We start from the raw sequence: 282,417 nt of genomic DNA on the forward strand, positions 1-282,417 counted from the left end.
CACCGTCGAGCAAGTGAACTCATGCAGGGCTCTACTCTGCCTCACTCGCCGGGACCAGCCCCAAACGCAGGGTCAGCTTGGCTGGGCTTGGGCCACCTTGGCCCGAAACCCAGGGCTCGTTTTCAGGAACCTTGATAACGACGACACGGGTTCCTCTTCTTTTTTGGCAGACGCTAGTTCTATTGTTTTCACCTAATACCCTCTCTAGCTGCATGTGTATTTATTTATAATTATAACCCTGATGGACTGCAGCTTTCACCTTCATTGGGAATGAGTTTGCTATGAATCAGAATTGGGTCCGTGGCTACAGTTTGTTTTCCAAACGCAGTGTGTTCCCTGCTCCCCCCTGTACAGGAGCGGGGTGGGGGCCGGAGGACAGAGACGGGGAAGGTGGAGCCCCCAAGCTGCACTATCGGGTCTGTTTTAATTTAACTGTATTTAATTTGTTTTGAAATTAAAAGTCAAATATGGTTTTTAACAGTCTTAATCCTCCTCAGCCCTGCCTTAGTTTTCCTCATTCATTTAACCGTCCAACCTGTACTATCAGGTGCCTTGGGGGGACACGCGTTGTTCCCAGCACAGCACAGGGCCGGGAAGCCAGAGCTCTGCCTGCCCGGGGCTGCCTTCTCTGAAGAGGACACAGATGCCCGGGGCCAGGGTGCTCTGACAACCGTCATCAGTTCCAAGGTGATGGATGAGGCAAGCTGGGCGGGGTGCAGCTGGGGAGGTGCTGGCACCCCAACTGGGCCGTCAGAAAAGGCTCCCTGGCCAGGTGGCCTCCGAGCCGATGTGCAGAGAACTGGGTCCAGGAAAGAGAAGCTCCCCCCGCGGGAGAGCGCTTAGCTAACAGGTCACTGAGGGCAGCTGACTGGGAGCGGGGGGTGGGTCACACGTGGGAGCAGGGGGCACAGACACTCTGCTCTGGAACCAGGGCGAAGCTTGCAGCTAGGGAGTGAAAGAGAGGCTGTCGGAGGGTTTGCAGCAGAGGACGGGACGGACCCAGTCTAACCGGCCTTTTAGAAGAAGCGCTCGCTTCCTGTGTTGCCAACAAACAGGACACGGGCAGGCAGCCTGAGACAACAGTGAGTCGGACGAGGCGCAGCCCTGACGAGAGGGCAGCGGGCGGGCTCTGGACACGGGTCAGGGGTTTGCTGATGGGCTAGACGTGAGGTGCAAGTACAGCCACGAGTAACCAAGACAGAACAGAACTGTGTCCACTGCTCCGGGAAGACTGCAGGGGACAACGTGACAGTAAGTTTGGGTCATGGGTTTGTTACACTCACAGGAGAGGTGAGTGGACAGTGGTGCCTGGAGCCCCGACGGGGATGAACGTGGGAGAGAACGAGTGTGGAGACTGCTGCCAAGGCCCGTGGGCGAGGCCTCCACACCGAGTGAGGGCAGAGGCGGCCTGGGAGCAGCCTGAGATGCCCAGCACCTGGAGGCCAGGGTGACAAGGAGGGCATTCCCTGCCAAGGTGCTTGGACAGGAAGCTGGGGTCACTGGGCAGGCAGGTTGGCCCAGGGACCTCACCCAGGAAGGGCCGCGCGTCTGCGAGCTGGTGGGTGCGGAAAAGCAATGCCAGGGGACTCTTCATCACACAGATGGCGTCACCCTGAGTCTTCCAAACCCCAGCTCCGTGCACACTCCCCAGCGGAAGCCCCCCACGCGCTTCGTGGGACGCGGCATAAGTCAGGCAAGGTGGCTCAGCGCCCATGCTGGCCCCGTCCACAGAGCCCGCTCTCTCCGCCCAGCCCCGGGCTCCCCGTTCAAGGCGGCACAGGAAGAGCTGGTGAGTTTGGACGAGATCAGGGACTGGGACCCCCGGCCATGATCCACCAGGTTAGCTTCAATAAGCCCCACTTCTCTGCCCCCAGCGGGAGCCTTGGGCCCAGCCCCCTGTGACCATCTGTTTGGGCCCAGGGGCTGCGCACCACTGCCCCCGTGCAGGCCCCTCCTAAGCCGAGCAAGGGCTCCCGGCCGTGGGGAGGAGGGCGCTGCTGGGAGGCTCTCAGCTTGCTGTTCCCCACCTGGCCCCCACTCCCGGAGGGATCCGCTCTTCCACTCAGACTATGAATGGAGATCGTCCGTTTGTGGCAGGAGGATCCAGACGTCGCTGGGGAGGCATACTCAGCACTGTGGCCAGCGCACGTGCCGCTCCCGGCCACCCAACACGGCCCCACCCTGCCCACCACACTGCAACAGCCGAGTCTTCTCAGCACGGCGACGGCCGGGCTACCGTGTGCCCGGCACAAGCGGGGTCAGAGAAACACCACCAAGGAGGATGAGATGCAACTCTGTGGCTTTACCGCGATTCAAGGCAGCCAACCTGAGCCTTAACACGGGACTCATCCCGTGGGGGCTTGTCCGGGGTCTGGACGGACAACTGAAAGGAAGGCTGCCCCTCCCTCGCCGCCTGGCCCAGGGTGGGGGCCCCAGGACCCCAATACTCCTGCCCAGGCCCCTGCGACCGCACCTTCTGCCTGCAGCCTCCTGGACCCTCCGGAGCAGCTGCCTCTCCTCCTGGGCTGGCACTGCCCCTCGCGGAATGAGAGGGAAACACGCTGTCTTGGGAGGTAAGGCTCAGCGTTCCTGACCGTCAGAGGCGATCCGAGCGGGGTGGAAGGGGGCCGGGGTCCCTCCAACGCACCGACTTCCTCCCTGGATGGCGGAGAAGGCTGGCCCAGGTGCCCCCACCCTCCACAAATGGTGACGTGCCCCCCCAGCTCAGAAACAGGGCCCACAGGGACACTCAGAGCAGACTGTCCAGGAGCTGTGCCCCACTCACCCCCACGGGGGACAGTCCCAGCCAGAACCCCCATCCCGCCCGTGGGAGCAGCGAAGGCGGACGGCAGCAGCCACAGAGCCGGGAAGCTCTTCGGGGAGGGGCCCCCCCTCGCCCCCAACCCGCTTCTCCGGTTGTGCAGGGGAGGGTCTGGACTGCAGCCGTGGGCAGAAGGGCCTGCTGTTGCCCTGCCAGGAGGCCTGGGGGCTGCTCAGTTCAGGTAGGTGCCGGCCCAGGTAGGGCGTTTCCGTGAACTGTATCACTGGACCCGCCATCTTCTCCTCGAAGACAATGACCTGGGGGACACGGCCAGTCTGTCTCGGAGCCAGATCGGGCCCGTCAGAACTTCTGTCCTCTCCTGCCCGCCAAGAGCCCCCGGAGAAACACCGTGAGACAGGGAGGGCAGGGATGAGAAGGGGTCCCAGGAAAAGTGCTCCCACCTGGTTGAGGCCTTGGTCCAACCAGGCACCTGGGAGGTAGAGGGTCTCCTGGGGCCCGATGTTCCAGTAGCGTCCAAGGTTTTGGCCGTTGATGAATACAACCCCCTTCTCCCAGCCCTTTAAGCAGAGGAGGGGAGGTGGTAGTTGACCACATAAACCACCGAACGTAGAGTCACAACGGGAGGCAGAGGTGCACACAGGCCCTGAGCTCTCCTCTCAGCTTCCCAGGGACCAGACTCGTCCCAACAGCCTCTCGGTACCGGGAGGGGAGCGCCAGAGCCCGTTCCCTCTAGCGCTGAGCCCCGGCAGGGCACCCGGACCACCGGAGCCCGGACCTGAGAAGCCCACCAGGTGGTGCCTCTGCTCTGACCCCACCCTCACCCAGGGAGGCCACGACGGAGACCCTCCGGGCACACGTGGTAGGGGGGCTCCAGGAGGCCAAGCACCAGGCTGGGGGCCCAAGGAGCGGAGCCCAGAGCACCTGGCAGGCAGAGCTACCAACCACCAGCTTCACAAAGGTGTCACAGGGGGAGAGGGAGACTAACAGCGGCCCCGAGAAGAAAGCAGGGAACACGGGCACGTCAGGGACAGGGTTCCACTTGTCTGCGTGGAACCTATGGGCAGGACAGAAGATGAGGGATGGGGGGCGCCTTCTCAGGTCCTCCCCGCCCTGTGAGCCGGCACAGCAGTGGCAGCTGGGGGGAGGAGCAGGGGAGCGCCCGGCGTGGCGGCGGGGTGCGGGGCGGGCACCAAGCCTGGGGCAGCCTCAGGCCTCCTGGCTCTCCTGCAGGCCGTCCAGCTGCTCCCACGCTGTGCAGGGCAGGACCCACCTCTGAAAGAAGCTCTTCTTCATGTCCAGGCTGTAGATTTTGAACTTTTTCAGGGGAGAATCATTCAGATAGATATTTCCAATTAAACCTGTGGGGACGAGGCAGGGACACTGAGCGAGGCCGACGGTGGGGGGACGGCTGACCCGCCGGCTGGGCACATACACAGAACGTTTCTGGAAAGTTCAACAAAGGACTCCTGCTGAAGGGCCAGCACCCCTAGGGGGCTCTTTGCACGCATAAAACCTTTCCCTGCAGCCCCAAAGCCATGAGAGCAAGTGACAGCAGCGCCTGCCAGGCCCTAGTGTGCAGGGAAGGAGGCGCCCGAGGGCAGTGTCGGCCTCCGGCCCCTGGGAGGGGGACGCTCCCTTTTGGGGGCTGAGAATTCCAACACCATGAAAGGAGGCCTCCAAGAGGTCACAGTGGCTCCAGCCTAGCTTCGAGGTCTGTTCAGTGGAGTCCCAGACGAAACAGACCTAGTAACTCAGCCAGAAATCTTCTACACAAGCCAGCATTAAAGGTTTTTTTCAAGTATTTAAATTGTGAACAGACAGCACCGTGGCCAGGACGCCCGAGGCTAAGGCACTGCACACACTTGAACAGTGACTTCCCAGCACCTCGGGGTGGGACCCACTGGGTGTCCTGCATCCTCTCAGTCACAGAGCGGCTGAGTCGCCAGATTGGGAACCCAGACAGGCTGGGGGTGTTCAGAGGGCTGCAGACCCTCCTGAACTGCAGGTGCAGGTGTAGGGGGTGCACACGGCTCTGGACAGGAGGTCTGTGACTTGTGAACACTGAACCCTTCCAGAGGACAGGACTGCGCACCCCCGGCAGGGCCTGCGACTGGGCAGGCTGCCATGCTCTCTGCCCCCAGGAGAACAGAGGAAGTGAGGGCGGCCAGCACCACGAGCTCCTTAGGGAAGAAACTGAGACCTAGGGAGGAACCCGGGGGGCTTTCGGGTCGGGGAGCAGAGGGGAGGGGAAGCACACCGAGGCCCTTCTGGAGGGGCACATCCCCAGGACACAGGAAGGGCCCGGGGCTGGGCCACATCACTTCCCCCGAGGTGACAAAAGCAAACAGCCCCGAGCGCTAGGAGGCCACCAGGCTTGCTCCAGGGTAGGATTTATTGTCCGAGGTCCTATTTCCTAACTTACATGAAACCGCCCACATTTTGATAAATGATGAGAAAGAGGCAAGTTCAAGCAGAGTTTAGAGCCCGGTGGGATATTCCCGCGGGAGGGCCGCCAAGAGCAGGCTGTCCACCTACGTCCTGTACCCTCCTCCCCAGCACAAAGGAGGTCACCCAGAGGTTCCCAAGGTGGATCAAAAGGAAAGTCAGTGTGAAGAACCAAGAAGGCACGGGTGCTACACCACCTCCCTCCAGGGGGCCTCCGGGACCCACCTCCCTCCAGGGGGCCTCCATGACCCACCTCCCTCCAAGGGGCCTCCGGGACCCACCTCCCTCCAGGGGGCCTCCATGACCCACCTCCCTCCAGGGGGCCTCCAGGACCCACCTCCCTCTAAGGGGTCTCCACGACCCCACCTCTCTCCAGTGGCCTCCATGACGCTACCTCCATCCAGTGGCCTCCATGACCCCACCTCCGTCCAGTGGCCTCCATGACCCCACCTCCGTCCAGTGGCCTCCGGGACCCACCTCCCCACGATGGGCCCCCATGGCCCCATCTATGGCATCAGCCTCCATGACCTGCAGGTGCTGCTGTGGAGAAGGGACAGCCACGCGTGTGCTGTGACCCACCTTTGCGCTGATCGTCAATATTAGTCCCGTAGTTGACTCGCCCGCGATTCTCCACCAAGATCCTCAGCATCGTGAACCCCTGCTGGGAGCACAGAGGGCACTGACGAAGCCTGGTTCCCAACCACCAGGTCACAGCTGTGGAGCCCCAGTCCTCTCTAAACTCTGAGGACGGGATGGGGGTCCCTGCTCATCAGAAAGCCATGCCCACCCCCAGCTCTGTGGCTGAGCAGCCCCCTCGTCCAGGCCTCCCTCCAGGCCTCCCGCCACACCTGCCCAGGAGGCGCCTGGCACCAGCCTCCCAACCCCGGGGACAAACCTGGATCGAGGGGATGACAACCTTCTCCCTCTTATAGTCCAGGAACCCTATGGAGACCGTGTTCACAAACACCTGCCAGAGGAGCAGACAAGACCCCCCCCCGTGTCAGCCTGGGGGAGGCGTGGGGGTCCCTGCCGAGCACTCAGAGGTGATGGCACAGGGGCCAGGGGGAAACGAAGGCCCCAGGTTCCAGTGGGCAGCACGGCCGGCGGGGATGGGCCATCTCCGCACACGGGTGCTGCACATGAGAGCCTCAGGGGAGGGGTCTGGTGTGCGGTGGGTCACGGCAGTTCAGAGGGTCGCCCCTACCTGTCCCCGGTCCCGCACATAGGCACTGAGGATGCCGGAAGAGGTGATGGTGGTCTCGTACAGCGTGTACCCAAAAGACTGCCCGTTTCCCCCATTTATCGGGAGGTTCTCCATGTTGACCGGCTTCTCCGAGGTGACTGGCTGCACAGACACGAGACGGGAGGCAGAGGCTCAGCACAGAGAGGCGGCCTCGCCTTCTGGGGGCGCGGGGAGCCGGCAGCCCCTATGGGGGTCAGCACGCGGGGGTGGAACGTTTTCTCTATTTGACTTCTATTACACAATCAAGCTCCACAATCCTGATTTTGGTTTCTCGTCACAGTCTGCAAGGCTCTCCAGGCTCTCGGGGACAGCGACGGAGGGCACGTGATAAGGACAGAAGGCAGGCTACGCACGGTGGCCTCGGCGCTTTGTGACCAGCGTCATCTCTAAGCTGGCGCTGGGGAATGCGCCCGGCCTCCTCCCTCCTCTCTGCCTACTGCCCGCTGTGCTACCAGCTCCTCCTCTGGTTCCCTTCGTCCCTCCCGCTTCTCCCCCATGTGCGTTTGTCCTCTTTCCTCTGAGCTCTAAGGTTGGGGAGTGGAGCCCAAGGCGGTGGCGCTTCCTCTGGGCCAGCCCATCCCGCCAGCAGCACACACCTCCTCCAGGTAGGGCAGGGCGTCCCACAGGGACAGGTATAAAGCTGGCATCACTGGCTCATACACCGTCTTGGGAAGAAGGTCAGGTGGGGCAGGAAGCGGGGCCCCTGCAACACAAGCAGACTGCAGAGCCGTCCCCAAAGGACCCCAACAGTCGTTGTGCCTCCAGCGCCCGCCCCCCGGCCCCAGCTCCTGCCCCAGCCCAGCAGAACAGGCCCCTCCCAGCCCGCCGAGACCCCGCCAAGAAGACGAGGCCAGGAGGCAGGTAGGCAGGGGCTTGCTCACATCCTCAGGAACCTTGACACCTAGGAGAAAGTGAAGCGGCAAGACCCCAACTCGGATGAGAACAGTCGCTCAGACCTGCCTGTCCTCGTTCCTGCACGCGCATCACCTGGGGCTGAGGCGGGGGGTGAGGGGTTGGGGGCAGAAGAAGCAAGTCTCCTGGGGTCTCAGAGCAACAGCCAGCCGGCGCCTGCGCCTGCAGCTACCTGAGACAGAGCCGAAGGACTCCCGGAGCCCTGTGTACTTGGCCGTGTAATCCCCGGCCTCCGTCAGCACCGCGTCATAGTCTGCAAGACACTAGCCGTGTCACGGGCCTCAGCCCCCAGGACAGCATTGTGGAGGCAAAGAGACAGGAGGAGCTGGTGGGGCAGCAGGGTCCTCTCCCTAGCAATTCGGGAGGCAGAACACTTGATGTGAGCCGTCAGTCAAAATACCACATGCGCTAGACACTACCGAATGCCCCCAAACTGCCCAGACCCCACATTCCAGGCAAGGGGCCAGGGTGACCTCATCCCAAGGCTCTGAGGAGGGGAGGGGCTACCCCCACCTGAGGGCCTTCCCTCCCGGCCTTGGCCTGCCTCCTCTCCCCAGCTGGCATGCAAAGGCCCAGGCACGTCAGCTGGCTTGTCACCTACGGCCCTGGCAGCTTAAAAGTGACGGTCCGGACAAAACCTTGCCTTCACATTAGAGGTGCCAGCCACTGTCCCCGAGGGATGCCCCGCGAGAGCCCAGGCACGGGCGTGGGGCGCCACGTCAGGGGTACTTGCCGTAGCTGGTGACATCGGACTTGTAGTCCTGGAAGTGCACGGCTCCGTTGATGAAGCCAAAGTTGGTGCCACCGTGGAACGTGTACAGGTTGATGGATGAGCCAGCGTTGATGATGGCCGACACGGTTTTCAAAACCTCTGTGGGAGGAGAAGGGTGCAGAGAGCTGGCGCCCGGGACGCTGTGAGCCCGGTCCCCGCTCAGGGTCCCCCTCACAGCTCTGTCCTTAGGTGTCCCTAAACCCAACCGCAGTCCATGGCGGGAGGACGGGACCCCGGCCCCAGAGCCCGGCTTCCAGCTGCTTTCAAGTCCCAGGCAAGTCTGCACCTCACACGGGCTGCAGCTCAGGCCCACCTGGCTCAGTTAGCGAGACCTAATTAGAGACACGGTTCTGACCACCTCCCCGCCCCACCTGGACTGGAAAATGAGCCCATGACACAGACAGAAACAGCGGAGGAGGAATATGAATGGTTAATAAATATCTGTAACAGAGTTTAAAACCCCGGCACTGGTCAAAGAAATGAAACTTACACAAGGACCTATCAGACAGCAAACGCTGACATCATTTAACGCTTGGTGTTGATGAATCTGAGGGGAATGGGCATCTCGTGTAACGGGGGGGGAGCGGTGTCCTATTCCTGGCAGGCAGTTTAGTTAACACAGATCAAACCCGCGTGGAGGAAGGACTACTGCCAGCAACTTATCGCAGGGAAACATGCCAGGTGAGCCAAACTGACGTGCAGGATCGCCCGCTGCACGGGGTCCGTGAACACAGACCCTGGAAGCACCCAGGTCCTCATCAATAAGAGATCGTGGGTACGACACCAGCCCAACGGGGTTCTCTGCATTCTCTAGAACAGGGGTGGAATCCACACCTCACAGTGTAGGCAGCTGGGCTTCCGCGTGTCTCACTGGAACAGGCAGGCGGAACAGACACACCCTCACCTGCCCACACCTGCCCACACCTCTACCTGCACGTGCACCCGGGAGGGCAGACAGAGAGACAGAGGGTGCCCGCATTACACACATCGAAACGTCTGCTCTGGGCTCCGGGGTTTTTATTTCTCCTTTATACATGTCCTGCATTGGCTAGACGTTTGCGATTGGCATGCATTACTCCAGAGCAATTATAGAGACACCCCAAAGCCATGTCTGACCGCTCGTTGTCACCTGTCAAGACAAACAGCTCTGGACGCTCAGGGCTGACTGTCCACGCAGAGACTCCCGGAGCCTCACACCCTCAGCTAATTCACATGGATTAGCACCTTATTTGGAACTTATTCCTGCGTCTGAGGCCAGCACACATGCTGGACGGGGGTCCCACAGGCACCCACCTGCGGAATCCAGGATGCTGTGGGGACCGCCCCACGAGTCCAAACCAGCCCGTCCAGCACTCCATCACCATCCTGGGCTGGACGCCCCGTGCACCACAAAGTGAGAAGTTAGCCGGCACCTCCGTCCTCCCGACCCTTCCCTGGCTGCACACCTGGGCTTCGAGGCCGCTGCCAGCAGAGCACAGGGGAGCCCCCAGTGCACCCGCACTGGCTCGTCCTCCACGTGCGGCCGCCACGTGGCAGGGGGTGGATGGAGCTGCCGAAGTGGGCACGGCAGGCCCGGGGCCTTACTGTGGTTTTGATGCTGCATGCAGTGCTGGTGGGGAACCCGGGGACCTGCCCGAGGTGAGCTTTCTCCAGAACGCAGCACCTGACCTGCAGTCCTGACAGCGGCTTGCTGATCAAGCCGCGTGTGTCCTCTTCAGGGCAGGAGGATGTTCTACCGGGGAAACCCCATCTCTGAGAGCCACACCATGGACACAGACCCTCAGATGCTGCGTCCCTCTGGCCGGAGGAGTCAGGGGGCTGTGGAGCGGCCCCGCTCCCGGGTCTAGCTTGGTTTCAACGGAAGTATGCAAAACTGGACCAGAACATGAGAGCGTTCCAGCTTCCACAGTGCAGGCTCTGCAGCCCGGCCCCCCAGCCTCGGCCAAGACGCTCGAAGGTCTAACACTGCTTCGGCACCCTGAGGCTGCACAGGACCGCCCCCGGGACGCAGCGGCCATGCCCGGGCCCAGCTCCGCTCTGCCTACGTGCACAGAAGCAGCAGGGGAGGTGCTGCCCCGACGGCGGCCCCGTAGCTTCCGCGCCACAGAGCCTTCCTCCCACCCCGAGCGCCCCCTGTGGCTGTCGGCCTGGCGTCCGGGGCCAAGACACACAGAGCATCACCGCCCCAGCCAGGGGGCGGCAGATTCAGGGTCTGTTGAGCAGAAGGTCCCGACCATGCCGTGGGAGAGGCCACATAAGTCACAACAATTTTCTAGCAAGGCCCGGGGCTTGGTTTTCTTAGGGCTGCCTACCTCCCGAGGGGACACTCGTACCACATTTGGGTCACTAAAGAGAGTCACTACGTCACACAGGTCAGCAGCCTCCAGTGCCAGGAGGGGCCCACCTGAGGGCTGGGCTGAGCCGTCCACCAAACGGCCCAGGTCACCGTGGCTCAGGGCTGGCTCGGCACCGACTGTGCTACATGCCCTGACCTGCCACTGCCGGGGGACACCGCCTGGAGTCTGTGTCCTCAACTGTAAAACGGCTATACGGAGGCCAGTCACGTGGCTACTGGGACAGTCACATGAGATGAGGCACCTGGAGCCCTCAGCACACGCTGCCTGGCCCTGGGAAGCGCCCAGAGACACCCGCATCCAGGCTCCCGTCACTGGACACGGGCCGGGCCGGCAAGGCGCAGCCAGACACCCTGAGTGAAGCGGAGCAGGGCCACCAGTGACCATCTGCAGGGGCCTCTGATCTGAACAGGGACAAGTCCACGGCCCCTTCTTGGAGAAAAACACGTGGCTGAGCAGCGGGAGAGAGGCCGGTGGCCACGGGCGCTATGGACAGGCCAGCCAGCCTGGGGCCACCTCTCCACAGACGACTCTGCAGGCGCCCGTGGGGAGCATGGGTGTTCTGGGGGCTCTCCAAACATCATCCCTTTGACCCTCATACGGCCCTACGAGTAGGTGCCAGCACTATCCCCACTTCACAGAAGAGGGAAGACAAGCTGAGGGTCACAGCACCGTCCTTGTCCTGGACAACATCAAGGACGACCCTACTCAGATCCTGGGCAACTACGTACCTAACACGTCTCTTCCAAGTGGGTCACAAACTCCCCGAGGGCAGAGACCCTGTGGTCGCGGACCCACGTCCAGCAAGCACGGTACAGGGCGCGGGAAGGAGGGAGGGGGCTGGGCCTGTACCCACCTGCACGCTGTCGCCCCCAGTCTGCTGAGCAGCCCGCCGGGCCCCCCCATCCTGCTTCCTCCTGGGCACCCCCCTCCCGTCCCTCTAAGCAGCACATGGCGGCCCTCAGCCCTGGGGGCTTCACACTGCCCTGGGGGCCTCCTGCGGCCGAGCCTCTGGACGCCACCTCTGCTCTAAAAAAGGAGTAGCTGGAACGGGAGGCACCCCAGCACCCCCGCCGGCATCTATTCTCGGGGTGGGGGGAGCGAACCCTCCAACAGCCCCGCCGGGTACAGGCCTCAGGGCGGCATCCAGGCCCCGTACACAACACAGGGTGAAGGCGGCCTCCATGCTGCCAATGGGCTGCCTCAGCTGGACCTTCTCTCCCCTTAGGGGAGAGGAGAAATCAACAAAACAGGACTTCACTGCAAGTTCCCACCAGCCCCATGGATGCTGAGATACATCCGACGCGCCTCTCTCCTCTGGCCTGGGTGGACCAGGCCCCCGTCTGGCAGGTGACAGCAGTGTTTCTGGGCTCAGAGCAGCCTGACCAGTGAAGGTCAGACACAGGGCAGGGACGTGTCTCTCCCCTCGATCCCCAGGGCCCACACTGAGCCCATCTGGGGCCAGCTGAGTCCACAGAACTCTAGTCAAGAGGCCTCTGTGAGCACACCCGCCTACAGCTTCAGAAAGGGCCCCTTCTCAGGAGGCTGGAAACCACCTCCGAGCACCAGCTGACACAGCGACCCTCAGAGCACCCGTCACACCGCTTCCGTCGCCAGGGGCAGGCCACACGGGTGCGGCGTGGGCCGTGCAGGGGGAAGGGGGGCTGAGAGCTGCAAGGCTGGGCCCAGAGGCCCCCTGGCCCAGCTAAGCTCCTGACACCCAGGCTCGGCTCAGCTCACCTCCTGACTCACCTGGACACTCAGCAGAAAGGTGGTTAAAAACTGCAGCTCGTTTTGTGACTGTAAGTTGATGGTGGCTAGCACTGCAGGTGGAAAGGAGAAGAGAGAACAGCTGTCACCCAAAAGCCAGGAGAACTCAGAATTCCCCTGACCATTCTCAACTCACCTGCAAATAAATTAATCTTGACACCATCTTCCACCTCCAACCAGAGTTTAGTTCCTCTGACACTAGGAGACTTAGCCGGTTCATCTTGGAAATTCCACCACTCAGCACAGACCTCACAGAGATCCACTTGCTAAGCATCTGTGCTCGATTTATGGAATTTTTACAACCAGAGTGTGCATTTCTGTTAATTACTCCTTGCAGGAGCCCGGAGTCTGACCTTTACTTGGCACCTCCGGCCTCCGGCACTGGGTGATGATCTAAGTGAAGATTCCCCTTTTACATCTCAGATGAGAGCTAGTTTTCTGTCCCACCGCAGCAATACTTTCCATGGCTTTCCACCAGGGAGAGGTATGCCCTAGAAAGATGTGCTATGTGTTGCCCACGGCCATGGACGTGACCGAGCCCAGAGCAGAAGTTGGCTCTGAGGCTCCTCGCCTGCTTCCTGTGCCTGGACAGGGGGTCTCGCACGCCCGGGCCTGAGCGGAAGGCGGACGGTCACTGGACCAGCCTGCCGCCCAGCCACCCTGACGCCCTCCTGTCGGACCTGAGCCCCGATCACCAGTGATTAGAGACAAACAAACGGCAGGAGGGACTCCGGGAGACCAAACAACCTGCCCCAAGGTCACAGCGCCGGGAACAGGCCCACCCGATGTGGGTACCCCGCATCCAGACCCTCCTCACCTAAAGTGGAGACCCCTGAAGACAGGGGGCCGGTCTGAACCAACCCGGCAGAAGAAACCTCGGAGCCCAGCGCACCTGCTCCCATCCCTCCCCCACCCCCAACAGCCCGGCGAACACAGGTGAAGGAGGTGGCGGCCACAGGGAGAACGAACAGGGCGGGAGACACAGCAGAGGCCACGGTTCACCTTGGGAACTTGAAAAGGGTCTGGGGGCCTGTAACCAGCCTTGGGGAGCGGAGGTGACCCACCCACCCCAGCCCAAGGCCTCCTGCGGACCCTGCCTCCCACCCCCCTCCAGCCTCCCCACCGCCCCGTGGCCGGCCCCCCAGGAAAGCCAAGCGCGGCGGCCCCAGGCACCAGGGCCTACGGGACAAGGACAGCTCAGGAGGCGGTTCCTGCCCCTTCCTGCCCCCAGATACCCGCCATGACGGCCCAAAGGGCTCCCCTCCGGAGTCAATCCCACGAAAGACAGCCCTCCCAGCCCCACTCCTGGCTCCCCACAGCGGGGACCACTGGTCACAGCTGCTGGCAAGTACGCTGTGAGAAAAGAAATGTATCCACGAAGAACGTGATGCAGGAAACAGAAGGACTGGGGGAAGAAAGTTGAGGCGGTCACCCAGAAGGTAGAAGGAAACAAGCAAAGCAGAGAAGAGACAGGACAGCACAGCAGGGAGAGGCCACCACAAGCGTCAGATCCGCGAAGGGGCGAGTCCCTCAGACACCCTGAACCCGAATCCCACAACAGGACGTGCTCGTCCTCTGGCAGCGACAGCAGATCGCAGAAAACGACAGGACGACAGCTTCAACGTCCCAGGACGTGGGACTCCAGGGGACCCGGGCTGCCATTAGGCTGGGGACAGTGGGGCGCCGGTGCCATTGGACTGGATCAGAATCCGACACACAGAGGCGCCTGAAAACACCATGATGGGGGTTTGGAAGCTGCTGGTAAAGTGTTTGTTTAAGAGAGAGACAAGGAGAAGGAGGGACAGAAAAGAACTTAAAAGGAAAGTTAAACCAATGAGATAACTACACTGGAAGCGAGTCGACCACACTGTCCAGAACAACGGTCGCAGCGCCCGGCCACGTTTACGTGTCGAAACGCAGGCCCCGAGCATCGCATCCATGAGGGCTGGGGAGGGCGGGGGGCGTGAGGGGGGGGCCTGCCCCAGGAAAGCTGTGGGGCAAGGGTGGCAGGAGAGACCTGAGCCCTCAACCGGAACAAGGGTTTTACGTCCCTAAGTACAGAGCTCTCTGTGTGTGGTATTTACAGTCATGGAGGAAGAGCCAGGAGGGAATGCTATAGCTCAGAATGGTCACTCCTGGGCAGGCGAGGCTTCTTCATAAGCATCTCTAAGGTTTTACTTTCACACCTTGTGAAAGCCTTCCTGTAATCACATTTTTAACTAATTGAACAAAGTCAATCCAGGTGGCAGGCGTGGGGCAGGGGCCGGGGTCGGGGTGAGAGGCAGGGTCTGCGGTGGATGGGGCGTGGGGACCAGCAGCCCAGGAGGCCCCCTGTGCGGACGTCGCGGCTAAAACGTGCTCCCGCCTCCAGAGGGTCCCGCCCGCAGGACTCAAGCCCCACAGCCCCTCCCAGGCCCTGACCCGACCCCGACAGGCAGACCGCGGGGAGCCTTGGAAGCCGCCACGGGGACACAGCGCCACCGCGTGGACACGACGGGAAACTTGTCGGGAGGAGAAGAGGACCGAGCGAGCTGCGGGAGCTGCCCGAGCTGCCCGAGCTGCCCGAGCTGCCCGAGGTCAAGGTCGGAGAAACGGTGCCCCAGACCACCAGTGAGAAGAAAAGGGACCAAAGGCCCCATCAGACGGGTCAGAGGTGATGAGCACGACAACTTAAATGTGTCAGGTGGAGGTCACTGTGACCTTGCAAAGGGTGGTGTCGGCGGAGAAATGACCACAGGACCTAAGACAGCAGGAAAGGGGCCGGGGAGCCAGTGAGCGTGGACGCGGGGAGAGTGGTTACAAGCGGGGACAGAGAGACAGCTCTGTGGGGAACGGGTCGGGGGGCTTCTCAGGAGGAAACAGCTACACAGGCGTGTGCGGGCGGGAAGGACCCAGGGCAGGGAAATCAGGTGACATGGGCAGGGCAGGAGGAGAAAGGGCTTCGCTCCAGGTGGGGGCGTCTGACCTGGAAGCGGTGCCAGGTGGGGGAGTCCACAGCAACAGGGAGAGAGGCGGAGCAGAGGCACGGGTACGCGGGACAAGAGACACGCGCTCACCCCCGGACACCGCCGCCCAGACGACCGGCCGGCGCTGTGGTCTGAGCAGCCCCGGGCAGGACTTGAGCGAGCTGTCCCCACGGGACACCCGGCACTTGGTCTGCCCGGCCCTCTTTGTAGGACCGTGTCCAATGCCCACTCCGCTGCCCCGTGTCCTGCAGGGCCCTGAGCGTCCCTGGTGCTCAGCGACTCGGCTATGCAAGCCCACCTCTCGCAGCCCCTCCAGCCCCGAGGCCCTGAGCTTTGGGGCCCAGCCCCACGCACGCAGGAGAACAGGCATCAGAGACTCCTTTGTGGCTAAGGCCATCTAGGGAGCACAGCCAGGCCAGGCCGCCGTCCCGTCCCCTGTCCCCATCCCTGCACACAGCCTCCAGGCAGGTACCTCCGTCCACAATCCCCTTGCTCAGGCCGTCCTTGTTGTGTGAGGTCAAGAGCAGCTCCACGATTCCCCGATCCTCCAAGGCCTGTGGGGGAGTGAGATGAGCCAACCTGTTGTTCCTCAAACCTCCTGCCACATCACACGCTGAACTCTCACCACGCGGCAGGCTGTCAGGCCCGAGGGGCGCTGGGCAGCTGGCTGCTGGTCCCGGATGGATGGCCTGTCAGAGCCACTCGGCAAGGCCACCAGGCAGAAGACTGAAGGGCTCTGGGTGGAGGGGCCGGGACCCCCAGGGCAGCCCACCCCTCCCTATGTTGGGCCTCGCTGCAGCCACGCACCCGGGGAGATGGGAGAGGCGCCTTGGAGGGTGCAAATCACAGGAGGAAACCGCAGCGGGAATGCGCGTGGTGCTGGGGCCGACCGGCGTCCTTCCCCGGGAGCAGCAGCCGTGGCTCAGGAACAATCACCATCATGCAGGCGTCCCTGCGAGCGCCTTGCACAGGCCGTCCTGGTCAGCCTCACACCTGACATTTCACTGCAGGGTGAGGAGGCTCAGAGACAAGGGCTGCAGCGTCCAGAGCTGGCGGGCAGGTGCGCACCTGAGCCAGTCCATCCCCGTCGGGCTCCGCATGGGGCCTGAGGCCTGCGGACCAGAAACCCCAGCAAGGGCACTTTCCCGACATTTCTTCCTCAGGTATTATGACAAGACTGCTTATTTCAACCAAACTCCTTTGGAAAGAGGTGAGGCAGTGAGCAGTGACTAAGGCTCCCATCTTCCCGGAGGCCGTGAGGACACAGCAGAGAGGCCTTCATTCTCAGGACTTCAGTCGGGGGAGGCCAGTGCAGGATCGAAGCAGCCAGCCCGTCGCCGATGCTCAGCAGACCCTGCTCAGGCCCCCCTGTGCACGGCATTGGGGGGTGGGGGGAACACAACTTGACAATGTCCATCTCCTAGGGGCACAGACTGACCGCCTGCACCGCGAGGGACAGTCGCTGCCCCCGAGCACCTGCCACCCGCCAGGCAGAGCTGGGCTGTGCCGACCACCTCACTGCTTCCCCACAGGGCCAAGACAAGGACGCTCCCACCTCTGCTGTGCGCGTGGAGACCCTAAGGCTCAGAGGGCAAAGGCCCGTGGCCGTCCTACGCAGACAGTCCCACATCTGCAGAGCCCCGAGGAAGCTGCACACGACTCAGGGCACATCCTCCCAGGGGCTTCAGTGATGATGGCGACTGCTCCTGAGCCGCGGCCGCCGCTCCCGGGGAAGGACGCCGGTCGGCCCCAGCACCACGCGCATTCCCGCTGCGGTTTCATCCTGTGATCCGCACCCTCCAAGGCGCCCCTCCCAACTCCCCGGGCGCATGGCTGCAGCGAGGACCAACGCAGGGAGGGGTGGGCTGCCCTGGGGTCCCGGCCCCTCCACCCGGAGCCCTGCAGTCTTCTGCTGAGCGGCTCTGACAGGCCGTCCATCTGCGACCACAGAGGCGTCCCTTTGTCCACCTGTCTCACATGCACCCCTTCCCAGACACCAGGGTCACGACTGGGCAGGGGAGGTCTCTGCGGGGCTGCGCCCATCCCCAGCAGGGCAGCTTCCTTCTCTGTAGCCCAGAGACTCAGTGAGCACCTGCTGGGGAAGCCCAGCCCAGGAGAGTCTCGGGGTCTGTGCTGGGGCAGTAGATGCCCTCCTGGCCTGAGCCCTGGCCGGGCTCCTTCCAGCCAACCCCAAGGAGGAGGCCAGGGTGTGACTGGGCCTGACCGTCAGGACTGATCTCTCCCCATCCAGCTTCAGGAACACCACCCTCCCCAGAGACAGCCTTGCCCCTACAACGGGGGCTTCTGCAGGGGGGTGGGGGGCAGGGGAGAGTGGGTAAGAACCTACAAGCCATCTGCAGGGACTAAAGGAATTCCAGATGGACACAACTCTGCCTGTGACAGCAGAATGGATGCCACCCAGGACACCAGGGGCCGGAGCAGCCCTAATTAAATTAGTGGAGTCACTGAGGCCACTTAAAGCTTCCTCGCCTCACAGAGGGGTCGACCCTTCCAAGTACAAAACACCGGTGTTGCTGATAACATCACGGTCCTGTTTACTGACTGCTCACTGGATGCTGGAACGGCACTGCGTCTGCAACCTCACTACACGCACAATGTGGAGAGGTAAATCCTCTCGTTAGCCCAGCTGCACAGAAGAGGAAGTGAAGGTTTAGAAAAATGAATGCAATTTATTCCAGGTCTCATTCACCAAGTGACAGGAACCACCTCTGAGCAGAAACCTGTTCTTCTAAGTGTTGCCCTGGGCCTGCCCCTCCCTGCTCTGACACACAGTCAGGGGCTCCCAGCCACCCACACGCTGGGATCAGATGTCTGAGCTCCACCCCCAAGACCCTTAGTTAATGGGATGGCATATGGCCTGGGCACAGTGAGTGTAAACGATTCCCCAGATGAAGCCAATGTGCGGCTGACAGTGGGGCCGCTGCTTTGGGTGCTGGAGCGAGAGGAGCAACCCACCCCTCCAGGAAGGCCTCCAGCCATCGCCCTCAATCAAGGTAGTTCCATTACTCTCAGCCCCATGTGCACTGTGATCCCCATTAAACTCAGCCAACAGAGGGCAAATAAGCGAGGACCCTGTTGGAATAAAGGTCTGGAGAAAAGATTCACCAATTAATAAATGGTGCTGGGTGACATCAGACCCTCACATTGCACCAGAGCCCAGAACACCCCACGAAGAGGTGACCCAAGTTGACTCTTACCTTCTTGACGTAAGGCATGTAGGCAGGGTCTTTGTGGTAGGGACCATACTCATTCTCCACCTGCACAGCAACGATGGGCCCTCCGTGCTTGTACTGGGAAAAGAGAGAACAATCAGAGCTGAGTGTGCAGTGGGAACCGTACTAGCTAATGTCACCACACTTATTGCCAATTACAGCAAAACAACCCATTAGAAAGCGCAAGTCTCAAAAGGTTTGGTATATAATTGAGTGGTGTCAGTAAGACAGGGAGTAGGAAGCGCCAGGCCCTCGTTCCCCTATGGAAACATCAAACAAACAACTGCACGCTGACAGAAGTAACTTTATAGGAGCTCTGGAAACAAGTCAAATGTTTAAGCAAATGAGTGAATACCCAATCAAGAAAAAGACATGTTCAAAATGGTAGAAGATTCCATGGTTTCGATCACCTTTGTCCCACCCCCTCCCTGGCGTAGCATGGTGCAGTCAAAAGGACGCATCCCTATTTCCAGTTCCCTCCCTGAGGACAGAAGGAGCAAGATGGAACTTGTTTGCAATGTTCTGGGCTGTCTGTAGGCTCCCCAGGGAACTAGTTTCTGTCTCATCTGACTTTGAGGTCAGACAGAAAATGTTGGCATAGTTTGGACCTCAGGCTGGAAGCTGCAGAAGGCAGTGATGGGTCACAGCATGTACACATTTCAGCGGGACTACAAACCCATGGATGCCTGGGGGCAAAGGATTACAAAGGAAGGAAGGGAGGAAGGGAGAAAGGAAGGAAGGAAGGAAGGAAGAAAAGCATACACACAGGCCAGACAGGACATATGCCAAGAAAATATCTGAAAAGATCTTAAGCCTGCACCCCAGGCTGATCTCAAGGCTCAGGAGCCCACTAAATAGTAAAGGTGTCCCCAGAAGACAGCAAACAATGGGAGAGAGGGCTGTTTTTATAAATGCCCAATTTTCACCCAAAAAACACAAGGCATACAAAGGAACAGGAAAACGTAGCTCATTCAAAGGAACAAAATAAATCTCTAGAAACAGTCTCTAAAGAAGCTAGAAATAGTCTCTAAAGAAACACATGTGCTTAACTTACTAGACAAGGACTTTAAAACAGCTGTCATAAATATGCTCAAAGAGCTAAAGAAAAACATGGACAGAAATCAGGAAAAGGACTTACGGACAAAGTCAGAATATCAATAAAGAGACAGAAATGATTTTAAAAAAGAACGATACAGAAATTCTGGAGCTGAAAAGTACATTATCTAAATAGAAAAATTCACCATAAGAGTTCAACAGCAGATTCGAACAGGCAGAAGAAAGAGTGTGCAAACTTGACGGCAGGTCATTTTGAATTACTGAGTCTGACAGGCAAAAAGAAAAGAGAATGAAGAAAAGTGAAGAGAGCCTGAGAGACTTATGCAAATCAGTAAACAGACAAATATACTCATTACGGGAACCCCAAAAGGAGAAGAAGGGGGCAGAGAGATTATTTGAAGACATAATGGAGGAGACATGGATATACAAATCCAAGAAGCTTCAGTGCACTCCAAGTAGCATTAAACCAGAGACCCACACCAGTACACATTATCAAACTGTCAGAAGACAAAGAGAGAGTCTTAAAAGGAGCAAGAGAAAAGCAACGAGACATGTACAAAGGAGCCCCAACCTTGCAGGACATTTGGTCCTGTCCAAAACATCCATAAGACGTTCATTCCATAAGATATTTAGTTTATGCCAAAAGATCTGGTTCTATCCAAAATATCCATGAGCATATTTGGTCCGTGCCAAATGGTCTTGGACAGAACCAAACATCAAAGCCCTGTTAGTGTGGACCAAATGTCTTATGAACATTTTAGACAGGACCAAATATCTGCTAACTATCCCTAATAAGACTCTCAGTAGATATCTCATCAGAAATCTTGTAGGACAGAGGCAGTGGGATACTATATTCAAAGTGCTGAAGGAAAAAACCTATCAAGTGAGAATTCTATATCCAGCAAAACTGTCCTTCAAAAGTAAAAGAGAAACTAAGACATTCTCAGACAAATAAAAGCTGAGGGAATTCATTACACCACTAGACTTGCCTTACAAGAAATGCTACACCGAGTTCCTCAAGTTGAAATGAAAAGATGCTAGATGACAACTCAAAACCAAATGAAAATATAAAGTTCTCTGGTAAAGGTAAATATGTGAAAAAATGTAAAATCCACTATTATTGTAATTTTAGCTTATAACTCCACTTCTTATTTTTTACAGGATTTAAAACAAGTGCATAAAAATATTATGAATCTACATTAATTGGTACATGATATATAAAAATATAATTTGTGACAGCAATAATATAAAGGGGCAGAGCTTTTAAAGCGTAGAGTTTTTGTATGTGATTGAAGGTAAGTTGGTATAAATATAAAATAGAATGTCTTAACTTCAGGACAGTGTATATAATCCCCATGGTAACCACGACCAAAATATCTGTAGACGATACACAAAAGGGAAAAAAAAGGGAATAAAAACTTGTCATTAAAAAATCAACTAAATACAAAGGAAGGAAGTAATGGAGGAGATGAGGGAGAAAAAAAGCTATAAGGCATACAGAAAACAAACAACAAAAGTAAGTGCTTCCCTATTAGTAACTACTTTAAATGTAAATGGATTAAACTCCCCAACCAAAAACAGATTTACAGAATGGATTAAAAAAAAACCTTTTAGTGGGCTTCCCTGGTGGCGCAGTGGTTGAGAGTCCGCCTGCCGATGCAGGGGACGCGGGTTCGTGCCCCGGTCCGGGAGGATCCCACATGCCGTGGAGCGGCTGGGCCCGTGAGCCATGGCCGCTGAGCCTGCGCGTCCGGAGCCTGTGCTCCGCAACGGGAGAGGCCACAACAGTGAGAGGCCCGCGTACCGCAAAAAAAAAAAAAAAAAAAAAAAAAAAAAAAAAACCTTTTAGTTCTAATAAACAATTCAGCAAACCTGCAGGATACAAAATCAATGCACAAAAAAAATCAGTTGTTTCTATACACTACCAACGAATGCTACTTACGATAGCATCAGACAGATTTAAATATTTATGAATAAGTGTAATCAAAGAGGCAAAATACTTAGACACTGAAAACTACAAAATGTTGCCAAAAGAAATTAAAGAGGATGCCAATAAATGGAAAGACATCCTGTGTCCATAGACTGAGAGACTTAATATGGTTAAGATGTCAGTACTACCCAAAGCGACCTACAAATTCAATGTAATCCCTGTCAAAACTCCAGTGTTTCTGAAGAAACCATCCTAAAATCCACATGGAATCTCAAGAGACTCTGAATACCCAAAGCAATGCTGGAAAAAAAAAAAGAACAAAGTTAGAGGTCTCACACTTGCTGATTTCAAAACTTACTACACAGCTATGGTAATCAAAACAGTGTGCTACTGGCCTCAAGACAAACATACAGGACTTCCCTTGTGGTGCGGTTCTTAAGAATCCGCCTGCCAGTGCAGGGGACACAGGTTCAAGCCCTGGTCCAGGAAGATCCCACATGCCACAGAACAACTAAGCCCGTGTGCCACAACTACTGAGCCCAAGTGCCACAACTACTGAAGCCCGTGCACCTAGAGCCCATGCTCCGCAACAAGAGAAGCCACCGCAATGAGAAGCCCGCGCACCGCAACAAAGAGTAGCCCCCACTCACCACAACTAGAGAATACCCGTGCGCAGCAACGAAGACCCAACGTAGCCAAAAATATAAATAAATAAATTTATTAATTAAAAAAAAGACAAACATACAGACCAATGGAATAGAATAGAGGGCCCAGAAATAAACTCTCACACGTATGGCCAAAAGATTTTCTACAAGGATGACAAGACCATTCAATGGGGAAAGGACAGTCATCTTTTCAACAAACAGTGGTGAGAAAACTGGATATCCACGTGCAAAAAACGAACCTGGGCCCTTACTTTACACCATCTACAAAACTTAACTCAAAGGACATCACAAACCTAAATGTAAGAGCTAACACATTGAAACTCTTAGAAGAAAACACAGGGGAGAAGTTTCATGACACTGGATCTGGCAATGATTTCTGGGAGGTGGAACCAAAAGCACAGGCAACGAAAGGAAAAACAAGATACGTGTGACTTAACATTAAAAAGTTTTGTGCATGGGGGCTTCCCTGGTGGTGCAGTGGTTGAGAGTCCGCCTGCCGACGCAGGGGACGCGAGTTCGTGCCCCGGTCCGGGAGGATCCCACATGCCACGGAGCGGCTGGGCCCGTGAGCCATGGCCGCTGAGCCTGCGCGTCCGGAGCCTGTGCTCCGCAACTGGAGAGGCCACAGCAGTGAGAGGCCCGCGTACCGCAAAAACAACAACAACAACAAAAAAAAAACGGACAGATGTGCAGGTGACAAGCTTACCACCTCCTTCCTGTAAGGTGAGCCCAGGAAGTGATCCTCCGCTTTCGGAGAGGGTCTCCCAGGGCAGTGGGAGGCAGAAGGGCAGATCCCGCCACCTCCTTGCAGGAGGCTGATGAGGACCGCTCTGAAACGTCCCAGCTGAGCCAGAGGGCGTCCCTGTGAGCGCTGCAGACACTGACTACAACCGAGGTCACGGTGGAACCGGCAGGCCTCACACTGCGTCACAGCCAGCCCCTTGTCTTCCGTCCTACGTACGCACGTGTCCAGATCCAGACAGGACAGCATCGCCGCAACCAGACACGGCAGAGATAGCATCGTCAACTCCCGGGACGTGTGGCCTCCAGCGGCGACCAGGCCAGGCTCACACAATTTCAGGCTAACAAGGGTGTGGACAAGCTGGCACTCGAGGTAGGAACCTGCAGAAGCAGTTCTTTCCATCCCCAGAACATGAGTCCTCACTGGTCCCGGGCATCAGTAGTTTGGTTCCATACATAATGTACACTGTGACCCCACTCGGGCTGCCCTAAGCAAATGTTCAACTGAATCTGGGTCCAGGCCTTCATATCAAGATGCTGACCAAGAAAACACTCTGCCCATCCACGTGGCCATGCCGGAGACCCTCACCCAGACGGACATGTTAAACTGCCCAGAAGACATAATCACACACAGAAACCTCCTCACTTGCGTCTAAAACACCAATTTCTCCTCATCACTTTCAAGATTCTGATGTGGCTACAGGCTCCCATGAGGTCCAGCTTCCTCGGCTGGACCCCATGAACTGCCCCCTCGGGGGTATTTAGGTCTCACCAGCCTTCAGCCCTGTGCACGCCTCCCTCAGCTGGGAGGTTTGGGGGCCCAAGGAGGGGCCCGCCCACTCTCCGGTCCCGGCCAGCGCCCCTAACGTCCCCAACCCAGAAGACTGCCTCTTGCACCAACCCTGGAGCCCCACGAGCTTCATCCCCCAGGAAATGAAACACTGTCCCCAGGTCTGCCCTGGCTTCCTGCATGTGCTCCTTGGCCTGGGCCCAAGGCTCTGGCTCCTGATTTGCTGGGAGAGGGCTTAATATTTCCAAAGGGCTGGGGCCTTCCATCCAAAAGCGAGTGGCTCATTCTGCAGAGATGCCTGGCCATCGTGCAGCACCCTGCAGCCTGTGGCACCACTGTAAGCCTGGAACCTCTGCCCTTCCCTCCTAGAAGGCTCTGGTAGGTCAAGAATGGGTCACGCACCCGGGCTCCAGCTGGCCAAGCCAGGCAGCATCTTCTACAGCCCGCAGGAGTTTGTATGTGAACAAGCGTTTACTAGAGGAAACCCTGAGACCCAATCATGCAGCAATAAAAACTCCTCATTCGAAATCAACCACATACCAACAACAAAAAGTGACCGGATGTCACATGACACTGTTCTCTCACTTTGGGGAAAATTTCCATTGACAGCATCATAAATAGAAAAAGTGCCAAGAGAGGAAAGCTCTGTTAGCTAACCCCCAAGGCGCCCCTGATGACAAGACTCTGATCTCAGAGACACTCACGGAATCAGAACAAAAGGATTTCATTCAACAGGGCACAACGTATTGTAAATAAATGGGTTTTTAAAATCCAACACGTGGGACTTACCTACCAAGATAGACGAGAGCTGGGCTAGTTCTTACAGGACACAAAGACTCTACCCACACAGATTAAACGGAATTTGCTCCTGAGCCTACAGAGCTCAGGCTGATCCAACAGAAATAGAATGTGCTATTTGCTTACTTATTATAAATGTCGATCAAGATTTAAAATGAGTATCTCATATGGTCAGCAATTCTATGTACGGAAAAATCTCCAACAGATATTCACTATGACTTGGTTTGCAGCCATGGATGCTCTTCAGAAGGGGGCAGTTTAAATAACTCATGAGCCCAACGAACCAACAGGGTAACGTCTACAGCTGTCTCTATGTGCACAGAGCACTCTGGAGAGAAACTGTGATCAGGGAAGCCTCTGGGCAGGGAGAGGGGTGCCCAGGGGCCAGAACTAGGGGGCCTTATCTTCCCATTTATATTATTTGAGATTTCATCCTCTTCCTAGATTACCTACCCACAAAATAGCCTTTGCAAGAACAATGCAGTGTGCTCTTGAAAGGCACAGCCCTGTTAACCGTCCCTCGGAGGGTGAGGGTGGGAGCATAGGGCACCCACCAAGGGTCTCCGTCCACGGAGCCCTGTTGAGAAACGTCTGCTTCGTTACCGTGAGCCTCTAAGGATCCCCAGCCCTTCCATCCCAGGGGAAGCACCACGTAAGGGGACTCCCTCTCAATGGCCTTTAACGTCCAGAGCAATCGATTTAAGCAAAAGGTAAAACCGAGTGCAGAGGGGGCTGCAAACACCCCGCTGCTGGGTGCCAGGGCAGGGCCTGGGCTCCAGGGTCCTCTGCAGGCCCCACGCGTTCTGAGACGGTCTCTCTCAGCCCCGGCATCTCCTGCCTCTTCATCAGAAGAGCATTCCAGGCGATACGATGGGGGTCAGGGTCACATCATCGAAGATGAAGTGCTTTTACTTCACTGGTGGCTCCTTCCTCGCCCCAAGGGGTAGAGGACTCCTTGGCCCATGTCCTGATGCTTGGGGGACCAAGGCTCTGGAGCTCTTAGCGCTGGTCTCCTGGGCACCCCGGTCCCTTGATCACAAATACACCTCCACTGGCCGTGTGTTCACTGAGACACTGGGTCCCCTTCCGACTCTCAACGCCCACCCTCTCCTCCGGCACAGGGGCTCAGAAACCTGCCCCTCCCCGCTTCCCCACGCCTGTCAGGGGTGACACTTCCAGAGGCTGTAAGCTTCACTGGCAGAACACCAGAGGGACGGCGCTCAAAGAGCTGGAGTATTCCAGGGGCGATGACTCAGACCCCACACAGATCAGTGCCCAGAACAGGCAAAGCTCATAAAATCAGTGACTTCACAGATGCCCAGGAAGGGACCTTGTGCACATGCCCCCAGAGGACGGGACCGGCCGTGATTTGGACCACAGAAAGCGGCCTGGTTCCGAGGCTAAGTGACCTGCCCTCGCCGAGGAGCCTGAGAGGCACGGGAGGAACGGGGGTCTGGAACCCAGACAAGCAGGGCAGAAGCAGCTAAGAGACAGGCTTCCAAGGGAGGTGGGAGGCGGGAGGCCGGTGCCCACCTGGCGGCCCTCCCCTCTGCCGACTCTGCCAGCTAACGTCTAGGGTTGGAGAGACGCAGAGCTCCTGGAGCGTTGCTCAGTGACGCGCTGATGCTGAGAGGAAAAGTCCTGAGTGGGAGCCATGCCCAGCAGGCATTCTTGTGCTAGCGGAGAATGACAGGCTCAGGGCCGAGGTTCCTGGATCCCAAGTAACACGCTAGAGGGGGAGGCCAACCAAGACAGAGGATTACACTTCTATAAACTCCAGAAAATGCCAACTAATATCCCGTGGCCGAAAGCAACACATCAGCGTTCGTGGGGAGGCGGGAGCAGAGAGATGCAAGAGGCACATGCACTTTTCTGGGCTGATGGATGCCTTCACTATGGTAACCGTGGTGCTAGCTCCACAGGTGGGCGGGTGCAGACGTCAAAACCCAGCGTGACACATATACACTAATATGTGTAAAATAGATAACTAATAAGAACTTGCTGTATAAAAAAAATAATAAAATAAAATTTTAAAAAAGAAGAAAAACATTTCAGATGTGGAAAACACACACACACACACACACACACACACACACACACACACACACACACGGACCCCAGCAGACTCCACCCGCTGAGCATGCGGTTTACTGTCTGACCACTATACTGCAGTGAAGGTAAATTTTTTTTAAGACCATCGTTCAAACTAAAAAGCCGAAGGTTGAAATCTTCCTCAAAAGTCATCTTGGTCCTCCTGTTTCTTGGATATGATGTAATCAAACAGCTGTGATTGACCACGAACCAGCCCAAGAAAAACAAAAGCCGCAACCCAGCAGCCCCTCCCCCACCCAGACACCTGCCTTCTGATCCTGACAGCTCAGGGGCAAAGCCGCTGGCTGAGCAGCCAGTCCCTGTGTGACCTCTATCGCACTGGCTACACCCACATTCCCTACAACAGCTGGGAGCTGGGCTCCCACTCAGCTAATGACCCGGTCACCTTAGCGTAAGGCAGGAAGAGGGAACAACGAAGAAGGTGCTGGGCTACCCTGGTGGCGCAGTGGTTGAGAGTCCGCCTGCCGATGCAGGGGACACGGGTTCGTGCCCCGGTCCGGGAAGATCCCACATGCCGCGGAGCGGCTGGACCCGTGAGCCATGGCCGCTGGGCCTGCGCGTCTGGAGCCTGTGCTCCGCAACAGGAGAGGCCACAACAGTGAGAGGCCTGCGTACCGCAAAAAAAAAAAAACAGAAGGTGCTGGCTCTGGCCTCCAGACATAGTCCTTGGTGTCCAGCCCAAGCTGGACAGCAGGAATTGGGCGAAAGTCATCCATGAGGGTGATACAGTCCAAACGAAGCCCAGAAGACAAGTATTCCAGAGGACCCTAAGACGTGGCCCTGAACTAATTCAGAGCTTCTCTGGCCTCTATCTTACCTGCTGAGAAAGACAGCACAGCAGGAAAAGCCACGTCTTTCCTAAACATGCCAAAACTCTTCCAGGTCGTGAGTCACAGCCATTCACCCTCTGCTGCTGTTCCTGGGTGGCCCCACAAGCCGCCCCCCAACCTACCCTTCCTGCGGCCACTCCACCAGGTGGGGACACGTTCGCTCACCTGTGAGAGCCCGTGCTTCTGCACCTTCTGTCCTTCCAGACACAAGTACCAGCCTCCTTCCCGCACCTCCTCCTGCGGACCGTCAGGGTGTACTACCTGGCCCACCTCAAGTCCCTCGGAGCCACCCTTCATGGTGACCTGTCTGGGTTCCCTGCATGGGCTGCTATATCCCTGACCTCCAACAACAACGCACATGCTCCTCGCACACCTCGGGCCTTTCTCCCTGGGGGTGTGGGCTCCTGGATACCTGGCTGTACGCCAGAGGCTCCTGCTGCATCTCCTCTGAGGAATCCCTCTGGGGTGTGCATCAGCCTTGTGTCTACAAGAGCCAGGGCCGGTCCTCAAAGAGGAGGGACTGGGATCATAGACAGGATGGAAAAGTCTTGGAAACGACTGGTCAAACAAGATGCCTCCTAAGTTTTCTGAGCCCAGATGGAGAAGAGCACCATTTCCTTCTCCCAACAACCCTGTGACACCCTCCCCATCTCCAAAACAGAGATGACGCCTAAGTCTTGGAAAGGCGTAAATGGAAAGAGTTCTCTCCCTCCCGAATGTCCCTATCTCCCAGAGGAAGTCCAGAGGAGTCACGAGGGGAGCAGAAAGAAGATAAAGCTGAGGGTGGCGTGCGTGCCGCAGGTCCACGGGCTCAGCCTGCAGCCTCCATACTAACTTCCCTGCCAAAGCCCCTGTCGCTGCTGGCCTGCCAGCAACACTGGAGGTTTTGAATATGGAAAGTGCCAGGCATCGACCTCAAAAATAGGGTCACAGACACAGTTTAGGAAAATTCTAGGCTCGGGCACCCACACAGGCAGTGGGTAAATCATTCTATCACTAAACGCACTCCCAGACAACTCTTTGTAAGGGAGGGGGGAGAGTGGGAAGGGGTGAGCTGGTGACCGGAGGAAGAGTGGAGAGAGAAGACACATCAATCCGAGAACGGAGCAACTACACCCAAAGCGAGAAGCTTGGAGGACCCGTGACCGCGCTGGGCCGGCCAGATGGACCGTCGCTGGGAGTCCTTGGAGCTCTGGCCTCTGCCGACCAGAGAAGCCTCGCAGCAGGCTTGGCAGTAAATGTGGGGACCTGGGAGAAGAGCTGGGGATCTGGGGCTCAGCAAGAGGGCTAGGGGCGCACAGAGCTGGGACTGTCGGAGAGGGGTCTGAGGCCACGTCTGCGGACTTCCCGCGGAAAAGGATGGGGAGCCCTGGGTACAGACGCCCGGGGACCGGGAGCGCAGCGCCTGGCGTCACCCAGGGCACTGGGGGCGCAGAGGGATCGGGCGCCGGCGCTCCAGATCAGACGGGACCACAGGCCCGTCCCCGTGGGGACTCGGGCTCCGCGGGCGGCTGTGCGCGCGCTCCCGGGCCGGCTCCCCCGGCGCGAGGGGAGGCGAGAAACCAGGTGTGCAGGACAGGGCGTCTGCTCACCTGCGGAGCACCAGTAAGCTCAAGATCACCAGCAGCAGCAGTCCAAGCATGCGGCCGGGCCTCCGCCGGACGTCCCACTTGGGCATTCCGCGTCCGCTGCACCTGGACCCGCTTGCTTTCCAGCCCTGACTCTGAGCGGAAGCTCGGCGCGGGGGCGGGGCCGCGCGCTGGTTGCCGGGGCAACAGGCCGCTGCTCGCCCCGCCCCCCAGTGCTCATTGCCTGCAGCCCGAGGACGCGCCGGAGAGTGGCAGACGGAGGCCCTTGCCGTTTCCAGCCACACCTTCGCCCAGGATGAATAAAATTCTTATTCTGGCACAAAATTATGTCACAAAGGAGGCTATGTAATATGTGGGCAAAATTTATGCTTTCTAGCAATCACAAACCCACCTAATCCCAAGAACAGAATTCAGATTTTACTGAAAGAAAATCTGAAACATTTTCTAGGGAGGCTGATGTTTCTTCACAGCATCAGAGTTTCTAGAAAATACACACACACACACACACACACACACACACACACACACACACACACCGTTGCATGTTTTCAAACCATATCCTGCGCTTGTAAAGCTGCTACGAATACAATGAGATTTTACTTCTGGAACAAAACAAGGCGAGTTTAGTGTGAAGGGTTCTTTTTGTAGCATTCAGCAAATATTTAGTCAGGTAGCAAAAATGAAACCCAGGAGAGAAAAAAACAAATGAACAAACAAAGGGGGGAAGGCCTAGCGCAGTGGCAGGGGCTCGCTTGGGGCTGACAGCAGGGCCAGAGCCGCCCCTGGGAATCCCGAGAGCAGTCTCTCCCCCTTCGCCAACGCTCCAAAGTCAGTACCTTCTGTCCACGTTTTAAGCCATAACTGCCTGATAGTTGTTAAGACTATGATGAAGGTATTTTGGTGTAATTGGGATAAAAGGTGGCCCATGAGACATATGGGGAAGGTGTCAAAGGTTAGTCCCCTTTCCATCCACGGAGGCGCACCCCAGCCACGCCCCCCCCACCCCACCCCCGGCCCAGTCGGCCCTGGTTCCTGGTGATATTGCTGAGCAGTGAACAGCACAGTCCATTAAACACCATGGCATCCTTAAGTTATTTAAGCAGTACCAGCATCTCCTCTTTTTTTCAGATATTAGCTTAAACTTGTTAACATGGGCTATAAAAACCCTGAAATCCTTAGCCCAGCCCTGTGTCCTTTGTTTTTACTTATGAGAGATAAATGTAAATAACTCAGTGCTAAAGAAAAAATCATTACGCCTTAACCTGCTGGGAAGTGCAGACCTGTAGACACACCCTACTCACGGTTTAAGAACAGTTTTACTTTATCTGGACTTCGTGATAGCAGGACGGTGTGCAGAGGTAGCTCTAATCCAGATGTGTTTGCTGAGGAGACAAGACTGGGTTTTTTAAATTGTAGCAAGATACACCTTCAAGACAGTCCTTTGCAAAATGCTTGATTGATCTTGACCCCAAGCCCACAAGAAATACTCAAATCACTGGGCATGGAGGCTACAGTTCAGTGAACTGTCTAATGGGGCTATAAACAAAGTGGGCTGGCTGGGTGTGTGGGAAGATCGTACCTGATACAGGGCGATCATAAACCGCACAGGCTGCCTTTCTGATGCCAGGGGTTCAGAAAATAGAAAAAAAAATGTTTTCTTAAAAAAATGAAGTCCCGTTGATATCCTCAGGCCACCACTCTGAGTCAGAACTCCAACAGACCTAGAGCTCGCAGACCCGCCCTGAATTCCCGCAGCCCGCATTGCCGGTGGGAAGCAGGTGTGAACGAGGAGCCGGGAGAGGAAGAGCTGCTCGCTTGGAGTCAGCACGGGGCGACTCTCCAGAAAAAGTCAAAATAGTCACGTCAAATTAACGGCATCGGCTGTTTAACTTTTGATTTTTAAAGGTGACAAACAGGTTCATAGATCAGGTATTCATTCATTGGCATATCTTATTTCTGAGCGCACTGTGTTAATGCCTTAAATATAGTGTATCCGAATTGTAGGAAAACACGTGACAAAATCTCCCTTCAAGTCACTAGGACAAGATGCAGGATGGGCCTTCTGTGTCAGAACAGTCCTGTGGGCCCTGGGCCCTCACCCCCTCCAGCTCCTTTACTCAAGTTGCTGAAGAGTCTTGAGCCAAAACACTAAGAACAGGGGGAATTCCTGGGACTAAATGAGTGCAATTTCAACCCTGGACGAAAAGAAAGTAGAAAGTCCTTGTCCTTGGAAAAAGAAAAAGGAAAACAGATCCAAGTTCAGATGGGTAGTCAAGGCCTCTCACCCCAAAGGCACGTCGCTGGGGCTGGGAGGGGCCTGTGTGTTTGCGAGGGATGCACTGCCTTCAGTGCTGGCCTTGGAGCCGCCAAGATGCCACTTTTCAGGCTGAAAAGCCAAGGTCTGATTCAACAGCATTTCGTTCATTAAGAAGGAATCCACAATTTTTAATGTCCACTGTGTGCTGAACACTGTTTTAGGTGTTTGGGAGGTATCAGTGCACAAAACAGACAAAGATCCCCTCCCTCTGAGATTTCTGTTCCAGCTGAGGAAGAAGGATAACAAAAATCAACAAATTAATTAGTAAACCATAAAGTGTGTTCAAAGGTGATACTGACCCCAGGCTCTTTAATCAACAGAAATTGATAAGAGGCCACGCGAGGAATTCAGGCAAGGCTTGACTGGGACTCGCTCTGCAGCCCAGGTAGCGAGAACAAGTAACAGGTGCCCTTGCTGCTCCCTTGAATGGGGTGAGGGTGGGGCAGGTCCAGGGGTCCGGCCGGAGGCGGGGCTTAGGTGGTCTGCCCGCCCCCTTGGTGCTGTGTGTGCAGGGATGGTGCACAGGACCCTGCTTTTGCCCCCAACACCTCAAAAGTGGCAGTTGGGTTTGTGGCCTTTTTGTATCTTGTGGTTGATAATTTGCCCCCCCTGCACGGCCCTGCACTTATTTTTAGTCCCTTATAGTTTCTTTGTATCTGTTGTTAGAGATGTTTGTCCAGGTGCAGGTCCTGCAGCAAAGGGCCCAGGGCCCAGCCTGTCTCAAAGGTAGTAGATCCAGAGCATAAATGAAGCGGACAAAGGAACACTGCGGGGGGGGGGGGGGGGGGGGGGCGGTGCGCAGAGCAGGTCTCACAGAGAAGGCATCCCTGAGCAAAGACCTGAACGAGGAGCATTACCTGCACGCAGGTGGCGAGGAAGGGGCAGCCAGCCAAGCAGAGAGGACCTCGAGTGCGAAGGCCTCGGGCAGGGGTGACGCCTGGCATTCCAGGACTGCAGGGGGTGTGGGGAGGCAGAGGAACCAGGGCCAGGTCAGGCAGGCCTTCGGGGGCAGAGCTTTGACTCAAAGAAACGGAACGGGGGCAGGCTCTGGGCGTGGCATCCGTTACGCTTTAAAAGGTCACTCAGGTGCCAGGAGCTGGCAGCAGTGGAAAACAGGAGACCCGGCCGGGGGCTACCGCAGGGGTCGCGTGCCAGGTGCTGCTGTTCAGACAAGTGGCAGCTGGCGTGGAGACGAGTCTGGATTCCTGGATCGTTTGTGGGGGGAGAGAAATCAAGAGGATCCAAGAATGACTCCATCACGCTGGGATGCCAGTTTCTTTTATAGAACAGAGAGGGGGAGGAGGTGAGGAAGTAAAGTAAAAAGGCCACTGGTTTTGCCTGGCTTGGCCAGCTTCCAGGAGGGGATGTGTTAATTTCTTCTTTTCTGCAGCCATTCACAGGTGGGCAGGGTCAGATTGTCTCCCTGTGAGCTGAACAAAGGCACTTCAGTTTAACATTCGGGCAGCGGGGCAGGGTTCCCTGAGGCAGGCCATTGTGTATGATTATAATAACAAAAGCACCGAAAAGCAAAGTTTAACGTCAAAGAAACAGATCCAACGTGGAATCCTATTTTGCTCTCCCGTGTTGGAGTCCCAGAAGCCCAGCTTGGTCAGGGGGGTGTTGAGCCATCAAGGAGACGTGCAGGTGGAGACACCACATAAGACTTTGGTGACTGTGATGTAGGCAGGTGGTGGGGGGTGTTTTGGGGAGACTGGAACGGGTTAGAGGAGGTGGAGGAATCTCGGTGGATACAGATGAGTCTCGTTCATGGATATTTGCTGGAAGAAGGAATAAATAAATGGGAATGTAGCTGGTGGCTCATGACCCTGAGTCGAGGGTAATGCCCTGTTTTCATTTCCAGGTGGGAGAAACCACAGCATGGTACACTGACATGATCGTGATCAAAGAGAGTGAAAAATCACTGAAGCAGGAGAGACAGTGGGGGAATTTCTGGAGCTACATCTGAGTAGGTGCCGTGGACAGGTTAGTGGCCTGTGAAGGGCAGGCTCTGGGGTGAGCAGACAGGGTCACTCAAGACATCATGCTTTCTCCGCGACAGACAGATTTCAAATATAAACAGTGTGACACTAATCAGAAATGAGAACTAGCCTTGTCATTTGAATTTGTTGTTAATATCTGAATGTATGCATCTGAGATGTGACGTAAAGTGAAACATTAAAATTGTTTTGGGGGCTTCCCTGGTGGCGCAGTGGTTGAGAGTCCGCCTGCCGATGCAGGGGACACGGGTTCGTGCCCCGGTCCAGGAAGGTCCCACATGCCGCGGAGCGGCTGGGCCCGTGAGCCATGGCCGCTGAGCCTGCGCGTCCGGAGCCTGTACTCCACGACGGGAGAGGCCCCAATAGTGAGAGGCCCGTGTACCGCAAAAACAAAAAACAAAAAAACACACTGTTCAAAAAGTATCTGAGGGGGCTTCCCTGGTGGCGCAGTGGTTGAGAATCTGCCTGCCAATGCAGGGGACACGGGTTTGTGCCCTGGTCTGGGAAGATCCCACATGTCGCGGAGCGACTGGGCCCGTGAGCCACAATTACTGAGCCTGCGCTCCGCAGCAAGAGAGGCCGCGATAGTGAGAGGCCCGCGCACCGCGATGAAGTGTGGCCCCCGCTTGCCACAACTAGAGAAAGCCCTCGCACAGAAACGAAGACCCAACACAGCCATAAATAAATAAATTTAAATCATACGGGCTTCTAAGAAGACGTCTGCTTAAAAAAAAAAAAGTATCTGAGGGCTTATACACACAGAAAACTCTTTCATTCACATGTAGACCAGCAAAGCATCAATGAACGGGGGAAAGAGTGGAGAGTCTGAAAAGCGGGCAGTGAGAACAGATCCTTGGATCCCAGGGGACTGTCAACCCCTCCAGGAGCCCTGAGAGCTGATGGGAAGCTCCACGGGAGGTGACAGCAGGGAGCCCCGGACTGGACAGACTGACCTTGTGCTGGAGCCGGCCTTTCCCCGAGGGCCCTGATACACGGCTGTTTCCAGCGGGCACCGTCTCGGCCTGTTGACGATGCAGTTCGGCACCTCCCCCACCAACCTGCGGTTCTGCTGCTGCTCTCTCATCTCCCCTGTCTCCCCGGAGTCCTCCTCAGCTCCCCGCTCACCGTCACCCACACCCACTTTGTCTCTCGGGGTTCCCGTCTTCGGGTCGCTGGCAGCTCCCCACGCCCCTTGCAGGCAGACCCCGTGGTCCCCCTCCTGGCTGGAGGGGCAGCAGTTGAACGGGGCGTCCAGCTTCAGGACGGCCCCGCCCCTCTACCAGACATGGCTTCTGAAAAGCAGATCTTTTGAGGTCTTCCCCGCTCAGCACCCATCCGCGCTCTCCATTGTCACAGAATAGAAGCCAAATCCTTGGCCCACGAGACCTGTACAGGGGAACACTGCTGGGGGATGGGGCGGGGAGGGCGAACAGTGACCGTCTCCGAGGCTACGGCCCCAGGGGTCTTGCTCTTCCCCCTGCCCCAGAAAGCTCCGGGGCCTTGGGGGGTTCCTGAGCCCGCTCGCAAGGACCCCCGCCCACCGTGCCCGGTTCTCAGGCCTCCCGTGTCCTGCTGGCACCTGCGTGGCCCCAAACAGCAGCTGCCCTGACAGCGGGGACCGGGAGGCTGGGTCCGGGAAGTGCGGTTTCGCTGGCCTGCGGAATGGGAAACAGTGTTTATTCTGCAGTAAGTATAGCTTCACAGGAAGCTGTAACGTGGACGTTCGTGGGGTCCCCAGTGCCCCACACTGGCTCCTGGCACACACGGCATCAGCAGCGTGAGACGTGCGGGCACAACCCGGGCTCGTCCAGGTGCCACCAGCGTGTGCAGAGTTCCACGCGACTGTCTCACATCGGTGGCCCTTGTGGCCGCCCGCATGATCCCGGTGCAGAGCTGTTCCCTCCCCACAGCCTCCTGCACCCCTGATGGCGGCTCCTCTCCTCCCCCGTCTAATCCCAGCTTCCATCTCAGTAGCAACATCATTTCTGGAATGTTCTATGAAGGGGTCGCACGTGCACAGCCCTGCGAGCTTGCCTTTGCATTCACCTCGCTTCCCTGAGGGTCCATCCGAGTTCTTAGTGTCTAGCTGACTTCGGGTGATGTGTCTTGCCCATTCCTGCATGGGACTGGCTGCCAGCTACAGTATCACATGGGTGACGATAGCTTTTCTCCAGTTGTTCTCTATTTGTTCAATAAACATCGAGTTCCTGCTTGATGCCAGGAACGCACCAAGGAGAGAGAGATGAATCAGGTGTATTTCTGACTCTGACAACCTTAAAGCCCGTGGAAGAATTTACAACCCATTAGACCCACAGGATGATTTATAGACAAAATGGAAAACAGTGATATTCCAGATTTTCTGTGGAAGGACCAGAATAGTGTGAGGGCCTCAGGGCCGTGATCTGGGTGAGGGATGAGGAAGGTAACCAGTGGACTGTCCAGGCGTGTTGTTTACGTTTGTATTGTGTATACGGCTCTTTACCAACGCCTGAGAAAATGGTGATGTTGATAACGTGACGATGCTGTAATGGTGTGAAGTTGAGGAGTGAGATCTGCATCCAAGCTGAGCAGAACTGCACCGGAAATGATCCGCAGGCCCCACGCGGCCGGGGCCTGGCGGCTGGAGGTTCCCCTGCCCTCTGCTGGCCTGGAGAGAACGGGCAGCTGCTCCTCCTGTCCTGTGGGGATGAATTTCCCTGTTTGTGAGGACAGGAGGGCATCACCTAGAAATCCCCCCTGGGCTTTGGACCACGGAGCTGGGTGACGAGACACCAGGCAGGAGACAGTGGAAGGACCAGAGGACACGGAGCGTCACCTTGCTCGCAGATAGTGAGGTTGGACACACCTGAGGCGGAGATGACCTTGGCTCCCGGGGACCCTGCCCCGGTCCCCTCTTCCCCTGCTCACCCACTACTTGCCACAGGTCACTAAGCATCTGGGATTAGGTTTCCAGCTGCAAAGACTTGTCCACTGGGTCTCCCACTCTACCCTGGCCTCAGTGGCCCCCTCCTCTGTCCTCCCAGGGGGAGGTAGTATTGGGGAGTGACGTGGGGATGCACACTTTGTCATGGCCCTGCAGCAGCCGACCCTGTCCCCCTGACATAGACAGCATTCACTCACACGGCGTCTGGCTGATCTTAATTCCCAGGAATGACAGGCCTTTCCAGTGCCAAAGAGACGACAGACTTTGGGTGAGAAGAATATATATGGAAATGTTCAGATAAAGCAGAGGATGGACCACAGGACATTTACTGTGGAGCTGATGAAGCTGGGACTTCTGGGATCCTGGGAGAAACCTCAGTGACTTGTTCTTTGCTTATGTGTTTCTGTAATGTTGGCAAAGGGAGGTGCAATCCTGCCGTTTACCTGGAAGAGGCAGACAGGGAACAGCTGGTAATCGGCACTGACTGACTACCACGAGTCATGATTTAAATATTTTAAAGTCTGTCAGGAGATGTGCAAGTTGAGCGAGACACTTAACCTCCCTGCAGTTCACTGTGCTCGTCTGTGGGATGAGAGCGCTTACTGCAGTCTATTCCGAGCCTTCTGTGGATTCTCTCACTTGATTCACCAGTTATCCTATGAGAGAGGAACTTTTATTCTCTCCAATTTACAGGAGGAAACAGGCAGAATTTAAGCGATTTTGCTTTAAGCTGCAGCTGGAGGCAAAGCTGGCAATCAAAGGTCAGGGGAGTCTGACTCCAGAGCCCAGGCTCAAGGGAACGGCAGCACGTTTTCAGCAGGGCTGTCCTGCAATTCAATTCCAATAAATTAACACAACAAACATCTCTTGGGTGTAACCTCCTGGGTGTCTGTTCGTGCAAGGACCCCCCTGTGAAAACTAGGAGATAGTTTACAGGGAAGTGTTTTGGAGAAGTCCTACTGTTTTTAAAATAACTGGGCAGAGACAGGACTTCTAATTTCTCAAATCTATAAGGGATAGAGATGCTTTTAACGGGTGACCGAAATCCTCTTCTGTTCAAACATCCATATACTGGAGTGGTTAATTTCCCCTCCCCCATGACAGGGTCAGAGTAGAGGCAGCCTGAGGAGACCTGGAAGAGTTCAGACCCCTTGGCGGTGCAGTTGTAACTGAGGCACCGCGTCCCTGGCTCAAGCCCCCCACCACCCCCGAGCCCCAACCCCCGGCCAGGTACTCTGTGCAGGCCTGGTCCTCGATGCCACACCACGAGCAGCCTTCCAGCCCGTCAAATCCAGCCATGTCGGGCTGCATCTGGTCACCTGTGCGCGTCCTGCGCCCACCAGGGCCCCTGGCAGTGGATTTCCTCAGGACCTGTCTGCTCTGCTTCTGCTGGTTTCGCTTATGGACCAGCTGAATGGTCGATGACAGAGATGAGCTCCAAGTTCACTGTGTTCTTGCCACAGGGCCCGAATTCAGGCTGCTGGCAAGCTGAGCTCTAGTAAGTAACCAAAGGCGAAAGCACGTGTGTGCGTAATCCCAGCGGCTCACAGAGCTCTCAAGGGTACAAACAGCATACCTGCTCTGGCCTTGGGTCAGAACTGGGTGCTGGAAGCATCCCGAGGACCTGAAGGCCGTCCAGGCCCCAAGGCAGCACCACACCCACTCTCCTGCTACCTGGCAAGTTCAGGCTCAAACAGCCTCATCTTGCCGGCTTCAAGAACCTACTGACTGGCCGGCCTCACGCTCTGTCTTTCCCCACTCAAATTCCTCCCCCACAGGCATCCCAGCATGTTCCTCTCAGTGGATTAATCTCATCACATCTTCCTCATTAAAAGCCTTCCGTGGCTCTCCACTGCTCGGCCTTATTAAGGCTGCATCCAGATTGAACTTAAATCTTTCCATCCCGGGACCGCCCTGCAGAAGCAAAGTGTCAACAGCTCCCACTCACAGCCTGCACTTTTCCTGCTCCTGGTTCTTTCCTGTCTGAAGCTGACTTTCTTGGTTATCTTTAAATACCACACATCATCATAAAGGCTTAATTTGAATTCCTACTTTCTCCATGAATTCCTTCCTACAACACCTGTGCCGGCATCACTGTCTCTTCCGTAGACCCGTCGTTATCTTGTACTGCAGCTGTGGAGTTAGGCTTCTGAAGGCGGAAATTTAACTTCAGCTTCGCGGCAGACCCACAGCCTGTCCCCCTGCACTACCCAGTACAGTGCCTTAGACTTCGAGGTCAAAACAGAAAACACCTGTCGTAGCTAAGGGCACCTATGTTGGTCTCTCTAAACACTGACTTATAGTTAAAAAAATACCTTGGATATTTCTTTTATAGAGATGAGATGAAATAATGCAATGATCGTTTATAACAGGGTTCTCTAAAAAGTCTACATCTTTGGGTATTACTTTAAATCTACTTTCATAAATCATAAACACTACTTGCTTTACAAGGCTATTAATAATTTAAGGAACATATTTTTAAAAAGTCAACTTGGTCAAGGGGAGATTTTTGTTTATTATCCCAAAGTCTAGTTAAATGTTTAATTAAATGTAATAAAAATTTTAAAAATAGTCGTGAAGGCTTATTTAGAAAGAAAATAAAAACCAGTAGACCTGAAAATGGTACAGAGAGGGGTAGATTTATTAATGTAGTGATTAAAAACATTTAAAAAGAGGAGCAAAAAAGCAAAAACTCAGAAAAAAAGTATACTCAAAGCACTTATAAGGAAATGTCACAGGAACTGCCAATACCATTCCCAGACCACATGCTTCTAAAACAACAAGTCTTCACAGTTCCAAACAATCTCAGCCCTTGACATTCAGATAGTCCAGAAGTGCAGATACGCCCTAAATCTCAGCTTAGGAGAAGGATTTCCAAACACTCATTTCATCATGATTTACATTCAGAGGAGGAGTTGCTGCAAAGGAAGAGCAGCCCACGGAAACCTTCTGCATCTTCAGCCGAGGCACAAAGAACAGAAAAAGACAGGAAGACGCTTTCTCTCCATTTCTCCTTTCCCACACCCTTTGCTTTACAGTCAGGAAAAACCCTCAACAGAAGTACCCAGATTCCCAGAAGAGGGATCTGGTGAACCAGCAAAATGCAGACAAATCAAGACTGTGGATCCAGGAAAGGACAGTGGTTTCGTGGTCAGTGTTCACTGGTCACCCTCTGCGTCAGGAAAACAAGGCGGCATGTCTTCTTGTAACGTTCCAGCCAGGGCAGCTCCTGCCGTCCTCCAGGTGCTGCCCTCCAAGTGGCACCCTCCAGCTGACGCTGTGATGGTGCCCTGGACAAGCACAGCCCCTCCAGCGCGTCCTGGACTCACTGTGACAGCGCCGTCCACATGGAACCACTCGACACTGATCCTCCCATTGGAGCCTCAGTCCAGGGGCTACTCCTGCAGCAGGCTTCTTGAGATCAGTATCCGCATCACTTCGTTGCTGCCTGCAAGAGCGAGAGAGGACGGAGGGGCTTAGGAGCTGCCGGGCCTGAGAGTCAGCAAAGCTCTGACTAGGGATGTAAAGGGCAACGTCGCTTTTTTTTTTTTTGCGGTACACGGGCCTCTCACTGTTGTGGCCTCTCCCGTTGCGGAGCACAGGCTCCGGACGTGCAGGCTCAGCGGCCATGGCTCACGGGCCCAGCCGCTCCGCGGCATGTGGGATCCTCCCGGACCGGGGCATGAACCCACGTCCCCTGCATCGGCAGGTGGACTCTCAACCACTGCGCCACCAGGGAAGCCCGGTAACGTCGCTTTTTATCTTGAAAGATGTCAGGGAGTGAGGAAAAAATTTACTTTAAAAAAACCCTCTATATATGGACATATATACACTACCAAACGTAAAATAGCTAGTGGGAAGCAGCCGCATAGCACAGGGAGATCAGCTCAGTGCTCTGTGACCACCTAGAGGGGTGGGATAGGGAGGGTGGGAGGGAGGGAGACGCAAGAGGGAAGAGATATGGGAACATATGTATATGTATAACTGATTCACTTTGTTATAAAGCAGAAACTAACACACCACTGTAAAGCAATTATACTCCAATAAAGATGTTAAAAAAAAAAAGTAACCTCTCCTGATAGTAAAAGCAAACAAAATAAAACAGCAGAACATCCAATAGTATACGTAGTATAACTCTATTTTAAAAAAATGTATCTATGGGGGGTGAGATGAATTGGGAGATTGGGATTGACATATACACACTATGTATAAAACAGATAACTAATGAGAACCTACTGTATAGCACAGGGAACTCTACTCATTGCTCTGTGGTGACCTAAATGGGAAGGAAATCCAAAAAAGAGAGGATACATGCATATGTATAGCTAATTCACTTTACTGTACAGCAGAAACTAACACAACATTGTAAAGCAACTATCCTCCAATAAAAATTAACTTTAAAAAATGTATCTATACAAGCGCAGAAAAAGGTCCAAAAGAAGATATTTTTGGTCTTAAATATAAAAGGAGCCCAAAGTATTAGTTCTGATGTCAAAACATGAATGATCTTTTTTCTTTTTTAACTTTTCCTATATTTTGTAAGTCTTCAACAATAAATATACCAACATCACTGGTAATCAGAAAACTGAATTTTAAAAAAACAAAAACATTTTCCCTGAAAGAAGGGGGGGTCAGTTGCTTGCTTCATTTTTCCACTCTTTTTGTATTTTATTTTATTTTATTATTTCCACTCTTTTTAATGCAAAAAGAAATATTAACCACAGGAATGACTAATCACACATCTCGAATAAAATCAAAGCTGAAATTTCCTATCTTTCCAATAACAAAGCCTGGGGTGAAACAAGTGACGAAGACCAGTGCGCACATTTTCCTACAAGTGGATGATGGTGTGGCCTGAAATAAGCATATCTGGCTTTTCTCAGTTATTCTAACAGGGTTGAAAGAGTCAGAATGAAGGGAAGTCTCCCGCACTCACCAAGGCTGGAAAGCAACAGCCACGTGCGACTGGAGTCACAGAAGGAATGAGGCGACGGGTTTGGAACCCTGCTCATAAACACGCTTTAGGGACAAGGTTTGCAGCAGAAAGCAGATACTAAAGCCTGTGACTTGGACGTGACACCCCGTGGTGGCTCTCAATGTGGCTCCCAGACAGGCAGGAGCAACCTCCCTGAACCCTCGTTAGAGATGCAGATCCCCAGGCCCACCCAAGACCCATGGAGTCAGAAGCTCTGTGCTCACAAATCCTCCCAGTGGTCCTGACGCTGGTCAGGTCTGAGAAGGATGCTTCAGAAGCCACAGGGAGGCTGGTGCTTCCTTCAGGTTCCTTCACTCAAAGTCACTTCCACAAGCCTTTGCCTCATCCGCTGCCTTTGCTACAGTGTAACCACCTCAGCTGCCTACTGGCTAAACAACAGTCATGTAATTGGAAGACTTCCAAACCAGCGTGGAGTGGAGAAGGCCCTGCAGAGCCCGACGCCAGCAGCTTACCCATCTCCTGCCCGTGGGCCTGTGATCGGCAAGAAGATGCCCGTGTGTGACAATTAATTTACTGAGAGCTCCATTAGCAACACTGATGGTCATGATCAGTGTGTAGAGGCTGGAGATCAAACTAGCTCACATCTACCCTGGAAGTTACTGTGGAGAAGTCCTGGGATCCCTGAGGACCAACTATTTTACAGCAGTGAAGAACAGCCGCTGCTGTTTTCAAAATGCTTTCTCGGATGTTATCTTCGTTTGCGCTGTCTCTATAAATGACAAAGGCAAAGAGCAGGAGGGGGGTGACTCGGTGACTTCCTGGCCCCCAGGCCAGGTCAGGACGGCACAGCAGGCCCCTCCAGAGGGGGCCAGGAGCAAGGAGGGAGGAGGAAGACAGGAAGCACGGCGACAGACGGCAGGGGTGACGGCTCCGAAAGGGAGAGAACCACCTTGGCCACTTTTACCTTCGAGGATCTGATGGACCCTGGAGTCCCGCATGTACTGCTGGACCGCGCAGTCCTTCAGGTAGCCGTAGCCCCCGTGCATCTGCAGGGCCTGGTTGCAGATCTGCAGGGACACAGGGATTAGATACCTCGGATTCTGAGAAGGCTCCGGAACAGGGGCTCCTCTCTCCGCCCCAGCCCTGATCTGGCTGCCTGCCCTGAGCCAACGTGAGGAAGGTGAAGGTGCCAGCCAGGCCAGAGGGGCTCCGGTTCTGTGTGCACGGGACAACGAGGGAAGTCTGCCTCCTGAGCGAGCCAGTCCCCACCCACGAGGGACTCAGAGGCCTCTGCCCTTCTCGCCTGCTGTCTGCAGGGAGAGGCTGCCCGCCCCACACCAGCTGGAGTTCTGGCGAGCGGCAGATGCAGCCTCGCTGTGGAAATGGCTCTGTTCCTGACATTTAAACAGTGCTGTGGTCTGACCCTTCTTCCAAAGGCAGCATCTCACCCAGCGCACAGCCAAAGGGCAGAGACAAAACCTGATGTGTGGCGGCGTGGAGCAGGTGAAGTGCCGGCCGAGCGCCCACGTGGGCCTCTCCTGAGTAACTGACGCCTTACGCAGCATTCCAGGAGCAGCTGGGCGGCCCGCCACAGGCCGGTCACCCAAGAGAGGCAGACAGCAGCACCACTCACCGCAAAGCATTCGTCTGTAGCGAAGAGCTTGGCCATGGAGCACAGGGCCACCGCATCCTCACGTTCCTCCTGCAGAGCCACGGCTGCGTTGCGGATCATCAGCCGTGAGGCCACCAGCCTGGCCACCATATCTGCCAGTTTGAACTGCAGGTACTGCAGTGAGAGGAGAGAAGACACACAGACACACAGACAGGCTCAGAGAGCCACCTCTAACCGGGCCGCTTCTAAGGGGCCCCAGGCTCCACAAAGAATGTGCCTCGTTAAGTTCTAAGTCCACTGCACTCCCTGCACTTCAGCATCTCGCCTCCTTAGGAAGACGCTCCCTCTGTCTGTCCCTTCCACCTACAACCAGTAAAACGCCCACAGCTCTGCCCGGCACGCCCTGGGGCCCCGAGCCCCTGCACACCTCACGGGGGGTGGGCTGGGACCCAGCACGGGCAGGGCCAGGAAGCAGTGGACGTGGTGCCCGAGACCCCTGCCCCGGCAGCAGCAGCACAGGCCATAGCAGCGCCCCGAACCCAACAAGCTAGACACAGCAGGGCGCCTGCGACCCCAGCTCCGGCCCCGCCCCCCCGCCTGCTGTGGTGGCAGTGCTCGTGACCCAGGCAACCCCGAATGTGGCAGAGGTGCCCGCCGTCCGGTGCCCCTTGAGGCGACATCAGCCACAGGCACAGCCCCGGGCACAGCAAGCACCAGCACGCCCAGCGCAGCACCTCTGGCAGCAGCGGCAGAGGCAAGAGAAACCAAAGCCCACACTACAGCGCCACCTGCTGAAAACCAAAGGAAAGTTAGAACCAAGTAAAAAAGCTCTACCCAAGAAGGCTACTTCAAATGGGCCAGCAGAGGAAACAACTCACCAAGCACCATGCAGAAGCACGGCAACACGTGGGACCACAGAAAGACGACAGTTCTCCAGAAACCAGACTTAAAGTCATGGAATACTGGGACCTAACTGATGGAGAATTCAAAATAGCTGCATCAGGAAACTCGATGAGTTACGAGAAAAGTCAGATGGGCAGTTCAATGAGCTCAGGAATAAAACCAATGAACAGAAGGACCACTTTACCAAGAGACTGAAACTCTAAGAAAGAATGAAACCAAAATTCTGGAGCTGAAGAACTCAATAAACGAGATGGAAAATGCATTAGAGGGCTATGGGGATCGAGCCGACCACAAGAAAGAGAGAATTAATGAGCTCCAAGACGGAAATCTAGAAATGATTCAGGTAGGAGAGGAGAGAGAGCTAAGATTAAAAACACGGAATCCTACGAGAGCTATCCCACTCCAACAGGAAGAGCAACAGAAGGACAGTGGGCATCCCAGAAGGAAAAGACAGGGGAAGGGAGCACAGAGCTTGTTTACAGAAGTAAGAGCTGAGGGCTTCCCTGGTGGCATAGTGGTTAAGAATCCGCCTGCGAATGCAGGGGACACTGGTTCGAGCCCTGGTCTGGGAAGATCCCACATGCTGCAGAGCAACTAAGCCCATGCACCACAACTACTGAGCCTGAGCTCTAGAGCCTGTGAGCCACAACTACTGAAGCCTGCGCACCTAGAGCCCGTGCTCCGCAACAAGAGAAGCCACCGCAATGAGAAGCCCGCACACCACAAGGAAGAGTAGCCCCCACTCACTGCAACTAGAGAAAAGCCCGTGGGCAGCAACAAAGACCCAACGCGGCCAAAAATAAAATAAATAAATTAAAAAAAAAAAAAAAAGTAAAAGCTGAGAGTGTCCCAAACCTGGGGAAGGAACTGGATACACAAGTCCATGAAACTAAGAGAACACCTAATTATCTCAACGCAAAAAGATCTTCTCCAAGACACATAATATTAAAACTGTCCACAATGACAAAGAAAGAATTTTAAAGACAGTCAGAAAAAAAGGGCAATAACCTACAAAGGAACCCCATTAGGCTAAGGGTGGAACAGAACTATCTTACAATCCAGCCGTTCCACTTACGTTTTTTTTCCAAAGAATATGAAAACACTAATTCAAAAAGATACATGCACCTCTATGTTCACTGCAGCACTATTTACAACAGCCAAGATATGGAAGCAACCTAAGTGCCTATCAATAGATAAAGAAGACGGGGTGTACGTATACAATGGAATATTACTCAGCCATAAAAAAGAATGGAATCTTGCCTTTTGTGACAACATGGATGGACCTAGAGGATATTATGTTAAGTGAAATAAGTCAGACAGAGAAAGACAAATACCATATGATTTCACTCATACGAAGAGTCTAAAACACACACAATAAATGAATGCACAAAACAAAACAACACCACATAGATACAGAGAACAGACTGGTGGTTACCAGAGAAGAAGGGGGTGGGGGGAGGGTGAAATGGGTAAAGGAGATCAACTGTTATGCTAATTGATGGAAATCAGACTTTCAGTGGTGAGCTCACTGTAGTGTATACAGAAATCCAATTATAATGTATACATGAGGGACTTCCCTGGTGGTCCAGCGGATAAGACTCCACGCTCCCAATGCAGGGGACACGGGTTTGATTCCTGGTCAGGGAACTAAGACCCCACATGCTGCATGCCACACGGTGCAGGCAAAAAAAAAAAAAAAAAGAAAAAGTATACATGAAACATATAATGTTATAAACCAGCATTACCTCAATAAAGAAAAAAGAAAGAAAAACTGGAACACAAGCAAAAGAAAAAAGAGATAAATCATCTAATCCTATCCCCCTGAAATAATTACTTCTTGCATTTTTCAGATGTATCCCTGAAAATGTTTCATTAATATTTATACAGGGACTTCCCTGGTGGTCCAGTGGTTAAGACTTCACCTTTCAATTCATGGGGTGTGGGTTCAATCCCCAGTCAGGGAGCTAACATCCCACCTGCCTCGCTGCCAAAAAATCAAAACATAAAACAGAGCAATATTGTAACAATTCAATAAAGACTTAAGAAAAAAAATGGTCCACATCAAAAAAAAATATCTTTTAAAAGAAATTTAGGGCTTCCCTGGTGGCGCAGTGGTTAAGAATCCGCCTACCAACGCAGGGGACACGGGTTCGAGCCCTGGTCTGGGAAGATCCCGCATGCTGCGGAGCAACTAACCCCATGCACCACAACTACTGAGCCTGTGCTCTAGAGCCTTCGAGCCACAACTACTGAAGCCTGCTCACCTAGAGCCCGTGCTCCACAAGAGAAGCGCCCGCGATGAGAAGCCCCCGCTCGCCGCAACTAAAGCTGTGCACAGCAGTGAAGAACAAAAGCAGCCAAAGACAGACAAGTAAATTAATTAAAAAAATTTATACATATTCATGTATTCTGTAAACAAAGCAGAAGCATACTCCTCTAAAATGTCGTGCTTTTTCTTGCCAGTCAATGTATCACGAATCTTTTCACGACTATAAGCAAAAATTATTAAACAATTATTGACAGAAATAGAGCACAAGTTCTGGCTGAAAGGGGGGCAGAACCCACAAGAGACATCAGGGCCCCACAGTTGTAGAGAATGTTCTAGAGACAAGAGCAAAAGCTAGGACACCGGGGAAGTTACCTGGTTACTGGCCAGGGGCTCTCCAAACTGCTTCCGGACCTTGAGGTGGTCTCGGGTGAGGATGACCGAAGCATAAGCAGCGCCCAGAGAGCAGGACGCTAGGAAGGACGGTACCAACACGTCAAGTGAGCCAGGGGACCGTGCTGCCCGCCCGCCGCTCCTGCCCCCTGGGGTCCTCACCGACATTGATCCTCCCCCCGTTCAGTCCTCTCATGGCAATGAGGAAGCCCTGGCCCTCGTCCCCGATCCTGTTGGCCACAGGGACGGCACAGTCTTCAAAGATCACCGCTCGGGTCGGCTGTGAGTTCCACCCCACCTGGCAAAAATCAGGGGCTGTGTGGCTGCCCAGAAGTTGACCGCTCAGGGCAGCATCCTGTCCACCAGGCTCTCCTATCCCTGGACTTAGTCCCTCAGGAACTTCAATGAGGAAAAATAGAAAGGTCACACAAATATCTGTCGACTCAGGTTTTTCTCTTTCAGCTCAACATTTTCAACACATTAAGAGCATCTACTTCCTAGTGCCCACTCCACCAGACCAACCTGTCCCCAAACATTTCCCACCGCTTCCTTCAGGATCGGGCAGAACCCTCCTCCTTTGTGGCACCTCCATGAGTATATTCTTCTATAAAAAACGTTGATGGTATAAGGATTACTCGGAGTACGTGTCCTCTTATAAGGACAGCACAAGGATCATAATGACCAAGAGCCACCCTCGTCCTTTGAAGAGCTCAGCGTTTTTGCACGTGGTGCCGTAACGTCTACCACGCTGACCATCGGCTGCACAGACCCGGCGAGATGCAGGCACTGGCGCGTGGGAGCCAATCACACACACCTTCTCTCAGCCTGGCTGCCGGTGACGTCACCCTGGTGACATCATCCCGGTGACATCACCCCGGAAACCAGAAATCGGTCCGGGGAGAGTATTTCCACCACAGAAACTGGCAAACACTGCACATGAGGGGCTTCTTGGTGTCTGCCCTTCCCAGGGAGCTGAGGCTCAGTGAGGCAGATCCTGAAGAGCACAAGACCAGACAAAGCCCCCGGCTCCCCGACAGCTGAGAGCCCCACTGCCCTCGTTCAGGGCTCCCTGCCGTGGGAAGAGGCGCTCCACCCACAGCCTTTTTTTTAAGGTTTTTCTTCCAAGAGAACGGCTCAGTCCTTCTCTTCTGTCCGTCACCCTGTACCCTCGATTCCACTCAAACTGTTCTGCGACCTGTGCGGCTGGCCTGTTGACCATACTTCTGCTTCTCCTCTCCCTCCCCGGAAGCACTCCCATCTCCAACCTCCGTCAAAGTCGAGCTTCGCTGGAACCTCCTGAGGCCCTTCCGGTCGCCTGAGCCAGCACTGACCTCGCTGTCTTTCAGGCCCCCAAGTCTGAAACCTTCCCACACTGGCCTGTGTGGTCTCCCTGGAACTTACCTCCCATCCAGAACATACACACCTGGAACGGCAGATCTTAACGACAGCCAATCATAAGAGAACCACATACAAACAGCTGCTACCTCCTAGCCCCTTCCTGTGAAAGCAGCTCCCTTCTCCCCTGGGCAAAGAACTCCGCTCCTCAACCCCCAGAGCCCCTGGGAAGCTGCAGCCAGAAAGACCCTCCTCCCCGGCCCTCCGGCAGCCCCGGCCGCCCAGGACCAGGGGAGCTCTGTCCCGTCCATCTGTCTTTCCTTCCACAGACTGCCTTCCCACCGCCACCCCTCCTACGGGAAAACACATTCTTCTGTACGAAACCTTTTAACAATTAAATCCAAGATAAAACAATTCCTCACACCACTTTCCCATAAAGCCAATGCAGAACTGGTTGTTTAAAGCTCTCAGCTACAAAATATGCTCAGTACGCCAAGTCAAAGCATGTGCCTGCAGGAAAGACGGCCATGCGGCTGGAGAGAAAGACCCGCTGCTCAGGCCATCACGGCAGCCAAATCAGCCGTGGCTATCAGTGGGTGACCCTGCACCTGGCCTGCGCAGCCCTGCCTGCCTCTCCAACTTCATCCCACACCATTCCCTTTGCTCACGACCCCCTGGCCACACGGAGAGGCTCTGGCTTCTTCAAAAAGGCTCATCCTGCCCCCACCTCGGGCCCTCTGTCCCACTGCCGTCTCTGCCCAGAACCCTCCTCACGGCCGGCTCCCGTGACGCTGCAGACCTCATCTCAAAGGACACCTCATCTTCAGTGTCGTCTGTCCCCACCCTGAGAAGCTCTCCTCCGTCCACGTCGCAGCCTCCAGCCTGTCTTCCTCCCTTGCCCTGAGCGCTGATGGCACCGTGTTGGTTCCTGCGCCCGCCCTCCACCCTGCTGCTAACAGGCCAATTCTACAGGGCGGGGCGTGTCTGTGCAGCCCCTGCTCTGTCCCACCACTCGGTACAGTGGACCCCTGCTAGCTGCTCAATGAATGAGACGCCCTTCCAAATTCCCCACACATTATAGGACACGTAAAGCAAGACGAATAATTAAGAAGAAAACAAGCAAAAAGAGATACGACATATATGATTAAAAGAGAGAGGAGACAGAAAGTAAAGGTAAAGAGACGCTTTTTGTTTATGGAATTTACTTACAGTTTTTCTCCAGGCCCTAACCTTGTCAGCTTTGGTATGCTATCAACCGATACCAGAAACACCGATGTGCTGAAATAATCATCGCTATCTCTATAGGCACAAACACCAGGATCAGTATAACTTGGTCCTGTAAAATTATGTCAGGCTCCGTGTCAGTCTGTCTTATAATCCCAAACAGACATCCCTTGGATTAAGAAGTCTTAGAGCTACCTATCTCATATACCACGTGTACACAGCTTACATAGCTTATAAAGGTAAGACGATGTCTTATAATCCCAGACAAGCTGTGGTGATTCTTGTACCCCCAGGAGCGAGTGTAAGCCTTTGCAGAGTCTGTGTCTAGCAGGTCCTGCTTTCGCTGTACAAGAGAAGGGGCACTGAACCTCTGAACTCCTAGCAGCTACAAAGGATCAGGAAGGTCATGAAGGGATGAATGGGGAACCAGGGAACCGGGGAGCCAGGAGAGGAGAGGTAGATTAGGGGCCAGTTCATTACTGACTTCTCTCCAAAAGCTCCAACTCTAACAGTACCTGCTGGAGGTGGAGGCCAGTCACCTGGCCTGGCCCACCTGACTAGATCCCACCCTCATCACCAGTGACAGTTACATAACCACAGGTCTACTGTTCATGGCCTGACTACTTCTTAATCCTAAAAACGTCTTCTCGAAGCCTATGGAAACACTCTTCCTCTTACATTACTGAAAGACCCACAATCTCTTCCAGTGAGTTTTACTGTATTTTTATTTGGAGAAGAAAAGTGGCCCATATGCTTTTCATTCCTGAGACCTCTAGTCTTCTGTAAGCATTTCCTCCTGGGGGAACAAGAGGGCATCAAGATAAGAAGGTAGATAAGAGATACAGGCCAACAGTGGCTGCAGGAGAGATGACAGAGAAATCCCTCCCATTGATGAACTTCCTGGCAAATGCTGCCACTTCACCAGCGGTCCCGCGCACCCTGACAATGCCCTATCCCACCTGATACCCTGTCGAAGCCCTGACTGAAGCAACAGCCTCCCAGGCCAGCGGGCCAGTGTGGAACCCATTTCCCGAAACAGAGCAGAGGCTGGTCTGGCAGGGGCAAGAGGCTAACAACCGGACTCTCCCCGTCCAACCGCACTCACCTTTCTCTCCTTCTTGCCGAAGCTGAGGCCAGGGGTCCCCTTCTCAACAACTATGCATGAGATGCCTTTGGGGCCTGGTCCTCCTGTTCGGCACATGACCACATAGATGTCTGCTTCACCTCCACCACTGATGAAGGCCTGCGGGTTTGGAGAGGGGAAAACACTGCAGTCCCCCGACGATGGGACAGTGAGAGATATGGTGGCACAGAGAAACTAAGGAGGGTTACAAAGAGCCGGCACTGACGCTGTAAAAAGGACAGACACTAGTGAACGGAACTAAGTGGACTGAGACCAGAAGAGAAACAGTGACAGTGAACACGGGAAGTCGGCCAGAGGTTCCCTCCCACACGTACCACCCCTGGGAACGTTCCCTCGCGGACCTGGGGTCCAGGCTGTGGAGGCAGGAGGGGGACAGCCTCCGATCTGCCCGGGGAGGACCGAGGACGGCACGCTTGTACCTTGGAGCCACTGAGCACGTAATGATCTCCTCGTCGCTTGGCGGAGGTCAAGAGGGAGGCGGCATCACTCCCACTGCCTACGGCAGGGACAGGAGGGAAGCGTAGAGGTGGGAGAGAGCCTGGGAAGGTAAGGAAGCCCCGGCAAGGCTCTACCTGAGAAATCTTCCCTTACAAAAAACACCTCAGAGTTTGATACGTTAAAATCCATATGGCTGAGAAGCTCTCTATACTTGTGAAAACTGCATACGGCAATCAGACCCTTTTCCATCTCCCATCACACTAGCTCGCAAGGAGCCTCCTACAAGGAGGTTCTGGTCTGCAGCCTGGAAAGACTCTGCCCTAGACAGCTCTTAGCCTGTGACATCAGGTCACGGCCATCAGGCACTCCTGGTCAACAACGGCTACACATGCGGGGCTGAGAAGGCACGCCCCGTGATTTCCCATGAGCCACACCTCCTGCTGCACGGCAAACCCACCTGGTTCAGTGAGGCAGTAGGAAGCAAACTTCTCCATGGTACAGAGTGGAGGGCAAAACCTGTGCCTCTGTTCCTCACTTCCAAAGGTATCAATCATCCAGGCACACATGCTGACAGGTACACCAAGAAGAGACATTGACAGAGACAGAGACGGAAAAGAAAAGGAAATTTGAGGGGGGAGGGGAACGGGGCAGGAGAACAAAGGCAGCAAAGTAGAGTGAAGCAGAACAGAGCGGGAAGGGAAAAGTCACAATTGAGAAGATTCATCTTTAAAGCAAAGGCCTGCATTAACACATATTCCTGGGACACATACTACCCAGATGTCCCCAGGGCCAAGGTATTTCCCACCTGGATGCTGTTCCTGCTATTTCTAGTTAGGTTAACTGAGCTCCCTAAAAATCAAGGAGTCACATGTCCTTTCCCAAATTAGTGGAGGCTTCATCTTTGGGCTGAGGAAAAGGGAACAGGCCCCAACCACTCTACTGGAGAAGTCTGTTTGGTACCAGGTCAATCTGGAATTTGGGAGAAGGCCAGCATTCTCTAAGCAACATACAAGATGACAGATTCAAGTCCAACAGGGAGCAGCAGACCTAAGTGCGAACTTTTAACTGTCTAGTCCTTCAAGGACAGCCAACCTGAAAAGAGCAACCATTTCCCTGTTTATATAAACTTTCCCAGCCAGCCCGCACGAGCACGTCACTGTGCTTCCCGATCTTGGCCACTCACTTGTGGATGCTTATGTAGGCTGTGGTGCTGGTGCAGCCTGTGGCCAAGGCTTCAAAGATGACAGAGGTGTCGAGCCGTGACAGTCCAGACCCTCCTACATCTGTTCGTACGTAAATCCCCCCAAAGCCCAGCTGGGCTGCCTTCCGCATCACATCCACTGGGAACAGCTCCTGCGTACAAAGAGAGCAGGGTCATCAGTAAGTTATTCACAGACGGCCTTTTCTTTAGAGGGCACAAGGAAGGATCAAGACGTTTGCACTCGGGAGAGAGTAGGGAGTCTCTTAACATGCCTTTTGTCATCTATATAGTGGAACCAGTTAACATGCATTCTATAAGGACTGGTTTCTGGCATCAAAGTTTCTTTTTATCATCAATAGAATTGTCTTGGTTTAAGAGTGCCCAAATCTCTGTGCAATTAAAAAAAATGATATCTACAGGATGCGGAAGATGCTTTCCAGGAAAGGAATCACACCACTCCTGGAACTTGCATTCGCTGTGAGAGTTTTAAGGGGAGAATAAATACCAAACAATCTGGATCATAAGGAGGAGATAAGGGTCACTGCACGAGGCGTCTGTGGGGACATCCAGCACAGGAAAACCCGCACCTTCTGGTCCCACTCTGCCATGTTTGGCGCCATCTCCCGGGCAGCAAAGTTGAACGCCACTTTCTGGAACTCTTTCTGCTCTTCGTTTAGTCCCGTAGAAGCTGTGGGCAAGGCGGCATTTACTCAGAACCAGGACAGGGGTCAGGGAAGTGTACTGCAAGCAAGAAGCACCACGAAGCCCGGGCCGGCGGTGGACCTACGAGAGCATTCCCACACGGCACACCACTTCCAGCACCCACCGCTAATCAGCGTCTTGAGGTAGCATCACCTGCCTCCTTCCTTCTTTACTCCCAAACAGACTTGCTGACTTCATTTACCTTGTTACTTATTCTTTCAATACTCATCTTCATCTCTTCCTCCTCACGAATCCACATTAAAGGAACAATAAACACACTGACCCTCGAATTATGACGAACGTATCTTTCCTTCAGGATGTCCTGCGTTTTCCGTATTGGAATCTGTGCGTATTTGTCTACCAGCTACGACAGTTTCATTTTAAAACATCAGTCAGGAAAGGAAGATACGTGTACTTTGGCTTACCTTCCAAATTAAGGAAAAGATCCTGTAACAAAGCTGTGCATTTGACAGTCACTGCTAACAATGATAACGAGTCTTCCAGTGTTGAAAACATGGCTAAGGCCTTCCTAAATCCGTCTTCACCTAATGGATTCACAATTTTTAGAATATTTTCTTTCCTAACTGTTAATGCTGTGACTTTGGGTAACTCCTTCACTTCCAGGTCTAAGCTACTTAAAAGCTAAGGAAATGAACTGACTGAGCAATACCAAGAGACAGGTAGTGGAGCTTCATGAGGACAAGTTTCTCTAGAACCTTACACATTTTGTAAGACTATACTATTCCAGTATTTCATCAAGGGTGATACTCTTTAGGAGAAAGATATCTGCATGCGCCTACGTGAAATAGTGGCCACTCAGTTCACAGTGTCGTTACTTGACAACTTTTCTTTAAAGAGCCAGTTCCCCGAATGACACGAACACTATTTATTTTCTATGTTTTTTTTCAAACACTGTGCAGAATGGGGTAGGACTCAATTGGAAAGCAGAGCGACAGGCCATCTAGCTGGTCACGTGGGCCTGAAATATCTTTCCCGTTTTGCAAGGTGATAAGACTTTCAGCTGGGGACAGGCCAGAAGCTAAAAGGGAAGAACCTAAGCAAAGCTCCTGTGAAAAACCACAACCTTTTGGGAACCGTGCAGAGAATCCAGAAATGAAAGGACCATGAATCCTGGGAGCCACCATGCAGAAGGGTCAGCAACCTGCACAGGGGGACAGACTTACGCTGCTCACGTTATCTTTCTTTTGTTTTCTTAGGACTGCCGTTTTGAAAGGACTGCCTGCCTCACATGTGCCAGGAAGAGATAACGGAGTGTCCGCTGCAGCTGGAGGCACAGTGGTGGCTGAGAAAACATCAGGGGAAGAGGAAGTGCTGGGCTCTGCACTGCTTTCTAAGGTTTCAGCCTTTTGGTCCTGGGGTGATGCTGAAGAGCACACCCGACCACGACTTCCTTCAGTGCCCGACTGTCCTGCGCGGCCCTTCCCACTGAGAACAAGGGCAGGTGGCAGCATGTGTCTCTGCGTAGACCTGGGCCTCAGGAGTGGATGCTGTGTGAAGCAGGACAAAGCTGTCTGTCTGTAGCAGGACCCTCACCAAAATGGGAAACTCAGAAGTGAAGAGCTGTGAGGATTAAAGATGACGCTACCTTGAGAAGTCCAAAGCAGAAAACTACGTTGGGTGTTGCTCTCGGAAATGTGGTTAGGGATAAACAATTCATGGTTCCTTGCCTGGGAGTCGGGTCATTTTCCATTCGCAAAAGAATACTGACTGACTGTCTACCATGGAGCAGTGCTGGGGTGTCAAAGATGAAAATGGTCCATTCACCCAAAGGATGACGTAAGTGGTGAGAAAGCAAACATCTGACTGTACATGGGCTACAAAACTTCCGTCCCAGCAAGAGCTCAATACGTGTCTACAGTTATTATTATTAGTATTTGACAGAGTAAAACCATTGCCCTTCATTTCTCTCTGCAGAATCTGTGTTTTTTACTAACTGAAGGTCTGTAGCAACCCTGTGTTGTCAAATGATAGTTAGGCTTTTTTCGCAATGAAGTCTTTTTAAATTAAGGTATGGACATTGTTTTCTTAGACACAGTGCTACCGCACACTTAACAGACTACAGAGCAGTGTAAACATAACTTTTACAAGTACCCGGAAAACAACAAAGTCGTTATTGCGGTATCTGCTTCATTACAGTGGTACGGAACCAAACCTGCAGTATCTCTGAGGTGCACCTGTATAAATACAACATAATTACATATTTATTTAAGATAGATAATAATCAATTCTAGGTAATGGAATGCTAACGAAAGGAGAACACTGCTTGGAGAAAAAAAGTGGAAAAGGCAAGCTAAAAAGTAAATTATACACAACAAAGCATAGTTACTGAGTAAAAATACCTAAGTTCTCAGAAAACATGCACTGGAAAACAAAACAAGACGAAAACCAGGAACTTCCCTGGTGGTGCAGTGGTTAAGAACCCACCTGCCAATGCAGGGGACACGGGTTCAAGCCTTGGTCCAGGAAGATCCCACACGCCACGGAGCAACTAAGCCTGTGCGCTACAACTACTGAGCCTGGGCTCTAGAGCCCGCGAGCCACAACTACTGAGCCCGTGAGCCACAACTACTGAGACCGCTGTGCCACAACTACTGAAGCCCACGTGCCTAGAGCCCCGTGCTCCACAACGAGAAGCCACCGCAATGAGAACCCTGCGCACCACAACGAAGAGTAGCCCTGCTCGCTGCAACTAAAGAAAGCCCGCGTGCAACAACGAAGACCCAATGCAGCCAAAAATAAATAAATAAATAAATTTATTAAAAAAAGAATCTTTGAATGCATCCAAAGGCCAAACCTAGCCAGAGACTCAACAGTTCTGAGAATCCTGGTGCTCAAGGAATGCTTGGGAAGCTGCAGCAAATCACAATGAGGGAGCACTGGACAAGGAACCAGGCGTTCAAGATCTGGGTCTGCAACTATTAATTACACAATTTTCAGGAAGTCAGGCCTCCAGACTCCTCCCTCAGCCTCAGGTGCCCTGCTGTAAAACCAGGGGGCTGCACTAGACACTGAGCAAGTTTCCTCATCTGTAAAATGATATATCAGATATAATGAAAATCATCACGCTCTTAAAAATTACTTTTCACATTAAAATATGCCATGAATCAATGAGAAACCTTTGTTGATCACTTCCATTAACTTGATATTCTAATATGTAGAATGATACACCTAAAGGACAGTTTTCTTTCATTTTACTAATTAAAAGAGCATTAAAAAGCACCTTCAACTGGTTGAAATTACACCACTAGCCACCGGATATACTTATATTTAACCAATTTGTTGCCAATCAACAAAGGTGACCTTGCTTACCGAATTCTAAGGGCTAGGATAGGGTGGCACCCTGTGAAGGTGTTTTAGAACATTGAGAAGAAAACTGTCCTATACCTTGGCGTCCTTTACAGCTCTGGATGCCGAGCTAAGGCCCTCAGAAGCTACTCTGCTGTTTTCAAAACTATCATTTATTAAAAATTTTAAAAATGAAAGACTTCAAAAGAAAAAAGTGGTTAGGCGCCCGACAACGTCACAAAGTGTCTGGTTACCCCCTAGGCGGCCTAGGTACCCCCCCCCCACTCCGTTACTGGCATCGAAATTATTTGCCTGGTGCCAGGAGACATTCAGATCTGTAAGCTCTGGTAGTTTCCCATTTGCAACAGGTTATTTTTCTGCATAAATTTCAACAGTTGAAGTGTTTTGTAGTTACAGGTGTTGTTCTATAATTTATATATGGGAGCAAACCTTGTATCACCGGAGATTTTGTTCACCAATCACAACCAGCCCCGGGCTTTTCACATCCTTACTGCCTTTAGAACCGATGGTTGTGATTTAAAAAAACAAAGTCACGAGCTTCCGCGGCGGAGCCCGTCGTTATCCGAAAGCAGATGGGTAACGACGTAGCTCCGAATTGTGAGAGGAAAGGTCGCAGGGGCGGTCTCGCGAAACGTACCGCCAGGTTCATAACGCAAAGCACGGTAAGGGCGGTCTGTACAAGGACGGACCAGCATCGGCCACCGGGCTGAGCCGCCGAGGGTCGCCCGCCCCCGGGGCCGCGCCACGTCTAAGCCGGGGAAACCACTAGGCCCGGGGCGCCCGGACAGGCCGACGCGGTGAATGAGGGCGGCCAGGCCGGCCAGGTGGACGGACCCCTATCCCCGGGCGAGCCTTACGATCGATGCAGGAGACCACGCCCCGCCGACCGCTTTCGGCGGGGGCCTGGAGCCCGCCGCGCAAGCCGCGCAGCCGCGCCCCGACACGCCACCACGGGACCCACAACATAGCCGCCGCCTGCTCCACTCCTTTCTGCTCGGGCCGAGGTCTGGGCGCCGGTGACCCCGACCGGCCGGCCGAAAGGGCCGCGCCGCACGCATGATGGGAGCTGTAGTGCGCGCCGTGGCCCCGCGTGCGAACTCGGGGCGCCTGCGCGAGGAGCCGGGACTACAACTCCCAGGGGCTCCCCGGGGCGCGCGCCAAGACTAGGAAGCGCCGCGGGGACGCTGTGCAGCGCCCTGCGGCGCGCGGGGAGGTGGGTTGGGGTAGCGCTTCGAAGGCCTGCGGACTCGCGGGGGTAGCTGTGATTGAGAGAGAAGACCACCGGGGGCGCTCAGCGGCGGTCTGTGCTAGGCGGACATACGGGTGTGGGTAACGCGGAAGGATTCCGCGGGCCCCTGGGCGACGGCGGGACCCTCTATCCTCGGCGCGCGGGGACGCCATGCCGCGAGCCCGGAAGAGGCCGGCGGGGGCCGCGAGGCCAGGTGAGCCGCGCCTGGCTGCTCAGTGCCGCTCGCCTTCCGCCCTTGCGCGTGGGGAAAGGCCCGAGTGGGTCGTTTTGAGGTCCGATGTCCCGAGCCGCCCACCAGGCTTATGCTCAGGGCCCCTCTGCTGCTTGCTCGTCCGAGCGGTAGCTGTTTGGAAAGCACGAAAAGTAGCTGGGATACGGGCTGGCAGGCGCTGAGGCCGGTCGTTTACAGTTCCCGCTCCCCGGGGAGCCAGACGAGGAAAGGAAAGGGTCACTGGAGCTGTGAGAGCAGGGAGGGGTTGGGGGGACGCCTTGAGAGAGAGGGGATTTGAGTCAAGCCGTAAAGAATGGGTAGGAACCCGTTGTGTTCACAAGGATGAGTGGCATTCTAGGAGCAGCAGCAAAGCAATGAACGACAGAGAAAGTGCTTTTTCGAGACTGGGGAGGGTTCTGAGTTGCCCACAACACATTGTTAACAGCACACACGGTGTTTACAGTGTGCCGATCAAGTCCAGGGGGACCACCAGGACCCTAGGAAGGTTCCACGTGTTAGACGTCCATCATGATGGCATACGTAGGAGCTTGGTCTTGGTTCAGAGGCTGCGTAGGATGGTCGTTTAGTGGATTCAGGTAGACCAGCGTGGCAGCTGGGACACATCTTACAGATGGACAGAACACCTCATAGATTGTGTAGACTGAGTTACAGTGAGGGTGGTAACACACAGGACGTAGGGTAAGAATTTAACAGCTATTAGTTACAGGGCACCCACTCTGCTCCAGGCACATTTCCCTCACCCTGTAGGATAAAATCCGGTCTTGACCATGTCTGCAGAGTCCAAAGTGGCTGTTTTATCCAGCTTTTCTTGGCACCTTCAAGGAGTAGAAAGGAGGCAGACCACAGAGCATACTGAGCAAGAAGGAAGAAGTCGAAGTGACCTAATAGCTAATATTATTGAGCATTTATGGTAACGCCAGACACTGCTTCAGCCCATTGTTTGTATTATCTTATTTAATCATCAAAGCAAGTCCGTGGAGTAGGTGCCTCGTTGGAGAGAACAGCCCCAGCAAAGGCAGAGGAGAGGGTGAGGAAAAGAAAACATTCACTGCTTAATAGGTGCCACGGGAGTTATCCTTATCCCACTGAATGGGTAACCCAGATGATGTCCTGTAAGGTAGGCGTTCTGGTCCCATTTTTATAGATGAGGAACAAGTTCAGCAATGAAGCTGCCACTGTTAGTAACTGACAGCTCCAGAATTTGAGTCCAGCTCTGACTCCAAAGCATGTGCTTTTCCTGCAACAGAACTTTCTCTCTCAACAAGCAAGAAAGTTCTCTTCTTTTTTCTTCTCCTATTGCAGACAAGAAGGGGCCAGGAGGAAAACGTACCAAAACTGAGAACCCAGGGGAGGCATCAGCTAAGGTGGAGAACTCCAGCCTCCAGGAGACTTCAGCCTCTAGAGACTGTGGGAAGAACCTAAGCAGCTACTGGCTGATGAAGTCAGAGCCAGAAAGCCGACTGGAGAAAGGGGTAGATGTGAAGGTGAGGTCCCACACCTGTCTCCAGAGTGCACAGGGGACACCACAGGGTCCCATCACCCACTTCTTAACCTTCGAAGGGTAGGAAAAGGTGATAAAGGATAGAATCAGTAGGATTTATTGCCATGCACTATCTGTTTTGTGAATCTTCTACTTAGGGCAGGGGTTGGCAAACATTTTCTCTAAAGGGCCAGGTGGTGCTGTTGCAACTCTGCTGGCTGCCATAGACAGATAGTGTGGCTGAGTTCCGATAAAACTGTCAGCAAAATCAGGCATGGGCTAGATTTGGCCTGAAGGCTATAGTTTTCCAACCCCTGATCTAGGCAACATTCAGTCTTAGGTTGCCTTTCTCTTGCCACCTGCCACGCTCCTAGGTATCTCCCTGCCAACAGTTGGTACACAGGAGGTGAATGTAAATCAAATTTCATAGTAGCCTGGAGAAAATAAAATTAGAGATACTATAGAAGGCATATATAATATTTTAATAAATGAAATACAGATAGTCAGCAATTGCCAGATTATCCACTCATCTAATCCTCTCAATGAGCAAGGCTAACAAGGTAACACAAAGCTAACTTCTACTTGCGCAGTATGAGTGGCTCTGTGAAGAGCTTCCCAGTAAGCTCACGTGCCATTCCAGCTGGCAACACCCTATAGGGGAAGGAACTTGTCTGCTTCCATATATTCTTACCGATTGGCCCAGGATTGTTTACTGAATGACCTTATTTCTTGCCCAGTTCAGCATTGAGGATCTCAGAGCACAGCCCAAGCAGACAGCATGCTGGGATGGTGTTCGCAACTACCAGGTAAGCGGGTTAGACAGGACCTCGAGACCCGGGGGGTGGATAAAAGCCTGCTTCCTTCTGACTTATTCAGTAGCAAAATCTCTTGGCCAAGGTTGTTTTTTCCCAGAACCCAAACCTGAAAATATATTAACAAATGCCTTGATTTCTTTGACTGCACGCAGTTTTCAAATGGCCTGTATTCCAGCCAGTGTCCTGATACAGCTCTGGGTAAAAGGCAAGAATTGAACTGCGGGGTGTGGGGGGAAGCTGCGAAAACCAAAATCTCATCTAATAAAAGCAGACTTGATTTCCAGGGCTAGTGTCTTCTAGCTGGTGGGAGGATAGTTCTTGTTTCTTCTCTGCTGGAACAGGCCCGGAACTTCCTGAGAGCCATGAAGCTGGAGGAAGAAGCCTTCTTCTACCACAGCAACTGCAGAGAGCCAGGCATTGCGGGGCTTATGAAGGTCGGTTGTACAGGCTTAGGTTTGAGTCCATCTCCCTTCATGCAGGTTAGGGAGACAGCGTAGGCAGGTAACCCTCCTCCCCATCCCTGCTGTCTCAGGGACATGTGACAGGACTGCAGCAAGGCAGGCCTTCATTTCAGGCCCCACTGGCACAGACCTCTCCATTTCTGCACCTTGGTCTTTCACTCAAAAACAGGCCTGATGGTAGCTCTTCCAGGCCAGGAGTTACCAGGATAGAATTAACTGTAGGTGGAGAAACAGTGGCACCAATAATAACCTTTAATGTTTGGTTTTAGAACATACTTTTAAGATTTTTGTCAAAATAGGGTTGATTTCCTCTGCTTACCTTAGACTGTGTATTACTTCCAGATATTTGAGCCCTCAGTGGCTCAACAGCGAGACAGATGGGGTAAGAATACGTAGGGTAGGAAATGACAGTTGGACTTGGACTAAAGCCTGGCCATGGAGCCGACTGGACAAATGACTGGAGACTCGGCTTTAATTTCAGATTGTGAAGGAGGCATACCCAGACCACACACAGTTTGAGAAAAACAATCCCCATTATGATCCATCCAGCAAAGAAGACAACCCCAAATGGTCCATGGTAAACATACTACTATTCTTCCTATTTCACAAAAGAGAAAGGATGGACAGAGAGGGAGGAAGAAGGTCTGGGGTATCTTTAGACCAGGGCACAGAGCCCCGCTCAGTCCGATGAGGTTACCCTGCCTTTGGAGAGAAGGACAAACACCAGCAGCCAGGCCCACAGGACCTCCTGCAAGCAGCTAAAACACAGCAGGCAGAGTCCAGCTGGACGTGCCTTTCTGTCCCATACGCTGTTGCCATGTAGGTGGACGTACAGTTTGTTCGGATGATGAAGCGTTTCATCCCACTGGCTGAGCTCAAAACCCACCACCAAGCGCACAGAGCCACTGGCGGTCCCTTAAAAAACATGGCTCTCTTCACCCGCCAGAGACTCTCAGTCCAGCCCCTGACCCGAGGTAAGAACGGCTCTCGCCTTTTGATCACATGCCAGAGTGACCGTGAATTCACATGTACTAGCTGGTGAACCCTAGGCACGGTGGTTAAGGTCTGAGTCTGTCTTCCCACCTGTAACTCCCACGAGGGAGGAGCCCCCTCGAGCTGCCCAGGGCAGTTGTGCTCCGCACCTGTCGAAACGCCCGAGGGTTCTGGGTGAACGACTACCTGCCTCGTGACTTGAGAAATGCCTGCCATGACTGCCCTGTTCAGGAGGAGACACAGACCTAATTCTTCCTCTTCTTCTTGCCCTTTTCGGCAGAGGAGTTTGATTTTATTTTGAGCCTGGAGGAAAAGGAACCGAGTTAATGGAGACACAGCTCTGCTGAAGTGGGCAAGACGTTGCCCCAAAGTCAAGCTTCCACAAGACAAAAGAAGGCGTGGGGAACATGCTGGTTGTGTTCACCTGGCGTTGTGTGTAGATGTCGGGTTTGGGTCCTTTTTAATAAAACATGAACGTCTGAGTTGGAGGTGTTTCTTTAAAATCAGCATCGGGGGTAGAATACTCCACTGCACGTTTTTACATCCCCTCGGCCAGATTCAGGGCCCAGTCTGCTGACACCCACTAACATGGATTGTCTCTACACCAGCCTTCCTTAACCGACCCCTGAAGTATCTGGTCCCAGAGTGGGTAAAACCAGCAGTTTCAGGACAAGTTGCCAGACTGGAGTAAAACCAGAATTCCTTTCTCAGCCATGTGCTTGTCTAAAACAGGCATTAATAAAGTGGGTGTCATTGTTCACCAGGGGCCACAGACACCAGGAGGGCAGGTGTCGTGGGTCAGGGCGGGGCGTCTCCCCTTGTGTGCGGCAGGGCAGTAAGAAGAGACCACAGAGTCTGGTGGACCGTGGGCATGATGCCTCCAAGCCCAGGGGCTTGCTTTAATCAGGGAGACAGCTGAAACAGACTGCTTTGTTTAAAACAGTCATTGAAAAGACACACATTGAGAAACTTGTAAACACCGCAGCTGCTCAACCCCAGGCCGCACTGCTTGGTTCAGTCCCTATGCTCTGCCAGGGTCCCAGGGATGGGCCTCCCCTTCCCCGATACACAGAGAGGCAGAGAATGGGGCAGGGGAAAGAACAGAAGCTCCCGAGAGGACAGAAGCAAATTCTACCTCTAGTTCTCGCAGGAGACAGGCTTCAGGTGTCGGGAAGGTTGGGAAGTGAATCTGTGGTCGGCTGGAAGGCAGAGGGATCGGCGGGTACCTAGTAGTTAAGGGGCCAGCTGTCGTGGGACGCGCCAGAGCCCCAGCTCACGCTCCGGAGAAGGCAAGGGACACAGGAGCTGCCCCTCCCACGCTTAGGCCCCCAACCCTGATAATCCAGGGGCAGCTGCACAGGTGGCCCTGTCCCCACGGGACTGCCCTTCACACCTGAACGCAGGGCCCAGCCTGGGGGAACCAGCTTCCCTTGCTTCGTTCTTCTGCCCCCAAGCGTCACCCCAAACGCCCTTCCCTCCCGTCTCAGCTCTGATCCGTGAGCCCTGCCCAGCCCGAGGCCTACCGCTGCACCAATTTTCGAGGAAGAGACGGGTCCCCGTTTTCCACACTAACTGAAAGATGACACAAGAACCAACCCCTCTGCTTCCCAAATGACAGAGAACTCAGACCACCAACTATTGTACCTGCTGGCCATGGGGGTCTGCTTGGTCTTTCTAGAAGGGAAGAGAGGCCAACAGGAGACAGGAAGGACATCCACACCCTTAACAGGACAGGCGCGGTGCAGTGCAACAGCGGGAGACCCTCTCTAGCATGAGAGCGTCCACATACACAGAACACCAACGGTCCTAAGCTCTGGTCAGCCGTCTGGTGGGGAGGATGGCGGCTCAGGAGGCCCTCCCCCTCCCCCCAGCTCGCAGGGTGAGCACAAAGCTTCTACGTGTGACAACAAGTGCCGGTTCCCAGGAGTGAGATGGGCAGCAGGGAGCCAAGAGGGTCCACTCCCGGGGAGGCGGAGAGAATGGGCCCTTCCTGGACCTCTCCTCGGGGGAAAGATGTCCTCGTTCAGGGGCCGGGGCTGAGGACCTCCGGCCCTCAGGGTTGCCCGCACCAGGCACAGCCACCGAGGTTCACCCGGTTGCCATCCACGGGTGACACAGATGTCTTTGTGCCCAGGGACATCAGCCGAAGGCCCTACCACAAGCTCCCGTTCCATCCAGGACATGACTGACCAGAGTCCCTGGGAGGTGCCCGGTCCCAGCGGTGAGAGAAGGGCCAGAAGGAGGGTGGCTTGTGGAGGCTCCAAAGCACCACATCCGAGACTCCCAAGGAGGCAGCTTCCTGGTCTTGAACCCTCACCGCCAGTTAGAGCGGGGCGGGCGCCACACCCTCTGCCACTCGCTAAGGGACGGGGGAGGGGAGTGTGAGACAGGACCACCCGTGGGACGCACCCCCAGCCCCCAGCTCCTGTCCCGGGAGGCTCAGAGCCCGGCCGCGCTGTGCTCCTGCGGCCCAGGCAGCCCCGCAGCCGGCTCTCCCCGGGACGCCCCCTCTCCCTACGTTCCCATCGGCCACAGCGTCCCAGAGACACTCCCTCCCAACCCCAACCCCTTAGGTTCTTCAGGAAAAAGAATTTACATCAAGAACATGATTTGTTTTCAGGTTGCGAGTAGCGGGTCAGCTGAGCATCTTGCTGCCCCGGCTGCTGGTGCCTGTGGGCCTGGAGCCGGGGTGGGAGCCCAGCAGCTTCCTGGCCCCAGGCCTACTGTCTGCTGCTGCCGTCGGACAGCTGGCCGGGGGTCCGCGCCTCCCCCAGGGGAGCCGTGCCCTCGAAGCGCTGCGAGGCGATGGCTGCCTGGTGGGACATGCTCTTCCGAACGATGTCGCCCTTCCGCCACAGCACCACTTCCTGCAGGATGGGTGGGTGGGGGGGGAGGGCAGGTGACACGTGAGAGGGAGGCCTGGGGAGGGTCCCAGAGGCTCTGCCTTCTCCCGGGAATCTTAGGCAAAAGCCTCCGCTCATATCTCACCAATGACAGCAGCCGTCCACACCTCTGGGCCCCAGGTGCCTGCTGACGGTGTGGTCGGGAGGGCAGAGCAGCCGCAGGGGCTGGGCCCGAGAAAGCAGACTCTGGGCGTCAACTGGGAACCCCCGTCCTTGCTGTGGGGCTCGGGGTAAACTAAGTGGCACAGAGACTAACCAGCTCACCCCCCATCCCCATCCCGTCTGCTTGCCCTGGGCGGGGACGATGCCCTGTGATTCTGTCTGGGCGGCCGGGGCTCTGGGGGCGGCGGGCTCACCTGCTGCTTGAAGTAGCGCCGCTCCTCCTCGTCAATCAGCACCAGGTTGAGGTAGTAGCGCACAGAGAACTTCTTGTTGATGTCCCGCATGGTGGGCGTGAGCTCGTAGCCCGCCAGGAAGAGGCGGATGGGGATGGACTCTCCTGCAAGGGCCGGGGCGGGAGTCAGGGCGGGGGCAGGAGGGCCCCACCTTACACCGTGGTGGAGGGGCCGCCTGAGGGGGGGGTTGGACACCCAAGCCAACGCTTCTGCCTTCGGGGAGGCGCCTGCCGCTGCCTGGTGAGTGTGAACAGCACAAGAATGCTAGGTAAGCATATTCTGACTCATTTAGTGTGTATAGTTGTTGGGTTTAAGAGCCATTGTCAAACCCCAGCTAACCCACCATGTCACCCAGCAATTCTGATGCCACCTCCCTCCATCCCAATTAGCATAGTCCCCACCCTGTACGCCTCCTCTAAGTCGAGTTGGCAGGGTGTGGTGGTCTGGAAAACAGAAAAGCTTCTCTCTGGACCCAGTTCTCTCCACTGACCCGAGGTATGACTCTGAGTAAGTCTGGTGGACTTTCATTTTCTCATGGGGAAAATTATGGTATCAGCCTACGTAATATTTTAGATCACTTCCAGCTCTAACACTGTGCCTCTCCTAAGATACGTGGAACAAAATCAGGACAGAATTCGGCTGAGAAAGTCCAAACCTACAGTGCAGCCTAAAGCCAAACACGAACCCTGTTTCACTTCGCACTGTTCTGTGCTCGTCTCGGTGTCCTGTCAGCGCCACTGGGAGGGTGAGCTCAGCCCAGCTGCTCGGATGGGGAAACAAGGAACCAGCAGGCAGGATGGCTCAGCCCTGCCCCGGGGACCCCGCTCGTGATGCCTGAGGGCCTGAGAAAGCTATGACACCCCTCCTTCCACGTGGAGCAGACTGGGAAAAAACTGAATGAAACCTCAGCAGCACCAAGCACTGCTACGTGAGAACACTTCATCATCAGCTGCTGCAGAGCCAACAAAGAACGTACATGACTGCTCCTCCCAGCAACCGCACAACCTCCCCCCCCCCCACCCCCGCTCTCAGCTCCACTCATCCCAGAGGCCACGCCGGCACTGTGTGCAGCACCGGGAGTGTCGGTCAGGGTGTGTGGACTCACGCCTCGTTTTACCTGAGCAGGAACTAAGTAACAGAAGTGAGGATTCTGCTTTAATCTCTTGCCCCCACCCCCCCCCCACCCCGCAGCAAAGAAATTCAGAATGTCAATAGGAAAGTGTAAACAGAGTGTTCAAACTGTATCTGCTAAACTGGTGCTTTTCAAACGTCTTTTGATTTTTTAAAGACATAACTCTTGAGATTTAAACTGCAGTACAAGCTCAGTCTATAAACGAGGTCCACTCGGACGTCTGCTGGGTGAAGGTGAGCGGGTCCTGAGCTCCACACCCCCGGCCTCCTTTTCCTCCTTCTCGGGACCCACAGTGCACAGTTAGAGATTAAGAAATTACAGGCTACCAGGCCCCCTAACTTTGACAGGATGATCCCTGAAGCCCTTCCAACACTGGGGCCGGAGCTCACCTCTCACGGGCGCGCCGTCCATGATCTCGTACTTGGCAATGGTGTCGTTCTCGTGGTACACATTGGGGCCCGTGCCTGTCGTTTCCCGCTTGATGATGTCTATCTCCATGTGCTTGATCTTGATCCTCACCAGCAGGAAGTAGATCTTCCCCACAATGACATCTTTCAAGTGGTACCTGCGGAGAGGAAGGTGAGAGGTGCGGCCCCTGCACGTGACAGGCCTCCTGGTTCCAGGAGAGGGCGCTGCCCCCCAAGCTGCCCCGCAGGGCGAGTCCCAAAGACCTTCTACACTTGAACCTGCGTCACTTCCCCTCTGCTGTCCCGCCTGCACCTCAGAGCACGGTTCCGTCACCCTCTGCTCAGCGCTTTAACGAGTGCGTGTGTTTTAGAGGCTCTGGTGTGAGAGGCTGACCCGCAAGTGTGGGGACCAGGTCCCGGCTCTTCCTCCCGCTTCCAGGAACTGGGCTTTCCCCCCCCGGGGCCAGCTGGCAGCAGGGCTGCTCTGTACCAGGTGTGGCCGCAGAAAGCAAACCTTCAACCTGAAGCTCAGGACGGGGGACCTGAGGATTCGAGCTCCCGGATCACAGGGGAGGAGCCCTAGAGAGTGCAAAGAAGACAGATGACGTGGTGGGATCCGAGGAGGGGCAGACGCGGGTGTGGACCCAGGTTCCCAACCTGCAGGCCTGGGGTCTCCCCACCACTTCACGCCACCTTTCTGCCTTCAGCCTGCCTGGGGAGATGGTGGACGCACAAGGACTGAGGAGAGCAGAACTCTGCTGCTTGCAGCGCGTTAGGAGGAATGCTCAGAGCACAGATTCTCTGGGCATTCAAACGTTTAAAGATTGAACGTTCCTTTGTTCTAAATGAAATCTTACACACAAGAAACACAAAGGAGCCGCGTGTGGTGCCTGGGCCCCGCTCCTCCTTCAAGGCACCTTTCCGCTGACCTGACCAAACCCCTCACTTTTCAGATGAGAAACCCCGGGTACAGAAGTCTTAGTACCTGCTAACCTGAGCCCAAGTCCTTAGCGGCAGAACGGGACGCTGTCCTAAGGTCCGGGCTCTTCCTGTCTGTTCAGACGGCCTGGCACTCACAGGGCAGCCTGCTCTGCACGGGCAGGACCCGGTCCAGCCCGTCCAGCCTGTGACACGCCTGTCTCACGCTCACCTTGGTCTTGACTGCACTGCTGGCTGCGGCTGCTTGAGCGCCTTCGAGGTGGCACCCCCTTCACTAGGAGGCTGGGGTGCTGGTGGGCAGGCACTTTGGGGGGGGCTCTGTCTCAGGAGGGCCCGTGAGACCCAAGACGATGAGGAGGAAGCGCAGGGGCCTGCTCCAGACTCGCCCTGCCTGTCCTGTAGGGGCCCATCGGGGCCACGCTCAGCACCAGGCCAGGCCAGGCGGGAAACGGCCTTCCCTCCCCCTGTCCTGGGAAGCATGTGTGTTCCCAGCCCTTCACGGGAGAGCCGCTGCTCAGGCCTCTACCCTCCGAGCCTCTGGAGGCCAGCGGGTCTGAGGTGAGGCCTCTCCATGGGGAGAAGCCTCATTAGAGACTCGCGGGGGGGAGGGTTAGTTCTCTGTGAATAGAAGACACGTTTACTTTTGCATATTTGATTCTCGAACATTTTCAGGAACGTATCATATTAAAAAGAAAGGTGCTTGCAGTACATTTTTGAACTGTCAGCAAGTTTTGTGATTTACAAGCACTTATGTATTTGGACGTTGTAATAGCAGGCACAGTTTAAAACATATATGGCCAGTTAAAATAAAATTACTTAAAGACCTTTATAAAAAGGCATCAGATATTCTTTGTTACAATTCATTTTTTTTTTTTTTTGTTACAATTCATTTTAATTCAAGGAGGAAGCAGTCAACTTGGCTCTCCTCACTTTGGTTCCTAAAGACTCACTCTATACAGGATACAACTGATAATAGAATGGTATTCTGAGGTTAATCTCATCAGTAGAAGGAAACAGATGTACCTAGAATCCAAAACAAATACTTTAGAGTTAGTTTCGCTTGACTTTGAAAGACCTCATAGGATGTTTAACTGAAGTTTGCCCTCTTAAGTCAGTACAGTCCAGCTGCAGTGAGATGCAGCTCTTTCCTGACCCGTGACCTCGGCCGGCCTGCACACACATCCACCGCGTTATTTCCGTGGCCGCCCCCGCAGGTCACCACCAACCAGCCGGGGCCCGACACTCACTTGGATTTGTTGTACTCAAACTCGATGTGCAGACAGTCCTCGATCCCAACCTCCATCTTGATGGAGGAGTTCAGCTCCGGGTATGTGCTCAGCGTGTGGACCACGATGTCCATCTCCTTGACAACATCGTTGAGGCGGCGGCTGATGGTGGCGCGAAGGAAATACCTGAGGGACGCAGACGTGCGGTGAAGGGCCACTCCCAGCCTCCGGAGCCCACCCCACCGAGGACCCCTGGTAGAGGTCACCCCCTGGGGCTCTGACTGCTCTAAGAATTCACCGCTGGGCACCCCCTTCTCAGGAAAATGCACTGAGACACAAAATCCTGCAATTACAATTCCAGGGAGGTCAAAGGCCCTTCCCCAACCCTCCTCTGAGCCTGAGCTCCGAGGTAAGAGGTGACACCTCTCTCTGCACCTCAAGAGCAGCCTCGCTGCCACCTGCCAGGCACCGTGTACAGCTTCCATTTCTTCAACTAACTCCCGGCTCTTTGGGCACAGGGATCGCATACTCTTATGTTTGCATGCTGTTTATTTAACAATATTCGATCAAAGAGCATTTTTCAAGTCCCTCACAGTTAAACAACAGGAATAAGATAATGGAGAAATCAGGTCAGCGATGCATCACGCACGTTTATTGCCGGGCCTAGGACGGATAAGATGGAGTCTCACGGGGACTCATCGTCCCCTGGGGGAGACGGGCAAATCAACAGAAAAATTAGAACACATGGAAAGTGTCCATTCAGAGGCAGGAATCAAGTGCTGTGGGGAGAGAGGGGTGCCTTCAGGAGGAGCAGGCCTTAGAACTAAAACAACAGAGGTGGGAGAGCCCCAGGTCTGAACAAGGATGGTCTCCTAGGACACGTTAGAAAGAGGGAGAGACACAGCGCAGTGAGCCATGCCTGACCGCCAGCCAGCCCTTCAGTGTGGCGCCCCCCGCACCCTTCGTCCCCTTGACTTAACTCTGTGCGGCCCTCTATCAAAGCTGGGACGGTAGGCCTTGGTGGGGACCTTGGTGGCCCTCCTCTGCGGCCTCACCACCCCCCGGCCACCCTCTCCTTCCTGCTCCCTCCACGCAGCCCCAGACGTGGCTCCAGCCTGCCCTACGGCTCAGGCCCTCGAGCCCCCACGCCCTGTGGAGCGGGGCCTGGCAGCAGTGTAGAAGGGAAGGCTCCACAAAGCTTCCAGCTGCTCGAGCGCCTCTCCTGCGCCAGCAGTCTGGAGGCGCAGGGGACTCACCCCGGGGCGCGTCTGCCACATAACTGCTCTGAAGAGGGACATGGGGATCTATACTTTTTTTTTTTTTTTTTTTTTTGCGGTACGCGGGCCTCTCACTGTTGTGGCCTCTCCCGTTGCGGGGCACAGGCTCCGGACGCGCAGGCTCAGCGGCCATGGCTCACAGGCCCAGCCACTCCGCGGCATGTGGGATCTTCCCGGACCGGGGCACGAATCCGTGTCCCCGGCATCGGCAGGCGGACTCTCAACCACTGCGCCACCAGGGAAGCCCGGGATCTATACTTTTAAAGCCCCCCCCCGCCAATGATTCTAACACAGGACCCTTGGTAGAGAACTACTGTCTGGCATCCCGATGCTTCAACTTCCCAACTTTCTCAACACATCCAATCTCTCTCCAGCTAAAGCTTCTTCCTGAGTTTATAAAAAGTCCCAAAGCCATCAATCCCCAGGACACTCCCCAGGGCCCACACTCTACCTTTCCTCAGAGACAGCGGTCCGGGGGTCCTGCTCTAACCCTGCAGCTTCGTCCCCAGCCCCTACGCCTCGCCCCAGCTTCCGTCTCTACCACCCAACAGGAGCTGCCCTCCCAAAGGGAGCACAGGGCTCACAGCTGCCAAGTCCAGGGGCGCTTTCTTTTGGCATCAGCTCTGCATTAGAGCGTAAAACACTCCCTTCTCATTCAAGCATCACCCCACTCCTCCTCCGTCCCCAAGAGTCCCAGTAGGGTCCCCAAGAGTCCCAGTAGGTCCCGGGCTCTCCTCTCCCACAGCTCCCCTCCTGGAAAAACCTATCAGTTACCACCTCTGAGCAGGTGATTTCCGACAGTGCATTCCTCTGTCCTGAGCGACAGGCTTGCATTTCCAATTGTCTGTTCTGCCAGTGCTTCAAACTCCTCCCTGGAACTGGATGAATCGCCTCACAGGTCATCTCCTCCTTCTGATGGCCCTATGTCTGCATCTCCACTCAATGGTCAGTTCTGCTGGCGTCTATTAAATTCCTTGTTTTCTGCCTGTTCCCATGGTGTCCACTAAAGGAAAACTCAGGACCTCACACAAGCCTTCCCACAGCCTTGACCCAACACTCCACCCACCCATCAAATGTGACATAGTGACTTCAGTCTTCTAACAGAACCACCGCCCTGCCTAAAAACAAAGGAAAAGGAGTCCAAAATAATCTTTTCATGTTTCCCCTCTGCCTGTAATAAGACACAACAAGCCCTTAATCTGGAACTTACATCTTCCATTAACTAATGTTCCCGATTTTACCTCCTTTCTCAGCATGAATCCGAAAGTCTTTGTCTAATTTAGACAGTAACACTTCTTTCATTGTGATAAAATACAAAATACAGGGTGCAGAGCATGCACCCCAAAACATGCCACTCTGGCACGAGGGTTCTATTGAGCTGAAAGCAACAGGGAAACAGTGCACACAAGACAGGCTCTGGGGCCCTCTCCACCAGGAGAGGCTGCGCAGCCTGGGAGCTGCTGGGGGTGCCACCCATAGAGCGTTCCTCACCAAAGCAAGCCTCTCTCCGTGCTTCCCACAACTCGAGCCGCAGGGCCCTTTCTCTGCCTCTTCACTTCTCTGTTAAGATGCTGCATAAGCCCAAGTTCAACTGCCCCTCAGTCACCGGGCAGAGCTCAGGTGGGAGCACAATACACACGGGAATACAGCTGCTTGCTTGCCTCTGGCCAATCCGTCTTCCATCCGTCCGACTTGCAGAGTCCCCGCCAATGAACCTGACATGGTGGAGGGAAGAGTTTTTTCTTCCCCTCCAATATATATAACACAATGTAACCATCTTTACGTGCACAGTTCAGTGGCATTAAGTATACTCAAGGTGCTGGGCACGGTCACCACTGTCCATCTCCACGTGTTCACCTTCCCCAACTGAAACTCTGCCCCATCAACCACTAACTCCCCAGCCCCTTTCCCCAGCCCCTGGCAACCACCATTCTACTTTCTACCTCTATGGTTTTGACTATCTAACTGCTTAAAAATGTGGAATCAGTGTTTGTCTCTTTGTATCTGGCTTATGTCACTGAGAACAATGTTCTCAAGGCTCATCCATGCCGTAGCAGGTGTCGGGATCTCCCCCTTTTCAAGGCTGAATACTATTCCACTGTGTGGATACACATGTTGTTCATCCACTCATCTACTCATAGACACTTGGGTTGTATCCATTTTTTGGCTATTGTGAATAATGCCGCTACAAATGTGAGTATACATAAATCTGTTTGAGTCCTTGTTTCACTTCTTTGGGATTATACACAGAAGTGGAATTGATGAATCATAAGGTAATTCTATTTTGAAGAAGCACCATACTGTTTTCAACACCTTTCTTTCTGACATAAGAACATTTATGAGAAGTCCACTGCAAAACATCAAATTCAATAGCAATAAGCCCCAAGCCCAGCTTAAGTGATGACTAGATACTCCTCACTGTTGCTGCCCTTCTGAGTGCAGTCACGCAACGCTGCTGAAGTGGGGCAGCACCAGTGCTTAGACCTCTCTGCACAGGCTGGAAAGGAGAGCCTGCAGCCCCTCTTCTGACGGGAGAGGCGAGAGCTTGCAGTAGCCCACACCATGCCACATGCAGGCCTCAGGTGACACCCAAGACCTGGAGCCAGGCACGCAGAGTGACATCACATACCCCGGAGGCCATGGAATCAGTCCCCCCCTGCAGAGTTTCCAAGACTAGAACAAGGAAAACAATCCCCTGTACTTAAAAGGTGTGTATTAATGTTTTAAAACTTGTCCTACTGTGTTACATTTTACTCCCTCATTGTCCCAAAATATGGAGAGGATGGGTCTAGGATTAGAATCCAAATTTATGACCCACTTCTCAAGTGACAGAGCTCAGGACTCCGCCACCATCTCGTGCAGAGCTGGATGAGGATCAGTGGCCCTGAGGCCCAGCCAGGGGTGTGTGAAAGCCGAGTGTCCAACTTTCGGGAACTTTCAGAATCAGCTGTTAATCACAACATTTAAAATTAAATTATAGACACCTGCAATCAAATGAATTCTATTAAGAACAAAGGTAATATCCTAGCTATTCTGGTGTGTCATAGTCCTCTCTGCTCCTGGGCGGGGGGTGGTGGTGGTGACGTCTGGTGTCTGTGCAGCAGTGTGCTGTCGAGGGGCGGGTGCATACCTCTCAAGTCTGCACTCAGGGGCGCTGGGTCAGTGGCTCAAAAGTGGCCACGGTGGGGATACTGACACTCCAGAAACGGACAGACAAGCCAGGAGCACTCCTCCTGGAGGGAGGCCCACTGCACACACCCCCCACCCCACCCCCCCCCCCACCGGCAGCACACCTTCCCTACAGCCACACAGAGCCTCAGAAACGGGACAGAGTCAGGGTCCGTCCACACGGGGCACCCTGGGGGCGCCACTTACCGCAGCTTCACGTTCTGCCCAGTGTAGGACTCATAGGGCTTCTCCACGTGGGTGAACTCAAAGTCGAAGGCCTGCGACTGGGTGACCTCTCCGGGCCGGGCCAGGTCCTTCACCAGGGACACAAACTCGTGGTGGTTCCCGCGGTCGTAGTAGAGTTCTGCAGGGAGAGCATCGACCACCTCTACCAGACCCTGAGCTATGTGGCCCGGCGAGGGGGCTCCCAGCTACAGGAGCCTCCCGCCAACTCACAGAGCCTCCAGTCTGGTTTATGGCTCCCTCGCTTCCTGCCCTGCCCCTGCACTGGAGCCCAGAACCCTGGGTGCCCTCTCCCGCCCCTTCCAAACACCCTGCGTAGAGACCCTGTCCCTGGAGCACAGCCAGAACCCGACATACTCCTGCTCCAGGGCACCGGGCAGCACCCGTGAGGGACACACCAGGGGGACTGCGATCAAAACGCCACATCTCCTAAAACACATTTAAAACTACTTCTAACTTCGGAAAGCATAGTTATTCAGTCACATCGTCCTCATAACCACCTTGTGAGATAGCTAGGACGGCCCTATCACCCATTTAACCGACAAGGAAACTGAGGCACAGTGGGGTCGGCGACTGGCCTAGGATCCCAGGTCTCCCGCTGGACTGTGTCTACTTCTAGGACCTGGCGAAATGGGGGTAGCGACAAAACGCACTCCAGGTGTTGTGAGCACGGGACGAGGTGATGCAGGTAAAGGACTTGGAGTGGTACTCAAGAGACGGCAAATGCTCCGGAAGTATTAGCTGCCTCTGCCCTTCAGAGAGGAGTCCACGTGGCCGACGGGACAGAGGGGCTGTAATGATGCCCCACGTCTAAGCTCAGGGTCCCCAGACTTCTGTGAACATCAGAATCACCGGGGGCTGTGTTAACACACAGACGGCTGGGCCCCACCCCCAGTGTTTTTGATTCCGGGGGTCTGGGGTGGGGCCTGAGAATGGATATTGTTAACAGACTCCCAGAGATGCTTCCTGCTGGTCCAGGGACCACAGACTGAGGAGCACTGCTCTTCACCCGTCCTCCTCTGGAAACAGTCCTGCTGTTTATTATGAGTCATGCCACCTATTTCTCCTAGGTTATTTATGCCTGTTTGTACTCTGCTATGTGCTAACTTTTGCTCCAGGCGTGGTTGTTAGAGATAAGGCCTATGTCCCCAGCTTCCTGGCACCCCCAGTCCCTGGTTGTGCAGCAGGGACACTTAATAGCGACTGTGACCCTGCGTGGCCACGTTACAGTCAAGGCACTACCCATGGGCACCCTGCAGCAGGACGGGCAGCAGGCAGTGTACTCTCGTCGTTTCTGCTGTTGGCTGCTTGGGGAGAGACAGGGCCACAGGGAGGTGTGCCTGGGACAACCGCCCACCAGGCCTGGCCCGCCTCTCTGGAGCACAGTGCTCCAGCTCTCTCAGAGCATCCGGGGCTAGGGCGGACCCCAGACAGCAAAGGTCTGAGCCCCCCAGGATCAAAGCCTTCTTGGGCTCAAGAAACCAGAGCTCTTGCCTTCCAGAGCCAACACAGTGTCCAGGCCTGCCATGGGGACGCTCGGGAGGGGAACGTTGATTCCAGGGGTGCTTTTGGCCTTGCTGCCCTGGCCGCTGACCCTGACAGCGCCACCCCCAGAGCCTCTTCTCTCCAGGCAGCGAGGTATCGGAAAGCGCAGTGGGCTCTGTCCTAAGGTGTGTCCAGCTTGAGAGGAAGCAGCAGTGCGGTCAGTCCCCAGCCAGCGCTGCTGCTTCTGTATGCACACCCAGTGCACCCGGTGAGCACAGTTTGTGCTCATTTCCTACCTAGTTACGCTTGGATTCACCTTACGTTACAAACAATCCACCTTCTCTTCCAAACACCAAGTGGAATCAAGCAGCAGGCAGCGCTCTGGGTAGGGAGAGATGACCCACAAAGCCGCCAAAGGGGGAGGGCTGTTCAAACCTTCCGGGCAGGGGGTGCTGGGGAAAGGTGAACAGCCATCCCTCGTTTTGAAATCCAACAACTGTGCTCCTAACCAAGGTAAGGAAGTGCAGTGACCGGGTAGGAACAGAGCCAGTGGCCAGCCTGTGACAAAGGCCCGTCCACTCACTCTTGCTGGTCCTTTGCTACTGGAGTCTCTGTTGATGGGCACTGACCCCTTAACTGGGGAAAGTGGTGCATCCGTTCCCAAGCACTGGATTCTGCCATAGTTTCAGGGGACAGAAGCAGGCGGAACAAAGCCCCAACGTCTGTGAAGTTTAAGTGGGAAATCCCGGAGTCGAGAAAGATGGGAAGAGAAGGATGGAAAAACACACAAATGTGCTCACACAGCCTCAGAGGCAACGTGAGAAACAAACCAGAGAAGGATCCACAGTGTTCACAGAGCACTCAGACCGCTGGCACCAGGGGTCCCAGCAGAGAAGCCGGGCTGGGACCCCCCGGGGGGACAGGGCCTTCCTGCCTGGCGGCATGTCCTCCCAGGGCTTCCCCGCCTCCCCCCAGACATCATGAAAGAGTGACCGGTGCATAGTCTGAGTGGGGCTTGACTGGACTTTTTAATGTTCACTTTATAAGCCATTTGCAAGGCTTCTGGAAACATTGTGGGGCAAAGGGGCAGAAATAGCAGCCATACTTCACTACGTGCCAGAAAGTCTGGTTTCCTCTTGCATAAATTAAAACAGAAAACCCAAGACTGTTCTAGCAGGAGGTCTGCCCTAAAGAGACTGTCAACTGCCTCTTTCTTCCCAAGTTACCCCGAGTTCTCCCCAGCCTCAAAAGCCCACAGCGACCAGCCATTTCAAGCCAGAAGGAGGAACTGACCAGTTCTTTCTTAAGGTAACTTCCCAGTCTCCGTCCAACAGGAGGAAATGACTTCTGTAGTCAGGATGTTTTCACCGAAACTTGCCACCAATGGCTGAGGAGTGAATTTGCCACTTTGGAAGGAAAGTGAGCCAGCTCTGCCCCACGGGGTCATCCCGTGAAAGGCGCCCTGAGACGCGCTGCTGGGCTAGGCTTCACGCTGGTCTTGGAAGAAACCTAAGCCAACCAGGGCAAAAAGACCTGTTTCAAACAGGCTGCTCTTCCCAGCTGCTGTCTGCTGACTGGCCACCTGGTCAAGATTCACGCTCGCCACGTCCACTTGGACCTCCTGGGCCTGGTAAGCCTGCGGGAACAGTAACGTCTCTGGGCTGCCTGTGCCCAGCCAGCCGCTGCTCTACTCCAGGCCCTGCAGGAGACTGTGAGTAGGTGAGAATCAGTGTGCCTCTCCCTTGGCACTCTTGGCTTCATGAATTAAAATACAGAAGGCCTCCAGGGTCTTACCAGCGCAGGCTCGACTGGGGCTGATGGGTTTAGATTCACCCAGTGACATTATTTTAAAAACTTAAAAAAAAAAAAATCCAGAAGTTCTCTCTCTGGCTTTGGAGTGCAGGGGTATTCAGGTCCTCCCTCCTCTGCAAGTGTGACTGTCGAATTACCTTTGGTTTATTTAACCCCATCCATCTCCAAGGTGGCCTGACACCCTCAAGTGTTCCCCCAATGATTCCACCTAAAAAATGGTCTCTCCATCTTCTAATTACAGAACTTCCCTCAATACTCCTTACGTGCCACACTGTGTTCTTCTAAAAACATGGGCCATCGAGTGACATGGGGGGTGCCCTCACCACACATTTGCTGGTGTTGTTGGAACACAGACCAAGCCGCTGGGAAGTGCACAGTAGACACAGGAAGAATCCCAACATGGCTCAAAAACTTCAGGAGGAGGACAGAAAAATGCACACAACAGGTGGATGAATCAGGGGCAACACCTGAGCTGTCGGTGCAGCACTGAATGGGGGCCTGACAACTCTTAACTCTTTATGTTCAGGGAGAAATCACAAGGCCTCTAGAATAATGGCGGAAGAAGGGCTTCAGTCAGCCAGGGGAGGTCAGGGAAAGCTTTCTGACGGATGTCATGCCTGCTGGGCTTTAAGAATGAGTGAGAGCTTGGGTGGAAGGCCATTCTTTGCAGAAGGATATTTATATACAAAGGGAAGAGGCCAAGACCCCTCTAGAAGGAACATGATACTTTGAGGAAAGCACACGTGGCAGGAGTGAAGGGTCGCAGAGACTCGGCCGGAGAAAGGCAGAGGCAGCTTGGGAAAGAGCTGGATGACTTCTCCCCTTCAACCGGCAGGGAGTCAACAAGAAGAATTTTAAGGAGGTGACTGACCATATCAGCACTGACGTTTAGAAAGTTCACTCTTACAAGAGATGAACTGAAAGAAAAGGCAAACAAAGGCAGGAAGGCCAGTCCGGCTGCTATACACAGAAGCATCAAAGTTAGCAGTATCGAGAGTGGAGAGGAAGCACAGACTCGAGATACCCTAGAGAGCCGCTGGAGAGGACCCAAACTGAGACTCCAGTTGGACGCGTAGGAAGGGGAGGGAGGGGCCTCGAGGACTCCCGGATTTCTGAGGCTGGATGGACCCAGGTGACGGGCCAGAGTGGAGAAACAGGAGAAGCAGCAGGGCTGGGGCTGGAGCAGGAAGAGAAAAAGGTTTCTGGTTTGGATGTGTCTTTGAGGGACCTGAGGGGTATCCAGCGGGGGACTCTAGCAGACGGTTAGAAACCCAAGCATGAAACGCAGGGGAGAGTTCCGGTGAGGACAAAGGATTGGGAGTCATCGGAGTCTAAGAGGACACTGCAATGATGGGTGTGGATGAGGTTGCCAGAGTAGCTGACAGTGTGAGAAGGGCCAGCAGACAGAAGGGCCCCCCTTCCTGCCCACCTCTCAAACCAAGACCGAGACAGGAGCTTTTCTGAGCAGGGGCTGGGCCGCTGTGAGGAATGGGGTCTGAAGAGGACCGATGCAACGATCACCAGACAGCTGTCTCTGCCTGGACTCCGGGGAGACCCTTCCACAGGTTTTCCCTCGGGCGAGCGTGCCTGCTGAGAGAACACACCGGGCAGGAAGTGCAGGGAGGCTGGCCTGGTGTGAACAGTCCCGTGGGCTGTCGGCAGAGGAATCAGGGCTGACGTTTTAAAGGTCCGGCCCCTGGAAACTTCTGGATGGATCCAGCTTAACAGGGATTATGAGTGTTTGCGATGAGTGCCAAACCCTACATTTCACGTACATTGATGATCTCTAGTAGTCCTCATGAGACACTTTCGAAGTCTGTACCTTATAAACGGAGCCTTATCTAACCTAAGTAACCCTCTGCTTGACCCTCAATCACGCACCAGGCTGTCCTTCTACAGAACGCACAGGCAGGACACACACACTTTTTTTTGTGGTACGCGGGCCTCTCACTGCTGCGGCCTCTCCCGTTGCGGAGCACAGGCTCCGGACGCGCAGGCTCAGAGGCCATGGCTCACGGGCCCAGCCGCTCCGCGGCATGTGGGATCTTCCCGGACCGGGGCACGAACCCGCGTCCCCTGCATCAGCAGGCGGACTCTCAACCACGGCGCCACCAGGGAAGCCCCATGGACACATACACTTTCATCAGCAGGAAAAAGAAATTAATCATAAGGATAGGAGTGTTAATTACATAAACCACTTCATTTTCAAGCTGTGGAACTCTTCCCAGAAACTCTTCCCAGGAAGCAGGGAAGGAAGGAAAGAAAGAAGGAAAAAAGAAGCAAATCCAAGAGACTATGGTTTGTAAGAAGAAAAGTTCTGAGTGAAACCGACGAGGAAGGTGTCCAGAGCACAGTGACATTGCCGTTCTTACCGCCGTCCAGCTGTAGGACCATCCTGTGCGTCATCCGTACAGCCAGACCTTAGAGCCCGACCGAAGTTCCACCCACTTCATGCAGCATCAAGAATGCAACGAAGGAGAAAACCACACGACCACAACCATGGGGAACTTACTCACCAGCCTCGCTCCAGTGCCCTGAGGTCAGTTCACAGAGCCTCTCAGGTACAGGAGACAAATACACCACACTCTGCACAAAGCCTGGTCCCTACACATCTCAACAAGGTGATTCTGTTATTATCCTTGTCTTACAGGTGAGAAAGCTGAGGCCCAGAGAGGGGTACAGCTTCCCCAAAGCCAAGGGTGGACTCAGCCCAGAGTGCTCAGGGGCCCAGGGAGAGTTATCAATGGAAGCAACAAAAGGTTCTTAGAAATCTGAGCAGGGCTGCTGTCCTGGGATGCCAGGAGACAGACAAGAAGGCAGGGCAGGGACGGCACCTCGTCAACTCCCTTTCATTCAGACTGCAGGGAGGCCTTGCCAGTGTCCCCCCTGAACAGCTCATTTCACAACTGCTGGGGCACAGGGGGTCAGGGGACGCTCTGGTTACCTTTCATGTATTGGCGAGGTGTCACCCCCTGGAATGATGGTACAGACACTGGCTAGACATGCCTGTCTGCACTCACATTGCAGAACCAAAGAATCCAGCAATAACCTTAAAGCTACGACATAAAAATACTAATTCTAAGTAGGCAAGGAATTCTCCACTTCTTACATCTTACGCCTAGCACAGAATGCTGTGGGTTCATCCTGTCTACCCAGTGGCTCTTTGCTAAGAGTGAGTTTACCTTACACGGATATAAGACATTCCTGTGGTTCTAGTATCTGGCGGGTAGAGGCCGAGGAGGCTGTTAAACACTCACCCACAATAAAGAATGATCAGGCCCACAATGTCGACAGCACTGCTGTTGAGAAACCCTATCCAAGCCGGAAGCAAGAGAGCAGAGGGTCTGAAACTCACTCTTCAGCTCCCTTTCAGGCCACTCGTATTCTGGGTTTAAAGTAACAACAAACAGGTTCCTATAGGATCAGCCAGCCTTCAACCTGATTTCCTTTTCTCAAACACCAGAAGCCAATACTCCAGGCTGAGCACTGGGCTGCAGAGGCAGGCCGCACGGCCTTTTCCCAGGGCTCCAGTATTTCCTGCCTCTGTAAAAGGGGAGCAAGATTCTGTGCAGGGCTCTCAGGGAATGACAGTGAGCATTCAACGAGCTTTCGCAGGAATCCCCCCCCCCAACAGGGCCAGATGTGCAGAGCCTGGTATGGGGTATGAATTCTGTGCCAGAGGTCTTTTCAGGCCACATGGGTATTTACTGTGACTCTACCCCTGAACGAATGACAATGACAATTTATTTCAGAAGCACCTGCGAGTTTTAATAAACACAGTCCAAAGAGAACTGGAAACAACCCCGTGCTGACTGGCAGCTCTCAGATCTTCGGTACAGCTATTGCCTTTTATTGTCTAGTTGTAACTGCTAACACTCATGGTGGAAGAGTGTTAGAGCCTCGAGAAATTGTGACCACTTAATTTGGGTCTTAGGAGCATCATTTCTTTAAGAAGATGAGTCTGCTGAAGGCTAGGTTCTAATCAAGAAGTCTAAGGGACGCCGGCTGGGTGGACAGAGGGCTGACGCTGGAGCCCGCGGGGCTGCTTTCTCAAACAGCTCCCGGTGAAGGTGGGATGTGAGAGGCGGGCGGGACACAGGTACTAGAAAGGGGTGGACTGGCCGCGGGACTCGGTGGCCACGACCTGCGGGCGGGCCCAGCAGCACTGAAGGCCGGGCAGGAACAAGGAGCCCGGATCCCGGGTGGGCAACAAGGCTGCGCGGCCTGAGGCGGGGGAAAGGGGATACGGAGTCGAAGTAATGGGGGCGGGGGTTAGGAAGCAAGGGTTAGGGAGCAGGGTCAAAGGTCGGGGGTCGTGTCAGGGACCAGGGGTTAGTGAGCGGGAGGGGGGGGCTCAGATGCGAGGTCAGGGGTCAAGGGTCAGGGGTCGGGGTCAGGGTTGGGGGTAGAGGACAGGGTCGGGGACCGGGGCACGGGGGCGGGGGCAAGGAGCGGGACCGGGTGGGGTGTATCCTGCACTCACCAATCTGCCCGATGAACTCGACCTTGATGCCCTGGTGCTCCAGCCGCTTGTTGGGGTTCTTGAGCGCCAGGCTCACCTTCCCGGACACCGTCTCCCCGTCGTAGAATAGGAAGTACTTGTCCTTCTTCCCATCCTCCGTCTTGTGCTCGGCCCGCTTCCTGCTGTCCGCATCGTTCAGCAGGATGTCCACATCCACGCTCTGCCCGAAGCCGAAGAAGCTCATGTCCCCGCCGGGCCGGCCGGGCCTGGGAAGGCCGGAGGGCTGGACGCGGCGCCGACGCCCGCGCTCGCCGGGCCGGCGCGGTTCCGGGGGCAGCGCAGAGCAGGCGCGAGGCACCCGCCCGCCAGTGCTTGCGGCGCCGACCAGCCAGCCAGCCGCCCGGGCCGGGAGCAGCGCCCGCCGCTTCCGCCGCTCAGCCGGACGCGCCGGACTCGCCGCGCGCATGCGCACGCCCCCGCCTCTCCTGCTCGGTCGCCGAGCCTCCGGCGGAGTGCGCGCTGCGCATGCGCGCCGGGAGAGGGCCGCTCGGCTTTCCCGCAGTTGACATGGCGACCAGGGCTTCCTTCCGGATCTCCGGCCAGATGTCCCGTAAAATTCAGAACTAAAGATGTCCTTTCTGAATGCCTTGTTTTGCTTTTCCTTTATTTAGTTCGGTAAACGGTAGGCCGCCACCCACACTCGAATGTGTACCCCTTCGATGCTGTCTGAGGGGTAAACGCGGCCCTTTGACACGCACGCGAAATGCCGCTTGACAGGGGGCAGAGGTGACAATTACAACAAAAAAGTATCCTGCCTCAGATTCTCTTCAGAGTGTCCCCATTTAGGGAGACGGGGTAGGAAGGACAACATTAGGTTTAGCTCTTGACCCCCAGTTCCGAGGAAAAGCTGAAAACGACCCCCTACCTCGGCTGCGTGGGTGGGTTTGGGCCCGCCTCACTCTTTGCGCATGCGGCGGAAGGCCCTGCTGATTGGCCAGCGGAGGGACCGGCGGGGCGCGGTAATTGGTTGGTGCGAGCCCCGTCTCCCCCTGAGCCCGCTGGGTCTTCTCGGCGCGCGCGCCGGAGCAGCTTTGAAAGTTGAGGCGAGCGGCGGTCATGGCGGCTTGGCGGGACCTGGCGAGCGCTCTGCAGCCCTGGTGCCCGCTGGACCTCAGTCCAGGTGAGGGCGCGGCCGGGGCCTGGGGGCTGCGGGGGGTGTTGGGGAGGGGTCGCGCCGGGCAGCGGCGTTGGCGCTTCTCCGTGGGCTCCTTCCGCTCTGTGCTCCTGCTTCTCGGCCTTGCCTCCGGGTCTGCGCGGACAGCCTCGCAGGTGCCGAGGGTTCGGCAGCGCGTCTGTTTGTTGGGCCGGGCCGACTTCCTGAACTTGAGGCCCAGGGGTGCGGCTGGCGTCCCCGGGCGCCCATCCTCCCTGAAGGGCAGGAGGTGCCCCCCTCCCCCACCTCCAGCCTCTGGTGGCGGCGGCCCCTCGTCCCAGCCTCGCCCGCCGCTTCCCGAGGCTGCGGTCCAACCCGCGCTCTCGCTGTGGCCCGTCTTGGCGCTTGGGGCACCTCCTGCCCCTTCTGGTGCCAGCACTTCCATCCCGACCCGGCCCCACACCCCTTCCGGGACCACCTTGAAAAGGCCAGCGTGACCCGCCGGGTCTCTGACCCTTCAGTGGTTCCCCCGGCTTCCTGAGTTACCACAGCCTCTGTTTGCGGCGAGAGCCTTCACTTGTCCCTGCGGGTGCTCTTTTTCCAGAGCTGAGCTCTGGAGTCGGACCTGGGGCCGGTGCCTTGGTCCGCCGCTGAGCACCCGAGCCTCGCGGGCCTCGGTCGCTTGTGTCAAATGGGGGTTCTAAGATCTACTTTGCGGGCGTTCGTGAAGATTGATTTAATACCTGCACCTGCTGTTAACAAAACAAACTTGGGTCCACTTGGCCCGTGCGCGTCAAGGCCAATCTACTGAACCCCGGTTGTGGTGAAGCAAAGTGCAGCCTTCATTGCAGGAACCGACAAGGCGTCCAGGCAGCTTGTGCTTAAAAGACCCCAACTCCCCAAAGGCTTTCAGGGGAAGAGTTTAAAGACAGGGTGAGGGAGGAGAGTTGAAGGGTGTGTGATCACCTGGTGAATATTCTTCTGATTGGTCGGTTGGTGGTGAGGTAGTCAGGGGTCAGCATCATCAGCCTGGTTCCAACCCGTCTACCGCGCTTGTGGGCAGCAGTTGAGTTCTCCCACCTGTCGGGGGGGCGTTTCAGTGTCTGCAAAACGGCTCAAAGGACATGGCTCAGACTAGTATCTGTAGTCCTTGAGGAGGAACTAAAGGTCCTTGACTTTGTTTATTGGCTAATTATTATTTTGCTTTGCTTGACTGTTTTTCTCTCTTTCTGCATTTTCTCAATTTTCTCATTAAGTTTATCCTTTGACTCAAGTTGTTCTGCAGACAAAGGCAGGCGGAGCGCATGGGGGGAGGGGCTGTTCTGGGAAGGCCCCTAGGGACCGGCCGCATTATACTACCTGCTGAGTAAGTGCTGATAACAACTCACCCTTCACAGCTGAGCTCAGTGCTGTTACGATGGTGTTGGTTTCTAAACAGGTGATACTTTGTTTCCTTTTGTGCTTTGTTATGGGGTCCTCTCTGCCTGGGATGCCCTTCTCGGTGTCTCTTTCCCTGGTAACCCCCACGTGTTGGAGCAGCTGAAGGATCCCCCAGGAATAGTCTCCATCTGCAGCCTCCCCCAGGAATAGTCTCCGTCTGCTCTCTACTGTTGTACTGTCTACTACGGCTTTAACACCTATCCATTGTAGACGTGATAACAGCTGTCATTTGTTGAATATATTGATTTTCTGATTCCAGATCTTTTATCACTGGGACTTCCGTAGTTTCGATTCAGAAATGAGGTCAGAAATATGGGTGTGTATTTAAAAATATGCATATAAAATAAGTGGGAGAATGTATGAGAGAAAAGGCAGGAAAAGATGCAAGCACATTTTTAGGAAGCTGATTGTTAGGAGATCAGTTAGGGAAGAGTGAATGAATAATTAAAGCATGTTAAATAGTCATTTGCCTCAGCTGTCCCTTTGTGTGCTACACTTTATTTGGGTTTATTAACTTGATTGTAAGACTTTCACAAAGGGACAGCTGAGGCTACCTTTTATTAACCTTCTCTTCTCCAGATTGAACATACGGGAAGGCTGGATCATCCCCCAAACTGTTACATCTGAAAAGTGTTTTCCTTCTTGATATTTTTAGATGATGACCAACCTAATAGCCAGCTGTCAGTTAATGATTAAAAAAAGATGTGCTAACCTCTTCTCCTTCCTTCTAAATCTGCCTCACCTGTATGGTATAGTTAAATGTGAGTTGTGACTAGTAAACTTTTCTCTTCATGAATGTACTCAGCGTCTAAAGCTTATTGGTCTTTCTTATTATAGAACATTTGTTGACTTCATTGCATTTTCCCACTAGAATGGGTGGGCACAGTATGGGAACTGGAATTCACGGAAACTGAGCCTCTGGATCCCACCATAGAAGCAGAGATCGTGCAGACCGGACTGAGCGCATTCACAAATCTCTATGACAGTCTTTTAACTTTTGCTGCTGGAGAGCATGGAGCTACAGAGGTAAAAAAAAAAAAAAAAAAAAAAAAAATTAAGCTAGCCATTTAGTTGTCAGAAGTGGAAGATAAAAGGCCCTATTATCATCTAAAGCTTAGTCTTTTTAGTGTATAGGTCAGAAGGAGTATGATAAAGAGTGGCATAAAGAATGTGGTTCATTTATTGGGGTAGCCTCATAGCTTTCCTTCCAGAGGTTCAAGGTATTAATCTGTGATTCTTTTTCAAGTCATGACCACTGTTTACAACAGCAAATTAAAGGAAAAGAATAAAGGCCAAGGCAAGGAGGGAAGGCAGATAAACCAAATAGGAAAAGTTGGCCAAGGACAATGCAATAACAATTCGGGCATGCCTTAAGTTTAGGAAAGCTGGATATAAAACTGAAAAGGGATGAGTTGAATTAAAAATGGAAAAAAGAGTTCCTTTAAATACTGAGTTCTACCTATTACTGTTTAGATCATTAACTGCTTTTCAAAAACTGAGCGGACTTTAAAGCAGAACAAAGAATACTTAGATATTAACATCTCTGAAAGATCTAAATTACCAAAAATATTTCAGTTAGAGGTTTCATGTAGCTGTTCAAAAATTAAATCATCCTGTTAAACATTCATTAAGCATAATGCTGAGTACTGCATGAAGTACCTCGGCAGGTAACATGATGGTTAAGGTACTCCCCCTACCTCGGGGAGAGGGGAGAATTAAGCACTGGCTCTTGGGGCGCCCATTCGCGTTGCACTGGCCAGGCATGTCCAGCGACCACATCCGCAGGCATGGAGAAGCACCAGGCCACCAGAGTCTGCATTTTAACAACTGCTCTAGGGCAGGTTAGGTGCCCTCTCATAGGGGCATGGAAAAGCGAGCGTGGTGAGATTGGGTGGGTCCCAGAAAGAAAGTAGCTAGCTGGAGGCACGTCTTCACAAATGGATGGAATGTTGACTGCAGTAATGCGGGTCCTAGGGTAGCCTACGGAGGGATCATCACAGTGCGGACGTGCAGCGGGTGCCAAGGGGATGGGGGCAGGGCGGGGCACACAGGACTGAGCTGTAAGTGGGGTCCACAGTGGGGTTCGAGGGTGAGGTGTTTGTGGTATACAAGGTTCAGGTCTAAGCATCATACATAGATTAACCCAGTCATTCTCACATCCAGCTCTCGGAGGAAGAGGTTCTAGTGAGCAGTAGACTAAGGGACTTGAAGAGATGTTTCAGACGGATGTTCTTAACCGAAGATGGACTGAAGTGGGAAATGCTATACACAGGGAGGTCCCTGGGGACAGTACAGCTGACCCTTGAACAACACGGGTTTGAACTGCACAGGTCCACTTACGTGGAGAGTTTTTCAGTAGTAACTACAGGGCTCCACGATTCCAGTTGTCTGCGGATGCAGAACCATGGATGTGGAGGAACTGTGTCTGCAGAGGGCCGGCTATGAATTCCACAAGGACTTTCGACTTGCCCTGTGTTGTTCAACAGCCAACTGTTCAGCTGTGTTTTGCTCATCTGTTTTTTTAAATGTGTGTTACGGCATGGTCTGGAGTTACGGTTGTGGAAATTGGGGAGGAGGGCTAACAACTAGGGCCTTTTTTTCAGATGGAGTTAATAGAGTTTTGTGAACTTAGCTTTTATCAGTTATGAAATGCTGCAGAGGTGATTGGGTCCCCCAGGGTCACAGTTACAGGTGAGTGGAGCTGAGATGGCCTTAGGAATGAGGATGTAACTCATTTCTTCCAGAAGCTTCGTGGTGAAGGAAAGAGGAGAGTTTTCCCTGTCTTTTCAGGGATGCAGTATATACAAAGTCTGATTTCTTGAACTTTTGTGAGCTTATGTTTTTTTAAAGTAGCCCAAAATAAACCATATTTAGTTCCTGCTATGTTTGATTTATACAAATAACCTATTTCCTGTTCACATGTTTAATAGGAGAAAGCATAGAACAGTGATAAAATTAGTAAGATTGTGGTTTATGCTCTAGGGTTTATTTCCTGTCTTACCTAGGCTATTTCTGAAATCTCTTGAGGGAGACACTTTCCGGTATTTCCTCTCCTGCTCCCATTGCCCATAGAACATTTCAATTTAAATAAGTTGCTCTGATTTCTTCAGTTAGTAATTTGAGTGATAAATGAATTGGGGTACATTTGACATACATGGAGAGTAACTTGTTTGCATAATTACTGATATAGGGTGCCCCCATAGTCTTGGTATAGCTTTTAGGTATAGTAATTTCAGAAATATATGTGCTTCAAACTTACCCAAAGTTATTTTGAAAGGTTAATTAAGTTTCTTGTATAGTTATTTATCTTTGTAATTTTTTTGTTTTGTTTTGGTCACGCCATGCAGCTTGTGGGATCTTAGTTCCCCAACCAGGGATCGAACCCAGACGCTCAGCAGTGAAAGCGTGGAGTCCTCACCCCTGGACCGCCAGGGAATTCCCCTTGTAATTTTGAATAATACACTTTTAAATTTTGTTTTAGTCCCTATGAAGATGACAAACATTTACAATTAGGAGCCAGAATGGTCTGTTCCTTTTTTTATAGGGCACTAAAAGTACTCAGAAAAATCAGATAATAGGAGATTTTCCCATTTCTCTAATTATTGGCTCTTATGGTTCGCCCCTCCCCCAGAGCATTTGGACCTTCTTCATGGAGAACAGCATTTCCCACAACGCGCTGATGGCCTTGTTCCATCACTTCGTTCAGACGGTTCTTACGAAAAACGTCAGTGCCCAGCAGCGGGAATTTGGCCTTCATGCCGCTGGGCTTTATTTTCTGCTGCTGGAAGTACCAGGTACAGTATGTGTGTTTGGTGTGATAGGACAGGGCTTTTAGTTTTTAATTTGTCTACATTGTTTTGTACTTGTACTTTGTTTCCTCACTGGGAGGCTAGGTGAGAGGGAATCTGTGAAGCACGTGGCATGTTACAGGTGTTCCAGAAAGCTCTCCTGTTTAAATGTGTTTTCTGATGTTATGCTGGGTTTGTAACCTAATATAAGCAGTCTGAGAGGGGTAAGGCTGGAGGGGGTGATTCAGAGCTCCACTCTGACCCACCCCACCCAGCATACCATTCCGATACCGCCCTGCCTTCTGACACCCTGTCCAGGCTGAGAAAAGTGCTGGGGGGTGGGGAGGGGGAACTATTGTCTCCCCCGCGTGGGTGTGGACAGTAGTTGGGACCGTTCTCATCCAGTAGGCCAGAGCACAGTTAGTAAGGCTGAGGAAGGAAGCATGGGGGAGGGGTCTGTCTGTGATGCTCCCCCGCTTCCTTCGGGTGAGAGCCATGAAGGAGTCCCTCCTCCCCACTCACCCCAGCCCAGGGCAGGAGAGGGTGGGGTGCAGAGGGAGCTGCAGCTGTGGGACCTTGAGTTCACGTGGAAGAGAATCAGGGTCAGCTGCCTTGCAGCTCGACGTTGCTCATGTCAGCGCGTTCATAATAGATGTTAAAGGCCTATTCCATATGACTTGGGAATTAGTGAAGAGATATGTAAAGCCTGGAACACTGATTTGTTTTACTGTTAATGCTCCCATCATGACTTGAAATAATAAGCTCCCAAAGAACTCACTTGCTAAGCGATATCTCAGGTGTAACTGGGCTCTTAGCAAAGTGGTGGCCTTGGAAACCCAGTTTCACTCTTCTCTTCCTTGCTGGGCGCAGCACCTTCCGATTAAGGTTGAGATTCAGCCCAGAGCTGAGGTCTGGCTGTTACTCGTAGGGCCACTTGCAGCTTTCCAGCAAGTTGTACTTCTGCCAGTTACCTTCTGTGTTTAAATGTTTCTGGATTATGGTTGGGGTGCTGTTGATACTTAATATTTGATCACGGTTTGTTCTTTTTCAACATCCCTTGCATTTCCATATGAATTTTAGGATTTGTGCATCAACTTCTTTCCAAAAAGGCAGCTGGGGTTTTGATGGGTTGCATTGACTCTGTAGATCAGTGTGGGGAGTGTTGCTGTCTTAGCAGTGTTCAGTCTTCCAATCCGTGAACATGGACGTCTTTCCATTTATTTAGGGCTTTCATTGGTTTTGATGATGTTTTGTAGTGTTTTGTTTGTTTGTTTGTTTGTTTTGCGGTACGCGGGCCTCTCACTGTTGTGGCCTCTCCCGCTGCGGAGCACAGGCTCCGGACATGCAGGCTCAGCGGCTGTGGCTCACGGGCCCAGTGGCTCTGTGGCATGTGGGATCTTCCCAGACCGGAGCACGAACGCGCGCCCCTGCATTGGCAGGCGGACTCTCAACCACTGCGCCCAGGGAAGCCCCTGTTTTGTAGTTTTCAGGGTACAAAACTCTTGCACGTCCTTGGTTAAATTTATTCCTAAGTATTTTATTCTTTTCTGTGCTATAGTAGATGAACTTGTTTTCTTAATTTTCGAATTGTTTACTGGTGGTGTATAGAAGTACAGTATATCTTTTTTATTGAAGTATAGTTGATTTCCAATTTTATGTTAATATTTAGTTTTATATATATACATACGCACACACACACCCGTTCTTTTTTATTTTCTTTTCCATTATGGTTTATCATAGGATATTGAATATAGTTCCCTGTGCTGTACACTAGGACCTCGTTGTTTATCCATCCTGTATATAACAGTTTGCATTTCCTAACCCCAAACTCCCAATCCATCCCTCCCCCACCCAACCCAGGCCCCCTGCATTGGGAGCATGGCATCTTACTCACTGGACCACCAGGGAAGTCCCTTGGCTATGATTTTTGATCGTTGATCTTGCACTCTGAAACTTTGCGCAACTCATTTACTGGTTCCAATAGGATTTTCTATATATAAGATCATGTCATCTGTGAACAGACATAATTTTCCTTATTCCTTTCCTGTCTGGGTGCTTTTTCTTTTTCTTGCCTCGTTGCCCTGGCTAACAGCTCCAGTCCGCTGTTGAATGGGAGTGGGGAGTTGGGCATCTTCTTCCCGATCTCGGGAGGAAAGCTTTCAGTCTTTTGCCCTTAAGTATGATGCCCCCTGGGGGTGTTTTGAGGATGGCCTTTATCTGGTTATTATTCCTAGTTTGTTGAGTGTTTTACTATGAATGGGTATTAGATTTTGTCATTTGCCTTTGTGCATCTGTAAGGTGATCATGTGGTTTTTATTCTTGATTCTAGTGATATATTCATTGATTTTTTCATATGTTAAGCCAGTTTTGCATGACCTTGGTCATAGTGTTTAATCCTTTTTATATGTTGCCAGATTCAATTAGATAATATTGAATATTTTTGCATCTGTATTGATAAGGGATTTTTTTTTTTTTGATACCTTCATCTGGTTTGGGTTTCAGGGTAATACCAGTCTCATGGAATGAGTTGGGTAGTGTTCTTGCCTACTCTGTATTTTGGAAGTTTGTGAAGAATTGGTTGTTTTTCTTCCTTACATTTTTGGTGGAATTCACTAGAGAAGCCATCTGGGCCTGGAGTTTTCGTTGAAAGAAGTGTTTTTTTTGTAGAATCTGTAGTGATATGTCCTCTTTTAGGCCTGATGTTGGTAATCTGCATTTCTTTTTTTCCTTCATCAGTTTAGATAGAGATTTATTGATTGATCATTTCAAAGAACCCATTTTTGCTGTTATTGATTATACTCTATTGTTCATTTTCTATTTCAGTGATTTTGGTCTTATCTCTTACTGCCTTCTTATTTAGGGTTTAATTTGTTCTTATTCTAACTTCTTAAGATCTTTATTCTCACTTTTCTTTGTTTCTAATATACATAATATTGTAAATTTTCTTCTATATATACTGCTCTATCTGCATCCCACAGATTTTGATAATCTGTTCATTACCATTCAGGCCAAAGCAGTTTTCTGATTTTTCTTGTGATTTCTTTTTACACCTCTGAGGTATTTAGTAGTGTGTTTAATTTCCAAATATTTGAGGAATTTCCTGAAATGTTGTAATTGCTTTCTATTTTATTTATGTTGAGATCAGAGCACATACTTTATATGACTACAGTACTTTTAAATTGCTGACTTTTTGCTTTTGTTTTAAATGGCTCGGCACAAGGTCTGACTTGGTGAATCTTGTATTTGCCCTTGAACGGAATGTGCATTATGCCTTTGGGGGACCTCTTTTCTGTCAAAGTTGAGTAGGTTGCTGCGGTTGTTCAGGTCTTTTGTATCCTTTCTGATAGTCTGTTTATTTGTTCTCTCAGTTACTGAGAAGAGCATTGAAATCTCCAAGTATAGTTTTAACTTACCTGTTTCTCCTTTCAAGTCTGCCAATTTTAACGGCAGGTATTTTGAAAGTCTGCTGGTTACAAACATTTGTGATTGTGTGTCTCCCCTTTGGTGTTATGTCCCTCTTTGTCTGGTTGTATTCATCGTGCTGAAACCTACTTTGATCTTAAGATGGCCTTTCTCGTTATCATGTGACTTGTCCTAGGTTGGCACACCCTTTCTCATGATTTACATGTGACTTGTCTGCACGTCTGTATTTAAACAGAGTGTTGTAGACTGCCCATCACTGGGTTTCATCCTCTCAACAATCTTTGCCTTTTTATGGGACATTTAGACAGTTTAGATAATTAGTTATCAATATGGTTGGGTTCCTGCCCTCTTGGTATTTATTTTCTGTTTGTTCCATCTGTTTTTTGTTCCATTTTCCCCTCTTCCTGCCCTTTTTCGATTGGGTATTTTTTTAGTATTCCATGTTATCTCCCCTTTTGGCCTATTAACTATACTTATTTGTGTGTGTATGTTTTAAGTGCTTGCTTTGGGTGTACAATAAGTACTTTAATAGTCTATCTTCCGATAATCTACTTATTTATAGATAATGTAAAACCTTAAGACAGTGCGCTTTTCCTTTCTCCCTTCCTGTTTGTGCTGTTGTAGTTACAAGTTGAATTTCTGTGTGTCGTAAACCACACAATTTATTCATAACATTTTTCTCTGAATTATCTTTTAAATAATCTTTTTAGAAAATGAAAAAATAAATGTCTTTTCTTTTTAAAAGATTTCATCTCACGTAATCTTCTTTTGGCCTGAAGAACTCTCTTTGACTCTTCTCATGCTGTGCATCTGTTAGCCATCGACCGTCTTGGATTTTGATTCCATGAAAGTATCTTTCACCTTCAAGAATGTTTTTGCTGAATATAGAATTCTAGGTTGACAGATTTTTTCTTTCAGTGCTTTTTGGGTGTTATTTCATTGTCTTCTGGTTTACTTCACTTCTGATGAGAAGTCTGCATGACTCTTATCATTGCTGTTCTGTGTGTTTTTGTCTTTTTTTTTTTTTTTGGCGTGGTTACCTTGAAGATTTTCTCTATTAGTTTGTTTTGATTTGATTAGATTATTAGTTTTGATTAGATTATCTACCCTTTGGTGGGATTTCCTTTGTGTTCATCATAGTTTGGTTCATTGAGCTTCTTGGGTCTGTGAATTTGTAGTTTTTAACATATTTGGAAATTTTCCAGTTATTCCTTCAGGTATTTTCTTCCCTCTCTTTTTTATGGGATTCCAATTACTCGTATGTTAGATTGCTTGATACTCTCCCATGGGTCCCAGGGCCTTTATTAATTTCTTTTTGTTTCTGTGCTTCTGTTTCTTAAAGTTCACATGCCTTTGTTCCTGTAGCATCTCATCAGCTGTTGAGATCACCCAGTGACGTTTTCTTTTTCAGATCCAGAAGTTCCATTTGATTCTTCAAAATATTTTCATTTCTTGCTTTGTTTGCTACTGTTTAATTCTTGAGCTTATTTATAATATCTGCCCTATGGTTGGTTTTTCTCTGCTTGCTCTGTCATTTCTTGGACTGTTTCTAGTGACGATTCTCTTCTTACCACAGGGCACATTTTCCTCTCTGGATGCCCAGTACGTTTTTTTTTTTTTTCTTTTGGTACGCGGGCCTCTCACTGTTGTGGCCTCTCCCGTTGCGGAGCACAGGCTCCGGACGCGCAGGCTCAGCGGCCATGGCTCACGGGCCCAGCTGCTCCGTGGCATGTGGGAACTTCCTGGACTGGGGCACGAACCCGTGTCCCCTGCATCGGCAGGCGGACTCTCAACCACTGTGCCACCAGGGAAGCCCCGCCCAGTACCTTTTTATTGGATGCTGGACATTTTGAATGTGAAGTTTTTGAGTGTCTTGGTTTTGTTGTTTTCCTTTAAGTAGTGTTTAAGTATGTTTTGATAGGCAGCTATTGGTGCATTAACTTGGTCTTTTTGAGGCTTGTTTGAAAGCTTTGTTGGGGCAGATGTAAAGTAGCCTTTACTCTGGAGCTAGTTTAGCCCTGCTGTTAAGGTGTGTTTCTCTCCGAGTGTGTCGTGAATGTTCCAGGTCACTATGGATGGCTGGGGCTCCGACGTATCTCTCCCCTGTGTGCATTCCGAAAACTGTCCATCTCCCACCTGCTTGGAGGTTTTCTTTGCCCACCATCATGGATTTCGCCCCATGCGTCCTAGCTAAGGTCAGCCCTGTGCAGACTTCTCAGCACTGTCTCCATGTGGCTTCCTCGTTTCCAGTGCTCTGCTCCATACATTCCAGCCACGCTGCCTTCCTGACACTGATCCTTGTATTCCTGACTTAGTAAGTCCATCAGAATGTGCTTGTGTTCATCATTTTTCTGCTGTTGTCCAGACATTGCCTCCAGACCCAGAATCGGGTCAATTTTAGGGTTTATCTCACTGGTTTCCCTTTTCTCGGGGATTGTGTGGCTAGGCTACCTCTTGCTCTGGGTCTTAGATGGTCACTTTGTAAATTTCTGTCCAGTTGTATAGTTGTTTATGGAAGGAAGAAAAGTGTAAAACCACTTACTCCGTTACAGCCAGCTACGGAAATCTCATTGTTTATTTATGATGAGGCCTGTTGCTCACTGCCTAGGGCTGAAGTTGAATGGAACTTTTTTGCTAAAGATTCGCTGTTATTCAAAGTTAAGGAAAAGTCTGGTTTTGCTTTTTAATTTTTCGTTGTTGTTACAGACGTATTTCAAGACAATTAAACCTACCCTGCTTACTCTTTATTCTTTATGAATAGGTAGTATAGCCAACCAAGTTTTCCACCCAGTGATGTTTGACAAATGTATTCAGATTCTAAAGAAGAGCTGGCCTCAGGAATCCAGCTTGAATCCGAAAAGAAAGAAAGAACAACCGAAGAATGCTCAGGCCAACCCAAGGGAGAGTAGGAAGAGAGGAAGGCCCCCCAGGAAAGAGGAGATGGAGGTAAGAGGGAGTGGAGTCGTGAAGCATATCTGATTTACTTAAGAATTTATATTAAGGTAGGGTTTCAGGGGTCACGATTATACCAAAGCCCTAGCGTGCCGTCCGCCATCCCTCCCGTAGGACTTGCAGTCGCCTCATGTACCGCTGAGCGTGTGTTCCCCTTACCATCTTCCCAACCTCCCCATCATCTCTCTCCCGCCTTGTTCCCAGATGTGCTCACCACGGGCCAACAGGTGTGTTTGCCACATTATTTTATTGTCATTAGAGACGGTGGTCGAAGTATCCTGAGGACTCTCGTCCATAGAACATAATAGAATAACGTTAATTCCTAATTTTTATGTGACTAGGTAGGGTGGTAGAGGTTCACTGACACCAGAACTTCTAAGAAACCCAAGAAATCTCACTGACGTGTAAGTATGGAACTAGAGCTTCCATCTGGTCCAGTGGCTAGCAGCTGCGGCTGTGGAGACCCCAAGCAGTTGAGGCACCTGGTCAGCAACCCAGCGTCCACCTGGAGTTTCACTACCCTTGACTGGGTACATTGAAACCAGTCGGGGCAAACTGTTAGGCAGTACTACACAGTCAGCTGTACATTTCTTCATAATCTAGATGGATGAAGTGATTGAAGAACAAGAGGATGAAGAGAATATTTTTTTTTCTTCCCGAGACCTTTGTCAAATTCGAAATGCCATCTTTCACGTCTTGAAGAATTTTTTAAGGCTTCTGCTCAAGTTTTCCCTGAAAGAAAAGCCACAATGTATACAGAATTGTGTAGAGGTAAGTGAGAATTCCAGGAACCTTGGGCAAGTTCAGAGAACGAGGACACGGGCTAATACTTAAAGAGTGGGAAAAACCAGGCCTTTTCTTTGTCTCTCTTTTCCAGGTCTTCGTTGCATTGACTAATTTTGAACCAGTTCACGAATTTCATGTTACACAAGCCAGGTGAGCCATTAAATCTTCCAGTGCTAACATTTAATTATGGTACAATGAGTTTTGCTCCATCAGAAGCCTTAATGCCATTTTACCCTAATTGGCACACAGGTAGAATTTATTCATTTAGATATAGCTTATAGGGTTAGGAGCTATTCCAAGTGAAATCACATCCATTAACTAATCTTTAGCTTTTTTTTTTTTAGAAACCTTAACCAAGCAAAATACATACCAGAACTGGCCTATCATGGATTGTACTTGCTGTGCTCCCCAATTCACAGAGAAGGAGATAAGGTAAAGGATACAGGACCCCACTGAGTTACTGGTTGAAGTGAAAGCATGCGGGTCGTGGGATGCTGGAAGCTTTTGATGTGATGCCGTGTGAACTCACTAGGTCATTGTCATGACTTGAGGACGTTTGTATAATGAAAATCATCCCCATCACTACGTGGTGCCCACTGTTCATTCCAGGCTTATATCCAAGTACCTGGTGGCCACAGGAAGTTCTTGTTGGGTTAAGGCATAAAGAATGGTCCCAGTGTGACCTGGGTAGAGGAAAAGATAAGCTACTGAGCATTACTTTTTTTTTTAAATAAATTTATTTGTTTTATTTATTATTTTTGGTTGTGTTGGGTCTGTTGCTGCACGCGGGCTTTCTCTAGTTGCGGTGAGCGGGGGCTGCTGTTCGTTGCGGTGCACGGGCTTCTCATGGCGTGGCTTCTCTTGTTGTGGAGCACGGGCTCTAGGCGCGCGGGCTTCGGTAGTTGTGGCTTGCGAGCTCTAAAGTGCAGTCTCAGTAGTTGTGGCTCACGGGCTTAGTTGCTCCGTGGCATTTGGGATCTTCCTGGACCAGGGCTTGAACCCGTGTTCCTTGCATTGGCTGGATTCTTAACCACTGCGCCACCAGGGAAGCCCCCTGAGCATTACTTTTACAGAAGTATTTACCAAAGTCTTCTGAGAAGAAGAGTTAGACAGTCACAGACTTCCCAGTTTCCCTTAGCAGTTCCCGTGTGCCCCTGTATTTCTGTTAGTGTTTGTGTTTTAGTGGATGATTGTGCAAACACGCTCCTGGTTAGCATTCATATATGGATTTGCCCCCAGTGACCTTTGAAGCCCTGCAGCTCTGGACACTGGAGTTAACGGCTTTTTAAGCAGTAGGGTGTTACTAAACCTGGATGTTGTTAATGAAACAGGAGTTTGCAAAAAACGTGACGGACCAAGGTCCTGTGCTTTTGGTGGCTGCGATACACCTAGTTTCCAGGGGCAACGATGTGTGAATGAGAAGGCCCTGGGCACTCAGGGCTCTGCATTTTGTCCAGACTTGGGCCTCACCCCTCACTGCCTGTATGTCCTCCTGTGAGGCCTCGGTTTCCTCATTTGGACAAAGAGGGTGAAAGGCTTCCCGTCCTCATGGATTTCTCAGGAGGATTACAGGGAAGAATGCCTCTGTACAATGCCTGCTGTTTAGAAAATGTCCCATATTTCGTTATTATGTCATTGTCACTTCTCTGTTTGAAATATGGATGTGATAACATTCACAGTAAAACATAATTCCTGAGCCCTTTTTAACATTTTAGAAGATAAGGAGGTTGGGAAATTATCCTTTCAGGCAACAGTGTCTCTAAGGACATGGTGTTCTTCATTGTGAAAGTTCTGCCCTGATGCTGGGCGACATTGGCTGTGGCCTGACCTTTAATTACTTGACTTCGGACAACTCACCTTGGGAGTCTTCTATTATGTATAAAGTAGAAATTATAGTAAAAGCATTAACAAAATGGAAAAGCCTTGCTGACCTCGTGGAGTTGAGAGGTTTCAGAGAAAGTGTGGTCAGATCTAGTAACACGTGGACGTGCTTTATGCAATACCTGTCACATATTTGGTTTCCAGTAAATTGTTTTATCTACTGGATGAATGAATTAAGTAGCTGAGTAAATGATGTGTGATGGTATATTGGAAGGTGCTCTGTAAGCTTCAGGTGTAATACAGGTGTAAAGAATTATCACTTTCCTCTTTTCTGTAAGGGGTAATCAGTAGCATCCTTTGCCCTTCGTAAGTTACAACTAATTCTCTATAGTCCCTAATTTCTGGGCTGGAGTGTGAGAGGGGGAGCAGAGAAGCCAGCTGGAGTTCCTATCATTATCTGTAGGCAGCACTTTCACACTGCTGCGTTGTGCATGTATTGATACCTGGTCATCGTCCAGGAAGTGCATCCTTAGTGTTGAAGCAAAACCTGTATCAGCCTCATGTAACTTCAGGTCCTTGAAGTGGTTCACTGTGGTCTGCATCACGGTCTCCAAGGCCCTAGGATTCTCTGTCATGCCTTAAACTGAATTTTCTTTTCTCTTCCAGGTTATCAGATGTGTTTTCCATCGAATGCTCTATGTAATATTAATGTTAGAAGTGGGCAAAGGCTCCCATCACGCCCCCCTTGCCATCACTTCTCCGGCCATCAGTGGTAAAAACCAGGCAGTCCAGTTTGTCAGGTGAAACACACACAGTTTGGATCTTTACTCTCTGTCCCTCTCCCTCAGTCTTCTGGGCCCTGTACTAAACCAGGATTTCTGGCACCTTTAGAAATTAAGAAATGTCTGGGCTGTTTGTGGTTCAGGGTTCAAAATAAAGCACTTGGTAGCTCATCTGGTTTGTGTGGTCTGGGGTATTGTTGCGGGGATGAGGGGTCTGCAGTTTGTGGGCCAGCCTGTGAAGTCAGCTCTGAGTTCTGACAGCGGCCTGAGTGTTAGCCGCTCCAAGTCTCCCTCCGCCTTTTCTTTTTCTCTCTCCTCTTAGTCTCCATCTTTTTGTTCCTTGCCACTTTTTTTTTTTTTAAACTTCTTTAGCAATAATTGATAGACTAATTCTCCCCTCAAGAGTCACTTAGCTTCACTTGCGAAGTTCTGTGTCTGGGCTTTACTGGGGAAGACATGTTTGCTGTGTCCTTGGCTTTTCTTTTCTTCTGTTAACTGGCTACTCGGCAGCAGCATGGAGGTGGTGGGAAGAAGGGGAAGATGTGTATGTGAGAGTGTGTACATACCTGGAAGCAGCCGCGGTGCGTGCTGTGGGTGCAGACGTGGGGTGTGGATGCTTCAATCCAGGTGCGGGCTGCTGTCTGATCCTTGAGCGAGTGTCTCGTTAAGGACTTTTAAACATTAAATAACTAAGATGTATTAAGTAGAAACACTCATTTTAGTTCTTCCATGAGTTCATGATGTCACAAATTGCAGTAATATTCCTATAATGGTGCAAGGAAACTTAACACTGGAAATGGGTCCAATCTGGGCTTAAAATAGTTTCTTTTGGGGTTACAGTTTGGAGAGGTACTGTTAGAAATGCATTTCACTGAGCTACCACTAGGTGGTACTGTGTCTCAGTCTATCCTCTACCTCAAAAGGATGTATTTCAGCCTTAATATTAAACGTCGTCGGCAGTCCAAGGGCCCTGTGAGGACTGCACCCCTGCCCCTCCCTGACTGGCTGGCTGCTCACAGCAGCTCAGAGAGCACCTGGGGCATGGTGACTGGTGTTCTGTTGTGACACTTTGTCTTTACAATCCATGCACTCGCAATGCTTGCAGTATAGGGGTAGATTGTTTTTAATAGGATTTTGAAAAGGTAGAAATTTCTCTATTTTTGAGAACAGATTCAAGGAAAATTGCTACTTTATTGTCATTATAGGTGTATTACAAACTGTGGCTGTGTTTCTTTCCTTTTATAGCTCACTTGTGGATGAACTAAAAGAAAGTATGTTTCCAGTCCTTCGTGTCTTACTCCAGCACATCTGTGTCAAGGTACTGTTTGCTTTAATGAGGGTGTATAAATACACATGAAGGTAAACATGCGTGTGTGTTCTTGGAAATGAGTCTACATCATTACTAAATGTTGTTTTGTTTAGTATATTCACCAGGTGTTCCCCTCTAGTGTGGTTTTCAGGGGAAAACAACTTTTTATTTTGGAAAATTTCAAATAGAAATAGAATAGTGTGACGAACACTGTCTTCAGTGATTTTGTATAAGCTGTAACTCCTCCAGCACATACGCACGCTGGATTTTTCTTTTGAAGCAGATTTCATCATACCCTTTCAGACATAAATATTTCATGTCTCTGTAAAGGATAAGAACTCGTTAAAAACATAACCACAAAATATTAACACACCTAAAAAATTCACAGTAATCCCTTAATATTGTCCAGTATCCGGTCAGTGTTTACATTTCTACTATTGTCTCATAAAGTTTTATAACAGTTTGGACAGATGATTCTTTACCTGAACTCTATGGACCCTAGGGGTCCGTAAACTCTTTGAAATTAGGCGCTGAGTAGTGGGCGTACAGGTTTCTTATATGCTAGTTTCCCAAGGGGTCTGAGACCTAGAACTGGTTAGTCATTTCTGTAACATGTAAACGCTCGGCACTGTCGCCAAGCCAGGCGCACTCAGCGATCGATCGCACTACCACATGCGTCTCCGTCATCCTGCTTTGGGTACTGGCTGGGCAACTTCTCAGGGTCTGTGTTTCAGGTGGTCGATAAATCCGAGTACCGGACCAGTGCAGCTCAGTCCCTGGTCCAGCTGCTCAGCAAGCTTCCTTGTGCGGAATATGCTTCTTTCGTGGCCTGGCTTTATGGATATTCACGAAATGCCAAGGTAGGAGCTATATCTGTGTGAAATTGTGGCTCCTGGCTCTGCAACCTTCTAGTGACGGCTAGATCTGAAGATCTGTTTCTGAAGATTAGTTTTCTTTGTCTCTGATGGAGATGTGTGCGATTTTGCTTTACCAGATCCCGTACCGGGTGTTCACTCTTGATGTTGCCTTGGCTCTGCTGGAACTGCCTGAACGAGAGGTGGACGGCACGCTGCCCCCAGAGCATCAGAAGTTCCTGAAGCATAAGTTCTTGGTGCAGGAAATCATGTTTGCCCGCTGTGTAGACAAGGCTCCGACTGTGCGCAGCAAGGCACTGTCCAGTTTTGCGCACTGCCTGGAGTTCTCTGCTACAGCCGCGTCAGAGAGCGTCCTGGAACTTCTGGTGAACAGTGAGTGTGCCGAGCACCATGAGGCCGGGTCTGGGTCCTGCTGGTCCAGAAGCTGTGGTGGCAGAAATAATAGATGTGCTGTGATAGACTGGGACCCTCAGAGACCCTTTCAGTAGGTTTTACTGTCGAATGACTTCTTAGACGAGCCTTACTAAGCAGTTAACGTATTCTTGACCTCAGGCTGAGGTGGTTGGCTGCTGTCACTATTCCTTTGCGTCGTTGGTATTGGCTGTATTGGGTCTGATGACCAGTTTAATGCACAGCCAAGGAGAACACTGAACTGTCAGCATTTAGACTCTGTCTTGTCTTCAGGCCTAATTATCTGGGGTTTGATTCCTCTGTAAATATATATGTATGGTTTTTGATACTAAGACTTTTCTCTCTTATCTACTTGCTTACTTTTAGCTCCTGCAGTTTCAGGAATAGAGAGCCACCATGACACTTCACTGAAAAATTCATCAGGTAATGGGTCAATATATTGTCAGATATTGAATAATTGTCCTTTTAATTAAAGGACTTGCTGAATATTTGAATGTTTTTTTCTATCTCCATATTACCTGTTTTAATACTGCACTTTTTTTCTTCATCAAAGAAATTGAAATTCATTTCAGTAATGATGTGTAGTAATTTAAACGTGGAATATGCCATGCTTATGTTACTTAAAGGTATAACAAGTTTTTACTGTACTGACTGGGCCTTTTTAAAATTTATTTTTAAGCTTTTTCCTATCAGAGGCAGACATTTAACCCTTCTGGAGGCTCAGAGGTGATCAATATAGACAACAGTGGTGAAACAGCTGGATATAGGGGTATGTCAGATTTTATCCCTATCAGATGAGTAATAACTATTGGATTTCAGACAACTGTAAGTAGAGCCTCAAAACCTTGGAATTTTTTTCTGACTAATTCACCCTCAAGAACTGAAACTTTTTTTCCCTTAAAAGTAGAATAATTTTTATTTTATATCTTTAATCGATGTCTTTGCACCATACTGTATTTCATTTTAAGATAAAGAATAAGCTACATTTCCCTTGTCGTGTACTGAAACCCAGTATTTCTGTCACACTTAAGAGAATGTTAGCAAATATTTTATTTCCTTAGTGAAGTCCATTGTTCTGAACACTTGGGCTTGCTGGCCAGAAAGGACCAGTTACTAGGAAAGGTGCAGTAGAAATTAAATTTGTGTTTGGAGAAGAGTCATCACGGAAGAGGGGAAAAGATAAACGGTACTATGGTACTCACCCTTGTGTCTATTTTTATTCCTTATTTTTCCACCTGGCATCTTGACTCTGATTAAGCCATCCCAGAATCCATTTTTAATATGTGGTAGGGAATTGTGAGCCCAAGCTTCCATTGAAAAAGTTCAGAATTTAGGTAATTTCTCTTCACCAGCAGTATGAACTGTTCTTTAATGGGTCATACACATCGTGTGGAGTGGTTATAGGGTGCTCTCTCCCGTGAATCCCAGCACAGGATTCTGAACACAAATGATGCCTGTTCTCTTTCAGTGACTTATGGAAGCCAGAATAATCTGGGATGGTAAAGTGTCAGTGTGATTCGGGAGGGAAGAAACACACCTGGGCTAGGTAGTAGGTAGACCTGGAGCTACTCTCAGATTCTGTTTCTGTCTAACTGTATGGTCTTGAGAAGGTCACTTTACTTTTCTGGGCTTTTCCTTCACTTATACTAGGACACAGCATAATGCAGTAGGGGAAAAACTACATTAGAAATGAGAGGCAATCTGAATTCTTATCCTAACACTGCTACTAAAGAGCTGCATGACCCAAGACATGGGAGTCAGCAGAACTCCCTGCCTGCTTGTCACTTCTGATCCTAACACCTTCTCTGTCTTTCACAAAGGGCTGTTGTCAGGTTTATAGAAATTATGTTTAGAGAAGTGACTTTAAAAGAAAAAAGAGGGAACATTTGCAGAGGATAAGTGATATAATGAGATTTATTAGTTTATTTGATAAACATGTATGTGGTCCCTTCCAATCTGTGCAAGGCATTGCAGGTACAGACTGTGACAAAACATAGTTCCATCTCTTAAGGAGCAGTGGGCGAGGCAGGTATGTGTGTCCGTAAAATCGTAATATTGTGAGATGGATGCTGAAGCACATGTAAAGTGCCATGAGGATCATTACTTATCATTACAGCCTGGAAGATTACGTTTAAATGACTAGATATTAGCATGTTTTACTCAAATTCAGAGCAATAACTCTATGTATAAACAGATTCCCTAAAATATGTAAAGAAATTTAATCTGGAAAAATGTCTGGTTTAATTCCAGTCTGAGCAAGTTACAGATTCACTGTTGCACAGACAATGGCGAACACTATTGAGTTGTACTGATTTAACGATGCTTCCAAAGTATAAACATTTGCCAGATGTATAGCGACCATGTTCCCATCTTACTGTTTGTTGTTTTTTTAATAAATGTATTTATTTTATTTATTTATTTTTGGCTGCATTGGGTCTTCGTTGCTGCATGCGGGATTTCTCTAGTTGGCAGTGAGCGGGGGCTACTCTTCGTTGCGGTGCGCAGGCTTCTCTTTGCGGTGGCTTCTCCTGTTGCAGAGCATCGGCTCTAGGTGCATGGGCTTCAGTAGTTGTGGCTCGCAGGCTCTAGAGCGCAGGCTCAGTAGTTGTGGCACACAGGCTTAGTTGTTCCACAGCATGTGGGCTCTTCCCAGACCAGGGCTCGAGCCTGTGTCCCCTGCGTTGGCAGGTGTATTCTTAGCCACTGTGCCACCAGGGAAGTCCCCTATCTTACTTTTGATAAACTAAAGTGACTTTTTGGGGGCTGGGGGTGGGGCTGTGTTGGGTCTTCGTTGCTGCACGCTGGCTTTCTCTAGTTGTGTCAAGCGGGGGCTACTCTTTGTTGCGGGGCGTGGGCTTCTCGTTTCAGTGGCTTCTCTTGTTGCAGAGTACAGGCTCTAGGCACACAGGCCCTAGAGTGTGCGGGCTTCAGTAGTTGTGGCGTGTGGGCTCTAGAGCGCAGCCTCAGTAGTTGTGGCGCATGGGCTTAGTTGCTCTGCGGCATGTGAGATCTTCCCGGACCAGGGATTGTACCTGTGTCCCCTGCATTGGCAGGTGGATTCTTAACTACTGCACCACCAGGGAAGTCCCTAAAGTGACATATTATTGGTATTAACTATACTTTAAAAAATTTGTATAGTTACTACATGCCAGTCACTGTGCTAATAAGTACCTTTGTTGGTGTTCTTTGGTTTTGTTTTGAGAGAGAATTCACATATCATAAAATTCACCATTTAAAGTGTATTGAATTCAGTGGTTTTTAGTATATTCATAAAATTGTATAATCAACTTCCAGAAACTTTTCATTAGCTGAAAAAGAAACCCCATACCTGTGAGCAGTCACTCTCCATTCTCCCCTCCCCCCTGCCTCTGTCTCTGTGGATTCACCTATTTTGGACATTCCACATAAATGGAATCCTGCAACATGTGACCTTCTGTGGATAGCTTTCATCCACCACTCGTTTTCAAGGTTCATGCGTGTTGTAGCATGTATTAGTAGTCTGTTCCTTTTTACGGCTGCATATAGTCCATCGTATGGATAGACCACATTTTGTGTGTTCATTCAGTCTGGCGGTTCCTCAGAACGTTAGACGTAGAGTTACCACATGACTCAGCAGTTCACAGATGGCATGATCTGATACGATTCCTGAGTGTGCACCCTCAAGGAATGAAAATATATTCATACCCAAAACTGGTACAAGAATGTTCATAAGAGCATTGTTCATAATAGCCAAAAAGGTGGAAACAACCCAAATGTCCACTTAACTTTTTTTTTTTTTTTTTTTTTTTTTGCGATACGCGGACCTCTCACTGTTGTGGCCTCTCCCGTTGCGGAGCACAGGCTCAGCGGTCATGGCTCACGGGCCCAGCCGCTTCGCGGCATATAGGATCCTCCTGGACTGGGGCACGAACCCGTGTCCTCTGCATTGGCAGGCAGACTCTCAACCACTGTGCCACCAGGGAAGCCCCCCACTTATCTTTTTGAGGTGAAAGTTCTTGATCTATTCTGCATCCAAGTTCCTCATCAGCTATAATGTGCACATATCTTTTTCTCATTCTGTGGGTTATCTTTTCACTTTCTTGGTGGTGTTCTAAGAGTTTTATAGTTTTAGCTTTTACATTTTTGTCTTGGTTCAATTTTGAGTTAATTTTTGCATATGGTGTGAGGTAGGGGTCCAGCTTTCACATGTGAATATCAAATTGATGGAGCACCCTTTGTTTAAAGGACTGTTTTTTCACCTTTGAATGCTCTTGGCACTCTTGTCAAAAATTAGTTGACCATAGGCATATGCGCTTATTTCTGTACTCTCAATTCTATTCCATTGATATTTCATTGTCCATCTGTATGCCGGTACCACTCTGTGTTTATTACTATTGCTTTACAGTAATTTTGAAATCAGGAAGTGTGGGCTCTGCATCCTTGTTCTTGCTTCTCAGGATTGGTTTGGCTATTCTGTGTCTCTTGTATTTCCATCTGAATTTTAGGTTCGACTGTCAATGTCTGCAAAAAAGCCAGCTTGCGTTTTGATAGGGATTGACCTCTTAATCCATGTGGGGTGCCATCTTAAAAATACTGAGTTTTCCAATCCATGAATAAGGGGTACCTTTCTATATTTAGGTCTCCTTTAATTTGTTTCAATGATGTTTTGTAGTTTTCAGTGTATAACTCTTGCTCTTTAAACATATTCCTAAGTATTTAATTCTCTTTGATGCTATTGTAAATGAAATTGCTTGCTTAATTTCAGTTTTGAATTGTTTATTGCTAGGTTTTACAACTGATTTTTGATGATTGATCTTGTGTCCTATGACACTGTTAAATTTGTTACTAGCCTTAAAAGGTTGTGTGGTGTGTGTGTGTGTGTGTGTGAGAGAGAGAGAGAGAGATTCCTTAGGATTTTCTACATATCAGATCATGCCATCTGCGAATAGAGTTATTTGTTTTATCCAGCCTGAATGCCTTTATTTCTTTTTCTTTCCTATTTTTCTTGGCTAGGACCTCTAGTGGTGTTGAAAAGAAGTGGGGAAAGCAGAGGTCCTTGTCTTCTGTTCTTAGAGGGAAAACTTTTCGTCTTTCACCATTGAGTGGTTAGCTGTGAGTTTTTTCAGGAGTTTCCTTCTGTTCTGAGTTTGTTGAGTGTTTTTATCATGAATAGGTGTAGGATTTTGCAAATACTTTTTCTGTGTCTATGGAGATGATCACGTGGCCTTTGTCCTTTGTTCTATGGTGGTATATCACAGTGAGTGATTTTCCCATGTCCTGGGATAAATCCCAAGCATGGCGTATAATCCTTTTTGTATCTTGCTAGGTTTTTAATTTGCTAATATTTTGCTGAGGATTTTATGTCTGTGTTCAGAAGGGATTTGGGTCTGTTGTGCTCTTGAGCTGTTTTGTCTGGTTTTGCTCTCAGGATAATACTGGCTTCACAGAGAGAGGTGGAAAGTGAAACAGAAGAGATTCTGTTTTTTGAAAGAGTTTATGAAGCATTGGTATTAATTTTTGTTAATTGGCGATTTTGTTAACATTTGGCAGGCTTTTCCAGTAAAGCCATCTTGGTCCTGGCCCTTTGTGTATGGGGGGTAGTGTGTCTTTGTTTCTTCTTAGGTCAGTTTCCCTAATTTCTATCTTTGTAGAAATTTCATCTAGATTACTTAATTTGTTAGCATAAAATTGTTCGTAGTGTTCGACCTTTTTATTTCTGTAAAGTCAGAAGTAATGTTCCCTTGTTCATTCCTGATTTTAGCAATTTGACTCTTCTCTCTTATTTTCTTAGTCTAGGAAAATGTTGTTAATTTTGTTGATATTTTTCAAGGAACCTACTTTGATTTCATTGATTTTCTTTATTGCTTTCCGTATTCTGTTTCATTTTTTAATGTTCTTTCTTGTACCTCAGCAGTTCTTAAGTGTGGTTTGGGGTCCCTAAGCCTCCTTCAGTGGGTCCTTGAAGTTAATACAGTTTTTGTAATAATATTTAGATGTCATTTACCTTCTACACTCTGATTTTCTCACAAGTGTAATTTGGAGTATTGTAGAGGTCCCAGACAGGCAGAAGCAGATAGAAGCAGAGATGAGTATCCAGTTGTCTTTTATTAAGCCAGACATTAAAGAGTTTGCAGAAATGTAAATCAGTGGTATTCTTTTTACTAAAGTTTTTTTGTTTTGGACTATAGTTATTTTTTAGTTAAAAAATATACCATTTATAAATGGTATATAAATATACCATTTATAACAATGCCTTGTTATTTTAAAATGAATTATTAAATGTTTTTACAGTTCTCAGTTTAAATTTCTAATTCATATTAAAAGATATAATCCACATTAAAAAAGCTCTTAGGAGTCTTCAGTAATTTATAGTAGTGTAAAGGGACCATTAATGGAAAGGTTTTAAAGCTACTGTTATGTATTGTTTTACTTAGTCTTTAAAAAACCTGATGGTTTAGATCTTACCATTTGTAGTAAACAGAATAGAGATCTAAATAGTTCATTCAGAATTTTAGACTTAGCAGCCTGGATTTAAAACTAAATTTTCCAGAATTTACGCCCTTCTAAAATTTTACTACTCTACCTTTTTCATTATTGTGAGTAGCTAATTATTTGAATTTTCTTCTTTTTCTGTGTCATTTCATGCTCTGATTTCTTATGATTTAAAACCAGCTAATGAGTCAGTCTGGGATTACAGCATGTTCTCAGGATTGTGTGGTGTGCTCAGGCTGTAATGACTGTGCTGTTTCCTCAACAGGAAGGGGTCTCATGATGATGCTGAGGAGCAGGGTCGGAGATGAGAAGACCAACGTCAGGAAGTCTGCACTCCAGGTGTGAGTTTTTCTGGACATTCTTTTCATGTACTCTTTTTAAGCACTACCAACTTGAAGATACAAGAGACTATTTTAAAAACCCTTTGGCCATATTCATTACTCACTTTTCCCTTAATGTTAGTTCACCTTGTTCCTGTTAAATGTAAATTACATAGATGAACTGAAGGATCATCTGTTCTTAAGTGTTCCTACTGGGTTGCTGGCTTTTTAGGAATCACAATTTTATATCCTTAATTTAATTTTTTAGAATAAGGATTCTTAACCTGGGGACCATGGATGGATTTTGATAGGGTTCACGAAACGCCTGAAATGGTTTCAGAGTACTTGTTTGTATAAAATGTATGTCGGGTTTTCTCCAGAAAGGTGTTAAATTTCATCAGATTCTAAAAGGTGGGAGGAGGGATGGATCTGCGATCTCAAAAATGAGAGAATCACAAACTTAAAAGGCAGTGTTTTGTCTGCAGTTTTGCTTTTTGTATTGACATTATGCCTAAGTCACCCCTTCATGTTACACATGACCTTCTAGGTCTTAGTGAGCATTTTGAAGCACTGTGACGTCTCGGGTATGAAAGAAGAGCTGTCAATCCTGCAGGACCGGTGTCGGGACCTTGCTGTGTCTGTACGCAAGCAGGCCTTGCAGTCTCTCACCGAGCTTCTTATGGTGAGATGCAGCCATCGTGTGTCTGATGGGTGGTATTTTACATTACAGATAATTGAGCTTGATGAAGTACCTGTTAGAAACTCTCCTAAGTCCACTGTAGGATTCTACAGTGTAAGAGAAAGGAATCTGTCCATTACCTCTGGTAGATTGCATTTCATATTAAATATAATATGACTATTGCTAGAGAATGCCAATGGTTAGCTTTCTGTTGACTTCAGGTTAAATCTCGTGTAGAAATGTGAATTTTAAAATTAATTTGGTTAGGTAAGAGGCCTAGATTAATTTTTGTCCATTAAAACCTATATAGGTGATACTGCCAAAAGAGCAGATCCACTAATCCTATATATAATTTACTTTTGCCAAATAATTAATTTTTGAAGAATTTTAAAAGTGAGTTTTTTTCTTTATTTCATGATAGAAGGCATTAAGCAATGCATGTTTTGACTTTCTCTGTTAGCATCTATTCTAATTACTCCTTCGGATAAAAATTTACTCTTTGCTCTCGATCTTGAATTACAAAAAAGTGCTGCTTCACTACCCATAATGAGATAATCACTGTGTAAGTCTAAAATTCCAGTATGGGATTTCCCTGGTGGCACAGTGGTTTAAGAATCTGCCTGCCAGTGCAGGGTACATGGGTTCAATCCCTGGTCCAGGAAGATCCCACATGCAACGGAGCAGCTAGGCCCGTGTGTCACAACTACTGGGCCTGTGCTCTAGAGCCCATGCTGCGCAACAAGAGAAGCCACAGCAATGAGAAGCCTGTGTGCAGCAATGAAGACCCAATGCAGCCAAAAATAAATAAATAAATAAATATAAAATTTCAGTATTTACTGATTTACAGTTACTGGAGCTTGAATTTGTTTTTCACATATATTTGGAATGTTGATTTTTTTTTCCACTGTATGTTTTATTTGTAATTATATGAGCAGCTACTTGTAACATATCCTAAAACATCGATCACAGCTTCCCCGATTTGTGTTCAGACCTGTGATAGCGTAGGCGTCTTTATGACTTCCTGACTTTCAACTCCTCAGGCACAGCCTCAGTGTGTCCAGGTACAGAAGGCCTGGCTGGGGGGGGTTGTCCCGGCCGTGATGGACAGTGAGAACACCGTGCAGGACAAGGCCCTGGAGTGTCTCGACCAGCTCTTGCTGCAGAACATCAGGCATCATGGTCAGTTCCACTGCGGGGACAACAGCCAGGTGCTCGCCTGGACGCTGCTGACACTGCTGAGCACAGAGAGCCAGGAACTGGGGTACGTTTGTGTGCAACTGGTTGTCCTTATGGGAGGGCTTTCGTTATAAATTCCTGAGTCGATCTCGGAAAATCAGCTCTCCAAATTGCTTAATATACGAAGGCTCAATCTCGATCTTTTTCCCTTGACCTAGTTCAAATCTCTTAGCATTTTTGTGGTGACAGTTTTTGTGAAGCCTTCCTTTGCTTTTCTCTGAGTGTTTTCCAGCTTCGAATTGATGTCTTAATATGTAGTAGAAAGCATTAATGGATTTGCTGTGTTAACAGTAACTTTCCACAATACTGGTTATTATGATAGATGACTTCCTGGGTATGACAAGTTAGACTTTTTCTGACATTTTATTGGGTCGGTTGACTTAATCACACTGCAGCATTTTTTCCATTTGATAACATATGCTGGGTGTTCACTGTTCAGTGAGCAATGCAGTGAAGAGTTAGCACCTGCACTGATCAATTTTAATCTCTACTGCAGTGATCTTGCAGCTGGTTTGTGTCTGTGCTCCCTTGACTGTCTTTTCCTTTCCTTTTGTTCTACATTTATCATACAAGAAACACCTCCCTGCTTGTTTACATGTACTTATGGAGGAATTATCATCCAATGGAAAGAAGAATAGATTTAGTATCATAATAGGTACTAATAATTGTTAACCATGCTCCAATATAAAATAAAACTTAAAAAAAAATAGATACTGATAGATAATAATAGATTTAGCATACCATCTGTGGCCCTGGCAAATCACCCCATCTCTCTGGGCCTTAGTTTTCTCATTTGTAAAAAGAGTCGGTTACACTACACGATCTCTTAAGGTCCCTTTTGTTGTTAAAAATCTGACTGAGAATGCATTCACTCATTAAATATTTTATCAGTACCAACTGTATGCTTTGCTGAAATTCCTGGAAGGGAGAGGAATTTAGCCAGCAGTAGAATCAACTACTTTTTTGCTTTTCTTAGGGATATCTTACTGTGCACACCCAGTGTATACTAGCTCATGAGAAACTGTTGGGAGGTTTATTTCATTTCTTTTTTTTTAACTTTTATGTTAAAATATAACGTATAGAAAAATGTACAAACTGTAAGATCAATAAATATCAAAAAAATATAGCCATGTAACCACCACCCAGGTCCAGAAATAGAACATTGCTCGGCCTGAGAAAACTCTTCCTTCCAATCGCTCTCCTTCCCTCCTCAAAGGGAACGACCACTGTGATTTTAACACCATGTGTGAGTTTTCTCTACTCTTCATCTTCATGTAAGTGGAATTATGTGGTATGTATTCTTTGTGTGTCCGACTCCTTTTACTCAAAGGAATACAAGATTCATTCAAGTTATCGTGTGCAGCTATAGCTCATTCACTTTCATTGCTGTGTGTATGATATTTGTGAATAAGCTACAGTTTATTTATCCAGTCAACTGTTAATAGATTATGGGTCGTTTCCAGTTTTTTATTATGAGGTATAATGCTGTTGTGAATATTCCCATGTGTATCTTTGGCACACATTTCTCTTGGGTGTACACCTAAGAGCAGTGCTGTTGAGTATGCTTTTATTCATCTTTCATGGTTACTGCCAGACAGCTTTCCAGAGTGGTGGGACCAAGTTACATTTCCTTGCAGCACTTAATGAGAGTTCCAGTTACTCAAGATTTTGGCCTGCATTTCGTGTTGTCAGTCTTCCTTTTTAGCCATTTTGGTCCATTTTGGACCAATACTGGTATTTCTTGGTGGTTTTAATTTGCACTGCCATGTTGACTAATGCAGTTGAGCCTCTTTTCATAGGTGGATTAGCATTTAGATATTCACATTGTGAATTACCTGCCCAGGTCTCCGGCCCTTTTTTTTTTTTTAATTAGGCTGTCACTCTTTTGCTTGTTCACTTCGAAGTGTTCATTATATATTTATGTACAAGCATTGTTGTATGTATTACAGATATCTGTCCCATCCCATGATTTGCCTCTTTACTCTCTTAATGATGTGTTTTGATGAGTTCAGTTTGTCAGTGGTTTTCTTTATGGTTAATGTATTTTTAAAGAAATCTTTTCCTACCTCAGGATCATATACATATTTTCCCATATAATCTCCTAGAAGTTTGATTTTTTTCTTTCCCCTTTATAGTTAGGTCTTCAACTTACCTGCAATTAAGATGTGTCATAGCTTCCTTCATAGGCTCTCTGTTTTCATTTTATGATGGGGGAAACACCTGTGCATATTTGAAGTCAGAAAACCAGTATGTAGAAAATATCGAGGATGACTGAAAGGGATAAAGTTTCTGAAAAAAAAAAACCAATATGTGAAAGGATACACTTTATAAAGTAGGAGGAGAGAGCTCCAGAAATAAAAGGAAACAAAGAGAACAGGGAGAGAGAAACACAAAAGATGACATAATATGAGCACTAGAGCTTTTAGCCTTTTTCTTCTCCATAAAGTGATGCTCAGTGTTTGCCCAGTACAGCATGTTCACAGCAGCACGATCCACAACAGCTAAAAGGTGGAAATAATCCAGGTGTCCGTGCACTGGTGAAGAGATAAATAAGATGTGGTCTATACACACAATGAAATATTAGCCTTAAGAAGTCACAAAATTCTGACAGATGCTATAACATGGATGAACCTTGAAAACATGCTAAGTGAAATAAGCCAGACACGAAAGGACAAATATTGGATGGCTCCTCTTATGTGAGGTCCCTAGAATAGTTGGACTCTGGGAGACAGAAAGGGGCGGTGGGGAGGAACTGCTTAAGGGGTACGGAGTCACAGTGTGGGGTGAGAAAAAGGTCTGGAGGTGGGTGGTTGCACAACAGTGCGAATGGGCTTAATGCCACTGATCTCTGTACTTTAAAATGGTTAAAAAGATAAGTTTTGTTATGTACATTACCACAATTTAGAAAGCAACGTATTTGCTGAAGTTAGGAAGGAGAGGGTAGAATTAGGGGCAGCAGTTCTGAAAGTGTGGTGGATTCAGGAGCTTAGACTCTGTCTTGTCCTCTTAAAAGCACACATACACAGAGAGCTGTGAGTTCAGTTTTATTTGGGGCTTACTGAGGACTGTGGTCCAGGAGACAGCCTCTCTGTAACTGAGGAACTGCTCTGAAGAGGTGTGGGGTGGGGGGCGGGTCAGTATATATGTGATTTTGGTGAGGGGCGTACGTGCAATCAAGCACACATCTTGGTAGAAGGTTGCTGCTGGTCACGAGGAGCAGATGTCTCTGTTAATGGATTTTAGGGCTTTTCTAGGTATGAGAAGATGCAAGAAATTGGGCTCATAAAATCTTCCTGAAAATACCTACCTATCTGAAGGCCTGTTCTGCCAGTTTTCCCAGAGCACAGAGGGCCTCATTCCTGGTCTTGGCCCAGAACTCCTCTCAGGAGGTGTGGAAGGTCAAGGGACTGCAATGGCCAGTGACCTCATCCTTGTAGAGGCAGATGGCAAGCGGCAGTTTTTAGTTGACAGCCTTTATCGTAATATTAAGATGTCATGTGCCATTGCCACTTTTACTCTTTGACAGTACTAGAGTTTCCAGAAGCCATGTGATATTGAAATAAATTGAATGGAGAATCAGATGTAAGAATGCACGTCTTTTGTTTAAGCCAGTCCATAAAGAGATTTACAAAAGTATAAAGCAATGTCACTGTTCTTACCAAGTTTCTTTTTGTTTTGAGAAAGATACCAGGTTTTTTGGGGGAAGGAATTGCATTATTTATGTTAACATGTAATTGGCTTATTGTTATTTCTGACAAATTAATAGATAAGTATTTTAAATTTTCTGTTTTAACTTCTAGTATGGCAAATATTGATAGGTATAACTGGCATGAACAAAAAAGGTCTTCGAGGCAGTCAGTAATTTTTAAGAGTTTAAAAGGGCCCTGAGCAGAAAAAGTGTGAGAGCCACTGAACAAGGGAATCAACTTTAAAAAAGGATTGAGAACAGTAGGGCTAGTGGAATAGAGTTCTATAAATAAACTCTTGTGATAAGTTCTTTAATAAACAGAAAGTAACTAGGATTCCAGGATCTGCTCAGGACAGGAGACTTCACAGAACAGGTGAGCTTCGAGTTTGGACCTTGGCGGTTAACAAGGGGCGGGAGGTGCTCTTGTGGAGGATGCAGCCAGTGCAGAGCCACGGGCGCATGCGTGGTGTGTGCTGCAGGGGCCCCAGGAGTTCATAGCACAGGAGGTGTCACGGATCGGCTGTGTCTGTGACCAGAGTCTGAGGACACAGGCCACCGGTGAATGACTCGAGCTCAAGGCATGGCGACCCGGATCCAGGGGAAGCAGCTGGCTGCAGAGGAGCTGTCCAGCGGTGGGAAGCCGGGGAGTGGGCACGGGCTCTGAGGGCTGAGGACGCCCTGCACCCTCCACTCTGGTTGCCCACAGTCCAGTGGAAAGGGAGTCACGGCAGCCAGCAGGGAGCACGTGGAGCAGTATGGGTTTTTACCTTTTCTTCTTGTTTTTAAGCTTAGGGTAGCTTCCTTTTGATGGTGGTATGACCTCAATCATCCCTAGAGGTGGAAAGAGTTGAGAGTAACCAGGCAGGCCTAATGGTGAGGGTCTCCAGGCAGGAAATAGCAACGCAAAGGCTTAGAGGCCTGCCGCTCCAGGAATCCTAACTGAAAGGGCTTCTGGGTGGGGTTGCTGTTGAACAAGGCCCGGAAAGCAGAGGTGGGGCAGGGCCGGGGGTGGAGGGTGGAGGGAGGGCTGGGGATGGAGTCCCATTTTCAGTGTGTGCTTGCGACGATCCTGGTGATGGAGGACATCGCCCAGAGTTAGGTTGTAGGTTAGAGAAGATGACTAAGATCAGACCTCTTCAGAATCAAGCAGTTGGTGTGATTAGAAGAAAAGGAATTAGTGAGAAGGTCAAACAAGTCGACTGGAGTGTAAGGGAGAGCGTGGTCAGTTCTTTCCAGCAGGGGGCACTGAGATGGGCACTGAGGGGGGTTGCTTTGGTTTGATATTAGGATAGACGTCGGCAGTGCTTTTCAGGAAACCAGGTGGTGTTTGCTGAACCGCATTCTGAGTGGTGCGCCATCCCCTGCTTGTGATGGGCAGTGTGGCTAATGGAGGGTCCAGTTGGGAGACTTTGGGGACGGCCCAGGCCATGTGGAGGGTGTGCGTGGTCAGAGAGGAGCCAGATTTGAGGTCTCAGACCTGGAAGTTCAGAGGATGTTTTGTCATTCTGTTGACTTCCTGCAGTAAACTTCAGTTAATACTCTGTGATGCTTGTACATAAACTTTTAAATATTTGTTGATTTCAAGTATCTTGCTTTTGGATAGCAGTCACATATAAATTATGTTAGTCATTTGCAGTAAAACTCTAGATAGATTTTTAACCAAAAGCTAATTTATTAATAAAACCATTCATTTATATGCATATGCTTATTGTGTGTAGATGTGTTTATTTTCTTATAGTTGTCTTCTGTGTGCTTTGAGAATTCTTTTTTTCATTTAATGAGAAAGTCTTGCTAATCTGAGTGTGTGTGTGTGCCTAGCAGTAGAAGAACTTAATTGGGGGAAGGAATGTATTTTTCTCTCCACTTAAATATGTAATACTGCATTTGTCTCATGAGTCATATGATGTCATTCAGTGCTATAGGAAAAAGTAAAATAAATGGTTTAAAAATAGCAATGACATCACACAAACACTTTAATACATCAGAAGCATTTTTTATTTTAGAAAAGTTTGATATATGTATTTCTGAGTGGTATTGGCAGGTCATAGCAAAGTCGAGCTCATTTAATATCACCATATTTAAATGCTAGGATGTCATTTCTCTCCAATCCTTCCATTGAAAAAAGGACAATGTCTACGTTTTTTTGTCACTAAAACCCTGTAGACTCTGGATGTACCTGTTATTGGTAACTTACCCCATATGTTTGCATAGAAATTTTAGAGGGTCTCAAGTGAACTATGAAATTTTATTATTTTCTTTAAAAATAAATACTTTATGGGCAGGGGAGGGGTAAATATACCTTATTCAGTGTAATAATAATTAGAAAGATACCTAGTTTGCTATCAGATGAGCCACTAGCCAGGAACCTCTGTTTACATGTTTTATGTGCCAGAATCCTGGAGCAGAAGTTGATACCCTTCACCGAGGGGCAGGTCTGAACAGTTTTGTGTATTTACAGTTACAATTCTGCTTTCTCATCTTTTTTTCCAGCCGCTATTTAGATAAGGCTTTTCATGTCTGGTCCAAGAAAGATAAGTTCTCCTCCACTTTTGTAAACAATGTGCTCTCCCACACTGGCAAGGAGCACTCTGCCCCGGCCTGGATGCTGCTCTCCAAGGTTGCTGGCTCGTCACCCACGCTGGACTACACCCAAATCATAAAGTCCTGGGAGAAAATAAGCAGGTTCGCATGCTTGTGATTTAGCTGCCACCAGACACGAGAGAGTCTTGGAAACAAAGCTCATGTCTTAAGGAAGTGGGCTCTTTCATAGCTGTTAATATACACAGATCTTTTCTTTAAATTCTGGCGTAAAAACAAACATGAAAAAAAGAATCACTTTTAGGCTTTGATTGTCCAAGTACATTAAGTGCCTTAATGCTCCCCAACTCGACTCCTAAACCATGTTACCCTACTTCCTCCAATACTGATGATCCAGAAGAAAAGTATTTTGTTGGCAGCAATTTTTACTTTGGTTCTATACTGATATTTCTTCTGCCCTTTCCACAGGCAGCAGGACCCCAATGCAGACACCTTAGGGCACATCCTCTGTGTTATCGGGCATATTGCAAAGCATCTTCCTCAGAGCACCCGGAACAAGGTGACAGGTGAGTGTCTACCGGAGAATCGTGAAAAGGCTTTGCCTCTCACTTTATATATTTTTAAGAGTTAAACTTCAAGGGAATTAACTCTCTTTTTTAGATGTTATCAGAAGTAAGCTGAATGGATTCTGGTGGTCACCAAAGTTGATCAGCCCAGCTGTTGATACTTTGCAAAGACTCTGTAGAGCATCTGCAGAGACGCCAGCGGAGGAGCAGGTACGCTACAGACTCTCCTGGGTGTGTCTGTCATTTGTCTGTACGTGGACATAAAGCTCTGCCTTGAAGCTGGGTGCGTGTTCTCCGCAGAGAACCTGGAAGGGTGGGTGGTCCCCAGCAGTTAGTTCTCCAAGGAAGCACCTACGTGACAAGCAGTTGACAGTCCCCAAGAAGATCTTGGCTGCTGAAGACACACAGCTCCTTTAGGAGGTCACCTCCTTGGTTCTGAGTACCAGTGTCTTCTAGGAAGCACACCTGGCGGACACCTGTTTCCAGGATCGAATCTACAAGGTTGTCTTAATCATCGAAACCTCGGTGCTCACAATAGCCTGTTAGACCCTCCTCCCTCACTCCAGGGATGTGTAAGCGGTTTCCTCCTAGTCACGGCTTCCCTCCAGACCCGAAGATTCCTGATTAGCCATCATCCTGTCACCCTAGTATCTCTTGTCCCCAGAGTTCCCAGAGCCTCCTGCTGACATTCTCTGTGGATTCATCATCACAACTCCAAACCAGCGTTCTGTGTGACACAGAGGGTTACTTTGACTCCCCCAAAGCTATCCATTTAAGTATCTCTAACGATAAATTATCTTACTATCACGTATTCAGTTTTTATCATGAAATATACTCCTAGACAGTGCTAATCATAATGAAAAATTTTAGGACTGGGCGTTATTAATAATGATTTTAGAAGTCAAAAATTAAATAATTGCTGAAATATATTTAAATCTCCCAGAATAAAAACATTATTGCTTCGTCTGAGCTACTTGCCACCTTCCTAAGCTTCATTTTCTTGTATAAGTTCTTTTTAAAAAGTCCTTTCCTGATAAGTTAACCATTGTAGTAAGACAATATACTGTAACTTTTTTGCTTAGGACTTAAAGCAGGTTGAAATTTAGTTAATTAAAAATGCCCAGCTCTTTCTGTGTCTGGTGTTTTCCTGGCATAAACCTTTTGGCACTTTTTGGTGAAGAGGATACTTGCTTTATTTGATTTTCTCTTTATCTCTGATCCAAGAAAGTGTGTGAAAAACTTTTAAATAAGGAACATTACCTAAGTAGGGAGCATATTTGAATAGCAGAAAACAGGTAAAAACTAAACAAAAGATGATGAGGAGCAAACGCTGTAGGAAAGAATGGAGGTTCTGTGGCAGAATGTGAGGGCGCCGTCCCCCAAGTGTCTGCGGCATGTCGCTTGTTAGTGCGGAGCCAGGCCTGCACCACGGGCCCCGCTTCCTGGGCCAGTGTGGCTCCCCAGCACTGGCTGGAGAGGGTCTGCACTGGGGGGAGCCAGGGCTGTAAAGACTAACTGTCTGCCCACCACCGGCCACAGTCATTAGGACAGTAAGTTGTGTCGTTGTTAGTCTGTGGGGAAGGCTGAGTTGTCATCAAACATAGAAACTGAGACCCAGAAGGGAGAGGAACTCACTGCTGCGTTAGGAGAACAGCAGGGTGTTAGCTTTGCCAAGACCACCTCCCTTGTGGTGGGCAGTGGACTAAGGCCCTGAGACTTCCCAGAATCTCAGGATACTTTACATCCAAGTGACCAGAAACGTACTTGTGCTTCTTTTATCTGTAAATGAATGTCCTGTATTTTACGGAGAAAAACAAGTTACCCAAAGAATAGACCATCAAGATGTAGCTCAACGGCAGCACGTGTGAGAGGCTTGGTCTTTGGGTATCGTTGCTCTCTGCAAGCTTGGTGTGAGCTCATAGCATTCTGAGGCAATCGTTGAAGAAGTGGGTGCAGGTGTGGACTGTGGGAGTAGAGATCGTGTCTGGAACAGGTGCTCGTCGTGCTGTCTGTACACTCGATTCTAAGGCCACGTGCTGCCATTCTGTCTCAGTGACAGCCATTCAGAGAACGTGGATGAGACCAGATGGATGTATCCAAGGAGAGCAGTCAGCAGGGTGACAGAGCAGGCTGGCCGGGAGCACTGAGGACCTGGCGTGTTTAGCTGGAGAAGGAAGTGTGGGGAGGCCGGCTGCCTGGCTTAATACACATGAATGAAGGACCCAAAGGACAGAGAACTGGATTTATTTGGCGTCACAGAGCACTGATTTCGACCAGTGGGTGGAAATTGCAAGGAGACAGATTTTGCCCAACTGAAGAAAAACTGTACTGAGGTCTGCCTAGACTGGACAGACTTGCTTCTGGACACGTCTCTCTGGTTAGTGGGAGTCACACTGGAAGTGTGACAGGAGCCCCTGCATGGAGAGAGCCCAGGGTTGGCTGGCTGGCGGCTCGCCCAGACTCTGAGGTCTTCCTGTCACTAGCAGCCGGATGCTGGGCCCAAAGGACTCAGCCAGGCTGGGACAGAGCATGTGCATTTCAGAAGCTCCAGGTTGTGCAGTCTCTTAACATCTTAAGTGCAGTCATTTTGTAAAACGTTAATAAAGACAATAGCTTTGACACATTTTAGGCCGAGTCACACTACAAATGTCTGGATCGTGATGATGGTTTGCCAGCAATTTGGCAAACTTAGAGTACCGTCTTGTGGTATTGCTGCTGGGCACTCCCTGGGGTGTGGTTCACACTGCCCCTTCCTAAGGCACCTGCCGCATAGTGTGGGAGACCTACACATTAACCTGTAATCCCAACGTCTTAGAATAATTCCTGAAACAGAACCGAGTGTCTGGTAATGTGGCGGTCCTGGGGCGGAGCCACTCGGCTCAGCCTGGGTTTGTAGGGTCGGCCTCCTGGGAAAAGTGGCTTCCAGGTTATAGGGTGTGACCGAGCTCCTCACTTGGCCCATAAGCGTGGTGAGATGTGTGGGCCGGAGGTGGGACCCCCTTGAGGTCACTTTAACTAATAAGAGATTTTGAAAACTTTAATAAATACATTTCAGGAGGGTAAAAACTTCTTTTTTATTCTATGTGTTTTTAAAATATACTCTTTATTACAGTAGTTAATTCACCATCTATATATGCCAGAAGAATTGCAATGTTTTTCTCTATTGGAGGAGCACTGCTATTACAGATCTCTTATAAATTAGGGCAGTAGATCTTCCTAAATAGACGTCTTTCCCTCTTATAGGGCAAATGTAACAATAGAAAGATAATACATAAATATATATGTTTGTAGTAAATATAGCATATTACAAAGAACATACATAAGTGTTCTTCGTGAATTCCACTTAGCCAGTTTGCATTGCCAGATTGCTAAAAGAGTAAAGATGCAAAAGCATGATGGCTGGGGTTTCCATGGCTTGCGGTTTATGCATTTGAAGGCCGTAGAGTTTCTTGTGAGCAAGTTGTGTGTCGCAGGCAGTCTGATGGATGCGCGGTGCCCTTCAGAGATGGCCTTTGACTTGCTGCAGGGACTCCTGGTGCAGGCGTGCGGGGACGTGCTCTCTGCCTGTGTGCGCTGCCTCTCTGACATAGTTCTGAAGGAGGACGGGACCGGGAGGATGAGCGAAGACCTGGCGGTGAGTAGCTGCTGCTCTTAGCGTCCTCCTCTCCTGCTTGTGTCGGCTGGGCCTGTAGACAGCTGTGTGAGGTGCGTTTTCAGTACTCTTAGCAAGAAAAGGATTTTCCTAGCCTGGGGCTTACTCTTTCTTTTAGAATTTTTTATCGGTGACCTATTCATTTTTCTCTCCCATACTTATCATCTGGGGGGAGATGATGGTAAATCCTTCTCCCAGTTGGGTCGTGTGAGATTCCTGATCCAACAGGGAAAACACAGTGTGTGTTGTGAGCTCAGAAGTAATAAGGTGAGAAAAGAGTAAAGTGAGCATTCTCTTTGTTCTTTTGGCTTGGTGGTTTGATTTTTTTTTTTTTAATTGTCTAATGTGTCTGGCAAGCTGTTTGAATATCCGACTATAGAGCAGCTCCCAGGTCATGTCTAAAACAAATGGAATATTTGAGAGCTGGAGAAGCTGCTGCCCTGGGAGTAGTGAGAGTGTGTGGCATGCACCCTGCTTTAGAAATGGTGCCGTGAAGAGGTGCCTTTGAGCCAGTGAACATGGGGCCCGCTTTCTGGTTCAAGTAGCTGACTGTCAGCAAAACGTGGTGATTCTGATTCCAGCATCTGACACTGTCCCATAAGGACAAAAATGAGCTGCTTTTTGATGCCCTTCAGACTAGGCCATCATCTCGCCAAAACTGGTCATTTTCCTTGTCTGTTAATTAGTAGAGCACTTCCCTTCTGTGTTCAATTCCTGCTTTGGCCCCTCGCACTTGGACCTGGGGATTGATGGCCGTGTTTAGATTTGTTGGAGGAGGAGACCCTTTGTGCCAAGGCATTAATACGGACCCATTTCAGTAATAAAAATATCCTGATCACCGAGATCCCAGATGTTTTGGGTCAGAGGTCGCAATGTTTAGAGTGGTCCCGACCCAGGGTTTCTCTGGAGGGTCTTGCTCTGCTAATTTGTCTAGGATTCCCTACCCAATCTAAGAAAAACGCTTATTATGACCAGTGAGTTTTCCCCGCTAAGATTTTTTTTTCCTCTTAAATATGTCACCAAAATTAACCCTTTGGTCAAAATATATGGAGAAGTTTGCCCTATATATGTTGTTTATTTCACTCTTCTTTAAATATAATTCAAATGTGCCACTAATCCACTGAGATACAGTTCTTTTTAAACACACACATCCTTATTATTAGCTTTTTTACTCTTAAAAAGCCTTTATTCAACATTTTACTGTTTACTTAGCATCACCCTTGTATTTTTACGATTAAAAAAATAAGTATTAACTGTTCAGCTGAAGTTCCTTAATAAAGACACAGTAGTGGTGGCTTGAGGAAGCAAATTCTCACAAGTTTTGGTAGGAGTCCTACTAGTAAGCTAAGCAGGAGGACAGTCTGGAAGTGAGTTTAAAGCGTGCAACAGGCTGTATGCCCTCTCACCCCGCACTTCCCCTCTGAGGAGGCAGAACACTGTCCCAGGACGCAAAGGTGTCCATCAGAGCTGATGCAAACAGGAAGGGATTATGTCAACATAAATGTATAGTAATAGTGCGGTCAACCTTGATGACATTCAGAGTTTTTAACATACTTATGTAGTCATTAAACATATTGATCGTATATATTGACATGAAAGGATGCCTGATACTGAAATTCAGAATCACAAACTTCAATCTAGTGTGACTGGCAAGTGTGAGAAAAGCAAACAGGAAGCCCTGTGACTATAAAAATACTTTGAAAAGAAAGTCATACAGAAAAACAAGGATGGTGTCTGTGGGTGGCAGGATTGTAAGTCAGCTGTTCCGTGTCCCCACTTACCCGGAAGCACCGAGGTACACTGTGTTGTCATAGCACCCCTTTGACTTGCAGGAGTATCTAGATACAGATGATAAACCTATACAGTCACCCTAGTTGAAGCAGTGACTGGATTTTTACAATGGCTGTGTGTTGTTGCAGGGGAAAAAACCAGCCATTTAATTTGGGGGACAGAAAAAGTACTCCACTGACATGGCCTTAACCTAGCTAGTGTTCATTTTTCTTTTGACTTATTCTTACTGCAAAACCAATTCTCTTTGCAGGTGAAGTACATTTTTACCTTAGGAGACGTAGCCCAGCTTTGTCCAGCCAGAGTGGACAAGAGAGCCTTCCTGCTGATGCAGTCCATCCTGGCTGCTTCTGCCAGCGCAGAGCATTGTAAGGCCCTTGGCGTGCCTTCTGCGCCTGCTGCCTCGGGGCTGGGTTTGCCTTGTAGCAGTGCAGCAAGACCTCTCCTCCCTTCTCTTCCCTCCTGTAGTGACCATGTCGGACCCAGGTGACAGTGAGGCCACATCCTCCCAGCCCATCTCCCAGTTCCAGGGCTCTGTCATGCCCTCTGTGATCAGAGCACATGCCGTCATCACCTTGGGTGAGTAAGGAGGCACGGGGCAGCCTCTCCACGTGTGCTTTGTGATTTATAAGCTTGTAAGCTCGGGAGGTAACTGTAGGAGCGCCCAGCTCTGCAGGACACTCCCTGTTTAATTTATTACCATCAAACCTGTGATTTTTTAATACTCATAATGTAGCACCATGAAGTCTGTTCTTCAAGAGCTGTATGCCAGGCACTGCACTGAGTTCTGGGAATGAAGAAATAAGTTTGCAGTTCACATCATAAAGAGATGGTTTATCTTAGAGGAAAGCATAGGCAGAACACTCTATGACATGAATCACTGTAAGATTCTTTTTGACCCACCTTCTAGAGGAATGGAAATAAAAACAAAAATAAACAAATGGGACCTAATGAAACTTCAGAGCTTTTGCACAGCAAAGGAAACCATAAACAAGCTGAAAAGACAGCCCTCAGAATGGGAGAAAATATTTGCAAATGAAGCAACCGACAAAGGATTAATCTCCAAACTTTACAAGCAGCTCATGCAGCTCAATATCAAACAAACAAAATCCAAAAATGGGCAGAAGACCTAAGTAGACATTTCTCCAAAGAAGATATACAGATTGCCAACAAACACATGAAAGGATGCTCAACACCATTAATCATGAGAGAAATGCAAAACTACCATGAGGTATCACCTCACACCAGTCAGAATGGCTATCATCAAAAAATCTACAAACAATAAATGCTGAAGAGGGTGTGGAGAAAAGGGAACCCTCTTGCACTGTTGGTGGGAATGTAAATTGATACAGCCACTATGGAGAACAGTATGGAGGTTCCTTAAAAATCTAAAAATAGAACTACCATACAACACAGCAATCCCACTACTGGGCAATATACCCTGAGAAAACCATAATTCAAAAAGACACATGCGGGCTTCCCTGGTGGTGCAGTGGTTGAGAGTCCGCCTGCCAATGCAGGGGACACGGGTTTGTGCCCCGGTCTGGGAAGATCCCACATGCCGCAGAGCAGCTGGGCCTGTGAGCCATGGCCCCTGGGCCTGCATGTCCGGAGCCTGTGCTCTGCAACCGGAGAGGCCACAACAGTGAGAGGCCTGTGTACTGCAAAAGAAAAAAAAAAAAAAAAAAACACATGCACCCCAATGTTCATTGCAGCTCTATTTACAATAGCCAGGACATGGAAGCAACTTAAGTGTCCATCGACAGATGAATGGGTAAAGAAGATGTGGCACATATATACAATGGAATATTACTCAGCCATAAACAGAAACGAAACTGAGTTATTTGTAGTGAGGTGGATGGACCTAGCGTCTGTCAAAGTCAGAAAGAGAAAAACAAATAGCATATGCTAACACATATATATGGAATCTAAAAAAAAAAAAGAAATGGTTCTGAAGAATCTAGGAGCAGGACAGGGATAAAGACACAGGCATAGAGAATGGACCTGAGGACACGGGGAGGGGGAAGGGGAAGCTGGGATGAAGTGAGAGAGTGGCATGGACGTATATACACTACCAAATGTAAAATAGCTAGCTAGTGGGAAGCAGCCGCATAGCACAGGGAGATCAGCTTGGTGCTTTGTGGTGACCTAGAGAGTTGGGATAGGGAGGGTGGGAGGGAAACGCAAGAGGGAGGGGATGTGGGGATATATGTATACGTATAGCTGATTCACATTGTTATAAAGCAGAAACTAACACACTGACACACAAAAAGAGACAGTTTATTTGATACTTGCCATGACCTCACACTGTTGTTTATCTTAAGAAGACCGACTTCTGTCAGTATTCGCAAAAAAAAATTTGAATTTTCTTTGTGATTGTGTATACTCAACGTGAGTTACGAATTTTTGGTAATAATGGTTATTTTTCAGAAATCTCAGAAGTGTAAATAAGAGCAAAATGTTCCCCGGGCCAGAAAAAAAACACAAAACTCAACAACAGCCTTCCTTCTTCTAACTATGAACAAAAAGTGAAATAAATGACACGATTATCTATTCACCTAGCTCAGATTTCAAGTTCATTATTAAACTTTTCAGCTTCTATCAATTCTGTGTATAATCAAAAGTAAAAAGTATCAGCGGTTACATTTTATTCGTCATTTTCCAGGTAAGTGGATAACTCCAAAATTCAGATGTTGACTTTAAAAGGAGGTGAAGGAACATCTCAGAGTGTCTGCCTTGTGAAACCCGGGGGTATATGGTGCTTCTTAATATTTAGTATGGGTCTGTCTGCCTTAGATTTTTTGTTTGTGATTGTTGATGTGATGTTTTCACTTTGATTAAATAAAATCCATAGCAGGATACAGCTGGAGAAAATGTGAGGCAGAGAATGAGAATAGAGTCAGGGTGTCTTTCTTTCTCGGTGGCAGGGAAGCTGTGCTTGCAGCACGAGGATCTTGCAAAGAAGAGCATCCCGGCCCTGGTGCGGGAGCTGGAGGTGTGCGGGGATGTGGCCGTCCGCAACAACGTCGTCATCGTCCTGTGCGACCTCTGCGTCCGGTACACGGTCATGGTGGACAAGTACATCCCCAACATCTCTGTGTGTCTGAAGGACTCGGACCCCTTCATCCGCAAGCAGACCCTCTTCTTGCTCACTAACCTCCTGCAGGTGCGCATGAGGGCTCGCCGGTCCAGCTGCTCCTGTCTGGGGGTCTGAGCAGTGTAGGCGTCGGGCTGCACCGTAGTAGAGGCACAGGTATTTGCTCACGTGCAGTTTCACATACCACTCTTCTGACGTTCTGGACAGACGTTTAAACAGATTGATACTTCCTAATACTCCTTCTGAGTGTTTGTTCAGAGATCCCGTTGTGCAGGGTGAAGTTTGTTTTCACAAGTAAACAGCACATAGAGAAAAGCACGTATAGACGAGTAGGTCTGGTTCCGATTCTGTGAACGGTCGGTGTTCCCAGACGGACGTTCATCGTTTGTACAACGAGGACCCTTGTGCTTGCCCGGGTGACCTTGCAGACATGCTCCCAGAGCCTGCAGAGACATGTCTGCGTGGACAGAGCTCGAGAGCGCGTGTGTAGCCTGATGTGAGGGGAAAATGCTATTTGACCTTTAAGTGAGTTGTGTGTCTGTTCTGATGCGTCCATGCCCTCACTGTCTCGTGCGGGGTGCAGCCGCCTCCCCGCCTGCAGGGGCGCTGAGTCATGGTCGGGCTCTCCTGCCCACACTCTCCCATGTGTGCGCCCACGGCCCCAGGGACAGGGGGCTGTGTGCTCAGGCCCCTGTAAGCGTGAGCCTTTGTTCTCTCGAGCAGGAGGACTTCGTGAAGTGGAAGGGCTCCCTGTTCTTCCGGTTCGTCAGCACGCTGGTGGACCCGCACCCAGACATCGCCAGGTGAGTCTTTTTCCTCACGCCAGCCAGCCGAGTGATTGGCCTAGTTTCTGGAAAAGATCTCTTTTTCTTTAAAATTGGTTTAGAGTTGCGTTATTTAGGATTTAGTGAGCCTTTGGCAGTTGCCAGAAAATTAGCCGAATTTTAAAATGCTGAGCTGTGTAACAAAGCTTTAGTTTTCACGTAAGTTTAAAAACAAAAAACAAAGAAGCCCTTGTCCAGATTGACCATCGAATAATCCCAGCACTGACCACATTTGCTGACACTTTGTTCTTCCAAACGGAGGAGTGAAGAGCAGTGTGAGCCTCTGTTGTGGTCAGCTGTCAGAGCAGAAGCCAGTAACTGTTGACTTCTAGGCCAGTACAGTAAGAGTTCAGACTTTCTTCTAAGTGCAGAAACTGTAAGTAAGAAATTCTAGGGATTAACACAGAATTGCAGTGTGAAATCATATAGTTTACAAGACTCCTTGGAAATGGGTGTTTCCCAAGAATTGGAAGGCAGGGGGACTGCCTTGCCACTGTTAATTCTTCCCCTTCTATAATTAAAGATTTATTTTCAAGGGGTTTAGAAATGATCTCACAGAATTTGCTAACCTTGATTATATTACATGAGTAATTCTTTTTAAAGCAAGTCTGCAGTTGGAAAATAGAATGTTGAATGCATGGCAGAAGCTACCACAGTTGGGAAGAGGTCTTTACAGATTCATTAACTATAAATAGCATATAGTAATGGGTCCCTCTGGTTCTAAATATGGTCACCAGTGGTTTATTCTAGTCCCATGGAAGGATTTCTGTTCGGTTTCCTTTGGGTATGTTTTTCCAAGGAGAAACATTTTACATAGTAAACTGGTAGAAGGTTAACATCCTAATTAGCACGTCTAGAGTCAGAGAGGAAAAAGCTAAGGCTGCTATGCTTTCTTTTTCTGTGTATAATTGGGAAAGAGATGGGGCAGCTATGCCGTGCCCTCTCACCTTCCCCCTCTGCCCCAGGCCGGCCCTGCAGCCCGTGTGCCACGTGCGGCCCAGGAGCAGGCAGAAGCACCAGTGCTGGGGGGCTTTGGGAGGACACACCCGGGAGGGGAGGGTGGGTGTTTAACCTGCATGTTGGTGTCTTCCCCTTGCGTCAGCTCCTCCACGTGTATGTTACAGCCTTGTTCGCTCCGTAGACCACATGCAGGGCCTGTTCCACAGGTGATGAGAGCATGAGTCAGAAGGAAACTAGGACAGGCAGACATCTCCACTGTAGTGAGAAAACCAGTACTTCTGGTAACATTTTCTCCGTCCCCCTTAAATCTTTCCATTTTATCCCTGCGATCTGGATTTGTTTGAACCATGGTAAAAATGTGGAGCATGATTTGAAAAGGTTTGAAAAACTAAATCTGTCCTCTATTTTTAGGCCGAAGGTCAGGCCTATCTGCTTACTTTAAACACCTTAATTTTTCCATATGTATCTGCTAAGACAGCTCCTCCCAAGAGACTATAGCAGCAGAGCCCTGTGAATTTATTTTTGGTCCATGTGGTGGATTTCCTGGCAATTCTGGCATGAACAAAATTGCATGACGTTTTTTAAAATTAATTTTTATTGGAGTATAGTTGATTTACAATGTTGTGTTAGTTTCTGCTGTACAGCAAAGCAAATCAGTTATACGTATACGTATATCCACTCTTTTTTAGATTCTTTTCCCCTGTAGGTCATTAGAGAGTATTGAGTCGAGTTCCTGTGCTATACAGATCCTTAATAGTTATCTATTTTATATATAGTAGTATGTGTATGTCAAGCCCAAGCTCCCAGTTTACCCCTCCCCTCGTTTTCCCCCTTGGTAACCGTAAGTTTGTTTTCTACATCTGTGACTCTTTTGGTTTTGTAAATAAATTCATTTGTACCATTTTTTTTGGTTCCACCTGTAAGTGATATCATGATATTTGTCTTTGTCTGGCTTACTTCAGTCAGTATGACAATCTCTAGGTCCATCCATGTTGCTGCAAATAGCGTTATTTCATTCTTTTTCATGGCTGAGTAATATTCCATTGTATATACGTACCACATCTTCGTCCATTGCTCTGTCCATGGACATTTAGGTTGCTTCCATGTCTTGGCTATTGTGACTAGTGCTACAGTGAACATTGGGGTGCATTATCTTTTCGAATTATGGTTTTCTTGCACAACATTTTTAATTGGTCCTGTAAACCCCCAATGTGAGGGCTACAAAATTGTATGACCTGTTTCCTCGTCTGTCCACTAGGTGGTGCCCGTGTAGCACAGCAGTCTGGGTGATGGCCAGGTGGCTGGTGGGCTGTTTCAGGGGAGCTGGGCAGATGCTCTGGGCATGCAAGAAGGCAGGGACCGGAGGGGTTTAAGGCAAGATGGTGACTACAGTGACGGGCCATGGAGATAGAGAAGGAAGTAAGGCAGAGATGGCTTGGTTTGGGAGAAAAAGGAGGAATTGAGGATCCAGAGGGCTCCCTGCAGGACACGTGAGGGGATGAGGGAGTCAGAAAGCTTCATGGGTCGGCAGGTGAGGGTGGGTTGTCCGACCTCAGAAGTGGGGGCTCCGATGTTGTGACACACAGTCCTGGTGGGGGGCAGTCCCTGAGTCGATGAAGCCGGGGGACCAGGAGGCTGTGTGGATACTGAAAGTGCTCTGAGAGATTGTCCCAGGCCTTCTGGGCTGTTAGAACAAGTCCCACAGACTGGGCAGCCGATCAGCAGCAGGAACTGCCCCTCTGCATTTGGAGGTGGCGAGCGTGAGGTGAGGCGCTTCCAGAGAGCACACCTCTCACCCTGTCCTCACAGCACCACGTCTTCACGTGGCAGAAGGGAAGGAGGGACTCGGGCTGCGTCTATAAGACGCTCACCCCATCGGTGAGAGCTCTGCCTTCGTGACCCAGTCACCTCCCAAAGGCCCTTCTCCTAATACCACCCCCTCGGGGGCTTGGTTTCCAACATAGGAATTCGGGGGGATACAAACTGGGATTCAGACCATAGCAGCGATGTTGGGGTTTGGAATGGAGAAAACCAGGAAGTACTTACCAAGTGGTCAAAACAGGCGTGTGGCAGGAGCGTCCAGAAGAAAGGCTGAGCCTCATGTGAGCCTGGTGGAGGATGTGGTTTCTCACCAGCAGCCTGCCCAGGGCTTCAAGCCCACACCAGGGCTTGAACCCGTGTCCCCTGCATTGGCACGTGGATTCTTAACCACTGTGCCACCAGGGAAGTCCCTAAACTGTGGAATTTATTTGCACAGTTGTTTAAGCTGGTTATTCACCAGGGTGCTTGCCCATCAGTCACCACCTGTACATGTTCTTGACTTAAAGTGAGTAGATGAGCATTTGACATCAAATGGAAGCCTAAAGCAGCCCGTCTTCTCGCAGAAGCATCACTGGATTCTGTCTGGTTGTACGTATTCATAGGAATGACTTCCAAGTCTGGCAGCTGCGAAAACCCTTGAAGGGTTAACTGTCATCGGATACCTCAGGGGTGAAGTCAGGTTGTTTCTTGGGGATGTTTTTGCTTGTTTAGTGGTTTTCTCCATTCGTGGTCACTGCTGGTTTAGCAGAGTGACCCTGTCAGGAAAGCCCCTCCTCTGACCCTGTGGCCTCCGCCTCCAGCCTGCTTTCAGAGGCTGAGCAGGTTTGTGTGGAGTGGACTGAGGGCGCTTAACGGCGCTCAGGCCTCCTCCCCAGGGAACTCCCTTTGGTAGGTAGAGTTTTCGCTGCTCTGTGGTTGCAGGGCGTCAGGGTGAACAGTCGGAGGGTTGCTGTTGGCAGCAGGTCACGTCACTGTCGAGATCTCTGACCTGCGTCCTCTGACTCGTAGTGGGTGTGTGTGCTGTGAACAGACTGAGTTTATCCTTAGCTTGAAGGAGAGCATCAGGGGAAGGGGCTCTCCTGGGATCCTGCGCGTCCCAAGGCCAAGAGCAAAGTGCTCAGACTGCTTGTTGCTGCTCCTCCCCCCAGGAGCGGCGGGGCTCCTGTCGGGTGGAAGTTCCACTGAGCTTGAACTGATGGGTCTGGCCGGTGTGACCGGATCAGAGCCAGCCTCCACTGCCTCGGGTTGACCCCCGAGCGGAGGCCAGGCCTGGGCGTTCGCTCGCCTGTCCGCGTGTGCCTGCTTTGGGGTCGTGGGCGCTGGGCCTTATGTGTCCCTCTTAAGCCTGGGTCGAGCGGCTGCCACCTGTGGCAGGTCCTTGTCCTGCTTACCCGAACTAACCTCTTGTGCTTAATCCCGGTGCTCGAGAAGGTTCAGAGTTCAATTGGGGTGAGAGGGTGAGGTTCACTCGTGGTGGTCGTTGCCAGCGGGTCCGCCTGAAGGAGCGGTTTTGGCGGTGGGGTGGGGGGGGAGTCCCACATGTGAGGTGTAGCTGAGTGACAGTGGCCTGTGAGCTTTGCAGGGAGAGCTGGTGGTGAGACCGGGGTTCACAGGGCAGGATGGGCCAAGGAGCCGAGTGACAGGAGTGCAGCTGTCGCCCACCCTCTCCACGGTCCCCTCTGTTGCAGGGTCTTGGTGTGACTTAGAGGCTGTCTTCCGGTAGCACACGGTCCCCTGTCCCCTTCTCCGCAGCACTGGGAAGTTCTGCCTGGCCCACCTCCTGCTGAAGAGGAACCCTGCCATGTTTTTCCAGCACTTCATCGAGTGTATCTTCCACTTCAGCAGCTACGAGAAGCACGAGAAGTACAACCGGTTCCCCCAGTCGGAGAGGTCAGCGCCGCCGGGGCGGAGTGTGGGGAGACGGGCAGCATCACCTCCTGGGCGTGCGGGTGGCTCCAGCTGCCGTTGGAAGTGAATTCCTCTCGGCCTCGCCCATGGGCAGTGCTCAGAGGGTCCTGTTCTGCCCTAGAGAGAAGCGGCTGTTCTCACTGAAGGGGAAGACAAACAAGGAGAAGCGGATGAAAATCTACAAGTTCCTTCTGGAGCACTTCACAGACGAGCAGCGGTTCAACATCACTTCCAAAATCTGCCTGAGCATCCTGGGTAGGACCGGCCGGCGTGGGGGATGAGACATGTGTGAAGGACCCAGCTCCCCTGCAGCCAGGGCCCCTTATGTCCTTGGCTGTCAGGTGTGCCGTGCAGGCCGATGGACCACCGGCTGTGCATCCCCCCTTGCCCCGCCCCCGGCAGCGTCTCTCAGAAGCCCATCTCTGCTTCCTCCAGCGTGCTTTGCCGACGGCGTCCTGCCCCTGGACATGGAAGCCAGCGAGCTTCTTTCGGACGCGTTCGAGGTGCTCAGCTCAAAGGAGATCAAGCTGCTGGCGATGAGGGCTAAACCGGACAAGGACCAGCTCGTGGAGGAGGAGGACCTGGCCCTGGCCAATGTGGTCATGCAGGAGGCGCAGAAGAAGCTCATCTCCCAGGTGAGTGTGCTACTTCTTGAAGGGGCCTGTACGACCCCCGTCCCGAGTTCCGGGTGTCTGCCAAGGCCCCGCCTCATTCTTCCCATTGGCCTCAATGCTCACCTGAGGGGTGCTGTTCTCCACCTGTGCCTGTGGCTCCAGTGGCTTCCGCAAGCCTGGACCTGCGAGCCTGTGGCCTGGCTGTGCTGCGGGCATCTCAGGCAGAATTGGTCATCTCTCCCTCCTACGTGTCTCTCTCATCGTGGTTCCCGGGGGCTCTGTTGTGGAGAAGGGCACCTTTATCTGCCAAGTTACCCTAAAGGGAGCCTGAGTCTGGCAGGCTAGGCACAGAGCGCTGCTTGGCTGATGCGTGTGAGGATTGGGATTCGAACAACATCTGTGGTGCTCACCAGGCCCAGGTTCTGGTACCGAGCCTGCATTGCCACCTGAGCCCTGAAGCCTTCTGAGCCCAAAGGAGTGGACTTTGGTCACATCCAGTGTGTCCCCAGGTCTTGTCCATTCATCCCACAAATCTGTCTGTCTCACGTTCCCACTAGCTCCGCATTTATTTAACCTGTACCATTTTCATCTCGTTTCTTTTTGTTCTGGGCTGTGCACTGCCTTGCTGCCAGGGTAATCTTTCTTAGTGCAGATTTGATCTTTTTATTCTCCTGCTTAAAATAGACTGAGGCAGAGAGGGGGAGCAGGGCACTTTTGGGGCCATGGATCGTGGGTGATTATCTAGATGCAGTGTTGGTTACTTAGCATATACTTGTGCCAAAACTCGTTCATCTGTTCACATAACACGGGCAAATGTTGTGGTATGTAAGTTACACCTCATCAATGATATCTTTAATAAGTCGGTTGGTGGCTTCCTGTCACCTTCTGGATAAAATCCCAATTCTTCTTCAAGGCACACAGAACTCCTGTGTGCACAGCACGCCCTTCCCTCCACGCCTCCTCCCATCCCTCCAGTCTGCTGACTCTTGGCCTCTGTGGAGATGTGCTCTCCTGCCCTGTGCCTTTGCGTGCTGCCGTTTCTGCCCAAGGTGCCCTGTCCCACCCCGTCCTCCCCTCCTGCCACCCAATCCCTACACGTCCCCAAGGTTTTCCCTGATATACATCCCGCCCTGCTCCTTCCCTCTTAGGCATCCCTCTTCCAAAGTCCCTTGACACCTGCCACTCGTCACCTGGCCACACATTGTAATGCACAGCCTGGCCTAGAAGTAACTTGAAGGCAAGGGTTCTTGGCCTCATTTCTGTAGCCCTGGAGGTTAGCCTTGTGTCTGGTAGAGAGAAGGTGTTGGATGATATTTGTGGAGTGAACGCGTTTAAGCCATTTTTTAAGGCTGTCCCTGTACTTAGCCTCTGCTCAGACTCATCTTTATTAAATTATTTATTCCTCTAGTCTTTGCCCTCCTGTTTCAAGAACTCTGATAAGACTTTTTAGAAATTAGTGGATTACAAGTAAGGAACATATACTAGTGACTTTAAATGAGGAAAAGAATAATTTTCAGATTCAGAATGACAGTCTTGCATATGTGGGCTACTGTAATGAGTTATTTTTAATTCTAAGAGATTTAGTGCAGACCTTTGTGGTTAGTGATTGTTCTTGGTGAAGACTGCGAAGGCACTGTGTAAAATACCCAGCACGTTCTAAATGTGTGCAGAGTTACAGAGGGGGACACGCAAACCGTCTCCTGGCCCGGCCCCTCCCACATCGCCCTCCCACCTGCAGGCACGTGATGTCCCCAGTCCCAGGGAGGATGTTGAAAGGAGGGGCCCGGTGAGGAGCCAGGGGTCCGTGGTGGGTTGTGGGGAGGTTTGGACTTGTGTCAAGTTCTTCATTCAGTTGTCCCTTGAGCAGTGTAGGGGCTGGGGCACCGACACCCCGCTCTTCCCACGTAGTTGAAAATCTCTAACTTACAGACGGGTTGTTCAAGGGTTAACTGTAATTCTAGTTTCTTTTTCTTGTTTAGAAATAAGAATAGTACTTGTCTGCATCCTGCTTTACAAAGCCCTCTGAGCGTTTTGAGGTAATGGTTTTACAGTCTCCCCGGCTGAGGTGGCGTTCCTCTCCAATCCCCAGAATCATATCAAAGATAAAAAGTAAACTTAGGTCGTGTATGAGATCGGCCACGCAGGCAGAACTAGGCTGAGGGAAAGTCTTTGTCTTTCAGAACTTTGTGCATCTCAAACAGTCTTCGTTTGTGTTACCACAGGTTCAGAAGAGGAATTTCATAGAAAATATTATTCCAATTATCATCTCCCTGAAGTCTGTACTAGAGAAGAATAAGATCCCAGCTCTGCGGGAACTCATGCACTATCTCAGGGTAAAGTCGGCCTTGGGATTTGTGGTTGGTGCCACGCCCCTGTTGGTTACTCAGGGTGTCTTGCAGTCCTTACCGTGGGTGCATCCGGGCTCGGAGCTGTGCCCCAGGCCGGCCTCTGACTCGGGGGGGAAGACAGATTGACTCCGCAGGTTCCTCAGAAGCTGGTCCTGCCTTTTTCGGGCAGTTGAGTCTTGTGTCCTTGCTGACAATTACATTCAGTTTTGAAGCTTCTCAGCTGTGGCTACAAGCAGAGCCCTCGTCTTAGTTCACTCGCGTGGGATAAAGTGGAAATGCTCATCGTTTAATTCAGGACTCCTACCTCCAACGCTGTCTCTGGGTTCCCAGTCGGGAGATGCTGCCCAGAGCAGTGGCTTCGGGGCATCCTGACCCTGGTCTATGCCGTGGGGCACGCATACATGCAGAGCGGACATAAATGAGGCCTCAGGCCTCTCTGCAGAATCTTTCAATTAGAAAGAAATGCAGCATTTTTTTCCTTTTTGTTTACACTAGGCTATTTTCTTCCTCAAAAAATGCTAAGCATTCTTTTCCAAAAAGGGCGCTGAAAAATTAGATTGAATAATGATTTTTCAAATATCTCTTTATCCTACCGAAGTGAAGGTGGGAAAGACAGGCTGACTGTGGAGAAAATGAGGACTTCAGGTCACTCATGTTTTTTTTGCCCTGCTAAACCTCAGGAATAAAAAGAGCTTAGGTCCTAGGTAGACTCCTTAAACACGTGAGGAAAGTAAGTCCCCGTTTCTGAGCACACGCCGAGCACGGCCACACGGCTTGAACCGAGGAGGGTGGCACGGCTTCGTGTGGGCCCCATCGGAGCAGCTCCCGCAGTCCTCTCCTCCACCTGGGAGCCTTGGGGCGGCTGGAGGACTGGGCGGGTCTCATCCCCTAATGTGGGGCCACAGTAGATCTTTTCTCCCTCCAACATGTTAGGGAAAATGGTTTCTTCCTTAAGGTAGAGAGGCTGGGTCCTGGCATCCGTCCTTAAGACCTGAGAGCATCCTCGCCCTGATGTGCTCATAGCCTCTGTCAGGATGTACAGATGGCTCCGAGCCGCAGCTACATCCCCTGAGAAAGCCAGCGTGGACAGCCCCCCGTGGCCGGCTCCAGCCAGGACACTGTGTGTTGCCCGCTCCCCAGCCTCTGGCTGAGATTCCTGAGGGGCTGCCTCGTGGCACCACAAGACCCTTTGAACTGGTGGTGACCCAGAGCCGAGCCAGCCTGCCCAGATACACCTCCACCCCCATCCAGCTGTCAGGGCAGTTCTGTGCCCTGTGACGGGCTGCATAGGCTAAGAATGGGGGTTCCGGGTTACCTGGCAGATATGTGGGAAGCGCCCAGGGGCTCGGGCCTGCTCGTGTGGCCAGTGCAGTGCAGCCGGCACTTCCTGGGCAGATACGTCAGGTTCACTCGTCGGTCGATGTAGTGGGACCGCCTGGTCTCGGCATGCTCCTGTTGTTGATGATGTCATGTGGGAGAGCTCACTCACTCATTCGAGAGAATGCTCATGGACGCCTTGGGTCTGTTTTAGGAGGTGATGCAGGATTACCGAGATGAAATCAAGGATTTCTTCGCGGTTGACAAGCAGCTGGCCTCAGAGCTCGAGTACGACATGAAACGGTACCAGGAGCAGCTGGCCCAGGAACAGGAGCTGGCGAGGCAGGCCAATACAGACAGGGCGGCCGCGAGCGCCCAGGGGGCGCAGGCCGGGCAGGTGAGTGGGCGGCCCCTCTCCATCTGCTCCCTGCCACCTGCCTCCCCAGCATGTCCCAGCATGCACTTGTGAGCGCGGTCGTCTGAGCGAGGCCCTGGGGTGGCTGGAGGCCTGAGGGTGTCTCAGTGTTCCCGTGTCCCGTGGACAGCATCGCCAAGGGCCTTCTCTCCGGTCGCCCCCGCCCATCTGGAAAGTCCTGAGTCCCAGTGTGGGGAGTGTGCAAGTTCCCGGAGAGCGAGGACCCTGCTGAGGGTCCTTGCTCTTTGATGGCAGAGAACCTGGTCTCCCCCGCAGCCCCCTCGGGCTGAGCTTCTCTCCCAGAATCCCTGACAGCCCTGTGAGTGCCATGCCAGGCAGCTGCCGGTGGCGTGGGTCTGAGACGGAACTGCTCAGAGGTGTAAACATTTCTTGACGTTAAGTGTTGGAAGATACATAGTCTTAATTTCTCTTCTGCGACAGGTTGTTCCGAGTTTGGAAATGTCAGCTCCTGCCGGCCGAGAAAATGGCACCGTGGGCACCGCCGCCAGCCAGGCGTCCGCATCCAGGCCCCATGCTGCCCACACGCCTGCACCTCTGTCCCTGGACACTGGGCCACTGAAGAGGCTGGTGCCCAAAGCCAGGTGTGCAGGGCCGAGTCACCATGTCCCCAAAGGCACCTCCCAGGTCACCCTGAGCATTGTTCGCATGTTGGCGCAGATTGGGTCTGAGGGAGGATGAGGGCGCGTCTCACCTCTGTGCTTCACTGGTGTCTTTGCGACAACAGGCCCATGTCTCCGAGCACCATCGCCATCCTGAATTCCGTCAAGAAGGCCGTGGAGTCGAGCGGCCGGAGCGTGGGGCTGCCACCCTTCACCATGTGTCCCGAGGGCCCAGGCGAGCCCACTGAGCGCGGTGAGTCCACCGGGCGGCTCCAGGGCTCTCGGAGACCCGGGCCCCCTTCTCCTTCCCCATCAAAGCATTTCTGTTTGTTGTCTTTAAACAAGGGACTTTGGGGACTTGGGGTCACAGGGAGTAAAACAATCCTGTTTATGATGGAGGATCTGGAGAATGGGGTGATGTGGAGACCCAGCCGTAGCGGTGAGGTGTGTGTGTGGTTTTGTGTATGCATTTGTGGTGGAGGTTGCGTGGCTTTGTAACTGTCCTGTACACAATCCCACGACCAAAGCAACACGAGGAGGGCTTCCCGTCACCCTTCTGCAGTGCCTTGGCAGCCATGACGTGTTGCTCACCTGCCCGTTCCTGGAAATGTAGGTTTTCTCAACGTTTTGAAACAAATCACATCACAAAGAACATCCTGGACCATACAGTCTTGTATGTGTGTGATCTTTAGGATTAACCCCCCTGAACGTCTTTAACCTTTTGATGGTCAAACTGTCGTCTCCAGTTTCCCTCAGTGACATCCCTGCCGTGGCCCATGAGAGCCCAGGTCCTACAGAGAAACACTGTTTCATAATTTTCCACTTTCTCTGCTGAGCTTTTTTTTTTTTTGCGGTACGCGGGCCTCTCATTGTTGTGGCCTCTCCCGTTGCGGAGCCCAGGCTCCGGACGCGCAGGCTCAGCGGCCATGGCTCACGGGCCCAGCCGCTCCGCAGCATGTGGGATCCCCTGCATCGGCAGGCGGACTCTCAACCACTGTGCCACCGGGGAAGCCCTCTGCTGAGCTTTATAGACGCAAAATTTTCATTTTCATTGCCACTTGTTTGAATCCCAGTGAGAAAAGGCCATTGTTTCTCGTGTTTGTAATTTATTTGTATCTTTCTGAATTACCTCTTTAAAAGAATACTTTATTTGGGACAATAAGTGTGTTGTGTAGTTCGCAAGTGTTTTTTCTCATTGGAATGTTTTGTCTCTGGGGCTGTTTGGGTTTTCGGAGAGGTAACGCTCTCCCATTTCATCCCAGTGTCCTCGCAGGGCTTGGAGCAGGAGTCCAGCGGAGCTCTTGACCTCATAACTAAACGGGCGATCAGCACCCCTGACCGTAAGTGGTTCGCGGGGACGAGCCGTTCTCCTGACTCTGCGGCAGGTACCGCGTGTGCGGGGGTCGCAGCAGAGCTGCTTCAGCCACGTCGTGGGGCATCAGGTCAGACTGGGCACAGCTGACCGCCGAGCTCTTCCAGGTGCTTTTACACCTGGTGACTCCTCAGGTGGCCAACACCTCAGGTGGCCAACACCTCAGGCCACCCGCTTCAGGGGCCAGGCGTCAGCGCTTGCGGCACTGCGCGGCACTGCGGGCTGCCTGAGTGGGCTGAGGCCTCCCCTGCCGGCCGTGAGGAGAGCCTGTGTCCTCTCTCTCCCACTGGGAGGTTTTTCTAATGTCCCGTGCTTTTCTTCTATTTAAAAATAGAGGTGAGTTAGAAGTGTGTTTATTCCTATCACTTGTTTTATATATAGCCTATTATCTCAAAACCCATAAAAACCGTTGAGAAAATTACTGCAGTATGAAGAAACTCTGCCTGTCCAGAGTCTGTAGTATGTTTGCAAGGCCCCGCCTGGCGTGGCCCATGGGCCTCTGCCCATCTCCCGCCACCTGCCCCTGGCTCTGCACCCCAGGGTGGGCAGTCCTCCCAAGGGTGCAGGAGCCCCGCTCTCCTGGCGTCCACGTCCTGGGGCCCCTCCCCCAGCCATCACCTCTTCACTTCCAGAAGAAGCCCCGTTTGACCCTCAGAGTGGATGAGGTGCCCCTGGCACCACACTTGCAAGTCCTTCACCGTCCGTCTGGCTTTGGTTTGTAACTGTTTGCTCTCCACCACGTCTGGGGGTGCTGTCCGGGCCTGGACGGCGAGGGCTGCGAGCTGGCGGGACGAGAGGTCAGGTGGTGGCCGAGCTGGGCAAGGACTTGGGTGCTTCTCTCCGGCCCTACTGCTTTCTCGGCACTGGTCCTAGGCGTTATTACAGGAGGAGCGGAACACGCCGTTCCCCGTGGTGTCGAGGCCTCAGGGCATTGGGCCATCGTGCAGTCGTGCTCCGTCAGCGGGCACTTACTGGGCACCTGCTGTGTTCTTGCGCCTTGCCTGGTGGTTCTGTTACCTGTGAGCTCTTAGAATACTTAACGGGTTAGAGATGATTTTCATCCATCGTCCTGTGAAGGGAGATTAATGGATGAACAGAACTCCTACCCCACCCCTCCCCAGATGATGCCTGAATCGTGACAGCTTTTGTCATGAAGAGCAGGGGTGATTGGGGTCTAATGTTACGTATGTAAAAAGCCACCCTTTTCGAGCAGAGAGTGCGGTGTATGCTCTGTGCTCCTGTCCTGGCCGTTCGGTGCCAGATGCTGTGGGAGGGAGTGCATTTCCCGTCCTCTGCTTGTCCCCAGTCCCTGCTCTGTCCTGGCCGCACGTGCCCCTCACAGTGGCTGCTGCCCCTCGGATTTGCACTGGAAGTGAGACTACTTCTCGAGTCTCTTGAATGTAAAATTCCTGGGGCTCTCTCCTCACACTGAACCAGAAAGAAATGCTGGAAGGTTTCCTCCTAGCTCTCCCTCCTCTGAGAATTACCAGATAACTTAAGAAGCCCACGTTCTGCCTTCTCTGGTTTATGTACCGGTTCTGTCACCACTTCTCAGGTGGGGTGACCATGGGGAAGTGGTCTCGGCTGCACTCGGTGTGGACATGGCATTTCTGCTGAGTGGAAATGAGGGATTTTCAGAGCCAGATTTTAACTGAAAATGGGGGGAGGCGGCGGGTAGCAAGTTCCTCTTAGGCTGTAAGTCAGTGGCGAAGGTGCTGCTGCCTGGACGCGCCAGGATGTGCGGGTAGGGGGTTCAGAGCCCCCGGGGGCTCAGGGTCTGGACAGCAGCGGTGGAAACATACCCTGCTGCTGCCTGTTAAGGGGGCGCGAGAGGCTCCTGGGCCCACGGCACCACGGATGCACTGACGCTAGCCAGCCACGGCGCAGGGGATGCCCAGAGCCTGGCCGTCCTGGCGCGTGCGGTGACAGCGTGCCTACCGGGTACGGGGTGGGGGCGTCTCAGGGGCAGTGGGGGCCGGGCCCCCTGAGCACGGAGCCACCGGGGTGCACACGCGGATCTGGGCAGATTTGCCTCTGGGGATGGGGGGACCCAGGTAGTAAATGACAGTCGTGGTTCAGTGTTTTCAGCACTTACCTTGTACCGAGTACTGTGTTAAGGACTTAACACAAGTGATCTCATTCAAACCTGGCAGTTCTTCTCAGGGAGATGCATGGGTTTTCCCTTTAGAGATTAAGAAACTCGAGGTTCCCAGAGTAGCTCACACAACCGGTGGGACGCAGAGCCCAAGTCTGACCAAGGTGGGAGGGGAGGTGGCAGGCGAGGGGACATCCGGGGTAGCAGCAGGGCTGCAGTGACCAGAGGGAGGGAGCAGGGCAGCATCTTCAGGGGACTCTGGAGCAGTGACAGGAAGAGCAGGGGGCTCTGCAGGGGGATCTGAGCTGCGGGTGGGGCCTCAGGCACAACAAGTGGCCGTCGAGAAGCCAAGGCTGTGCGCGCCGGTGCTCGGAGGGCGGTCAGGCCAGCGGTCTGGTCCTGCAGGGTGGCCCGATGATGGAGGCTGGGCTTGGGCACCGCGTGGGCCTGGGTGGACCCGTAGCAAGACCCGCATCTGACCTTGTTCAGTTTCTCTCCCTGAAGGCCTTCGCTAACCCTCCACTGACTCTCCCCTCCACCCAGGGACCATCCAGAATGTCACGTTTGGAGCGGGACTCAGCTACATCAGCTCACCCCGGACACCCTTTCCCGTCAGAGGCCACTCCCCACCGGCCAGGTCCACGAGCCGTGCCGGCACCCCAGGAAGTCTGGGGGTGTCGGAGGCCCCGGGCCAGGGGGACAACGTTCTTTGTCTGTCGCTGCCCGACATGCCGTAAGTTCCCCGGCCCCTGCCCAGAGGTGTTCCCGTTGGGAGGCGGGGAGCTGTCCCACCCCAGGTGACACGTCTATTCCCCCCAGGCCCCCGCAGCCCCCGCAGTGGAACGTGACATCTCCCGCCAGAGGAAAGGACAGCGCAGCCCCCAGGAGGTCACGCCGCAAGGCCCCCCTGAAAACAGCCAACTGACCACTGTGCCCCCGGCCCCAGACGCTTCCACTGTGAGCAAAGGGCTCGCCTGTGAGTCCAGCGCCGCCCAGCTTTTCACCTGTGTGGTTGTGTGTGGTTGGTCAACCTTTTCAGTTTCTCCTTATGAAATACCTGGTTGAAAAGTGTAAAATACTAGAGAAATGCCTTAAGCATTTAATACTGTAACTTTACTCCAGATGGAAGGAGGCTGCCAGAGGGCGGCTTCCCACTCTGCTTCTCCAGGGACCCTTGCTGGACTGGAGGTCCTGCTCTTGCAGAAAGGCCTCCTTCCCTGGCTTCTCCCCGCCGTGGCTTGTGACCCTCTTTTCCCGACTTCTGCCAGCCTGTGTCACGTGCTAATTGTGTGCAATAAACCGAGAATTTGTGAATTTAAAAAGACTTGGACGATACCCAGTCCCTTCTCACAAGCGCTGTTCTGGTCCGTAAAGAGCACAGTCCTGAGCTTTGGTAGCTGGTTTCAGTTCCTTATACTAAGTACATAGTTTGCCGTATCTGATGTCAAAATCTTGATTGTCATATTTTTTCTATTCTTATTTATAAATTGCAGACTTTTAAAGCTTTTTCAAATGAATAAAAGTATGAGTACAGCCTTCGAGTATTTTTAGCGCAGGGCTTTAATTGGTAGTCACTTAATTGACATCAAGTGTTTAAGAACCCAAATCTTCCCCGTTAGGGAAAAAGGACTCAATCTGTCTTTAACGTCCAGGTCCTCTGCCCCTGCCTCTGTCTTTCTCCTCACAGCAGACGTCTTAGCATAGACTACAAGTCTCTGCTTAAGAAAACCCTCTGTGTTCCTCACCTGGAGCAACAGCAGCGCTGATGACAAGCGCATAGTCCGCTAAGGGCTGTTCCCACAGGAGAGTGGCCTTAGGTTCCTCTGTTGGCGCCATCAGGTAACCTTAAAACACTTGTATGTGCGTGTTTTGTCCAAGAATGACAAGAAATTTGGTTGGTTCACATCTTAATCCCAGTTTTACAGAAGTAAAAGCACAGGGTTGCTGTTTGCGTGTCCTGCACGTGACGGGGTGGTGGGATGAGAGGGTGGATGTCGTCATGACCCCCCAGCTCCCGTGTGTATTGACACGCACGCACGGAGTCAGTCAGAGGGCTGCCCCTAAGCAGATACCCTCACCTCCGTCCAGCACTTCAAACCTAGGGCCATGCCTGACATGACACACGAAGGACAGAAATGAAGAGACCGAGCTGCTTTTTTTTTTTAGAAGCTTTTATAAATGAGGTTTAAGAAATACCAACTCACAGGTGTGTTAGTAGCACAGGTCTGTGGCACTGTGTACAGCTGCAGCCACACCAAGGCCCCAGCAGCCCACGTGGCCTCACGTCTCCAGCAACGTTTACATCTTAAAATCACTCGATGCTCCTTTTCTGTCTGCATTTTTACAGTGACGGGCAGCAACCTCCCAGACCCCACACTCACTCCTCTCTCCTCCGTCAGAGCCAGAGCCAGGTCACATGGCACCGGGGCGGAGGTTTTAGGGTACAAGAAGACTACCCCATCACTAGGACAACCGAGGAGGAGGCTGGAGCTGCCCCCACAGGCGGAAGGGCCCTACCCTTCTCCACCCAGAGGAGCTGAAGATGAAGGGACAATCTTAGGTCTGTCTGCGCTCTCAAGACACAGATGGAAGAAGTCAGGCACCCCAGCATGACGAGGTGCTGCCCTCTGCTGCTGCCAATACTCCATGACAGAGCGTTCACACGACTCAGAAAAGAAAGGGCAACGGAAGTCTCAAGTATTCAAGTAAGACACTGAAAGTTTCGTCCCAAGATGACTATGTTCTTCTACATAAAAACCATCCTGTAACACAGAGTCGGAGGCATCCTTCTGAGAAGCTCCTTGGTCCCAAGGGCTTCACGCTGAGTTAACACAGCGGCGTGTCTGAGGCTAAGAACAAAGGGTGCTGTTCCTGACGCTCCCACAAAGCAGGCAGCATGTGGGGCACGATCAGGAAGTTGCCTTTGACTCAGGCACACACTTTGCCCATCGTCAGTCGGACCGTCGCCGGCCGCCCTTCCTGCTGTTCTTCAGAGGCTGGCCTCGCGACCCTGCACAACAGCTTCCTGTGCGACGAGACAGAACCTGCGCTGTCTTTGTGGCAGAGAGGGACAGTGGGGTTCATTGTCTTTAACAGATTTGATTTCAAAACTGCCTTTGGCCCTGGACCGTCGTATGAACTACACAAGTAAGTAAAATGAATTTAAAAGCCAGACAGCAGGGCTGCTGTTTCCTGAGCCATCTTCAGCCAAAAACCTCTGTCCCAGGGAAGCCAGGCTGGGGTGCCACACCGAGGACCCCGCCCTTGCCGCCGTCCTGGGTTGACCCACGTGGTATGTGAATGGCACCCTTAGGTAGGGCTGATCCACGCACGGCCAGCGTCGGACAAGGGTGGGCTCAGGAGCCAACGCTACTCCGAGCAGGTGTGCGGCCCCACCCCGGGCACCAACCAGCACGGTCTGCACACCGCGTCTGTGGGTCTGGGGCAGAGGTGGTCTGAGGAGCCCAAGGAAGAGGCAGCTTGAAGCCAACCCCGAGAGCCCCTCATGTCTCTTCTGGAGAGACGCAAACAGACCAAGACAGTACTCAACTGGAATTTTCTTAAAGGTTTCCTAAGCACGAGGAACACTGAGTGGTGTTTCCAATTGAACAGGAGTAGCTTGGGCTCCTGCCTTAAGTTGAACTTTTAAAAAAAGAGGTTATTTAACATTGTATGACAACTTATTTACAGTTTAAATAGAAATTTTCAATAATCAAAATACATCTTTAGCAAAAATTTAGAATGTAAAATTTTATAAAATACCCATAGAAAAGCAGAACATAGTATCAGTACCATTTCAGATTTAGCAGAAGATGAAGGTCTTCCTTCAACACTGGGACCCGCCATGGATGAGCAGGGTTCCTACAGGTAAGAAGATTCCCTCCTTCTAACAAGCAATTTACCTTCCTGATTTGGACTGTTGTTATAAAATGCTGACCCAAAAAGATTCCCCAAGATGGACACTAGGACAGTGACAGCAAAGCCTCAGGATGAAGTGGCCTGACCACTTGGCCCCTGGCTCACAGGCCACCGGGAAGCCAGGTCACTGCAGCTGAGGCTCATGCCTTGACCCCCTCTGCCAGCCCTTCGATACCAATGCCGGCGCCACCTGCCACGGAGCAGATCACCATGCCTCCCGGGCCCTTGGCGCCCGCCCTGAGGCCACCCAGGCCCCGATGGGGTCGGCCTCGAGAACCCGGTCACTTTTTGGCCTTGTGACTGTGCCCATCTTGAGGAAAACTCTTTTATTCGTGTGGCTTGTTAAAAAGTAAGAAAGGAGTAGTGGTCAACTTTGGCCAAAACAAAAAGCTTTCGTGCGCGTGTCCAGCCCCGTCTGGCTCCCCTCGCAGGGCTGCTCCCAGCAGGGTCCCCCGTGGAGGTATCCACGTGTGCGTGCGGCTGTGCTGCCATCTAGATCACGAACGAGGACTTGTGTCTGAAGTCGCCCTGCAAGGCCAACACCGGGTTAAAGGGCAGCCCGCGGCCATGCAGGGCCCAGCGTGTGGTGGGAAGGGAGCCTGACACCGCTTCCCCACAGCGTGCTCTGAGGAGAGGCCGCGAGGCCTGTGGACTGAGTGCCCCGCGAGCGCACAGTCAGGGGAAGGGCTGAGGGCTCGCGCTTCGGACGTGACTCAGAAATCTCTTCTACGGACCTGCTTGGTTCTCAGGGGAATGTCATCTTCCCTGCTTGGGACACTGCAGCCTCTAGGCTGCCTTACCTCGTCGTCCGTCCTGATGTAGTTAACTCCATCTGGCTTCCCTGGGTTCTTGTAGCTGAAACAGAGGGGAGCCGAGTGACCACCGGTGGACCACAGAAATGCCCACTGGAGCTTTGTGCAGGTAGGACAGGCTCACCTTTCCCCGTTCTGCTTGTTGTTGATGAAGTAGCCACGTCTGTAGGCACAGCAGATGCCCACTGTGATCAGGGCCAGTACAGTCAGGACAACCAGGACTCCCCCAATAATCCCGCCGATGTTGAGGTCATCTGGAGAAGAGAAGGGGTCAGAAGACGCGGCCTGCTGCCCCTGCCCCTCCCGGCCCGGAACACCTCCGCCCACAGGCCACGACACCCACCCCCTGCGCCAAAGCTGTGTGGCACTGCCTGCGGGGCATAACAATCATCTGGGGACATTATTACTGGATGACATGGTTATACTACAAAGACAGCTAGGAGCCAGGATCATAAGGCAGAAAAAATTCTCCCTTGTCTAGTACAGCGTTCTTGAATGTGAGTGCACTGTTATTTAAAAATAAGTCTTTGAAATTTTGATTTCATAACGTCAGTTCCCAAGCTCTATCCGTAGAGAGTCCAGAGGTCTGGGGCAAAGCCCAGGAATCTTCCTCCTGCCGAGAGCAGCTTCCCAAATCTGACAGCAGCCAGAAGAGTCGCCTGGAGGCTGACTCCACAGGTGAGGGGGGCCCTGAAGTCTAACGCCGTCCTGCCCTCAACCCCCCCTTAGAGCCAACACCCCCAGAGAAAGAAGCACCTGAACAGGGCAGAATTACTGGGGCTAAACCCTGGGTTTCAGCTTACTGCAAAACGGTTAAACTTGATACATTTCTGGAGAACCTTGTATCTCGACAATTCTATCAGTTACCAAAGAAATGGAGTTCATGGAACGTCGTTAAGAGTTACAAGATGAGGAGAGGACCAGCGTGTCAGTCCTCCAGCTGCTCCTTGGTGCGTCCTCGCCTCCTCCCACCGGACCCGGGCAGAGCCCGTGTGCCCGCGCAGCGGGGGTCACAGCTGAAGGGCACCCACCGGCCTGCAGGGCAAGGCTCGGCAGAGACACTCACACGCTTCCATGTCCTGCTCCTCGCAGCGGGCTGAGCCCGCATCGTTGGAGGCGATGCAGTAGTACTGGCCCGAGTCCTCCTTGTGGATGGCGCTGAACACCTGTTTGGGGACTGGGAGTGAATGGGGACCCGACAACAGGGCTTGGTGCACAGTGAGCCCCCTCCATGCCAGGGGCACCAGAGCCGGCAGCAGCCGGGCTTCACGTGCCCGTGACTCCAACCCACTGCCTCCTCACTCCCCACCACAGGGTCATCCACGAACATCTGTGTGTCTCTAGAAGGACTTTTTAAAAGTCGTGCCCACGACACCACGACCGTGCTGAATGCAGCCAGCAGTTCCTCAACATCAGACGTGTGGCCAGGGAGCAAGTCCCAGATGCCTCCCGACTCTGCCCCGAGGACAGCACCGGCCAGGCCACCTATGCCCTCCTCAGTCACTGTCCCCCCCTTGGCTCTGCCCCCTTACAACTTTTCTGTCTGTAAAGGGAGGGCAGGGTCCCCAATGTGCGGGGCTCAAAGCTGCTGTCTCGTAAAGTTTACTGTCTCTTAATAACTGCTCTTCCCACGACACAGACGTGCGCACCCGCCCCCCTTCTGAGAGACCTTACCAGGGTGCCCGTGTCAGGGTTGAAGAGGAAAGAGGAGTTTCGGAACCGGGGGTTGGCCCTGGAATCTGTGGGCAGCGGCACGTCGTTGCGGTACCAGCTGTAATGCGGCCGGGGGTAGCCCTCGCCCTCCTGGCAGGTCAGCGTGGCCGCCTTGCCCACAGGCACAGCCCTTGGCACCCTGCACACTGGGGGCACCGGCTTCACTGCAGGAGAAGCACGGCAGGGGTTACGGTCAGCAACAGGGCCCTGTTCTTACCACGGCCCACAATGAACCTGCTCCAAAAACAAGAGAGCCAGCCAGGCTCCAGACGCTGCGTTGCGGGCAGGCCCGCTCCCCCGCAGCTCGCGCTGCCTGTGGTTGCCCCCGTAGGTGACCCCCCAGCGTTCCCAGTGCCTCCACCCCCTCTAGCAGGTGGACAGAAGAAGCAGAAGCTCCCCTTCTCTCCTCACCTCCAACCCAACGCAGGCAGCCTGAGCTTCCTCTTCCCCACCCTGCCCCGCCAAGCGCCACACCCTCGGGGACGTGACCGTAGAAGCAAAGGAAGGAAGGAAGCTGGTCTTCTCCCCACAGGCAGGCGCGTGAGCCGAGGGCAGGGGCCACCACCCCACGTGCACCCGCACCTTGCACAGTTAACTCGATGACAATCTCATCAATCTCCTTGCGGTCGTGCCGAGCAACCACCTCGCAGCGGTAAAGGGCTGAGTCCGTCCGGGTCACATTCCAGATCTTCAGAGAGGTTTTCCCCAGCAGTTCTGCACGGCCGGCCAGGTCTCCTGTACAGAAGACAGGGCACTGAGGGGCTCTTTACAGACAGCTCTGCTGCTTGAAGGAGGAGGTTCTGGGGCCATCTCTGGTGCCTCGGCAGGAAAACTACAACTGGCTCGTCTCCGTTCCTGTGAGAATGCCGAGCGCCAAGGGAGTGCCTGGGCTGTAAGAGGACTTGGCCATGTGTCTTTGTTGTTAAGGCAAGGGCCTCCTTTCCTTTTCATCATTCCCAGAAAGGGTTCCCCATTAAAAGAGAAAACAAGTCAAACAACATTAAAAGACAAACAGCTTCCACAAATGGTACTGGGACACCTGGGTACCCACATGCAAGAGAATGACATGGACCCCTACCTCACACCACACACCACACAAACCTTGCTGCACAAGCTGAAACAAACACTTAGGAAAAAACAGAGACGTGAATAACCATGACCTTGGACTAGACAGTGATCTCTTAGGTCACCAAAAGCACAAGCCCACACACACAAAGTTATATCGGCCCGCACGAGCCTTTCATAACAAATTAAAAACTTTTGTGCTTCAAAGGACAGAAGCAAGTAAGAAGACAATCTGCTGACTGGGAGAAAATCATATATCTGGCAAAGGACTAGTATACAGAACGTATGAAAATTCGCAATTCAACAAATAACCTAATTAAAAATGGACAAAGGATTTGAGTAGACATTTCTCCAAAAAGATAGACAAATAGCCAATAAGCACGTGAAAAGATTCTCAACATCATTAGCTGTCAGGGAAATGCAAGTCAGAACCACAACGAGATACCACTTCACACCCCCTAGGATGACTGGAATCAAAACAATGGATAATCTCAAGCGTTACTGAGGATGCAGGGAAACACACAGCCAAGGGAACGTAAAATCGTCCAGCCACTGTGGAAAAGAGCGTGGCAGTTTCTCAAAAAACTGAACATGTGATACCACATGACCCCACAATCGTGCTCCTGCTAATTATCCCCAAGAAGTGAAAAATTACGTTGGCACCAAAACCTGTACAATGTTTATGAACATTATTGATAATAGCCCAAAATGGAAACAACCCAAATGTACAGCAGTTGATGAAATGCGGCATATCTATAATGGAATATTATTCATCGATAGAAAGAAGAACCGGGACTTTCCTGGTGGTCCAGTGGTTAAGAATCCGCCTTCCAGTGCAGGGGACATGGGTTCAATCTCTGGTCAGGGAACTAAGATCCCGCATGCCGCGGGGCAATTAAGCCTGTGCTCTCTAAAGCCCGTGCACCACAACTAAAGATCCCACGTGCCGCAATGAATATCCCACGTGCTGCAACTAAGACCCGACAAGGCCAAATAAATATATATATTTTTAAAAAGAACAAAGTACAGACACTTGCTACAACATGGATGAACCTTGAAAACGATGCACTAAGTGAAAGAAGCCAGGACCAAATATTGTATGATTCCATTTATAGGAAGCATCCAGGACAGGCAACCCACCAAGTGGATTAGTGGCTGCCAGGCTGGGGAAGAAGGGACACGGTTTCTTTTGGGGGCAGGGATGTGCTGGAATCTGACAGTGACGGCCACACGACTTTGCTGAATGTACTAACCACCAACTACACGCTTCAAAACAGTGAGTTTCATGCTATGTGAATTACTGTGTCTCAATTAAAACATTTTTAAAGCATAAAGGACACAGTAACTCTTTAAGAAGCACAAAGAACCCGGGCACTGACAAATAGGGGAAGAGTTAGAAAAGAAAATGACACAAAAATTAGAAACGAATTTACTAAACCTGCTAGTTGGTGACAAGTCTAGGAAGGATTTACCACACGTGATGGAAACGGCAAAATGCTTTTGCTAAGAGAACGAACGTTTCTGACGGCGTTTTCTAGTGGGAAGGTTCGTCATCCAGGCACCAGCAGGGGTCAGAGCGTCCACCGTGTGGGAAACAAGTAAACGCAAACCCACCAGGCGCTGGCGGCACAGCCCTGCCCTAGGCAAGGCCTCCCTCCAGGCCTCTGTTTTGTGTGGCAATTTCTGGGGGGGGAAGAAACAGAAAGTTGCTTAAGAACATTCCCACTCCGTCAGGGCTTATCCAGAACAGCCTGATGAAGCTGCCAGAGAAAACCGATTTGTTTCCTGAGAATAGCATTGCCATCTCTTCGTAAACCAGAGGTGGGAGGATACTGGTGGGCAAACAGAACTGTTTCTAAAAGCCCATGACCCCCGATGATGTGGAGGACCTGAGGAAGAAAGGCCGTAATTTCAGGTTGATGGCGCAAAGCCTCCACCCCTTCCCTAAAACCCCCACTGTCATATTCTCAGAGGGATCGGGGCTGCCCACCTCTGCAGCTGCGCTGACTCTTCCATCCGCCTGCTGTCCCCCAGGGCGGCCCCCTCCTGCCATCACAACCCCCCGCCCCGTCCACACTACCCTGACCCCCTCCTGGCCTCTGCAGAAGAATCCTGAACTGGGCCCTGCTCTCAGCTGTGCCCACCACCAGCCCCATCTCTAAAGCATCAGTGGGACCACATCACGCCCCTCCTGAGGCCTTCCAAGCGCCATCCACCTCGTGTCTGCCCTCCCCTGCTGGGCCAAGAGCCAGCGGTCCCTCCAAGAAGCTCCCTGCGCTTCCATGTCTTTCTGCCCCACGTGCTCGTGGCCCAGCACCTCCCTGCAACCCGTACCCTGCCCTCCGCATGGTGCGCTCAGCACCCAGGTGTGTACAGTGGGTGCTGCTGTCCCCCTGCTGTTCCATACTGTCCTACTAATGAAGTCACTTATAAAGTCGTGGGTCACGATAGGGAGATGGCCTCGGAGAATGCTCACTCAGATACCTCGAAGCTACGGCTGTGCATGGACTAAAATCCTAACTGATTACGTGATGTTTACTGAAGCAGGGTCACATACACTATTCTCACTACTTTTGCATGTTGGGAGGTTCCATACACTATTCTCACTACTTTTGCATGTTGACTTTTCCATATGTAAAACAAGACAGAACACCAATCCTGGCTACAGATGCAGGTCCAGTTAGAGCAAAGTCTTGGCCACAAGTGCATGCCTGGGCCTTCTGTACAAACCAGAGGACCACAGGATCATACCCTGAATTTTGTTGTCAAAAAACACATATGTGGTTTGTTCATCTTGGATTTTCTTCCACTCAATCCTGGGGTCATTTGTCTGTGAATCCGTAATGATACAAGATAGTTCCACACCTAATGAGCAAGGGAAGAAAGAGAACTGTCAGTGAATGTGGAACAATTTTAGGTTCACTTGTATACCCAGACCCTGCAAGCTATATGTATATTTAGGTCTGTCGTGTAGATTAAAAATCTAGCTAGCTCCAGGCTCCAAGAGACTTTAGTTTTAGCTAGAAAAACAATATAGATGATTAGCAAAGACTTTTATTAAAGAGAGCACACGTTCCCCCTAACACTCTGCTCGTATATAAGAACGTTCTTGGTTGTGTAAACGCAAAGCCAGGCCAGGAATCAGGTTTCAGCCAACAGAAAGCCTGCAGACTTGCCCGCGGGCTGCTGAAGCAGTGCTTCGCTCACACGTGCACATCACATGGCTGCTGGGGAGCCAGCCACCCCCAAGCCTCTTGGGCAGGACACATCCGTGTGTGTCTATCCTGCATCGGCTGCCAGATCACCAAGTGGTGCCCCTTTGCCTAAACCCTTCCTTGGACTTACTTTCAAATTCCTGTACCACTGGGTTTCGGTTGCTGGATTTGAGATTCACAGCCCCTATCAAGCAGCCTGAGGGAAAAAAGAAAAGTAAAATCAGAGACAACGCGACACTAAGAGAGCAGAGAACCCGCACTTGACATCAGACTTTCCCTTCATGGCGGCTACAGTCACGAACCACAGAGGATGTCAAATGTCATGTTCCAAAACAAAGTCTCTTAGATACAGCAGGGTGACTGCTTTCTGAGTCTGACCTTCACTGGAAGGAACCCAGGAGAAAGAGAATTCTCAGAGTGAACTTTCCTTCTTAGTCCCAGAACAAAGCCTCTAGAACTTCCAAGACCTTCCTCTAAGAATGTACTTTTTAAAAAAGGATTGTAAGAGAGAGCTACACAACAGACTGGACAACCCAGAAGAAATGGACAAATTCTTAGAATCATACAACTTTCTAAGACTGAATCGTGAAGAAAGAAAATCCAAATAGCTCACTAGTAAGGAGACTGAAGCAGTAACCAAGAGCTCCCCCCAAACAGAAGTCCAGGACCAGTCAGCTTCACTGGTAGATCCTACCAAACATTCGAAGATTTGATACCTGTCCTTCTCAAACTATCCCCCAAAACTGAAGAGGACAGAACACTTCCTAACTCATTTTTCAAGGCCAACATTACCCTGATACCAAAACCAGACAAAGATAACACACAAAAAGAAAATTATCTCTGATGAACATAGATGCAAAAATTCTCAACAAAATATTAGCAAACTGAATACAACAATACATTAAAAAGATCACACACCATGAACAAGTGGGACTTATCCCAGGGATGCAAGGATGGTTCAACATCCACAAATCAATGAACATGACACACCACATTAACAAAATGAAGGATAAAAACCATATGAGCATCTCAGATGCAGAAAGAACATTTCACAAGGTTCAACACCTATTTATGACAAAACTCTCAAAAAATGGGTATAGAAGGAAGCTCAACATAATAAAGGCCACAAATGACAAACCCACAGCTGACATCATACTCTACAGCAAGGGTCCCCAACCTCCGGGCCGTGGACCAGTAGGCCTGTTAGGAACCAGGCCACATAGCACGAGGTAAACGGCGGGCAAGCAACCGAAGCTTCATCTTCCACTCCCTATCGCTCACATTGCCGCCTGACTGCCACTCACATTACTGCCTAAACCATCCCCCCACCCCCATTCTGAGGAAAAACTGTCTTCCATGAAACCAGTCCCTGGTGCCAAAAAGGTTGGGGACCACTGCTCTACAGTGAAAAACTAAAAGCTTTCTTTTACAATTGGGAACAAGGTAAGGATGCCCACTCTCACCACTCCTATTCAACACAGGAAGTCCTAGCCAGAGCAATTAGCCATGAAAAGAAAATTAAAACATCCGGGGACTTCCCTGGTGGCCCAGTGGTTAAGAATCCGCCTGCCAACGCAGGGGAAACAGGTTTGATCCCTGGTCCGGGAAGATCCACGTACCATGGAGCATCTAAGCCCATGTGCCACAACTACCAAGCCTGTGCTCTAGAGCCCATGAGTCACAACTACAGAGCCCACGCGCCACAAGTGCTGGAGCCCACGTGCTCTAGGGCCTGTGCTCCGCAACAGGAGAAGCCACTGCGATGAGAAGCCCGAGCACCACAAAGAGTAGCCCCCACTCGCCGCAACTAGAGAAAGCCCGTGTGCAGCAACGAAGACCCAACACAGCCAAAAAATAAATTTAAAAAAAAAGGAAAAAAATTAGGGGCTTCCCTGGTGGCACAGTGGTTGAGAGTCCACCTGCCAATGCAGGGGACATGGGTTCGTGCCCCGGTCCGGGAAGATCCCACATGCCGCGGAGCGGCTGGGCCCGTGAGCCATGGCTGCCGAGCCTGCGTGTCCGGAGCCTGTGCTCCTCAATGGGAGAAGCCACGACAGTGAGAGGCCTGCATACCGCAAAAAAAAAAAAAAAAAAAAAAGAAAAAGAATTAATAAAATAAATAAAAACATCCAAATTGGAAAGGAAGAAGTGAAATTATCACTATTTGTATATGACATGATTTTATATACAGAAAATCCTAAAGACTCCACCAAAAAACTATTAGATATAATAAATGAATTCAGTAAAGTTGAAGGGTACAAAATCAACATACAGAAATCTGTTCTATTTCTAAAAGTTAACAACAAGCTAGCAGAAAGAGAAATTAAGAAAACAATCCCATCTACAACTGCAACAAAAAGAATAAAATAACCTAAGAATAAATTTTTCCAAGGAGGTGAAAGACCCGTACAAAGAAAACTATAAGACATTGTTCAAAGAAACTGAAGAAGACACAAAGAAACGGAAAGACATTCTGTGCTCATGGACTGAAAGAATTAACACTGTTAAAATGTCCATATTACCTAAAGCAACCACAGATTCAGTGCAATCCCTATCAACATCCCAAGGGCATTTTTATTTTTCACAGAAATAGAACCAAAAATTCTAAAATTCATATACAACCACAAAAGACCCTGAATAACCAAAGCAATCCTGAGAAAAAAAGAACAAAGCTGGAGATATCACACTCCCTGATTTCAAACTACATTATAAAGCTTTAGAACTCAAAACAGCATGATATTGGCAGAAAAACAGATATAGCTCAATGGAACAGAATTGAAAGTCCAGAAATAAACCCACACATATATGGACAATTAATTTATGACAAAGGAGCAAACAGCATACAATGGAGGAAGGATAGTCTTCAATAAATGGTGTTGGGAAAACTGCACAGCCACATGCAAAAAAAAAAATTGAAACTAGATGACTATCATATGCCATATACAAAAATCAACCCCAAATGGATTAAAGATCGAATGTAACCCATGAAACCATAAAACTCTAAAAGAAAACACAGGCAGTACGCCTTTGACATCAGTCTTAGCAATATCTTTCTAGATATGCCTCCTCAGCAAGGGAAACAAAAGCAAAAATAAACAAATGGGACCACATCAAACTAAAAACCTTTTGCACAGCAAAGAAAACAACAAAATGAAAACACAAGCTACCAAATAGGAGAAGACATTTGCAAATCATATATCCAATAAGGCATTAATGCTCAAAATATATAAAGAACAATAAAAAAACCCCCAATAACCTGATTAAAAAATGGGCAGAGGAACGGAACATACATTCTTCCAAAGAAGACATACACATGGCCAACAGACGTGAAAAGATGTTCAACGTCACTAATTATCAGGGAAACGCAAATCAAAACCACAATGAGATATCACATTATATCTGTCAGAATGGCTGTTATCAAAAAGGCAAGAAATAATAAGTGTTGGCAAGGATGTGGAGAAAAGGAAACCATGGTGCACATGGATAATGTAAATTGGTGCAGCCACTGTGGAAAACAGTATGGAGATCCTCAAAAAACTAACACTAGGGAGCTTCCCTGGTGGCGCAGTGGTTGAGAGTCTGCCTGCCGATGCAGGGGACACGGGTTCGTGCCCCGGTCCGGGAAGATCCCACATGCCGCGGGGCGGCTGGGCCCGTGAGCCATGGCCGCTGAGCCTGCGCGTCCGGAGCCTGTGCTCTGCAGCAGGAGAGGCCACAACAGTGAGAGGCCCGTGTACCGCAAAAAACAAACAAAAAACTAACACTAGAACTACCATATGACTGAGCAATTCCACTCCTGGGTGTTTATCAGAAGAAAACAAAAACACTAATTATAAAAGATATATGCACCCCTATGTTCATTGCAGTATTATTTATAGTAGCCAAGATATGGAAGCAACCTAAGTGGCCATCAATGGAAAAATGGATAAAGATGTGGCATGTGTTTGTATATATATGTGTGTGGGATGGAATATTACTCAGCCATAAAAGGATGGAATCTTGCCATTTGCAAAAACATGGATGAACCTTGAGGATATTATGCTAAGTGAAATATCAGGTGAAGAAAGACAAATACCATATGATTTCACTCATACATGGAATATAAAAAAGCAAACAAAATGACAAAATAAATGAACCAAACCAAACGATAACAAACATGTAGATACAGAGAACAGAGTAATGGTTACCAGGGGGGTGGGGATGGGTAAAGGGGGTCAATATGGTGATGCGTGGAAAGTAAACCCTTGGTGGTAAGCTGCTGTAGTGGATACAGAAGTAGAAGTATAAAGCTGTGCACAAGAAGCTTATATAATGTTATAAAATCAATGTTACCTCAATAAAAAAAATTTTTTTTAAGAATTTTCTTTTCATCATCTCCCAGACCTACATGGGCCTTCTTGTCATTCCTCCCTCCTGCCCGGTACCTTCCCCTGCATGATGGCATGGACATTCTGGGTACAGTTACCAACCAGGTAAGAGACCACCTTGCTGGATTAGCTGTTTATCTAACCCGTGATTTCTATCCATTAAAAAGTTTGCACCAGTCTTTGGTAAAATAAGAAAAATAACAACATGGCATTTTCATGAGGCTTAGCTGAATGAAGCTATCGATGAAATCAAAATATGCTATTTGCATGGTGACCTCTTTCACAATTAGCACCTGACTATCCACGTGTTTAAACAACGCTGAAATCAGTTATCATGGTCTCACAATGTCTTAGCTGATTTCTTGGAGACAAGATCAACTAGGTACATTGACCACCTACAAAATGTCATTCTTCAGCTACTTGACCTCTAGGAGAATATGCCCTCCCCAGAGAAGGCCTTCCTACGTTAACCCTCATTAAGGTCCCTGGACCTCAGCTTACCACACCAGGTAAGAAAATGTGAAGACTTGTACTCTGAGCTGCAGGTCACAACAATCCATTTTTAAAATTTTTAAATCTTATTTAATGGTTCGGCTACATGTATACATTCCAAGTATGTGTTTTGATGCTTTCTGTCTTATTTAGTAAGACTTCATTAATTACAGCAGAAGCCTTAAAGAATGTAATAATTGGGATGAAAGTCAGAAGTATAGGGGCTTCCCTGGTGGCGCAGTGGTTGAGAATCTGCCTGCCAATGCAGGGGACACAGGTTCGAGCCCTGGCCTGGGAAGATCCCACATGCCGCGGAGCAACTAAGCCCGTGCGCCACAACTACTGAGCCTGCGCTCTAGAGCCCGTGCTGCACAACAAGAGAAGTCACCGCAACGAGAGTAGCCCCCGCTCGCCGCAGCTAGAGAAAGCCCGCGCACAGCAACGAAGACCCAACAGAGCCTAAATAAATAAACTTTAAAATTAAAAAAAAAAGAAGAAGTATAATATACTTGAACTGTCATTAGTTGCTAAAACAGGCACTTCTGCTTTAGATTTCAGATCCAGGACAAGTGGCGCCTGCTCTGTTTTGTTTTGTAACCACGTGCACTCCTTTCGGGGAAACCCACCCACACTGATGCAGCCCTTTCCACTGCTCCTTCCATCCAGAAGCCCCCAGGGACCCACTAACAGAGAGAAACACGGGACGCTCTGAGTATCTACCAAGGCCACACAGGTTCCCTCTAAGGAAAATGACCTCCGACAGTCCTTTCAGTGCGATCACTGTAATTTAGGTGACGAGACACCAAAACTGTGGTCCCAAATGACTATGACCAGGGATCAGCTTCCGACCCAAAGGCCATCTAAGGGGCCTTAGAGGTAAGTCACCAGAGCTTTGCCTGACTGGATAATGACAGGACAACCCAATCTGAGGCTTTCTCTTGAGAAGTATGAAGCTGAGAGAAATAAGAGAATAAACTAGAGAGTTTACAGTCACGAGAGAAACAGCTGAAGTAGAGCCTGAGGGCGCAGAGCTGGCGACAGAGGAGCCAGGGGACAAGAAGGGGACACTGAGGTTACTCTAGTGTCCACAAAGGTCAGATTGTCACGGGCGCCAACTCTTCACAATAAACCTCTTAGGGAAACCAAGACCACTTGTTTCTTATAACCTAAAAGAAGCTAAGGTAACACAGCCCCAGATGATGGAGATAATCACCTCTTTTCTCCCCCTGCGTTGTGGCCAAGGTGAATGCACCCCAAGGCCTGACTCTCTCCTGCCCAACCACATGCGCAAGGGCAGAGCTAGACGAAGTGATGGCTCACAGCAGCCAGGCCCTGGCTCTGCCGAGGCCCCGTGCCGAGTCTCTCCTCAGCATTTCCTGCTGCTCCCAAGCTGTTCTTAAATGTAAAGACGGTTACGTTCCTTACTTTGCCCACCTCCAACAGCCCAGGGTCCCACTTTAAAATACAGAAGTAACTTGTGTATCAGAACAGTGTTTGTGAGGATTGGAAGCCCCAGACCAAACGCTTGAAGACATCGCAGGTAACTCCTCCGGATATGAGCCAGTGCCTGGGCATGAGGTTCAGACATAAGCCAACCTCCTGGTGCTGTCGGAATACACTGAGGCTACATTATGTACGACTCAGCAAAGGGATTTTGGACGGAAGGAGAAAAAGGGGGAAAATCCATTACAGCATACATCACATGCAGCTGTTCCTCTTTAATTTCATACCAACCTCGGCTTGCGCCTACCAGACTCTAAGCTCTTTGGGACAATCCAGTCATTCAGCAATTTTTTATTTATTGCCTTTTATAAGCCAGATACTGGCCTAAACATGAGGGATGATAACATGAATAAAAGATAAAAATCTATGCCCTCATGGAGCTTACATTCTATCAACAGTACAAAGAAACAAGTATCATACACACTCATCTTTATATCTTCAAATCTAGTGTGGAATGGTATTTAGCAGGGACTCTAAAAGTGTTTACCGAATAAATCGATGTGCATTTTTTTTTTTTTTTGCGGTACGCGGGCCTCTCACTGCTGTGGCCTCTCCCCGCGGAGCAAAGGCTCCAGACGCGCAGGCTCAGCGGCCATGGCTCACGGGCCCAGCCGCTCCGCGGCATGTGGGATCCTCCCAGACCGGGGCACGAACCCGCGTCCCCTGCATCGGCAGGCGGACTCCCAACCACTGCGCCACCAGGGAAGCCCAAATGTGCATTTTTTATGTTCTAGACTGGATCTCCTTGAGTTTCCCAGAAAATCATTTAGTTGAATTCAGTTTGCTCACAGAGCTGTAATGTGGCTACTCTATTTTTCATCTTGCCCAGGAATCCATTATTAAATCTTGGACTTAGAAGGAATCTAAGACATGTGTAGTTGTCTGTTTCTATTCAAATCCTCCGAAAGAAATTTAAGACTGTCCTCTGGAGGCAGGTGTGGTAAGTTCCAAGTATACTGTGTTCATTTCATGTGACCTTGACCCAGCCTCCCCCAGTGGTTATATAATTACAGCACAGTATCAAAACCAGAAAACTGACGCATGTACAGTGTATGTGGATGGTTGGACATCATTTATCACATGTGAAGATTCCTGTAACCACCACTGCAGTCAAGACACAGACCTCTTCCATCACCAAAGACCTCCCTCCTGCAGGCCCTCACCATCCCTCAGCACTGGCAAATGTTAATCTGTCCCCTATGGCCATAATTCTGTCATCTGGAGAATGCTATATAACAGGAAATGCACAGTCGGTGGCCTCTTGAGGCTGACTTTTTCGTTCAGAATAAAGCCCTTTAGATCCATCCACCTTGTGTGTAATGACAGTTTGTTTCTTTCTACAGCCAAGCAGCGCTCCGCACCGGGGATGCACCACACTGTGTTTAACCACTCACCCACGGAAAGGCGTCTGGGTTGTTTCCAGTTTGGGGCTATGATGAATAAAACTGCTGTGACATTTGTGCACAGACTTTCGTATGAACATAAGTTTCCTTTTCTCTGGGACAGATGCCCAAGAGCACAAACCCTCGTCGTATGTTGTGGCATGGTTAGTTTTTTAAAGAAACTAATAACTGTTTTCCAGAGTTGGGCTGGACCAAAAATTCATTGTAGGAAAGTTTTCTTTCTAAATTTTGGTTTTTAAGCTTAGCAGGGTACACCGGACCACTCTGTACTACCTTTGCAACTTCCTGTGAATCTGTAATTATTTCAACATTAAATCGTAGAACACTTCTCTATTTCTAAAATGATGATAGTGAAATCAGTATGGCATTTGGAATCGGTTGGGTGTGCAAAAAACTGAAGAGTTTTAAAGCACTGATATTCACAATACACCAGAAATCATATATATACTTAACTATTTAAACTTAGATAAAAATTTTTATGTAAGGTCTCCTGAATTCTTTCAGTGAATACATCAGTTAAAAAACCAACTGGCATGGGACTTCCCTGGTGGTCCAGCAGTTAAGAATCTGCCTTGCAATGCAGGGGATGCGGGTTTGATCCATGGTCAGGGAGCTAAGATCCCGAATGCCACAGGGCAACTAAGCCTGCACACCACGACTACTGAGCTCGCGCACCTCACGCGCCACAACTAGAGAGAAGCCCATGCGCCGCAACAAAGAGCCCGTGTGCTGCAACTAAGACCTGACGCAGCCAAATAAATAAATCTTTTTTAAAAATTAAAAAAATCAACTGGCATAACCGTATTCATGACCAAAGTATATAAAAGGAATACTCGTGTGGTCATGAATAATCTGCAGTGCGTTTCACTGAACAGTCATGTCTGAGGTTTTGCTTTTGGACTCTCTAAAAAGCAGCAGCAGGTAGAAAGTCTGCTGTTCCTACCCAGCTGAAGGTTGGTGAACAGAGAAAACAGGAGTCAGGGTGACATCAAGATTCCCCCTTTATCAAATGTGGTATTTTTATCTCAGGAGATTCTTACAACTGAATGTGAGACGTGGGGCTCCGCCCTTTGTACTCTCACTGCGTTTTCCACTTTTCCCACGGTCTCACCATCATCACTATTTAACAATGTTTTTTATTCTGGTACAACATAAAGTTTACCATTCTAACCACTTTTACGTGTAAAACCTCAGCGGCATTAGGTACACGCACAATGTGTACAGCCAACACCACCAACTGTCTCCACAACTTGCTCATCGTACCAAACAGAAACTCCACCCCCATTAAACAGGAGCTCCCCACTTCTTCGGAACCCTGGCCGCTGGCAACCGCCAGGCCATTGTCTCTGGACTTGCCTACTTGACAGACTTCACAAGTGGAATCACACAATATTTGTCCTTTTATGTCTGGCTTACATCATGCAGGATGATGCTTCCAAGGTACATCCATGTAACATGTAGCAGCATCTCATTCCTTTTAAGGCTGAATGATATTCCACTGTACGTATACAATCATGCCTCAGTGTCTGCAGTGGACTGGTTCCAGGACACCCCTCGGCTAGCAAAATCCACGAATGCTCAAGTCCCTCATATGAAGTGGCCTAGTGTTTGCATATAACCTACACAACCTCAGGTACTTTAAATCATCTCTAGGTTACTTATAATAATACAATGCCAATGCTATATAAAAAGTTGCCAGGGCGAGGCAAATTCAAGTGTGGCTTTTTGTAACTTTCTGGAATCTTTTTTTTTTTTAAACATCTTTATTGGGGTATAATTGCTTTGGAATCTTTTTTCAAATATTTTGGATCTGCATTTGTTAAATCCATAGATATGGAACCCATAGATACAGAGTGCTGACTGTATACCATGTCTTATTTATCCATTCATCTGTTGATGGACATTAGGTTGTTTCTACCTTTTGGCCATTGTGAATAATGCTGCTGTGAACAGTGGTGTACAAATATCTGAGTCCCTGCTTTCAACTGTTTGCGGTATGCACCTAGAAGCTTAATTACTGGGTCATATTGCAATCCTATGTGTAACTGTTTGAAGAACTCCCAAGCTTTTCCACAGTGGCTGCACCATTTTATGATCCCATCAGCAATGCAGACAGATTCGAATTTCTCCACATCCTCACCAACGTTCGTAATTTTCTTTGTTTTTCCAATAATATCCATCCTAATGGGTGTGAAGTGGTGTCTCATTGTGGTTTTTAATTGCATTTCCATAAAGGCTAATAATGCACATCCTTTCATGTGTTTATTGACCATTTGCGTATCTTCTTTGGAGAAATGTTTATTCAAATCCTTTGCCATTTTTTAAATTGGATTGTTTGGGGTTTTTGTTGTTGAGTTGTAGGAGCTCTTTATATATTCTGGATATTAATCCCTTGTTATATATGTGCTTTGCAAATACCTCCTCCCACTCTAAGTTGTATTTTTACTCTCTTGATAGTATTCTTTGATGTACAAAAGTTTTTAATTTCAATGAAGTCCAATTTACCTATTTTTTTCTTTTGTTGCCTGCCTGTGCTTTTGATGTCACATCCAAGAAATCATTGCCAAATCCAATGTCATGAATATCTTCCACTGTTTTCTTCTAAGAATTTTATAGTTTTAAATCGTATGTTTAGGTCTTTGGTCCATTTTAATTTTTTATAAGGCAAGGATCCAACTTCATTATTTAGAATGTGTATATCCAGTTTTTCTAACATCATTTGGTGAAAAGACTGCTCCATTCAATGATCGTGGCACTCTTGTCAGAAATTATTTGATTATATACACAAGAGTTTATTTCAGGGCTCTCTGTTCTGTTCCATTGGTCCATACGTCTATCTTTATGCCAGTACCATACTGTTTTGATTACTGTAGCTTCATAGTAAGTTTTGTAATCAGCAAGTATGAGTCCTCCAACTTTGTTCTTTTTTTTTTTTTCAAGATGACTTTGGCTATTCGGGTTCCCTTGAGATTCCATATAAAACTTTAGGATGGGATTTTCTATTTCTGAAAAAAAAAAAAACAACATTGGGATTTGATAGAGAATGTATTGAATCTGTAGATGGCTTTCCATAGTTTTAACAATATTAGGTTTTCTAATCCATAAACGTGGAGTATCTTCCATTTATTTGTATCTCCTTTAATTTCTTTCAGCAGTGTTTTCTAGATTTCAGTGTACTATGCCTTTTACCTCCTTGATTAAATTTATTCCTAAGTATTTTATTCATTTAGATACTACTGTAAATGGGATTGTTTTCTTAATTTCCTGTTCTTTGTTAGTGTATAGAAATGCAACTGATATTTGTATGTTGGTTTTGTTTTCTGTTTTCCTGTTATTAGCTCTAACAGGGTTTTTTGTTTCTTTGCTTTGTTTTTGGTGTAATCTTTAGGGTTTTCCACGTATAAGATTAAGTCATCCATGAATAGGGATAATTTTATGTTTTCTTTTCCAACTTGGATAACTTTTAAATTTCTTTTTGTTGCCTAATTGCTCTGGCTAGAAATTCCAATGTTATGTAGAACAAAAGTGGTGAGCTCTGGTATCCTACTCTTCTTCCTGATCTTAGGGAAAAACCTTTCAGTCTTTCACCATTAATTATGACACTGGCTATAAGGTTTTTCATTTATCTTTTATTATGTTGAAGGAGATCTCATCTACTCCTAGTTTACTGAGTGTTTTTATTATGAAAGGGTGTTGAATTTGTCAAATATATTTTCTGCATCAACTGAGATAATCATGTGGTTCTTTTCCTATATTCTATTAATGCGATGTATTGCCGTAATTTTCATATGTTAAACCAATCTTGCATTCTGGGAACAAATCCCATTCATTCACGGTGTATAATCCTTTTAGTGTGTTGTGGAATTCCATCTGCTAGTACGTTTTGGAAGAATTTTGCATCAATGTTAAGGAATATTGGTCTATGGCTTTCTTGTAGTGGCTTTGCCTGGTGTTAGTATCAGGGTAATGCTGGCCTTACAGAATGAGTTAGGATGTATTCTCTTCAATCTTTGGGAAGACTTTGAGAAGGACTGGTATTAATTCTTTAAATGTTTGGTAGAATCCATCAATGAAACCACCAGGTCCAAGCTTTTCTGTTTTTAATTACTGTAGTTCTATTCAGATTTTCTACTTCTTAATGACTACATTTTGCTAGATTTTATGTTTTTAGGAATTTGTCCATTTCATCTAGGTTATCCAACTTGTTGATATATACTTGTTCATAGCATTGTCTTATAATCCTATTTATTTCCATAAAATCAGTAGTTATAGCCCCACTTTCTTTGCTGATTTTAGTAATTCAAGTCTTCTTTTTTCCTTACTGAATCTAGTTAAAGGTTTGTCAATTTTGCTGTTCTTTTCAAAACAGCAACTTTTGTTTTCATTGATTTTTCCCTACTGTTTTTCTTTTCTCTTTTTCATTAACCTCTGCTCTAATCTTTATTAATTCCTTCCTTCTGCTAGTTTTGGGTTTAGTTTGTTCTCCTTTGTCCAGTTCCTAAAGGTGTAAGATTGTCACTGATTTGAGATATATATATATATATATATTTTTTTTTTTTTTTTTGAAATTTACATGTCTTAGTACTGCTTTTGCTGAATCCCACTAAGTTTTGGTATGTTGTGTTTTCATTTTCATTTTCTTCCGGTATTTTCTAACCTCCTTTTTAACTTCTTTGACCCATTGGTTAAGAGTATGTTGATTTCCACGTATCTGTAAATATTCTAGTTTCCTTCAGTTATTTACTTCTAACTTCATTCCACTGTGATTAGAAAAGATACTTTATATGCTTAAAAATTTTTTTTAATTAAGACTTGTGTTTTGACCTAACATATGATCTATCCTAGAGAATGTTCCATCTGCACATGTGGAATATGTGTATTCTGCTGTTTTGGGGTGTAGTGTTCTGTATATGTTAGGTCTGACTGGTCCATATTGTTCTTCAAGTCCTATATTTCCTTATTAATCTTCTATCTTGTCTGTTATTGAAAGTAGGGCACTGAAATGTCCGATTATTATTGTAAAACAATCTGTTTCTCTCTTCAGTCCTCTCAATGTTTGCTTCATATATTATGGGGCTTAGATATTTCATGCATATGTTTATAATTGTTATGTTTTCTTGGTGAATCAATATACATTATCATTCTTTGTCTCTTGTAACTGTTTTCTGACTTAAAGTCTATTTTGTCTGATTTGAGTATAGCTACCTCAGCTCTCTTTTGGTTATTATTTGCATAGAATGTCTTTTTCCATCCTTTCACTTTACCATCCTATTTGTGTTTAGGTCTAAAGTGAGTGTCTTGTAAACAGCATAAAGTTGGATCACATTATTTCATCCATTCTGCCAATCTCTGCCTTTTGACTGGACAGTTTGATCCATTTTCATTTAATTAACTGATAAAGGACTTACTTTTGCTACTCTGCTACTTGTCTTCTGTGTATATTATTCTTTTGTCCCTCATTGCATCCACTACTGCCTTCTTTTGTATTTTTTTTGTACTGACACATTTTGATTCCTTTAGGTATACTCATGATAACCAAACTTTGTGGTTATCATGAGGATTATCATAACATCCTAAAATTACAACAAACTTGAACTGATAACAATTTAACTTTAATTGTATACAAAAATTCTACTGTCCTACCCCTTATGGTACTGAAGACACAAATTACGTCTTTATACGTTGTGTGCCTTATCAATAATGGATTTATCTTTTAAATTCTACGAAATAAAAAGTGCAGTTACAAACCAAAATTATAATAAGACTAGCATTTATATTTGCCCATTAATTACCTCTACTGGAGATCTTTAGATCTTCATACAGCTTTGAGTTACTGTCTAGTGTTGCTTCATTTCAACTTGAAGGATTTCCTTTAGCACTTTTTGTAGAGCAGGGCTAGTGGTCACGAACTCCCTCAGCTTTTGTTCTTCTGGGAATGTCTTAATTTTCCCCTCATTTTTGAAAGTCAGTGTTGCCAGATATAAAATCTTCTGTTTAGGGCTTCCCTGGTAGCGCAGTGGTTGAGAATCTGCCTGCTAATGCAGGGGACACGGGTTCGAGCCCTGGTCTGGGAAGATCCCACATGCTGCGGGAGCAACTGTGCCCGTGAGCCACAACTACTGAGCCTGCGTGTCTGGAGCCTGTGCTCCGCAACAAGAGAGGCCACGATAGTGAGAGGCCTGCGCACCGCGATGAAGAGTGGCCCCCGCTTGCCACGACTAGAGAAAGCCCTCGCAGAGAAACGAAGACCCAACACAGCCAGAAAAATAAATAAATAAACTGTGGGGTTTTAAAAAAATAATTTAAAATTAATCAATACAATCATAAATAGCATGTAGGTCAAATAATAAAGCATAATTAAAATTAGAAAAATATTAAAAAAAAATCTTCTGTTTACAGTGTTGTTGTTGGGTTTTTTTTTCTTTTAACACATTAAATCTTTCATCCCACTGTCTTCTGGCATCCAACATTTCTGATGAGAAATCAGCTTAAGATCTTGTTGAGTATCCCCTGTATGTAATGAGACACTTCTCACTTGCTGTTTTCAAGATTCTCTCTTTGTCTTTAGCTTTTGACTGTTTGATTATAATGTGTCTCAGGGTGGACCCTCTTGGGTTTATCCTACTTAGAGTTCACCGAGCTTCTTGGATTTGTAGATAAATGCCATATGTCAAATTGGGGGAGTTTTCAGCCATTATTTCTTCAGATAACCTTTCTGCCTCTCTCTCTCCCTCTTCTCCTGGGACTCCCATAAAACATATCTTGCAATTATACCCCAATAAAGATGTTAAAAAAAAAACATATCTTGGTCAGCTTAACAGCACCCCACAATTCCCTTAGGCTCTGTTATGGGGTGAATTGTGTCCCCCTGCCACCCAAATTCATATATTGAAGCCTTCACCCCCAGCAACCCAGAATGTGACTATATGTGGAGATAGGGTCCTTAAAGAGGTAATAAGTTAAAATGAGGCTGTTAGGGGCCCTAATCCAATCTGACTAGTGTTCTTATAAAAATAGGAGATTAGGACACATAGAATGATGTGTGTGCAGAGGAAAGACCATGTGAGGACACAGCAAGAAGGTGGCCATATGCAAGCCAAAGAGAAGCCTCAGAAGAAATCAACTCTGCCAATATCTTGATTTTGAACATCTACCCTCCAGAACTGTAAGAAAATAAATTTCTGTTGTTTAAGCCACTCAGTCTGTGATATTGTTATGGCAGCCTAGCAAACATACATGCTCTGTTCACATTTCTCCATTATTTTTCCTCTCTTCTCCCAGACATGATAATTTCAATTTTCTTATCTTCTAGTTCACTGATTCTTTTGCCTGCTCAAATAAGCTGTTTATCCCCTCCAGTAAATTTTTCATTTCAGTTACTACACTTTTCAGCTCCAAAATTTCTTTTTGATTCCTTTTTATAACTTTTCTCCTTATTGATATTTTGTTGCTCATATAATGTTTTCCCTTAGTCTAAGCATATTTAAGACAATTTGTCTTTGTCTAGTAAGCCCAATATCTGGGCCTCCTCAGAAACTGGGACAGTTTCTGTTCATTCATTTTGCTCTTTTGAATGAACCACGTTTTCCTGTTTCTTTGTATGCTTTGTGATTTATTTTTGTTGAAAACTGGGCATCTATTATAAAGCAGTTTCTCTGGAAATCAGATCCTGTGCCCTGTGTGTGTGTGTGTGTGTGTGTGTGTGTGTGTGTGCGCACACATGTGCACACACGTGTGTATTCAAAATTATTATTGTTGAAGGCTATAGGAGTGCATTTGTTTTGAGTTCCAAACTTTTTTCTCAAACACTATTTCCTTTCAAGCATGATCACTGAGGTTCCTTTACCTCATCGTCAAATAACATTCTGATTAAGATTCCCTTGAATGCCAAGAGCTAAAACAAACAAAAATACCAGGAGGGAGAGAGGGAGGGAGAGAGGGAGGGAGAGAGGGAGGGAGAGAGAGAGGGAGGGAGGGAGGGAGGGAGGGAGGGAGGGAGGGAGGGAGGGAGAGAGGGAGGGAGGGAGGGAGGGAGAGAGGGAGAGAAGGAGGGAGAGAGGGAGGGAGGCAGGGAGGAGCCCCCTCTTTCCCAAGTCTTTGCAAACTGGCTCTGTAGGTACTCCTTCACCTCTCAGCTAGGCTTGCTCAGAGTGTAGGGGTCACCTTGAGATGCGATGTGTTTGCTTTTGTCCTACCTTCCCTGTCTCACCACAGTTTCTCTCCTGAGCCTCAGATGGCCTGTTGTGTGCCTCCACCAGAATCTCTTCAGGCAGTTGTGGGTTTGTCATCCCCTTGTAGCTCTTACAAGCAGTGCCTGCTGCCTTTCCCACCTACATCCCAAGGAGACAAAGACAAGCCCCTCGTCTCAGTCTTTCAGGTATCCCCAGGCAGGTGAGAATGATGGACACAATAATTTGCAAATAGGGTTTGCTCTGCTCCCTCTAATTTGGTGGGAGGAGGGGAGGAGGCTGTGCTGGGTAGACGGTGGGGCAAGGTTGAGAAAATGTCTCATGAAACCTTCCTACCACTCTGAAGATCTTTTTTTCTTGATCAGGTATTGACGTGGTTGCTATAAACCTTCGACTGTTTCCAGATCTCCTACACAGTTGGTTCAGCTCCTGTTTGTTTCTCCAATGTTTCTGTTGGGGAACAAGGGCCTGGAATTTCCTATTCTACCTCTTCCTGATTTCACTGCAGGTGAAAATTGCTGCTTTTTTTCTTTTTTATTTCAGCCATTCTTATGCATCTCCAATTCCCTACCACCATACCTGAGATGCAAGAGTTTCTGGAAATGTTACTGACTGTGAGGCAGAGAGACACGATTTCAATAGAATATGATAAATGTCACAAAGAAGCCTGCAGAGCACAGTGAAGCTGGCCGGAGAACCAGGATCCAAGCCCAGGACTGTCCGACTCACCATCTTTGCTCTTTTGGTGTCACTTCTGACAGTGCACCTCTCACTGTAAGTTGGGAAACTGGCAGGTTTGGTTTCCATGATTTCCCAGGATTCACTGCTTCAAGTAGGACTGACAAATGTGTTTTCAACACAGAAGAACTAGGTGGTCCAGTCCAGGACAGAGGACTGATCCAATCAGTCTTGGGCTTGTAATTTCATTTTCAAAGCTCTTCTATATGCTAAAGCTATGAACTACTATCAAGAATCTGGGCCCTTTTTTTTTTTGCGGTACACGGGCCTCTCACTATTGGGGCCTCTCCCGTCGCGGAGTACAGGTTCCAGACGCGCAGCCTCAGCGGCCATGGCTCATGGGCCCAGCCGCTCCGCGGCATGTGGGATCTTCCCAGACCGGGGCATGAACCCGCGTCCCCTGCATCGGCAGGCGGACTCTCAACCACTGCGCCACCAGGGAAGCCCTGGGCCCTATTTTTAATACTCCTATTGACTTTCAGTGTGATTCTGCACCCCTCATTTTTTCCAACTATAAAATATTATTAGAAACTCTTTACCCTTCTTTCACCAATAATTGATGATAAATAAACATTTAGAAGAGGGGTCATTTATTATCATTGTTATTATTATATTTGCTTTATAGGAACCAACATTCTTCTAGGGGCCCAAGGAACAGTAAGTTTCATCCTTAATGGCTTTAAGCCAGAGGCCAGAAAATATATTAACCCTGGATACCATGAGTGGAATAATACAAATGAGAATTCCAAGAAAATTCAATACAACGTCTAAGACACAAGAGGGAGAGACAGGCTAAAAAAGAAAAAGGAAAGAAAGAAGGGGAACAAGAGGAACTGAAAAAGAGAGGACTGAAAGGCAGTGAAAAAGAAAACATCAAAGTGATGATTCCTGACTTTACACTAAATCCAGAAATTCTGAATTTTTGAGCATCAAAATATGCTTGAATTCATAGCTGGCCAAGGCTGTTGGTCTTCTGGCTCGATGGTGTTTAATCCCAGCTGGGGTACAGATCAGTTCTGAGGATGCAGACACTGGGGTCCACTCCTAGGAGGGCCATCTCTGCAAGCGAGCAGAGATGACAAAGGATTTATGAAACCACACAGAATGGCATTTCCAACTATGTTAAGGAGAAGACCTGACCTCAAGCTGGTGTGTGCTCCAGCTATAATAATTACAAAAATATACCAGCTCAGTGCTGAGCCAAGGCTAAAACCCAGGAGGGAAATCTTTTTCTTCCTTTCTTTTTTCTTCTTGTAAATAACACCCCAAAGGCTCTGATTTTATTTTTACAAGCAAAAGATACCACCACTTGGTTCACTTTGAGCACTGATGTGTGCTTTCTGCCCGGAGGTACCTCATACCAACCGAACACGCTGCCACACACGGGGGCGGGGAGGGCAGGGTCCGGAGCTGAGGACGCATGCGGGGACAGGATGGCCAGCCTCGTGGGTCTCGCTTCCTGTTGTTGTCCTCTGTGCCCTTCTTCATGCTATCCTAGGAGCAGCAGTGGTCACTCTATTGTCCACGGGGCCTACTCGTTTGAAAACTGTTAAACTGCGTTGTGTCTCCAGAGGCACCATGCTTTGAAGTGGCTTTATTACAATGGCGCCATTTACTCTTGAAACCACGCCCATCAGAGGTGGCACAGTCCGGGCTGGGGACGGGTGAGGATGACTCCGACTCCTTCCTCAGCTCGCCCTTCAAGACGGCGAGGGTGAGTGGCGCTTCCAGGTTACGAAGCAGCAGCTAAGGGACTGGCCTCAGTGGAGGAGCAGCTTGTCCTCTAGCTCATCCTCAGACAGTCCATCTCTCTTCCCATTTCATGTACTGTCTACAGTCCCTTCTTTTCCCTGTGACTCCATGAAAGAATTCATTCAAATGCGGTTGGGGGCTTCCCTGGTGGCACAGCGGTTAAGAATCCACCTGCTAATGCAGGGGGACATGGGTTGGAGCCCCGGTCCGGGAAGATCCCACATGCCGTGGAGCGACTAAGCCCGTGCGCCACAACTACTGAGACTGCGCTTTGGAGCCTGTGAGCCACAACTACTGAGCCCACGGGCCTAGAGCCCACGCTCCACAACAAGAGAAGCCACTGCAGTGAGAAGCCCGTGCACGGCAACAAAGACCCAACGCAGCCAAAAGAAAAAAAGAAAACGCGGTTGGTTTTATGTGTGATGCACACGTGACAAGAAATGTGGCAGATGACAGAAGTCTGAGGATTCGTCCTCTACAATCTAACCACTTATTTCCCCAAATGCTAAGTGACACTAAAATGGCCCAACGGCCAGGTTACCTCTGCTCTATGGATGCCCACCACACCCAGTTACTAGAGCGGCAGGGAGGACCCACCCACTCTCCTAAGGCCCAACAGTGGTAGAAGCAGCAGGACCTGGGGAGGAAGAGGCAGAGCCAAGATTCAGAAGGGTGACACGGGGACACGCCCAGGCCGTGAACAGCAGCGTCTGGCACAAGTTTTCTAGTAGGAAACTGGGGCTGACCAAGGCTGACTGCTGTCCTGGCTCGTCAAAGACGTCCTGAGCCACCTCCACTGCTCGTCCCCAGACCACCCAGTAGTGCCCCTTCCTGTACCTGTTTGCCAAGCGTGAGGGACAAGGCACTGCTGTGAGGGAGGGCCCCAGCCGGGAATCCCGCCTGGAGGACTCAGAGACAGGTCCCCCTGGTCAGGAGGCCTGCACTCAGACACAGACGACAGAGTCATGCACAAAAAGGGACCCACAGGGCCCTGCGGCGCGGGCTCAGCTGGAAGAAACAGAGCGATGGCAGCAGGGCAGGCACACGGAGGCATTGTCTGCATAAGTCAGCGCCCTGGACACCAGCCTTTGCCCCTTGGCTGGGGTGCCCGGCACGGCAGATGCAGAGTAAGAGCCAGAGGACCGGGGTCCGTTTCTAAGTTCCAGTATCAGCTGGCTAAGCAACTGGGCTCCAGGATGTCAGGGACCCCCCACCCCTCTGGACAGTGGTCTGCAAGGGAAACATGCTCGTCCTGAGACGACCAGGGTGGGCTGGGGCAGGGGTGCCGCAGGGAGAATAAACTTCACCACCAGCAGGGCTCCAGGAGAGGAGCTGACGGATGGGGGGACGCGAGGCCTCGAGGCACACAAGGAGTCGGGGGGCGTGCGGGTCCGCCGCTGCTTGCGGCTCAACCACGACGATGCTGAAAAGGATAACTGAACCGCTGGGGCCTTTTCCCGGAACAGGACCGATGCCCAGCTTGCAGGATGACCTAACACAGAGAGAGGAACCAAGCGGGAGGGAGTGGGAAGGCCCAGGTGATGCGGGCGTCTCATGCTGTGCGTCGGCTCCAGCACCTCCTGAACGCGCTCCAGCCCCCCAGCTCCCGTCGTAGGGCAGGGGGACTACTCGAGCCCAGCTGGTTCACGTCTGTGAGCGCACAGCGAGAACCAGAAGCCAGTTCCTACTTCCCTGCTCTGGCTCACACAGTCTCTTACAAGAAGGAACACGCCCAGAACCAGAAGAGACAGCAACAAGGGTGTGTGAGGGGGATCGGAGCTTAAGGAAGCCGGGGTCAGACCCGGAAGCCCAGCTCATATCCCACTGTTCTTCCGGACCTCCCTTAGCCAAGGCGCAAGGAAAGCGGCCTTGAGAAAGCCTCGGGAACAACGGGCCGATGGCATCTCCAGCAGCCACCCTTTCCCGCCGGGAAGCTGGGGGAGTGGAGGGGCAGGCAGACGGGGAGGAGGCCATGCTGCGCCCAGTGGTTCCTGGCCCCCCATCTGCCCGCCTCTCTCCTGGTCTGGAACCATCCCAGCAGCTCTTAGAGACAAGTACAGTTTCTTACTGCGGTTGCGGGAGACCTTTCAGAAATCGTGCCAGGGCCTGGGGGCCTGGTGCCAGGCAGGCTGTGGGGGGATCACCTCAGGGGGCCCGTTTAAAAGCCCGCTTCCCAACCCCCCTCCTCGGCCCAAGAGCACACGCCCCAGATTCTAACTCAGCAGGTTAGGAAAGGCCCGGATCTGTGTCTCGCCAAGCCTCTCACGTGATTCTCATGTGCGGCCCATCTGGCAACCCCACTGAGCCCTTCATGAAGTCAGGGCCACCCCAAATCGAGAGCCGGGTCCACAGAGGCACAGCCCTGGGGCTGGGCTTGAGGACGCTGCCTGCTCCCCTTTACTTTCTCAAGGAATGACTAACCTCACGGTGCTTGTGAATCCTCAGGCAAAGGAACTAATAACAACAGAAAATATTATCAAAAAGTACATTTAGGGCTTCCCTGCTGGTGCAGCGGTTGAGAGTCCGCCTGCCGACGCAGGGGACGCGGGTTCGCGCCCCGGTCCAGGAAGATCCCACATGCCGCGGAGCGGCTGGGCCCGTGAGCCATGGCCGCTGAGCCTGCGCGTCCGGACCCTGTGCTCCGCAACGGGAGAGGCCACGACGGTGAGAGGCCCGCGTACCGCAAAAAAAAAAAGTACATTTAAGCCGGAACAGCTGTGGAGGTAAGGCAGTCTCGGCCCCAGGCTCCCTGACTCAGCAGAGGCTGCCTTGCTGTGGTCAGCTCTCCCAGGAGCCCACACCGGTGCTCGCGTCCCAGCGCAGAGTGAGACCAAGGGAAAACGAAACGCCGACGTCCACCACTCAACCCACATCCAGACACATCAAGGTGTGAAGTGGAAAGCACCCGTCTTTTCCTCCTGTGGAAACAAAACCAATCTGCACACAGCAAGACAGGCCTGCCGGCTCCTGGATGGGCACGGGGTGAGGGCCTTCCTTCTTCCTTCAACAGCGCCTGTGATCATTTAACTGCACAGACAGCTCTCAACAAGAAGTCAAACTGATTTGGGTTTCTATTCATTACTGTAAACCGAGAGCAAAAAGCAGCTCTTTTAGAAAATGTTTCCACTCCAAGTCACATGTGTGTCTGGCTCTGTAAAGAGTTATATTTAGCCTCTGACATTCCATCCAGCATGTCCCCCGCTCTCGACCAGGCCTGGAGCAGTGCAGGCGCACGGTGGCTCCACTGCGGGCCTCGCTGCTCCCCCGGGCTCCAGGCTAAATATAAACGGCAGTGCAGGCTCTCCAGCGAGAACACTGCATGGCCATCCTCAAGACAACTTCTGTGTGCTTGCTTAGAGAAGAAAGTACCCCATATCACAGCATGTTTTCAACACTGTTCTGGTTCCTTAACCAATTTTTAGAGGAATTTAAGAGCAGGGGGAGAAGTCCATGTCAGTGATATTTTCCAGACACACAGCAAAGAATCCACAGTAAACCCATCAAATACGGGCTCTGACAAGAACACAGGCAGCTGAAGCTCTGGTTAAAGATGGCCCGTTGTAGGGCTTCCCTGGTGGCGCAGTGGCTGAGAGTCCGCCTGCCGACGCAGGGGACGCGGGTTCATGCCCCGGTCCGGGAGGATCCCACGTGCCGCAGAGCGGATGGGCCCGTGAGCCACGGCCGCTGAGCCTGCGCGTCCGGAGCCTGCGCTCCGCAGTGGGAGAGGCCACAACAGTGAGAGGCCTGCGTACCGCAAAAAAAAAAAAAAAAAGATGGCCCGTTGTTACTCTGGCTAAACTACATCGTTATCCAAAGAGACTCTTAAAACTAAAGTATAGGGCTTCCCTGGTGGCACAATGGTTAAGAATCCGCCTGCCAATGCAGGGGACACAGGTTTAAGCCCTGGTCTGGGAAGATCCCACATGCCGCAGACCAACTAAGCCCTTGTGCCACAACTACTGAGCCTGCGCTCTAGAGCCCGTGAGCCAAAACTACTGAGCTCGCATGCCACAACTACTGAAGCCCGTGCGCCTAGAGCCCGTGCTCTGCAACAAGAGAAGCCACCGCAGTCAGAAGCCCACGCACAGCAACGAAGACCCAGTGCAGACAAAAATAAATACATACATACATACATACATACTAAAGTATAAAGAGACCCAACCAAACATCATGGAATTCCAAATAAATCTGGCTGTGATGGTCCAAGTGGCAGCTTGGAGGGTGTTTTCGGATGTGATTAACATTAAATTGTGAACTTTTAGTGCACTGCCCTCCATAATGTGGGGGGCCTCATCCAATCAGTTGAGGGGCATGAACAAGTCAAAAAGACCAGTCTCCCCAGGCTGGAGGGTGTTTCTCCACCAGACGGCACCCTCAGACCTCCTGGGTCTCCAGCCGGCAAGCCTGCCCTGCAGAGTGCAACTCACCAGCCTCCATAATCACACAAGCCAGTTCTTTATAATCAATCTCTTTATCTGTACAGAAGATATATACATAAGGTAAATAAGTTCTACTGTGTTCTATTCACACACACACACATCCTGTTTGTCGTGTTTCTCTGGAGAGCCCTGACTCATACCCTGGCCACGGCGTGTCTTGTTCTAAATCCCGAGTTTATCGGAAACTGCACATGTGCCCCATGAAGAATGCTCCGTGGCGACACTAGACAGTCTCGGCACAGTCACATCCTGCTCCAGGGATCGGCTCGGCAGCAAGACGTCAGCTGAGGCACTACTGACGTGAGTTCACTTAATTCTATCTCCAAGCCAAAGCCGTGGAAGATTTCTGACCATGAGTCCGACCAACCGGGCCAGGTCAAAGCAGATACAAGTCCATCAAGCGGTCACCTGGACAGAGTGTCCGAAGAGCTAATGCTCTGGAGGGACCCCCCTCCTTCTTTCATCTCAGGCACGGTCCAGGGAAACCGTCCGGGGTTACCGAGGGAGGAGTCCCCGTCACTAAAGGAAGCCGAAGGGGACAACCGGGGGGAAAGAGGGAAGGGCTGGGTCCTACACGCCCATTGGCATCAAACCATTCAGTAAACCAGAGCTTGGGGAGTCGGCCCAGAAGGGCAGAGGAAGGGGGGGTGCAGCCGAGCAGAGTGGGGTGGAGGCAGAGGGCCTGGGAGAGGAAGGGAAAGGGCACCCAGGCAGGCAGCACGCCTGTGGCGCCAGTGCAGTGGTCCTCGGTGTCTGCAGCAGCTCCAGGCATGTCTGTGCATGGACAGAGATGCTGCAGGGCCCTGTTCTCCCCATAAGCTGGGCTTGTGCTGAAACGGGTACCAGTTGCACGGGCTCCAGTGGGCCTGGTGGACGGCGGGCACCATCGTCACATGAACCCAGCACCGCAGACCAGTCGGACCAAACGTACGCCAGCCCTGGCTCTAAAGCCCAGATCAACACACAAAAGCCTCAGAGGCACTGGGGTCTGACAAGTATGTGTGACCATCACAGACCATGTGTCAAGCACGTCATTCTGTAAAACGCCTCCTCAGGAAATAAGTCCCACAAATCTGGCCCTGAGCGTGAGCCCCGTTCTGCTATTACAGATTCTGGGGTCAGAGAATGCCAAGGGTGAGAGGACGAATGCTCGCAGCCGCAGAGAAACCCTCCGGGTGTGTCTGTGCAGCCCGTCCCAGAGGCGCTGGGGGTCGCCTGCTGCTTGGGTCACAGGCCCGAGGGGTGTGTCACTGCTGAGGACCACAGTGGAGGCAGGGCACCCGATGTTTCTTTTGGCCGTGTCGGGTCTTAGCTGCCGAGGGATTGTCCTTGTGGCACGCAGGCTTCTCTCTAGTTGTGGCGCTTGGGCTCTAGAGTGCGCGGGCCCAGGAGTTGCAGCATGCAGGCTCTCTACTTGTGGCACTTGGGCCCTAGAGCGCACGGGCTCAGTAGTTGTGGTGTGCAGGCTTAGTTGCCCTGTGGCATGTGGGATCTTAGTTCCCCTACCAGGGATCAAACCCGTGTCCCCTGCATTGGAAGGCAGATTCTTAACCACTGGACCCCCAGGGAAGTCCCCTGTTGGTGCTGTTTCTGTTCCTGTTTTATTCCACTGATCCACCAACAAGAGGAAACAAATTTGAGCTACAGTAAGTGGGTTTTAGGGTCAGCATGTTGGAAAAGCTATGAAATACTCCAGTGGGGACCAAAGTGCTGGGGTGGGGAGGTGGGGGGAGTCTATACACCCTGGTTTTAGCACCGTCCCACCCGAGGTGGAAGAATAGATTCTATTTCTTCTCTAACATGGGAGGATGGCCACTGAGTCATACACAAACTAAACAAATCATTATAAAGCAATTTAATTTGCTTTTTCTTGTCTCAAGAGTGAAACATTCAATCCACTTATATTTTAAATTCAGACCAAATTAAACATATATATTCAAAAACATAACTAATGCTAAAAAATAAATATTTTAATTTTACATTAAAGCTAGTTGTAAGGAGACAGAAAGAAACAAGGAAATATGAGAGAAAAATCTAGAGTTTAGTGACACAGTCACGACTAAATACATAAAATTTACTGAATAAATGCACATCTAAATGAATTCAGGAAGGGAATCCCTGTTAGTCCAGTGGTTAGGACTCCACACATTCACTGCCAAGGGCATGGTTTTGATCCCTGGTTGGGAAACTAAGATCCCACAAGCAGCATGGCAAAAAAAAAAAAAAAAAAAGAAGAAGAAGAAAAGAAATATTATAAAAAAAACGAACATAGGGAAAGGGAGAAAGTGCAGAAGTGTAAGAAAGGAGATAGAAGAGGAAATGGAACACAGACCAAAAGTCGGCACTAGAGATAGCTCAAACATCTGCTGTGGCAGCTTCAGTCTGATTTTTTTAACCTGGTCTTTACCAGCTCCACTATAGACAGAAAGATCAGAGATGCTGATTTTCTGAAATTCTTCCCTGGGAAGCCACATCAAAGACTCTACCACCCTGGGACAAAAAGCGAGCAAAGCCATGGTTGTCTTCGCTTGTTTCTCTGCTGATTTCAACCTAACAAGAACTCCTGCTCTGGCTGACCTGCACGGTATTTCATGTCAAAAGCTGCTCTGAAGAAATGACTTTAGCATTATATGGTTTATTTTAATATCAAAATACACTATAAGGATCCATGTAATAACTTATTTTAATAAATAACTTCATTTTTAAAAAGAGGCAAGGGGCTGCCTGATAGACATATTAGGGTGCAGTACCATGATGGTGAATCCACGGCCAAGCGTTCACCAAACGCTTCAGAACTCTACACCACAAAGAGTGAACGTTATACCGCATGGACGTTTTAAAAATATGTATCATACAACATGTCCAGGGAACCAGGATGGAATGCGGACTCTGAGAAATGAAACTAACTGTATTACCAGTAAAATAACCCCACTTAAGGAGATGGGGAAGAAAGGAGTTGACATAAATGACTTTGGGAAACAGTGTTTTGACTGGATATAACGAGGCTACCAAGAGAAGAATTTTGCACAAACACTGCACTCTGGCTGATAAATTTACTTCTCCTAGCACGTGGGTTAGCAACTCTGAAAACACTTTACATGCGTAACAGGGTCGAGTAAATAAAAACTACAGACGTCGTCAATAACGAGAGCCACGGCTCCTAGCACGTGGGTTAGCAACTCTGAAAACACTTTACATGCGTAACAGGGTCGAGTAAATAAAAACTACAGACGTCGTCAATAACGAGAGCCACGGCTCCTAGCACGTGGGTTAGCAACTCTGAAAACACTTTACATGCGTAACAGGGTCGAGTAAATAAAAACTACAGACGTCGTCAATAACGAGAGCCACGGTTTCTAGCAGCGTGGGTTAGCAACTCTGAAAACACTTTACATGCGTGACAGGGTCGAGTAAATAAAAACTACAGACGTCGTCAATAACGAGAGCCACGGTTCCTAGCAGCGTGGGTTAGCAACTCTGAAAACACTTTACATGCGTGACAGGGTCGAGTAAATAAAAACTACAGACGTCGTCAATAACGAGAGCCACGGTTCCTAGCAGCGTGGGTTAGCAACTCTGAAAACACTTTACATGCGTGACAGGGTCGAGTAAATAAAAACTACAGACGTCGTCAATAACGAGAGCCACGGCTCCTAGCAGCGTGGGTTAGCAACTCTGAAAACACTTTACATGCGTGACAGGGTCGAGTAAATAAAAACTACAGACGTCATCAATAACGAGAGCCACGGTTCCCACCGTCAAAGAAAGTTATGAATATGAAAGAGAGAAGCTAGAAGCAGCCCTGTAGGGCTGGACCAGTCAGAGATACTAGTACAAATCAATGTTTATTTCAAATATACACAAATAGAGAAATAAGTATCCATGAGTCCACTAGATAGGAATAATAAATGATGATAGACTGTTATAACACAAAGAATAAGTATCCATGAGTCCATTAGATAGGAATAAGTGAATGAATAAGCAAATGGAAGGGAGACAGAGAACTTTCTTTACGGAAGAATCCCAATTAATAACGTAGAATGAATGAAGGAAACAGAAAACCACCTTTGGAACAACAAAGTAATAGTTGCTTCAGGCAAGATCCACTGATGATTGCCAAACTTAGTTGAAAAACTTTAAAGAGAAACAGAATATTTGGACAGCTTCAGAATATCTGATCCCACCAAATACTTATTAGCTATTGTGGTGGTTTCTCATATGTCCACAAATTATTTGATACTCTGCCCTCCCCTTGAGGTAGGCTGGCTGAACCTCTAATAGTGTTCAAAAAAGGAAAAACAGTAACTTCACAGGGGAGAAACCCAGAAGCCACCACCTAAACTCAGAGATCAAGGCAACATCATCAGTGAAATGTCATGGTAATATGATGATAAGAAGGGTACTACACCTCTATGGAATTCTCCCACCTACCCCCTCAAAATCTATAACCCAAGGCCAATCATGAGAAGACATCAAAAAAACTCAAACTGAGGGACATTCTACAAAATACCCATGTGTCAAGCTCATGAGTAATAGCTAAGAAACTAACAAAGGAGATAAAATAAAATAATAATCTGAAAGAAGTGGGAAAAGAGGAACAAAGAACAGATAAGACATATAGAAAACAAATAGAAAACTAATAGATGTAAACCTAACTATAAAAAATAATCACATTAAATGTAAATGGTCTAAACATCCCAATTAAAAGGCAGAGATTGTCAGAGTTCTTTAAATGCAAGACATCTTTAAATATAAAGATACAAAAAGATTAGAAATAAGAGAATATATTGGGTGGGCCAAAAGTTCCATTCATTTTTTTCTGTAAGATGGCTCTAGTAGCACTTAGTTGTCTTTAACTTCATTCAAAACAATTTTGTTAGATTGTATGTGACAGCTGTCATATCAGCACGCATTTAAAAAAAGACTTATCAAAATTGGTGAATTTTTGTGTAGCCATTTTAATACTGAAGATGGAAGAAAAAAGCAACATTTTCAGCATATTATGCTTTATAATTTCAAGAAAGGTAAAAATGCAACTGAAACGCACAAAAAGATTTGTTCAGCATATGGAGAAGGTTCTATGACTGATCGAACATGTCAAAAGTGATTTGCTAAGTCTCATGCTGGAGACTTCTTGCTGGACAATGCTCCACAGTCAGGCAGACCAGTTGAAGTTGATAGCGATCAAATGGAGACAATAATAATTGAGAACAATCAACATCATACCACACAGGAGATAGCCAACATACTCAAAGTATCCAAATTAAGCGTTGAAAATCATTTGCACCAGCTTGGTTATGTGAATCACTTTGATGATTGGGTTCCACATAAGTTAAGCAAAAAAAACCTTCTTGACCATATTTCCACATGCGATTCTCTACTTAAATGTAACAAAAACGTTCCGTTTTTAAAACAAATTGTGACGAGCAATGAAAAGTGGATACCGTACATACATTAGTATGTCTTCATGACAGAAGAGATCATGGGGCAAGTGAAATGAACCACCACCAACCACACCAAAGGCCAGTCTTCATCCAAAGAAGGTGATGTTGTGTATATGGTGGGACTGGAAAGGGAGTCCTCTATTATGAGCTCCTTATGGAAAACCAAATCATTAATTCCAATAAGTACTGCTCCCAGTTAGACCAACTGAAAGCAGCACTCCACAAAAAGCGTTCAGAATTAGACAAAAGAAAACGCATAATCTTCCATCAGGATAACGCAAGACCGCATGTTTCTTTAATGACCAGGCAAAAACTGTTACAGCTTGGCTGGGAAGTTCTGATTCACCTGCCATATTCACCAGACACTGTACCTTTGGATTTCCATTTATTTCGGTCTTTACAAAATTCTCTTAGTGGAAAAAATTTCAATTCCCTGGAATTGAAAAGACACCTGGAACAGTTCTTTGCTCAAAAAGATAAAAAGTTTTGGGAAGATGGAATTATGAAGTTGCCTGAAAAATGGCAGAAGGCAGTGGAACAAAACAGTGAATATGTTGTTCAATAAAGTTCTTGGTGAAAATGAAAAATGTGTCTTTTATTGTACTTAAAAAAAACCAAAGGCACTTTTTGGCCCACCTAATACTATGCTAACACTAGTCAAGAGAAAAGTGGGGTACCTATATTAATATCAGACAAAGTAAACTTTAGAGCAAAAAATATTAACAGGGATTTTTAGAAAGGTCACTCATGTTAAAGGGGTCAATTCATCAAGAGGATATAATTACAATTTATTTATTTTTATTTTTCTTCCAGTCTTCTTGAGATATTACTGACATATAGAACTGTATGTCTAAGGTGTATAGTATAATAATTTGATTTACATACGTTATGAAATGATTATCACAGTAAGTTTAGTAAACATCTATTACCTCATACAGATACAAAATTAAAGAAATGGAAAAATTTTTTTCATCTGATGAGAGCTCTTAGGATTTACTCTCTTGACATCATTCATATATAGCATACGAGTGTTAATTACATTTATCATGTTGTACATTCCATCCCTAGGACTTATTTATCTTTTTTTTTTTTTTTTTTTTTTTGCAGTGTGCGGGCCTCTCACGTTGAGGAGCACAGGCTCCGGACGCGCAGGCTCAGCGGCCATGGCTCACAGGCCCAGCCGCTCCACGGCATGTGGGATCTTCCCGGACCGGGGCACGAACCTGTGTCCCCTAGCATCGCAGGCGGACTCTCAACCACTGTGCCACCGGGGAAGCCCAGGACTTATTTATCTTATAACTGGAAGTCTGTACCTTTTGTCTGCCTTCATCCAATTCCCCCTCCCCCAGCCCCCACCTCTGATAACCACAAATCTGATGTCTTTTTCTATGAGTTTGTTTGTTCACTGAAGTATAACTGACCTACAACACTATGTTAGTTCCTGTTACACAACATAGTGATTTGATATTTCTATACATTTCAAAATGATCACCATAAGTCTAGTTACGATACATCACCATACAAAGATACTATATAGCTGTTAACTACATTCCCTACACTGCACATTTCAAACCCATACACCCATCTGGCAACCACCTATTTGTTTTCTGTGTCTATGACCTTGTCTCTGTTATGTTTCTTCATTTGTTTTGTGTTTTAGATTTCAAACATAAGTGAAATCATACAATGTTTGTCTTTCTTTGACTCATTTCACTTAGCATAATACCCTCTAGGTCCATGCATGTTGTTGCCAATGGTAAGATTTAATTCTTTTTTTTTATAACCAAGTAATATTCCACAATGTGTGTATGTGTGTGTATGTATGTATGTATGTGTATATGTGTGTGTGTGTGTGTATATATATATATATATATATATATATCACATCTTCTTTACCCGTTCACCTGTTGATGGGCACTTAGGTTGCTTCTATGTCTTCACTACTGTAAACAGTGCTGCAATGAACACAGAAGTGCATATACCTTTTCCAATTAGTATTATTGTTTTCTTCAAATAAATATCCAGGAGTGAAATTGCTGATCACATGGTAGTTCCATTCTTAATTTTTTGAGGAATTTCCATACTGTTTTCCACAGTGGCTGCACCAATTTATGTTCCAGCAAAAGTGCATGAGGGCTCCCTTTTCTCCATATCCTCACCAACATTGTTATTTGTTGTCTTTTTGATAAAAGCCATTCTGACAGTTGTGAGGTGACATCTCATCGTGGTTTTGGTTTGCATTTCCCTGATGACTAGTGATGGTGATCACCTTTCATGTTGACCATTAGTATGTCTTCTTTGGGAAAATGTCTGTTCAGCTCCTCTGCCCATTTTTTAATCATGTTGTTTGGGGCTTTTTTGATGTTGAGTTGTATGAGTTCTTTCTATATTTTGGATAGTAACTTTTTATCAGATATATCATTTGCAAATATCTTCTCCCACTCACTAGGTGGCCTTTTCATTTTGTTGATAAGCTTCGCTGTGCAAAATCTTTTTAGTTTGATGTAGTCCCATGTGTTTATTTTTGCTTTGGTTTCCTTTGTCTGAAGAGACAGATTGAAAAAAAAATATTGCTAAGACTGATATCGAAGAGTGTACTGCCTATGTTTTCTTCTAGACGTTTTCTGGCTTCAGTCTTACATTTAAGTCTTTAATCCATTTTGAGTTTATTTTTGTAAATGGTGAGAAAGTAGTCCAGTTTGATTCTGTTGTGTGTAGCTGTCCAGTTTTCCCAACACCATTTATTGATGAGGTATATTCTGACCTCCTTTGTCATAAATTAATTGCCCATATATGTGTGGGTTAATTTCTGGGCTCTCTATTCTGTTCCATTGATCTGTGCAACTGTTTTTGTGCCAGCACCATACTGTCTTGATTACTGTAGCTTTGCAGTATAGTTTGAAATCAGGAAGCATGATACCTCCAGCTTTGTTCCTCTTTCTCAAGACTGTTTTGGCTCTTTGGGATCTTTTGTGTTTCCAAACAAGTTTTAAGATGATTTGTTCTAGTCCTGTGGAAAATGCCACTGGTATTTTGATAGGGACTGCAATGAATCTGGAGATTGTCTTGGGTAGTATAGTCATATTAACAACATTAATTCTTCCAATCCATGAACTTGGCATTCTTTCCATCTGTTTGTGTCATCTTTAATTTCTTTAATCAGTGTCTTATAGTTTTCTGAGTACTAGTAATTTACCTCCATAGATTTATTCCTAGGTATTTTATTCTTTTCTGATGAGATTGTAAATGGGATTTTTTTCTTAATTTCTCTTTCTGATTGCTTACTGTTTGTATACAGAAGTGCAACAGATTTTTCTATATTAATTCTATATCCTGCAACTTTACTTTACTGAATTCACTGATGAGCTCTAGTAGTTTTTTGGTGGCATCTTGAGGACTTTCTATGTATAGTATCATGTCATCTGCAAACAGTGACAGTTTTACTTCTTCCTTACCAGTTTGGATTCCCTTTCTTTTTCTTGTCTGATGTGGCTAGGATTTCCAATACCATGTTGAATAAAAGTGATGAGAGTCAGCATCCTTGTCTTGTTCTTGATCTTAGAGAAAATGCTTCTGCCTTTCCACCACTGAATACGATGTTAGTTGTGGGCCTGTCATATATGGCCTTTATTATGTTGAGGTATGTTCCCTCTATACCCACTGTGTTGAGAGTTTTTACCATAAATGGATGTTGAATGTTGTCAAAAGCTTTTTCTGCATATATTGAGATTACCATATGATTTTTATTCTTCAATTTGTTAATAGGACATAACAATGTTAAACAATTATGCACCTAATAACAAAGCTATGTTATATGATATATAAATCCAGTTATTATTGGGTACATTTCAATACACTTCTCTCAGTAATTAACAGAACAAGTAGAAAGAAAATCAGTAAGGATACAGAAGATTTTAAAAAGCACTGTCAATGTGACTTAGTTGACATTTATAGAACATTTTACCCAAAGACAGTAAAATACACATTCTTCTCAAGTGCACATGGAATATTTACCAAAGTAGATCATATTCTGGGAGATAAAACCAACCACAATAAATTTTTAAAAATTCAAGTCATACAAAGTCTGTTCTCTAGCTATAAAATTAAACTAGAAATCAATTACAGAAAAGTATCTGAAAAATCCCTAATATTTGTAGACTGAATAACATAATTTTCAATAACCCATAGGTCAAAGAAGAAATCAAAAGAAAATTAGAAAGTATTTTAAACTGAATGAAGATGAAAACATGACATAAGAATTTGTGGTAGGCCACTAAAGCAGTAGAGTGAAATTTATACCAGTAAAGGCCTATATTAGAAGAGAAGGTCTCAAATCAACCATCTCAGCTTCTACATTATGACAGCAGAAAGAGAGAAGCAAATTGTATCCAAAATAAGCAGAATAAAGTAAATAACAGAGATCAAAGCAGAGGTCACAAGAGAGAAAACAGACAAATAGAGAAAAACTAATAAAACCAAAAGGTGGCTCTTTGGAAAGATCACAAAATTAATGAGCTTCTACCTAGACTGGTCAGGAAAAATGGAAGACACAGAGTAACACTGTCAGAATTGAGAGGGGTGACTACAACTGCACAGACATTAAAAGAACATTGAGACAACATTCTGAGCAAGTTTATGCTTACAAATCTGACAACTCAGAGTAAATTAATTCCTTGAATGACGCAAACCACCAAAGCTCATTCAAGAAGAAATGAGTAACTTGCACTCAGAGTTTTACTTTATGAGTACTTTTACTTTCCTTTACTCTTTAATGAAGAGATGAATATCTATATGTCTATTTAAAAAAAAAAGAATTTAGGGACTTCCCTGGTGATGCAGTGGTTAAGAATCCACCTGCCAATGCAGGAGACACGGGGTCGAGCCCTGGTCTGGGAAGATCCCACATGCTGCGGAGCAACTAAGCTTGCGCACCATAACTACTGAGTGTGCGCTCTAGAGCCCACGAGCCACAACTACTGAGCCTGCCTGCCGCAACTACTGAAGCCCATGCGCCTAGAACCTGTGTCCCGCAACAAAGAGAAGCCACCACAATGAGAAGCCCGCGCACTACAATGAAGAGTAGCTCCCGCTCGCCGCAACTAGAGGAAGCCCGTGCATAGCAACAAAGACCCAACACAGCCAGAAATAAATAATTTTGGGGGGGTTAAAAAAAGAAGAATTTATAGAGGTTAAAAACCTCCCCACAAAAGCAAACTCCAGGCCTAGACAGCTTAACTGGTAAATTCTACAAAACATCTTAAGAAAAAATAATACCAATCTGAACAAACTGCTCCAGAAATGTGAAGAAAAGGAAATATTTCCCAACTTATTCATTCTATGAGGCCAGCATTACCCCAACATCAAAACTAGACACATTATAAGAAAAGAAAATACAGACCAATATATCTCATGAACATAGATGCTTGCCTAAACATTTGAAAACCAATTAATATAATTCATCATACTAAAAAAGAAAAACTATATGACATTCTCAATAAATCCAAAAATAATCTGACAAAATCTAACCATTATCCATTAACCATCTAACCATTATCTACCATTCCTGATAAAAATTTTTGGAATAGAAAAGAACTTCCTGAGATAGATAACAGAAAAAAAAAAAAGAATCAACAAACCAGCTTGAGAGAATTTCCTAATCTTTTTTTTTTTTTTTTTTTTTTTGTGGTATGCGGGCCTCTCACTGTTGTGGCCTCTCCCGTTGCGGAGCACAGGCTCCGGACATGCAGGCTCAGCGGCCATGGCTCACGGGTCTAGCCTCTCCATGGCATGTGGGATCTTCCCGGACCGGGGCATGAACCCGTGTCCCCTGCACTGGAAGGCGGACTCTCAACCACTGCGCCACCAGGGAAGCCCTAAGAATTTCCTAATCTTGATAAACAGTATCCACAACAAATCTACAGCTAAGATTGATTATGATTCATGATAAAAGACTGCTTTCCCCCTAAGATCAGGAACAGGACAAGTCTATCCGCTCTCACCATTTCCAGTCAACATTGTACTGGACAGTTTAGCCAGTGCCATCAGGCATGAAAAGAATTTTAAAATGCATCCAGATAGGAAAAGAAGTAAATCTATCTTTACTTGCAGACATCTGGATCACCTATGTCAGGAGTCAGCAAACTATGATGCGAAGGCCGTGTACATCCTGCTCCCTGTTTTCTCTTGCTGTTGTTTGTTTATTTGGATAAATAAAGTTTCACTGGAACACAGCCCCACCCATTCATCTACTTACTGCTCTCACCCCAAAGCGGAAGAGTAGGGTAACTGAGACAGAGGCGTCATGGAAAGGAAACACAAGAAAAGATGCTCCCCATCCTTAGCCATTATTGAAATGTAAGTTAAAGTACTGAGACACCACTACACACCTATTAGGATGGTTAAAACTAAAAAGACTGACTAGGTCAAGTCTTTTCGCAACAAGGATGCGAGAAACTGGGTTTCTCACCCACTGCAGGCGGGAGTGTAAAGGCACAGTCACTTTGGAAGTGAGCTTCAACACATGCCTATCATTTGGTTCATTCTATTTATCTACCTATCATCCTCTTCCCAGATACCTACCAAAGAGAATGATGTTCAAAGAAATACTGGTACACAAATATTCACAGCAACTTTATTTGTAACAGCTAAAAGCTGGAAACAACACAAACAACCATAAACAATGAACAGATGAACTGCAGTTATTTCCATTCATCCGTAAAAAGAAGTGAGTTACTGACGCTGCTGCAACACGTCAAAGTAATTATACTGAGGGAAATAAGCCAGATGAGAAAGAGTACCTATGGTACGATTCCATTTACACAAAGCTCTGTGGAATCCAAACCAGCCTGCAGTGAAAGAAAACAGTAAGTGGTTGCCTGGGGCCAGGGCAGGATGGGGTGGGATGGGGACGGTGGGCAGAGAGGAAGGGGTAGTAGGAAACTTGGTAGCCGTGGACAGGACCAAAATCTTGACTGTGGCAGAAGTCACAGGACTTCATGTACAGGCCAAACTTATCAAACTGCACGAAATATATGTGGTTTATTACATGTCAATTACATCTCAACTGTTTTCTAAAAGTTTCCAAAACTGAAAAACAGGTTCAGGTGGGTGGCCCTGTGACATGGTGACCTGCAGAATAAGGATGCAGCAGCTCTAAGCCAGAGCCCTCACTCCCAAGACTGGGCACAGGTACAGAGGTACCCGAACTTTTTCCTTTCTGAGGAGCTTAGGGCATAAGGATACAGGACCAACACGGTTGCCTGAAGATGCCGCTTTGTCCTCACTACACCTTTCCTACACCGGGGCTGCACGCCTGCCTGCACCCCACACATCCATTGTTTAACTCAGCTACAGAAAGACACCCGTGACAATTCAAGCACTTTCATTTCTGTCCTTCTGCACGATCCTATGGGTGAGTAAGATCATAGTTTTCAAAAGGAAGGAGCTCCTAATTTTTCTCAGACCAGGTAACAATCTTCCCCACACAGCCAGAATTAAGTTTTTGGGCCCTGTCTTTGAACTTTAAAATGGGACCCTACAATGTACCAAGGAATAAAGCAAAGAATGGCAAAGTGCAGAAATGGTTAAAAATCACAAGTTAAAAGCAAACTATAAGGACTTCTCTGGTGGCACAGTGGTTAAAAATCCACCTGCCAATGCAGGGGACACGGGTTTGAGCCCTGGTCTGGGAAGATCCCACATGCCGCGGAGCAACAAAAAGCCCGTGTGCCACAACTACTGAGCCTGCGCTCTAGAGCCCGTGAGCTACAACTACTGAGCCTGAGTGCCACAACTACTGAAGCCCGCGTGCCTAGAGCCTGTGCTCCACAACAAGAGAAGCCACTGCAATGAGAAGCCCACGCACTGCAGCGAAAGAGTAGCCCCTGCTCGCTGCAACTAGAGAAAGACCACGTGCAGCAACGAAGACCCAATGCAGCCAAAAGAATAAATAAAATTTTTAAGAAAGCAAACTATATAAAATAAACAACAAGGTCCTACTGTATAGCATGGGGAATTATACTCAATGTTTTGTAATAACCTGTAAGGGAAAAAATATCTGAAAAAAAATATAACTGAATCACTGTGCTATATACCTGAAACTAACACAACATTGTAAAACAACTATAATCCAATTTTAAAAAATTACATGGCACATATACATGCATCTTAAATGTATTTGATTTTCATTTCTCAAAAATAAATAATTTGCAAAATGAAATGGAAAAAGCAAACTGGAGCTTCGAAAAAACTGTGTTGTTCTCATTCCAGATAAATAATAAAGCAGGAATCTCTGTGTTCTTTTTAGATAATTTGTCTCAGCAGACAAGTGTTTCATTTTTTCGTTTCTGTAGATCCATAAATTAACAGGATACCCACATGCCCAATCTCCCACTGTTATAACTCAGGCCCAGCGTATTCCCTGAGCCAAGCAACTCGGCTATCCGGGTCCAGCCTCTCCTCCCTCCTCCCCAGCCTCCTTATCACATGAAGGCGAGGGCGGTTTCAGAACCAAGGAAGACAGCAGGTCTCTAGAAACAGAAAATAGCTTGTACGTGACAAGCAGCCCTCTCATGTGGCAACATTTAACACAGGAAAGCAATTTAAAATGAGCTGTACACTCGGGAACAGGAATGACATGCGGGTTCCAAGTCAAAACTACAGCCATACACTAAACAAGAATGCAGGGTGTGTGTGTACATGACATGAATTACAGACGTCCACACAGACACACGGCTGCGCGCCACCTCTCACACACGCACGCGCACCGACGTCCTCAGGAGCATGCCTGCGTGCCAAGCACCGGCCCCTGCAGGCTCTGGGCTCTCACAGTCCTCCGGGCAGCCCCGTGAGGCAGCACTGTGATGACCGCCCCCCAAACAGAGAGGAGGACCCGCGCAGAGGGTCAGCGCGGCCCCACACGTGCACTCTCGCCCGGGCTGCTGTCCTGCCGCGTGCAGTTCCACGCATGCTGCCGCCAAGGAGTACCAGCTCGCCGCCTGCTGGGACACACAAACGAAGAGCGGGACCGCAAGGTGGTCTCAGAGCTAACGGGAGCCTGATGACAGGTTTTTTCATCCTGCTACCTCCCACCCCCACCCCGTTCAGCGTACAGCTTCCTGAGGGATCTTTCTCGTCATCTGGGCCTGAAAAGCACTGGGCTTCCCCTGCATGGCGCCCCCTCGTCATCAGGAAAGGCTGTGTGGGTGGACCCTGGGCCCTGGGCCCTGGGGTGGGGCTGGTGCAGGGGCAGTGGGGGAGCAGCCATGCCTCCGGAAACGCAGGGTCTTGCAATTAAGTCCCGGAAACTCGTCTGGATCAGAAAAGTGGTCATTCCACGGAAGGTCCAGAGAAAGGCGCTAAAAAGGGGGACAGGGGGTCACCTCAAAGCCCTCTCCTAATGGAAGCAGAAGCTTGGGGAGAGTTCACCCGGCCGGTTGCACCATGTTTCACCGCGTGCACCGGACCCCCCACCACGTAGAGGGCAGGGGTGAGGAAAAGAACATCTAGACCAGGAGCGGCCTCGGCGCCCTCCAGGCTAGTGCTGCTGTAACCGGCCCCCCAGCCCAGAGCAGACGCTGCAGGAGGTCGGAGGAGGGGGCCAGCGCTGGCTCTTCAGAAGACCATAAAAATCAGGCCTGAAAACACAAGAGAAGGCAGTGCTATTGGTCTAATTCACAGCCAGTCGTCAGCTGAGGGCCCTGCCGGTGCCCTGGGGTGATGGATGCAGCGGAAGGCTTCCCACCTGTGACAGGTGACACCGACCCACCGCACAGGGAACTCGGCCTGGGAGCCTTTCGGCTCAGGGACCACTGGTTCTGGCTTTACATGCCTGGGAAAAGCAGATCTTGCCCTGGAAAAAACAGTTCGCACCTTTCCTGGCTCATTAAAGCTAATTTTGCAAATTCCGAATATCTCACGTGAACCTTCTAATGGGTTTTATCCGGCTTTGGTTACTGTGCTTTTTGTAAGAACTAGCTTCCTTCACTAACAGACCTCTTTCCAACGGAAGACTTTTGTTAGCTTGGAAGCGCTGAGCCTTCCTCTCCGAAGGTGAACTTTCTGGCTCTCTCCTTAGACAACAGCCATCTACGCCGCCGTCTACACCGCAGCCTCCACGTGCGTTCGCAGGCAGGCAGAGGCCCACAGGGCGTGGGAGAAGCGGCCAGCGCTGTCTCCTCCCCGGGCGGGGAGGGGCACGGCCTTGGCCACACCTCATCGTGATGGCCTGTGCATACAGCAGTCACTCAATAAATACGGACTGGACCCAGGGGGTGGGGATGGGGGACCCTGAGGTTTGGGGAATGAAGTGGCGAAGCTCAAGGGGGATGTTTCCTGTGCACCCTACAAAGTGGACAGGTTTGTCACGGACGGGAAATGACTGGAAAAGATGAAACCGTGCTCACAACTGAGGAAGCATGAAATGTTCACGAACTCAAGGGCTAGAGCCCTTAATAAAGGCAAGAACTCAGTATCCATCTTACGGCACCAAGAAGGGCACAGATCTGGAAGAGGAAAACTAAGAATAGGTTTTAAATTTAAAAACCTGAAGATCACACCTTAAAATGACTTTCCATGATTTGGGAGATTTTTAAAGTGGCATCTTGTAATAGAAAAAGAAAGCAAGAAAACATAAACCTGAAGTAAACATTCTCTGGTCAGAAATATAACAAATATTATTTCAAGTAAAATACAGTTTTAAATTGTTCTTAATTCTTTGTAGTTTGGATTCTGCGTTCCTGACAATGCTTCCTTCTCTGCTAGCAGAAAAAAACCTGTAGAGCTGACTCACGGCCACAAGTCAGCCTTCTCCCCGCTCAAGGCCAGCCCAGGCCAGGAGGTGTCTCTGCAAGACACTGAGCTTGTCACTGATGCCCGAAAGAGACCCCAGCAGCGTGAGTTGAGAATGTCATTAATCTAAGGTGAAGGTGTTGCTAAGGACCCTGTTCCCACACACGAGGCAGGGAGCAGGTGACCAGCCAGGACTCCGTCCAACGTGCAAAAACGCCCTGAAACGCAGAGCAGCAACTGCAGGTAGTTTTTAGGAGGTATTTCCACTCTGTGTTAAGGTAGGGGAAACTGGGAAGTGGGTGTAGCTCCACACTCCCACTCAGGCGGGAGTCATGACCCAAGCTGGGCACTGCGCGTCTCTGGGCCTCTCACAGCAGAGGATTTCCACTGCAGAGACCCTGCCACCCGGGTCACCCGGAATCACCTGGAGTCGTCTCTGGGTGTCATAGCTGGGGGTGCTAGCAGTGGCACTGAGAGGCCAGGGGTGTTGCTAAACATCCACAACACACAGGGCAGCGCCCCCATAACAAAGGATTAACCCGCCCAAAATGTCAACAGCGCCAAGCTTGAGAAACCCTGTCTCACAGTCTCTTTTCGGCTCCAAAATTCTATAACCTACATGTCTGTTGAGTTGAGGGGTAAATACTACTTCTTTGGGTATAAAGCTAACAAAGAGGATTGGAGGACTCGCTGAGACCAAGTGTAAACCAGGGTGAACTCAGGCCTCCTGTAACCAGACAGGTGGTGAGAAATCAGGCCTGTAAGACGTTTCCCTCCTCCACAGACGTCCGACACCAGTATCCCTCGTAGGAAGAGGGAATGGCTTTAAGTATCTTATCTCACGGGTCTGGAACGAGGCGGATTGCAGGACTCGGCTCTTCAGCTGACGCCCTGAACTGAGCAGGGACGTAACCCAGGAGAGCTGGGAGGCCAGACTCCATGCCTAATGCATGCGCTGTTTTAGCACTTTTTGGAAACTACACGCCCCTTGGGTCTAAACAGAGGCAGTGACTTGCTGAGTTCCTGAGGGCTTTCTTTCATTCTCTCCCCTACTTTCTCTGGACACGCCCGCAGCTGAGGGCGCCCACCTTCACGTGGCACCCTGGTTCCAGGACACGGGATTCCTGTGGATACTGAGGCCTCTATACTCACGTGACATTTTCTTGTCCTGAACTCATCCATTCTTCATAGCTATTTATCTAAAAAGATGCTTATTTTTAATGTAAACACACTGATTTATATTGGCAGCTCCTCTACTTAAAGATATGCTGGAATTTCCACTGAAACTTTTTATTATTCAAAGTTTGCTAGTGCAGGCCTGAAAATGTCCCCAAGCAAAAGAGGTCTAATCTTTTCTACAAATATCACTGAACCACTTTTTAAATCCAAGAATGTCAGATAATTTCTTCTTTACTCTTGAAACTTAAAACTGGATTTTTGTTTTTCTAAGAAAAAATCAGGACACCAATATGTACTTTAGATGAAATGTCTTTCCTACACAGAAAAACTAAATGTAAAAACTTGCTATCTCATCAAAATAAGGCATCAGGGAAGCTTTAATAGGAGAAAGTTCCTCTAAATTCGGTTTGTAACCTAAACAATCAGAGAACTATATATAAAATAGATAACTCATAAGGACCTGCTGTATAGCACAGGGAGCTCTACTCAATACTGTGCAATGGCCTGTATGAGAAAAGAATCTAAAAAAGAACGGATATATGTGTACGTATAACTGATTCACTTTGCTGTACAGCAGAAACGAACACAACATTGTTAATCAACCATACTCCAATAAAAATTAAAAAAAAAAAAAGAACCAGAGGACTAACAAAATCCTAGAACCCAAGGGGAATAAAGCCAAGAATGACACTGTTTACATCCGCATAGCATTTTATAATGTACAGGACCACTTTCACGTACAGTCTCACTTGATGTACCTAAGAGTCCTGTAAAGTGGGTATTTATCTATAGATAAAGAGAAGAGGGCTCGGATATATTAGGAGACAATTACAGCCTCAAAACTTGAAAGTATCAGAGGCCAAGGTAGAAACCAGGTCTTCTGACTCGAAATTATTTAAAATAACAATTAAGAAACATACAAATTAGGCCCTGGTTTCTCATCTGTCCAGGTTGTAATTTGTTTGAATAGAAATACGTGTCGGCCCCCGTCTAAAATGGCTAGTGAACCCCCTGCCCCTTTCCCAAACCACAACTAAGAACAGACACTAACCTCCCTGTGCTGGGCCAGTGCAAGGCCACGAAGGCAGCAGAGGGGAAGAAGAGAACAGTCTTACCTGATTATAGCTAAGGCGTCTACGTTCTGCAAATCTGAGGACACTGCTAGGATGAAACCTGGGGCCTTGGAAGGGGCCTCCTTGTAATGGAGGAGTCCAAAAGCCTACACTTGATAAGGTTCATTTTCCACTTGCCTCTGAGTAATTGAGGATTAAATGAATCGTAGTAAAGTAGTAATAGGAGTATTAGCAGCAGCGTCAACAGTTAGTAGTGACAGTAAATCTCTAAGACCCAGCACTGAGAGCGTATCATACCAGGCCCTCTGCTAAGCACTTAATTATGTAATTAATTTTAATTTTACTATACCGATCCGTGTAATTTTTGTTAGCACTCATATAGAGAACTTTTAATTTTAATTTTACTATACCGATCCGTGTAATTGTTGTTAGCACTCATATAGATAACTTTTAATTTTAATTTTACTATACCGATCCGTGTAATTTTTGTTAGCACTCATATAGATAACTTTTAATTTTAATTTTACTATACCGATCCGTGTAATTGTTGTTAGCACTCATATAGATAACTTTTAATTTTAATTTTACTATACCGATCCGTGTAATTGTTGTTAGCACTCATATAGATAACTTTTAATTTTAATTTTACTATACCGATCCGTGTAATTGTTGTTAGCACTCATATAGATAACTTTTAATTTTAATTTTACTATACCGATCCGTGTAATTGTTGTTAGCACTCATATAGATAACTTTTAATTTTAATTTTACTATACCGATCCGTGTAATTTTTGTTAGCACTCATATAGATAACTTTTAATTTTAATTTTACTATACCGATCCGTGTAATTTTTGTTAGCACTCATATAGATAACTTTTAATTTTAATTTTACTATACCGATCCGTGTAATTTTTGTTAGCACTCATATAGATAACTTTTAATTTTAATTTTACTATACCGATCCGTGTAATTTTTGTTAGCACTCATATAGATAACTTTTAATTTTAATTTTACTATACCGATCCGTGTAATTTTTGTTAGCACTCATATAGATAAATTTTAATTTTACTATACCGATCCGTGTAATTTTTGTTAGCACTCATATAGATAAATTTTAATTTTAATTTTACTATACCGATCCGTGTAATTTTTGTTAGCACTCATATAGATAACTTTTAATTTTAATTTTACTATACCGATCCGTGTAATTTTTGTTAGCACTCATATAGATAACTTTTAATTTTACTATACCGATCCGTGTAATTTTTGTTAGCACTCATATAGATAACTTTTAATTTTAATTTTACTATACCGATCCGTGTAATTTTTGTTAGCACTCATATAGATAACTTTTAATTTTAATTTTACTATATCGATCCGTGTAATTTTTGTTAGCACTCATATAGATAACTTTGACAGGAACACTATATATAGTCACTGGCTTGCAAAACAATCCTACAAAGTTATACGTTTTTCTGCTTTTTTATAGGTAAGGAGGTTGACCTGGACAAGTCCTACAGTGGAGCTGAGATTCAAACCTTGGTGTAGCTTACGTTCTTCCTGACGGACAGGAATTCAGAAAGGAAGAGATCGCTACAGGCTAGAGACCTAAAAAAGCCTTTACAGAGAGGTGTGTTGAGCTGGATACCAGGGAGTGAGTGGAACTGAACAGAAAGAGGGTGATCTGCGCTGGGGTAGATGGGCCGTGACAATAAAACAAATGGCGACACACAAGGACGATTCAGGAGACAGTGATGGAACACCTCTACAGAGCCCAAGCCCATGCTCCAAATTGCGTGATTTCCCTGAGTGAATACACTCTTAGGGTCAATTTTCTCTTTATGACATAGCCATTATCTTGTAAAAGAAAAGGAAAAGGCTACGTTTCTCTAGAACCCAACTCCTCTATGGAGAGGGCTGGTGTGGATGCCAAAGTGCCTCGTCTCCGCCACCCGAAGCCCAAACCCAGCGATTCTGCCGTGAAGGCAGCGCCTCTGCTGGAGCCCAGGACTTGTACAGCCCAGTCCTGCGGGGCAGGGCAGGAGAGCCAAGACAGGACCCCAGACTGGAGTCTCTGAGCGCCAGTTAAAGAGTCTTCCTCCAAGTTTTGTGAGAAGTAGCTTCAAAACTGGGAGCTGAGGGCTTCCCTGGTGGCGTAGTGGTTGAGAGCCCGCCTGCCGATGCAGGGGACGCGGGTTCGTGCCCCGGTCCGGGAAGATCCCACATGCCGCGGAGCGGCTGGGCCCGTGAGCCATGGCCGCTGAGCCTGCGCATCCGGAGCCTGTGCTCCGCAACGGGAGAGGCCACGACAGTGAGAGGTCCGCGTACCGCAAAAAAGAAAAGAAAAGAAAAGAAAAAACTGGGAGCTGAAAGGCGCTGCTCGCACAAGGACAGAAACACCAAAGTCCTAACACGTTTTACTCTGCACATAGAAAACGTACCTGCCGAGAACAGCACAGAAAGCAAATGTGTTAGTGGAAGAGGGAACAAAACACGAAAACGCACTCGTCCCAGAGAAAGTCACCAGCCTGAGGATGCCCAGGGGAAGCAGCCCTCTGTGCTGCAAACCACATGTAGGGGGCAGGGGAGGAGGGTCAGCCACGGGGCCACGGGAGGGTATTTGTTCTGGCTTCAGCAAGGGCCAGATCCCTCATCCAACGTCATGAGACGTCCTTTAGGCCTGTTCTCTCATCACCATTGCCTAGGGTAGAGACAGACAGACACAGACACGGACACCGAGGGAGATGGAAACGCAGCTCCAGCAAGGGTTTCTCTGTTTTTCCTGGGGCTTCACCCTGCACACCTCCTGGAGCTGTGCTGACACGACAGAGCACTGCAGAATCGCAGAATTAAGCATCTCTGAAGCCACATGCATACTTTGTTTTCCATTTAACTCAAAGTCTTCCCTCTGACCTACCCACAGAGTGAGCTAAACTGGAAATGTACGGAAATTACGACCAGATGCTTCACACGACAGTCACCATCCATAACACAGCCTCCCAGAAGTCAGGCTGGGACGGAGTTAAGGGAAAGAAGAAGTAACAGAATAATAAAAGAACACACTTGTATACCAGTCCTGAGCTCTGCATGCAGTCAGCATCTACTTCAGAAGACACACACTCCAGGGACCCTGGGCCCTCAAGGAGGCCTCTCAACCTGAGGTCACAAATGATCTTTTGGGGGTTGTAACCCCCAAAATGGTATATAAAATTTCCACATATGTACATGAAAGTACTATTTGGAAAAAAGGGCCATAACTTCCATCATCTACACGGTGTTCCTGACATAAACTACTCCACAGATGAAGGTCTGAAACAGGACCTGGTGAATTAAAGACACAAACATTTGTTCTTACTGAACCACTGCTCTAGAGGTTCACGGCTAACGTTCTCTACCGGCAGTGGACTTAAAAGCGAGACCAAATACGGTCAGAGTGAAAACTCCATATCTGACACTAGATATCAAACAACAGATTACCAACCCAACCAAATAGTGGTCTATTTTTTTCTTCCTGGTAAACAAACACAGGAACTCTTAAAACACTAGATCCAGTAAGTAAGGTTGTAGCAGATTAAAAAACAAAACAAACACAAAACCTGAGCTTCTGAAAGATGTAATTTCCTAACCTCTTGGAGTAGAAGAGGGCTTTAGACCAAGGTTACCCGGCTCTAAAAACTTCCAAACTTTCAGAAGAGGAAGACATTTCTATGAACTGGGCTTTCAAAACCTTCAAATGAATTTTCAATGAACAAATAAAGTAATTCAACGAATCAGTTAAAAATTCTCTTGTATTCCCATAAAACCACTTCTTTGGATCTGAAATTCACACTGAGTTATCTAACAGGGGAAAGAAATGTGAATGTGTTGGTGGTAGGGGAAGAGGAATGCTGCTTAAATTACTTTCAAGCGACTTGGATTAAAACCAATATTATTTCCCCAAGGTCCCCAAATGAATCACATGCAAAGCTGGGAAGTGGGTCCAGAGTTCCTGACACCCACGTGCGCTCCCTCCTCCACCCAGAAAAGGATCTGAGAGGCAGCGGACAGCGGAGCCTGGGATGGGTGGTCCCTCTCACCTCACCCTGTAGGCATCTGAATCCGAACACCTGGAGAGCTCTTCACCTGTCCTGTTACCAGCAGAGTGGGGAGCTGCTGTCCCAGACACCTGTATAGTGTGGGACAGCAGTAATTCTCCAAATTTTAAGTTGCTGCGTTTCAAATGATCAATGCTCATTACTCTTCAGATAAATCCACCCAAGGATGGGGATAACGGCTGTGCAGTTGGGTATATATATGTCTTTATAACAGGACAGCCCCATCCTGACAGCAGTGATGCTTAGCAAGACTCATTCAACCCCTTCCCCCAACCCTATCAGACCTTCGTGGGTGTATATGTGCTCTGAAAAAGCAGAGCCAATATTTTAATTTCATTTTATACTTGAAAAATGAAAACAAAAGCATTACCTTCAGAATATAAACTTTTAAAGGAAGGTGTGTGACCCTTAAGTTATATAGAAGGGGGCCTACGTTAGGTAAAGCCGAGGTTCTTGTTTCCAGCTCCAGCTGTGGGTTAGCTTCTCCAAAAGGCCTCGGCACTCCAACTTTGGAGAGCCCACGCAAACAAACTGCAGTTTTTACTGCACCTCTGGGCTCTCGAGAAGGGGGCGATCTTTAACGCAGCAAGTAAAATAGCTGTAGGCTGAACCCAGAAAATAATAGGATGGGTGGGGCGTGACCCTGAGGGTCATTAGGGAGACTGCGCCAATGGGCCAGCAGGAAGGCAGAGCTGAGCCTGAGACTTCCAAACACTGCCAGGCCCTGAAAGCCATCCCAGATGACCATGTCTCTCACACAAAGCGTCCCCAGATCTGCACAGATTGCGATCAACCAAACGTCATTTACGAGTAAAGAAAAACAAGTCACTCCAAGTAAGACTCATAAGAAACAACAAACATTAGATTTAGACCCCCAAGAACGTCAGATATTTGAAGTCTCACATGCAGAATATAAAACAGCTGTGCGTGAAATGTTTAAAAATAAAAAAGTAAGGGCTTCCCTGGTGGCGCAGTGGAGAACCCACCTGCCAATGCAGGGGACATGGGTTCGAGCCCTGGTCCAGGAAGATCCCTCATGCCGTGGAACAACTAAGCCCGTGCACCGCAACTACTGAGCCTGTGCTCTAGAGCCTGTGAGCCTCAACTACTGAAGCCTGGACGCCTAGAGCCCATGCTCCACAAGAGAAGCACCGCAATGAGAAGCCTGTGCACCACAACGAAGAGTAGCCCCCGCTCGCCACAACCAGAGAAAGCCTGTGCGAAGCAAAGAAGACCCAACGCAGCCAAAAATAAATAAATAAATGATAAAATTTATTTTTAAAAAAATAAAATTAAAAAGGAGTGAAAATGAGCAGGCAAAAGAAACCAGATTATAAAAAGAATCACGTAAACTTTTAGAAATGAATATAATGGGTTAAAAAAAAAACTTCATACATTGGTTAAATAACAGATTAGACATGGCTGGCAAAAGAAACAATTGTAAAACAAAACTAAATAAATAACCCAGAACAGCACAAAGAAAGAAGAACATGAAATTACAACAGAAAGGTTGACAGTCTTGGAAGATGGAAGACTGAATCTATCTAATCAGAGTTCCAAAAGGAAAGAGTTACGAAAATAGAAGCTGGGCAGTATTTGAACTCACACTACCTGAGAATTCTCCAGAAAGGTATAAAGTCACAGATACACAAAGTATAACAAACTAACAAGTAGAATAATTAAAAAGAAATGCACCCTAGACACACATAGTAACATTTCAGAACGCCAAAGAGAAGACAAGATCTTTAAAGTGGCTGGAGAAAGACAGGCTGATGATGTGACTGCAGGTTTCACAACAGGAACGATGGAAACCAGAAAGCATCCGTGTAATGGAGCCCAGGCTCCAAGTCAAAATAACTGTCAACCTAAAATTACATACCCAGTAAATCTATACTTCAAGAACAAGATGAAAATAAAGATATTTTCGGATATAAAGAAAAATGAATTCAACATCAAGAGACCTACCCTAAAGGGAGTGACTGTGAACTATTCTAGAAGCTTCCGAACTGACCTACCCTCTCCCGCCATCTTGAATATAATATCAGTCCAACACATGTAAAATCATTTGATCAGATCACTTCCTGCTTCAAACTGCCACATGAATTTCTAGAACCTACATAATAAGGTCCATGACCATCTATCTGGCTCCTCAACTTACCAGCTGTGACCTGGGCCAGGTAACTAACCTGCCTGAGCCTCAGGTTCAGCACCTGCAATGTGAGCCCTATAGGGACTGGCCGCTGACATGGGCTAAGACCCCCTAACGTAGCGCTCTCCGCAGTGCCTGGCAGCTGTTATTAGTTATCATTACGATAACTCATTGGTCCCAAAATACAACAGATGCATTCCCAACGCCACGGTATTTCCTCCACTTCACCGGCCCCTAACACGTCCATTCCCCAAAAATCTGCACTAAGTCAACCAAATTACTGCCCAAAGTCCAGCTGCTTCTTGAAATTTTCCTCTACCAGGCCAGCCCAAAGTAAGTGCTCTCACTTCTGAACACGTAAAACATTTACCCAAAGTGCTACTCTGTTCATTAACTACCTAAACTGTGTGATGTTTCTGGTCTGGGGAAGCGCTTATCTCAGCTGTCCCTGTTCTGCCTGTGGAAAGCTCTACTGCCATGAAAACGGAGATTTTTGCCTAATAATGATGGATTGGCTGATTGAGCTCCAGAGCCCTGATAGAGACACTTTAGAGGAAAAACATGGCACCAAATTGAAAAAAAAAAAGAAAAAAGGAAAGAAAAGGCAGTTGTCTTAGGATGTGCTGCATTCCTTGTAATCCTCCAGACAGCTGTACTTCATTCTAAAGACGTCAAATATTTTCCTTAGAGAAAGACATCCCACGAGGAAGTCCTGGTGGGCAGGAAGAAGTGATAAGGGAACTTCAGCTGTCAGCTTACTTCAGGAAACATCTTTCAGAGCCTGTTTCCCAAGGAAGTCAATTTGGCCTGGTATTTGTATCACCCAAGGCAAAGAAAACAGTCCCCCAGGAGCTGCCCGGCTGGCACGAACGAGGGGTCCAGTAAACACGGGCTGATGCCGAAAAGGCAGAGCAAAGCAGCTACTCAGATGATTCCGTTTGTTTGTTCAAAAAAGGAAGAGGCAGGTATTCTCATCAACCCTCCTTCAGTTTTCCAGCTAAGCACTCGCTGAGGATGCCACAGCTGGTTGCCCAACCCAAGAGCCAGGAACAGCAAATCTCTCAAATGGGTCACAAAGAATGCGTGATCAAACCCAACTCCAAGGCTGCCCGTCCTTCTTGCACTGCAGCTGACATTAATTCAGGAGCTAGAAAAAGCCACAATCACATGCTATCACTTTTAACTAAGTTTTCCCACTTTAAAAGAAAATCTTTACTAAGTGTCAAATTTTAAATTCCACTATTTTGTCTAGGAGGCCCCCAAAATGCAATTGTTTTCATTATATTAAAAAAATCCTTATCAAAGAAAACTTGGGGGAAAAAAAACCAAAAGAAATCAGTCAGAAAAACAAGAGAAAAGTAGAAAACAATCAGCCGTAAGACCTGGTGGTCCAGTGGTTAGGACTCTGCGCTTCCACTGCAGGGGGCACAGGTTCGATCCCTGTTCGGGGAACTAAGATCCCACATGCTGCACAGCACAGCCAAAGTATATAAATAATAATTTTTTAAAAAATCAGCCATAAGACCTGCTACTCAAAGACAGCACCTATCAACATTTTGGTTCACTATCTTCCAGATGTTTTTCCTCTAAGGAAAAGCTGTTTTGTGTAATTGGAATCCTATGGTGTATGACTGTGTTACTTAAATGACTCCACAAGCATTTCCCCATGTTTTTCTTCTTCATAGCCTCATATAACTACATAGAGTAGATGATGGAAAGAAGATGTTGAAAGTAAACCAGGTCGAGAAATGCCATTCTCATTCTTCCACAAAAACTCCTGTTTTTACTGTAGTAAAAACCAAGAATTTCCAAAAGTTTCTGGGGTCACTGGAGATAAGATACATAAAAAAGTGCTTGGACGCATAGGAAGTGTTTAAGAAATGTTAACTGACTTTCAAGTGACAAAGGCAATATTTACTATAGTCCCTGGAAAGATACAAAAGAAATTAAATTCAGCCTCTGTTCCCAATGAATTTTTAATAACACTGAGAAGATAAAATGCATTTACACCCAACAACTAAAGCCCAACATAATTCGGCATGCAATAATCCTGGCTCTTCAAGGGCTTGGGATGCCTTATTCCTTTCTGCACCCCTAGCATGAAGGACATATTACAGATACTCAGTAAATGTCTGTTGTACTGAACAGAACTACAAACTACAAGCTACGCTTCAGAGACAGTAAAGATCACTGTGAGCTGAAGTTGGGCAAAGCGGACAACGTGAACATGGAAGAACTTGATTTGAGCAATATTTTGCAGAAAGAAAGCTGAACCATAGAAGCCTTGGGATGCTGTGAAAATGAAAGATGGCATAAGAAAAAAATGTTTGTGTAGTCCTAATCTATTAACGAGTTAGATGTTTCTACACAAACAGCTTTGAAACCTCAGCTGTACATATTAACTACTCATGGGAAAAATAATATATATAACACATAGTAGATATTACTTAAAAACAAAGAAGACACACCACCAACACAAAGTACTACAGCATTCCTAGACATCAGAAACAAGGGCTAATTCTCAGGAAGCTTTGTGTGTGCCATGACATGTGGGAAAAGGCAGAAAATTAAGGCCTTAGATCTCCATATAGAGAACCACAGTGGATACTGTCCTTACTAAACTAGGTGTAAAAGAATGTGCTTACCAAAACTTTCTTTCAGGAACCCTTTAGACTCCACTGAAGCTATCTGCATGTACTGTGAGCATCCAGGGGGCAAACACAGGAGATGTGAAATCGGCTTCAGCCCTAACAGCATCACATTCACCACCTGATTATACACTTGTCTTAAAGAGAATCCAGTGTCATGACTAGGGTATCACTTAGCAGACTCCATACATCCTGACTTCATCCGCACACAAATTTTCCTTTGTTTTACTCCACTTGTGCTTGTGAAAAAATGCAAAGAATTTATGGAGAAGGAATTTGCTAAGATTACATCGCTAACAGCTGCTGGCTGGATTGTACTAAATCCACAGCCTCTTCAGTCACATTATATGGCCATCTCAAAAAGTGGGCTATTAATACAAATCTGGTTTCTTTCAAAAGAACTGATTTAAGCCTACCCCGCCAGGCTGCCTTAAGAGCAAGTTTCCCAGAGCTTGGGGTTGGGTGTGTGAACACTGTCTGTAGGTACCGCTGCAATTACTTGTGATTAAGAATCTCTAATAGCTGCCCATTCAGTCTCCCCAGCCTGAAGCACTCAGAACAAATGCCTTCAACAGGCCCTTCAGGAATGAACAGCTGATCTGAAGCGCTGCATGCTTCAGGGCAGGTGGTCCTTGTTTTTCTGAACACACACGTGCACATGCATGTCTGATAACGCTTATATCAGTCAGATATAATTAATTCAAAAGACTGAAAACAACACAAAATAGGTCATTTAAAAATGTTTCAGAGGTCCAAACATATGCAAATGGAAAATTTACAACTTTTTTCAAAAATGTCCTGGAAATTATGATTTTCAGATTTTGCTAAACTTTCACACACAAATTGTCTTACCCCAAGAATACACAAACTGTAACTGTTTTAACTCTAAATGAAGCACTTCTCTAGGACATCAAAAGATTTGGAAACCCAACAATAATTACCACATAATCATTCAAAAAAGACGTGTGGTATATAACATTTGCAAAGATGAATTGCACCTGTCACCAATTCAACAAAAGAATACTTTATCTACAAACCACGCAGTGTTGAACATTTAAAAATCTGGTTAAAATGATCCATAACAAGAACTCCATGTCAAACAGAATAGTACAAGTAACCAAAAAAATGGATTAACACAAATGGTTGATTTCCACATCTGAAACACATGGGATGTCACCCTGAGCAAGTTACTGAATCTCTCCGTACTTGTTTCTTAGTCCACAAAATGGGCAAAATGATACTAACAACCTTTTAGAGTTATCAATATTAAATTAATACATATTAAATTTTTATAACAGAGCCTGGCAAAGGGTCGCTAATAAAGAATGTTTGTATTATATCAGGAACCAGATTTTTTTTAAAATGCGAACACGCCGTAAATAATAGCAATTGAAAAGTGTAATCATGAAAATAAAAGAGACACAGCTGTGATGCCCTGTGACCAAATACAATTTTCAAGATATTACTGTATATTTAGAGCATAAACAAATAACAGAAAAGAGCTCCCTACTAAAAATGATAGCTACATCCCTTCAAAGTGTATTAATACATCCTACCACCTCTATTCTTTGTCATTAGTGCTATTTTGCAAAACTGTGATTATTCCTCCTGTGTTCTACAGGTGAATACCAGTCCTTAGCGTTAAGAAAGGCACACAAGTAGCCCCTCCGGGATACCAAAATAAGAAGTTAATGGGGACTTTCCTGGCGGTCCAGTGGTTAAAAAAAAAATTAAATTAAAAAGAAAATTTTAGAAAATAAGTTAAGGGGATGTGAAGGCCTTAGCATCCACTAGTTTTACTAACAAACCACCAACCTGAAACTCATTCCTGAACTAAACTGCCAAATGTTTCTGCGATAAAAACTGCAAACTCTCATGTGAACAGATCTCAATAGGGAGTTGTTCCAGTCTGTGAATAGGACACTGTCAGTGTGACCAACAAAGCCGGGAGGGGACATTCCTGACACCCCTGTCCCCTGGCTAGCCTTTGATCATTCATCTCTCCCAACCACACGTTTGTGGAAACCACTTTCAAGCACAGCATAGGGACAACATCTACTCCCTGAACTTCGCCCTCATCACAGAGTCCTGCTCCCCGGCTTCTGCCCGGACCCTCACTGTTCACGCCACCCCCGAGGACCACCCCCCAATGAGCCTCCAACACAGAAGCCTTTGTTTTCCTAGTACGCCGCCCACCCCACCCCCAAACAGTCACTTGGGGCTTCGCTGTGTATACTCTGGCAAACATCACGGGATGCCGATGGCAACTAAGCAGACCACAGACCGACCCGAGAACGGGGGGGAACTGCTGATGCCCCAGGCGAGGCTGGCGCGGCGCTCGGGACCCCGGGTCTGAGTGTCCCTTACTCCTGAGGGCAGACTTCGGGCTCAGTGCTCTCTCTGGACTCTGCTCTGAGGACTACGTGGGACCGCGGTCTCGAGCGCCTAGCGCGCGCCCACGGCCCCCAGCGTGTGGTCTCGCCGTCCGGCTGCCCGGGGCCTCCAGCCGGGGGTTGGGGGTGTTGGGGGGGGGTGTTGGGGGTGGGCTGGGGGGAGGAAGGACAGACCAACGCACCGTCCGAGCCGCCCCCGGGCCACTCCAGGGCGGGCTGCAGGGCTGGGCGCCGGCGGGACAAAGGGGACCGGGAACGGGTCGGCTTTGTTCGAGGAGTGATGGAGCGCAGGGCCACGGGCCCCGGGCCGGACCCCGCACCCCGGGACGCCCTGCACCCAGACCCCCAGACCGCCAGGATTCCCTACCTCTGGGACCCCCGACGCCCGCACCTCTTCCCCGGCCCGCAACCCCTACCCCGACCCGGGGCCCGCACCTCTGGGGCCCCCGCACCTTCGGGGCCGCTCCCTGCCCCTCCCGGACCCCCACATCCCTGACCCCGTACATGGCCGGACCCCCGCATCCCCGGGATTCCCCTCCCTGAACCCAGGACCCCCCGCACCGCCCACTCCCGGGCCCCCGCGCCCGCCCCCCACTCCGCCCGGACCCCTCCGGCCGCGCCCGGCGGAGGCCCGCGGACTCACCCCGCAGGAGCAGCAGCAGGGCGAGCGCGGGCCGCCGCCTCAGCGCCATGTCGAGAGCAGCTGAGGGGCCGAGGGCCCGCTCCCGGCGCAGGCGCCCTGCCCGCGGCCCTGCGCCCGCCCCGGTCACCATAGCGACCACGGCGGCGCGCCGTCGCCATGGTGCACGGGAAGCCCGAGACGAGTCTGGTTGCTATGGAGGCAGGGATGCTCTGGACCGGGATCCCGGGGTCTGTTTCAAAGAATTTGGTGGAAGGAGGTGAAGGAGCGCGTTCAAGAGTGGGCGGGGTTAATTTCCACATCTATAAAATGAATCCGTCACTACAGATCCGGGAAGGAACGCTCCATTAAAATTTGAGAAATGAAGTGCTTCTTATTTTACAAATAAGGATGGAGCCCAGTTACTGTGGAAGCATTATTGCCTGCGCCTCTTTTGGGGCCCAGACTGTAAATGTGATGAGAGGGGAAAGCGCTGAAATCTGTATAAAACATAAGCAAGACGTGCATTATACAGTACATAAAAGTGATGTATTTCTAAAATAAACATAGTCCTTCGTTTCTGTTTTAGATCAAAAGCATGATGGTATACCAAATAGTTTGTTATGCAGAAAAGCAAAATAATTCTTTGCTCTGATTTCTGAATATTGGGAAATGTTAAGGTTAGGGAGGAAAAATGGAACAGAATCTTTTGAGGACCAACATACAAGATGAAGAGGATTAAACATACTGGAAATTGGACTCAAGGATGCAGGAGATCTTGATACGTTTAATACTGTGGGAAATTATTTTATTATTTATTTATTTGGCTGCATGGGGTCTTAGTAACAGCACACAGGATCTTTGTTGCTGCGTATGGGATCTTTAGTTGCGGCATGTGGGATCTAGTTCCCTGACCAGGGATCGAACCCGGGCCCCCTGCATTGGGAGCTCTGAGTCTTAACCACTGGACCACCAGGGAAGTCCCACTGTGGGAAATTCTTGAAATAGCTTGTTTTACATCCAACGTAGAAAGTACATCCCTAATGCTCCAGGAAGCAACAGAGTCAAAACAGAATTCTCAGTATAGTTATTAGTGAAATATGACAGAGTTTCTTTCCAATGACTAATATTTTTTAATGTTTAACTTAGGGACTTCATTTTTCATACAGTCACCCTACTTTTTTTTTGTTTGTTTGTTTTTCTGTGGTACGCGGGTCTCTCACTGTTGTGGCCTCTCCCGTTGCGGAGCACAGGCTCCGGATGCACAGGCTCAGCGACCATGGCTCACGGGCCCAGCCGCTCCACGGCATGTGGGATCTTCCCGGACCGGGGCACGAACCCATGTCCCCTGCATCGGCAGGCGGACTCTGAAGCACTGCGCCACCAGCGAAGCCCAACCCTAGGGTTTTTTGTTTTGTTTTTTAGTTTTTACAAAAGTAGAATTTTGTAAGTGTGTATATATGTATATATATACAGGGACTTCCCTGGTGGCACAGTGATTAAGAATCCGCCTGCCAGTGCAGGGGACACGGGTTCAAGTCCTGGCCCGGGAAGATCCCACATGCTGCGGAGCAACTAAGCCTGTGCGCCACAACTACTGAGCCCGCACCCTAGAGCCCGTGCTCTGCAACAAGAGAAGCCACTGCAATGAGAAGCCCGCGCACTGCAATGAAGAGTAGCCCTCGCTGGACACAGCTAGAGAAAGCCCGCGCACAGAAATGAAGACCCAATGCAGCCAAAAATTAATTAATTAATTAAAAAAAAGTATGTATACACATATATAATTTACTATAATAAATTATGAATGCCAAGAAACATGAAATAGATTGACATTGTTGACAAGGATATGTTTCAACTGTCATCACTATATGGTCTTCTTTATGACTTTGTAACTGCTCACACTTTTGAAAGTGTGAATTAATTACATTCCTCCAAATCTCATAAAGACAGAATAAAAATATTGAAATAACTCCATCACCTATTGTGTTTCTATTGTCTTTCCTTTACTAAACCTTCTTTCTGCTCTAGTTTACCATGTTCCCAAGTCACAAGTAAAAATTGTTTTATGGTGATGGTCTGTCCCGTCACTAAACACAATAGAGAAATTAAAAACAGTAGAATTCTACTTGGGCTCATTGACTTTCCTCCTGCTCTCTCTTTGCTCCGCCATTCCCTTTAGCTCCCTTTATATGCTCCCTTTATATTCCCTTTATATGCTCAGGCATGTTTGCCATTGTGGTGACCCGGGAAATATGAGGTGGTGTCTGATTGTGGAAAGAGCAGTTTTCAGAATCAGTGCCTCTTTTCTCCTGCTGAATTTCCTGTGTTTGCGTTGTGAAATTGTTCTGTCTGTTAAATGGTCTTTTCCGCTAGGGAATCTTTTGAAACTCAGAACAAGATCACAGAGAAAGGCTCCATGAAAATTCTATATGGAGCAGAGGTTCCTATGAGAGTGAATGCAGGTGCTTCGTTGTAAAACACTGATTTTCCTCCACAGATGGAGTACACATGTCATGACTAGTGGCTGAGACAGGATCCTGGAATGGAGCCTAACTAGTGACACGGTAGGAGGCACTTGACTGTCAAGTGATCTGCTTCTCCTTACGATTTCACTGTTCTCTGGAGAGCTCTGGCCCTGTGCAGAAAGGCGGCAGAGCCCTGGACGCATTCAGTGAGCAAGGCTGTGGAGTCTGTGCTTCTATCGCCACATTATCCAACTAACCACGCTTGTTTCTAATGGTGGCTTACTAAGGAGAGATACACGTCTTAAAAGAGCTCAGGGAACTAAATATATTTGTGCTAAACTTGAACAAAAGCATTTGCAATGCTTTTCAAACCAAAACAAAGTGCAAATCAAGTAGCAAACGGGGAGTGGAATTTTCCTTCGAGACTTGAAATCAAGCAGGACCCTGTGGGGTACCCCCAGGTACAAAAGCCTTTCCATGTCCCCAGTTTCTTATTTGTAGTGTTGACTGAAAAAAAATGCACAACCTAAAAGTTGACAACCTAAAAGTTGACAATTGGGTTTCATTTGGTGGACTTGCTGAGGACTTAAGCCTGGGTGGCAGCCTTTCCGATAGCTCTGAGGCACTGCTCCAAAGAGGTGAGGGAAGAGCCAGGATATATAGGAATTTTTGCAACAAAAACCACATGGTCAGAACAGCAAGAGATTACTGTTAGTTAAAGAAAAACCGGACATCTCAAATTAATGAATTAAGTGCTTTTCTGCATATAGGAAGATGCAAGAGTCTGGACTTACTGAAATCATTCCTTTGATACGCTCCTTAACTATCTAAGGCCAGTATCCTGTTTTTCTCCCTCCTGAGTCCCTTCAGGGTATACAGTTGGGGGCGGCTGCAGTGGCTGAGGGCTTGATGGCCGAAACATCCTTTGTTTACTGATATGGCGGGCCGACATTCTTCGTCCACAGCAGGGAAAAGGCTTCAGCCTCCTAGACCTTCCCTGAGTTCCAAAGGACAGATGCAAATGGTTACTAATTAGAGAAGGGGGGGGCTGCAGAGACAAGGGAGGAGCAGCTGAGAAACCATAGTGCTTCCATAAAGAGGGGTCCTGTTTCCTTAAGGGATTTACATTACAATATGTCTTTGAGTTCTTCAGCAGGAACCAGGGCCCCCACCAGGTGGAGGATGGTAATTTCAGGCTGAGCACAAGATTCCTGGGGCACTGCCCTGTTACGTCCCCACCAACCAAACAGAAGGAAGTCACACACCTTGAAGTCCTCACCCCCAATTTGGCCTTTAAAAACTGTTCCCCAAAAACCACCTGGGAGTATGGGGGTTTTGAGCACAAGCCACCCATTCTCCTTGCGTGGCCCTGCAATAAACCTTTCTCTGCTCCAAACTTCAATGTTTCGGTTTGTTTGGCCTCACTGTGCGTCGAGCACACGAACTCGGGTTCAAAAAAAACTCACCTCCAAACAGACTGGAGAGATGCTGGAAGCAACATGGGGGGACATGGGCTCTGGAGTCTGAAGGACAATGATTCCAATTCTTGGTTCTTGTAAACTTGGGAAAGTTGCTTAACTTCTCTAAGCCTTGGATTCCTTGTCTGTAAAATAGGGATAACAATACCCACCTCAAATGGTCATTTTGAAGATCGTGTGAGATAAAGATTTGGAGCATACCAGGTGCTCAATACATGTTTGTTGCCTGGACCCCTTCCCTTTCCTACTATTTTGGTTCAGATTGGGCAAAATGGTATAACAGTCCTGGAAAGTCTTGATAAAGAAAAGAAACAAGTCTGCAGATGGGTCAGAAGGAATGAGAAGCAGAGAGGGAGTTTTACATCAAAGTGTGTTTATTCTTTTCGTGTTGATGCCGAATTCAGCCTCTGTACCCCAACACTGAATTAAATCTCAGAGACAGAGCTTTGGCTGAAGTAGAAAAGCATAGCTTTATTGCCTTGCCAGGCAAAGGGGGCCACAGTGCGCTAATGCCCTCAAAACTGTGTGTCCCAACCTGGAGCGGGTAGTGCGGAGTTTTATAGTGATGGTTCAAACAGGAGGGTGTGATCAGCTGGTGGACATTCTTCTGCAATCAGAAGAATTGGTGGTGAGGTAATCAGGGGTCAAGGTCATCAACCTGGCTCCAACTGGTCTGGGGTCTACGTGCTTGTGGGCAGCAGACAGTTAACTTCTCCCACCTGGTGGGAGTTTCAGTATCTGCAAAACAGCTCAAACACATTGTGATGTGCATCCCCTGAGGGGGCACCAGGACCCTGCCTCAAGGCTGCACTGTTGTCTCCTGACTGCTCCTCCCTTGTCTCTGCATCCCCTCCCTTCCCTGATTAGCATCTGTTTGAACCTGCCCTTTGGAACTCTGGGAAGGTCTTGGAGGCCGAATGAAGCCTATTTCCGGCAAACAAGAAATGGGGGACACAGGAAGACTTTTGTGCCCTGGAGCCCCACAGGGTCCTGCTCGGTTTCAGTGTGACTAACTTCTGAAAAAGTAACAGGACTGTGCTTCTCCTTTGCTGTGCATTCTACACCAGAGCAACGACCTGAAGTCAGCCTCCGGGCAGGAGAGAGCGGGATCCACTGACCGGGAAGTCACTGACCCCAGAGCCTCCCAGTAAAGCACGCCCGCTGGGTTGATCCAAGGTTCTGTGGCTCCAGGTTCCCTCTCGTCAAGTCCCAACTTCTTGCAGTATTTCCAACTCTGTTCTCGCATATTTGTCTCATCTACCATCTTCTCTTTCTCTTCAATGTCTTTCCTTCGTTTTTTTTGAATAGAAGGACACCTCTCCATAACCTGAGGAAACAGTATGTGGACTGAAGAAAAACGCACAACCTGGAAGTTGAAAGTTATGTTTTATTCGGGACCTTACTGAGGTCAACAGCTGGGGAGACAGCCTTGTAGATAGCTCTGAGGGACTGCTCCAGAGAAGTTTTTGCTGAAAAAAAAATCACATGTAGTGATCACATGTAGTCCAACGTCAAAAGATGACTGCTAATCACAAAAGTAAACAGACATCTCAAATGAATGACTTTAGTGCTTTTCTATGTATGGGAGGATGCAAGAGTCTGGGCTCATTGAAATCAGTCCTTTGATGTGCACCTTAACTAGGGCCTGTATCCTTTTCTCCTCCATCCTGAGTTCCTCTCAGGGCTCACAGCAGGGTGGGCTACAGTGTCTGATGGCTTGCTGGTGGGCAGCATTCTTTGTTTACTGAAATGGCAGGCAACAATTTTTTTGTGTGCAAGTAGCAGACATCCCCTTTAACGATAGAGTAGGGGGTCCCCAGAGAGAGAGAACCAGGCATGGCTTTCTAGACATAAGAGAAGGCATTTCTGGCCTGAGCCATTTTGTGATCGAATCTTGGCCACAGCGCTTGCCCTTGAACAGGTCTCAGTAATCAATGCTCTCAGGGAAGTAAGGGAATGTGGGAACACAGGAAAAGCAGTCAAGAAACAACAGCTCAGAAGTAGAACAGAGTCCCATTTCCTCTTCAAGGGCTACATATAACATGGGATCCAGTCTCTGAGTTCTGCAGGAACTAAGGCCCCCACCCAGGAGGAGGACAGAGCAATGATGTGGACCCTCAAGTGTGGTGACCTTTGCCCCAATTCTATGCTGAGTTTGTCTCTGCTCAAGCCCCTTCATGAAGATGCATGTGACCCTTAGGGTAAAACTTCCCCAGTTTTGCTCTTCGGGGAGACACTGCTTCGGGAAAGATCCCCTGTGTTCTCCTTACTTGCTGCAAGTAACAAATCCTCGCTTCTCCCACTCTTTGGCTTGGTTGTGTCTTCTGGCTCCACACCCACCAAGAGGTGAACCCCGTTTTTCTGGGGTAACAGCCAGACATGCTGCTTATGCTGGATTAAGAAGCAAAGTCTGCCCTTTGATTTATTTGCACGTTCCTCTCCTTCGTAGGGGTTCACTCGAAAAAGGTCATATTAATGCTAAAGTTTGGGCTTACGGTGGCTTCCTAGAGAGAAACATTTTTAAGAAGCGATTGAGCAGGCCTTACACGTTTCACCCGAAGGAGGCTCTGTGCCATGTGCTAGAGTGTGTCGGTGTGTGTGTGTGTTTAAGTAAAGATATCATACATGCTGTGGGTGAAAGAAAGAGCCCCTCCCCTCTGCCCAGGGTCAGCATCAGTCAGGACCTCTTTATTCACCAGTGTACAGGCAGCCATGGCACCACCAACAGGGATGGACAGCAACATGGCCACGAGGAAGCCTGACATAGGAGTTGCTTCTCCCGGGCTGAGAGCCCTAAGAATTAGGAATCCCAGCTCCCTGTCAGGGTGTCAGCCTCAGCACCTTCTCTGAGAAAGCAGAGAAACAGGGCTTGGCTGAGTGCCAGGTTGCCAGGGAAGAGGGGTCAGGGATGCTGATAAACAACACTCCCCATCGCCTTCCAGAAGGACATCTGCTGAGAGAGAAAACAGACCAGCTCTTTCTTTCCCTCCGCTTGGTCTCAAGAACTTTTCCACTGACCTGGAGAAAAGTGAGAAACTTTTCCTAATCTATGCTCCAGGGCTGGGGACACGTGTGCGACCCGGTTGTCCTGAAGCAGAGCCAGGAGCACCTGTGGGGGTGAGAAGACGCAGGGCAGACAGGCACCTGCAGCCCGTGGTGCTCCAGTCGTGTGCCTCCAGGATGCCCCAACCGATGTGTTTGCAGACTGGAGATATTTTTATCCCAACCCTCCAATGAGACCTAATTTTCTCTTCACACAAATGGTACGACGGAGTGTTTACTTCCTGGAGGCACCGGAGAGAGACCAGGGTGCCCTCTTCTGCTGCAGGAAGGCTGTCTGCCTTGGAGTCCCTCCGGGGGTCAACCCCTCCTCCAGGGTTTGGGGTTAGGGGAAGGAGCTTCTCCCTGCTCCTGCTATGATGTTTATCTTGGGGTCTCTGTCCACAGGGGCCAGACTCCAGCTGCTCAGCCTGGGGCCCGTCTGTCTCCTGCCTCAGTTAGGTACAGACTCCTGGATATACATTCAGTTAAATTTAAATTTCTAAATTTAATTTCTAAATTTCTCAGTTATGAAAATCTATCAAATGCATTTTCTTATTCAATTAGTGTTGAAAACTAAGCATTTGCATCTGCTGTGTATCTTACTTACAGTTCGACGAGGGTGCCAGGTTGTCTCACATTTACGTATGGATGCCGGTTTCTATTTAAGTATTTCATTTATTCTCACGTGCTTCAATAGTATTAACGGGTGGCAGGTCCACATAAACAACCCAACCTGCTGGTGCTCTTCAGAGGGTTATAGCAGATTAAAAAGCAATATATGCAGCTGTTTGGGAATTTGGTTTAATAAAATACTCAGTAAAATGTAATGCACCACTCTACCTACAGCTCCATAATCTATCTGATGACGTTAATTGTGTCTGTCTATATGCTTTACAGTACTTTAACCTTAGCTTCATTTTAGATATCAAGCTCTTTGATTTTTATCACTTGCAAAGTTATCATCAAAAAGCATTGCTTTGTATACATTTTAGCAGATTAGTTTGTGTTGATTATTTTGGAACACTTACGTTATGTCTTATCTAAATACGGGTTTTAAATATAGGTAAAATCGAATGTACTTCTTTTTAAAAGTGTATCATCTTTCTTCATAGAACAATACCATTTTTAACTTCTAAAGAAGCATTTTAAAGTGTTGTATCTTGGAGATATATTGTAATAAAATGTATGATTAAGTCAAAGCTCAAAAAAAAAAAAATTTCCAGGTGTGGGATGTGAACTTACACCATCTCTCAGGGTGTGGGAATCCCCAAACCCCAAAATTAATGTAAAACTTGTTCTCACAGTGGGGAAACCTTGGGGCAACCAGTTGAAGCAAACTGACAACTCTTCCTGTAAAGGCCCCACAGAATAAACAACCTGGCAAGGATGCTAAGCATGCTTTACAAGCTCCGGAGAAGACAGCTTGCCTCAGAGGCAGCCCATGACCAGCGGGAGACTCCCCCCAAATCCTGAGATAATGAAATAATCCAAAAGAGACAACAAAATAAGTTGCCCTACAAAGTGCACAGAGATAACAGGACTAGAAAAATATGGAGGAATAAAAGGGCACCGGAAGGACTAAGAAGACAAGAAAAAGAGCCACAGAGAGTTTCTGTTAACGCAAGTTCGTGTGCCCGATTGCGTACAGCGAGGCCAAACAAACTGAAACGTCAGAGTTTGGAGCAGAGAAAGCCTTATTGCAAGGCCAGCCAAGGAGACAAGGCAGCTCATGCCCTAAAAAGCCCTGAGCTCCCTGAAGGGTTTTGGCAAAGCACTTTTAAAAGTTTGGGGTCGGGGGGCAGGGGAGGTGACGCAGGGTATGTGATCAGCTTGTGCACAATTCTCCGACTGTCTGATGGGGAGGGAGCAGGGAGGTGTCACAGGGGTGAACATTATCAGTCCTTAGGCCACAGGAGGCCTGGGGCTATGTGCTCAAGGTCGCCAAGGAGTTAACCTCTTCCATTTGTTGGACAGGGGTAGGTTTACATCTGCAAAACAACTCAGGAAATGTGCCTCAAACACTATTATCTAGGTACTTCAGAGAGGAGCAAAGCAGAGGATCTGGGGGAGGGCCTGTCCCGGGAAGGCCCCCATGGGGTCCTGCTCACATTTCTAGGAATGAAACATTTAGGGGGGAAAAAAAGAACTCAGTGGATGAATTGACAGTTGACTGAAAGAAAATTAGCAAAGTAAGAGATCTTAGGAAATTACTCAGGATGAGGCACAGAGAAGTAAAGACATGAAAATGTGAAAAAGATGTTAAGATATGCACTAGAGGATAAGAATTGTAGAGGAATAAAATAAGAACAAGGAAAAAGCAGTAATTGAAGAGATAATGGCTCAGAAATTCCAGAATTGATGAAAGACATGAATCCTTAGTTTGAGGAGGTATCCCACATGATAGCCCAGGATAAAGAAATGTCTCCTTTTTGTTTAATCACCCAGCCACATGGACCATCCCTAGACATAACAGGGTGAAGTATCAGAACCCAAAACTAGAAGAAACATCCCGAAATTAGTTACGTTGAAGAGATGGGCTATTTACAAGGGAACAACAGCAGCAATAGTAGAGGCTGGAACAAAAGGAGAAAACTGCCCCCAAGAGCTGAGGGAAACGAGGAGTCAGTCCAGGATTCTATCTCCCAGTAAAACAGGGCTCAAGAGTAAGGGTAGAAAATGTGAGAGCAGATCAGCTGCTCATGTGCTGAAAGAGATGCTCAAGGATGCTCTAAAAGAAAAGCATAAAAGGAAAATGAGGAGACAATCCAGAAGGAAGCAACGGGATGAAAGAAGCAAAGATGAGCCAAAGCTTTGGTAAAAGCAGGTGGGCATCTGCAAGTAAGCACTGGCTCTAAAAACACGTAACAATATAATAATAATAGTAACCTATCCCGTGAATTTTGAAAAATAAAGCCAAACTACTAGACACTAATAACATAAAAACTAGGGGTAGAAGACACTTAGAGCGTAGGGAGGACACTTAATGTTTAAATTAGACTTAAAATTCGAGCATATGGAGCTGGAACATTTAGGGGGTGCTCCTTAAAAGGAAAGAAGTTCTCAACTTCCAGATCAGTGGAGCAGGTGAAGGGGTCTCCAGCAAAGGTCCTTGGATGGCAGGCTGAGCTTTGCACCACATCCCACGGGAGACGGGAATTACAGAAGGCTTTCTAACAGGGGATCGAGCCCCACCTTACACTCCCGACACACCCTGGGCAGAATTAAGCACTTACACCGTGTTCCAAAGCCTCTTGGAGGGTATCTCTGAAATAGCATCTATCACAGTATGTCATTATTTATGTGCACATGTATATAGCATGAAACTGTCTTTCTTCTGGTCTGTGAACTCCTGAAGGGAAGAAACATTTCAGAAATCTAAGTTAGCTATCTTTTATGGGAATGGTGAGGGTCTGACACCAGCAAGCCTTCTGTGAGTAGCAGAGGGTGTCGGCTCTATGCTCCCCCAGCTTCTGTTCCCTCCCTTGGGTGGCCAGCCCACCCCTCTTCAGGGCACTGCCTGGGGCCCCCGGAGCACTCTGCACCCTGCTCAGGGAGCCCAGTGCCTGGGAGTCAGTGTCCCAGGTGGGGAGGGGCTTCTTCTCCTAGGATGAGGCCCAGCTCCCTGGCTTTCCCTCCAGGCTCCTCTAAGGATGGGCTGGGGCTGAGGCTTTGCCTGAAAGGCACATTTTCTCTCCCCACCCTCTGACTGCCCCCTCCGGGGGGGGGGCACTCTCTTCCACACAAATCCTCATCACCTTGAGTCTGCTTCCCACGCTACCCGGAAGGAGGCCAGGGTCCTCAATCACAAAGCACTGGGTCTGGGCTCAGGGCATGCTGGCTCTGACCCAGCCACCATCGCAAGTTCAAGTCTCTCCAGCTCTTTTCTTTCCTCCCCTCCCCCTCCCCGGCCTCTCTCCCTTCCCTTGCCTCCCCCCTCCTCCTCCAACCTCCCCCCAACTCCCCCACCTTCCCCCACCCCATCTCCTCTTTTCCTTCCTCCAGGAGCAAATCAGCCACCATCTTCTCGGGCTGGGCTGGGCGGGGAGCAAGGATGCCCGGAGTCGTCCACTGAGCAGGCAGTCCTGGGTTAAATTCTCCCAGTTCTCTGGGTTTGTTCTCCTAATTCTTTCACGGGCGTGGATCGCGTGGTCTCCCGTGCTGTGATGATCTACGGGAAACAAGGGACACGGACTTTGGAAGAAGGAAAAGGAAAGGGCACACGTACAGTGGATGGGTGTTCTATGCAGCTCGGTGGAGAAAGTTTTCCAGCCACCACGTCCTCCTCCTGCCCCTGGCTGGACGCCCGGTCGGCGGATGCAGGGAGGCCGGTCCGGGTGGGGAGGGCCGCCAGGTCCCTCTGCAGGCCTGGGAGCGCTAACGGAGCGCGGGAGGATTAGCCCCACGCCACTAATTCCTGTTAATCAGGATTGAGGGGCGCGTGTGCTCCTAAGTAGCGGCTGAGCTGCCAACCGGCCGCCCGGGCTCCCCGCCCCCGCGCTCCCATCGCCCCAGTCCCAGGCTGGTCCTCCTCCGGTCCCCCTCAGCTTCCATCCCCTCTCCCGAGTCTGGGATTTTTTTTTTTTTTTTCTCCGACTGGCTCCTTGGTCCCCACCGTCCCAGCCCTGCTCCCATCTCTGTGGTGTGGTCCTTCCCTTCTCCTGCAGGTTCCCCCTTGTTTTGAACACACGCAGCCCCACGCTCTTGTAACTTCTGTTCCTGCATCAACAAACTCCCTTGGCTGACCTGCGAAGGCCAAGTTCAAAGGCAACCCTTCCTGGCTCCTGCAGAGCCCAGCGCATCTCCCTCATCCCTGACCTCACAGAAGATTCCAAAGCCGGGGCTCCCTCTCCTCATTGCCGAGGACAGACTGTTCTGTTTCTCCTCGTCTCCCTCCTCAAGCTGAGCTCAGAGCCAGCCTGTGCTGAGAGGGAAACAAACTGCCCACCCAAGGTCAAACGGTGATCAGGCCTCACCCTGCGTGGGGTTGTTATTGTCTCTGCATCACCCCGTGTCTGCTGTCTCGGTGTCTGTGTGTGTGCGTGTGCGTGCGCGTGCACAGGGGTGTGCATCTACCTGTCTGCGTGGAGCAGTGCCTATGAGGTAACAGGCATGAATTCTGTGTGGAGCCCCCGTGTGAGAAGCATGGGGAGGTGGAGTCGGGGGGACGTGAGCTGGCGTGGGGAGGAACCCATGTGTGCAGATGTGTGTCTGAGCTGTGTGTTGCAGAAAGCTGTTGGGTGTGTGTGTGTGTGGAAAATGACATTTGTAGAAATGCATATTTAACCACAGAAATGAACTGAGGTGGGAAAAGTGTTTGATTGTGTGGACTTTGGGAAGGTTGGGTTTTGGATGAAAACCAGAGAGGAAGCTTCTTAGAAGCATCCAACCGGAAGTTGACTCCCTTTTATGGTTATCTCATGGATTAAACCCTTAAAATGTCCGATTCTGGGGCGGCAGCAAACATCCAGGGTTTGGCTTCCCTCCAAGAACTGGCTTTGTTTCCAAGAAGCTTGTTAGACTAAGAAAATAGCATCTTTGACCTGTCCCACCCTGACTCTCAAACTTCAAGGACAGGGACTTCCCTGGTGGCGCAGTGGTAAGAATCCACCTGCCAATGCAGGGAACATGGGCTCGAGCCCTGCTCCGGGAAGATCCCACATGCCGTGGAGCAACTAAGGCCGTGCGCCACAACTACTGTGCCTGCACTCTAGAGCTCGTGAGCCACAACTACTGAGCCCACATGACACAACTACTGAAGCCCGCGTGCCTACAGCCTGTGCTCCACAACAAGAGAAGCCACCGCAATGAGCAGCCCATGCACCGCGACGAAGAGTAGCCCCCGCTCGCTGCAACTAGAGAAAGCCCGTGTGCAGCAACGAAGACCCAAGGCAGCCAAAAAAAAAAATAAACTCCAAGGACACACACACACACACACACACACACACACACACACACCTCCTCCAGCTCCCCGCTCCCCACGCTGGCCCTCCCACCTGAGTAGGATCCAACCGCGTGGTCCCCAACGGCTGACAAAGAAGAGGAGGGGGCAGAGGGCAGCCCCGGTCTGGGCCTCCCCCGCGCTCCGATCCCGCTGGAGAGCCCACCGTGGCCCCTCGGGACAGCCAACCGGCCGCCCAGACAGCAGGTGTCGGCCACCAGCGGGCTGGCCTGGCGCCAGGCTCATGGCGCCACCTGGCGGCCGCTCCTGCCACCACGGCTCCTTCCCCACCGACCCAGCCCTAACGCAGGCAGTGCTGTCTTCCAACCCCAGCTGTTGGTTCTGTGCCCACTGTTCAGAGGGACTTCTGTGGACTGACGTGGACGGTGCACAGAAAGGGCTATAGTAAACCCACGGGTCAGCGACCTAGGTCGGGTGAGGAAGAGGAGAGGGGTCAGCTAGGGAAATTCCAGGTATTTCAGTCTGGGCTGGGCCGGGCCGAGCCCCTAACCCAGGCTGTGAGATGACTTTTCTACCCTCTTTAAGAACATTTTCGTATTCATCTAAAAATGCAGGATTGGGAGCCGGGCAGCCTGCACTGGCAGCCTGGGATCTACCAGCCGTGAGGGCAAGACCCCTGTGGGGGGGGAGAGGGGAGTGGGCCACAGGGAGGGGCCCCAAGCCTGGGAGGGGAATCCGCGGCTTAGGGCCAGCAGAAGGAGCGCTGGAGGTGAACTCTGCTTCTCTACTAACTCTGTGACCTTGAGAAAACTGTTTAGCCTCTCTGGGCCTCGCCTTAAATTTCAGAACCACCCATTGTAAGACTTCGGTCTGTGTTCAAGCCGCAGTCGCCATCACGTCCTCTTTCGTGCTGCAGTCACACCGGTCTGTTCTCCTCCTCCCAAACAGACAGCGCTGGCTCTTAAAGTCTGCTGGTGTCCTTCCGTTTGCTTGGGGTGCCCACCCCACCTCATCTGTGCCTCTAAATTCCATCCATCCCCACAGTGAACCCAAATTCCACTCCTTCCCTGGAGCTTCTCCTGACCTTCCCAACTGCATATCCATCCCCTTGTCCTCTCCTGGACCCACCCGGGGACTCATGGACCCTTCTCTTGGGTGGCGCTTCACAGTACAGCCTGGTCGTCTGGGCCTCTATTTTACACCCTCGCCAGGTGGCCAGCTCCACTAGTGGATACCATCCTAGCTCGTCTTTGCGGAGCCTGCCTGGCATTGCTCTGGCCACACTGCGTGCTGAGCAGACCCCTTAGTGAATAAAGGGGAATGTCCTTCTCGTTCATATCTCAGCTCAGGTGTCATTTCTCCCAGTAAGTCTCCACACACCTCCCACCCCACCCCTGCTGCTTCTAGAATGAGCCTTCTTCCTGTCCCCTACTTAGCGCACTGGGCTGCAGCTGCCTCCTTGCCTTTCTCACCTACACGGAGATTAGATCCTTGAGGAAAGACTAGCCTTTGGGTCACCGTTGCCTGGACCGTTCATGACACAAGGTAGGAGCTCAGTAACTATTTGGTGACGGAATAGACGGATACGTGCGTGGATGGGTAGGTGCCTGGAAATGGGGTGGCCACGGATGGGCTAAGGGTGGTCTTTAAGACCCCCTTTACAAGCTAATATTTGTGATTACAGAGCTGGGAGCTCTTCTTTGAGGGAGAGTAGCCCTGGCTATCAGAGAAACCACACGGAGATCTTGGTGGGCTGCAGCCGTTGTTGTCCCCTGACTGGACGTTGTTTGCTTCTGCGAGGATCCGGCCTCCCACTCCACGAGGAATTTCATGTTCCCTGGGCTCAGCCTGGCCCAGAACTTGGCAAAATCTCTGGGGTGTTCTTTTTGTCACCAGCCCGGGTAGGAGGGCGGACGGGTGGGCGGGAACCGTTTTGGGAAAGAGTGTTGGGGAGTGTTTGTGTGTGTGGTGAGTCAGGGCCTCGGAGCCCTAATCTCTGCCCCCCTCTCCGTGGGGGGGGGGGTTCTCACCACTCAGAGGGGGTGGAGGGCCACCAACTGTCTTTGGAAAGTTTTCTTAGTCATAGCTTCTACCAAGTCAGCTGGAGCTTATGTAACGGGGCCTCTGTTCTAAAGACAACAGGACCTGATGGGCCAGGATGGCTGCTACACCCTCAGCAGGACCTACCTGCTCCAGCCCCTCTTACCTGCCCAGCCAGGTGGTGGCCCCTTTAAGAAGTAGCACTTTGACATTTATTCCCACTGGAAAGGGGTTTAGGTCATCCTCACAGGCCCCGTGGGGATGCCTTCCTTTCCCTCCTGTTAGTCCAGCATCAGGCGGGGCTGATGGGAAGATGGGGCGCCCACAGCACCCTGTGACTCCTGCATCCGCCCGAGCCCAGCGGCAGGTGAGGTCAGGGCCGGCTCCCAGGTCCCTGGCTGCTGCAGGGCCGCCCTCTCTCTGCTCTCTTATCACCTCACTCTCCAGGCAGAGGGAGATGCAGCTTCGGGCTTCCTGTCTCTGACACCAGAGCCCATTTGCCTGTCACAACATGGTTCTGTCAGGGAGCCCAGATAAGGCCCAGAGTGATTTTGTAGACAGACTGGGGAGAGGCTTGGCCAAGGGACGCAGGCCCTGGGGCCCCGGAAGAAAGCAGGGCTCGGGAGTCCGTGGAGACTCGAGGGGCTTCCACGGGCTTCTGCGAGGCAGCTGGAGGCCCCTGGGTATGCCCAGCATTGCTGCCCTTTACGACTTGCTGGAAGGAAAGCGCTTTTTCTTTTGCCTCAGGTTCAGGGGGCTGGGACTGGAAGCTCTGGAAAAGTGGGGAAAGTAAGGAGGTGTGTTTTGGGGGGCGACACCATTGCAGCGTCCTGCCGGCTACTCCCCAGAATGAGAGGGAGTGACATCAGGCTGGGAGCTGAGGATGGACTTCCCGATGGTGAGGATGGCCACGTGGGCCCAGTGGCCTGGGAGGGAGCATGTTGTGGACAAGAAGGAGAACTTGAGGGGGGGCAGTCGGAGCAGCTGGTGGTCCACGGGAGCCTCCGGCCCATCGTGACCCTCTGCCCCTTCCTCAATGCGAGGACGTTTCATGGAGGCCCAGGCGGCCCTGAGCCCGGACAGGGGAGCTAGAGGAAGGACCTCAAGGGGCCCTGAGATGAGTGGGACCAGCTGAGAAAGAGCCGGGTGGGCAGCAGGGAGGGAGGCAGGCGGTGAGCCGGGCCCGGATGGCCCAGGTGGATGCGGACAAGTCCCAGAGGAGAGGACACCAGCCTTCCCTCTGCCCAGGCACCTGGCGGCAGGAGAAGCACAGCAGACCTTCCTGGGTCCCATTGAGCAAAAGCTGGGGAGACCTGGGAGGGAAGGCAGGAACAGGAGAGGCAGAGAAGAGGGAGAAAGGACAGAAGTGCCCAGTGACCAGCAGGGCTGGTGGTGGGGGGCGGGTGACAGTGCAGGGGAGGGAGCTGCGGCCCTGGGCGGGGCCAAGCTGAGCCAGGATTTCTGAAGTGAGCTCGAATTTCATTTGAGGCTGCCGTGGTGGGGGGGCGGGGGGGCGCGGGGGGGGGGGGGGCCAAGATCTGTTTCACCCTCACAGGCTGAGCCCGGAGGCCCTGGAATTTCAGGCCCTCCTGCCTTGTCTGCAATTTGGGGACATAATCCAACTGGTTAGGTAGGGCCTGGGGAAAGCGTCCAGGAGCCCGGACCCAAGCCAGAGGCGCTCACCGTGGTCAGCGCCCACACCGGTGTCCCTGGCTGGGGTCTGTCGGGCAGTCCACTTCCTCGGGCAGGTCTTTCTTCCTGGGATGCAGCTGTCCCTGCCCTCCTTCTGGATCTCAGAGAATCTCCACTGCTCTGAAGAGGAGGGAGCCACAGAGCAGAGGTCCCGCCTGTACATCAGAACCCGAGCCAGGCTGACCCCCAGGCTCTCCCTGAGCCAGTCACCCCCGGCCCTGACCTGTGTCCCCTCCTTAAGGGGAGGCTGCTGATGGGGCTCACCTGGGGGCATGGGCGAGGACCCCTGGGATGACATGTGCAGGGACATCTGGCTCTTTGGTTTCCCACGGAGTTGGCTCTGGTTTTCACGCACCACCGACCTCACACATGTGATCCTGTTTGGCCCAGACGGAGACCACGTGTTCCCGTGGCGCTGGCCTCCTCCTCCTGCACCGGGAACAGCCCCTGCTCAGCCCCCTTTTCTTGCCCATAAATGTCCTCCCACCTCCAGTACAGAAAACGCACTAGGCAGCCGCACGGCTTCTTGGAGTGCCGCCTCCTTCCCAAAGCCCCCGCTGAGGGTTCTAACCCACTCAATCCCCTCCTGCTCTGACTTACTGTGTTTCCAGCCAGTGCCTGGAAATTTAACATCGAAATCATAGAACGATAGAGTTTGCAGGCAGGAAGAGCCCTTACAAATGACCCCTGTCCGTTGCTCTTAATCAGGATGGTAGAGAAGTAGCAACATGTTGACTAGCATCCCCGGGCATTCCCCACAGGTGTCACAAATCAACCACAGCCTCAGAGTCCTTGTCAACCCAGTGGTCCCGGCAGAAGTGCTACCGCCATCCTTAACCTAGACAGTCAGAGGTCACCTGCACAGGTGAGGAACCCGCTGCGGGCTGCATGGTGCGGGCTGGAGCTCTGGTCTAGTCCTTACCCAGTGCTCCTTGGAGCACGCCAGGGCCTCTCTGTCTTCCGGCTGTCCTCTGCCCTCCCCATGAGGTGACGTCTTAAACTGCCCTGGCGTCAGCTCAGGACTCCACCTGTTCACCTGCTAATGGCGTGGCCGCCTGGGGTTTCTCCCCGTGTCCTGTAACTTGTCTTCAGAACCCGTGTGAAGGGGCAGGGGAACCGGGGCTAGGGGAGGCTCAGTCTGCGTGCTGGTCAAGCCCACCCGGCTTCACGTCCTCCCCTTTGCCCCCAGCAACTCCGGCCCCTGGGAAGCTACAGAGGGTGCTGGCCTCAGGGCCAGAGTGTCCTCGTCTGTCTGCGGCTGGTCGGCTGAGGGGCCTCTATCTCCACCCATCCAAGGGAGAGGAGGAGGAAATCCGATGCCCATCTCTCGGGGCCCCAAGGGCGTGCAGAGGGGTCTCCTGAAGGGGGTCCTGGGGGAAGGGTGGGGGCAGTGGAGGGGATACGGCTGACGTCCAGGTTGCTGGAGGCGCTTTTGCCCCAACTACGACTCCTGGAGGCCAGACAGAGTCTTTCCCTGCCCGGTCCCACAAGCTAGAAGCCTCAGCATGCCCCCGGCCCCACCGGTCCTCCCACCCCGGCCCCGGCCAGTTCTCCGGGTGCCCCCTTCCTGGTCTCCCTGCCACCCCGGGCCCCTCTCATGGCACCTTGCTGATCTGCAGGTCTGGAGGGCCCCTAATTGAGCTCTGTAGTCATGTCACAACTTGGCTGGACTTTTCTCTCTAGAACCTAGATTTCCTTGTGTCATTCTGTGCTTCAGCTCGTCATCAGCGCGTTGCCTGCAGGAGGAACGCAAGCTCCCTGCCACGGTTCCCAGCCTCTGCACTAGTGGCCTCTCGGATTGCGTGCTCCGCTGTGCGGGGGCCTCCTGTGCTCTGCAGGACGCCAGCAGCATCCCTGGTCTCTGTCACCTAGAGGCCAGCTCCCCCAGCCCGGCAGCTTTCACCAACCAACGTGTGTCCAGACACTGCAAGACGTCCTCTGGGACACCATCGATTGAGAACCACTGTCTTCGCTCACAGAGCAGGCCGATAACAATGACTAATAAGCTAGTGCGTATTTCACCCTTCCCCTGAATGAATCTTCAGAACCTCCCTGTGGGGCAGCCCCATCAGGACCCCCATTTTATAGACGCTTAGAAGGCACCCCTTGGAAGGGATTCAGATCTTTCAAGAAAGCCAGAGATTTTCCCTTCCATGTAGGGTGAGAAGAGAGGATTATAATTCAATACCTCTTCTCCTTGAGGCCAGCCTGCTGAGCCAGAGTTGGGGCAGGATCTGAAATTGGGCGGCCGGCTGGCGGGTTCTGCCTCCAACCCCCACCCCACCAACCCACCCCTCCCCCTCCCCCTCCCCCTTCCCCGCCCCACCTCCCCCCACCCCTGCCCCACGCAGCCTGCTCCTTCCGCCGAGCCCAGGCACTGTCTGGGCGGACAAACCGGACACATGCCCCCTCCGGGCACACGGGCTGGGTTCGGGCCCCTCCGTTGGCCAGGGCCTCTGAGCCGGGCGTGAACTACAGCCCGGCTCAGCGGGATGTAGCGGAGCTCAGGATGCCCAGAGGCTCTGTAGCTCCTGGTGTGCAGGGGACACTGGGCATTAGCCCTCGGAGGGGCTGGCCCTCTGTCCACCCCCCCCCATCCCTCCCCTGCAGAGGCCAGAGCGGCTTCTGGTGAAGGCCTTCCGGAGCATCCTCCTCTCCCTCCACTTCTCAGAGAGCAGCGCAGGGCACTGCCATGTGTCCGGTTTGTCTGCCCACGTATACACACAGTGGGCACACGCCTGCACGCCCCTCCGGCGGAGGTGGCCACGCCCATGTGCAGTGACACCGAGAGTGTCTGTCACACGCTGTGCAGAATCTGCACGTGTGCACGTGTGCCTCGTGACACCAGGACACGTGCTCATATACGGTCACGTCCACATAGACCCTGGGTAAGGGACACGTAGGCCTTCTAGATCCCTGAAGGACGCAATCTGCGCCCTGCGCTGTCCCTGTGGAGCGGGGGGAGAGGAGGCCGCTCTGGCCTCTGCAGGGGCAGGTCCCGAGGCGGAGAAATCAGAGAACACCTCCCTTCCTCCTGTCCCTCTTTCTGAGCAGCCTCTCTGAGCAGCGGCCAGGCCCCCAAACCCCTGCACAAGCTGGCCCCAGCTAGCCGGACCACTGCTGGCTCTCAGGGCCAAGGCGGGTGGGTGGGTGGGTGGGTGGGTGGGAGGGTTGGGTGAGTCTCCAGAGAAGCCCAGTTCTTGTTCCCCAGCGACAATCAGAGCAGAGGAAGACCTTCCTGAGAAGATGTCAGTGTTTTGGGGTGAGGATGGCAGGGCAGAGAATAGAGAAAATTCAGGGTCCAGGGCCACTCCAGAGACAGGGGCCCAGGACTGTGTCTGTGTCCACATATTCATGTGAGGGCACCCACCTGGGTGGGTGTGAGGGGCTGGGGCCTGGGAGGAGGCAGAGGTCAACGGGAAAACGCAGAGATACAGCCCAGCCCCGTCAGAGCGTTCCTGCAGGTGGGGGAAGGGCAGGGACCTTGCTTGTACGCCCACACGTGCACGTACCAGAGCAGGGGACCAGTGTGCACCCACAGACCCCTGTGTGCACCGTCCCAGGGGTCCCCTCTCAGCCCAGACTTTGCCTCACATGCGTACACACAGCTTTCACTGCCCCCAAATTCCTCCACTTCTGAAAAAGACAAGGGGAAAAAGGGCCAAGATACAAGAGGAGATAAAAATAGCTGAAAATAAGCTCTTTGGGTCAGAAAGCTCCCTTTTTCAATGAGTCACCAGTTTTCCAGACTGAGCACACACACACACACACACACACGTACACACGTACACAATCCTGCCTCCAAGTCATGCACAAGTCCTTGCACAGACCCTCGGTCTCACGCTCTGTCCTCAGAGGTAAAATTACCCTCCAAGGGGGGGTCCTGTGGCTTTGGGGAGCTTGGCAGGCAAAGTCTCCACCCTGTCCTCTGGGGTCCCTACTCACCAGGACTTAGCTGGACATCATGTCCCTGGGCCTTGTCATGAAACGGGGATGTGGTGGCCAGAGAGGATTTACCTGAAAATTCGGAGCAAATCCGAGGAAGTGGCTCTGGGCCTTGGGACGTGTCCTGTGTCCAGGATTACGATGAGCCCTTTGGAGGGTGGTGCTGGGGCCACCGTGCCCGTCTCCTCGGGGCAGCTCTGGGACCCCGTATCCTCTTCCCAGACGGTTGTACCCAGGCCAGCTGGGCCTCGCCGTGCTTGGGGTCGGCTCTGCATTCGGGCTGCGGCCTCCACCTGATGGCTCCGTGGCTTCGGCGAGTTCGTGTCTCTGGGCCTTTGTTTCTTCAACTGCCAAAGGGAATAATAATACCACCACCTACATCATAGGGTCCTTTTATGTCTGTGGTGCTTCAACCAGCACGGCTCCTTCCCCTCAGAAGCACTGCCCCGAGGAACCCCATCCCTTCCCTGGGGGAGTTTCTGGGGAGTCAGAGTCAATATGCAGGACCTGAGTCTCCTGTCTCCTCCAGGGGTTCCCCCATCTCCTCCGGGGGGTCTCTGTCCCCCCTGGGGGGTCCCCTGTGTCCCCTAGGCTGTGCCCGTTCGCGCAGCACTTGAGTGTTGCCCACCTGTTTCCCCTCCTGCCCAGTGAGTCCCCCTCTCAGCCTTGGCCCAGCCTGAGCTGGACAAGGGCAGAGAAGAGGCTATTTTTAGCCCCAGACAGAAGCAGCAGCTGTGCAGCCACTGCACAGAGCTTGGCTCCCCAGAGGAGGGTCCTGCCCCCAGGCGAGCCTGAGGAAGGAGAGGAGGGCGGGTCCAGGGGGCCTGGGACCCCAGTTCCTGGTCCATCCTCCCTCCCGGGAAGGCGGCCCCGCCCCCAGATGAGCTGCCCTCCGGCCTCCTCCCTCAGTGTCTTAATCCCCGGGGGGGCTTAGTGGCTGAGCTGCAGAGGCTACAAAGTGGGACAGGAAAATAGGGTCAGAGGCAAGGTGGAGAGGCCGGGGCTTGCAGCCTGTGTCCTGAAGCCAGGCACACTGGTCCTCGGTGGACTCAGAATTCTTCTCTCTTTGCAGCTGAGGACTCAGACTCCCCAGGTCCGGGGTCTGAGACACGCCAGGCACAGCTGCCCTGCTTCTGGAAGCTCTGCCCTCCTGTCTGCACGAGCAACCTCCCCCCCACCCCACCAAAGGGTCTTGGGCAGTGGTGGAACGCCTCCCAGGATGCGTCAGGAGGTCTGGGTTTGCTTCACCTCCCCAAAGGTGATCAGTCTTTCACAGGAGATGAAAAGGGTGCTGAAAAATAGCACTGAATCATAAAATAATTCGTGCAATTCTTGAGTCACTGCCTCCGTATGACTGCGATTCTTGTCATCTCTGCAGACCAGGTAGTGGTGGGCATGGAAGAGAAGTGCCTAGATCAATACATTAATCGCATTTTCATCTGCCCAGGCCCTGACCCAGGCTCCAAGGATGGCTTAGAGAGTGAACAAGTGGGCCAGAAACTTGCCCTTGAGGAACTTACATCCTAGAGCTTAGAAGCGCTTTCATATTGAAAAATATACACGCATAAACCCAGGGAACAGGAGCCCAACGCTTTTATGTCTGTAAATGCTGCAAAGGCGCTTAGCAACTGGCTGTGAAGATCTGATTTCTCTGGAGTCTGGATTCCTGATGCTTTCAGGCAACAATTCTCAACCTTTCACCTCCTGCATCTCTTTGTAAATCAATTAAGGCTGTAAGCTTCTCTCCAGAAGAACGTCCAGAGCACAGACATTCAGAAGTCTGCCAAGCTTGGAAGGGCTCACAAGCCCGGGAAGCTGACGCAAGGGCCTTGTGCGTAGAGGCCCTGTTTGAAGAGCAGGAAGCAGCTGCCCGGCCTGTCGCTCCATCACTGCGTTTCCCAGCGAGAGGTGTGCGGCTGAATCTTAATCACAGCGCGGATTAGGGCCCAGACAGTCCAGGCTATGGAAACATTTCTAAGTCCTACCAAACTATAGAAGACCCCTTTGCAAAAATCCTGACACATTAAAGTCTTGGTGCGGGCTGACAAGCTCTGTGACCCTGGCCAAGCCTCCCCGCTTCGGGGGTCTCAGCTTTCTCATCTGTGGAATGAGGGGGCTGGACGCTGAAGTAGAGCTGAGGCTCCTCCCGGCACGGATGTGCCCAGAATCTCTGCCGTGGTCCCTACAGGTGTGTCCTCCACTGAGGGGACGGGGAGAAGAGCTTCCATGTGCTGACGCCCCAGGGGGGCTGGGACCTGGGCCCAGACCCGCGCTGTGCTCCCGGCCCCCCCCCCGCCCCCGGCCCCCACAGGCCCGCCTCCTTCATCAGTCACACGCCCCCACCCCCACCCCACTTTGGGCCTGAGGCCGAGGTCACCTGCTCTGACAGAGGTAACGGCCTCACAGATCAGTGCAACCCAGACACCTGGAGATGGAGCGGGTGGGCTTCGACAGGGTCGGCTTCCTGGGCAGCTGGGCGCCCTGCACGGGGGAGGCCCCGCGTCATCAGCCTGGGACACCTGCTGGGAGCGGACGGGGTGGGCGGGGGAGATGCAGCCCCTCTGCTCCAGGGCCTGTGGACTGCAGCTCTGGGCATGGAAGGGGGCAGGTCCTGGTACCACCTGGCCTTTGTGCTTCTGGCCCAGCGTGGCTTCAACAGGACTCGGGGGCTCCAGGTGCCAGGTGCCGCGTGATAAGATCTGCAAACTCCAGTCCCTCCTTCGGAATCCACGCTGCCTTTTCCTCCCTCTTCCTGGGCCTCCTCAGCACTCCTGGAATTTAAATGTCTCTAACTGACCGCTCAGGTCCTCTGTGAACTGCAGATGTGGAGGGCGGAGAGTGGAGGTGCTGCGGGAGGAAGACGCCCTGAGGCCCCTGGGAGAGGACAGCAAAGGCGCCTGACTCAGCATCTTAGCGGCAGCACCAGGAAGCGCCTGGCCCAGGTGTGCTAGTTTCCTTTACACACTTGCTCACCGCGCCCACACACAGGTACACGTGCGCACACCCGACGCAAAGGCCACGATCGTGGACACATGCGTGAACCTGTCTGCAGAACTTCCTTCTTACCGTCACCCAGACAAACACACCCAGACCCTGCTCACATCTCCGCAGGAAGACATCCTTCCCTTCCCTGGGCATCTTCCCGTCCCGCGTTTGTCATGGTTCGGGGGTCGACATGCACGCTGCACGGTGACCTCCAGCATGCTCACGTGCCTTCCCCAGCTCACCTTGAAAACACGCAGCGCAGTACGTGCTCACACGCCCCGAGCCCCTCTGTTCCAGGCCCCGTGCAGGGTGACAGTCCACCCGTCACACACCCCCTCCTTCCTCAAGCAGCATCCCTGGGTGGACACGTCTTCCCAGCCGCGCCTCTTCCCTCAGGGCTGAGTACTGGCGGCAATGTCATGTGGGGAAGGAGGCTGGGAGCCTGGGCTATCCGCTCAGCCTGGCTCATATTAAGTTCCTTGGTTCATTTATCCTTGCATAACCTCACTTGCCTTGTGAGGCCATCAATAAACAGATACTCAGATCCAGCCTCACTTTCCTCATCCACAGAGTAAATGAAAATACCATCGCTTCATCTCCATCATGGCAGTGTTATGGGAACCAACCCTGATATATGAGGAAGCAGCCTGGGAAGTGTAACACGCGTGACACATGGGCTCTTAGGGCCATTGGGCCCATGTGTGATGTCCAGTCTGAGAGCCAGCAAAGGTAGAGGCAGCGTTTTCCCGGTGTGAGTGGGTCCCGCAGCTGCTCTTGCCAGGGCTCCTGGTCCAGGGCTCAGTGAAACAAAGCAGAAATTTCACTCCCAGTCACCCTTCCTTCCCGCTGCTTTCACCCTCATCTTCATTCTTGTCTGCCCCAGACACGTCCTGGCTACAAGGCCAAGGGCTTAGGAAGAGCCAGGAGTGCCGGCACGGGGTCCAGCATCTGCCCTGGGCGTGTGGGCTCAAGTGGGCCCTGCTCCCAGGCTCCTGTGGGCTTGTGCCTGGGAGAGCTCCTCTCTGTTCCTGGGCCCTGGAGCCGTGCCAAGCAGCTGCCAGGACAGGAGGCCCTGTGGTGCGGATGGGCTGCTCTTGAAACTGCGATACCCCAGCCCCACTGCCCCGAGGCAACCTCCACTAGCACCCTGAGCCGGGCGTGGGAAGGCCGGGTTTGGCCGAGCCTGAGTCCTCAGTGAGCTGTGCCATGGTGGCTGGTACAGGCCGGGGTAGCGCAAGGAGGACGGGCAGCACGCTGGGGCCAGTGCCAGCTATGGAAGGAGGCCAGCAGCTGGCCTCTAACTGGCTTCTGTCCACAGGAGCATGTGAGAGGTGATGGGGCCATTCTGTAGGAGGGCTGTCTGGCTTTGGGGCTCAGAACAGTCTCAGATTCAGCTCAGAGCTTTTATTCCTTTAGCTCAGCGCTAATGAGCCCAGGACAGGGCCTGTCTCCCTGGTCGTCCTCCCACAGCACTATTTAGAGAAGACATTCCACTGGGACACCTGGTACTTTGCAGAGCAGACGAACATTTCTGGACTTTCTGGGGGGAGAGGGAGGCTGAGGCTGGGATACCCAGCAGGCTCAGGGCCTTGGAAGCTCGGGGCTCCCCTAGGTGGACGGCGATGGGGTGGACGAAGGCCGCAGGCAAGCCTTCTGCAGGGGTGAGTGTGCGGGGACCCTCCTCCCTTCTCCCTCCCCGGGCTCTGCAGTTTCCCGAAGGCAGGCTGGCCTGGAGGTCTGGTTGGAGCCGGGCAGACAGGGCCTGGAGCTGAGCTGGTCTGGGGGTGGAGCCTGTGAAGTCCGCAGAGCTCCAGCCGGGCTCCGCCCCTTCCCTCCCGGCTCAAAGGGATGACATCACCCAAGTGAGGGCTCCGGCCTGCTTGGGCTGCTATCCGGAAGCTGGCACCGCGGGGCTCCAGGACTTCCTGGGTAGGCCAGGCCTGCTTCTCTGCTCATTCCCTGAATCCTGCTCGGGCCCTGGGTCTCTGCTTTGGGGTCCTGGAGCCGGCACCTGGATATTCAGACGTCCAAGTCTGGGGCTCGGTTCTTCCACCAGAGACCATCCCTGGGGCAGGCGGCCGGGCATTCCTCCCCACCCGGCCCGCACAGGCTGCTCCGTGGTTCTGAGGCTCCACGGAGGGGGCCTCGACCCCTGGTTCCGGCCAAGCGACAGTCAGCCGCAGCAACTCCACTGTGCCGTGCCGTGGGTCCACACCTCCCCACCCCACTGGGTGCCGGTGGCGCCTGCTTGTGGAGCATATGCTTGGCTGGTTGCTTGGTGTCTGCTGTTTATCCGTCTCTTCCCACTTAACTTCTGTTCCCGCCAGGCCCATCTGGCTCCCTGGTACCTGTCTTTCCCGCGGGTGCCCCCCGCCCCGCTGTCCTCCTCCACCACTTCCCTCCCAGGGCCTGGCTCTCCCCTCTGGGCCACCGAGAGAGCCCTTGACCTTGGGTGGAGGGGCAGTGAGGGGCGTCGGTGTCCCCGTAGTGTTCGGGCCGCCCTTGGGAAGGGAGGTTGAGGTGGGTGGTGGAGGGTAGCACGGGAGGGGCCTGGACTGGGGAGGGGGCTGGGGCCTGTGGGAACCCCGCCCTCCCCAGTCATTCTGAGCGTCCTTCCCATCCAGGGCTTTGCTGGGTTGCGGAGGGGCCGGGGTGTGGGTGGGACACCATGTAGATACTGCCCTCGTCCCGAAACAGGGGGAGGAAAGTGACCGTGAGGGGCAGCAGGAGAGAATAAGGACAGGGAAGCCCCAAGGTTCTTCTGGCCCAGAACCCGGGGTGGACCCCAGCCCTTCCTGCTGAGCGGGGCCGCGGCAGTCTGGTGCTTTGGGTGAAAGGAAAATCGGGGGCAGCAAGAAGCCGCAGGACGCTCCCGGTGGGCACGAGGGGACAGGATGGCCTCCGCCCGGCCCATCGCCCCCGAGTCATTGCCCCTCCCCTGGCCTCCTGCCTGCTTGCACACCCGCACACACATTGCACACACTCACCCCCAGAGCGCTTCTCCCGGGTGAGATGTGGTGGCTTCTGGCTCCACCAGGACCCCTGAGGGGCTGGCGGAGCCTGAAGGAGGACGGAGAGGAGGGAACGGGACCCCGCAGGGCAGGGACTGGGTCGCTCCTCCGGGCTGCGCTGGGCCCGAGTCAACAAGGATCCTCCGCGTGCTCCCTGGAAGCATCTGCTTCCCTCGGAAGCCGCGGGGCTTGGCGGCCAGGCCTTGCCTTGTGCTGCTCCGTCTGGCCGCTCCGCCGGCTGCTGGCCCGCTCCCTTGGCTTCTATTCCTCTTCCCCTTCCTTTCTCCTGAGCCTCCTTTTTCCTGCCTCTCCCCCCATCCCTGTCCAGCCACGTCCATCCGTGCCACAGTCCCACCTTCCTCCCTCGGCCTTCATCCATCCAGTTTCTTCTCGCGTCTCTGCTGTTTCTCCCGTGTTCAGATTCTCTCCATCATACATATTCAGCAGCTCCTTGAAAATCCACCTAGACTATTCTCAGTGCTAACAGCCTGGATCTGCTTCAGGAATAAAGAATAAAACTTCTCACCCCATAATTCTGCGTCCCTGTCTCCGACCCCAGCCTGGATTAACTGCCTGGCAAGTGTCGGTGAGGCCGCCTACCCTCTCGGTGCCTCCTCCAGCGTGAGGCCTGCGCTGCAGGGCGAGGACCAGCAAGACAGTGAGGTCAGGGGGCAGGAAGCCCCACAGCTCGGGGACAGGTTCCCGTCCTAGAAATTAATGTAGGCTCCAAGCACCTGACCCTTTGGTGACTGACAATCCTTTTACACCTGCCCTATTGCACCCCGCTTACAACTCGTGTGGGAGGTTCAGAAACGAAGGAACTGTGGCTTCGGGCCGGGACTTGCTCCACCAGCACCTGCAGCGCTGGACAAACAGCTGGGCTTGGGATGCCAGCCCTTGGCCGCGGCCGGTGAAGGACAGAGAAAAGTGGCAGTTGAGGGAGGAGGGCCTGAGACACTGCCCCCTGGCCCCCCCGGGGGGAGGGTGAGGAGGGGACAACAGGGAGGAGGGGGGAGCAGGCCCGGCGGGGCCACAAGCCTGGGAGGTGGGGCGGGGCTCACGGTCCCCCGGCCCCCCTGGTTGCCGGCTCCTCTCTCTGCCTTTTTATCTTCTGGCCCTGGGATTCCTTCTCCGCTTTATTCTTCTTTCTCTGCCAAACCTTAACGGCACCTGCCCGTCTTCCCCCATCCTCGGGGTCCAGCCCCCACCTCTGCTCCCTTTCTCTTCCATCTTTCCCATTCCTCACATCTCTTTGCCCCCTGACCACCTCCTCGTAAGCTGCCCGGCCTTTGTCTCTCAGTGACAACGTGGCCAGTGCAGCCTCAAGGTGGCTGAAGCGACCCTCCTTTATGAAGCCCGTGGGCTGTCGGAGGGGACCGCATCCCTCCTCCACGGCTCCTGACTCTGGTCTAAACTCCCAGGGTGGGCCCCGTGCACCCCTTCCTTATGAGCCCTGGCACCCAGCTGACGGGCACCTGGCCACACGGACTCGCCTCGAGGCTGGTCGTGGGGCCTCCGGCAGCTGCGGTGCAGGCAGACCTCCTCTTCTCCAGGGAAGGCTCCCGCCAGCCCCTCCCGCCCACACAGCCAGCCTCCGATACCCAAAGAGGACGCTTCCGCCCCGAGACACCTACCTCGGTTTTACATGGGACTCCTGGGCCAATGTCCTAATATTTTCTTAAACATTCTTTTATTTCTGTCTGGAAAAGAAAAACAAATCTAACAAACCCTTCAACACCCACTCTGTTTCAAACACTCTATCCCACCGAAGAGGTTCCATCGGTGTGGTCCTCAGGTGGGGAGGGGCAGCCATGCCCTGTGGCTCCCTTTCATGAGCACTGCCTTCCTTGCTGACCCCCCCTGCTCTCGTGTCCCGAGCCCTGGCCTCCTGTGCAGTGTGAGGCGGTGGAGGGAGAGCTTGGGCTCGGGGTCTCCGGGCCCCCTGCCCTGGGGCTGCAGGTGGCGTCAGTTTTAGGAGAGCAGTGAGCTGGGGGCCCCTCGGATTCCCCCGGGAGATTCCCGAGGGCACAGCTGGTGCCGTGAGAGCTCAGTGAGCCCAGCTCGGCCCGGCCGGTCCAGCTGTGAGGTCTGGGGCGCTCATGAGCCTCTCTGAGCTCAGGTCCTTATCTGTGAGGAAGCAGCAGTAATAATCCTGCATCACCGCGTTGCCGAGAAGATGAAATGAAGAAGCAGGGGTGAGAGCACCGGGCGCATGCACAGAGCTCTAGAGAAGCAGGCGTGGAATGCCAAGGCGCCAGCACTGCACGGGGAAGACGGGCATCCCCTGCCCTTGGGGAGGCTCAGCGAGGAGCACGGATGCCCGGGGCCTCCGGAGAGGCCAGCGACCTCACTGCCTACACCAGCTCCATCAGCGTCCCGTCATCTGCCTGGATGGGCACGGCCAGCACATCACCATCTTCAGACCCTCGTCTTTGGTGCCAGAGATGTGGGAACTAGGTCAGCCCATCCAGGTTGGAGGTGAGGCCCCGGCAAGAGAGCAGCCTGATCTCCTGCCTGGATGAGAAGGCAGGAGGCGGGCACAGAAAACGTGATCTCACTATAAAATCGACAAATACCATTGGTGTGGGAAACAGCAGAGGCACTGAGGAACTCTTTGTCCTTCCGCGGTCTGTGCCGTATTCTTGGGGAACCACAAGTCCTCCCGACGGCCCTTTTCGGCTTGGATCACACGTCTGCACCCAGCCTCGCGGACACATCCACTTAATACAGGTTACTTGACTCAGTGACTGGGAAAGAGCAGGAAAAAAGAGAGGGAACTAAAGGGAAGAAGAGCTGAGCTGTTCTATATAATCCGTTGTGTGGAAGGCCCGAGCTTCCCGGCTTTTGTGCTGATTGGGGCACAATTTAAATTCGACTTCCTGCCTCAAGAGGAATCATAGCACCAACAAACCGAATGCCTTGCACACTTTGCATTTTGGCAGGTTGGCACAGGACAGGGGCACCTGGCTGCTGGGGGCGGAGGCATCGCTGGGTTGGGAGGGGGCCGAGGAACTGCAGAGCTTGGAGGACAGTGCAGTGTTAGGATGGGCCAGCTAGTCCAGAGACTACAGGAGAGGAAGCCGAGGCCCAGACGCTCAAGATCACCCAGCTTGTTGGTGGCAGAAGTGGGAACAGCACAAAGATCTTCTGACCCCCAATCTTGAGCTCTTCCCAGGATTGCAAGCTGCCCCCTAAGAAACAATTCCAAAAGGGGACATGACTCCAGAGACAGGCTGAGCTTGCTCAGCTTCTGGCACAGAAGGCATCCGTCCCAGAGAGAGGGGTACTGAGGACACCCTGAGACCCTGCCGTGGCCTGCAGACGTGAGGGCTTCCCAAGGAAGCAGAGATATGGAGGAAAGTCTGCAAATGCACAGCCTGCCGCTTGGGGCAGAGACCCCGTCTCCAGGCTTCCCCGATGACCCTCCTTTGTCCTCAGGCTTGGTGAGGACCCCAGTCTCCACCTCTGCTGTGGTCGGAGAGGGGGATGGGGTGAGAGCCTTGCTCTGGCTTCTGCTTGTTGGCTGTGCCTCCTGGTCTCCTGCTTGGATGGAGCCAGGAGGGAAAGAAGAATGGAAAGAGAAATAAAAGTAGCTGGAGGATGAAGGATGCCCATCTGCCGTGTAGTGATGGGGCCTGAGGAGGAAGGAGGCTATGTAGGCTCCCAGCTAAGAGGCTGAATCGGGGCTCCCTGGCGTCCACAGGCCCGAGGAGCAGCCCGTGCTTGTGGGAGGTCAGAGAATAGAACAGAAACCTGACAGACTTGGAGCCAGTTAAATCTGGGCTGAAGTCCTGCTGTTCTGGGTCAAATCGCCAACCTCTCTGAGCTCACTCCCTAACACGGGTAGCACTACCAACCTTAAAGGGTTCGAGTGAAGATTCAACAATAAAGTTCCAGCCCAGCTCCTGTGAAGCATCTCAGAGCACAGAAACCAGCACCATGCCCATGATCCTGGGTTACTGGGACATCCGCGGGCTGGGGCACGCCGCCCGCCTGCTCCCAGAGTACACAGACTCGAACGATGTGGAGAGGAAGTACACGATGGGGGATGCTCCCGACTATGACAGAAGCCAGTGGCTGAGTGAGAAATCCAAGCTGGGCCTGGACTTCCCCAATCTGCCCTACTCGATTGACGCGGCTCATGAGCTCACCCAGAGCAACGCCATCCTTCGCAAGCACGACCTGCAGCGAGACAGAGCAAGAGAAGATTCGCGTGGATGTAGAACCAGGTTTTGGATGTCCGCTTGTACATGGCCAGGACCTGCTACAGCTCTGACTGTGAGAAACTGAAGCCTGCATACTTGAAGGAGACCCCTGAAAAGATGAGGCTCTTCTCAGATTTTCTGGGGAAGAGGCCTTGGTTTGCAGGGAGCAAGCTCACCTATGTGGACTTCCTGGCTATAACATCCTGATGTGCACTGCATATGTGAGCCCGAGCGCCTGCATGAATTCCCAAACCTGAAAGACTTCATTTCCCATTTTGAGGGCCTGAAGAAGGTCTCTGCCTACATGAAGTCCACTCACTTGCCTCCAGGCCCTCCGTTTCTAAAGATTGCTATATGTGGGGCAACAAGTAGTGCCCTGGAACCGGGAGACAGGAGTGGGGAGCTGGTGCCCTGGAAAACAGCTGGATCTCGTGCACCCAGAACCATCTGTCTTTTTCTTCCTCCTTCTGTTCACTCTAGATGCCTTCTCGGCCCCCTTATCTCCCTCCCAACTCCCTTTTCATCTATCCTTTAAAGCTTCCGTCCCCACTTTTCTTCAGCAAAGTCCCTCCCCAGCCCACATTGTCCCTCCTGCACTAAAGACGACCAGATGACCCTTCCCTTCCATGATGGCTTCTGCTGTGGGGAGCCCAGCCAGACCCCTGGCCCATAGCGCTCGCTCTGAGCTCCCAGCCCTGCCCTGAAGACCAGAATTGGCCTGGTGTGCAGGCCCTGCTTCCTGGTGTGGTTCCGGCCCAGCCCTGTCTGAACCCCAGGAAAGCTTTCATCATACCTGCAGGAAAAAGAAAAAAGATTCAGCAATAAATGTACTAGAATCCCTGGAGCGTAGTGGGTGCTTCTAACTGCTAGTTCCCTTCCTCTCATGATCCCAGCTGGCCCAGCCCCCTCGCTTTGCCCTCCAAGCTTCTGAGAGCCGAGACCAGGTGACGTCCTCCAGGTGCCCCAGTTGTTCTGGCAGGGGAGGGCCCAGTGATTCCTGTCCAGGGTCTTCTTCCTATGGAGCTTCCTGGAGTCACCGCCAGGCACCAGAGCCCCGGTCACAGACTCTCGGGCGCGTGTCTTAAAGACAATGATGCAGATCCCGGGGTTCGGGAGAAATGTAACTGTTGGTCTAAAGCCACAGGTCACCAATGCACAGTGAGGGGGCACTTTGACCGCGAGGGCCCTGAACCCCAGACCGGCTCGGACGGGCCTGCCCTTGTCTGGAGAGGTGAGCAGGTCATAGCCCCGTAGCCTTGGTCCCTCTGCCACCTGCTGGCACGTCAGTAAGAGATGGATTTGCAGGCAGACAGACGTCAGTTCAAATCTCAGCTTTATCACCTTCTGGCCGCGCGACGTGGGCAAGTGGCTTGGTCTCCCTCAGCCCAGCTCTCTGGCCTCAAAAGGAGGACGATGGCTCACTCGGAGGGCGGCCTCCAAGAGCAAGCCGCGAGAGGCACACCATTTAATCACCACCCAGTGGAGACGACTGGACGGTGCTTCAGACGCTGGTGGTGTTAAGTGGCCCGACAGCCAGACCAGTGACTGGTGGCCTTGACAGTGTACTTCACTAACCTCTGACCTCCTCTGTCCCTTTGCCTCACTTAAATCAGACCCAGCGCCATCAAGTCCCGATCTCTTGATTCCTCTTGTCAGCCTGACACTCCGCGGTCCCCGCATCTTCTGAGTGGCCCTGCTGGAAAAGACCCATCTCACCTGGCCGCTGGCTCACCTGGGGCACAGCAGGTAGGTCTCCCTCCTAGGGTGACTCCTTGGGCCAGGAGCCAGAGGTCCCTGGCAGGAGGGGGCCGGACCCCCTGGCATCCTGCTTCTGGGGTCGGGCCTCCGCTTGGGAGCTGGCTCAGGCCCGTCACCGGTCGCTCAGCCTCCCGGGGAGCCTGCCGTGTGGAGTGTGTGACCAGCCCTTTGCCCTCTGTGCCCCTGGCCTGCATCCAGCAGACCCGTTCACACCTCAGTCAGCCACTTAGGGAGAAGAAAGAGCAGGGGGAGCTGGAGAAATCTGTCCAGACCCTGATGAATAGTTTCCCAAGCCTGCCAGTTGCCATGGCAGCCAGCTGGGAGCACCGTTTCCAGGGCCCAAGGCTCTCAGACCTGCATAAGGGGCAGCTCTGCTGGGCTGCTGCCCACTCACCTCCCCCACCCAGCCTCCTGGCTCCTTGGCAACTGCCGTCACCAGCGCCATCGCCACCACCGCTGCAGCTTCTGCACTGGCGGCTGGGCGTGGGAGTGGGGCACTGTCCAGGGATGCTCTCGGGGGAGGCAGGGAGTGTGTGTCCGGCAGAGCTGAGGTGCTTATGAGGTTGGGAGGGGAAAGCCTGGGCCAGCCTTGCTGCCACGGCCCCGGGATCCTTCGTGACTACATGGAAAAGCAGCTCGTAATCTTGGGGTTGGATGATCACCCCTGATTTCTAAGAACATGTTTGTGTATCTCTGTGTATGTGGATTTTTCTGAGAAAGAGTTTATAGTTTTTCTCCAACTCTCAAAGAAGACTAAGATCCCCAGTAGGTAAGAGCCGCAATTACGGAGCCTTTTGCTTTCAGAGTCAGAATGATCTCAGGGACTGGTTGATCCACAGGCTTGGGAGGTACGCACAGAGGAAGGGGTGAGCGCGGCAGCGTAGGGACAGACGGCGTGCTACCCGGGGACCCCCATAGGGGCTGAAACCTACCATCTGCCCCACTGGGGACCTCTGGGAATAGGGGGTGGGGTGACCCTCCTGACCATCCTGAATGTTCCGTCCTTCCCGCCCTCCTCCACCTCGCAGCTCTGCCCCGAGGTCAGCCGTGTAAGCCACGCATGTTTGCTGTGCCCAGGCCCTGAGCTCCGTGTCTTACACACCCTGTCCACAGGGTCCCATCAACCCTCACGCCAGGGGTTACGTTCCCTCACCACTGCTGTTTAGAGACGAGAATATTGAAGCAACAAAAAAGGAAGCCATCTGCCGAGTCGATGCAGTTAGGCGTCGGAGGGGCAGGGGGCCGCGGACCAGGGTGCCCCGGCCTGACCCCAGCCTGCGAGCTCGGGGCCCGGTCTCTGGTCTCCCAGCCACACACCGAGGATCCTGACGAGTCCCACCCCAAAGGAGTTGAAAGAGGCAGCACGACATTCGAAAAGCGCTTAGAACAGCCCCTGCCACCAAACGAAGCAGAGGCAGAGCAGGGTCCAGCCACATTCTGTCCGGTTCTGGCGCTCAGGCGCCCCGAGAAGGTGTTCAAGGTGCTTCACGTCATCTCGCCAGGGCCGGACCACGACGTGCGGAGCCCCTGCTCCACACTTGGTACCACAGCACCGAGGTGGGACAGGTGTGTGGGCTCCTGGAGCTGGGTTTCCCTGTCTCCCAGGAGCAGGGGTCACAGTGTACCCTATTTGCTTGGGAGACACTGTGTAGAGTCACTGTTGGCTATGCGCCGGTCAAAGCAAGCGACCTCAGGGAGTCCCTGTAGACTGAGCCATGCTCCAGAGATGTGCCCCTGCCTGTGGCTCAGGGCAGAGAGCCCGGGCTGGTGTCCCTGGGTGGGTGCCCCTGGGCAGGCAGATGGCACGGTGCCTCTGGGTGCCATGTGCCTGGATCAGCAGCCAGAGTGAGGGGGCTCGGCGATTCCGAGGGAGCGGGAAGGCAGCAGGGGCCCAGCCGCCCCAGGCTTCGTTGGCAGGTGGTAGGGGGGCTGGAGAGGGAGGTGAGGGGAGCTGCGGGGGAGCCCTGGAACGCCCCCAGGCCGGGTGGGCTGTTGGCATCCTCTCAGAGGGTGATGGGGAAATGATGGCTTTATTTGTCACTGCTGGGGAGAAGCACAGGGTACCATCCGATCCGCAAGCCAAGGGATCCGTCATCTGCAGGCTCTGGGGGGAGCGATCTCACGGCCCCTCGTCTTGCCCCAGAGGCACACGGTGTTGAGAGCAGACGGTGAGGGGGAGGCTGGTGGGTCCTGATTCCTGAGTCACTTGTCTGCCGGGCTTCCTTTTGGGGGTGCCAGCAAGTACAGCACGCTCCAGCATCTTGGACAAACAAGCAGCCGGATGGCAGGGAGGCGAGGGTCAGACAAAGGAGGTGACGCCGTGAGTGACTCGCACCCAGTCAGGAGCCGTAATCGGAGGTGATTAATCCACGGAGGAGAAAGCCTGGGAGGCATCGCTGACTCAGGGCTGAAGCTTCCTCATGGCTGCTCTGTTCCCTGCCTCACCTGCCCCGCCTGCAGGCTGGAGGGGGAGGCTTGTTGAAAAGGTGAGTGATTCAGAGGCACTTTAAAAAGCAGCAGTTTCTTAAGCTGATGAGCTTCTGATTCTGAATCAAAGGTGTTGGTTTTTTTTCTTTAATTTTCCAATGGTAATGTGAGGAGGTTGGGGTCTTTTCTGAGAATTAGGGGCGGAGCCCAGGGTGGACACTGCCAGGGCCCTGGACAGGCGAAGCAGTGATAATGCCCACACCAGAAAAGTGAGGGGTTTGGGGACGGCCCTGATGGGAGAGGCTGGCAGGTTGTCCAGTTAAGGCACTTGGCTATGAACCCAGTTTGGACTCCCTAGCTCTGCTCAGGTGACCCCACCTCTCTGAGGCTGTTTCCTCACCCCTAAGAAGAGAATAGAATTCCTGCTCATAGGGATTGTGGGGACCAGACTGTAGCAGCAGAGGCGGGCAGGGCAGCACTGAGCATCTGCCCTGAACGAAGAAGGTAACTTTTCCTCAGTTTCTCGCCTCTGTTCCAAAGACAAGGAAGAAATCCTGACCAAGGGGACCAGGTTTATAGTACACTGTGGTCACAGTGGAACCGTAAGTTGGGTGACACAATGATGCAAATTGCCTCCCAAACACAATAAATATTTAACGAAAGAGGCTGCTTTATTATCGGCAACCGCCTTTGGGAAGGTACCAAAGGTGCACATATCTTGAAAATGCCTGATTGGCTTCTGAGGAGACCTAGATGGTACCCCTTCTGTCTTGGGTCTGGAGTCTTAGAAACTAGAAGTCGGGGAAGTGTGAACATTCGGTGTAGAATGATCAAGATACCATTTTCATAAATAATCAAGATACTAGACCTTGGAGGTTTCGTCAAATGCTCCATCTCAGGCCAGGGCGACACCAAACATAGGCCTTGAAAGAGAGTCTAGTTGTTTTCCAACTTTTCTTTACTTTCCTTTTTTTTTTTTTAATAAGCTTTTTATATTTATTTATTTATTTATGGTTGTATCAGGTCTTAGTTGTGGCTCGCAGGCTCCTTAGTTGTGGCTCGCAGGCTCCTTAGATGTGGCTCGTGAACTCTCAGTTGCCGCATGCATGTGAGATCTAGTTCCCTGACCAGGAATCGAACCCAGGCCCCCTGCCTTGAGAGCGCAGAGTCTTATCCACTGTGCCACGGGGGAAGTCCCTCCAACTTTTCTTTATCCCAGAGGAGAAGCAAGAATCCTTGACCGGTGAGAAGAACAAGGATGGGACTTCAAGTGGCTGCCAGAATGCAAACACGGGGTGGTTGACAGGAGGTGCAAAGGTACAAAGTTCGGGATGTCACCACGTTAACCTCTAGGAGGCCTCGGCCAGAGCCTGCAGGGCGATCCCAGACCAGCGGACCACCCGGCAGTCCCAGAGCCCCCGTAAGATCACGGCTGAGGACACCCACCCGAGGGGGCCAGGGCTCTGCTGGGGCTCCCGCCGAGATGCTGCCTCCATCCTGGTGTCCGTGGGCTCCCTCCTGCCCTGACCACCCCAACGGCCTGACCGTTCTGGGCACCGCTGCCATGAGCTGGCCTGTTCAGCCAGTGTGAGGCATTCACACACAGCTTTCCTTCTATTTCCCGGTGTTTATTATGACCTTGGGAAGAGCAAAGGCCGTTTTTCCTTGGCAGAGGCCTGGGCTTCGGGCCTGTCTGAATTCTGGATGCAGAATGCTTCCAGAACAGCCCCACAGACCCAAGGGCTCTGCAGTCAGGGTGACCGAACCATCAGATTGGGAGCCAAGTCACCAAGATCCTGGTTCTTGCACCTGCCGGTGGGAGGGGCCTGGTGCCGGTGAAGCACCGTTCTCTGACCGCAGAAGCCCAGTCCTTCTCCCAAGGCCCAGCTCCTCACACATGCCCCAGCCTCCACTGGCCTCAGAGCAGCAGAAAACGCTCCTGGGAGACTTCCTCCTCGCTTGGCATGTGTGGGCTGCGGCCTCTTGCCGTTGAAGGCCAGGACAACAGCCATCAGTGTATCGATCGAGCTGCTAGTACAGGGAGAGCAGAGTGGAAAGGGGGGGTTACAGAACTGAGGCGGGTTCTTCTAGGGGCAAGGTGGCTTCCCAGACGAGGGGTCAACCAGCCACTCCTGCCACTGTGCCAAGGAGAAGGGGAGGGGCCTGGATGGGGGGTTATCACAGTGCCCGCCCCCCATAGGAGCAGAAGGAAGGAGCAGGAAGACAAGCTGGCTTGTCTCTGTCCCCTCCAGCTGTCAGTCCCAGGCTGTCACTCAGGACACGTCCCCCATGCTAGAAGGATTTCTCCTGTCCATCCTCTAGCTGGATATTGGGTCTTGGTCCTCCTGTGAATTTCTGCCACGAGCACAACTTGGCTGAGTCTGTGACCATGAGGCGTTTAAGATGCAGAGTTTGTCCCCCCAGGCTGGGGGGAGGGGACAGGACAGAGGGTTGGGGCCCAGAATGACGCTCCGTGGGGAGCCAGAGGGGCAGGTAGCTTCAGGGTAGCTACGTGGGAGTCCAGGTGAGGGAGCTGACACCTGGCCAGATGAACCGGTTTGTGTAGGAGCTCACGCTCGTCGGCGGGAGAGCACGACTACACTCAGGTCATCAGACGCCTGGGCCTTCCTGCCACCGCAGAGGCCGTCCCGTCCCGCATGACGTGGCGGCACAGCTCTGGGGGCGGAGTGGCAACCCTGTGTAACCTCGACCCCTTTCAGGCATCCCGTGCCCGGCACTAAGTGTCACAGGAGTCCTGAGGTCTGCCTGGCCTGACAGCCTAGGCGGTGGAGCACGGGGGCCACCGGACACTTTGGGGTTTCAGCCTGGGTAAGCCTCCTGACTCTGCGGGAATCAACGCTCTGTGGAAGTCCCACTGTCTCTGCTGCAGCCTCTGTGCCCCCCAGCTCCTTGATCGCTCCTGCTTTCAGGGTGGCTCGTGGCTTTCCCGGCAATGCCGTCACTTCCTTACACTTGGACTCGTCATCATCACACTCCCACAGCTGAGCCCGAGTGTGCCCCCGCCGCCTCCTCTCCACGCGCTGCTCCGGGTGTAGCTGCTCTGTCCCCACCAGACGTGCTCTCCAAGCCTCGCTCCTGCCCGGGGAGGGGCGCCCACCTCTCTGCAGACCAGACTCCTGCTGGCCACGTGAGCTCTTCTGCACACACTCAGCAAACGTCTTGTGCACCCTTGCTATGTGCTGGGTACGATGCTACAACCGGGTCTCTGCCCTCGAGCAGTGCTCAGGTGAGTGAGGAAGCCGCCAGGTAAATCAATGGCTTCACTGCAGCGTGATGACCCATGTTTGGCCATAATGGACACAGGCAAAAGGAGTTTAAAAGCAAAAAAGAGGGACAGTCAAGTCAACCTGGGGAGCAGGAAGCTCCCAGAGAAGGTGGTGCTTGGCTGGACCACTGGGGGTCAACTAGGGGAAGGGCGTGAGGGAAGGGAAAACGCAAAAGGGGCAGCGCCAGGCGGGTGTCCAGCTGCCTGGAACTCACTGGAAATCTCTCCTCTCCTCACCGGGGGGAGGGTGTCATGGTGGAAATTTCCCCCCAGCGGGAAAGTCAGATACAGGTGTGGACCCGGGGCAAGTCACTGACCCTGACCTCATGGAAAATTGGACACGATGGTCTCTCAAGTCCCTTCCAGCCCCAGAACTGCCCTCTCCCCCTAGACCGCTCCAGAAACCCACAGCTGATCAAGATGCCAGTGGGAGCCCTTCTGTCACGACGCTTCACTCCAGCGCCTTCATTTCTATTATTACACCAGTGATTTATTCCAAAACACAAACCAAGCAGCAAGAGTAACTGGCTCCCTAGGGAGAGGTCTGTCCCCTGCAAGCCGCCGCCCCAGCTCGGTGTGCCTGCTGTGCTCGGGCTCCGTCCCACTCTTGGGCGGCAGGGGGTGGGGGATGACAGCAGGGCTGGCCAGGGAGGCTTCATCTCAGAGTCTGCCCGGACACTGGGCCTTACCAAACAGTACTGTCAGCAAGGCGCTGCTCTAGTGGATTTGAAACCTGGGTGAATGTCATTCTGCACTCCGAGCTGTAGTTTCCTCACCTCTGAAATGCGGGGGAAAATTCTTGACGGTTTACGAACCCAGGGAAATGTAAAGACTTGGGTCCTGGCCGGGTGACGGATTAGATCCAAACGGTGCCATGTCTCCTGTTGGCTGGCTCTCCGCATCTGAGAAAGATGAACACGGCTCCAAGCAGCGCCCCTTCTCCAGGGGCCATCACGGGCACCTCCTGTTAGCTCTGCTCCCAAACTGCAGGGCTGGCGAGAGAGACGCTGTCATGGAAGGCAGGGCCTGGGACCACCCACTGTGTCCTTGAGACGGAAAAACCTGGAGTTTAGGGCTTCCCTGGTGGCGCAGTGGTTGAGAGTCCGCCTGCCGATGCAGGGGATGCGGGTTCGTGCCCCAGCGCGGGAAGATCTCACGTGCCGCGGAGCGGCTGGGGCCGTGAGCCATGACCGCTGAGCCTGCGTGTCCGGAGCCTGTGCTCCGCAACGGGAGGAAGATTAGGAGACAACCTGAGACCCTGCCCGCACCCTAATCTTGTCAGCAACCCCATCCTTGAACCATTGCTATGAAACTCCTCATCAAATCCTCCCAGGTTGAGACACGTAGCTTTTCGAGGCAGGAGCCCACTGTGTCCCCCCTTGCCTGGCAAAGCAATAAAGCTATCCTTTAAAAAAAAAAACCAAAAAACCTGGAGTTTAAAACATCCTCTCAATAATCCATTGTGCTTGGCTTCTCCTGGCTGAGATGGAAATTGGTGAAGGTTGTGTAGGGGGGCTGGGCTGGGCAGACGTGTCACTGGGGCCTTCTGGGTAATTGCTTCCTCCTCGGAACCCAGGGGGACGTTCTGCTTTCACAATGCTGTCGTTTGTCACTCAGCATATGCTAGCATGTATGTCAGTGACTTAAAAAAAATATAGCCCGTCTGCATTTCAAGCCTTTCAAGGGAAAGAGCAGAGTGATACACAGTGTGTGTTCAATAAATGACTGGTTTTCCAATTGCTCATGATTATAACCCCAGTTTCAGGGTTTATGAGTTTATTAAAGAATTGGAATTGTGAACTGTCAAAACATAGGGGTCTTAAAGTCCCAGGCCAGCTTCCTCACAGACCTGCACAGCATAAGCTGTAATCTTTCTCTTTAAAATCCTCTAACAGGTGTGTGTGACTGGAAGGCCGACACCTCTCATCAACTGACCCTCACTTTGCATCTTGCCCACGGTCCGTCAGCAGTGACAGAGTCGGGCTGGAACACTGACTCCAGGCTCATTCTTTTTTCTACCGCATCCTGAGTCTTTTTGGTGTGTGGACCAAGGCAGTGGTTTCTGGATGGTTCTGTGAACTCAGCTATGGGTCAGAAGGCTGAGGCTACAGAGGAGAAGGCGGCCTCTCCAAGTTCCAAAGTGCAGCGCTGGGCCCTCTGGGCTCTGGGGCAGGATGGCCACACCAAACCCCCCCATACCCTCCGCCTCCCCCACCACTGCCATGTCTCCTTCCACCAGGGGAGGAATATGGTCACGGCCATGTCCTGCGGGGCAGTAAAGGCCCACTGGACACCGCCTGGGGGGGGGGCGTGTTAGACGTGTAGGAGTGGAAAGTAGTGGATTAAGGCTGCTTTCTCTTCTCTCGCCAAAGGGAAGTCCCCGCACAGCTATGAAATGGCAGCGAGCTTTGAAGAAGGCTTTCTAACCACCCAGAGCCAGTCCTGGATTTTGACGTTCTGTCACTTAGCACAGTTCCTTCCCCACCAACTGTCTGCTATGACACCACGGAGCTAAATAGCAGAGCTGCTGAAATTACAGTCAAAGGAGAGGGGAATTAAGACACCAGCAAGGGAGGAAAGATTTTTTTTAAGCAAGGAAGGGAATAAGACAGCAACCAATAAAACAGACAGAAGCAAGATGTCTGTTCCAGGTGGCGAGAGGCGGGGATGTCTTTTCTGTGGCAACTTAGTCTAAGATGACGAAGATGCTCAGAGAGCGTGTGGTGACAGCAGCCTCCTTCAACAGGGAGCATCTCATCGAGAGGTACTTATCCCATCACGTGACCTCGGGGGCCAACCAGATGGCTTGCGAGCTTAGCAGTTCTTCCTTAACTTCAGCAAGAGAAGGCTTGACCAGAGGAAGGAGAAGGGGCCACAGGGAGGGCACATTTGCCTGCTGGACGCCTATGATTTCACAGAGGGAAAGAGCGGGAGTTCTCGTAAGTAAGGGCAGACGCCTGTGTAGAAGCCAACCACTGTGCTCTCTGACCAGGCTGTCTGCTCAGCCAGGACCGATGGATCTGCTCCAAGAACACAGAGGTGGGTTTTCCAGATGATGAGGGCAACGCAGAACAGGCACTTGGCACAAAGGCTTGACTAGAGGACAGTCGTCTTAAGACCCTGCCATGCTTCTAGCCCGAGTGACTGCTGCTGAGAGCGGGAGCGGTGGGTCCGCCCTCTCTGTCACCTGCCCCGTGTCTAAATGCACGGTGAGGATCCGGGCAGGGGTATCACGATAGGGTCACCTGCGATTTGTCCAGGAGTGCAGGAATAAATACTGCATGTTCTCCTCTGACATAATCTTTTCTCTTCCTTGGTCCCCTCCCCTCCCCTCCAAGTCCCCAAAGGGGGCAGCTTTCTCAAAAGAAGGTCTTGGCTCTCCTCCCCTAGTTTCTTGCCTCAGTCTCCCCAGCCCCCATCGTCCTCACTAACCCCCACCAAGTGAAAAGGTCTTCATTTAATTAGAAGACTACTGGCCCTGCAGCCCCTGTTAGTGAGGGTTTTCTGAGAGCTGGATTGTGCCTGGCCACGATTCCCTCTTCTTTGTGGCATCAGAGGCGTCCAAGATTCCACTGTGAATGACTGAGAAACTGACTTGCCAGTTACCAGTGGTGGAAACTTATAAACCCCAGGACTCACCATTTAGAATCAAATCCTTCTCAAGTTGGGTGAGATCTCCAGAACGATGCAGTGTTAGAGGCTGAAGAGGCCTTCACGATTTTCACCTTTACGAGAAGGGGAACCTGAAATCCAGAGGTGACCAAGGGCTTCCTCAACGTTCTCCCCCTACCCCAACTCACCTGTAGTTCACCCTGCCCTCACCTTTAGATGTAATTGCTTTAAAGTCATCTCTCCTCTTCCTAAACTTCTTATAAGGGAAAGTGTTTTTAAGCTTGGTATGCAGAAGATCCAGACGCCTCTAAGCCTCTAAGACAGGAGGTGCCATCCTAACAGCAGTAAAGTCTTTCCATCTAACTTTCATTGGTTTTGCTGCCATCGTTCCTAAACCTTTTCAGTAAAGAGAGAAAGGGGGTCCCACCTTATACATACCCTCATGTGTTTTTCACGGGGTGTCAAATAGGCAAATCTGCCCTCTCCGGGCCTTGCTTCCCTTGTTGAAGTTGACATATGAGAGATTCCTTGCTCATAAGCCATCTGCTTAGCCCCTGAAAGTCAGATGAAGGTTGTCAGTCCATTGGAGAACTGACTCTTTGCCTAATGACAGAAAAGTAATATCTTTAAAAGCTTTCTCTTTTATTTCATGCCAGAGTTCAGGTTGATTTATAGTGTAGATCCAGCCTGGGCTTCTGGTACCCAAGCCCGTCAGAGAGGAAAACTGGCAGGAGAACAAGACAGAGACCTTCGTAGGTGGGACTGTGGAATAAAGATGCAGTGGGTGGGTCTTGGGAGAGCTCCCCAGTTTTGTACTATGTAGTTCTCGAGACGTACCCGTGAGCATCTTGAAGCATCTGAGGAACTGCTAAGAAGCCAAGCTAAAAATACCAGGGAACAGCGCAGTCAAGGAGGAATGCAGAGCTGGGCGTGAGCTCCCCCTGGAAGGTGTGAGACTCGGGCACGGGGGCCAGCCTGCCGTGCACACCTCGGGCTGAACCCCGAGTCAGTCTGACACAGGTGGGAGGAGTGGATGTTTCTGGCTTTAGACCCTTTTATTTTTGAATCCTCCAGTCCCGTTGTGCACAAGTGTCTCATGAGCACTGACCATGTGCCTGGAACTAACAGGGGAGGACACACCGCTCCTTGGGAACGTGAACTGTGAAACCTGCTGCCCCCTCGCCCTTGGTGACAAGTGGAACTTGGCTTTGGTGGCTTCTGGCTCTCTGTCCACCCCAGTTTCAGGATCGTACTCCTTCTAACACTTAATCATGTGTCCCTGACAAATATCTTCTCTTGTCTGCTTTTACGAACCCTCTGTTCCTGATTATTGGGAACATTTTACCATTGTCACATCCTCCCACCCCTAACCTCCAGAGGTTCCATCAGCAGCTTAAAGGTCTCCGGGCAGCAGGACCCACTCCCCTCAACCTTTCTGCTCGATACATTGTCAAATCTCAAAGGCCTCCCCTCAAGGTTCTCTTAACTTGAGGAGCAGGGGGTGTGGGGCGGGGGAGGAATGCTGAGTAGGGGGACAGTCTTGCTTTCTTCCTGAAGGCCCTGTTCTCCATGTTGGTGAAAACCACTCAGAATCATGTACTTTTTCATGTTTTAAAATAACAATTGTGGGCTTCCCTGGTGGCTCAGTGGTTGAGAGTCCGCCTGCCGATGCAGGGGACGCGGGTTCGTGCCCCGGTCCAGGAAGATCCCACATGCCGCGGAGCAGCTGGGCCTGTGAGCCATAGCCGCTAGGCCTGCGCGTCCAGAGCCTGTGCTCCGCAATGGGAGAGGCCACAACAGTGAGAGGCCCGCGTAATGCAAAAAAAAATAAATAAATAAAAAATAAAATAACAATTGTTATTTGAGACAAAGACTTGTCTTTGAGGAATCAGAAGTCTAAAGACAGACATCCTGATATGGGCAGCCATCCACAGGACAAAAAGAGCAAACTTTAAAAAAGTAACACGAGACATTAAGCATTTATATCATGCATACATTAAGGTAAGTGGGTTTGCACTCTGATATAATTTGGTTAATCTGTTCCTGGCTGTTCCCTCAGGAAACGCTCCCTCCCTTGTATCCTAAATTATTTTCAGAGACTTAGAGGACAGAGGTGCAGATACGGGTAACCTTCTGGCTGTAGCATCTTGCTGCTGTCTTGTCATCTGTGAGAGATGGATTGAGTAAGAGGTCACGGGGTGACTCAAGAGAGCTGAGTGCTAGTGATGAACTTTTGGGCAGGTTTTCAAAAAGGTAAAATACCTGTTTTCATTTGTTCAGCCTCGACCCCTTTGTAAAACTTTCCTTTTGAGCGCCGCGTGGATATAGCCTGTGCACACAGTATGTGTGGTCTTACTTACAAGTCAACAAATTTACCTCGGGGGTAGGTAGGTTCTGCTTTACCTAGAAACTCTGAAGGGCTTCGCATTTTGTGAATGGAGAAATGGTAAGTTCCTTACGGGCTGGAACCTGGAGATGCTGAAGCAGCTCTGCTTTTCCCGGAGCCAAGATCCCCGTGTGGCCTGTGGGCTGCTCAACACACAGTGGATGCCTGGGAGGCAGTGAGCAGATGAGGAAGGACATGCCGGTCCCTCCAAGCATCCCCGCTCCTTCCCCAAAGTGTCGTTCTTTGGGAAATTCCTGTAAGTACCAGTGCGCCTCGTATAGGAGTTGGATTGAGAGCAGGGCCCTGCAAAGTCCCCACGTGAGGGACTGACCACGGCAGCCTCTTCGAGGAAGTGGAGCTGGGGCTCTGCCGTGGGGCGTTGCTGGAGGGGAAGGACCCAGAGGCTGAGCCCCTCCTGGGGAGTCTGCCATGACTGTGTGGGTGGGGTGCGGGGCTTTCCCAGGCAACTGAGATGGGGATGGTGAACGGCCTTGAGCTGAACCGAGGGCTCGGGAAGATGCTGTTTTCTCTGTCCTCGGGATCTGGGCATCTGCGTCTCAGCTCTTCCTCTGGCAGTCCCGTTTGCATAATGTGATCTTGGCCAGATGTGCTGCATCCTGGCAGGGATCCTGACACCTACTTCACCTACCTTGAGCCCTGAAGAGCGTGGGAGCTGGTGGAGAAGCTCTCCCCCAGAAGCTCTCCCCCACGGGGTCTGAGGTCGGTCTCTGCCGGCTTCTCCTGTCAGATGGCATCATTTCGTGGGCGACAAGGTCCTGGCTGCCCTTCCATCTCTCCGTCGGCCTGTCCTGCCCCTGGTCCTCCCTCGAGGGACAAAGCATCTGAGCAGATGGGCCTTGATTTTATTACTCACCAGGGTAAATGGGGTCATCACATCCCATGGTCTCTGAGCTCAGACTCACTGCCCCCATGGAGCTGGAGGCCGGGGTCACAGCCACTCTGTGCGGTGGCCCAGACAGAGAGTGAAGCACTGCTGGACAGTTTCCCTGCACCTTCCTCACCTTCCTTCCATTTGCGAGGCCAGCTTCGTCGCCGTCAGCCTCTCAAAGGTGCAGCCGGGTGCTTCCCTGGTGGCGCAGTGGGTGAGAGTCCGCCTGCCGATGCAGGGGACGCGGGTTCGTGCCCCGGTCCGGGAGGATCCCACATGCCGCGGAGCGGCTGGGCCCGTGAGCCATGGCCGCTGGGCCTGCGCGTCCCGACCCTGTGCTCCGCAACAGGAGAGGCCGCGGTGGTGAGAGGCCCGCGTACCGCCAAAAAAAAAGTGCAACCGAGCCGCTGCCATCTCTGCTTGTGGGCTTGGGTGCAGCCTCCGGGGGCATCGCTTTGGGCAGTGGCCACAGGGCCACTCAGTGCCTGCAGGCCGCCTCGCTAGTCCTGTGCCCAGCCTTCCAGACCTGGCCTGCCAGTCTGGAAGCACTCCCGAGGGATGCGCCCCAGGCAAGGACACAGAGCCGCAGGAAACACACTTACCCGCTTCGTGCGGAGCCTCACAGGGTAAAGCTTTTAAATGTAACTCATGGTAATTTCTGTTACAACACCGACCACATAAATCACTAAAGGGAAAAAAATCCCAGCCAGACCCAGTTTCAGTGTCCAAGCTGCTGGGTTTCATGGAGGCTGATGTCCTGGTGAAAATTCCTAGTTCGAGGTCTTTATAAATGCTTCTTTCTTGGGATTGTCCTAGGACCACATGAGGAGAGAAAACGTGTGAGGCTTGGACTGTGGAACGAGGGAAGACCGGAGCCCCAGCCGGGGGTGGGCTTCGAGCACCAGTTGGATGGTTTCCTTTGATGCAAAGAGCAGAGCAGCTGAGCGTCCAGGAGGATGGCGTGTCCCTCCCCAGGCCTGCCCGCCTCCCCTTTGTGTCCCAGAGCTTAGACTGCATTGCTCACGCGCTCCCCGCCCCACCAGCACCCCTTCTCTCTGCTTGCCACCCCTCCCCCACGGCAGCATCAGCCCTCCCACTGCCTCTGAACACTCCCCGGCCTCTGTCTTGCCTTCACTCCCTGCGGCGGGGTTAGGCTCCTGGTGGCCAGACCACCACCCACCTTCCTAACAGGGGCGAACGCTGGTGGCTTCTGCATGCTCTCTGATCTCCATCCCTATCCCATCCAACAAAGTGGATGGCTTTGTTCCTTCCTCTCCTTGCCTTCGGTTAGAATTACTGTCCCCTGTCCCCCTCCGTGGCCTAAAGTCCATTCTCTTTCTCCAATCATCCATGTGATGGCCAGTCTCCAGCATGGCCCCCGATGACCCCCACCTGCTGGGACCCACACCCTTCGAGGTCCCCGTCCACAACTGGGTGCCCAGTCGGAAGCTGTAGAGGCACAGAAGGGGGAAGCCGTGGGAAGCCAGCTGCCTCGTCAGGAGGTAGCCCAGCAGCCCCGTGGAGGGGTCTACTAGGGACGAGCTCCTGCCAAAAACCAGGGGAACTTCCCGGCGTGTGACTGAGCCACCGGGAGGTGGGTCCTCTAGCCCCAGTCAAGCCTGTAGGTGACGCAGCCCCGGCTGATACCTGCCTGCAGCCTCAGGAGACGCCCTGAGCCGGGACCATCCGGCAGAGCTGCTGTCGGCTTCCTCCTGGGTTCCACAAACTGTGCAGAACGATAAATGTTTATTGTTTTCAGCAACTGTTTCTTTCTCGGAGTGGTTTGTTCAACAGCAGTAGATTATTGATACGGTGTGTTTCTCTATGACGAGGTTTCTTTCACCATACCCTTCCCAATAATGTCTTTTACTGGAGCCGAGCCTATTGATAAATCAGCCTTCCTTTATCCAATCAAACTGAAGAATGTTCCTCTCATTTATTTTGTGGGCTTAGCATACTGCCTGGTAAATAGCTTGTCTCAGTATTAAAAAATATGGAGCAAATGCCAGAGGAATCAGGCGAATTAATTAAATCAATAAATTTCAGTGTCTGTCAAATAAGTGTTACTGATAAAGTTAAAACACAATGAGGGGCTTCCCTCGTGGCACAGTGGTTAAGCATCTGCCTGCCAATGCAGGGCGCAGGGGTTCAAGTCCTGGTCCGGGAAGATCCCACATGCTGTGGAGCAACTAAGCCCATGCATTGCAGCTACTGAGCCTGTGCTCTAGAGCCCATGAGCCACAACTACTGAGCCCGTGTGCCACAACTACTGAAGCCCATGCGCCTAGAGCCCGTGATCTGCGACAAGAGAAGACACCGCAGTGAGAGGCCCACGTACCACAATGAAGAGTAGACCCCGCTCACTGCAACTAGAGAAAGCCCGTGGGCAGCAATGAGGACCCAACACAGCCAAAAATAAATTTATTAAAAAAAACAAAACCAAAAAAACCGCAATGAGCTTCTGCCTCGTTGCAGCTGAGAAAGCAACATGGGTCACCAGCAGCTCTACTGGAGCCATCTGGGAAAATTCGGCCAGGGTTCTCGCTCAGACCGGCACGGTGTGATCCGGGAATATGGCTCAATATACGCCGCCCGTGTTTCTGCCCGTACGCGAAGGACATCAGCTTCCTTAGGTTGGACTAAGTGTGAACTTCTTGAATGGGTCATCAAGCATATCTACCTTCCTCAGAAACAATACTAACTCTTTGCATATAAAATAAAAAATTTTAAACTTCAGAAATACCCACAATGAAACTCACTTCTGGATATCTGCCTGTGATTTATGGGGGAGGGGAAGTCAGGTGGTAAAGTTGACCTCCTATTGCTAGATTGATAATAAAAATTACATATAAAAAGTGCCAAGGGTGGTCTTTCAGTTAAGTGACTAGTCCCATGGATGACTGGATCTGAGCCTAGACCTTCACAGTTACCTCGGGTGTCTAGAACATGGCACCCATGGGGTCACCGTCGCAGGTTCCCAGCCACAAACTCTCACTTCTCTCATCCAGCTGAATTCTGTAGCTTCCGTGACAAAGGGGAAGAAATTCTAAGAGAGAGGGAATGAAACTGTTAATGACCTGGGTCCTTGGACTCATTAATCAATAGAAATTGATCAGAGGCCAGAGGGGAAATTCAGGCAAGGCTTTACTGGGGCCCCTGCAGCACAGGGAGTGCAAGCAAGTAACAGGTGCCCTTGCTGCTCCCCAAGGAGGGCGGGCTGGTCCCTTAAATGGGGTGAGGGTAGGGATGGATGCAAGGGTCCGGCCAGAGGTGGGGCTCGGGTGGTCTGCCCACCCCCTTGGTGGTGCTGTGTGCAGGGATTGTGCACAGGACCCGGCTCTTGCCTGTGGCACCTCAGAAGTGGCTGTTGGTTTGTGGCCTTTTTGTATCTTGTTGTTGATAATTTGCACACCCTGCGGCTGGCGTGCAGTTATTTTTAGTCCCTTATAGTTTCTTTGTATCTGCTGCTCAAGGAGATGTTTGTCCAGGTGCAGGTCCTGCAGCAAAGGGCCCAGGGCCCAGCCTGTCTCAAAACCAGAATTTACTCTATGGCAAATGCATTACTTACAAAGTTACGTTTCAACTTTATGGCGACCTTGTGAGATGGGAGCTGTTATCCCTGTTTACAGATGAGAGCCAGGGTCCATTCTCTTAAGCAACATGCCAACTTCACATAATCGAGGAAATCATGAGACCATCATTCAGACCAGAATCTGCCTGGTTCCAGTCTTCCTGTTACCAGACACAAGTTCATGTGCCTGACACAGAGTGAGGCCAAACAATGCCGAAACATCGGAGTCTGGAGCAGAAAAAGGGTTATAGCAGAGCTGAGCAAGGAGACGGGTGGCTCATGCCCCCCAAACCCCCCGAACTCCCAAAGGCTTTCAGCAGAGCATTTCTAAAGGCCAGGTGAGGGGGGCGGGTCGCAGGGCATGCGAGCAGCTTGTGCACCGTTCTCTGGTTGGTTGATGGTGAGGTCACAGGGTCAACATTATCAGTCCTGAGGCTCCAGGAGGCCTGGGTCCTCAGGTAGTTAACATCTTCCATTTGGTGGTGGTTTTAGCATCTGTAAAGCAACTCAGGAAGTGTGCATCAGGTACTATGATCTGGCTACTTCAGAGGGGAGCCCATACGGGCGAGGATATGGGCCCATACGGTCCTGCTCGGTTACATTCCCACTACCATCGTTCACAGAACCCAAGATCGGGAAAGCGGCTTTGGAATCTTCTAGACGAGCTCCTCTAACACACCTGAGGAGACGGAGACTAAAAAGTCACGAGACTGATGGAATTAGCTCAGCTGTTAGCGGTGTGACCAGGTTGGTTTGGGACTTCCGGTTTGTTTTTCTTTTCACACCACCGTTTGAGGGTACAACCCACCGTGTGCATCTCCACAGCTCCTAGAAGGGCACTCAGAGCTTATGAGGACTTGGATGCGTGACAGAGTTTTAATCCACACCCTTGAAGACATCCTGCTTTTTAAAATAAACATAAATATTACACTGTTGAAAATGGAGGAAGACAGTGTTCTCACTTGCCGGCTGCCCTTTGAGCCAACGGGGCTGGGGGCCGGCAGAGAAGGAGGTGCACCCAGCTCCACGTGCGCCGCGCCGGCCAACCTGGAGGGGCTGAGGACCCACTGAGTGGCTTCGCAGACACAGGAGAATTGGCGGATCGCGGCCAATTCCGAGGTCTTCTCTGATAATAGCACCAGTTTAATTATAATCCAGAGTTTGCTTACATCTCGAGTATGTTTCATTTCAAATGTGACTTTCCAGCTCCTTCTCTCTCCTTTTTTTCGCTTCGTGCCATAAAATATTTGCATATTTGAATGTCAAGATTTTCCAAGTGCTGGAAGCAACAGGCTCTGGTATGTTCTCAAGTTATTTTGTACAGCAGCATCTGTCTTGTTTCAGCAGCCACCAGAGCTGAGAAGTGACCCAAGAGCAGCCTGCCAGGAAGACAGAGTGTGGGATCCAAGGGGGCTCCTCCTAAAACAGAGCCCACCAGGGCGGGGGCCCTGTCATCCCAGGCAGCTTCAGAACACGTTTCCCCAGCTTATTTTTATTTATGTATTTATTTTAAAAGAAAGGCAGATAACCAAAGGAAACAAATACTGAATGACAGCTACAGAATGTATCTTTGGAACTTGCTAGACTAATTACTGAGGCTCCAAAATCACTTTAAAAGCAACACATTTTGTTTTGCAATATACATTTTTGTTGCCAATTTTTTTTTTTTTTTTGGTAATTTCAATCAGAATCCACCTCAAACTGGATTGTTGATTGCCAGAGAAGTGGCATCAGGAGGGAATACTCTCATTAGGGCAGCACATTTCAAGGAAGTGCCTGACTTTTTTCTGTATATAGAATGATGTCAGGAAAACTTTTCTACAATATTTTCTCAGAGCTGTATACGGCTTCCTTCTGAAGTGATGCCTTCTGTTCAAGCAATTATAATAGTAGCTGCTTACATGTACCGGGAGAAACCTAGTCTAATCCTCACGGCACCCCTAGGTAGTAGGCATCCTTATTACCTGCATTTATAGGTACGTAAACTGAGGCTCAGGGAAGACGCTTTTCTGAAGGGCATATGATGGAAAATGGTGGAGACTGGATTTGGTGGGAGATTATTTGCATTTACTGTGTGCGTTGTATTATTGTTATTTGTAAAGAGACCAGGACAGCAAGAGCTACTCATTTAACATCCTGATGTTTGAATGCTCAGACCCTGAGTTTTCTAGGGATCGTCTGACAATTTCCAGAAAATATGATTTTCTGTTAATATTTGATCAAGGAAATAGGACTCTGGCTTAAACGCAGAAATGTGACTGACACTTGCCAGAAACATCTGTTCATTTAACAAAAATGTATTAAGTACCTACCGTGTGTCAGGGACTGTTGTCCCCACGGGGGAAATAGTTGTGAGCAAGTAGAGCTCTTCTGGAAATTTAGAATATGACACTGAGCACAAGGAGAAGGTCCAGATTGTCTGGGTGGGGCCATTCTGTCCATCCCATCAGAGAGTCTTTTACCCTGATCGGAGATGCTCTCGGAATCCGATAGGTGACCTAGTTAATCTAAGCGTACCTTGCTGTTTCATTCACTCATTCAATTATTTACGTGATTCATATTTATTTAATACCTAGTGTGTACCATGGACCTCAGTCAGGTACAGTTCCTGTTCTCATTGAGCCAAGAGGGTGATGGCAAGTATGAACCAATAAACACGTAAAAAATACAATCGTGACTTAGCAAGTACTAGGGGCCGGGGGCCTCTCTGAGGAATGTTTGAGCTTGGGGGCTGCTCTGTACGGCTCTGGGGACTGTTGTGGGAGGGATGGCAGCCAAGCCCAGCCTGTTCTCCAGGCTGAGGGCCTGCATGGCCGGCACCGCCCAGGATAGCCGTCTCTTCCTCATTCTCACGGTCACGTTTGGGGGGGGTGGCCCCGAGGAGGTGCCAGCCAGGTGCGGCAGGGTGACAGGAGGGAGGCGTGGATGGGCTTGGGGTGGGGCCTCGCCAGCCACAGGCAGCCTCGGGACTCAGTCTCAGTGCGTGAGAAGCTGTAGAAGCTTCAAGCAGAGTTTGTATTTTTGAAAGCAATCTCCGTCTTCAGCCTTTTCGCAGGGCCTACACCTCCAGTCTCCCCACAACCTCTCTAAGCCACTACCCCGTCATCTGTAAAACAGGTGTTAATACCTGTGTGTTTCAAGGCTTTTTAAAAAATAAGTAACAAAGTGACACATGTCAGGTTCCCGTGAGCACCCTTCTAGGTGGCCTCCGCGCAGAGAAATCGTAATGGACGATGCTCGGGAGTGTGGCTTGAGTCCCACAGACCAGATCCTCCGGTTTGCCATCAAGAGTTACGCTTCCTACCAAATGTAAGGTAGACAGCTAGTGGGAAGCAGCCGCACAGCACAGGGAGATCAGCTCGGTGCTTTGTGACCACCCAGAGGGGTGGGATAGGGAGGGTGGGAGGGAGACGCAAGAGGGAAGAGATATGGGGATATATGTATACGTATAACTGATTCACTTTGTTATAAAGCAGAAACTAACACACCATTGTAAAGCAATTATACTCCAATAAAGATGTAAATAAATAAATAAATAAAGAGTTAACGCTTCCTGTTTGGAATAAGAATTGTTCTGTCACGATGATTCAAAGAAGGTCACAGCAATTGATTGGGAGCGGGGTCCTTGTCCTTTGCACTTGCCTCTCCAACATCTGTCTCTCCGTCAGTGCTGATAACTTAGAAGGACTGTGGGAAGAACCTCAGCCCACCCATCCTCAGCACTGGTGTGTGCGCACATGTGTGTGTGTGTGTGTGCGCGCACACGTGTGTGTGTGTGCGCCAGTGTGTGGTCTTTGCAGGCAATCACCCAGAGGACGTGATGTTGCTGTAAGCTCCTTCAACTTGAGAAAACTATAAAAGATGCAGTTTTAAAAAGCTGACACCTCTGTTATATTTTGGTATCTGTCTGAACGAGTGCAGCATTTAGAGACCCACAGACTTCTCGCCGACAGCTCTGCAGGTACAGTCTGTCCTAAAAGGTATTTCCTGTGGCTTCAGGCCTGGCTGAGATGGATAAAGTGGGGCCCCTGGGGGCGGGGACATCTGGGCCGCGTCTCAGGTCACTGGAGCCTGTGGCTTTACCCATCAGGATGTGGCAGTGACTCTCTCCTCCCCTGCCTGGGCCGCCGCAGAGCCTGGCGGGCTTGCTGGATGACGCTGTTGAGCGGCGAGCAGACAGGCTGGACCTGGTGCGGCTCACACAGGGGCTGGAGCTCAGGAGGCTGAGCGGGGTCAAGGGGTGATGTGTTCAAGGTGTACGAAGTGATGAGTTGACTTACACAATGTTCGGTGTCAATCACATCTCAGTAAAGCTAGAAAAATAAATAAATAAAACTCTTCTGGAAAAAAAATGAGGTGAGGTAAGGACTGTCGCAGTTAGAAAGGCGCAAATGCTCTGAAAGTAGGAAACATCTTAGATCCTTAGACCCAAGGCTGTGACCCAGGCCGCTAAGCCCTGGTCCTGGCCCTCAGCTCCTTTGGTGAGGGGGCAGAGGAGACCCCCGGGACGCAGGCCCAGGGAGGAGACCACCGCCTTGCTGCTGTGTCTAAATTACACGTGTTTTCGTCAGATCTGTTAGCAGCACGTCACCGCCTTCTCAAGTACAGCCAGGAAGTAGGAACCCGCAGTCCCGAGGGGGAGACTTGGAGGGGCTGGGCCCAGCTTTGTGAACAAAGTGGCTGGTTTTTCATTAATAAAATGGCTCAGGCCTCTGGTTTCTCACCCACCTGTGGAGTCCACCTTCAGTCCTTAACCCAGCTCAGCTTCTAGAAAGACTAGTCCTGCCCTGAAAGTGCCCGAGACACAGATGGGCACAGCCTTGCCCACCTGTCTCTCTGCTGCAAGCAGGGATGGAGGGAGGTATGGGCTGGAGGGCTTCAAGCAGGAAGGCTGGTTTGGAATGACTGGGGGGGCTCGCTGGGATGGGAAGGATGGGGCAGCCCACCGTGATGCTCAGGGCTGTCTTGGTTGTCATACTCACCCAGGTCCCACGTCCTGGGAACACTTCGGTCCCCGGTAAGCTGAGATGGCTGGTCACCCTGGGAAGGTACTAATGATGTCGCCGCAGGCCTCCAGCCAGCAGACCGGCCTTGTCGCAAAGCCTTTCCTGGTAGAGGTGTCACATCCGACCAGGATTTTCTGGGCTCTGGGACAAGAGGAGATGTTAAGTGCAAGCGTGGTGTCGTGGGACGTTACCACCAGCGTCCCCGTGTCCCCTCAGCCCCTGCTTCGACCGCTCACCAAGCAAGCAAATGAACGTGCAGACCTGGAGAGAATCTGGAGACCCCCGGCCTCCCCCCCGCCGTGCGTGCCCGCCCCGCCCCGTGCTGCTGCCTCCAGAGGACAGGCACTTCATCTGCCCACAGCGGACGCAGCTTCCTGAGCTTCCCCTGCACAAGGCCTCTTGTTTTCATCAGGTGACGGGTTAAGGGTGCGATTCATGGCCAGAGGGTCAGGGACAGAGCTGGGGGTAGACATCCAGGGGCCGGTCTCCTCCACCAGGTCACGGAGGCACGTCGCTCAGTGAGGCAGGGCCTCCTGGGCAGGGCCAGAGGGGACCGTGGACTGGCCCAGCCCTGTGCTCAGCCTTCGCATGTAGCACCTCGTGAAATCCTCTCAAGCCTCAGGATGTGTCGCCGCCCCCTTCCAGAAGACAGATGAAAACCCAGGCTCAGGGCACACGCCGAGGTCAAGGCAGAGCTGAAACCAGAAGCAGGTCTTCTGACTCTGGCCCAGGCCCTCGATCCCCAGGGGCCTCCGTGGAGTCCTCTGTTTCGGCGGCGAGTGTGCACCGTGCAGGGGTCTAGAGGTGGTCATGGTCTGCCTCGGTCCTGCCCAGAGGGGCGGGATGACTGGCCTGCCCCCGACGGCTGTCCCGTGGCCTTGCCTCGGCCGGCACCGCAGCAGACTCCCCACTTTGGAAGAGAGTCCTCCCAGCCAGTGCCCAGAGATCACGCTGTCGGTGGCGAATGGTCTGGAAAAGCTGTAATTACCCCTTCTCAACCCCAGGGGGGCTGCACCTGTTTCCTGTTTAAGGTCCCTGTGTACAGACAGCAACACTGTCCTCACAGGTGGGCGGGAAGGAGCATGTTGAGGGAGGTGACGCGATGCCACGTGACAGCCGGCCGTGGCTCTCAGCTGTGGTCCGGCGTGGTCACCAAGCTCCCCACCCCACCCGGAGGCTGGCAAAGTCTCCTTATTCTTTCCTTTAAAACGTGTATAATAAGTTCCTCCTACGTGCCTGGCACTTTTTATCTGGAAATATTACTCATGAAGTAAGTTTTTTTTTCTTTAAAATCACTCCTGTGGGAAGCTGCTTCCCTTCGGCTGGGAGAAAGGAGGGAGGTGGAGGCCCCCCTAGCCCGTCTCACAGGCCTCTTCCTTCCACGGGGTCGTGGGGATGGGGCTGCTGGGGGGAGGAGGGTGATGACTGTCCCTGAAGGGAGTCCCAGGGGGAGCCGGGCACCAGGGGGCATCCCTGCCACCACTTCTGGGTCAGGACCTGCTGTCTGGAGGCCAAGACATGAGAGCAGCTCCCGCTTCGCTCCTGGAGACGAAGCTCCTAACGGCCACGTCTGCTCTGCCAGGAGGCCCCGCAGTGCTGGGCAGCCTGGGCTCACCCAGGGCCTGGGGGCCTCGAGTGACACTGGGCGGGTCCACCACAGCCTGGGCGGGGGAGGGGAGGGAAGGATGGGCTGGAGCATCGGCTCCGGCCTCTCCCGTCCTCCTCACAGGTTCATCTGTTCACTCATTTGTTCTCTCAGCAAGTTATCTGTGTTTCTGATACATGCCAGCTGCGGCTCTGGGCAGCAGAGACACGGTGGAGAGGAGGGACGCTCTCCCCTCTCGGAGCTGCCCTGCTCCTGGGCGAGACGGACAGGGAGCAGGTGCACAAACTGCGTGGAAGCGACGAGGGAGACCAGGGGGAGGGCGAGGCTGGGGGGTTAGAGATGGGGTGTGTGTGGCGGCTGTGTGTGTGATATTATGTGTGTGGTTGTGTACGGTTGTTGCATGTGAGATTGTTCTCTGTGGTCGCTGCGCGTGTGGTCACTGCCTGCTGGTCTCGGCCTATCTGTAACCAGCGCTGTGGCAGGACAGGCCCTATTGTTCTTATTGATTGCAAGATGCCCTCAGCAGCAACCGTCACGTCCTGGAAATTACACGGCACACCTGGGGCCACACAGCGAGTTGTGAGGGGCTCCGGGGGTGAGCGAGCGAGCAGGGCCTGGGGCTCTGCTTTCACTGGGGTCGAGGGTGGGGGCCTGGGATTTCACAGGCTCAGGCTTTACTGGTGAATTTAAAACAGAAGAGCAGGAATTGAAAGCGCAAAGAGAGAAAACAAGTGGCCCAAGCCGCCAGTCACTGAAATCAACCAGGGTCTCTAAAGCAAAGGGGCCTGGCTGGGGGTCTGGCCATGTGTTTATGCGAGATGCCCCCTACCCCCGCTGCCCAGAAGTGGATGCCTTGCAGTCACAGCCTGTCAGGCACTTGCTTTACAAAAAAAAAACCGAGGTTGGGCCTCAGGCACGGAGATTATGTGCAGGGTGATCAGGGAAGTTTGCCCCAGACGCGTATTTATGTTCAGCAGATACCTGAGCAGTGTGAGGCAGGGGCTGCACGGAAGCTGAGGGAAGAGGTTCCAGTGAACACACACCACGTGCAGAGGCAACCACAGTAACCTGCTTAGGAGAAGAGGCTGGCCTGGGGTGGACTTCCTGCCCCGGTGAGTAAACGAAGTCCTTGCTTTAGTGTCCGCGGCCCCCGGGACCCAGCCACAAGACCACCTCTGGGATCTGTCTTCTGCGTCCTCTCGTGTCCTAAGGCGCCACCCACACTCACTTCTCCACCGCTCTACACGCATCCAGGGCCCCGAGATCCCAGCTGTCTCTGCACTGACCCACCTCCTGCCAGCAAGGACCCCGTTTCACCCTCTCACTCAGTTCCACACGTGGCCTCCAGACCATGGACACTCTTTCCCCCATGATGACGTTCTTCCAGCATTTGACAAAACACTGCCAAATACATGAGTGACTGTGACCCTCACTACAGGGCAGTGATGGGCAACTTTGTGTGTCCACCTGGCTGGGCCAAGGTGTGCAGATGCAAGTCAGACGTGGTTCTGCAGTGTGTCTGATTGTTCCACGAGGGTATTTTTGGATGAGATTAACATTTAAATCGGTGGACTTAGAATAAAGCAGAGTGTCCTCCATGATGTGGGTGGGCCTCGTCCAATCAGTTGAAGGCCCAAATGCAACAAAAGCCTGACGTCCCCTGAGCAAAGGAATTCTGCAGCAGACAGACTTTGGACTTGAGCTGCAACATTGCTCCCCTGGGCCTCCACCCTGCAGGTGTTGGAACTTCCAGCCTACATAATCATGCGAGCCAATTCCTTAAAATAAACTTCTCTCTATACACATCTGTTGGTTCTGTTTCTCTGGAGAGCCCTGACAAATACAGGTGAGAATTATCCCCTATTTACAGACAAAGAAATTGAGGCTCAGAAACGTTAAGTCGCTTATTCATAGCTGGTTAAAGGACTCGAATTCAGCTCTGCTAGGCTTTAAATCTACCAGGTTTTCCTTAAATGCCTGCCTCCTTTGTCCCTTTCGGCTCTGAAATTGCCAACAGTTTTTCACGTCTTAGGGCATTGTGTCTAAATTCCTTCTTGATGTTGAGAGTCTTCATGACATAACTTTATCTTCTCCCTTCCTGTCAGGCAGTTTGTCTCAGCTTCTCAGGTACACACGGGGGAGCAGCTCCTGGGGAAGTGGCAGATTTTATACCCTAAACTGAAGAGACACAGATCATCCAGCAGGTTAACGGTATAATGAAAAGCTAAAGATATAAATCTGCTTTGCAAATATGATGAAAGTAAGGCATCTCTTCTTGGACTAAATAGGGGTTTAAACATAAGTTCCAATGTCAGTGATCTTGTAACCGACAGGGAAGGATAGGCTGGACATTGATTGGAGCCAGACAACACCAGGGTGACGGTGGTATCTGTGGGCCATGTGGTCACCAACTGATACGGGGCCCACAAGCCACATCTGGCTCTTTAAATTTAAACTAACTATGATGAGGGGGGAGGGATAAATTGGGAGATTGGGATTGACATATACACACTACTGTATATAAAATATTGGGCTGGCCAAAAAGTGCCTTCGGTTTTTTTTTTTTTAATTTATTATTTATTTTATTTATTTATTTTTGGCTGCATTGCATTCCTGTTGCTGCGCGCGGGCTTTCTCCAGCTGCGGCTTGTGGGCTGTAGGCACGCAGGCTTCAGTAGTTGTGGCGCACGGGCTTCGTTGCTCCGCGGCATGTGGGATCTTCCCGGACCAGGGCTTGAACCCGTGTCCCCTGCATTGGCAGGCGGATTCCCAACCACTGCGCCACCAGGGAAGCCCCGCCTTCGGTTTTTAAGTAAAAATAAAAGACACATTTTTCCTTTCACCAAGAACTTTATTGGACAACATATTCACTGTTTTGTTCCACTACCTTCTGCCATTTCTCAGGCAACTTCATGATTCCATCTTCCCAAAACTTTTTACCTTTTTGAGCAAAGAACTGTTCCAGGTGACTTTTACAGTCTTCCAGGGAACTGAATTTTTTTCCATTAAGAGAATTTTGTAAAGACTGAAATAAATGGAAATCCGAAGGTGCAATGTCTGGTGAATATTCATCCTGGCGGATGAATCAGAGCTTCCCAGCCAAGCTGTAGCACTTTTTGCCTGGTCATCAAAGAAACATGCGGTCTTTCGTTATCCTGATGGAAGATGATGCGTTTTCTGTTAACTAATTCCGGACGCTTTCCGTTGAGTGCTGTTCTCAGTTGGTCTAACGGTTCCAACAAGTTAGTACTTGTTGGAATTAATTGTTCGGTTTTCCATAAGGAGCTTATAATAGAGGACTCCCTTCCAATCCCACCATATACACAACATCACCTTCTTTGGATGAAGGCCAGCCTTTGGTGTGGTTGGTGGTGGTTCATTTCACTTGCCCCACTATCTCTTCCATTCCACATTATTGTACAGTATCCACTTTTCATCGCCCGTCACAATTTGTTTTGAAAACGGAACGTTTTTGTTTCGTTTCAGTAGAGAATCGCATGCGGAAATACGGTCAAGAAGGTTTTTTACGCTTAACTTATGTGGAACCCAAACATCAGAACGATTCATGTAACCAAGCTGGTGCAAATGATTTTCAACGCTCGATTTGGATATTTTGAGTATGTCGGCTATCTCCCGCATGGTATAACACTGATTGTTCTCAATTACTGTCTCGATTTGATCGCTATAAACTTCAACTGGTCTACCCGACTGCGGAGCATCATCCAGCAAGAAATCTCCAACACGAATCTTTGCAAACCACTTTTGACATGTTTGATCTGTCACAGCGCCTTCTGCATACACTGCACAAATCTTCTTTTGTGTGTTTCAGTTGCGTTTTTACCTTTCTTGAAATAATAAAGCATAATATGCCAAAAATGTTGCTTTTCTTCCCTCTTCAATATTAAAAAGGCTACAGAAAAATTCGCTAATTTTAATGTCTTTTTAAAATGCACGCTGATGTGACAACTGTCACAATACGATCTAGCGAAATTGTTTTGAACGAAGTTAAAGACAGCAAAGCGCTACTAGAGCCATCTTACGGGAAAAAACGAACTAACCTTTTGGCCAACCCAATAGATAACTAATAAGAACTTACTGTATAGCACAGGGAACTCTACTCAATACTGTGTAATGACCTATATGGGAAAAGAATCTAAAAAAGGAGTGGATGTATGTATTTGTATGACGGATTCATGGTGTTGTACAGCAGAAACTAATACAACGTTGTAAATCAACTATACGCCAGTAAAAATTATTTTTAAAATGAACTATGATCAAATAGAATTAAAGCCTCAGTTCCCCAGTTGTGTTACCCTGAGGAAAGGCCACCTGTGGCTGGCAAGAGGTCACCATGTTGACCGTGTCCACCCGCTGCACCAAGTCCTATCAGACAGCACTGAAGTGGGGAGACTGGCCCCAAATACAAACGTCCCTGAGTCCCCAACACAGCCGGCTAGTGACTGAGGGAAGGCCGAAGAATCCTCACGGTTAAACTGGGGACTAAAATGCCTGTGGGAAGAATCCCTCCCTCAGTTCCGGGGTGGAGAGCAAGGCGTGGGGATGGTGGCTGGGCTGTGGGCAGAGGGCCAGCCCCGCCTAGACCAGGTGCCCAGGGCTGTCCCGCAGGACTTAGCCAGGAGCTCCTTCTGGCTGGAGGCCCAGGTGAGGCCTCTGTCTCTCAGCTGTCAGGTGGTTTCAACAAATGTGTTAGATATGCTTGATACAAATTTATAGACCCAATGAAAAGACATAATATTAGAGTGTTAGATATGCTTGATGCAAACTTATAGACCCAATGAAAAGACATAATATTAGAGTGTTAGATATGCTTGATACAAATTTATAGACCCATTGAAAAGACATAATATTAGAAAGTTTGACTACAATCTATATTGCAAATTATGTTATCCATTAGAGTGCGCTGCTGTTATATCCTAACATAACTTATTCAGTTTGAAGGAAAATGGGGCATTTATAGATTTGATATTATTTTGAATGAACAGAAATCTCAAATCCTGAGGACACTTGGAAACTCTGTCTCTAAGAAGGTCATTCCCACCTGCACAAACAGATGCTCTGGGAGAAAGCCGTGGCTGTGTTTTCTGATTTCCCCTTCTGCTTTTCTCCTCTTACACTTCCAGAATAATTTCAACCTTGTATCAGCCAACCTAAGGCAAACAGGTGATCGTTCCCACTGCAGGGACAGGGCAGAGATCAGATCAGCACCGCTGGGGTGGGGATGCAGGGCTGCTGCCACTGGAGAGCAGACTGTGGCACGCGGTGACACCTGGTGATCCCCACCTGCCTGGGGCGCTCCCTTCCCGGGAGACCGGCTCCAAGGGGTGACCCGAGGCGAAATTCTGAAACCAAAGGCATCTGTCTCAGCGCGTCCTCCCCCTTCCTTTCCGGTGGCTTTCCTGGCTCCCAGCTCGTGTTTGATCTGTTCTTATGATACAATGAGAACCCGGTAATACTGCTGTTCCACGTCTCCCGGTTTGTATATTAAGAATAAAATTTACATTTTTAACAAAAAGCTTCCGGAGACAGCGCTGAGCTACAGGCAGTGGGGTGGGGTGGGGGGCGTCTGGCTGAGTCGCCGGTCAGCGTCGCCGGCAGCGCTGAGGTCTCTTAGAACATCTGTTCTGTTTCAGCCGCTGTTGCCTGCGCACAGCCCTGGAACTTGGCTTCTAGAGGCGCTGTCAGGTAAGAGGTTTGCCAACGCACCCCTGAGGCTCCGCCGACCCCAAGTGCAGGGGGCCAGTGAGGACCAGGTCAAAGGTCAGTCGGCACCCGGTCCTGGGCAAGTGGTCTGCTGGTCTGGACCTGAGCAGGTTTATGCACAAGGCAGGCTGGGGTTCTGGAAACCTGAGTTGGAGGAGGACTGAGGGAAATCAGGTCTGGACAGAGCAGGGGCTGTGGGAAACGTGTGCCGAGACTGCTTCCTGGGTCAACAGCTGGCCCTCGAGGGCTTGTCCGAGGGGGTCCCCGGGGCAGTGGGCCCTGGTGGGTGGTCGGCACCCCGCGAGTCAACTTCTGGAGGGCCTGGGGGCAAGGCTGGTGGAGCCGGAGGAAGTAGAGTCGTATCTGCGGTCAAGCGGGTTAGAGGTGAAGTGGCTCCAGCACTCCCGTGGACTGGGGCCAGAACCTGGTCGTACCGACACCTCGGTGAACACGTAGGAGCTGGGCCTTCCCCCAGGACCGCCGCGTCAGGGGAGAGGGCTTGCTCTACTTTCTGTGCCCAGCACAGCGTCTGGCTCACTACGAATGCCCGATCTAGGTCTAATCAACACTCATCGAGCTCCCACTGTCCTGGGAATATGGGGCTGAGTGACAGGACGATCCTGTCCCCATGCGAGTAGATGGACAGCGGTAAAGCGGGACGCGACAGCCACGGTCATCTCCGAGGGCTCCGGTGAGTAGAGTGGGGGACTGGAGCGTGTCTGGGTGGAGGGACCACCTTGCATTGGGTGGCGGTACCTGAAGGACGAGAAAGAAGCAGCCACGCAACCGCCTGGGGATGGGGAGGCAGCTCCAGGCCGAGGGTAAAACCCCTGGGCAGCAGTGAGCTGGCTGTGTCTGGGATGCAGGAAGGAGGCCAGTGTGGCTTTGGAAGAGGGCATGAGCTCGGAGAGGCCGGCGGGCATCGATCCAGAGTTTCCAAAAGGAGCGCTGTGGGCATTTGGGGTGAGACGGGTGTGGGTGGTAGGTGGCGTTTAGCCCGCTAATTGTTAGTAGCACCTCATCTCCCAAGTCGTTCTGACAACCAAAAATCCCCCAATGCGTTTCCATTCCTACATACTGCCTAACAGGGGCCACTATACATACACAGGACACGTGTATAGGAAGATATTTATCATAAGGAACTGGCTTATGCAATTATGGAGGCTGACAAATCCCAAGAGCTGCAGTCAGCAAGTTGGACCCGGGAGAGAAGATGGTGTGAGGTCCAGTCTGAAGGCCGGCAGTTTCAAGACCCAGGAAGAGCTGATGTTTCAGTTTGAGTCCGAAGAGGGGAAAAGACTGCTGTCCCGGCTCAAGGCTGTCAGGCAGGAGGAGTTGCCTGTGACTTTCGGGAGTGTCAGCCCCTTTGTTCTACTCAGACCTTCAGCTGATCGGGTGAGGCCCACCCACACGGGAGAGGGCAATCTGCTTTTTTCAGTCTGCAGATTCACACGTTCATCTCATCTGAAAATCTCATGGACACACCCAAAATAACGTCCGAATACCTGGGCATCCTGTGCCCAGTCAAGTTGACACAAAATTAAGCGTCACAGGCATGTAGGGCCCTGATACTCTTCCCGTGTGTTAAGACCCGGGTGGAGTGAGCTTGCTGGGGTAAGTCATGGGGAAAGTGGGAGGTGACAGTCCCGAGGCACTAAAACTGCCCCGGCCCCGCCTGCTGGTGATCAGGTTTGGGGTGTGTTTTCTTGTACGAATAAGAATAGTAAGAACCGTTTTTAACGGTGCTCAGCAAACCCACACACAGGATCTCATTTCACCTCCCGGTCGTCTTGTGAGGCTGGCTAAGGAAGATGCACCATCATTGCTGTTTTACAGAGAGAACAGCCTCAGAAAGGGTCAGAATTTTGCCAAGTTTGTACCCGTGGTGAGTCAGGGCTGGGGTGACAATGTCTCCCGACGCTGGGGAGGTCGAGGTGGGAGAACAGGGTGGCCGCAGTGTCTGGAGGAAGCTGTGGAGGGCGGGGGGCAGCCACGCGTGCACTGCAGGCAGGAGAAGATCTTCAAGGACGCGGAGTGCTGCCCGAGCCACACAGCGTGATGTAGCAGAGCTGTCACTCACAGGGAGAGACGGCAGCGGGGACGGAGGCTGCTGGCAGTGGCAGCCGGGGCCAGGGTGACTCAGGGAGCAGAAACCGGGGCTGGCAGGGAGGTGGCCCGACGGTGGGGTGAGGACCAGGCAAACCTGTCACCTAAAGCCTCAGAGGGAGAGGCCGGGGAGACGGAAGACAGTGCGGGGGGCGGGGGGACGCGGGCAGCGGTGTGTCCGCAGCCCCTTCCTGGAGATGAGCTGGGGCTGCTGCCCGCCCTGCTTTCCTCCCCGGAAGGCTGGGGCTCGGGAAGGTCTAGAGGAGGCTGCCGGGCCTTTCGGTATCGATGGCGAAGGTGCAGAGAAGCGGGCAAGCCGAGGCCTTGCGCGCTCCCACCCACCCCCCTGGCACATTTTGTGAGTTGTTTCAAGCTGGAGCCCGGTGTGGACACCGTGCACGGGACCTGCCTGCCTCAGGGAGAGGGCTGGGGGTGGGGGAGAGGAGGCAGGAGCCTGTCCTGGGGGGTCTCCTCACCGCGTCGGGGAGGATGGCTGACTCACGGGCCCAAGCCACCCGGGGACCACAGTGAGCTGTCCCGTGGGCAGGGCTTCCTGTGTCTCAGGAGCAGGAACCTGCCACAGCAAAGTCTGGGCGGGGAGGCCGGGAGCGAGGCTGCGGGGAGGCTGGGCCATGGGAGTCCTGGACCCCCAGAGAAGCGCGGTCATGTGGAGAACAGAAGGGAGAAGACCTGGGAGTCTGGAAACAATGGCCTTTCTCCCCGCAGAGTCCTTGGAGGCGGCCTTGCGGGTGGAGGCACCGGCTCTGGGTCGTGGCCTGGAGGACGTACAGTGTGGATGTGGACCTGGTGCCCCCTGGAGCTGGACCCACACAGGCCCTGCCAGGGGCCGGGGCTGGTCCCTCCCTCTGTGAGAGGTCCAGGCTGCTGGGACCTCTGCCCCACCCATCTTTCTGGCCCTCTGCTCACAGGCACCGAAGCCCCCTCATTTCTGGGCCAGTGTCACCCGCCCCGCTGCTGGGTGCACACCCCGAGTTCTCACTGAAGCCGGGCCTGCCTTTTCCGTCACACAGCACAGTTCTGTTAATCCCCGAGCTTTGCCTTGCTTTGTGTGTCTGCATCCATCACCTCTATTCATGGCTGTCCTATACCCATCCATCCATCAACGCATCTAGCCATCATCTGTTTTCCTTTTTTAAAGTTATTTTATCCAGGTATGATTGACCTATAACATTATATTAGTTTCAGGTGTACAACATAGTGATTTGTGTACACTGCAAAATGAATCGATAACAGCTGTCACCATGCATTGCTACAAAAAACTTCTTTCTTGTGATGAGAACTTTAAAGCTTTACTCTTTGAGCAACTTTCAAATACGTAAAATAGTATTAGTAACTGTAGTTGCCATGCTGTACATCCCCATGACTTATTTATTTTATAACTGAAGTTTGTACCTTTTGACCCCCTTCACCCATTTCACATCCCCCCCCCCGACTTGTGTAGCCACCAACGTGTTCTCTGTAGGTACGAGCTTGTTCTGTTTGGTTTTTAGATTCCACATATAAGTGAGATCATACAGTGTTTGTCTTTCTCTGACTTATTTCACTGAGCATAATGACCTCGAGGACCACCCATGTTGCTGCAGATGGCAAGATTTCCTTCTTTTTATTTGTATATGGACCACATGTTCTTTATCCATTCACCCATAGATGGACATTCAGATTGCTTCCATGTCTTGGCTATTGTAAATAGTGCTGCAGTGAACATGGGAGTGCAGACATTTCTTCAGATTCTCGTCTCTGTGTTCTCTGGATAGATACCCAGAAGCGGAATTGCTGGATCAGATGGCAGTTTTATTTTCAGTTTTCTGAGGAGCCTCCATGCCGTTCTCCACGGTGGCTGCACCAGCTTACATCCCCACCAGCAGTGCACGAGGGCTGCCTTCCCCCACGCCCTCGCCAGCAAGCTCATTTTGGTGGCAGAGGGTGGGTGAGCCGTGGCCAGACATGACAGTGCAGCTGAGTCTAGGTTCCCAGGACAGATGGAATGCGCTCCCCCAAAACGGGGAAGAAAGAGCTTCCTAGTAGCAAACCGATGGGGGAAAACTTAAACGAATATATTGTTTGCTTTTAATCTGCACAAAAAATGCCGCTCTCCAACTTGCCTTTTTTGATTAAACATAACAAACATTTTTTCTTGTCAATAAAAAAACCTTTCTTACCAGATTTTAAAAACGGCAAACCACTGGGATATTGTCAGAGTTCAGGCCTCTGGTCTTCCTTTCCCGTGAACAAGTCCCCAAGGAGTGACCCCTCCCTGAGACGTTCACTGTCCTGCCTGACTTCCGTCACCTTGCCTGAGAGGGGGGCCGGGGGCCACCTCCTCCTCAGCGGGCCTGCCCCCCTGCCTGGGGGAGAACTCCCACCCCAAGAGGGTCACCAAGGGGTCTGTGGGCTGGGCTGGGTGGGCAGGGTGGTGGATGGCGTCCCTGGAAGGATGCAGGCGATGAAATCGCCTCAGGAATAGCTCCGCTCCCTGCCTCTCACAGGGCCCGTGGGCGGCTCACTGTGCCTTAGGTGGCAGGGAGGGGGCTGCCGGCTGCTGGTGGCCAAGGCTGTCCTGCACAGGATTACTCCAGCACCGTTCATCAGGGTGTTTGTGGCGATCAAAACAATCAGTTTTGATTGTCTAACTAGACATTTATTGTTGCTCCCTCTCTGTCCTTTCCATGGTCAAGTGGGATATGACCTCGGAGCGTGTTTGAGCTGTGATACCCTCATAAACAACCGGGAAGAGGCTTCCGGGGCCGCGCCCTCTGGTCTGCTCCATACGCTGCCCCGTCCCCGAAAGTCTCAAGCAGAGCAGGTGTGACCGCACCTTGTCCCCAGCGTCGCACCACCCAGAGGCTCCAGGGCACTCTTCCCTGTTTACGCAGTTTCCTTGCGAGTGGTGTCTTTCTGTCTGCAGGGTAGGGAAATTAAACTAGTAGACGGGGGTTTGCCCCAAATTCCGAGCTGTTTCCTGCGCCTCAGGCTGACACAGGCTGTGAGAAGCGTCCTCCTGGGGGCACAGAAGTGGCTGGGTCCCAGCTCTCCGGAGGGTGACCAGCGTGACTCCACCCCAAGGCCGTTTTGTTCGGCCATCAGCAGCAACTGTCTGCTGAGTGCAAAGCATTACACTAGGTCTGTACTCCTCCCCCCACGCTCTTCCTTCTGTGCCTCTCCCTGCCTCCCCCATCTCAGGACCCCCCCGAGAGGGGAGGGGGAAGACCGGCCTTCTCTACAGCCCCGGCCCTGATGATGTGGGCAGTGCCCCCAGGTCCTCTGGTCTGACGTTCTGCTCCAGGGCCCCAAGCCAAGCTGTAAAGCCGCCTCCCTCGGCCTGGCCTGCTCACTAACAGCCAGGGAGAGAGAGGAAAGAAACTCCGGAAGGAGCCCAAAGTGCCGTTAGATGACTGTTATTATGTTGCAGCGGTATAAGTGAGAGGTCTTAATAAAATCCAACAATAAAATCCAAATTAGCTGTTGCTTAATTAGTATCATGAATATTCAGAGCCTCACGCCCTTTTGCATCCGCCCCCCTCAATCTCTCCCAGCCCAGCCTGCTCCATCAAACTGTACTTGAGAGACCTGGGGTGGGGGGTGGAGACCGCAGAGCTCAGGCCTCCTCTGCCTCTGCAAGGCTGGGCGTAGGCAGGACACCTGAGGTCCTATTTCTCACTACCGCCCCCTTTCAAGGGCAAGAAGTCTCTGGCCATCCGAGCTCCCCGCTGGGAAAATGCAAAAGGCACAGATTTCCTTACTTGCCAAGAAGCCTGTGAGGATGCTTACTTCCGGAGAAGGCCACCCTGGACCTTTAAGCACAGGCTGTTCGAATAATTAAGAAATCTGGTTGCTCCTGCCTCTTGGTGGTTCCCTCCCTCCCTCCCTTCCTGCCTTCCTGTCTTCCTTCCCTCCTTCCCACCTCCCCTCCCTCCCTCATCCAGTGTGTTTCCCGGACGGCTCTCCTGGGAGACCATACAGAAGTGCAAGCCCAGGGGCTCCTGGTCAGATGGAAGGAAGCCGGTCTCCCCGTCAGAAAGAGGGCAACAGGCCTAAAGTGGAATGGTGTGTGCTTAAGCCCCGTCCCCAAATCGAGACATCATACCTCACTTAATCACAGTTTCAGCCTCTCCGGAGTGGACTCTTGAACGAGTCCCTGTGGAATGACCTGGTCTGCACTAGGGAGGTGGTCTGCCGGGCAGACCCCTGCCACCCGGCCCCTGAGGGAGGGTGACTTTGCCACGGCCAACCTTACCAGCGTGCTGTTGGTAACTCCCTCCCCCCGCCCTGCCTGTGGAAGTCCTTCATTTTGCTCCTTGGAGCTCCTTTCTGTCTGCTGGATGGACGCAGCCCGATTCATGAACGTTTTTGAATGAAGCCAGTAAGAGCTCTGACATCTTCTCGGTAGAATTTTGAGTTTTAAACACCCCGAGCTGCACTAAAGGCCGTTCTCTTCCCCTCCCGGCTGTGGGAGGACAGGAGAGGAAGAGCCCTCCCCGGGCAGCCTCACCCCCTCCCCCTGAGAAGGCTGCATGCGCTGCAGTGGCTGTAATTTGGGCTGAGCTTGGAGGTAATTTTCCGGTGGCGCCTGCAGCTTCGTAATGCAGGCTGTCAAAATGATGTAAAATTGTGCTCTGCCGGCCGCCCAGCAGACTTTATTCAGCTACATCTAATGTGACAATTTTGTCACAGCTCGTATTACACAGCGGTTTTGACTGGAGGTTAATGCAGCCTTCCCAATCAGCTGGTCTCCACGCCAGGAGCGAGAGGTGACGATTTCTCCGTGGAGAAAGGTCTCTGTCCCTGGGGATGACCCGGGCCCTGCCCTCCCTGAAGCTTGCCCGGCCTGGGGCTGAAGGCTGAGGGGGGCAGGTGAGGAGGGGGCTGGAGTCCGTGCTAACGGGCCAGTTAGGGGCCTCGGACGCACTCAGAGACGCTGGAGCCAAGAGCACGGTCAGGATGGGCCCGGCCACCGGGTGACTTGGTGAGTCCACTGGTCCAGACTCTTTGCTGGACTGAGGTCTCCCCGCTCTGCATCCAGGTGGAGGGAGTAGCCACCAGGGCCACTGGGCCGACAGCGACAGACACGCTTAGAACCCCAGCCGGGTTCTAACTCACGTGGCTCATCTGAGTTCTAGTTTCCTCATCTGCAGACCGGTGAGGACTGAACACGGTGTCGTGGGCAGAAGATGCAAGATGGCAGCCTCCACCCTCCCATCGTCCGGCCCCTGCTCCTGGCAGAGCGGAGCCTGAGCCGTGCACCGATGTCTGTGTGGACGTGGGGGAAGAGTCTGTCTTCTGCTTCCTCCGTGTCTGTAACAGCCCAGCTTGATTTTTTTTTTTTTTTTTGCGGTACTCGGGCCCCTCACCGTTGTGGCCTCTCCCGTTGCAGAGCACAGGCTCCGGACATGCAGGCTCAGCGGCCATGGCTCAAGGGCCCAGCCGCTCCACAGCACGTGGGATCTTCCCAGACCGGGGCACGAACCCGTGTCCACTGCATCGGCAGGTGGACTCCCAACCACTGCGCCACCAGGGAAGCCCAGCCCAGCTTGATTCTTAAGCTCTGTGTGGGTAAGAGTTGGGATTTAATATATATTCCAAGGACCCCATATATTACTGCAGAGTCCTTGGCCCCTGATTTACATGAGATGTCTAATCAAGTATTTTATCTTCTGTAATTTAAACCAATTTCTCTACCCAGTGGATCTTGTCTTCTGAGGGAAACAGAACATGAAGGAATGGGTGAGGCTTGTTGAGACCTGGCCCCTGCAGGCCCTTGCCTCCCAGTATACATGTGACACACCTCAACCAAGGCCCCGTGGCCTGCAAAGTGTCCAGCTCCCACCACTGGGATGAGCCCAAGCTCAGGCTGGAGCCACATCATCCAGCACCAGGCCTGTCCACCGCACCGTCGTGAATGTGAAGGCACTGGTACAGTGGCCACCACGGCTCCAGCCTGGAGAAACAGCAGCTCCGTTCCGGGTTGGGTCCTGAGAGGTGTGGGCAAGGGACAGCCTCCCAAGGGTCCTGGGCCAGGCTTGCTGCGGGGTCAGGGACTGCACCTCCTTGCCTGGCTTTGGGACGTCCCACTTCGTCTGCTTCTCAAAACGTCCCCTCCTCTCTGCCAGCTGTTGGTTATTGATGCTTATTTTTAACTTGCTTGCGATGAAGGTGAATCAGAACTGCCCCCATCAGCTGCACGTGGTCCTAACTGGGGAGTTAGGGGTTTGGGCCTCTAGGTCCCCTCTGGGGCTCCCCTCTGGCCCTGTCCAGTTGAATTGACTCTGGCCACTCTGATGTCCTGTCCTGCTCCCAGGACCAGCTGACTCGGCCACAAGAGATTCTTTGGTCCTGTCTGAATGCCCGGGTCCCGTCTCTCCCCTTCCTCGGCACCCCTGGGAACATCTGTGCTGTGGAAGGCACTTTGTCTTCATCAAACAAGAGTTAAAAATAAAAATCAATAACCACCAGATTATCAACGGAGGATTAATTCAACTTCTATAAATGCTAATGAGAAGGTGAGGATTAGCGCCCTTCTGCTGGGCTCTCAGAGGGCTTAGCAGGCTCTCCCATAGAAGCCTGTGGACTCCGGCCCCTGTGACCTCAGCCTGGCGAGGCCTGAGCCCCCAGGGCTCGGGCTGCATCTGGCCCCTGACGTCGCCCTGCTGATGTGTGGGCAGAGTGTGACCAGAATGCCACTTTCCCGGGGGCAGAATAGACTCTTGGGTCAGGACCCGAGGGTCTCTGGTTTGGGGCTGCTTGGGGGGCTGGGTGTAGCTGTGGCGGGTTAGGGAGGCCGCTCCCTCCGTGGACACGGGCTCCGGTGGCCTTTGGTGCCCTTCCATGCTTGACTCCCCAGGATGTTCCGGGATGTCACAGTCCCAGGCGGAGGCTGAGCCCCAGGCCTGCAGGACCGGCCGCTCCCCCAAGCCGTCGTGCGTCGTGAGCTCTGCTCTAGCGGGACGTCCCCTCCTCGAAGGGTCTCCTCGCCAGGCTGCTCGGCTCCAGGAATCAAGGGGCTCCACTCTCTCCTTCAAGTCTTGGCCCAAATGTCTCCTTCTCCGTCCCTAAGCCCGCCCCCTGCTCACACTGCTGACTCCCCTTGCCCTCTGTTCTGCTCCGAAGCATCCAGCACCTCCTAACAGCCCACACTGTCCGCTCGTCAGGGTTACAGTTTGGTCTGTGTGCACCCCCAGCCAGGCGTGTTCACCCGTGGGGGACCTCAGCCCACACCCACTCAGGGAGAGACGTGGAAGGTCAAGGTGTCTTCCCTTCTCTTCCTCTGCCCACGACGTGAGGAGGGAAGGAAGGATTTATGAGGCGGCCTAAAGGGCAGGGGAGCAAACTGGGGTCCATCCCCCGGGGACACCGCTCAACAGACAGAGCATGGGCTGCTGGTACAGGAAACAGGTCAGTGACTCGCCCAGACGTGCTGGGTGAGAAAGCCAGTGGGAGAGGCTACGGACCACGTGCTTCCATTCGTTAGACACACACTGTGGTGATGGGGAGCGAGTCAGCGGGGTGGGTGAGGGCTTGAGTACAAAGGGGTGGTGGAGGGAGTTTTGGGGGTGATGGAGCTGTCACGTGACCTGATCAGGATCGTGGTTATATGGACCTATATGTGGGTAGGAATTCATTAGAACTATTCACCAAAGGAAAAAAGAGCCGCGTTTGCTGCTGTATAATAATTATATGATAAAAATATCTTTAAAAGGGGAAAGGGTGGCGTTTATCCCGAGGTACAAGTCCTAGGATTACCCATCACTGGAGTGTGAGTCCTCAGACACCACAGGCCCTGTGCTTGTGAGTGGGAGGGGTGCGTCCCCCCGCCCCCACGTACACACGGCAGATGCGATGCAGAGTGTCTGCGTGCACTTTTGAAAGGACAGCAGGGTTTTAACACAGAGCAAGGCCTCTTTGGCCGACCATTTACTGTGATAAGAAGGAAATACACCATGAACAGACTTTTCTTTGCAAGTCCCTTTCCTGGCCTCACACCCAGTTATGGATTTCCTGCTGCTAATAGATTTCAGCTCTTTACTCTCCTCTTCTCGCCTGTGCTGCTGCGGCTGCACTGCCTCTGTGTCCTGACAGCTCTCGTTGCCCCAGAGCCGCTGTGTCCGTCACCGCTGGCAAGTGGCAGTCCCGTGACGAGAAGCGCGGGTCCCTCCCGCGTGCGGTGCTCTTTGGTGGAAGTCAGCCATCCCTGGAGGGCTGGGAGCTGTTCCTAGGTACTGTCTCTTCCCGCACTGCCCGCCCTGGTTCTTCTGCTCACGAGGTCACAACGCTACCCAGTAACCTGCGTTGTCGGTCAGTGTCCTTGCGAGGGGTCGGGGACCAAGACCTCTCATGCTGCGTCCCCACGGCCTGACGTGGTCCCTCCGTCAGGAATGAAGTTCCGGGGTAGGAGCGGTGCCCGCCGAGCAGAGGCTTAACAGGTACTTGCTAAGGGGACGAGTGAGCACCTGACAGAGCAGAGCCGGGTCAGCCGTGGACGAGGGGCCCAGGCCCGGGTAAGCACGCCTTCTTCTGGATCCCAGCAAACCATCAGAACTTTCTTTCTTCTCTTTTGGATCTTCGTTTGTCTGGTAGATTTTTCCACCTGAGGGTATGAAAGACAGGCCAGTGGGTGGCCGGGATGTGTGGGCTCCAAACTCTGGCTTTGGACATTGTTAGCTTGGAAGACGGACAGAAGACGACCCCCTGTCTTCACCTGCAGGAAGGGGTGCTGAGCCCACGGCCGGCCCCCACGGGGGGCGGAGGCACAGCTATGGGAGGGCATCTTGTCCTGGTCTGTGGAGAGAAGCGGGTGAGTGCGCCTCCTTCTCCTCTGATTAGTATAGAATACTATGGTGAGCACCAGGCAGAGCTATGTTAATACAACGTTAGGCTGGAGGCAAGACCTACAGGAAACACCATTTGACGTCTTCCGCTGCATCAGCGATTTGGCTTCTCGCACTGTTAGCTCAGGTGAGGGTGAGAGGACCCTGAGGGCGGGCAGTGCATCTGGTTTCCTATCCGGACCCGCTGGCTGCGGGGAGGCTCCAGCGCTCCTCTGCTCGTTTCATGCACAAGCGGGAGGGAGGCGGCTTTCCATGTGCCAAGGGCGAGGATGGTTTGGGGTCCAGGTGCTGCAGGTGTGGTCTCTGCCCCGGACTTGTGACCTGTCCTGACCTGGGGGCTCCTGGCAGGCGCCTTAGAGAGAAGTGCTCTGACCTCTGCTTCCCTGTCCATGCTGGTGAAGTGGGTGTAGACGGAGGGAGGAGGAGACCCCGGCCGCTCTGGGTGTTGCTTCCTCCACGGGGGGTTGCGGCCCAGACCTCAAGACCACACCAGGCCAGCTTTGTCTGCCACGCATTGGCACCATGGGGCCGGGGAGGCATTTAGGCGTGCGGGCTCCGCGGCCCGGCTGAGCATTGTCAAGTTACCGTGGTTTGTGGAGCGTCACAGGAGGAAGCGGGATGGGCGGCCTGACCTCTGAATGACCTCAGAATCCCCCCAGTCTTCTGCATTCCCAGCTCCAGCTATTGCTTAAGACAAGGGCTCAAGTGAGAAGGGAGAGTTTCCGGAGCGGAGCCAGTGCAGTGTTTCCACCAGAAGTGGCATCCAGGGGTTGGAGAGGTGAGGAGGTGACGCTTGCCGGAGGGCTTGGGGGATACAAGAGGGAGCGAGGACAGGCTCTAGCCTGGGGACCGGCCAGGGCCGCGCTGACCCAGGCAGACCATGCATGTGCACCTGCTCTGTTCCCCATGCCCCTCCTCGCCCCACCTGTGTCACCCACCTCCCCACCTCCCCTGGAGCCTGAGTCCCATCTTCTTGGCTACCCCTGAATGTCCAGCAGTTTCTCACCACGTGGGAAGGACTCTAACTATTGTAAAGTGCGACCCCGTCTTCAGTGCTTGGCGCCGTGCCGCCCCGTAGACCAGAGCCAACCTTGTTGTTGCCCGTACGATGTGGCCCTGGGAGCAGGAAGCCACCATTCGCCTTGTATCCTTGGGAGGCAGAGTGGGTGCCTGCCGGGGACCCGGGGCCGGAGAGGCACGTGGGGGCGTCACTGCTCCGGCATCCACGGTCTCCAGACGGATTCTCCGGGACCTGCTGCTGTCACTTTCTCTTCTCGGCCAGAGCAGATAGCCCTTGGGGCAAATTTGCTCCAAGAGGAATCACCACCTGCTTCTTTCAGGCAGGGGGAGGTAGGAGAAGGGAAGGCAGTGGGGTTGAGGCCAGAGGGACCGGAGGCCCCCAGAGTGCTGCTCTTCCGGCTCTGGTGACTCTGGCCTCCTGGTTAGAGGTGAGAAACCAAACAAGCCAAGATGGGAGATTCCTTAAGGCAGGCAGCATGCAGCTCTGACATCAGTCCCCGGGAAGGGGAAGCCCAGGCATCAGGTCCCTCTGGCATTGTCCCTCCTGGCCAAAGCCCAAGGGCCCAGGGCACCCTGCGGGCTCTTGGGCTGTATCTTGTCTCTGGGAAAGGTCAGCTCTGGCCAGCTCCGCTCTTTCTCTTTCTGGGCGAAGGGAATACTAAGGACGGACTCGGGCCATACAGCCCCTGCTTGCTGTGTCTTTGCAGGGCTGCCCTTGCATTCCCAGTGCTAAGTTTTTCTGTCCCTCCCGGGCTTATGGATGGAACAGAGCTCTCTACAGGCTGCTCAGAAAGAGGGGGTGTCAGACATCCCCTTGCCTCCTGGGAAGATGCTAAGACGAGGTGGCCTTGGAAAGTAAGGCCTCTCCCACCTGCTGTGCCCTTTGGTGGCCCCCGGGTCCCACCAGACTGTTCAGAATTCACTGCAACCCAAACAACAGGTCTGCCTGTGGCAGGTGAGAAGGGTCACACCTTGCAGCTTTATGGTGCCTAATTAATCCCCACATACCTGCAGGCACAACCAAGTCTTTGCTGTGACCATCTTGCCGTCTTGGCCGGAATCTGCTCCACCCACTCTGGCTCAGCTGGTGGGGGAGGAAGGCAACTGGACGAGGAACCTGACCCCGTCTGTCCAGGTGTTACTCTCCACGCATCCTGTAGTGCACTTGCTGTTTCCTACCTCTCACAGGCGGCGCTTCTCCCAGGCCCTTTATCTGGCTGCGGTACCCGCCGCAGCTGCCCTGCAGGGAAACACTGGGGAGGTCGTGTCCCCGCCTGGGTGACCTGCAGGTTACAAAGGCCTTTCCTCAAGGCTGGGGCTTGGGGATTCCAGGGGAGAGTGCGACTTCACATGAAACCCCATCTTTCCTGGCTTCCTCCCTAGCCTCTTAGCTTCCTCCTGGGAGCTCCCACCCCAATAAATCCCTTGCACAAGAATCCCCATCTCAGGTTCTGTGGCTAGGGAACTCAACCTAAGACAAATAGTTTCTTCCTCTGTGTGTGTGTGTGTGTGTGTGTGTGTGTGTGTGTGTGTGAAAGAAATATTGGAATGGGAATCAGATGGATTCAATCTACTGAGCACTTTGGTTTTTAAAAAATTTTTTTTAATGTATTTATTTTTGGCTGCGTTGGGTCTTTGTTGCTGCGTGCGGGCTTTCTCTAGTTGTGGTGAGCGGGGGCTGATCTTGGTTGTGGTGCGTGGGCTTCTCATTGCAGTGGCTTTTCTTGTTGCGGAGCACGGGCTGTAGGCATGCGGGCTTCAGTAGTTGTGGCACGTGGGCTCAGTAGTTGTGGTGCACGGGCTTAGTTGCTCTGCGGCATGTGGGATGTTCCCAGACCAGGGCTCGAACCCATGTCCCCTGCATTGGCAGGTGGATTCTTAACCACTGAGCCACCAGGGAAGCCCTCAATCTACTGAGCACTTTGTACGGACCATGCAGAGAGGTTATGGGAGAGGTTAGTGTAGAACAGAGGCATTGATGGAGGAGATCCAGGGGACCTTGGGGAGAGGACACTGCCCAGTGTCTGGGCAGATGAATGATGGAGACAAAGGAGAGGAGGGGCAGGAGGGGCAAAGCAAAGGAGCCTAGCCTTAGACAGAGCGTAGGCAGCGTGCCCACACTCAACCGTGGTGAGTGCTGGAGCCAGGCCCGAGCCCGTCTGCCCACCTCCCAAGGCCCCCTTTCTTCCACACACCTCTCTCCCTTGAGCTTAGCCAGGTGGGTGGGTGAGACTCTGCTCCCCCTGCCCTTGATGTGTACGTGTCTGCGTGGGCACCGGGCCAGGGTAAACAAACAGTTTGTGCTCATCAAGTACCTGCTACACTGAGTTGACTCCCAAACTGCCCTTGACCCAGCGTCACCTTGTTTGTCCAGGTCCAGAGAAGGATGACGTCTCCCCTCTAGAGATTCCAAGCAGAGAGGGATGTGCTACAGGGTCGCAGGGGCTTGCACTCTTGGAGGGCAGGAGAGGCAGGTTCAGTGTTGGGACGACTAGAACCTCCCAGACCAGTACAGAATCCGGGCTGCTGAAGCACTGAGGCTGCCGGGGGGCTGAGCCCGGTGAGGTTCGAGCTGCCACTGGCCCCAGACCATAGACTCCGGGGATCAGACAGTCGGATGGAAAGGCTGCTGTTTACCAAATGCAGAAAATGAAGAATAAACACGGAAGCTCTGGCAGGCGACCCTGAGGCCGACAGCCAAGGCTGCAGGCACATCACCTCCACCTGCTGGGCATCCAGATCCTGTGTGGGTGCGTGTCGGGGACGGGGTCTGACTCACACCTGGAATCACAGCATCAAGTGGGGTGGGGGGCGGCTTCCAACCTCTCCATGGAGACGGTGGGGAGGGGAGTGACATGGGGTCCCCCACAGGCTTCTCTCCGCCAGACGGACCCTCTGTTGTTTTGCCTGGAGTGACGGAGGGATGAGTAGCAGTTACAGCCTGGGGGTGGGGCAGGGGCATGGCTGAGGGTCCTCAGGCCCTAGAGGGAGGGGCTGGGAAGGCTCTGCGTGAGTGAGGGGTGCTGGGTCACGCGGAGAAGGTTCAAACAAAGTGGAGAAGGGGACTTCAGGGACCCCGCCTCCTGGGCTGAGGGCCAGAGTCTACAGCGGGCCGAGGCTGGGCGTCCATGAGCAGGTGCGCCCGGCAGCCCGCATGCCCGTCTCAGACCTTGGACGTGGCATCTGCTACGATCCTGTGAACCCAGAGGACCCCCACTGTCACTTAGGAAGATCAGTGTACAGAATGAGAGCCGGAACCCAAGTCAGGCTTCCTGCAAAGGCTGAAAGCATCTTGGACTTTTCCGTCGTCTCCTCTTGCACGATTAAGGTCAAAGTCACCTGCACGTCCTTCCGAGGGGCAGACCACCCGGGGCCTGGTCGTCCGCCTCTGCGCAGCGCCTCCTGTTGGGAGCTGTGAGCAGACGCTGTGAAACGGTGACCCTGTCTGGAAGTAGCTGCAGTAGCAGAGCCGGCCATTTATGATTAAAATCTGCTTCATGCCAAGTGGTGGATGCTGTCGGGAGGAAGGTTTTGACTCTATTTAGAGAGAATCTGAGAGCTGTCCATCCTGGGACTGGATGAAGGTTCTGCATTTCCCAAGTGTCCAGTGAACATGTTTACATAATGGACGGTCATTTATCCAGAAAGTTCTCAAGGAAAGGTGGGCATTGAGAAGATGGGGCGGGGTCCCCGATAGTACCCGGGCCTTTTCTATTTCTGACATTCGGTGCTTCTGTGACTCGACCCAGAGGGGGACCTGGCGTGAGGTCAGTGGCCTGGGTGTGTGTGTGAGGCTGAGTGGAAGAACTTGACCTCGAGGGCAGGGGGCCGCGCAGCCTGAGGCCTCGGACTTCAGCATGGGCCGTACCGAGCGGGGGTCCCATTCTGCCTTCTCTCTGCTCTACACTTGACGCTCTCTCTTGGTCCCCACGCCGCAGCCGACGGGAGCGCGCTGGTGGCTGTCCCTGTGCTTTGGCTTCTGGATGGCTGGGCCCCTCATTGCCCGCTGTTTGGGGCCCCGGTGCAGACGCGCACCAGGCTTCTCTTCGGATGGCGGTGTAACGGGAGCCCGGCTGAGCTGCCGTGGGCGTTGCCAGGTGAGGAAGTCGCCGGGCGTTGCTCCAGCCCCCGTTGAGATTAGCAGACAGGGCACGTCCTAGAGGTGTGGGCACCGCAGCCCCACACAGCCACAGAGGCTTCTGCCCGAGGCGTGTCAGAAGCACGTGGGTGTGAATCAAGCCTGCGGGCCCCTGAGTGTGCGGCCGGGGAGCGGGCGGGAGGGGCTGCGGAGGGCTAGAATTCTGCTCTCCGCTTGGCCAGGACACTCTTCCTGTGGCTCCAAAGGGCCTCTTCTTTGTGCCAACGGCAGGTGCGTGCCCCCACGTGTGCGTGTGTGTCTGTGGACACTTGTGTACACATGCACGAGAGTATCCAGGAATGGGCATCAGACTACGTGTCTCCACGCGAACACCTACGTGTGGCCGGTGCCCTTTGTGCACATACTCATCCGTGTGCCTTCCTGGGCACGTGCGCACGCGTGTGTGCGTATGTGTCCGAGTGCACGTGCGCGTCTGTGTGCACACGTGCTCACGTGCACAGTTTGGGTGGGCGGGTCTGTGCTGGGCTTGACCTCGGGCCGTCGGTTTCCTCGAAGGGAGTTTGTATTCATCCCCCTGTTCTGGGTCGATGGCATTGACCCAGGAGGAGTGAAGGATCAATTGTAATTTGGTTGCAGGGCTGGTGCCAGAGTGATTAGAGCTGAAGAGCAGTTGCAGGGGGCCGGGCCCTGCGCCTGACAGGCTGGTGGCCTGGGAGCAGCTGGGGTGCCGGGGAAAGGAGACTCATTCAAGGGGGTCCCAGCGATTCTGCCTCGAGCCCTCCTGCCAACGAGCCTTCCTTCCTCGCTGGGCTTGGGACGGGCTCAGGGTGAGGGCTGGGGGCCAAGCTTCCTGGCTTTGGCCTTGCTGCCGGGGCAGGAGCATGGGAGCCCTCGACAGATGCTTCGCCGCCCCCGCCCATGCATCGCTTACATAAGAATAAAAACACATGTAATTTAGTCAAGGCTTCTAGCTTCTCCACGGGGTTCCACTTTTCTTTTCTCATTTGAACCTTAGAGCATAGTCCTAAGGTGAGAGAACAAGCATCACCCCATCTTACAGGTGAGCAGGCATAGGCCAGGCGCACGGGGACAGTCGAGTCACCGCGGACAGTCGGGGTGGAGCTGTGCACCGTCCCAGCCCAGCCTGGGGCTACACCAGCGATTCTCCAGTGCAGCACAGGCATGCAAGTGTCTGGGGTGAAGGCTTGTGAGTGAGGATGGCTTTGGAGGCTGGTTCCCGCACATTAGGGCAGCAGGTCCTCAAAGTGTGGGCCTGAGCCACAAGGGGCTCTGCAGGGCGAGTCCTCAGGCCTTTCCTGCTTCTCAGGAGGGCTGGGCCCAGACCCGAGATTTTCACTGATGCTCCTAACGCAGGTGGACCCGGAGCCGCTTGTGGAGAAGCACAGCGCTAGGGGCTGAGAGGAGGACATCTGGAAAACTTGTTCCAGCTCAGGGCGAGGACGGTCGGGAGAGGATGTGAGTGTTGGGCACTATGTGGGCCTGCGGTAGGTGGAGAGAGAAGGGAAGGTGCTGGGGGGGGTGGTCCAAGCCACGAATAAAGAGGGGGCGGGCCGGGGTGTCTGGGGTTCATGGGGTTCCCAGCCTCCCCAGTTCAGTACATGCTCCTGAGGAAGCTCATTCTTTGGAATTTAGAGGAGGAGCTGCTGTGTCTCTCTTAGGCAGGAGGGGGATCCAGATTGAGTCGAGGGGGACACGATAGGAGATGGAAAAGGGGCGGGAACAAGACAGCTGGGAGGCTTGTGCACCTTCGTGGCTCTGCTAATCGCATCAGGCTCACAGCCATTCCTAGTGAACGGCTGGGTTCGTGCTGCCAGCTTGAGGGGCAGAAGAAAAGGACTCTGTCCTGATGGGTCATCAGCCAGGAGAGGCAGGCAGGAAGGACCAGGCTGGGGAAGATTCTGGAAAGGAGGGTTGGGAAAAGCAGGAGGTGGTATGGTGTGAAGGGTTTAAGGGCCCCTCCGTCCCCGGCCAGTGACTAGTCTGTGTTATGTGGAGCAAGTGAGGTCGGGGGGCAGGGAGCTTCCAAAAAGATGGGGCTTTTCCCCACGTCTGTGGAGCAATTCATTTCTGAGAATCAGAGAATCTTCTCCAGGATGAGTCAGGTTGGGGTTCAAGGACTGTTCAGGGGTCTCCTTTCCCCGAAGTCAGTTGCAAACAGAGTTCCTGGTCTCCACGTCCTGCTTTTTGAGGCGGCAGGGGGGCCTGATACCCGCTCACCCTGGCTCTGCTATGAGACCCTCCTAGGACGCTCTGGGCTACAGCAGCAGCTGTCCCATCACAGCAACTCCCAAATACGCCACCGCAGGTGACACGGTCTACACTAGGGCTGTGGCTGAGGCTGCTGACAGGAAGGGAGCTGGGGAGGCCGCAGTTAGAATTGAGAGGAACTTCCTGGGAGACTTGAGAATGATCTTAACGCTTCACAGAGCCGTTCGGGCGCCAGGCCATCGTGGCCTGAGAAGAGTGTAGCCCCAGTGAAGGATGCTCACAGCTGTGGCGTGGAGCCCCTCTCTCCTGAGTGACGTGCCAGGCCCCGGTGGCACCGAGCCCGTCCTGTTTCCGGCACTCATCCCGGTTTTCGCTCCCATGAAGTTACTCGGAGCACGAGCCAGGCTGGGAGGCATAACAACTGGCCCTCACGTTTGTGACAAGCCTTGTCTGCAAACTCCAAACTAGGCCCACGATGTCACTGGTGCACAGGACACCGAGGAGGAGGTGGTGCAGCATCACGGTTCCGAGCACGGGTTCTGGAGGCAGCTGCCTGGGTCCCAGCCCTGCCTCAGCTCCTGCCGCCGGTGGGATCTTAGGCAAGGGATTTCATTTCCGCTTCTGTAGAATGGGGATGTAACAGAGTGTCCCACCTAGCTTCACGAGGATTCAGTGATCTGCTCTTTGTAAAGTGCTGGGAACAGGGCCAGTGCATGGGAGGCTCGGTTAGTGTTAGCTGCTTCCGGTCAATAAAAGGAGAGCTCAAGACTTAGCGGGGTAAGCGAGCGGCCTGGTTTCAGAGCTAAAATTTGGCAAGGCTGGAGCTCAAACGCAGATCACCAGCTCTCAGTCCCTCTTACCAATCAGATCGATATTCTCTGCACAGACTAGTCAGCTCCCGGGCTAGAGGGCCATGGGCTGGAACCCAGGGCTGCTGCCCTTGTCACCCTGCCAGGCATGGTGCTGGGGGCCTTGTGGTCTTCAGCTCACGTGACCCTCACAACAGCCCCCGTTTAGAAGACCCCAAAGTCCAAGGATTGGGACTCGAACGTCTCTGACTGCAGTGCTGCTCTGGGTGCAGATCAGGGAGACCCAGAGTCCCCCGCTCCAGAATGGCCCAGGGGTCCCCGGCAGGTGGAGGCGCTGTCCGCAGTGCTGACTCTGCTCTCACAATCCTCAGACCAGGGGCTCTCGTTGCTCAGAAATTGGGATGCTGTGTAGCTGGGAGAGCCATCTCTCCTGGGAGCGGCGGCACCGAAAGCTCCCGGATACGGCACGGAATGTGCAAGTGTGCATACACGTGACGCGGGTGCTGGGCACCGGCGAGCGTCTTGGAGGCATCTATCCGTATCCCCGTGGTTCTGCGCAGGGCCACATATATGTGTGAAAGCGCGTGGGTGGGCAGGTCCGAACGTGGTGCCACAGCACCTGTCCGCGTGGGCGGTGAGAGCCTGTGTCCCTGGAGTGTGTGGCGTGGAGAGTGAGGACGGGGGTGAACGACAGCAGCGTGTGGTGCTGGTGGTGCGGCGTGGTGAGGAGCCCCGCGAGCTGGGCTTCATCTCCACCTCCGCCCCGAGCCGCTCACGCAGGTGCACACACGCGCGCACACACACCTGCACCCTCAAGCCTGTCCACACCTGCGTCTTCC

At 51.0% G+C, this 282,417-nt stretch overlaps 6 protein-coding genes and 2 pseudogenes across 6 annotated transcripts; 4 read left to right on the forward strand and 4 right to left on the reverse strand.

Annotated features, from left to right (window-relative positions):
- Nucleotides 1-2,781: 2,781 nt before the first annotated feature.
- Nucleotides 2,782-23,119, reverse strand: GLB1L2 (galactosidase beta 1 like 2). The gene is given in 16 exon segments (XM_065881552.1): nt 2,782-3,078; nt 3,223-3,339; nt 3,725-3,836; nt 4,053-4,140; nt 5,807-5,885; nt 6,123-6,194; nt 6,432-6,572; nt 7,067-7,173; nt 7,555-7,635; nt 8,116-8,253; nt 9,448-9,487; nt 9,489-9,524; nt 12,249-12,331; nt 15,717-15,798; nt 18,463-18,555; nt 22,835-23,119. Coding segments are annotated over 16 exon segments (1,851 nt in total).
- Nucleotides 23,120-39,620: 16,501 nt separating this feature from the next.
- ACAD8 (acyl-CoA dehydrogenase family member 8) lies at nt 39,621-56,685 on the reverse strand. Its single transcript, XM_065881733.1, has 11 exons — nt 56,564-56,685; nt 52,265-52,365; nt 51,660-51,829; nt 50,934-51,043; nt 50,458-50,534; nt 50,000-50,137; nt 46,498-46,633; nt 46,318-46,415; nt 42,795-42,947; nt 42,126-42,228; nt 39,621-39,673 (listed from the first exon to the last, which is right to left on the reverse strand). Exons 1-11 carry the CDS (start codon nt 56,670-56,672, stop codon nt 39,621-39,623), a joined length of 1,248 nt encoding a protein of 415 aa, XP_065737805.1. The 5' UTR covers nt 56,673-56,685.
- A 420-nt stretch (nt 56,686-57,105) lies between these two features.
- On the forward strand, nt 57,106-61,411 carry THYN1 (thymocyte nuclear protein 1). Its single transcript, XM_065882613.1, has 7 exons — nt 57,106-57,148; nt 58,490-58,671; nt 59,405-59,473; nt 59,824-59,916; nt 60,425-60,520; nt 60,767-60,917; nt 61,217-61,411. Exons 1-7 carry the CDS (start codon nt 57,106-57,108, stop codon nt 61,261-61,263), a joined length of 681 nt encoding a protein of 226 aa, XP_065738685.1. The 3' UTR covers nt 61,264-61,411.
- Nucleotides 61,412-63,656: 2,245 nt separating this feature from the next.
- VPS26B (VPS26 retromer complex component B) lies at nt 63,657-80,834 on the reverse strand. Its single transcript, XM_065881799.1, has 6 exons — nt 80,407-80,834; nt 72,591-72,747; nt 67,960-68,124; nt 65,756-65,931; nt 64,196-64,338; nt 63,657-63,803 (listed from the first exon to the last, which is right to left on the reverse strand). The coding sequence occupies exons 1-6, from the start codon at nt 80,627-80,629 to the stop codon at nt 63,657-63,659; spliced, it is 1,011 nt and encodes a 336-aa protein (XP_065737871.1). The 5' UTR covers nt 80,630-80,834.
- A 667-nt stretch (nt 80,835-81,501) lies between these two features.
- NCAPD3 (non-SMC condensin II complex subunit D3) lies at nt 81,502-138,379 on the forward strand. The gene is made up of 34 exons (XM_065881553.1): nt 81,502-81,565; nt 83,850-84,004; nt 86,610-86,772; nt 92,951-93,135; nt 93,745-93,912; nt 94,019-94,077; nt 94,272-94,359; nt 96,415-96,548; nt 97,776-97,848; nt 98,574-98,699; nt 98,834-99,086; nt 99,492-99,548; nt 99,805-99,894; nt 105,862-105,935; nt 106,464-106,598; nt 107,636-107,856; nt 114,010-114,201; nt 114,526-114,623; nt 114,718-114,833; nt 118,150-118,257; nt 120,317-120,431; nt 120,532-120,642; nt 122,991-123,229; nt 123,884-123,963; nt 128,518-128,655; nt 128,795-128,928; nt 129,109-129,308; nt 131,510-131,620; nt 133,167-133,349; nt 133,809-133,969; nt 134,113-134,240; nt 135,250-135,327; nt 137,998-138,187; nt 138,274-138,379. The coding sequence occupies exons 1-34, from the start codon at nt 81,502-81,504 to the stop codon at nt 138,377-138,379; spliced, it is 4,533 nt and encodes a 1,510-aa protein (XP_065737625.1).
- Nucleotides 138,380-141,864: 3,485 nt separating this feature from the next.
- JAM3 (junctional adhesion molecule 3) lies at nt 141,865-201,602 on the reverse strand. Its single transcript, XM_065881556.1, has 12 exons — nt 201,265-201,602; nt 201,012-201,160; nt 185,931-186,079; nt 185,256-185,503; nt 148,308-148,414; nt 147,714-147,827; nt 144,480-144,632; nt 143,859-144,061; nt 143,251-143,350; nt 142,309-142,438; nt 142,173-142,227; nt 141,865-141,900 (listed from the first exon to the last, which is right to left on the reverse strand). Exons 1-12 carry the CDS (start codon nt 201,600-201,602, stop codon nt 141,865-141,867), a joined length of 1,782 nt encoding a protein of 593 aa, XP_065737628.1.
- Nucleotides 201,603-231,944: 30,342 nt separating this feature from the next.
- LOC136126732 (glutathione S-transferase Mu 1 pseudogene) lies at nt 231,945-232,582 on the forward strand (annotated as a pseudogene).
- Nucleotides 232,583-249,056: 16,474 nt separating this feature from the next.
- On the forward strand, nt 249,057-249,211 carry LOC136127499 (small ribosomal subunit protein uS14-like; annotated as a pseudogene).
- Nucleotides 249,212-282,417: the final 33,206 nt, after the last annotated feature.

Source organism: Phocoena phocoena, chromosome 8, assembly GCF_963924675.1.
Source record: "Phocoena phocoena chromosome 8, mPhoPho1.1, whole genome shotgun sequence".
NCBI lineage: Eukaryota > Metazoa > Chordata > Mammalia > Artiodactyla > Phocoenidae > Phocoena > Phocoena phocoena.

What these genes read in the sequence shown, in the direction of transcription:
- ACAD8 (XM_065881733.1), bottom strand. Translation starts at nt 56,672, where the DNA reads ATGTTGTGGGTCCCGTGGTGGCGTGTCGGGGCGCGGCTGCGCGGCTTG. An exon ending in CTACTGCCTCACTGAACCAG is followed by an intron (nt 50,535 to 50,933) that starts GTGGGTTTGCCG and finishes TCCCTGCCGTAG; the next exon opens with GCAGTGGGAGTGATGCCGCC. An exon ending in GGTCCATCAGATCCTCGAAG is followed by an intron (nt 39,674 to 42,125) that starts GTAAAAGTGGCC and finishes TCGCTCTTGCAG; the next exon opens with GCAGCAACGAAGTGATGCGG.
- NCAPD3 (XM_065881553.1), top strand. Translation starts at nt 81,502, where the DNA reads ATGGCGGCTTGGCGGGACCTGGCGAGCGCTCTGCAGCCCTGGTGCCCG. An exon ending in CCCGCTGGACCTCAGTCCAG is followed by an intron (nt 81,566 to 83,849) that starts GTGAGGGCGCGG and finishes TTTTCCCACTAG; the next exon opens with AATGGGTGGGCACAGTATGG. An exon ending in AGGCGAGCCCACTGAGCGCG is followed by an intron (nt 134,241 to 135,249) that starts GTGAGTCCACCG and finishes ATTTCATCCCAG; the next exon opens with TGTCCTCGCAGGGCTTGGAG.
- JAM3 (XM_065881556.1), bottom strand. Translation starts at nt 201,602, where the DNA reads ATGGTGACCGGGGCGGGCGCAGGGCCGCGGGCAGGGCGCCTGCGCCGG. An exon ending in TTTTGACAACAAAATTCAGG is followed by an intron (nt 144,633 to 147,713) that starts GTATGATCCTGT and finishes TCTTCTGTACAG; the next exon opens with GAGACCTGGCCGGCCGTGCA. An exon ending in AACAAGCAGAACGGGGAAAG is followed by an intron (nt 142,228 to 142,308) that starts GTGAGCCTGTCC and finishes CCTCTGTTTCAG; the next exon opens with CTACAAGAACCCAGGGAAGC.
- VPS26B (XM_065881799.1), bottom strand. Translation starts at nt 80,629, where the DNA reads ATGAGCTTCTTCGGCTTCGGGCAGAGCGTGGATGTGGACATCCTGCTG. An exon ending in CGAGTTCATCGGGCAGATTG is followed by an intron (nt 72,748 to 80,406) that starts GTGAGTGCAGGA and finishes CTCTCCCTGCAG; the next exon opens with AACTCTACTACGACCGCGGG. An exon ending in GGACGGCGCGCCCGTGAGAG is followed by an intron (nt 64,339 to 65,755) that starts GTGAGCTCCGGC and finishes CGGCCCTTGCAG; the next exon opens with GAGAGTCCATCCCCATCCGC.
- THYN1 (XM_065882613.1), top strand. Translation starts at nt 57,106, where the DNA reads ATGCCGCGAGCCCGGAAGAGGCCGGCGGGGGCCGCGAGGCCAG. An exon ending in GGCGGGGGCCGCGAGGCCAG is followed by an intron (nt 57,149 to 58,489) that starts GTGAGCCGCGCC and finishes CTCCTATTGCAG; the next exon opens with ACAAGAAGGGGCCAGGAGGA. An exon ending in ACAACCCCAAATGGTCCATG is followed by an intron (nt 60,521 to 60,766) that starts GTAAACATACTA and finishes GTTGCCATGTAG; the next exon opens with GTGGACGTACAGTTTGTTCG.